This window comes from Peromyscus leucopus, chromosome 4 (assembly GCF_004664715.2).
Source record: "Peromyscus leucopus breed LL Stock chromosome 4, UCI_PerLeu_2.1, whole genome shotgun sequence".
NCBI lineage: Eukaryota > Metazoa > Chordata > Mammalia > Rodentia > Cricetidae > Peromyscus > Peromyscus leucopus.
In genome coordinates, this window is record NC_051066.1 from 151,393,517 (window position 1) to 151,678,820 (window position 285,304).

Consider the following 285,304-nt stretch of genomic DNA (forward strand, 5'->3'; position numbering starts at 1 on the left):
GGCCTGCAGGTCCTGGGAGTCCATTGGATGCCTGCTGCTCCCCAGGCTAAGCTCCCATGGCTGCAGTAATTGGTGCAGCCCAACTCTGCCCCAGCTGGAATGTGGCAAGAAGAATGGCCAAGGCCAGCGTTTAAAAGGACTCTGGAGTCTGGGAGGTGGACACTCAGGGACCTTGCTGGCATGGACAGTACCTAGCTCAACTCCCCAGTCACCAGCCTGATCTAAAATGAATAAAAGCCAGCAATCACCAGCGCTGGACCTCCCAGCGGTCCCCACACCAAAGTCCCGTAGCATAGGGAGCCTGGGCTGAGAGGCCGCCCTGCACTGTAGCCCTAGGGGCCAGAGTGTGCCCAGCATACCAGAGCCATGGTTAAAAATAAGCTTGGAAGGAGCCAGAGCTGACCCAGCTCCCACTGGGTGCCATGCGCTTCAGAGGCCTGAGCTCATGGGACTGTAATGGCTTTAGGGGGAGAGGAACTGTCCCAAATGGGGAAACTGAGGCTCAGGAGTGGTGTTGCCTCTGTTCCTGGCCTCCAGTGCTCACCTGTGCCTATGGGGACCTCAGCACCTGAGGCGATGCGTGAATGAGCAGGTGAACTAGATCCCTCCTGTTTCAGACGGCAATCCCTGCTGGGGGGGAGGTAATCCAAGGGAGGGCTGGGGTGACAGAGGCTCAGCTCTGAGCCAGGGTGAGGGGTGCAGGGCAGGAAGAGCTCACTGAGCAGCATTTGAGAGGTGGAGAGGGTGAGCCAGCAAGTACAACGGCCCTGGGCACGATCCTACGCGGAGTATGTGAAGAGGACAGGAGGGAGGTGGTGTGGCGGGGCCGTGTGCGCAGGAGGGAGGGAGGCAGGGGTGTGAGCCTCGTGGAGGATGGACGGTGGGGACCTGTCTCTGCCGTAGGTGGGAAATGTGGAGAGTTCTGAGCAGAGTGGGGTATGGCTTGACCTGGGCTCCAAAGGAAGCCCCCTGGGGCATGTGAAGAGGGCAAGGCTAGGGCTGGAATCAGGCACAGGGGGCACCTGTCACCTGCTGCTGGGCCCAAAGTGACAGAAACAAAGAAATCCAGGTGGCTCCACACTTCTCAGGAGTACTGGGGCAGTCTCCATCTTGAGAAGGCATTTAAGAGCACTTTATCATGAGCATGGGAAAGGGTGTGTGTGCGTGTGTCTGTGTTTGTGTGAGAGGGAGAGAATGTGTGTGTGCATGCATAATGTATGTGTGAAGGATGTATATGTGCAGATGTGTGTGTGTGCATGATGTGTGTGGATGATGCGTGTGCACATGCCTATGTGCATTTGATTGTGTGCATGACATGTGTGTGTACATGTTCCATGGCGCTCCTGTGGAGTCACAGGAAAACTCTGAGGAGTCGGTTCTCTCCTTCCACCGTGTGGACTCCTGGGACTGAAGTCTGTCAGGCTTATGTGGCAAGCCCCTTACCCCACTGAGCCATATCGCCAGCCGGGGAGCCTTCTTCTTGCCAAGCTGCCAGAGCAGAGGGGTTGCCCGGCAGTCCTTGCCCACCTCCCAGGACCTATACAGCCATGCTGACCCTGTGGGCCTCACTTCCTGACACTCCCTCCAGGTTACACACACACACACACACACACACACACACACACACACACACACACAACCTGTCCCTGGTCTCATAAATGCTCCTTGTAAATGTGTCCTTCTGCGACTGAGCCAGGATGTCTTCTTAGTTCCTGGATAGCAGCACACTTGTCCACAGGCCTCGCCACAGCACCTGGAGGGACTCGGGTCCTTAATACTCATGAGTTATGATCACACAGGCAAGTGGTGGTCAGGTCTGTACCCCATCGCGGAACAAAGGAACAATGGCATGATGACCTGTTAGGGCTGCCTAGTATGAAGGTGACACAGACTTGGCCTTCAGGCTCCTAGCCCCACCCTGGCTGGGCAGAGCCCCTATAGGCCTTGCAGAGCCTAGGTGGGCTTGGGGGTCTTGGATGGGAGGGGGCTTCCAAGGTCCTTTCTCCAAGCTAGCAGCTGCTCTGAACTCTGAGCACCGGCCCAGCCCTGGCTCTTGAGTTCTGTACACCACCAGGGGCAGGGGGGGGGGGGGCATTTTGATGATGGTACCCACTCTGCAGGTGGGAATCAAAACTCAGGGAGGGATCCTGCGTGCTTATTGTCACACAGCCAGAGCATTTGGGTTCAGGGACCTAGACCCTCCTACAGGTCCTCTCCATACTTCCTGAGTTGTCCATGGCCTACCCCTCCATGAATGAATGAATGAATGAATGAATAATGAATGAATGAATGATTAAAGAGATCCTCCACCATGCTGCAGGGGCTCAAGGCAAGAGCCATGTGGCCTTTTCTTCCAGTTGCCTGGCCAGAGGCAAGAGAAAGACCAGGGAGAGGCAGGGCCATGACCAAAAGTTTATAAAGGCCAGGGCTGCTGTTGGCTCTTCTGGAGTAGGTGGTGCTGGGAGATAAGATCAGTTCAAAGGCCCTCTTCTCTCCTGGGCCTCAGTTTCCCCTCCAAGAAAGCTGTGGAAGAATGAAGACTCAGTGTTTCTGCACAGCTCATTCCTAGGCCAGAGTCACTTCCAAGCATGGAAAAAGAGTGACATTCTGTGAGGTGACCAGTCCTAACCAAGGTCAGTCAGGAGGAATGGAGTGGTGGGTGGCCTCGAGCTCTCCCACATCCTGGGCTCTTTCATTTCTGCTGCTAGTGGCCCAGGCTTGTGTTTTATTGATCACTTCCGGTGTGCCGGAATGATTCGAGCTAACGCAAGGGTTAAACATCATTAATCAATCTTTAGCCAAGTGGGAGAGGTCCCTCTCTCTTTCTCAGGCGTAAAGAGGTAGAGATCCTGGACAAGGCCACGGAGCCAGTGGTCGGCAAAGCCGCCCCCACCTTGGGTAGACCGCTTGAATCTTTGGTTTTAAATCACAATACAGCTTGTCAGGCACTCAGTCAGCGCTGACTGGTTGGTGAGAGCGTGGAGAAACCTCTGGAGATAGGCAGGGTTTTCCTGTTCCGGCCACAACGTGTAGTCCTCAGGCTTCCATTCCTTCGCTCTGTCGCCCCCTCGCCTCTCCTGGGAAGAGTCTGACGGAGCAGAGGGCAGAGGGCCAGAGCAGTGGCGGGCAGAGCCACGCCAGGGTGTCAGGTTTCGTGGTCAGCCACCTTCGCCCCTGACCAGTCTTGTCTTTCCAAAACAGAACATTCAGTTACCGCCTGTCCCCGGGCTCTGCTGCCCTTGTTCCCTGACCTCGCTTCCTGCCTGCTGCCCTGGGTTTTCCCAGTACCTTGTCACTAGCTGGCATCTCACAGGCAGATGGGCAGACGCTGACAGAGAACAACAGAGGCCGGGAGACTGAATAAGAGGGACAGAGAATGACAGAGCCTCCCACCATACCCCCTGCACCCTCAAGCTTCCTCTTAGCCTTGTTTCCTTCAGCATCCCCTGCTTCCTCCAAGGCTTCAGCCTTTCCTCCCAATAACCCCCTGCCTGTGTCCTGATCTTCACCCAGGGCACTCACTTTACCAGCTCCTGACCATCCCTCCTCCTCCAGGAAGCCCTCCCTGCCTGCTAGGAGCCACACACACTCCCCTCTCAGAGCCACTAGCCATTGTGGCTCCATCTCCTCCCCTGGGCATCCATCTCTTAGGAGGAGACACCACACCGCCATGCTCACCCAGTACCTTCCCTGGCCCCCAGTAAATGCTAGAGCTCACAGCAGTCTGCGTTCCAAGATGGAGTGACTGTGTGAGTTGGGGTCTGTGTCCCCTCTGCTCCCAGGAAGGCACGATGAGTCTGTTGTGTCTGTCCCCTGCTCCCTCCGTGCCTGGCAGAGCAGGCGGGCACTGAGACATTGCCACCAGGCGGGAAGGGATGGACAAGTGAGTGGGAGAATCGATGGACAACAGCCGCCCCCGACCATCTGTGGGGCTGAATCATATTTTCACCCATCTACATGAGGGTCAAGCGCTCGCTGCTGTCCTTCAGGTCTGAGTTCAGGCCCCTGCCAGGGCCCCGCCGTGCCCGGGTGTCCTCAGCCAGGGTCATAAGTCATGTCACTGAGTTGTTTTCGTGGTTAGCAGCACTGTCAAGACAAACGGAACACAGTCACACAAACAACCTCAATGTCACCGGTGGACCTTGGTCACTGTGGGACAGTCTCCAAGGCTGGCGGGCAACTGCCCAGGCCTTGTCCTGGGTTCTGGTCCCACTGCCTCAGCCCCCTCCTCTCCAGGACTGGCAGGGCGGGGGAGCCCCCTGGACCAGTAGCCAACTGACCTGTCCTACAGAGAGGGACCTGGGGACCCTGGGGTGGGGGTGGGGTGTGGAACAGACCTAGCTCATCACTTAGTTCAAGCTGGGCCCTGCCTCTGGAAGCTTCCTTGAGCAATCTGCTGCTGTGCTCAGGGAGCCGGGACTGTCCCTCTCTGGGCTCAGTCAGTTAAGGAGCTCAAACAAAGCGACACCTAATGAGCGCCCCATACCCAGAGCCTGCTGAGCTCATGGCCATCCTCTGCAGTGAGAACCAACGCCACTACCCTTTCACAGAGCCCAGGGAGGTAAAGTCACTGAGTCTAGGTCACACAGCAGAGGAGGAGGAGGAGGAGGCAAGATTCCATCCAAGCTCAGTGTGAGTCCAGAATCTGGGGTTCAGGGAGTCTGGCCCCCTGGTGACTCTGACTGGGGAAGCAAGTGAGGTTGCTGGGAACCGGCTGATCAGGCTCCAGTTGGCCCTAAGCCTCTCTCTTCACCTCTGACCCAGAGACGGTAAAGTACTGTCACCAAGGGAGTGGACCCGTACAGGCACTCAGCGCAGTGCCCCATGTGGCCAGACCTCCCCCAGCTCCCTGGTGCAGACAGACACTGCCCCTGCCTTCTGACTCAGGGCCGCAGTGGAAAGGGGGCAAGGCCACAGACCAAGGTCTACGCCAGGTTGTAGGGGCGACGTGAGAGCAGCCGCGCTACCCTGAGGGAATGCCCACGTGCATTCTCGGACATGGATGCCCAGCACCACCTCGATGATGAGGGCGATGTGTCAGGATGGTCCGCCCATGTGTCTGAGCAGGGTTGCACCACACACTCTGACCTGCGGGGTCCTGATCCACGGGGTGTCCCTCCTGCCTCTCAGCAGCTTCCTGGTTCACCCAGTCTGGACCAGCTGGGTCTCCAGACATTGCTGAAGGTACCTGAGGAGGAAACAGCCGGGCTGGGCTCACTCTGTGCCAGGCATGGATGCTGCCCCTGGCATGGACCACCCTCACCAGCACCGCTCCCGGGAAGGTGGGCTTTTCCAGCCACTGCCTCAGACACCAGCCCACGGGACGGGCAAGGTTTGCAGAACGGTGGGACCTGCGATGAGTCCCAAGTGCCTTCTGCAGGCTTCTGCACACTCACAGTCCTGCCGTCTGAGACTGGAGAGCACTCCGCTTCTTCCTTTCCCACATCGTGTCTCAGCTCACTGCAGGACAGAGCTCTTGTATCATGAACTGGATCCACGTGGCCGTATCACTGCCCGCCATTTCTTCCTCTCCCCCTCCTCTCCTTCGCTCCCCCATCTCCTCCCTTCTTTTTTGAGACAAGGAGTTCTTTCCTTTGGGAAATTAAGTTTACCCACTTAGATTTTTAAAATCTGTAAAATTACCAAAGAATAAACTATAAGTCTTTAAAAGAAGGTTTGCAAAATAAAGAGCAGAAAGAAAAAAAAATTATTGTGCTGCCTCAAAGGCCAGTTTTACCTTTGGTCATTTCCTCCACTTTGAATTTTTAATAATTTAAAAGTTTCTCTGTGTGTTTGGGTGTCTTGCCTGCATGCATGTCTGCGGAGGCCAGAAGAGGGCGTCTGATCCCCTGGAACTGGAGTTACCAAAGGTTGGGAGCTGACATGCAGGTGCTGGGAACCGAACCTGGATCCTCTGGAAGAGCAGCCAGTGCTCTTACCGACGGAGCCATCATCTCTCCAGACCCCATTCTGAAATGTTATTAGAAAGTTACAACCATGTTTATATGACTCCCCCACACCCTTTTGTTCCCCAAACTATGTGGCAGTACCATGTGACTGGAGTCTTCGTAGATCGTTGTAATTGGTTCTGTCGATGCCCCTGTTGCCTGCTCCCTGCTGCGCTGGTCTCTACTTCTTCCTTCACAATAGGAATCCCAGAAAAAACTACACTTCCCAACGTCCCTTGCAGCTATGTGTGATCACATGACTACATCCTGGCCAATAGAATATGAGTAACTGCCAAGCCCTGTCCTTAGAAAGGAGGTGTGTCTTTTCTTTCCACCCTCCTAGCTGTCTGGAAGGCAGATGTGATGGCTGGAATCTGTGTGACTATCTTGGGCCAAGGAGAAGCAAACAGAGGAAAGGGCTGTCAGTCCCTAGTGAACTCAGGAAGCCGTTCTGCTAGACCCGGTACCACTTCTCCACTTTATGTGAGGGAGGAGCGGTGTTCGCAAACCTGACATTGGTTATTGGGGGTTTTCTGACGCTGAGTGGTAACCTGAATCCTAAGTGTTTGGCTGTGACGTTTGCGAAGACTCTTTAACATAACAGTCGCCTGTGTGGGGGTGTGCAGGTCGCTCTAATTAATTCCATGTGCGCTCATCATCGCTGTTAGCGATTACTTCCTCCGCCCAGGACCCCAGAAGGTAGCCACAGGACACAAACATCTCAAAGCTGTCCATGTCTGTCCCCCAACTGCACCCACAGCGGTTCACCTTGCACCCAAGCTCAGATGGACATAGGACCTAATTCTGGAAGCTGAGACAGGAATTCCCATTGTCAGAATAATTGCCTCCTGGGCCAGAGTAAGCTATCACAGCTGCCCACTTCTCAGTAGTTCTTGAATATAGGATCCTCCACGGGAAGTCACTGCCCACGATGGCCAGTGTCTGTCAGTGCCTCAGAGGCAATGGAATCCACCACCCTAACCTGAGGAGCCTCAGCTACCGGGCCAGGCCAAGGGAGGCCTCTTCGCAAACATCTCTGTTCCTGGGACACAGAGTCCTGCCTTCTGCTCTTGTAATTGTCCAATCAGGAGAGAATACGATCTAAGCAGGGATGCTGTGTCCTCCCCTCCGGAGGAAGAGGTCTCAGAGAATCTGTAACTTCTAGGAACCCCACACAGGGGAGAGGCCGGTCCTGGTGCCAGGGCTGGGGAGCTTGACTCTGAGAAAGTTCGCACAGTCCCAACAACTTGTCCGACCACTTGCTGGCAGAGGCTGGAGCCTGGCAGAGGCTGGAGCCCAACAGTGGCAGCCAGAGAGGGCGGAGCCCGGAGGTGGCTGAGCAGGGAGGCCCAGCCTACGGAAGGGTTCCGCATGGGTCATTCCAGCACTAAAGAGGAGGATCGGAAGTTCAAGGTTGTCCTCAACTGCAGACCGAGTGTGAGGCCAGCCTGAACTACAGGAGATCCTGTCTTAAAAAAAAAAAAAAAAGATGGGCATGGGCGGGACCAACATGTCTGGAACTTCTTAGCTATGCAGGCCTCTTTGCCTCTATTAAAACTAAACCTCAAGTTGGGACCCCAGAGAGGATTTGGGGGTCACTGGGCCTCTTTATTTGCTGCTCTTCCCTAGGTAGCCGTACTGAATGCTTTTGCTGCTTCTCACTGTGATTCTCTCTGTAATCGTCCTGTTAAGGCCGATAGCTGGGCCTGGCATGTCACAGCCTCCAGGTGTTGACCCCTCCACAGCCCCCTGGGCTGGCTGGCCTCCCCTAGACCTCTCTGCCAGCCTCCCCTAGCTGGGGTCTCTGGTGAGGACTGCCAGGCTGGCAGAGCCTTTCAGTACCTGTACCCAGGCCGCAAGGGAAGCTGGGAAAGTGAGTCTTCTGGCATCTCTCACGGTAGGGGAAACTCCCTCAGTGTGGGCCAGGTGCTGGAGGCCAGGAAGTGGGGCAAAGGTCAGCTCTCCAGGTAAAGGCCTGGCTGGGCCTGCAGAGGAATGTGAGAAGGTTCCAGCACCTTCCTGTGCCTGAGCCTCCACTGTAGTCAGAGGCAGCGCAGAGAGGGTGACGAGTCTGCGTCACCCTGGTCACCCTCACGGGTCACCCAGCTCCGCAAAGCTAAGAGAGAGCCACGGCCTGGACCAGTAGGCAGCCTTCAGTCACTGGGAGTCTTGGCCTGCGAGAGTGCTCAGGAGCTAGAGCGGGTGGATAGAGGCCATCTCCCTCCTGAAGGGCAGTTGTAGCTCCCGAAAGGCTCCAGGATCAGTTTTGTCTGCCGGGTCTTCCAGAAGAGAGAAAAGAGCAGGATAAAAAGGACGCTCCCAAATATTAACGTATAAAGCCTCCCATGCGCTAAGGGCATCCAGGAGAAACATCTACGAAGACACAGAAGCTGTGTAAATGTCAAGATGCCCGTTTGGAACAGTGCCTGGTAAATCCCCTCTGAGAAGGTGACATTTGGACAGAGACCCGGAGAATGTAAGGGTGCGAGGCCAGCAGATCTCCAGCGGAAGCAGGCTCCGGGCAGATGGGTCAGCCAGGGCACAGGCCCTAGGCTAGGAACAGGTGTGGCACACACCACGCCATCCTTGACGAGGCAGCCAGGGTTATACCCAGGTCCGGGACTCCAGTGAATGGGGATGGGGTGGGGTGGGGGTGGGGCTGTGGAGCAGGTCTTTACTCAGGCTTCTGCAGAAAAACATGATGTCAAGGCTAACAGTAAATCTTGACTTGTCCCAGGGAACAATGGGCGCTGGAGCAGGGCAAACTGTCAAGCTGGGAGTCAACTGGCCGGAGGGCTGGGGCACAGAGGATCATAAGGAATTTATTAACAATCTGCCTGCGTTTGAAAAAGTGCTCCCCAGTGTGGGGCCAAGAGGCTTCTGGCTGACTTCAAAGACATGTTTATTGTGGTGTCCCCAGCGTAGGCATCAGAACCGAGGCTAGAGGAGCTGGCTGGGCAGAGAGGCAGAAAGATGCACCCACACCAGGCCGTGGACAGAGTTGTGGGCTGGGGGTGTCTTTAGGAAACCTACCCATTCACCCATTCCTTTCTTCAGGAAATACTCATCGTGGACCTGCTCTGTGTCTGTGGAGAGTGCCGTCGCCGTCCATCCCCGCCTCCTGAGACTACAACAACCACACCAAACACCACAGGCTGGTGCTGGAACAGCATTTCCTCATCCAGTGAGGGGGGAAGGTGGGCCAGGATGCACTCCGGCATGTGGAAGGGGGTGAGATCACAGCTGAGCTGTGTCCTCCATGTTCCTCTTGTCGTTATATTGTCATATGGAGGGCAGGCCCTGGAGATCACGTGTCTGGTGATGGTGGAGAAGTGAGGAGGAACCTGGGAACTAACTGTTCACTGGCGAGAAGGAGAGACTTAGTTCTCACAGGACAGCCTTCAGACCCCTTAACAGGTTCCAATAATACCAGCAGGCAAAGGCATTCCAGGAAAAAACTATAGGCAGCCAGGCTTTGCTTTCATGAAAAATGCAAATGAAAGCCACAGGAAAAGCCATAGAAAATGTTAGCTGAGGGCTGAGTGCATGGCTCAGTGGGGAAAAACTTGCTGAGCAAGCGCGAGGACCTGAGTTCAAATCTCCAGAGCCCACATTAAACAAAAGGCATGGTCATGCACTTGCCTCTAATCCTGGCACTGTGGGACGTGGGGGACCAGAGGATCCTGGGATTCACTGGCCACCAACGTAACTCTAGGTCCAGTGAGAGACCCTGGTTCAAAGGGAAGAAAGTGGAACGTGAGGGAGCAGGATACCCAAGGTCCTTTTCTGGTCTCTGTGCAAATGTTCACATACAACACACACACATATACACACACACACACACACACACACACACACACACACACACAAACACCTGTCTATATATATATATATATATATATATATATACGTACATACACACATACACATATACCCACAATACACAAACACTCATACACACCTACATACATATACACACACACTCACATATACACACAAGACAGACAGACAGACACACACACACACACACACACACACACACACACACACACACACACAGGCACACGTTACTAAGCTATATTTCCTTGAAAACCATAGAGTATGTTTCTAAGTTGCCCAGTTTGTCCTGAGACTTGGTTGTTTCTCTCATGCTTCAAACAGGAATAAGAGAGAGGGGGGAGTCCGCAGCGTAGGGAATGCAACATGCCCGAGACCTGGCCCTTTGAAGAGCGCGGCTCCATCCGTCCGTCCGTCCTCCAACTGCATACTCCCTTATCACCTCACCGCATGCACACCTTGATGGATTCGGGAAACAAATCCACTGGCTGGGTTTGACCCAAGTCCGAGCCTGGTGCCTCCTTTACCACCGGGAAGCCCGGGGACCCTCAGTGGAACCACAGCTGCCTCGGGAACACATGGAGAGATGCGCGAGAAACACCCCATTTTAAAAGCGCTTGTTTAGGGACAGAGAGACGGCTCAACAGTTAGCAGGGCTTCCTGTTCCTCCAGGGGACCTGAGTCCAGTGCCCAGAACCCAGGTCAGGAGATCACAACTGTTTACACCTCCATTCCGGGGCCCAACACCCTCTTCTGGGTTGTTCAGGCCTCTGTGTTCACATATTCACCCCCACACACTCCCACACACCTCCACACACACGCACACAACTTAAAAACAAGGCTTTTATAAAAGCCCCACTTAGCCTATGGGGGACAGAGACCAGAGGCTGGACTTGGGAGGGCTCCCCACTCAGCAGGACCCTATTTGGAGTTTGAAAAGGGGCCCCTTCTGCCTGGGCCCCTTGAGGCGTGCACAAAGGGCAAATGGCCAGTGGCCAGCTGAGTCCCGCCACTGTGACTCCAGCCTGCCCTGGTTCTCCTGGAGGAACGAGGTTTAGACAGGGAGAGTTTTGGACCCCTGCTTGTCAGGGCTGCAGGACCGGCAGGACGCTTGGTGAACTATCTTGCCCTGCCAGCCTCATTTCACACAGAACTGAGGATCAGAGAGGCCGTGTGACTTGTCCAGTGCCGCACAGCCGAGACTAGATGCTGTGTCGTCTCCTCTGTGGGCTTGCCGGGCAGCAGCGGGTGCTGTTTGCCTGGCTGATGGTCCACGGGAGAGGAAGAAAAAGCCAGTAGCCGGCAGCCGGCAGCTCCACTTACAGGCAAGGCAGCCATCAAGCACCGGCCCCTCCGGGGCTGGCAGGGGCTGAGGCTGAGGCTCAGCAGGCGGCCACTGCTGGGGGACCGGGAAGCTGAGCTCCTCCGCCTGCCCGGCAGCGTCCTTCCGGTCCTTCCGTGGACGCCCGCCAGCCCCTGCCTGACGTCAGGCTCTGACCAGGGACATAATGTGCTGGCATGGGGACAAAGGCTGAGTGCAGAGGCGAGGTGGGGCCATCCAGGGAGCCAGCAAGGGGGCGGGGGCAGGGGGACAGGCTGAGAGGGACATGGAGGGGAGCAGAGAGGGTGTGGATGATGGGGGGGTCTGTGGGGGAGACAGCCAAAGAAGCAGACTGAGACCACAGCAATATGGCAGAGAAAGCGGGGGGGGGGACACAGAGGGAAGACGGGCCAAGTGAGGGACTCCAGTCCTCACACTCTAGCTGTGTCCCTGTGACCCGTGGCTCGCCTTGGGGAGCCTTGCCCAAGCCTGGGGATGACACTGTCAGAGCCTCTCGAATCTGGGCAGGGGACAGGGCCCCTGTCATGATGCAGTGGTGGGGGGAGGGGGGCACCATGGGAAAGGCTTTGTCAAGGCCTGCATACAGCAGGTGCTCAATAAAGTACAGGCTGTGGGGGCAAAGGCACATGACAGTGGCCCCTGGGGGAATGAGGTGCCCTCTACAGATCTGCTTCCCTGCAGTGGGGGGGCCTCTTCCGACCATGTGGCTTCAACATGGTGTAGACCTTGGCCTCTCTGACCTGTCTTGAGGGCATACAAATCCCTGCTTATGGACTCAAAAAGGTCACAGTCTCAGGGCCACCACGTCACCAAAGCCAGGCCAGGCCAGGCCTGGTCACTCTGACCTTCCAACCATGTCACCACAAAAATCAGCTTAATTATTAAATCCAGCAGGGCTGGGGGGCTGACCCGGCTCCGCCCGAGTGACTGAACATCCTCTGTGGGTGCGAGACCCCCAGGGCTCCCAGGGACACTTACAGAGGGCAGCTTGCAAAGATTACTCTCTGCTGCTTCCGCACTGCCCCAGAAGCCTTTGCCCTCCTCCTTCTCCTCAGAATGCCCGCTTATTGAGTACCTACTGTATGCAGAGTGAGCTGCTAGTATGAAGTTTATCAGATTGTGTTGCAGCCAGCTGCCCAGGGGGAAGCAGAGCTGGCGTCCCCTGAACGGGTGACAGTTCTGCTCCCCAAATAGCCTGAGTGCTGGCCATGCCCCACCATGTGCCATGATGATGTTACCACGTGGGCACAGTGTTGTTGGGGCTGATCTTGCACTTCAAGACCTTTGGCTGTCTCTGGGAACAGTTTGGATTGTCAGATTGTTCTGGCGACTCAAGAGCACAGACCAGGTCACGCACAATATCCTCCAGTGCACAGGATGCTCCACCACAGAGAGCCCTCCAGCCCCCAACATAGGAGTGAGTGCCCAAGTTGAGAACTCAGCTTGCAAGTGAATTCCACTCCAACGTCCTCTCCACAGCTGTGGAACCTGAGACACAGGAAGAGGCTGCCACTTGCCCAAGAGTCCCATTCTATGTCCAGCCCCCAGCTCTTCACCAGAAGGCCCCACTGCCTAGTCCACAGCAAAAGCACCTTGCATTCCCCAACCTGGAAGTCCTTGCCAAGAATATAGTGGGCCTTGTCATCTGTCACTCATGGGAACTGGGCTTCCATCACAGGCTAAGGACTGGGCACCAAGTGTGTAGGGACACCTCTCCATAAACCTCTACTTCACTGCCAAGGGTCAATGGGCATTCAGAACAGACCACTCATGGATTCCCAGATCAGGGGTTTCCTGAGAACCCACTATGAACAAGTGTTTTCTGAGCACCTACTATGTGCTCTGTCCTATGTCAGAGACCTAGCAGCAAGATGAACAGAGCCAGGCCACCAGAGTCTGGTGGGGAGAATGGGCCATACACAGGAGGACAAGGGCCATCAGGATTGCCCTGGACTGATCATGGCCGTGGGGAGGGCTTAGGCTCTGTGAGGGCGAGACCCCTGAGCAAGAGGATACTCCTGCACGTGTGTGCATGAACATGTGGAAGCCGGAGGCCAACCCTGGGTGTCCTTCCTAGGGCACCATCCACATTGTTTATTGAGATAGGGTCTCTCACATGTCTGGAATGTGCCAAGCAGACTAAGCAGCTGCCAGTGAGCGGGGCACCAGGATCCTCCCGTCTCCGCCTCTCTAGGGCTGTGCTCAGCTTTCTGCAAAGGCTCTTGGCAAGCACCTCACCCACTGACCCATCTCCTCAGCTGTCATCCGCTCTCAGGCATTTCTGGGTGCTGGAGATGTGGAGAAGGGCCTGAGCTGTTCCCAGGAGGGGAAGGACCTGCCCATTCAGTGAGTCTCCAGCATCTAGAAACTGTCTGATAGGAAACAGAGCCCAGTATACATGTTCATTATTTGATAAACTAATGAGAAAATAATCAGAAACGGCACTAAGGAAATGATCCGTCTGGGGCCACACAGTTGCCAACAGTAGATCAGGATTTGAACCAAGAACCAACTCTACAATTGGCACCTAACATAGGTGACACTGGCTACCTCTGGAGAGCCCCACCCCAAGGCAGCAGAACTCCATCATCCTCCATGAAGGGCCAGATGTCAACCCTCCTTATGGACCTGTAACCCCACTGACGTGTCTAGAACTCACTGAATGTCTGAGAGGTTGGGGATCTTCCTCAGGCTGCACAGCAGCCAGCCCGCAGAGCTGGGATTCGAACTTGCCAGGCACCGCAACTGGTCCTCTTTTGTTTTCAACATGTTCTTGGTCCTGAGGAGTCAGAAGGGCTGGAGGCACAGAGCTAGGCTGCTCAACACCCTGGCACTGCCTCCAGCAAGGAATTCTGGGAAATGAGCTGAGGTCAGGATCCGGGTACCTGGAGTTTGAAGCCAGCCCTGCCACTTCCCTGCTGTGCGGCCTCAGGTAAGTGGCCCCTGCTCTCTGGTTTCTGGTCATTCTAGCTGAGGTGCTGTAGAATTGAAAGGGCTACCTCCTTACCCCACACGGTGCATGTAACTGAATGTGGGTTGTGAAAAATTCAGCAATAGTGAAATGTTTCTGAACATGTAATGACCAAAACTTAATTCAAAGTCAAATGTGTCATAAACCCAAGTAGTTTTTGCTACGCTCTCCTCCACTCAATGCTCAACTTTGCCACAGCCTTGGTCCTGGACCAAAGATGCATTTGTACCCTGCATGCGGCCCGCCACTCAATACGACAAATGCCGCCTGAAACGCCACCAACAGGCAGAAGGAACAGGCGTGTTGCTCAGAGGCCTGAGCAGGCCTGTGGTGGCAAGAAACAAAGGAAGTGGGGGTCTAATGCTGGGGGAACCTGGAGCCACAGAGGTGTCGCCCCTGAGAACAGATTATCAGGTGGAGGTAGAGTGCCAGCAGGCCCCTCGGTGACGTGGATTAAGAGGACGCTGATTCCCAGGGTGCTTCTGTGGGCTCCATCTGCCCCTCGGTTCCCTTGTCTGTGATAAGCATGAACTGAGCCTGCTCTGTACTTGGCTGGGTGCAAGGTGCCCAGCTGGAGCAGCTGTGCCACCCCTCTGGTCTCATACAGGAAAGGGGAGCCACAGGGAGCGAACTGGAGGCAGGCACCGCTCACAGTTGGTCGGGGTGTTCCTAAAGGTTGGTAGAGGATGTCAGCTAGGGCCACAGAGCTTCCGGTTGGGGGTGATATTACCTCACACATGACGGACAGGGAAGCTGCTCCAGGGCCTCTGAGAAAAGGACATTGCAGGCGGAGGGACCGGTCCTTGCAGAGACCTTCAGGTGGCAGAGGTCAAGGTCAGGGACAGGAGTTCTGAGAGGAACAGCCCTGGCCAAGCTGAGGCTGAGGCTGGGTCCTGGGGTGGGAGATTTACTGAGAGTTTCGCCCCAGTCCCTGGTCAGGGCCTGCAGTGGATCCAGGACAAGCAGGAACCCTGGTGTCTGTCCTATTTACAGCTCAGAGGGGACATGCACCTTCCTGTAGATTGGAAATCTCTGGCACTGTATCCAGATCTCCAACCAAACTGCTGCTCTCTCAGATGGGAAACTGAGGCCCCAAAAGAGAAGACCTATCCCAAGGTCTCACCACTAAAGAGCAGTGGAAATTGAGCTGAGGTCTAAATCTTTGTACCATTTAACTGAAGACCAGAAACAAGGAGAGGAGGAGGAGGAGGAGAGAGGGGGGAGGGGAGAAGAAAAAAGAGGCAGAGGAGATGGGAGGGGAGGGGATGGAAAGAAATCCGCAGAGCCAAGCTGACAGGCGCTTCCTCTCACCCACAGGGCATCTCCATTCAATCTCACCCGATGTCACAGATTAAAGTATTTCCCACCGAAACTCCATTTCTACTTCCGTTTAAACACAGGGCCGAGTGCCAGGCCATTAAGGTTGGATCTGAAGTCCCCATGGGCTCATGTTTTAAATACTGATTTCCCAGCTGGTGGCACTGTGTTGAGCTGGCTTACCTGAGAAAATGCCTCCATAGGATTGGCCTGTGGGCAAATCTGCGGGGGTATTTTCCTAATTAGTGATTGATGTGGGAGGGTCCAGCCCACTGTGGGTGGTGCCACCCGGGCAGGTGGTCCTGTGTTCTATAAGAAAGCAAACTGAGCAAGCCATGAGCAAGCACTCCTCCATGGCCTCTGCACCAGTTCCTGCCTCCAGGTTCCTGCCTGCCTTCCTTCTCTCAGTGATGGACTGTGACCTGAGAGATGAAGCAAAGCCTTTCCCTCAAGTTGCTTTTGGTTATGGTGTTTATCAAAGCAGCAGAGACCTGACTAGGACACGGAAAAATCCCAGGAGCTCCCTGGCCGGCCAGCCCAGCCCCGTGGATTCAGTGAGAGTGGCTATCTCAAAAATTAAGGTGGAGAAAGATAGAGGAACACACCCAGTGTCGACCTCTGGCCTCCACATCTGCACATGCGCACACATTCACCTGCACAACACACAGGCATACTCGCCTCCCCACATGCTCGTACATGCACCTGCCCACACACATGCACACACACCTGTATACACGCATGAACACAGAGACACACACAAAACACAAAATAATCAATGAAAAACAAGACAATCCCTCTTCCTTCACAGACTAGAGAGCCTTTCCTTTCTGTCTGTTGCAGTGTGGTGGATCCAGTGCCACACAAAGGGTCCTGTGGAGCTGTCAACATCAGCTAATGACAATATAAGATGCTGGGCCAGCTACTTGGGAGGCTGAGACAAGAACAAGCAAGTTCAAGGCCAGCCTGGTCAACTAACAAGACCTGATCTCAAAATAAAAGGTGTGTGTGGGGGGGGGACAGAAAGGACATTCCTAGCCAGGCAGTGGTGGCGCACGTCTTTAATCCCAGCACTTGTGAGGCAGAGACAATTGGATCTCTGTGAGTTTGAGGCCAGCCTGGTCTATAGAGTGAGTTCCAGAATAGCCATGGCTACATAGAGAAACCCTGTCTTGGCGGCAGCTGGGGGGAGGACATTCATGTGGCAGAGAATGGCATGGGGGTGTCGGGCATAGAAGATCTGAGGGTACACCCTGGCCAGGCTGAAGCTGGGAGCCTACGTCCTGGGGTGGGAGATTTATGTGGTGGTAGAGAGCTTGTCTAACAGGTGTCAGGGCCTAGGAACAGCCACCAATAAAGGAAGAAAGAGAGAGAGAAGGGATTAGAAGGGACGGAAGGGGAGAGCCAAGCAGAGGAGGAGAAGGAGAGAGGATACAGCTGGATTTAAATTACAGATTAACAAGAAATGAGTTCCTTGTCTGCTCGCCCAAGCGTGCATGTGACTCTCTCATCCTATTTTCTCTGGGGGTCCGACCCTCCCCTGACAGGGACATACTCCCCTAGGGCCTGGCATTGGAATCCAGATCTCTCACACTGGCTGGGTGATCCAGTGATAAACGGATCATCAACCTTCTCTGGGCTTCAAACTGCCTGTTCTAGATGGTGACAACCAGAGCAGAGGGCTTGAGGGGGGACTTGGAGAGCTTGGGATAGGGCCTGATGTCAGCTGAGGGAGAGGAGAGTGCCAGTCATCTGATTTGATAACTGAACCCTGATTTGTGCTCAACAAACCAGCTCTCCCATCAGAGTCAGCCAGTGACCGATGCTACATTAGCCTGTGACCCACTCTAGACGGGAGACCACAGGAAGTCTACTGGGATTCATGATCTGGGGAGACCACGACCCTTAAGGACTGGGCGGTACCATCCCCTAAAGTGGCAACTAACGAGGCAGTTCCACGCAGTTTATCTGATAGTCAAAGAGGTTTATTTTGTGACTTACAGGTGGAGAAGGGATCAGTGGTTACAAGATCCGGGAGAGGTGAGGTGCAGTCCAGCATGGTTCTCTGGAGAACTCTGACTTGGTCTGCAATCCAGCATCCAGCATCCAGAATCACGAGGTGGCTAAGAAAGAGCGGGCACAAATGCATCTTGGGTTTTAAGAGGTCCCCATCTCGGCCATGCCCCAGGGGCAGGTCGTAGGCAGGTGTGGCAGTTACCGGCTGCCTCACTAGGGGTAGTGCTTCAAGGTCAAAGCTGGAACGGCCACCCACTACAGTCCCCTACCTTCATTTTCACCTAGGTCATTGTAAGAATGCAGTGCCAGAATCCAGTGTGAGAGTCCAGCTGCTGCTCAGGACACATGTGCAGTGGCCGCTCCCCTCTCGCAGACACCTTGCTGAGACACTAAGTCCCTAGCCCACAGACTTCCCAGGGCGTGACCTCTCACCTGGGAAGTGGGTTGACTGCACAGGGGTATTGGTGGCCACACACGCTGCTTACACCCCTCCCCTGCCTAGGAATCAGAGAGCGAGCTGCGGGCTTGTGCTGTACACACAAGTTTAACTCCATCTCCCAACAACCTCGGTAGGGAAGTCACATCCAGGTCCATGACCACGGCAAAAGAATACAGCAACTCCACCTTGGGCCCAAAGCCGTGGGCTAATCTGGGATGACACAGTATCCCTGGGGACACTTTGGAGTGATGGAGGTACTCCCAACTGTCCTGTTTAGGGAAGGACACCATGGGTGCTGGATGCCTCTTCTGTGCTCAGGACAGCAGAGAAAGATCTGGCCCTGCCTGCCAACAGGGCTGTGCCTGGCTGTGTCTGTGCCCCAGGGAGGCAGGGGGCTGCTGGGCTCTAGGGATAGTGTGGTTCCATTCTACTGACCTCTGTTCCCCTCGGTCACATTTTCACCAAGGGATCGTCCACCTTGCCCATCTCTGAAGCCAATCTCCACAGCCTCCCCCCTTGAGGTGGCACGGGACACACTCCCAGGGTACCGTATTCTGCCTGTCCCTGCAGCCAGGCCCATTTCCATGTGGTGGGCGCAGAGCAGAGTACCATCCACCCCCAGGCAGTTCCAGCTGGAAGCCTGACAGGCCTTTTGGTCCTGGAATGCAAGGCCCACGCCAGGCTGTGGAGAGGGCCAGGCCCTGATAAAGGACCGCTGACCACTGCAGAAGCTGCTTCCTAGAGAAACGCCTTCACCTCTCCTGCCCAAGTTCCCAGGATGTGGCAAGCCCCAGATTCCTGGGTCAGTAGGGCAAGTTTCCAGAACCTTCCATCCCTGCCACACACATCCCAAGAAAATACAGCAAAAGCTGCCTGGCTGGGGAATGCAGGAATTGATTTAAAAATGCAAGAGGGGGTGCTGACCACTCCAAAGTGCTGTTTCTCTCTGGACCCTCTTCTTGGGGGAAGGCCGCTTGTTTACCTAGGGATGGTCATGCCATGGCAGCTGTGTCTTCCCACCCATCAGCCCTGTTCCAGGGCCTAGTGGCCTCCAGTGACCAGCAGGTCTGTGTCTTTGCTGTGGGGTTGATGTAGCCACCGCGGCTCTCGGGGCCACACAGGACACACACGAAGTGACTGAGTGTCTGTGTCCTCAACAATCACCTCCCCCATGTTATCAAACAGGGCAGGGGACTTGCTGCATCTCCTTGTCCCTCTTCCCAACATGGCCACAACGAGTAAAAGCCCTTTCCTGCTTCTAGATTGGCTCAGTGAGAGCCACTGGCGGCTGGACCTGACTTGGGGGGAAAAGTTGGGACCCCCAAGTTCAATAATAACCAAGGATTTGATGGAGACTGGCTCTGTCCCATCCAGTCCCTGCTCTCTGGGGAGAATAACCTGGAGGCTGTTCCGTGTTCTGTACAGGGCCCAGGAGATCCCTGTGGGATTCAGTGGTCATGGGCAGTGGCCAGCTCATGAATGGCCCTGGGCAGACCACCTTCCCCCATCTGCCTCATGTCCCATTCTTTATTTTCTAACGACAACCTAAACCCCAGCCTGAGACCCAGATTTTTGCAGATAAGAATAGATGTGGCTGTCCCCAGCCCATCCCCAAACACCCAGGACTCGGAAGCCAGTCAACATCAGACTAGAGAGAGACACCAGACCCTGTGCTGAAGCCTCCCCTCTGTCCTCTGGGTCAGTACTCAAGGCTCTAGGACAGTGGTTCTCAACCTTCCTAATGCTGCGACCCCTTAAAACAGTTCCTCATGTTGTGGTGACCCCCAAGCATCAAATTATTTTCATTGCCACTTCATAACTGTAATTGTGCTACTGTTATGAATATCCGATATGCAGGATCTCTGATGTGTGACCCCTATGATTGGGTCATTCAATCCCAAGGGGTCGCAGTCCATAGCTCTACATGCTGTGTCCTGATCTCCCTCTCCAGACTCCACTCACAGCCACCCCAGGGCCTTTCCTCTCCCTGAATCTGCTGCCCAGACCTCTGTGTTCAGACACCACCTCCCTGGGTGCTGTCGCCCCAAGCCCGCCCCGCTGAGCGCGGCCTCCCTGTGCCTCCCTTGTGTATACTTGATAACACACACCAGCAGGAAGCCACCTGGTTTGTTCGCCTGCTGTCAAATGGACTGAGAGCTGGGTGTGGGGGGTGAGCTGTATCTTTCGAACCCTGAACAAAACCTAGAGCAGTGTCGGTTCCTATGGACACTTGTTAGAAAAGCCGTGGAATGTCTAAGCGACAGGAAGACATGACGGCGGACAGATGCTAGGTGCTTCCTGGAACCCAGCTGTGCCTGGACGCCCAAGGAGTGTTTCCCCAAGGAAGTGCTGCTGGAGCTGAGGTGTGAGAAGAGATGGGGAAAGATGGTGGCCTATGGGGGGAGATGGGAGAAGATGTGAGAAAAATGATAGGGGAGATGAGAGAACAGTGCATGCCAATACCTCAGGGATGCAGTAGGGGGCGCAGGGGAGCAAGCCAGTTCTGACTCTTTGGACCTACTGTGTGCTGGACTCACAGGCAGCTTGCTGCCCCCTGAAACCCCAGACAGAGGGGAGGACAGTTGGCAAGCAGAGAGGGCACAAATGTTTCTGCTCAGAGACTGACTCACACCAGCACAGCCTCTGCCAACCGGAATTGCAGACAGTTCGCTTCCCAGGAACCAAGGTAGATGCTGTGTGGAGATGCGTATTAAACACACCTGCTTGCATACATATGCACATGCATGCATGCATGCACACGCACGCATGCACACATATATACATGCACACACATGTGTGCATACATACAAGCGATGCACACAGAGAGCAAACGAGCAATTCCTTAATCACTCACCAAATCGGTATGAAGGCGCCAGGTGTGTCGCCAAAGCACTCTGGAGGATGAGGCAGGAGGACTGTGAGTTTAAGGCCTGCTTGGGCCTTAATCTACATAATCAAAAGTTTCTCTATCCCGTGATTCCATGGGTCACCCTCTACACTGGCAGAGTGGTAGCCTCCTGCGAGCAGGGAGCTGGGCTAGGCAGTGTCACTCACATGGACACTCCCCAACCCCCGTGTGACCTCTGCCCCCTTTGCCCAGAGGCAGGCACAAGGGTCTGACGGGCTCTGTGTGCAGGATCAGAAAGATCCCGTCTCACATCTCCCCATCGCAGCTCTTGGCAGTCAAAATAAGGCTCCAGTGGCCTCTGGGCCTCCTTCCCCCATTCGGCCGGCCTCTGCGGGTGTCTGGCCCTGTCCCATCCAAGTGTCAGCCTCAAGGACCTCTTCTTCCTGCCCCACTGGGTCTCCAGAAGCTCGAGTCAGGGGCAGCAAGGAGCCTGGAGTCCTCTTGGCCCCAGAGAGAGGCCCTTCACAACCGAGACTTTGTACCGCAGGAGTAGGGGGGCTGAGAGGGGTGGCAGCTGCGGCCAGGGTCGTGAGGGACAGAGGAGGAGACGGTGGCACCAAATCTGAGAAGTCAGCTGAGTGTGAGGGCTGAAGACAGGAGGGTCTGGGCTCAGCCCGGGGCTGAGCAGGGCCACACAGGAGCAGAGGGAACAGTGACCCCCTGACCCGGAATCGGGGAACGGAAGGGAACAGCTTCCACCACAGAGGCTCCTTCTGTGACCCTCCACGACACCCTGGGGTCGGAGCCATTGGTGGCTTTAGGAACTGGACAGGAAGTGTGGATGAGCGGAGGCCTGCCGGCAAGGGGGGCTCACAGGGTGGACAATGGGGAGGCGTGGAGCTGGCACACACCGGCTGCTGCCCAGGAGGACTGAGAGCCTGGGGTGCCCAACACCTTTCCAGGAGGACTGAGAGCCTGGGGTGTCCAACCCCTTTCCAGGAGGACTGAGAGCCTGGGGTGTCCAACTCCTTTCTGTTCTGGGCCCACAGCAGTTTGACTCAGGCCCCCCAGTTCCCAACAGGAGCAATCCACTCTGTGCCTGTGCTGTTTTTTAAAATTCGCTTTTATTATTTTAAATTTTCTCTGTGTGAGGGTGTGTACACGTGAGTGTGGGTGCTGGCAGAGGCCAGAGGTTTGCTTTCTGGGCGTGTGTTATTTTTTAAACGTGGTGAAAAACAGTCAACTCACACGTCGGAACAGGGAGGGCCAGTTTGCAACATTGACATCACAGAGCCTTGGGGTGATGCAGCCCAGCCACAGCCTTCTGATCCAGATTATGCCACCAACAAACAAATGTTTGTTGATTTACCCGACAACCAACAGTAGGCATGCTGAAAACATACCAAAGCCACTATCGATCCAATGCCTGGCTCTTAATTTGACTCTCTTTGACTCATCCTAATCACACAAGATTCCCTAGGCACTCAAGGTAACAGGTTATTAAACTCATCAAGCACCTACTATGTGCTGGCCTCTGGGAAACAGTTGTTACTGAAGGTGAACTAGCCCGGACACCGTCTCCTGTTGGAGTCTGAGGGACCATTCCCAGGAACTGCATGCAGATGCGGGGCCATGCCTGCTGTTCTCACTGTGTGCCATCCACACCTAAAACGGAGCCTGCACACAGTAGGTGCACAACAGGAGCTGAATGTAGTAGGTGTTACTTGAACAGGCCTTCTCAGAAGGGCCCGCCATCATGGACATGATGGCTTGTGCGTCCTGCTTGGTCCACAGGCGTGGCTGCCTGTGGCTTCAGTGTCTTCACAACACAGATGAGCTTCCACGCCTAAGGTTTATGTTGCAAATGAATCTGATCTTGGGGAAATTCTCAAGGCTAAGGGGTGGGAGAAGGCTGGGAAGCACCGTAGAAGGAAACGTGGGGCTGTGGGAACACCGGTGGGGCTCCCAGTGCACCCCGGAAGGAGAAGAAGGCATCTCAACTAAGGAAAGCCAGGTGATGGGGTGAGGACACTTCAGTACCAGGCAGGCTCTAACTGGTTTGGCTCCCCAGGTCTCCTGCAGCTATAAAGTTCTGCTGTGGAATACACAGCTCCTACACAAAATGGACATGACTGTGTCTCAATAAAATTTTATTTGCAAACCCAGATGAAGGGCCACAGCTGGCCCCCAAGCCATGGCTATGGTCTGTTGAGCCCTGAGCTAACTACAGAGTAAAGGAGCGAGCAGGGCAGACTGAGCTGCCCATGTCTGCACAGACGCCTCTCATACCAGCCCAGGAACCAAATTTGTTGGGTCCGTGAGGATTCCAAAGTACTTACTAGGTGCTTGGCATTGTCCATACCCTGAGTACCAAGAAGCAACCAAGATGAATGTCGTGGGGGAGACAGACTCTAACCACACAGCTGTGAACAAATAAGCAACCGTGGTCTTGAGGAAGCTGCTACCGTCTCTGGACTATCGGAGGCTAGGACCCGTCGAGTACAGCCTCCTGAGTGTAGTCACCAGTCGCTGTTATTCTAGGTCAGTGTCAAACAAACACAATCTTTAAAGCACACAAGTCAAATACCACACAGGGACAGAGCAGCAGCGTGCAGGGACGGCGCCTTGGACCCTAAGGAAATGGCAGCCAGGTCAAGGCAGCTTGGACCACATCCTGGGAGTGGGCAGCCTGGAATTAGCTGTGTCTGCAGCCTTCCTGGCCCTGCGGCTGGACGCACTTAATTAAGAGGATGCCTGCTTCACTGCAGCCTGAGGTGTCTTCTCTAATTAGCCTGAGTGTAGAGAACTTTGAAATCGAGGATGAAAGGGGAGCTGGGGTGAGTCTCTGGTCACAGGGCAATCAGTTGGGAAGTGGGCCGTGAACCCCAAGAACTTGACTCCTGCTCACTCTTGCAGGCTTGTGGGAATCGGCCTGGCCTGCTGTTGAGTGGAGTTTCGGGATGCCTGAGGTGGGGCCAGAGAGGGGTGTTGGAGCTGGGCTCCAATGTGGCTCCCTCCCTCCCTCCCTCCCTCCCTCCCTTCTTTCCCGTCTTTCACCCTCTTTCTTCCTTCCTATTTCATCTGTTCCCCCCCTCCCTCACGTTGCTAGGTAGCCCAGGCTGGCACAGAACCTCAGACCCTTCCACCTCAGCCTCTGCGAGTGCTGGGATCACAGACGCGCACCTCCATGACCTGCCAGGGTTTCACTTTCATTGTTGCTGGTGTGTTCCCAGCCATTGCTCGCTGGGTGAGCCCAGGCGAGTGACTAAAGACCCATTTCTCTTTTTTGAAGTGGGATGACGACTGTGCTAGATGCTGGTAAGCACATGACCCAGGGAAGAAATGATGGTCCCACTTTTCTTTGGGACACATCGCCATTACCTGGTCAGTCTTCCAGATAAGGACTCTGAGCCACCAGGGACAGCCAGGCACCCAAGAGGGCTCCAATCACACAGACTGTGGCTGAAAAGGCCAGCCCCGGAGCTACAGTATACAGAGGTTAAGTTACTCATCCAAGTCACAGGGCAGGATCAGGCAGCCTGGCTCCTGGGTCAGCTTCAGCCTCGTGTGGGCGGTTCTTACACTGGGGACTGAGGAGACAGAGAACTCGATTTCCCCTTTGTGCAGGGCAGACGCCCCAAGCCTCACTCTGCCCCTCTCTGTTCTACCAGACCGAGTGCCTCTGGGAACTTCACATTTTCGTTTTATGTGTACGGGTGTTCTGCCCGAATGTGTGTCTGTGTGCCATGTGCGTGCCAGGTGCCCACAGAGGCCAGAACCCGGAACTGGAGTTACAGCCAGCTGTAAGCTTCCATGTGGGTGTGGGGGAAACTGACTGGGGTCCTATTCCTGGCAGGCAGCTTAGGCGCCTCTAAAAATAAGCGTGGTGTGGCACCCGTGGTGGGCCAGAAATTTGTGCCGTTCTGGTGTGTACAAACCAGCAAGTACAGTGTATTTGGACTGGGGTAGAGGGAAGACGGCGGTCCGTGTCTCCTACCCTTGTTAGTTTTTCTCAATAGCTGGCAAGTTTCTACACTGAGACTATCTCCCCCGTTTGTGTATGGGAGGAGTGTTGCACTAGTCGTGTTTGTGTCGTGAGCTAGCTCACTGTTAGCGTGGTGCTCTCACCCGGGCACGTGCCCCTATTATCGAATAACACAGTAGTGAGCCACGCATGCGAGAAATCGTTGCTTTATTTCAAGAGAAGCGAGAGATAAGAAGTGTCTTAGTTTTGGAATGGTGAAAGCAGGTCTCCCTCACTATGCCGTACTCATATTCAACTTACGCTAAACGGTAGTTTTGTATGAAAGTGTCAATCTAGCTCAGTTTCAATTTTTTGTTATGAGCGGAATTAGTGTTCATTCAGAAGTGAGATCCTATGCCTTCATAGCTAGGCCTTGAACTGAGGTTTCGATGTGCTTATCTGTCTCTCACGTATATATAGTCACAGACTTTATGCCTGACGTCGGGTGCTCGTGCTGTTGAAGAATTCCCGACTCTCCAGGCAAAGAGTCAGCAACGTGTAGGATTTGATGTGGAAGTCAGAACCGTCGCCTGCCCTCACTGACCTCGCTTTCACCTTAGCTATGTCCCAACTCAGATATCTGAAAGGCTTGTGACATTCTAGTATAGGCGCTGCCGTGTTTTGCCTTGTTTAGAAGCACGCAGTTCTCTTGTTCTGAGCCTAGCCTTCTCACACCTGTATGGCAACAAGGGCCTATGTCATGGAATACCTCACGACGCAATAAGTAGGTGACTTCCTGAAGAATGCGTAGAGTTTCTTCATAGAGGAGGCAGGGATGTGTGCTATTGCGAAGATGTCAGGCACCTAAACTATGCGTGTGCTCACATACCCTTTGCGAAGCATTGGAGAACCTAAACGTAGAAGAAGAATTGGTTGTATCATGATTTCCTCAAGAATTTCCAGGTTCTGTAGTGCACCCTTAATGTCGATGTGCATACTGAGCCTTAGCGATAAACTGAAGAGCGGACTCGAGCGTATTGTGCGTAGTCTTAGGGTCCGAGTGGGTAAACAGGTGCAGCGAATAGCACTCGCGTCTGTTCCTAGCACAGTTTAACCGCTGGGTATTGGACTGAGACAGGACGCCATAGGCGATTCCATCCTGTTCTCTAGCCTTACCGTGTTTACTCTCAAAAATACTGAGATAATCGAAAACAATAGTCCTATGGCGCCACGTGTTGGGGTGTGAGTACCGGTTTAGACACAGGTGTATCTCTGGATGTGGTGCTGAGCTGAAGCCTGACGTCGTACCTCCCGTAACCTATCAATGGAAACACAGTTAATTGGCAGAAAGATTGCTCCGTTTTCCAAAAGCAGTAGTGTTTTCCTTGTAAGGCCAATGGCGGCCGTGCTCTTGAATTCAACTTCCTTGTGGACGCAGGAGGTTAGGATATCATATAGTGAAAAAACTAGCTTCAATGAGTTTCTCTACACTTTTGGTCTCATGTGACATTATATAAGTGTTTGTGACTTCTCAAGTGTGCAAAAAGGATATGAGAAACGCAAGCACCTATTTGTGCATATGTGCTGCTCACCTTATAGTATTATTCTCGACGGTGGCAGATAAATCCAGTCTAACTTATCCGCATCTTCTCTGAGGTTGGACCCCTCAGTCATAAGTACATCTTGTATTGGAACTGAAGGATTTAAGCAGCCTCACGGAGTGTCAGTGCCAGCTCCCTCTAACTCTAGTTTCAGCATGCAAGTGTCGGACTAGAACTCTCTGATGCCCCGCATTGTGGGAGTGAAGCTTCCAGAAGAGTGGAAAGCCCCAGGACCAGAGAGGACAGCCTGGGGCTCTGGCCCAGACGAGAAAGAAGGAGAGAGAGGCCCAAAAGGAAAGCCTGGCCTGGTTCTGAACCGGTAAGAAACTTTGAATCCGGATGGACGGACACCGCACAAGGTTCTTCTTGCTCTGCGTGCACGCTAGCTTCACTGTACTGGCTACCTATAGGAAAAACACTAGCTAGAGTGAAGAGGCCTTTATCTCACCCTGAGGAGGCTTGAAGGCCACTAGAATCATATTATATCCTTATCTTCACTAAAACGAGTGCAAGTTTTGTATCTATATTCAGTCTCCCAAGTCTCCATAACAGCAGTCTTAAAGTGTTGATTCGAGGCCCGCCTACAGAACGTACGACTAGCTCGGTGTGCTAAAATTTCTGGCCAAAGTAGGCACAAACAGTGTAAGCGAACTATCTAGCTTATCCCGTCGCCCGTGCAAGTGCGAATTCCCCTATGCATATATCTGCATGTACAGTCCTTGGTAGGACGTGGAATTATAGAGCGTCCCGATAGTCTCCATGTTAGCTTAGTGTCCCAGCCATTAAAGTGACTGCAGTGTTGAACTAGCTAGCTGATGCGCCCGCCTTGTTCTCTCTAGGCGCACATCACAGCTATCTTTGTGCGGTGAGGCGAATAAGGCTCACTATCGGTGTATCTGCCGGCGTAAAATAGTATTACGAGCGCACTTCTTGAAAGTAGTGTGTGAGTGCGAAATCGTCAATATGTCTTTAAGTTGTGCGTACGAGAGCCTACACTGGCGAGGAGTTTCTTTTTCTGCCTGGGTCCGATCTTATATGGTGGATACATCTAAGAAGTTCATTGTTCAAACTTTTCCTAAAACGTGTGATAGAATAAATGTGTGAGAGAAACCACACAATCAGTTTTCCGATAGTTTTAACATCGAGTCAATTTATAGGTATAGTTGCATGTGCTAGTGTATATGTCTGGTAATGAAGCCCAACTACGCGTAGTCTTATTATGTGCCCATGGGTATTTGGCCATAAACAGTGCAAATAGTCACCGTGCGCGGTGTCGTCTATTGTCCAATGTCGATGTAATGCATTAGTCTTATATCCTGAGCACGGATTGTAGGATGTACCATGAGAGTGAGGAAGTACACGCCGTGTGTATTTACTGCGTTAAGTTATCATTCGTTGAATATCGTTGAGTTATGGAGAGCTTACATATATGCTCGTATGCCCGCAGATTGTTGGGGTAAAGGTATAATTCTAACACTTGAGTTCTTTTTGTTGGCTGAAGTCGTTAGCTTCGACGTGCAATTATATGCATTGTGTACTGGCCTATGACCAGTAGAGTGCAAGAATGCTTTCTCAAGCAGAGTGTTATTGTCTGTAGAGCCAGCATTGTATCATGTGCATTATTAGTGGTGGGATCAAGGTTCGATTCTGCGGCATTTAATGAGCCGTCTATGAGATGGGTTATAGTGAATGAGCTGACTCAGTGCTATTCAGATCTCAATACTATCCACTATACAGATGCTTCCACCCTCTCCAAGTTTGATCAAGAACACCTCCCAGACCGAGCACCCAGTTGTTTGCTTGCAGTATCCTCGCTCAAGACTCTCAGACCATGCGAGTGCACAATATCGTCTATCATGAGCGTCTGCCTTCGTTCAGCATATGAGGAATGAAAGTGACAGCAGTGCCTATTGGAACTGAAGAGATGTGCGCCCTAGATTTTGTTACTTAGGTTAATCACTCTGGATTGAATCAGTGTGAGAACCCTGAACCAGTCCAAGCCTAGATAGTGTCACACCCCAACGTATTGTCTAGGACGCACACACAGCTTCTTGGTTGTGTCTCGTAGCTAGTGCTCTCCAACAAATGATACTCTGCAACTTTGAATAGGCTCTACACCATCCACAGTCCATGTGCCCAGTGAGTCGTGTGAAGTGCAAGAACTGCTTATTTCTCTAAGAACGCAGAGTTGAGTTGTCGGTGTAAGGCACACATAGTGCGGTGCAATTGTCAACTTCCTAAACGGAGAGTGTGCTTACTCTCTCCTCGAGCTTGCAAAAAAATTGTCTTACGCAAATAATAATGTTTCCTACACCATGGTCACATGCGGGGGTGCCCAGCCCCCACGAACACTTAGAGGCTGGGATAACAATGGAAAGGGTGCCCGCCCAGACAACTCACCAGGCTATGTCGATAAGTCTGTACATTCCCAAGGCAGCGCTACACCACTAGCTTGCAAAGTAGCCACTCGCTGTGTTCCTGATATTCGCGCATGCAAGGATCTGCTTTCACTATCTGTTTATTGGACTGCAAGTAGGTTATGAAACTCGTCCCCTGCTGTTTTACCCTTAAACAGTCTGTCGCTCAATCCCAATAGAGCGGCGTCTTATTACCTTATGTAACTTGCCCGAATGCTCTCGTAGAATTAGCGAAGCACCAGGTTTCTTTTTGTCCTGATGTGCCTGCATGCCTCTCACTGTACTGGCCCGGGTAACTAATTAAGTCTATGAACCAGCGACCAGCGACATCCAAGTGTCCTAGTCGGAACAGGGAAAAGAATGCCCTTATTTCTCAACATAGGCAAGTGTGAGTCGTGCCTATGGCTCGATGAAATCAACAGGTCCCTACGACGGTGAGGCTTGGCTTCAAATTTCAACTTCTCGTCAAAACGGCCTGCTAGTATGTCACATGACACTGGCGCATTTCACTCGACTCTATCATGTGTTATGATGTTCTTCACCTTACTCACGGACTCTGGTGAAGGTTCCAGCACCTTCACCTAAGCTTGTCCTGCTATCCATAACTCAGGCCTTTCTGCTGTCCACGAATACACACAGTGCCCCAAATAGCCCCTGAATCGCGTCTTTTCCCAGCACTATGTTACATTGCCCTCTTCCGTATTTGGTACCTCTCGACGAAGTGAAGCTACTCAGTCCCTTTACTTAGATTTCAAATTACTGAGTTGAACGTGGACTAAACTGCCGTCAACGTCTTGGTAGGGAGAGCACGAAGCCTCTCACGCTTACTTGAATGTTCTACCATGCCAATCCACTGCTTATGACTTCACGAAAGTGTGACTAGGCCCTGGAACATAGCCGAAATTGAGCACTTATATGCTTAGTAGCTCTCTCGAAGGAATGTGGGTCGTAATTATTACCCTCCAAAAGTCACGAACAAGTGGGTTTGGGGTCATTGTAATGGGCGACAACTAAGTCCTGGTTTAATTCAACTCTCCTACCACCCCTCCTTAATACGTTGGGTGGGCCAGACCTCGCTTCACTGCAACACTCAGTAAATGTCAGACCTCTCTCTAGCTGCATCTAAGTGTGGTCATTCTAGTGGCCGGCCTCGTTAAGAACCACCTACACTCCACCTTATTGTTTCTTATGTTCCTTGGCCAATAAAGCTAGTGTCGCGATGAGGAGCTATAGTGTCACATCAATCGGCGTCTGTTCCCAGTAAGTTACTAAAGCTTTAATTGTGCACTTGGGGAACCGTAGAAGCCCTGTTTTACTTACCCCGTTTCCCTGTTTCTACACTACCCTGAGCCCTGATTATACATGAGAATATTTAGTGTCCCAGAATCCCTAATGATGATAAGAGTACTGCGATCAGAAGCACTCAGTGTGCTTTGGGTAGTACTAAGGATCTCTAGTGGGAAGCCTCAGCTGATACTGCGCCCTATAGTGGATTAAACAACTAAATGTGAGAGGTGACTACATAGGAATGACCAAATTTTTATTTTTTCTCAAAAGCAGTGAGTGTCCTCCTTGGAGTTTGTAAGCTGTAGGCACCAACGACAAATCATTAAGAAGGTTCGAAGTCCAACTCCTACCAGGACCGTGAAGAGGGTTGTAAGTGGGACACCCTCCGTCAAGATTCCCTCTCCTATGGTCATCTGAGGATTTGTGGTCTCTCCAGAAGGCTCCGCGGGCCGTAACAGGACAAAGACAGACTAATGTGTCTGGCCAGAAGGATGCAGCACTCGCGGTTCCGCAAGTACAGTTAGGACTGAAGAGAAGCTCCTGTTTTACTTAGTTTCAATTACTGAGTGAACTAGATATGCCCCGTTTGTGTGGAAGCACACATTGGACTGCCATGTACTGGCCATAGAAAACACGGTAGCGTGTTGTCTGTTCGATCACAAGCACTTGAGAGGGTTGATAGAGTGAGGCAAGAAGAACTGTGAGCTCAGTATGTCTAGCACACCAAATACTCTTCAAGCAACTCGAGTTTGGACACAGGTTCCTGTTTTTGAGTTGTAAGGCACCACTGAGGACAGTTCTGGGCCCTGCACTTTAGCCCAAACCAAACCAAAAAAATCTTAAGATGGGCAAAAAGTAGAATAAGAACTCCCTACCTTTCAACTTTCAACTTCACCTATGAGGACCGAAGCCGAAGCCTCGGTTAGGTTGTGTGCAATGACTACGTGCCAGGTGTAATAACGTATGTTTCGTAGGCACCTGTGTAAGGTGTTTTACCTCTTCACCTCCTTGCCGTAAGAGACACGCAAACTACCGAACATATAAACGTCCTACTCTCTGAAGCCGCATAATATCGAGTAGCATTTAATAAGCCACTCGACGTGAATGCTCTTTAGCGCCAGCCGACTAGCTTCACATGTGTCTATTTTGGAGGCATTGAAGAGTAATGGCGTCCTTAACTGTTACTTAGTATCTCGAGTATTCTTGTGTAGATATAGAGCACCTAAGATTATTCGCGCCAGGTTCTCGTGTGGATGAGAGCACATCAGTTCTTGTGGTGTCTGGATGAAACTAGGAGTTGCGTCCACGCCTAGCTAAGCTGATCTTGTCCCTCGACATCGCGAAGGACACACCGACCTCAATGCTCAAATGTGCCCTCAACTGGTAATTGCCTCAGTTATCTACCAAAGGCTGCCCGAGCCAGACGTGTTGACTCATCACCCTCTTCACCCAACCGTGTCCAAAGCAGGAAGAGAGGAAAGGAGGCAGCCAGCCTCTCCTCATTTGCCTTTTTCTTATCTGAAAGGAAACACGTTCCCAGAAGTCCCCAGCAGAGTATGTCCCTGGCCAGAAATGGGTCACAGGATCACCCCCAGACCAATCCCAGGCCCAGGAAGATGGGCTTGCTGTAGTGGACTTAAATCAATCACACTCTCTTTCCTAGGACCGGGCCCATGGCCAGCTGGAGAAGTCAGCGTCAGTCAGCTGGCAGGAAGGGAGGGCAGCCGACAGGCCAGCCCCCCAAGCCAGGACTCCAGCACTTTCCAATACTTAGCAAAGGTACCTGGTGGTGGGCGGGGGGGGGGGGGGGTAGAATTGGAAGTGGGGTTGGGGGTGTGGGTGGGATTCCAGTAGGGGTGGGGGGCTGGAGGAGAGTTGGGGGGCAAGTGAAAGGGAGTGTTGGTGTGGGGCTGTGGGTGGGAATGTGGGGGTGGGTGGTGGGGCAGGGGGTATGGGGGAGTGGGGAGAATGCTGGTGTGGGGATGGGCAGAAGAGCTCAGCCCCTCCTGCTGTCTCCTCTGGCCTCTCCCTCCTTCTCATGAGGTGCCACCATCAGGCTGCCAGAGTCAGGATGCCCATCCTGTACACAGGCTACTGGAGATTTCATGTCCCTGTAGGAGTTTTCAAAGTTCCCAAAATATGAAAGCCTCTCTTTTTTTTTTTTTTAAACAAATATTATATATCTCATCATAAGAACTTCATTAGCTGGTCATGGTGGAACATGCCTGTAGTCCCAGCACTTGAGAAGCTGGAGCAGGAGGATTGCCACAAGTTCCAGGCCAGCCTGAGCTACACTGCAAGACCCTGTCTCAAAAAGAAAATTATAGCCTTGGATCCCAGTTCTTGGGAGCCAGAGGCAGATGAATCTCTGTGAGCTTGAGGCCAGCCTGGTCTACAGAGTGAGTTCGAGGCCAGCCAGAGCTACATAGTGAGACCCTGTCTCCAAACGGGGGCGGGGCTGGAGACATTCTCAGCAGTTAAGAGCAGGTGTTACTCTTCCAGAGGACCCAAGTGTGATTTCCAGCTCCCATGTCTGGCAGTTTATAGCTGCCTGGAACTTCATCTCCACCTCTGATTCTAACACGCACGCACGCACGCACGCACGCACGCACGCACGCACGCACGCAGGCGCGCATACATACACATGATTAAAAATAAAAATCTTTTTAAAAATTGTATAGAGCTGGGATGTACTTCAATTGGTAGAGGATTTGTCTGGCTTGTGCAAGGTTCTGGGTTCGATCCCCACTATCACCTAGGAAATTAAGAAAATGGCTGAACACTGAAGGGGGGGCGGCTCAGGGGCCGTGGGAGAAGAGCCTCACTATTTCTGTAATGCTGTCCCTTGACTCAGTCCCAGGAGAAGCAATGTCCAGTTGACTTCTGACCTCTGCTACAGAGCAGGGAATCGATCAGCCCCCTGGGGCAGCAGCTGTAAAGACCTTTGCAAACAGTGTGACCGAGTTCGAAGCCCGGTGTCCACTGGGGCAGTAGTGCAGACTGTAAATGTCAACCTTGACTTCAGAATCAGGGCGTTCCACACGGGGTGGGGCTCCATCTCCCCCGAAACTCTTAAAGCTTTTCCTCCCCAGCCCCTTTTTCCTAAGAAATTCTTACATGACCCCGAGAATATAAAATATCAGACAAGTCAAACGTTTACTGGTAATAAGCAGGGAAATTTACTTTAAAGCAAGTCTTTGGAAGACATACAATTTTAACATTTATTAGAGATGAAAGCTGGGGCCGGTGAGATGGCTCAGTAGGTAAAGGAGCTTGCCACCAAGCCCGACAACCTGAGTTCAATCCCCCACGTGATGAAGGGAGAGAACGATCCTCCCAAGATGTCCTCTGGTCTCTATGTGCACACCATGGCATACGCACACACCTGCTCACATACATTCGTGTTCACAAATACGCACACACCTGCCCACGTGCATGCATGTTCACAAAATAAAATGTGATTTTAAAAAAAGATGAAAGCAAATCATTGCACAAATGAGATGGTATTTATTTTTTTAATATTTATTCTCCCTCTCTCCCTCCCTTTCTCTCTGTGTATGTGTGTCTATGCATATATTCTCTCTCTCTCTCTGTATGTGTGTGTATGTATATATTCTCTCCTCTCCCCCCCCCCCGTGTGTCTGTGTGTCCATGCATATACACCATGCACATACAGATGTGTTTGGCTGCTGGGAACTGAACTCAGGTCCTCTGCAAGAGCAGTATATGCTCTTAGCTGCTGAGCCATCTCTCCAGCCTATTTAAATCTGTATTGGTCCTTCAGCATGATGATTTCAGTACATTTGTGATTTGTGTACATACACATATTTCATTATCATTCCTCACCTCCCACATGGCCCAATTATTTATTTATACACAATTATTTATTTTTGCACAAATAAGTGAATCTTGATACTACAGGGCAGAGAACATTTCCAGCATTTTCAGGGCTGACTAATATTTTGATTCTATGATCATCACAACCAAGCACATAGCTACTTTTCAAGGTCACAGTCTCTAAAAATCCAAATGAAAGTTCAGTCTCCTTAAAGTCTCAACATCAGACTGGAGAGATGGCTCAGCGGTTAAGAGCACTGGCTGCTCTTCCAGAAGACCTGAGTTCAATTCCCAGCACCCACATAGCAGCTCACAGCTATCTGTAACTCCAGTTCCAGGGAATCTGGCACCCTCACAGAGACATACATGGCAGGCAAAATACCAATGCACATAAAAACAAATCTTTAAAATGATAAAAATAAAATACATGCCTTCTTACTCTGAGAGGGGAGGACCAGGGAAGAGCCAGGGCACCGTTGCAGTCAGAGCAAAGCAAAACCAAAATTCAGTGGTGCAAAGAATTTGGTGCCTGGTGTCTGGGACCCTCTAATACCCTCTACTCCACCCCACCCCCACCCCCCGGCTCTGAAGACCCTGAAAGGTCACACTTCTCTGAAGACCCTGAAAGGTCACACTTCTCTGGCCCTGCCACCCAAAACACACAGCTTGTATGTACCCTAGGCTCAGGCTGGCTTCACTCCACAACTGCTGATGTCCTTAGTGTCATCCATGGTACTGACATCTCCGAAATGCTGGGGTCTTATGTTACAGTCACCTCCCAGATTAGAGACTTCCATCCTGCAGGGGAGCTCCCTAAGCAGGGAACAGAGAAAATGTAGCTTCAAAAACTACCTGAAACTTGGCCGGCTGTGGTGGCACACACCTTTAACCCCAGTACTCAGGAGGCAGAGATAGGTGGGATCTCTGTGAGTTCGAGGACAGCCTGGTCTACAGAGCTAGTTCCAGGACAGCCAGGACTGTTACACAGAGAAACCCTGTCTGGAAAAACCAAAGACCAACCAACCAAACAAACAAACAAAAAACCTCCCTGAAACTCACCAGATTCACTAGTTTCCTTCCCGCCAGGGTAGACAAGAAGAGGGTCAGACCAGCTGAGCTGCCTGGAAGAGCTTTAGACCAACTGAGGCACCTGGAGAGGACACTCTTCCACCTGGGAAGCCGCCTGCAGGCTGTGCAGTGTGCTCTGGGTTCCCAGCTTCGGGAGCTGTCACCCATACTGGGGTAGGATTTGGTGATACAGTCGTCTTTGAGGCATTTTTGCTCCTGTGGGTAACCCGTCATCCCATATTCCTGTTAGTGACCCCAATAAAACTCATCCATGGTTCACCAAGTTGACTTTGGTGGTATCCATACTTCGGCCTATCTTGGGTTCCCTCTGTGGGGTGAAAAGATGTGTGTGTTTCCTCTCCCCAGGAAAAGTTTGGTCACACAACAGGTCTCTAGTGCAATTGGGGTACACCTTCATCAACAGCCTATCCTGAGCTCTCCTCAGGGAGAGGAGCTCTGCCACATGGTGCCTGGCCTCAGCATCTTCCCATGATCCCTTCATAGGGATTCCACTTTCAGAATCTACCCCTTCACCAGTGGCCTCTCCGAGCCTCTCTTCAGGGACTCCAGCCCTGCCACACGGTGTCCAGCCTCAGCTGCTCTCCATGTGACTTTAAAACTAGTGCCACCGGAGAAATTCTTACACCTTACCAAGGGTCAGCATGAGGTACAATCTTCACCCTTCTGAAGTACAACTTTTGTGTGCTGACCCGGAGGAAGCCCTTGTGAAGGTTTTAAAGACGCCGGTCTCTCAAGTGTGGCTAATCTCTCAGCTCCAGCCTGCCAGCGTCATCTGTCCCAGCAAAGCAAAGCTTCCACTTCAGTGGACCTGGTCTCCTGTTCATCACAGCTGATTCTTCAGCCCCAGCTGATCAGAAACAGAGTCACAGTTCAAATATCCCATAAGTGGCCCTGACAGAGGCTTTGCTCCCCTCCGGAATTTCACAAGGGGCCAGGCCTCCTCCTCTGCATTTCTCTCAAGGCCCTTCTCCTCCAAGTCCCACAGAACAGCCCCCTGAGCTCTGAGCACTCACCAGCTTTTCCAGCCCAAAGTTCAGATCCCACCACAATCCTCCCCAGGATACACGGTCAGATCTGTCTTAGTAAAACCCTGCTCCGGTACAATTGTCTTAGTTAGGGTTTCTGTTGCTATGATGCAACATGGTAACCTGTTGAGGAATGTTAGCTGAAGATAGGTTGCATTTGTTTGTGTGTGGAACATTTGTTTAATGATGCAAAGATGTGTTGCATTCTTTTATGTTGCATTTGTTTAACTTTGTGAAGCTGTGTTACTGTGCCTGTCTAAAACACCTGATTGGTCTAATAAAGAGCTGAATGGCCAATAGCAAGGCAGGAGAGGGATAGGCAGGGCTACCAGGCAGAGAGAATAAGGAGGAGAAATCTAGGCTCAAGAGGAGAGGAGAGGAGTGAGGAGTAAGAAAAGGAGAAGGAGAGGAGGATGCCAGGGGCCAGCCACCCAGCCACCCACCCAACCAACCACGGAGTACAAAGGGAAGAGAGACATATAGAATTAAGAAAGGTAAAAATCCCAGAGGCAAAATGTAGAAGAAGAGAACCATGTTAATTCAAGTTAGCTAGCTAGAAATAAGCCAGGACTTAGCTTGTTACTCATAAGTAAGAAGAAGTCTCTGTGTATTTATTTGGGAGCTGAGTGGCAGCCCCCCAAAGAGTGGGGGAAAAAAACAAAAGCAAGAAACCACCAATAACCAAAAGCAAGTTGGGGAGGGAAGGGTTGATTTCCTCTTACAGTGTGTAGTCCCTCACTGAAGAAAGGCAGGCAGGAACCTGGAGGCAATAGCTGCTGCAGAGACCATGGGGGGTGCTGCTTTGGCTTGCCTTCATGCTTTGCTCAACCTGCTGTCCTGGAACTCACTCTTTAGACCAGGCTGGCCTCAAACTCACAGAGATCCACCTGCCTCTGCCTAGTGCTGGGACTAAAGGCGTGCGCCGCCGCCACCGCCACCGCCACCGCCACCGCCACCACCACCACCTGGCTTAGCACACTTCCTTATAGCACACAGGACCGCCTGCCTAGGGGTAGCACAGTCCGTAGTGAGCTGGGCCCTCCCATGCCAATCACTAATTAGGAAAATGCTCTACAGGCTTGCGTACAGGCTCATCCTATGGAAGCATTTTCTCAGTTGAGGTTCCCTGATCCCAGCTGATTCTGGCTTGTGTCAAGTTGACAGTACAACTGTCCAGCATACCACTTCCCACACACATGTGGTACAAATGGCAGAAATCCTTTTAGGACCATTTCAGAAATGATTGGAAATTCTGTCCTAACCTCAAACTAAAACTCATTAACAAGTTTTGTTTATCAAGACAGGATCTCACTCAGGAGCTCTGCTGGTCTGGAATTTGCTATGTAGACCAGGCTAGCTTCACACTGCTGGGTTTAAAGGATGCACCGCCATGCCTGGCTTTTCAAAGGACTTTTTTTTTTTTATAGATGAAAAACCAAGTCAGCAACCCAGACAGTAATTGTACAAATCAACCATTCTAACATGACCCAATCGGAGATACAATGGCTGACCCGTGCTGAGGCCTTCACGCTCTCTAATTAACTTGCTCTTTCTACAGGAGCAGGAAATTAGAGCGGAAAGGCATCTGTCTGCAACACTCCCGTCTCAGGTCTGCGCTGAGAGCTCTGGGCAGTGTTTGAGGACTGTGTGGCCTGATAGCAGGCCAAGCACAGCCAAAGTGCAGGACTGAGGCTGCAGGCAATTCACAAGGTGCTACAGCTCGTCCCACCAGAGACACTTGGCTCATTAAGTCGCCGATTTTTAACTAAGTTTTGGTCTTCATGTGCTCAGAAACCCCTTACAGTTCCTCAGTCTTGCAGCCCCCACATTATCCCATATATACACCTGTTTAAACAGAGGGTGGGGTGCCTAGACCAGCATGCATCTATTCCAGAGGGTGGGTCCCAATGACCTAATCACCTTCCCCTAGGCCCCACCTCTTAAAGGTCCCACAGCCTCCATCTGGTCAGCATGGGGAGCAGGCTCTTTGCTGTGTTTCCTGAAGCTCCTCCCTTCTGTCTGTGTGTCTGTCCCTTAACAGGGAGAATTGTGGGTGTCTGCCTTGATCACAGCTGCTCCCAGAGCCTGAAACTCAGTCTAGAGCAAAGACGGGCCTCAGAAAAGCTTTTTGGAAGAGGAGGGGGTCTCCCCCCCACAGTAAAGCAGCTGCTGTGTAGACCTGAGTTCAATCCCACCCCCCACCTCACCCCCACCCCCCCCCCACCCCCACCCCCACCCCCATGCTTGAAACACGTGTGTCATCCCAGTGCGGGGGGAGGGGTGGAGGAGGAGCCTGGGGCTTTCAGGCCAACCAGTCTGCCTAGTAGACAACCCCAGGTTCAGTGAGAGGCCCTATCTCAAAAAATAATGTTAAGGTCTGGGCATGGCCGCACATCCTTTAACCCCAGGAGGCAGAGGCAGACAGATCTCTGAGGCCAGCCTGGTCTACATAGCAAGTTCCAAGACAGCCACTGTGAGACCCTGTCTAAATCTATTTATTTTTTTGTTTGTTTGGTTTTTGTGTTTTTGAGACAAGGTTTCTCTGTGTAGTCCTGACTGTCCTGGAACTCGCTCTGTAGACCAGGCTGACCTCGAACTCTCAAAGATCCGCCCACTTCTGCCTCCTTCAGAAGACACCTGAAGTCAATCTACATCAACATGAACACACATATAGGCATGTACACATGCCCCCCCCAAAAAAAAATGCAGGAGGGGGCATTCTTAGCTCTCCCAAACACACCAGGCACATCTTGTCCATGTGGCTTGTGTCTAGCGTGTCCCCTCTGTAAACAGTTCTGACTCTGTCACCACCCAGAGTGGTCTCCCAGGTCCGGGCAGTCACAGCAAAGGGCCCTGGGCATTGGACTCAGCCTGCAGCAAATGCTAGGTGCTGCTGCTGTGGCCTAGGGGGGGAGAGGATAGAGAGGGAGGAAGGGCATGTTCCCCACAGACCCAAGGAGAAGTATCGCACACTCAGTGTCCAGGGGACAAGACAGGCATTGGGGGTCTCCCTGCCATGCAACCTGGGGGCCTCTTGGCTTGAACCTCTACCCTCTGGGATGCTGTGCCCTCCATCCAGGCTGTCTGTCCTCCCTTCCATCTGTCCCTCACCCTCCCCTGCCCCTTCCCCTGTGACCCCCACCCTTCCTCCCCACAGCTGTTAAGGGTTCTGCTGTTTTTGTCTTTACTGTTGTGAGAACCCAGCTTGCCTGAAAGGCACCAGGAAGCCAGGGAAAGCGCCAGAAATGATACCAGCAGCCCTCAGCACCTGCTGGGCCCCAGGCTCTGTTCCCAGTCCTTGTCACCACTGAGGAGGTGGCACTGTGACTCACCCCACTCTGCAGATAGTGATACTGAGACCCAGTGGATGATGCCTCAGACAGGGCTCAGCGCAGGAAGCTGCCCTCCATTTTCATGACACAGGTGGAAACTGGGACCTCATACTCAAGGCTGTGTTGGGCCCCAGCTTATCTTGTCATTTAAAATAGCATGGTGGCGCACGCCTTTAACCCCAGCACTTGGGAGGCAGAGGCAGATGAATCTCTGAGTTCAAGGTGAGCCTGGTCTACAGAGCAAGTTCCAGGACAGCCAGGGCTACACACAAACCCTGTCTTGAAAACAAATAAACAAACAAAAACCCTAAATAAATAAATATAAAATAAATAGCATTTCCTGAGTACTCCATGTGGTAGCCACATGCAGACTATTTGGTCTTAGGTTTTTGTTTCTGTTTGGGTTTAGGTTTGAAGTTTAGAGATGGTATTTCACTAGGGAGCCCAGGCTAGCCTCAAACTCAGGACCTTCCTGCCTCAGCTTCCAGAGTGCTGGCGTCTCAGGTGGACAACCACACTCCGCTCAGCTGGTGTTGCTGAAGCCACCTGCAATATCTCCCCATCATCGCCCTGGGGCCAGCAAGATGGCTTAGCAGGTAAAGACCCTTGTTCCCCAAGCCTGGTGGCCTGAGTTCAATCCCCAGAACCGACATAAAGGTGGAAGGAGAGAACTCACCCTCCCACACCCCCAATAATAATAAACAAAACATTAAAACACGATCGTGTTGTTGACAAAGACTCCACAGAACAAAATCTACTTTCTAAATTGTGTAAGCCAGTGCTTTCCGGCCCTCACAGAGCTGTGCAGGCCACAGTCACCACAGTGGAATGTTGCCCTCACCCCTGAAAGGAACCATGAGCTTCTTAGCAGGCTCCTCCCCCTCCCCTCCCCCATCTCCTGCTTCCTGTCTCTTCCTGGAAAGGGATCCCACCACACGGGGCCCTTGGGCATGCATCACCAAGGCGGTTCATGTTGTAACACACATCGGTGCTTCGTTCCTTTTTGTGGCTGTATAGCGATCCCTTGTAGGAACTGGCCACAGTTTGGGTTTCCCTTTTGTTGGTTGATGGACATTTGTCGCTGTGTTTACACAGATACAGTTTTCTTGAGTATGGATACTCAGGAATGCAGTCATGGAATTTCAAGTGTATTCGTCTGTGTGGAAGGGAGACTGGGGTCCTGTACATGCCAGGTGCTCTACCGCTGGACAACCCCCCCCCCCCACACCGCCCTCTTTCTCTTCTCTCAGAAAGGTTCCTGGACTGGCCCTGAACTCACTCTGAAACCGAGGCAGGCAGGCCTTGACCTTGTGATGATCCTGCCTCAGCCTCCCCAGCAGCCTGGGGACGTCAGGCCCACACCTCTAGAAGGTGCTCCACTTGGTCTTTGAGGAACTGTGAAGCCATTCATTCTCTCTCTCTCTTTTTTAATTCCCCCCACCCCCACCCCAGAGGGGCGCGTGAGGGACCCTGCTGCTGCCCCAGACACACTGCTGTGAGCGCCCTCACAGCCCCCCCCCCCAGCTGTCCTGCTCTGGCTGCTGCCCCGGACACTCTGCTGAGTCCCACTAAGAGTCCACCAGGGATGCAGTCGCTGTGGCTTCCATTTATGCCCAGTTCCAACCAACATAAGCCATCTTAGGGCTTGAGTTCAGAGTTCAGTGTCCTTAGTGGACTTTCTAGGGAGCAAGACAGGGGATTCTGGGATGTTCTGTGTTCATCTGGGGGTGGATTGCACAAGTGTGTCCCCTTGGCGAGGACCCATCCTATCCTGTATGCAGGATTATGTGTCTGAGGATATTTTCAGTGTATTCTTGGGGGATGGCTGTGCTGAACGGAGTGCATGGCTCACGTTTCTGCCTCGAAGGGCACATATGAGCATCTCAGGGTAGGAAACAGCACCAAGAACCCTGTTTCGGATCCTGGCTCAGTCACTGCTGAATGTGGGACCTTAGACCATGGTGTCCCTTCACCTCACGGACTTCAGTTTCCTGCTGTGTTTCTGTCTGGTTCCCAGCTTCAGAGTCCGCAGAAGGTTCAGGAAATGATACATCTGTAAGTGCACTTTCAGGGTCCGGAGGGACGATTCACTTCGTAAACTGCTTTGCTCTGAAAGCGTGAGTGCCTGGGTTCAATCCCCAGAACCCACATACAAGAAAAAGGCTAAGTGTGGTTGTACAAGTACGGAACTCCAGGGTTAGAGAAGCAGAGACGAGTGGATCCCTGGGGCTCACTGGACAGACACCCCAGCCTACTCCGTAGCTCCAGGCCAGAGAGAGAGAGCCTGTCACAAAAACAAACAAAAGCCAGGCAAGGATTGGAGAGGTGGCTCGGTGGTTAAGAGCACATACTGTTCTTGCAAAGTTCTCCGATCAGTTCCCAGCACCCACATGGCTCACAGCCACCTGTGACTCCAACTCCAGGAGATCCAAGGTCTTCTCCTTGCCTCTTTAAACACAGTACATGCACGGCATACACTCACATAATGAAAAGATAAGCTGGGGTGTTGGTGCACGCCTTTAATCCTAGAACTTGGGAGGCAGAAGCAGGTAGATCACTGTGAGTTCGAGGCCAGCCTGGTCTACAGAGTGAGTTCCAGGACAGCCAGGACTACAAAAAATCAATAAATAATCAATAAAAAAATCAATAAATCTAAAAGTAAATATTAACGTCTAAGGATTGACAGCTAATGCTGTCCTCTAGCCTACACCACACACACACACACACACACACACACACACACACACACACACACACACACACACACACACACACACACGGAAACACTTGCAGGGAGCTAACTTCCCTGAGAAGGAGCCTGATAGAATTCCCTTGAGACAGAGCTCCGGCACCACGTGCTCTGTACCTTTGCACCCAGAGCCCCGCCCACCTTCTACTCTATTGGTCAGTTACCTGGAGCAGAATCCTCCAGGTTCCCATTGGCTTCTCCCTACAAGAGCTTATTAGCATGTCTTAAGTTGCCCAAAAGACGGGAGGAGTCTGAGTCCCTCTGGCCCCGCCTCCCTGTGCGAGCTTTCACTCGGTGCTTCAGACGTCTCTCTGCAGGCTGGTGGGGTTGTGTCCCCTTCGTCCTGTTTACTAAAAGGTCTAGAGACATGCATGTTCCCCTGTCCACCTCAGTCTGTCTTGGAGACTTCCTATTACAGAGTATTTCCCGTCCTTTGCTTGGGCTGTGGGACCCTCTGTGTATCTGTCCCCTAGGATGGCTCAGAGCCACAGAGGTCAGCCGTGGGTTCAGAGTCCACCAGGGACCCCAGATAAGCTCACCCTTCCCCAGCCTCCTCCCCTCCCCCAGCCCCCCTCCCTGGTGGCTGTGTTTGGGCCTTTTACAGACTTTTTTTTTTTTTTTTCAAATTGACTTTGGCTTCTTGGCCTGAACTCTGAAGTACTTGAGCTGATAAGATATGAGCTTGGCTGAGGCTCAGGGCAGGGGAGTGGAGGCTGGGCGCACAGATGAGGAGGAGGGGCTGGGCACGGCCTCTCCTAGGAGGACATGGGGCTCCTGGTGACAGCGGACAGAAGACAGTGTCTCTGTGGTGGTGGATCACGGGCTGCTCTGAAGGAAAGCAGGATGGAGGCGGCCATACCCCGGCCCTCTTCCCGCAGCTCCTCATTACCTCCTAGGGCAGCGAGACCAGACGTGTGGCTATCTACACAGCCTCTCAAGCTGAACCAGACCCTCTGGGCAGATTACAGCAATGTCCCACAGGCCTGAAGGCAAAGCCCGGAGAGACCTTGCACCCTGCAGGCAAAGAACCTGTCTCCACGGGTACCCGCATGGTGTGGCGGGCCAAATGTCAGCCTCTCAACTGTGTCGACAGACCTCTGTAGCCATCTCTCCGAGGCGTTTGCTGGTGATCTGAGCCAGAGCAGGGGACAGAGCCATCCAGGAGGGCTGAGAGGCAGAGAGCAAGCAAAAAGCCCAGGACTGGGGTGGGGAGGGGGCTGAGCTTGCCTAGCTCGCTCCAATTGCAAGGCCCAGGACTCCAGCCCCAGCATGGTGTAGACTATGGTGCCGCCTGGACCCCCGCACTCTGGAAGCGGGAGCAGGAGAATTAAAACTTCAAAGTCTGTTCTCGCTGGCTTGGCCTTCATGGGACCCTGTCTCCAAAAAAAGTACTTGGGATCTGGGTAAACAGGGTGGGCAGGCAAGTACTGAGTCAGAGCCAGGACCCAGCATGGAACCCAGCAAGGCCTCCCCAGCCATGCCAGGTCCTGCTTGAATTCTCTGACTCCCCAGGAAATCTAGAACCCTCGAGGCCACCACCCAGTCCTGCCCCTCCCAGCCATAGTCCAGAACGCTGTTCCCTCTGCCTGTCACCCTCACCTCCTCCTCCCCGATGCTCCAAATGACCATCAGTCCCCATGCCCTCCCTGCCCCAGCTCCGGGCCCTTGTTTGCGGGTGACCAGCACGGCCAGAGCCTGAGCTCTGTGGCTAACCCCCTGGAATCCAATGCTGCCTCTTAGTCATGCGGCCATGACTCTGTTTCCCCACCTGGAAAGCAAGCAGCGATAGTGTGTATCGCGATAGTGTGTATATCGCAGCAGGTTGTGAGGAAGAAGAGGGCCAATATTAACACAAGTGCTTAGGGCCTCGCTGGGCATCCTTGGCTCCGTCAGTGATGTTATCATACCCAGCTCCCCACCCCCACCCCACCGCCCAGCCACAACAGCAGCTCACTTAACATCTGGTAGACAACCCAAAGCAGCCTTCAAATATGTTCATGAAGACGATGGGGGGGGGGCGGGCTGGGACAGAAGAGAGAAATTGTGAAAAACACCACAGGACTAACCCATGTCACACACACACACACACACACACACACACACACACACACACACCCCTCAGGAGCCTGGCTTGCGGGAAGAAAACAACAGGACTTGTTTTACTGTGGTCACCCTGGAAGGGATGGAACAAGACATTTTTCTTCTTTTGTGTTTGATGTGTTTCTCCTAATGTCCTCTAATAAGCACAGTTTCTATTGAAAATGGGAACCAAATCACAGCGGATCTAGTCAAGAGAGGCCACGGGCTTTTGATCCATGCTGTCCCCACAGGAGCCCATAGTGGTGGATCCCGAGAGAGAGAGAGAGAGAGAGAGAGAGAGAGAGAGAGAGAGAGAGAGAGAGAGAGAGGGGCCAGTGTTGGGGCTGAGCCTGGCCAGGGCTTGGTGCTGGTCAGTCACAGAGCGACCCCTCCCCTTACTCAGAGCTGAGATGTTCTGGATGCCACCCCACAAAAAGCCCGTTGAGATCCCTCGAGAACCAGTCCTCTGCTGTCCTGGTCTGGTCACCATCACCCATGACCTCCAGCTCCTCACAGGGGCCTGGATGTGCTGTGTCCCCAGGCCTCCTGTTGGTGGCCTATGCAGCCCTGTCAAAGGCAGCGGCCTGATGAAGTACCCGGCCAATAAGTTACCCTGAGGTGGAAGCAGGTCTCCAGGGAGTTGAGCAGAGTCTGCAGGAACCCCTGGGAATGGAGCAGGCAGGTGGGTGTCAGGTAGAGCTGGCCTCTGTCTCCACCACTGCGCTCCCCACTTGGGTCTTTGCCCTGTGACTTCTGCCATGTTTGGAAGCAGCCAGATATGACCTGAACTTTCCGCCCTGCAGAACTGTGGGCCAAGATAACCCACAGCTATTTAACAACTACCAGGTCTCAAGTATTTTGTAACAGCAATGTAAAGTGGAAAAGACAGTCCATTTCACAGAGGGAGAGCCGAGGCTCCGACGGAGTTTGCTCACGACAGCCGACAGGAAGGATCTGAACAGAACAGGATTTGGTTTTCTCGTTGTCCCTGGTCCATGTCTCACGCCCACTAGACTCAATGATTTCCTCGAGGACAGGAATTAGATGCCAGCCTCCACCATGACCCCAGGACTTGGCCCAGAGTGTGGTAGACCATAGAGAACCAATGATGGCTGGGCAGGAAATGAACTGACAGATGATGGGTGGGTGAGTGAAGGATGGATAGATGGATAGATAGGTAAATGGTGGATGGATGGGTGGGTGGGTGAATGGGTGGGTGGGTGGATGGTGTGGGGTGGATGGTGGGGGTGGATGGTGGAGGTGGATGGTGGGGGTGGATGGTGGGGGTGGATGGTGGAGGTGGATGGTGGATGGTGGGGGTGGATGGTGGGGGGTAGTTGGGTGGGGGTTGTGAGGACAGGTGTGTATATGGATTAATGAACAATAGAAGAGAGGATTAGTGTCACAAAAATGAAATTAACCAATGGTGAGAAGCCTGGAGACCTGTCTGTCCCCCACACTGACTGCCCCGGGGAAGTACTGCAGGCCGGCAACTCTCAGCAGCATCAGACTCCAGTTCTGCTCTGTCTTCCCGGGGTTTTAATGTTTTAAATGAATTCTCATTAAACATTAGGAAATTTCACATTTAAAATGTTTATAGATTTTTCTTGCAAAATTGATTCAGAAACAATGATTTTGGCCCCCAGGGATCCCCGCCCCTGCTTCCCAGACACCACTGTTTTTCTTATAGTAAAACCATAGAGGAAATGAAAAACTGCTCCTACTTGGCTCTTTCATCAAAAGTGGGGAAACTAAGTCAGGTGTGTGGCTCACGCCTGTAACCCCAGCATTCAGGAGCAGGAAGATTTTGAGTTTGACAACAGCCTGAGCTGCATAATGAGATCCTGCCTCAAAACACCAAAACAGCAACGTGAAGAAATAACAGGGCCGACAAGAGGGCTCAGTGGGTAAGGGGCTTGCTGCCAAGTCTGATTACCTGAGTTCGATCCCCAGAACCTGCGAGGAGAGGGAGAAAACCGATTCCACACAATTGTCCTCTGACCTCTATATATGCACAACGGTATGCTTGTGTGCTCACATACACACTAAATAAATGAATGTAAAACATAAAAGAAATCTAAGAACAGGGTGTATTTTGTGTGAGTGGAGGACACCTGGGGGACAGAGGCATGAATGATGGGTGTGTTTCTGCTGGACCGCAGGGCACAGAGGTTAGGGCGCAGACACTGGAGCTGGCCAGGTTCCACGCCTCTCAGCTTCCACTGCTCGTCTGCACAGAGTAACGGTGCCTGGCGTCCATCCTTGCCTCACAGGCCACTGATACGTCCCCGTGTGTGAAAAGCTCCGCCAGGCCTGGCTTCTGTCCCCTACATGACCTGCCCATAAGAAATTCTCAACCTTGGGGGCACGTGGTAACCCCCCACGGGGCATCCGGAAAAGTCTAGAGGCAGCTTGGGCTCTATTTCAGTGGGAAGGGGTACCCCTTCTGTTAAACTCCCTGCTGGGCACAGGAGACACACACACACACACACACACCACACGCACGCGCACACACACACACATGCACACACACACACATGCACACACACCACACACACACACACACACACACACCACACCACACACATACACACCACGCACGCACACACACACACACACACACACCACACACACACCACACACATACACACCACGCACCACACACACACACACACACCACACACCACACACATACACACCACGCACGCACACACACACACACACACACACACACACACCACACACATACACACACGCACGCACACACACACACACACACACACGCGCACACACACACACACACACACACGCATGTACACACACACACACACACCACACCACACCACACCACACACGCACGCATGCACACACGCACACACACAAACACACACACACTGTAAAGGATGATGGACTCAGGTCATCCTGCCAGCCCCCACACCCCCCAACTCTACCCCAGGCCTCAGGAAAGTACATCCCCAGCCTAGCTAGGTTGGAGTCACACAGCTCTGCACCCCTGAATGTGTGACAAGAGACATCCCTGTGCCCCTGAGCCACCCACCCCAGCCAGAAGGATCCTTAGGTCCGACCTCTGTCCCAGGATGCTGGGGAGACCTTACAGCCCTACACACCAGGCAAGGAACATGTCTCTAGCGCCTCCCAGTGGCCTGGACCCTGAACTACAGGCACTTCCAGCTGAAGTTGGAGTATGGGGTGACCCAGATCACCAAGGCGGAAGCCGGGCAGTGAGGAGTCCAAGGGTTACAGAAGGCAAAGACATAGGGATGTGGAGTTGAGTCCTCTGTCACTCAGCAGTCGGGATATCTTGGGCGAATCCTGACCCTTCTGAGCCTCAGCTTTCCCATCTCCGAAATGGGGATGGCTGGTTGTCAGTCTTGGTGGCAGGGTCTCCGTAAGATCACACCGTGGGTGGTGTGGATCAGGTGCCACAGCCGTCCAGGTTCCATCTTGATATGTTCTCAGGGATGACCTTGACCTCTGATCTTCCTGAGGCCGGCACTGAGATTAGAGGCCAGAGCCACCACAGCCAGTTTATGAGGTGCTGGGGATCAAACCCAAGGCTTCGGGAGTGCTAAGCAAGCTGTCTACCGATGGAGCCGCATCCGAGCTGCAGACTGAAAATCCTTAAACAGATGTCAACAAATACTTGCAGAGGCACACACATGCAGAAGAGAGGGTGAACCACGGCCCGTGGGGATCCCATCTTTCTTCGACACACCGTGTTTAAAACATGTACGTGGATGACAAATGTGACACCAAAGCCTGCCTTCGCCTTCGCCCAGCCTATAAAGAACCCGACACCTTGCCGGGCGGTGGTGGCGCACGCCTTTAATCCCAGCACTCGGGAGGCAGAGGCAGGTAGATCTCTGTGAGTTCGAGGCCAGCCTGGGCTACAGAGTGAGGTCCAGGAAAGGCGCAAAGCTACAGAGAGAAACCCTGTCTCAAAAAACCAAAAAGAAAAAAGAAAAAAAAAGAACCAGACACCTGTCATTCCAGCCTTGGGAGGCCGGGGCAGAAGAATTGAGAGTTCCGGGCCAGCTTGGGCTATGTAGCAAGTCCCATCTCAAAATAAAAATGTAAAGAACTAGTGTTGCCGCTCTGTAAGAATTATGACTGTTCACTGGAAATAGAGCAATGGAGGGGGGCCGCTTCTCTAACAGAAAAGCAAGGCAAATGGCCTGCACATGCACTTCTTAGAGCATATGTTTTCATATTTATTTGGCAGGGAAGAGGTATGTGCATGCCATTGGTGTGCGCGTGTGTATGTGTGTGCGTGTGTGTGTGTGTGTGTGTGTGTGACCACATGATGCTTGTGGGGATCTGTTCTCTCCTCCCACCACGCAGGTCCTGAGATTTGAACTCAAGTCATCAGGCTTAATGGCAACCTCCTTTACCCTCTGGGTCACCTCACTGGCCCTGGACACTCATTTTAAAACTCCATTGCTAACATACAATGAACGCGTGCTGTAGGCTAGCCCACGAGGACAGTTGTCCTCCACTGGCCAGGTGGAGATAGTGACAGTGGTGGGCTAGCCTCCAGGCAGGAGGAGCTAGGGCCTACCCGGGCTGCTGTACTGAGTGTCGCTGAGCAGCTTCAACCTTGGAGAGCATTTGGACATCACTGTGGACATTTCAAAGGCCTGTGCCCTGTAATGGGCAGTGGAGCCTAGGAAGGCTTCAGAGGAAACAGGCCAGTGGCCTGAGCACAGGGGTGTTGATTGTGTGCTGTTTGTTACTTACAAAGCCTGGAAACACCTCCAGCTATGGCCAGGGAACCAGCGAGGTTCGAGGTTACGTTCAGGCGTGGAATGTGTGAAGTGTGTTTTCCTGGTGTCGATCTGAAAGGGGTCACCAAGGTGCATTGTTACAGGGAAAAAGGAAAACAAATTTGCTCAGAACAGGGTGTGGAGCCCGCTGGAGGACAGGAATCTGCTCACGTGTCTAGCGTCTACCTCCTGGCTCGCTCAGCAACAGTTCCTGAAACATGGTGAGCAAGAGGTACTGGGGGAGGGGAGCGTGGGTCCTGTGGCCGGTAGGAGCTGGGAAGAGCCCACTAGCTCTTTTGGCATCAAAGGCCTAACCTTCTAGTTCAGTCTAGGGAAGAGTTGTGAGTTTACAAAGTCACCCATCCTCCACTCTCTGCCTCGGTTTCCCACATGATGATATTCCCCCACGTGCATGCATTTCTTAGCTGATTTTTTTAAAGATTAAAAAAGTACATTCCTTCACTTATTTGTGTGTATGTACATGCACACTCATGACACAGTGTGTCTGTGAAGGTCAGAGGAACGGCTTGCAGAAACACACTCTCTCCTTCCACCATGTGGATGCCTGGGATTGAGTTTGTACAGCTTGGCAGCAGGTCCCTTACCCACTGAGCCATCTTGCCAGCCCACGAAGAGTTCCGTGACGAAAGAAAATAAGAACATTGTCAGGAAGGGCCTGCCTCAAGGCTCGAGCAAAAGTGGGTTCTCCTTCTCCTCTGAGACTGGGGTCTCTTCCAGGCTGGTCTTTAACTCCGGATCCTCCTGCCTCAGCCTCCTGGAGAATTTCTAATTAAAATAATAATTTTCAAGGTGTAGTTAGATAACTTTTTTAAAAAAAAGTTTCCAAGTCTCCTATTTTCTCGCTTAGTGTCTGTCAGAGGCCCTGTACCTATTAAAAACAGAATAGACACTACGGCCTCCTTCCGGGCATCTGACTAGGTCTGGGGTGGAACTCTGTCTCCCCACTCACTAGCTGGGACTCCTGAGGCTCCCCAACTTTCTCAGCCTCAGTTTCCCATCTATATAACCTGAGGCGTGCGTGTAGAAATGCTGGTCCGTTCGTGGGCAGCAATGCCTTGGGAGCAACTTGCCTGGCGTCCGTCTGGATAAACTTGGTTCAAACAGGGCGCGGGCGGGAATCTGCGGGATGCTGGCGCCGCGCGCGGGGAGCATCGCCTTCCAACCGCTGGGAGAGGGCGACACCTTGTGGGCGTGCCTGGAACTGCTCCCACTCCTCAGCAGCGCTCCGCAAACGCGCACCTGATGTTCATACCGGAGCTAGGGCGCAGAGGGACTTAGGGCCGGTCGTTCCTCTCATCTGGGCAGGGTCCCCATGTAACCATAGCACACCCGGACACCGCTGCAACTTGTCCATCCCTCTTTGGAACAAAAGAGAGCTGGTCTCAGCCCTGCCTCCAGAAGTCGGGATGGAGAGCGGTAGCCTCTCGGTTCAGTATTTCAGTTTCACAGCCATTGTTAGGAGAATTCGTTCCCCGGCGAAAAGTAAACATCTATCCGCTCCTCCTAAGATCCCACGAACAAACCTAAATACGATTCCGCCAGAGTTCACTCTAGGGGAACAGTTTATTAGCGTTACTTACAGAGCATGGGGAGGTCTGCGCCCAGCAGAGATGGTGGCTTCTCTCTGGCAGTGTCGATGGAGCTTCTCTCAGTTAACCTCCCCCTCACCACCCCCCCCGGCACCCCCCACCACACCACACTCCAAATTGGGCAGAATTGTATTCAAATGACTGGGAGAAGGGGCTGAGACACTCGGGGGAGGGGCTGGTGCCTCCATCACCCACCCACTTCTATTAGTGAATGTCGGAGGTCCACAGTCCTGATAAGGACCAACCCGTGCAAGGGGACAAGATGGACAAGGTAGATCCGATGGAGACAGCACACTTCAGCAACAGGGTGGAATGACCTCCTTACTGGCATCAGGCTTGGTTCTGTGCCTGGCTTCCCCAGATAGAATGTGAGCTGAACATCAGGGCAGCGTCTTCGAGAGCCATCCTTGGGTCTGACGTGTGCTGTTTTCTCTCTGCGGGCAATGGCCTGCATCTGAGCAGAGGTAGGTGACATGTGGGCAGGAGATGTGGCCAACCCAGGACCAGCTAGTCACATCAGTCGGTGTGGGAGCTCTTCAGAGGCAGGAAGGAGTTCAAGGGCAGCCTGGGCTACATGAAACCCTGGAGGGAGTGGGGTCAGTCAACAAGCTGCTGAGATTCTGGGGTCTCTGTCACTGCAGCCAAGCCTCGCCTGAGATGATGCGCACAGTGAGGGAATACAGCTTTCTCTCAAAGCTAAGTTCTCAGGCTGGAGAGAGAGCTCAGCAACCAACACCACGTCTGTTCTTCCAAAGGACCCAAGTTCAGTTCCCAGGACCCACTTGGCAGCTCACAACCGTCCTCTATAACTCCAGCTCCAGGACATCTGATTTTCTTCTTTGTTCTCCAAGGGCATATCTCACACACACACACACACACACACACACACACACACACACACACACACACTAAATCTAGAAACTAAATTTAGTTGGGACTATGGAAGTAACTCGGTTGCTAGAGTGCTTGCCTAGTCTAGCATGTACAAAGTCCCGATTTTAATCCCCAGCACCTGCAAGCCCAGGACTAGATATAGAGATGGGAGATTGGGAGTTCAACATCATACTAGGCTTTCTAGAGTGTTCAGTGACAGTCTGAGAGCCTGTCTCAAAAATAAATATTCACTTAAGTAAAAGAAATGTGCTTTTTAAAGAAAAATGTAACCTAGACAGAGTTGAGGGGCATGAGAGGCAGCAAAGACCATGATGGGTGAGATCTGGGGAAACAGGAATAGAGTTGTTTGTTTGTTTGTTTTTTGAGACAAGGTTTCTCTGTGTAGCCCTGGCTGTCCTGGAACTCACTCTGTAGACCAGGCTGGCCAAAAACTCAGGGATCTGCCTGTCTCTGTCTCCAAGTGCTGGGATTAAAGGCATGTGCCACCACCACCCAGCTGGACTCCAGCTTTAAGTGTGACAATTGTTACTTCAGGTTGGCGATGGCTCATTTTGGAGTCTCCCAAACATTGTCCAAATCACACCACACACTCTGGCTGCCACCCTATAGCCAGGGTTTGCTATTAAATACTCCCTCTCCTGCTCTAACCTCTGACATGGCTCCCTTGTGCCCTCAGGGTCAAGTCCATCCTCATCTTGGCTCACTAACTCTCCCCTCATCTGGTACAAGGGCTGCCGAGAGAGAACCAGAGTCTAAAGCCAAAAGCAATCTAGGTCCCCACATGCGTCTTCTTACATAATCAGCAAAGTATTAATTAATGCCTACCCTGACCCTGATGACAATACCCCAGAGAAGAAATTTTAAAATAAGTGTTGTTGGCTCTAATCTATCACTGTTGATTAGTGCAAAGGCCCACATGTGTTTATTGTGTTATCCAGCCATACGGCGTAGCCCCAGCCGGAGATCAGCCAAGTGGGGCCTCCTGAAGTTGGCAGTCATGGTTAGATGCGATTTTGAAACCATATGGCACAGGGCTCCTCCAGGGGGTGAGGAATGTGTTGTGTCCCGGAGTCCAAACTCTGGGTTCTTCTGTAATGCCTGGGGCAGGAGCAGAGGCGAGGGCTCAGACTGTCAAGTGTCTGCCATGCAAGCCTGAGGGCCCGAGTTAAACCTCTAGCGCCCCCTAAAGGCCGGGCGAGGTGGTGTGCTCGTGTAGTCCCAGGGCAGGCCAGGTGGAGATGATTGGATCCCTAGGACTCCATGGCTGGCCAGCCTAGCAGAAGTGGTGATCCTCGGGTTAGCCAGAGACCCTGGCTCCAAGAATATGGGGAGGGCTGGCAAGATGGCCCGGTGGACCAAGGCACTTAGCAGGCAAGCCTGGCTACCTAAGCGAGGTGCCCCAGAACCCACATAAATGTGGAAGGAAAGAATTAGCTGCACAGTTGTCCTCTGGCCTACACACACACACAGTGTGGCACACACGGAGACACCCCCACCCCCGGAATCCTTAGGGAAGCCCAATGCTGGCTGACTCTTCCCAGCAGCTCTTGCAGCAAGAATGTACCCCATGACTAAGATATGGCTAATGGGCTGTGTGCAGAACATGGGACCCCCAAACACGACTGTCAGCCTCTGACACCTTTGAGGTGCAGAACCTACCCCCTACCCCTACCCTCCAGGCATGCATGTGAACAGCGTCTCTCACAGCTCAGTGCTGTGCTCTGGGTTCTAATCTACACATGAAACGCTGTTCTAATAACACAGCTCTGAGAACACTGGCGTGGCTTGGAAAATTCCACAGCATGCCTCCAAGATCTCTCTCTCCTTCTCTAAACAGGAAGCGGTAGGTGGGTTTGCTTGCCTCTGTCAGTTTTGCTCTGTGCAGAAAATTCTTAACGGCTATTGAGGAAGCCACCAGCCAGGTCCCCGGGCTTCTCGGAACCACCGTCTGGTATTGTGAGTCCCCAGGCTCTGATGCCCAGGCTGGCTGAACAGCAGCGGCCACATATGGGGGCCTTTTGAAAACAGCTCCTGGGAGTTTGGCCAGTTTTGCAGAACCAGATGGATCCTAGTGAACTGTCATTTTCAAAGCCTTCCCACCAGGCCAGCTGTGCGGCTTTGAGTAGGTTACTTAACTACTCGGTGCTCGGGAAAATGAGGACAGCCGTGGCACCTAGGTCTGCCGGGAGGCTGATTTATTTCCCATGTGCCCAGGACAGAGCAGATGTGCGCATCTGGGTGACCGCGCCAAGAAGTTGACAAAGACAACCTGGGGGAGAGGACCCTGGACTCCGCGTGCCACGTGAGCCAGGCAGCGCCAGGACAGGATGTGTAGTGGGGGACTGCCCTGCTTCCTCGAACGTGCACACGCATGCACACAGCACATCATCGGCACGGCACAGTCATCATCACCTCAGCAGCAAGGCCCAGGGACAGTGATGGAACGCGGCTTGGGTCTGTTGGGCCTGGTAGGAGGTTGTGCCCAGTGTGTGTCTTTCCTAAGTCCATTTCTGTTCCTGAGATAAAGCACCCTGACGAAAGCAATCTACAACTCCGAGTTACAACGCGATGTTAGGTAGTCACAGCGGCAGGACCTTGAAGCGGCTTGTCACATCCACAGTCAAGAGCAGAGAGGACGAAGGTGTGCGTGCTTGCTCACTCGCTCGCTCGTGCCAACAGCAGGCTGGGTCTGCCCACATCAGTTAACGTCATTAACACAGTTAAGACAGTCCTCCACCGACGTGCCCACAGGCCAGCCCAGTATAGACAATCCATCCTTCACTGTGATTCTCTTCACTGGTGACTTTCGGTTGTGGCAAACTGACCCAGCCAACCATCACTCTCCACTTCTCCATGTGGGGACTGTGCCCTCTGGAGTGCCCAAGAGTGGTCTGAATACGGACAAGCAAAGAAAACCCATCAGGGGGTGGGTTGCAGTCATGTAGATGTTTGGGGTTCATCCCCATTCTTGTAAGAACCCCTCACCCATGTTCTGTAAGTGGATCACCCACATTCCTGTAAGAGCCTGTGGTAGTTTGAATGAAAAGGGAGCCCCATAACCTCATAGGGACTGGCACATTATGAGGTATGTTCTAGTTGGAGTATGTGTGGCCTTGTTGGAGGAAGTGTGTCACTCGGGGCGGGCTTTGAGGTTTCAGAAGCTCAAGCCAGGCCGACTGGCTCACTGTCTCTTCCTGCTGCCTGTGGATCCAGACGTACAACTCTCAGCTACCTCTCCAGCACCATGTCTGCCTGTGTGCCGCCATGCTTCCCACCATGATGATAATGGACTAGACCTCTGGACTGTAAGCCACCCCAATTAAATGCTTTCCTTTGTAAGAGTTGCCGTGGTCATGGTGTCTCTTCACAGCAATAGAACCCTGACTAGCTTCTATTGCTTGCCTGTGCTCTGTAAGCAAGCCCGACACACACATCAGTTCACCAAGGCAGATTAGAGTGGTTGGCTCTTTGGTCTATTGCTCACACCCTGTCAGGGTGGCAAATGATTGCCCTCCCGCCAGCAAGAGTTCTGCATCAAGGCCCGATCTGAAAACAAAACAATCAAAAAATTTTTTAACTTAAAAACAGTCCTCAAATGAGAAACACTTCACAAATAATAAAAGAAAGAAAATGTCACATCCCCAGTGTGCATTCTGATATACAAAATCCCACGAGGCGACCCTACACCAGTCAGGGGTGTGGTGCAGTGAGCAAGCTCAGGCCTCCGTGATGAAGTTCTCAGGCTTGCTGGAAACTTCTGTACCCACGGAGCCATCTCACTGGCCCTCAAGGAGTTTTTCACAGCAAGGCCATAGATCAGATGCCCATGAATGGAGCACTGACCAACCACATCATAACGGCACCTCCATGAAGTAGACTAGTGTAAGAGGAGAATGCTGTGTGAGCTGGTCAGCAGACCTGGGCCAGGGCTCCGGAAGCAGCAGGGGGCAGGTACGGAGCTCCACTGAACACCGACTCATCCACAGGCTCCAAGTGATGGGAAGTCAAGGTGTGTGTGCAGAAAGTGTCCCTGACAGCAGAAGACACCAGGCAGGGCCAGTGGGAGCAGATCACACAAAGGCCCCAAGGGAACTGAAGGGTGCTGTATTTCAGGACCCCAGAGGCTGCCTGGGAGCGATGACAGGCACCAGGTGGCTGCCAGATGCAACAGAGCTCTGTGGACCACCATTGAGGAACCGGGTGTCCAGGCCAAGCGTGGGAAAGCATTTAAAAGAACATGCCTGGTTCTCATCCCAAGAGCATCTTGCCACCATGTGGAGAAATTCATGGAGGAGGCAGGAGGAGGCTGTGAGGACTGCAGGGGACCCGGAGGAGGGGTGGCCCATGAAATCAGGCCAGCAGTGGGTGGGACAAGTGAGACAAGGCTCTGGAGGGGGTGTGACAGCCACAGAGCCACCAGCCCTGGTATGGCGTGGCGGGGGACACACTCACCCAGCTGTGACCTCAAACGATCTGAGAAAGAAACCCAGGTTTAACCTATGCCCAGGGCACCGACCCAAGGATTGATGTCTGTAAGCACACATGAGGGTAGCCAGGCCCGAGAGCAGGCAGGGGAACTGATAGGGACAGATTCCATGGCAGGAACAAGACAGACGGTGGGGGATCCCAGCTACAGCCCCTGCCTGTCCCTAAAAGGCAGCTCTATGAAAGCCAAGGATCAGACATGAACGCTCCCAGCAACATCGGAAGTAACCCAAGTCTACATGTCCCTGTGAGCCTTCCGATAGCAGAGCCTATGAGTTTATCTCAGCGTACACATTCCTTACACACACACACACACACACACACACACACACACACACACACACACACCTTAATTAGTAAAACATCTTGGGTGTCACGGATCGCTCAGCACCCATTACTTTGGAGTGTGTGTATGTATGCACACAAATTAAGACAGTGGTAGCATGCTGCCAATACCTCCCACCCAACACATCTCTCAAGCCTCCATAGAGCACACTCTGTGCTATTCCAGTTCCACGAGATTCCGGGAAAAGCAAAAACTTCACTTTGGGTGGTAGACAGCAGTCTGGGAGGCACCTCTAGGTAGGGAATGGAGGAAAGGAGAATTTTGTCAGGGTCAGTAATGTTCTGTCTGCAGACTTGGGTGGTCCCCCAGGTGTAAATGAATGGAAAGCACTTTAAAAGATCGGGTTTTTTTATTTATATAATATATCATTTATTTTTAGTTTATGAACATGAATGTTTTGCCTGCATGTATGTCTGTGTGAGGGTGTTGGATCCCCTAGAACTGGAGTTACAGACAGGTGTGAGCTGCCATGTGGGTGCTGGGAATTGAACCCAGATACTCTGGAAGAGCAGCCAGTGCTCTTAACCACTGAGCCATCACACCAGCCCTCAGAAGATGTATTTTATTTTTTAAATGAGTGTGTGTGTGTGTGTGTGTGTGTGTGTGTGTGTGTGTGTGTGCCCTCAGAGGCCAGAGGCAGTAAGTTCCCTGATGTTGGAGTTACAGGTAGTTGTGAGTTGCCTGGCATGGGCGCTCGTGACTGAACTTGGATCCTTCTGGAAGAGAAATACATGCTCCTGGCTGCTGAACCGTTCCTCCAGCCTGGAAAGCACTTCATATTCTTTACCGTGTGGTACTTCAAAATAAGACCTAGGACAAAGAATGCTTTTGGTGGGAGAGCAGCTACCTAGACTGCATGAGGCTCTGAGTTCAGTCTCCAGCAATGCATGTACACACACACACACACACACACACACACACACACACCCTAAATAATAACTCTGAGCCAGATGTGGTAGCCCACACCTTAATCCCAGCACTCAGGAGGCAAAGGCAGGCAGATCTCTGTGAATTCATGGCCAGCTCCAGGACAGCCAGGATTATATAGAGACATCTTGTCTGAAAAAAAAAGGAAAATAAATAAAATATAATATAATAATAAAAATAACTTCACCATTGTCCCCATTTCAGAAAGGAGAAAGTGCAGCTGGGAGAAACTGGGTAACTTTCTCTAAATGCTGTCTTGAATCTGAGAGAGGGCTCAGAATGTAAAGAACTTGCTCCTCTTGTAGATGTCCCAGGTTCGATTCTCGGGACCCACAAAGCGGTTCACGGCCATCTGTAACTCCAGTTCCAGGGGATCCAACGCCCTCTTTGGCTCTTGTAGGCACTGCACACATGTGGTAAACAGACATACATGCAGGCAAAACACCCACACACACACACACAATAATAATAATTAACTGCTATTTTAGCAAACTGAGTCTGACATGGACTCTGGTCTTGAGATCACAGAGTCAAATTATTTCAGAGTGTGGCAGGCCTAGCGTGGTGCTTGGAATACCTGCCATGCCAGTACCTGGGAGGTGGAGACAGGAATATCATAAGTTCAAAGTTATCCTCAACTACAAAGGAAGCTCAAGGCTAGCCTGGGCTACAAGAGATCTGTCTCAAAACAACAAGTGTGGCCAGACTAACAAGATGCACTCTATGACCTGAGGCCTGGTGTTAGGGTGTAGAGTCAAGGCGGGCTTCCTGGAAGAGGCAGCACCTTTCTGTAGTATTCGTTTGGCCCATGACCTTGGACAATATGGTCTGAAGTTGGCGGTGCTTCCTGCCATTGCACGTGACCTCTTAAAAGGTCTTCAGGATAAAAAGAAAAAGGAGAGAGGTGGCTCAGTGGTTAAGAGCACTGACTGATGTTCCAGAGGACCCAGGTTCAATTCCCAGGCCGTCTGTTGTCTGATCACACCAGGATTTAGATAGATGGGTGGGTGGGTGGATGGATGGATGGATAATTAATTAATTAATTAATTAATTAATAAGTAAGTAAATAAATGGACCTCGTGACCCCTTCAGGCTGTATAGCCCAAGGTCATGGGCGGAGCAAATACCACTACACCTTTTCCTCAAAAGTAATACCTGACCCCAACTACAGTTGCCTCATGGAGCCAAATGTGCAGAACAGGACCCAGACCTGCCTCCATGGGGACCAACACCAGTGTGACCACAATGGTTTCCATCTCTGTGACTGTTTCATGTTACCATGCTCTGCTGGGTCTGGTTTCCCTGAAGAAAGGCAAGTGACCTCCCCTTGGCCTTTAGAATCCTTTGCAAATGCGGTTATCTTCCGGGCTGCGGGCCATCAATCTTCATTTAGAAACAACCGGAAACAGAGACTTCCTCTTCCCCAGCTCCGGGAAGAAGGATGAGGGAGTGATGGATTCAGGCCTCTCAGGAAGAGCCAGAGCGGGTGGGTGTGTCCTCATTCCGGCCAGCCCGTGCCCTAGAGGCCAGAGGTGTTAGGTCCCCTGGAGCTGGAGTTGTTGGTAGTTGTGAGCTGTTGACATGGGTCCTGGGAACCAAACTCAGGTCCTCTGTGGAAACAGTACTGTTCCTAACTTCTCTGCTTCCTCTCCAGTCTCTCACTGAACCTGGAGCTCACCGACTGAGCCAGCCCGCCCCAGGGATCCTCCTGTCTCTGCCTCCCCAGCCATGGGCCCACAGACCCACACCACACCCAACATTTCCCACAGGTACCAGAGATCCAAACTGTGATTGTGTGGCAAGTACTGTAAGAACGCAGCCGTTTCTCTAGGCCCGGATTTCTGTGTTGTGCTGGTGGTAGACATGCTGGAGACAGACCCCAAACACTGGCAGGTGCTCTCCTGCTGAGCCACATGCCCAGCCCCACACTGGGGGATTCCAGGCCCTGTTCTACTGCCCAGACACACTGCCACCAAGCACTCCCCATCTGAACCTTTTCTTTCTTTTTGTTTTTTTGTTTTTTTGTTTTTTTCTTTTTGTTTTTTTGTTTTTTTGTTTTTGGTTTTTCGTTTGTTTCGAGACAGGGTTTCTCTGTATAGCTTTGGTGCCTTTCCTGGAACTCGCTCTGTATACCAGGCTGGCCTGGAACTCACAGAGATCCGCCTGCCTCTGCCTCCGGGTGCTGGGATTAAAGGCGTGCGCCACCACCGCCCAGCCCATGTTAACCTTTTCATTTCAGCCTCCAGTGGCCATCCCTGCCTGCTGAATAATAGAAAAGAGATAGCAAAGGATTTTAAAAACTCACCTGAAAGTCAGATGTTGGGCACATTCCTGTTTCCTTAGTTTCTTGGGAGAAACTAGGCTTCCTGAAGTTCAAATGGTGGGCGAGATCTCTCCAGAAGCCAGCTAGGAGAAACCACAGAGAGGCCTTGACAATGAACCTCAGAAACAACACTGTGCCCTGGGAGTTTGGGGAGGGGCCTGGGAGGGGCCTGCAGGACACGGACCTGTTTGGGCATCTCACTGAGGATGCATCTAACCTTGGCGACCTTGACCCTGAGCCCCACCCACCCAGCTTGGACACTGCCAGCCGTACATGGTCCGGAGATAAAGAAACCTTTTAGATTACAGACATCACCTTCTAACTTAAGACCCAAGCCATGGAAGTCTCTCCCTTGACTTTGGACTTGGTGACTTGGAGTGTGTGTGTGTATGTATACATCTGTGTGTGTGTGTGTGTGTGTGTGTGTGTGTGTGTGTGTGTTATATGCATGTTCATGTAGGGGTATATACATTTATGTGTGTAAGGTGTATATGTGCATTGGGTACATGTGTGTATAGGGGCATTTTAAAGGCTTTGTTGTTGTTGAAATACCAGGAGTGGAATCCTGGGCCTTGGGCATGTTAGGCCAAGAGTGAGCAGGTGCAGATCCGCTGTACCCTGCCTTCTGGAAACATAAGGAGTGTGTCTGTCTGTCTCTCTGAGTCTCTCTGAGTTCACATGGTTGCCTGTGTGCTTCTGTATCTGTCTGTCCATCTGTGCCCCACACCTCCTGTATAGAATCGGGCACAGAAACGGGACAGGGAGGGTGATCAGGAGACAAGGAGGGAATCCAGTTACCAGAGCTCGGGGCAGCCGAGTGGGAGAGGGGACCCCTTGTGGGGAGACACCTTGGAAATCACTAGCTCCACACTAAGTCTCCTCGGTCATTTTGGCGGTGTGCCCCCTCAGGTGAAAAAGAGAAAAGGCAATTATCAAATGCCTATAGGTGAAAGGTCAAGAGATGAGGGTGCAGGGGGATGGGGGGGACACGAGGGGTGTGGGGGGGGGACGACGATGACGACACCAAACAGGGCCTCACACCTGCTGAGCGAGACCAGCTGCTGCAAAGTCTCAGTCCTGCTTTCTCTGTTTTGTTTATTTATTTTTTTAAGATTTATTTTTAATTATGTATTGTGGGCCTGTGTGTAGGCTTGCACACATGTGTGCAATGCCTATAGAGGCCAGAAGAGGGCGCTAGATCCCCTGGAGCTGGTGGCCATGAGCCTGATGTGTGGGCTGGCCGCCTCGGGTCTTCTGGAAAAACAGAAAGTGCGCTTCATTCCTGAGCCATCTCTCTAGTTTATTCTTTGTTTTGTTGTTGTTGTTGAGACCAAGCCTCAACTCAGGCTGACCTCAACTTCAATATGTAGCCCAGGCTGTCCCTGAGCTCACAACAATCCTCCTGCCTCGGTTGTTCAAGTGCTGGATGGATTCCAGTGTGTGAAACCATCCACCACCCCATTCATGGCTTTCCTTGGGCGCTAAGGGCTTCAGCTGACAGTCCCTGACATGGCCCCACCCCTTGACCAAAAAGGTGAGGAAACCAAGACTCTCAGCCTGTGAGTGACACCCTGGAGCTGAGCCCCGCCCAGTGTCATTTCAGCCCCCATTACCAAGATGCCAGAGGCCCTGTGCCGCTCCGGAGCACAGCTTCTCCTGGAGACCTTCGCTCCGGACTCTGGCTGGCTCACGGTAAGAGAGGGCCTGAAGTTGTATGAAAAAAAAAAGTTTAGGAAACAGTTGTGATAAAAATAAAATAAAAATAACAATTCATGGACTCTCCCGCCTCTGGCTTATAAACAAGGCAGGGCAGGGTGCACACGGTGCCTGTGTGGAGGTCAGAGGACAGGCTTGGGGGTCGGTTCTCCACTTCCACCTTGTTCAGAGTCTCCTGGTGTGTGTGCCAGCAGACCTGGGTCAGGAGCGTCCCCTCTCCCCACAGCAGAACAGACATGCTCAGGACAGTCTTTCCACTCGTTCTGGAGACTCGAACTCAAGGCCTCACACTTGTGAGTCAAGCGCTTTATTTCCTAAGCCTCTCCCCAGCCCCCAGGCTGAGGTTTTATTTTATTTTTTGGTTTTTCGAGGCAGGGTTTCCTCTGTGTAGCCCTGGCTGTCCTGGAACTCACTCTGTAGACCAGGCTGGCCTCAAACTCAGGGATCTGCTGCCAGGCTGAGATTTTTAAACAAGCAAAAGGGACTGTAAAGGTAAACTTTGCTCAAAGCAAGGAGTATTTCGTGAAAAATAAACACACACACACATCCTTTGAAACAGACTCTCACAAACCTAGCTCATCTGCCAGCAGGAGACAACCTGCCATCCTGGTGGCCGGCCAACCCTGAGGTGAGCTCTGATGGGACCAGTGAGTACCACAAGGCCACCCCAAGCCAATTACTGTAGCGAGTGTGCTGGTGCTAAGTCCCCTCTGATTGGCTGGCGCTAAGTCCCCTCTGATTGGCTGGTGCTAAGTGCCCTCTGATTGGCTGGTGCTAAGTCACACACTCCTTGTTGGAGCGGAGGCTTATGGAAAATTGAGAGAAGAAAACGGCTGGGATGCAGGGTCCTGAATCAGCAGACACTCTGAACTTTCACATTAGAAAGTGGAGAGAATTACAGGAGAAGAAAACTTCAGTCTTCTTACAAGTTTTACGTTAGATTCGTTTATTTAATTTTGTGTGTGCAGGTGTTTTGCCTGCATGTATGTCTGTCGCCGCAAGAGTGCAGTACTCACAGAGGCCAGAAGAGGGCGTCGGACCCCTGGAACTGAGTGAGTTACAGGTGGTTGGGAGCTGTCCTGTGGGTGCTGGGAACTGAAGCCAGGGCCTCTACAAGAGCAGCCAGTGCTCTTGACCGCTGAGCCATCTCTCCGGCCCCAATTTTGGGTCTTTGTGTACATTTGTGTGTGTGTGTAAATTCACGTTCCTGTGTGTGAGTCTGAGCACGTCTCCACAGTGCACACATGTCGTGGCCAAAGACAACCTCTGCAGTCTGTCTTCACCTTCCGCCTTGCCTGAGACTCTTTGCACCAGTACAAACTGTAGCTGGAGGGCTTCTCTCCAGGTTCCCCAAGCCCCGCAGCCCCACAATCCACTTATAAAATAATCACTCAGACGCTTATATCACTTATAAACTGTATGGCCATGGCAGGCTTCTCGCTAACTGTTCTTTTATCTTAAATTAACCCATTTTTATAAATCTATAGCTTGCCACGTGGCTGGTGGCTTACCGGCGTCTCTACATGCTCTTCTCCTCGCGGTGGCTGCAGTCTCTCTCCCCCAGCCTTCCGCTTCCCAGAATTCTCCTCTCTCCTTGTCCCACCTACCTCCTGCCTGGTCATTGGCCATCAGTGTTTTATTTACATAGAGTGATATCCACAGCACTTCCCCTTTCTTCTTTTTTTAAAAAGGAAGGTTTTAACTTTAACATGGTAAAATTACATATAACAAAACAATTACCGAGCAAGAATTATAGTTACAATATTAAAGAAGATGTCCTATCTATCTTATATTTGTGAGTTTAAGGTTTTATAGCTAACTTATCTTTTATCATAACTGAGGAAATTACGACTATCTAGCCTTTAACCACATCAAAGACCTGAGAAGGAACATAATGGTACCTGAGAAATGGTAGACGGATGCAAGCAACTTCGGGAATCTTGCAAGAGTAGACCAAGACAGCTGGCAGCCTGGACAGTCACCTGATGTTTCTCAGCATTGTTGGTGCATTCAAATTGGCTACAGGCCTAGAGTATCTGACAGACCATTTTCAGAAGCAGGAATTCTGAGAGACCATCTTACCCTGTCTTGGCAGAGTACAGTGGTCGCTTTCCTTGTGTCCCGCTTGTCCAGAAAGGACAGCATTGCATTTGTACTGTCAGCCGTCAAGGCAAGGGCAGTTCTTTGCCCAGTAGGCCATTTTGTGCCAAAAAGACAAACTTCCAAATGGAAATGTCTTAGAAGCCCAACATTCTCTCGGGATCAATTGGTGCAGCCAGGAGCAATTGTGTCTCACGTCAACAGAATTCTAAGTTATTTAAATGCCATATTTAAATGCAAACTGTTGTCCACCACTTGTACACCAGACGAGCTGCTGCAGACCCTCCTGTCTCTGCTCGCATCTCTGTGTGGGAGCGCTGAGGTTACAGACCTGTAGTCTCAGGCTTTGTGTGGGTTCTGGGGCCCCCAACTCAGGCCCTCTTGCTAATCATCTTCCCTAGAACATCTTCTAACAAAGGCAAGAGTAGAACCAAGCTGATTGCTTCCTGTCAACTTTTAACTCAACTGACTTTTCCCAGAAGCCTCTCAACTGGAGGGAGAGACGCCTCAGGCTAGAGACTCAGAGGACAATAGCCTGGACTCTGTTCCAGTGAGAGTCACTTTCTAAGAATCACAACCAAGGAGCCCCTGCGCCCTGCCCTAAGGCTGTGACTGATGCCACCAGGGGTGGGCGAAGCCCAATGGAGGAAGTGGGAACGCAGCTCGAGCCCCAAATGGGAAGCAGGAGAGTGTTAGTGAGAAAACAGCCTGGCATAGACTGGTGTGTGTGTGTGTGTGTGTGTGTGTGTGTGTGTGTGTGTGTGTGTAAGCACACGTGTTTTTGTGCATGTGGAGGCCAGAGATCAATGTGGGTGTCTTCCTTAATTGCTTTCAACATTTTTTGTTTGGTTAGTTGGTTTTGTTTTGTTTTTTGAGACAGGTTTGAGACAGAGTCCTGGAACTCACTCTGTAGACCAGGCTGGCCTCCAACTCCCAGAGATCCTCCTGCCTCTGCCTCCTGAGTGCTGGGATTAAAGGTGTGAGCCACCACTGCCCTGCCTCAACATTATTTTTTGAGGCAGGATCTCTCCCTAACCCCGAAGCTGACCGATTAGACTAGGATGGATGCCCCCCAGAACTCTCCTGTCCCTGTGTCCCAGCACCTGGCTTTCTTGTGTGGGCACTGGCGATCCCAGCTCAGGTCCTCATACTGTGGAACAAGCACTCTGCCCACTGAGTGACCTCCCAGTCTCATGCTGTTCTTATGGACAGAACTACAGCTGGGTGAGGGACCACACATAATCCCAAGCACTGGGATGGCTGAAGCAGAAGGATTGAGAGATCAAAGCCAGTCCGGCTGCCAGGAGACCCTGCCTCAGACACCCACAAAGCCTCTTTGCAGAGCCATTGAGCTGACATCTGGCTTGGTTTAGACCCCCTTCTGACAGCACATCATGAACCTCGGAGGGGCTGCCTGTGCCCGCAGTTCATTCGAGGGGCATGAAGAAAACACTTACGGAGAGGAGGGCAAGCCACAGAAGGCAGGTGCCTGGCTGTTGGGCAAGTTATGGACTTAATACTACCGTAGCGGTAGCCAGTCCTCAGTCTCCTGCCTTGGGGTTAGGGCTGGGGGAATTTCCACATCGTGTAGACAACCACCTCACCAGCTGGAGGAGGCTGAGCGGCTGGAGGGAGAAGTCTTTTTCTTCTGTGTTCCAGACCGTTGCACTCCAACAGCCCCAAAGAAAGAGCAAAACAACATCTAAATACCATGGAGGAGGGCGAGGAGGGGAAGAAGAGGAGGAAAGAAGGGGACAATGACGTGCAAAATGGGACATGGGTGTCACCTGTTGGAAGTTGTCAGGAGCCGGGCCTTGTGGCGCTCACCTATGGTCCCAGCCCTTGGGAGGTGGACACACTCAGATCTCCGTGAGGCTGGGGCCAGCCTGGTCCACAGAGAGGAGGAGAGAAGAGACAGAGGGCTAAGAGGCCACCGTTTGCAGAGCCCAGGGTGCCTGGCATTGCGGGCACAGTGGATTCCGTTGTATAATTCCCATTTTGCAGATGAGAACGCTGGGGCTTGTAAAGGGGAGAGTGAAGAGGCAGTCGGGAACTCCACCCAGCTTCCTCCTCCTCCTCCTCATTCTCTCACTTCCTCCTCCCTTTTCTCCCTCCCTCTCCCCCTCTGGCCTCCTCTCCTCCCTCCCTTCTCCAGTCTTTATTCGTCCCCCACCCCTCACCCCCACATCTCTCTTCAAACACATCTTTTCCCAAATGATATTTGAAAAGTCATGAAGATGGGAACGGAAAGGACCTCTTGTGTCCTGGGTTAATGACCTTCCTAAAGCCAGGCAAGATGGTGACACCTTTAATCCCAGGCAGAGTCAGGCAGATCTCTGGGAGTTTGAGGTCAGCCTGGTCTACAGAGAAAGTTCCAGGACAGCCAGGGCTACACAGAGAAACCCTGTCTCAAAACCCCCCTCTAAAAAAAATCATTTCTAAAGGGTCATTTCAGCACATTTATTAAGCACCAATGATAGCCACAGTCAGAGAACTGTTCAGACACACTCTGGCCATCAGGCATCATGCCAAGCACGGAGCGCCACTAGACAACTAGATACATAGTGGAAGAGTTGGTGGCCAGCAGGAGGGAGGGGCCGCAGGCAGGACCCCATCACAGATTCCTGTGGGTTTCTCAGCTCAGTTCTGCTGACCTCGTGACCTGCCTGGATATTATTTCCTTGTGGTAGAAACTGACCTGCATGTGACAGGGAGGTCAGCAGTGTCTGATGCCTTTACTCACTGGATGCCAGTATCAACTGTCCCCCCCACACACAACCACGATAAACAAAACGTCGTTTAGACATTGCCAAACGTCTTCTGCGAGAACCAGATCCCCATTTCAGAACAACTGTGTGAGAGCCAAATACAGAAGGCAGGGGGGAGCATGAAAACAGGTCACGGGGGCTCAGACCCTAGCCAGATCCCCTTGGGACTGTCTTTATGATGACACCCATGTGACATCAGCACACAGAAGGCAAGAAGAAACACTTGAACGTAGACAGCACGTGCAAAGGCCCTGTGGCAAGATCCAGTGGCCAGAGTGTGGGCTCAGTCACACAGGGCATGGAGTCTGGGTTATGGATTTTAGATTTATGTGTGGTCACTTTTACTTTTCAATGAAGTTAAAATGTACAAACCATATGCTCCCCAACACATTTACAAATGCATTTTTTTAAAGTGGCCAGGCATGATGGTTTGTGCCTTTAATTCTAGCACTCAGGAGGCAGAAGCAGGCACACAGGCAGAACTCTGTGAGTTGAGGCCAGCCTGGTCTACACAGTGAGTACCATGCCAACCAGAGACAGTGAATCCCTGTCTCAAAAAAAAAAAAAAAAAAAGTGTCTTACATTGACTTAGACACAGAGAAAGGAAAGAAATGATTTCAGAGTGAGAGAGTCTGCAGTATGCAAGCTTGGTAGTACATGCACAAAATGCCAGCACTTGGGAGGCTGAGGCAGGAAGATCAAGGCCAGCCTTGGCTACATAGGGAGACCCTATCTCAAAAATAATAAATAAAGCACTCTATGGGGCTTCATCAGGTGCATCCTGGAGGTTGGTAAGTTGGGGAAGAGCTGTGGAGCAAATGTCAAGGTGAGCGCTCAGGGAGCTGGGTGGCAGGGTGCAAACAGAGCCTGGGGGCCACACCCATGGGGAGCTTCAAGTTCAAGATGTATAGGTTTTGTCAAACAGGTCAAGGCCAATAGCCTATGGGGAAATGCTGGGCCTCAAAGACCTTTCTGAGCTCAGCTGATGGACAGCCTACCCAAGGGGAAGGATCCTGCCTTCTCCAGCTCTTGATCCCTCTCAAGTGGCCATATTTAATCCTGACACTGTCTCCAAACCTTCAGAGAGTTTCTGAAGCAGAAGTCCGCCTTACAATTGAAATCCAAGCCGATCTTCCAAAGGCCCTGTGGTCCCTGTAGTCCCTGAAGGAAGCTGGATGATGTATCTGTACAGGGAAATCTTTAGTAGCACTAACGGCAGAGAGTGTCCGAGGAGCCAATGACCTCTGTGATTTCAACACTTGGTTTTCGTTTTACTACCATGGGGACTTCCAGAGAAGTTCCAGTGTTATTACCAAGAAACAGCATGAAAGAAAACGAGTGAAGAAAACAGGCAGAAACCAGTGTCTGCTGGTTTCCAGGAGTCCCTGTGGTGTTTCTCAGTAAAGCCGTGGATGGCCTCAGCCCTTAGCCGCTGTGTGTCCCAAGAAGGCCCCCTTGCCCATCTGAGCACCAGCTTGTTGGTTCCTATACCACACCCATGGAAGTGACTCCCTGTCTGGTAGAGGGCAACAGACAGACAGAATGCTCTGCCCTTTGCTGCTCAAACAGATGGTCTCAGACACAATAGCTTAGAGCCACATCACATGACCTTACACTCGGGGAGAGGAGCTTGCAAATATCAAAGTGGGCATGACCATCCTCATCCTCAAAGCCAAGTAAGTCTGGCATCCTCCAGTCTCTAAGCCTGCTTCCTTCCTCAGAACACCCTCTCTGACCTTGACCTCCATGCCCGATGTTTAAAAGGACCCTCATGATGCACGGGGCCTGTCTGGAGAGGCTGGGCTGCTTTCCCCACTGAAACTCCTTAGCAGAGTCCCTTCAATCAGGCATCCAAGTCACAGCCTGGGTAACTCAGAGACAGACAGGCAGGCAGGGAGATATACAGACAGACAGAGATGCATATGAACATGGGAAAAATCAGTGAATGACTACCTGACTCAATGCTAATGATGATAATGGCTAAAACCCTGTCCCTGGAGAGGTAATGGCTTCTTGTCCCTTTTTTCTTTTCATAATGTTTTTACCGCTTTTATTAAAAAAGGTATTTTAAATTAAAATAAAAGTCACTAGGCGTGGTGGCACACCCCTTTAATCCCAGCACTTAGAAGCAGAGGTAGGCACATCTCCGTGAGTTTGAGGCCACTCTGGTCTACACAGCCAGTTCCAGGACAGGGCTACATAGCAAGACCCTGTCTCGATAAATAAAAATAGAGACACAGAAGTCAATAGAGACAGAGATCCAGGGAGGGCAGGCAGTTCAGTGGGTAAAGTGATGTGGTGGCTTGAAAGAAAATGGCCCCCAAAGGGAGTGGCACTATTGGGACGTGTGACCTTGTTGGAGGAAGTGTGTCACTGTGGGGACAAGCCTTTGAGGTCTCTTTTCTCGAGCTTCCCACAGTGTAACAGTCAGTTGACTTCCTGTTGCCTGCAAGATATAGGACTCTCAACTATTTCTCCAGCGCCACGTCTGCCTGCATGCTGCCAGGCTCCCCTTCATGATCATAATGGCCTGAACCTCTGAAACGGTGAGGGAACCACCCTGAACTGAATGTTTTCCTTTTAAGAATTGCAGTGGTCACGGTGTCTCTTCACGGCAATAGAAACTCAAACTAAGACAAGTGCTTACCCTGCAAGCAGAAGGACCCGAGTTCAGATCCTCAGAACTGTGTAAAAACAGCCTTCATAGTGCACGCCTGCAGTCCAGCTCCTACGGTGAGATGGAGGGCAGAGGCAGGAGATTGCTCAGACGCTCTTGGGTGAGCTAGCCTACGGTACACAGGAGTAATGAGACCCTGTCTCAAAACAGGTGGAAGGCAAGGATCGACATCCAAGGGTATCCTATGAACCTCTCCCTTCACACTCTGGTGTGCACATACCTGTAATCACACACATGCTCACACACATGCTCGCACACACACAGGCACGAAAGATAAAAAAGATAGCAAAGTTCTACGAGAGTGGAAATGTTTTAATCTTGTATGAATATCAATGTGGTGTTCTGGCTGGATTGCTGCATGGCAAACAGAATCTAAACTTAGGGGCTGCCCTGGTTAGTTTGAAAACTAACAAATTAAAATTACAAAAAAAAGTCAATTCGACATAACCAGGAGTCACCTGGGAAGAGGGAACCTCAAATTGAAGAATTGCCTCCATCACATTGGTCTCTGGCCATGTCTGTGAGAGACGGTCATGACTGATGATTGATGTGAGAAGGCCCGGCCCACTGTGGGCAGCACAGGTAGGTCTGGGCTGTGTAACAAGCGTAGCTGAGCGGCTAGAGAGAGGGCTCAGCTGTTAGGAGAACTTGCTGCTCTCGCAGAGGAAATGGGTTTGGCTCACAGCTCACACATTCCTCTATGGTTTGTGCTCCAGGTTCTGCTTGAGCTTCTGCCCTGACTTCCTCAGTGATGGTCCGTGGCCTGTAAGTGTAAGATGAAATAAACCCTGTCATCCCCCAGTTGCTTTTGGTCAAGGTGTTTATCACAGCAATAGAAAGCTAACTAATAGCTGGGCGGTATGGCGCATGCCTTCAATCCCAGCACTCGGGAGGCAGAGGCGGGTAGATCTCTGTGAGTTCGAGGCCAGCCTGGTCTACAGAGCGAGATCCAGGAAAGGTGCCAAAACTACACAGAGAAACCCTGTCTTGAAAAACCAAAAAAAAAAAAAGAAAAGAAAGAAAGAAAGAAAGAAAGAAAGAAAGAAAGAAAGAAAGAAAGAAAGAAAGAAAAGAAAAGAAAGCTAACTAATATGGAGACTTAAAAACCACAGCTGTCTACAATCCCAGCACTCAGAAGGCTGAGACAGGAGGGTCCAGTCAGTTCAAGAGTTCTAGACCAGCTGGTCTATTGGGGTTGACATCACCATGACCTGGCTTGGAAGTCCATGGTGGGCTGATGGAGAGCCCTCCCATGGAAGCTCAGGGTTTGAGGGGACTGGATTTCAGAACTGACCCAACATCACCACCTCTATGATGTGTTTATCAGAATAAAGTCAAGGTCAAGGCTAGCTCAGACTGAAGTTGGTGAAACCAGCTTTGTATATGCAGGGGCATGGGGCCCACACAGGGAGAGAAGGAAGTCCTGGCCACCTCCGAGTTAGACTGGCCTGTACTTTCAGCTGGTCCCATCCCGGTGCCTCTTTCTTCCTTGAGGGGCCTGTCTCTGAGGACATTCAACCCTGAGTTGACGGTTGTCTCCTATACCATCAAAGAAGTTCAGCTTCTTGAGAAGTTGGGGTAGACAATGTTCTCCCTGTTAAAACCCCTCCCACGTCCTGTGCTGGCAGCCTGAGCCCTTGTGTGGACACTACAGGTCTGCCACCCGGCCTTAGCCTGAGAGTGCATGTGACCTCAGCCACATCTAGGCCAAGCCAAGCAAACTCACTCTGAAATTTAAATCTCAGGGTGGCAAACAAAGTTCTGAAAAAGAAGTTTGCACTGAACACAGTAGGTGACTCTTCCCAGCTGCTGTGCCTAGACACAGCAATGTGCCTGACCCCTGTGAGTGAGGCTGGGCTAAATGCCCTCAGTACTATCCACGTTAGGGGCTGGTGAGGGGTGGGCAAGGCTTCCTGTGCGTCACAAGGTGTGTAGCTGCATCTTTGACTGCCCGCCACCCCTCCCCCAGATTCTGCTATCACTCACAGTCTTCATGACCAGGGAAGCGACTTAGCAGCTAGAGGGTCTCCTGCCTAGCATGCTCAAAGCTGAGTTCCAGTCCCAGCACCACACACTCTTGGGTGTAGTGGCACATGCCTGTAATCCCACCATTAGGAAGATAGAAAAAGGAGGGTCAAGAGTTCAAGAACAGCCGGGCGGTGGTGGCGCACGCCTTTAATCCCAGCACTCGGGAGGCAGAGCCAGGCGGATCTCTGTGAGTTCGAGGCCAGCCTGGGCTACCAAGTGAGTTCCAGGAGAGGCACAAAGCTACACAGAGAAACCCTGTCTCGAAAAACCAAAAAAAAAAAAAAAAGAGTTCAAGAACAGCCTCAGCTAAGTTGGGAATTTGTGGCCAGCCTAGAGTACACAAAGCCATGTTGTTGTGTTTTTAAAGGCTGGAGAGATGGCTCAGTGGTTACGACTGTATACTGTTCTTACAGAGGACCTGGGTTCAATTCCCAGCACCCACATCAAACAACTTACAACTGCCTATAACTGGAGCTCGAAGGGATCTGGTACTTTTCTGGCTTATATGGGTATGTACACATAACTACTAATTTTAAAATATATGTTTTTTTTTTTTTAGAGATTCATTTATTTATTATGTATACAGTGTTCTGCCTGCATGTATCCCTTTAGGCCAGAAGAGGGAGCCAGATCTCATTACAGATGGTTGTGAGCCACCATGTGGTTACTGGGAATTGAACTCAGGACCTCTGAAAGAACAGGCAGTGCTCTTAATCTCTGAGCCATCTCTCCGGCCCCAAAATATATGTATATTTTAAAACTTTGGCTGGAGAGATGTCTCAATGCTCAATGCTCTTACAGAGGACATGGATTTGTTTTCCAAAATCCACACCAGGCAGCCAGCAATTGCTGATAACTCCAGTTCAAGGGGATCTGGTGCCCTCTTCTGGCCTCCACCTGCTCCTGCATACATATGGTGCACATATACACACTCAGGCACACACATATACAAAGCAAATAATTCTTTTTTAAAAGTCTTCATATATTAATAGTGAACTATCTGAAATCAAAAATCAAGAAAGCAATCCCACTTGCAATTACTATAAAACACAACAGCCACACCAAAATAATAAGAGATAAGTTTGTGTGTGTTTTTGTTTGCTTTCTGTTAGTGTGATACAACACTGACCTGAAGCACCAGATGAAGCAATTACTTACATTGTTCTATTACTAAATAAAACTCAGGAGTCAGATATTGGGGTAAAAACCTGATGATCCAAAGAGGGACAGAGGAACGATCAGCTGACCCTGCCTCTTCACACTTCCAAATTGAAAGGCCTAAGCATCTTTCTAAGGCCCTCCCTATTCTTTCCTGTGTCTCTCTATCCTAATCTGGGCCCACCCAAAACTCTGTGGTTAATTCTGGCCAGCTGAATGTTGACTCCACCCTCTGATTCAAGGTTTAACTTTATTGTCAGTCTCAGAAGTATCAGTGTGGTCAAAATATCCCACAACATTTCTCCCTTTTTGTCTAAATAAAAAGGGAAGATTTTAACTCTAACACAGTAAGACTATGTACAATAAGCACAATTATCAGATATTGTCTAAATAAAAGGAAAGGTTTTAACTTTAACAAAGTAAAAATATATACAATAAGTATAATTATTAGGTAAGAATTACATGCGCAATGTCCGGTCCATTTGTATTTAGCAAATTTGGAGAAACTACTCGATTATTTATCCTATCTTGATGAGTGCAAAGTTTCATACCTAAACCACTTTCTATCATATTTTGTATTACCATCCTAAAAATATCTTTCTAGATCTTAAAAAATTTTTCTTAGATAAACAAGTTAAACTTTTATATGTCTTTCAATCTTATACATTTTACACCTCTTTTGTGAGTTTCTTTTTTCTTTTTTTGAATTTGATAACAAGAAAAACTGTAAAACTATAACTATCTGTTCTTCAACCACATCAGAGACCCGAGAAAGATATAATATTACCTGAATAAATAGGAAGTGAAGAGCAAACAACTTCCCAAACTAAGAAATGATGGAGACAGCTGGCTGCCTGGACAGTCACCCAAGTTTCCCCTGTAACATTGGAACATCCATCTTTGGCCTCCAGGCCTAGAATATCTGACAGATTTTTTTCTGTGAAGCAGAGTTTTGAAGGACTGTCCTACCTTATCTTGGCAAAGTTCAGCAGTCACCTTCTTTTCTGTCCTGCTTGTCCAATTTGGACAGCACACTGTCAGCAGTTGAGGCAAGGGCAGGTTCTTGTCCAGTGGCTGACTTTGCCACAATAAAAGCAAACTCCATATGGAGGTTCTTTGATACCCATCATCCTTTTTTTGAAGTAAATTGGTGCTGCCAGGAACAGATGTGTCTATCATTAAAGGCCTTAGGCTATTAAAAAACCTTAAAGGCCATATTCTGTAGGTCTCTGAAGTGTTTGAAGACCATCTGCCTATCGAAACTGTTTCTGACTGACCTTGAAAACATACCTAAAATGACTATAAGTTTGATTGTTATACTTGACTAACTACTAACCTGTATTTCTTTAATATCCAAAATAGTTTTCAAGGACTAGAACTTTACATTTTTAAATAAGCTGCATAAGTACAATACCTTAAATAAGAATAGAAACATATATACAGTATGTTCTAACAAAAATAACCTTAAATTTGTATCAACATATAAAAATACCTTAAACAAGAGTAGAAAAATATATACAGTATGTTGTAGAATATTAGTTGAAGGTGTGTTACATTTGTTTATGCTGTAGAACATTTGTTTAATGATACAAAGATGTGTTGCATTCTTTTATGTTGCCTTTGTTTAACTCTGTGAAGCTGTGTTACTTTGTCTGTCTAAAAACACCTAAGTGGTCTAATAAAGAGCTGAATATCCAATAGCAAGGTAGGAGAAAGGATAGGTGGGGCTGTCAGACAGAGAGAATAAATAGAAGGAGAACTCTTGGAGGAGGATCAGGGAGCAAGAAAAGGAGGAGAGGAGGACATCAAGGGCCAGCCACTCAGCTACACAGTCAGCAATGGAGTAAGAAAGAAAAAAAAGATATACAGAAATAGAAAAAGGTAAAATCCCAGAGGTAAAAGATAGATGGGTTAAGTTAAGAAAAACTGGCTAGAAATAAGCCAAGCTAAGGCCAGGCATTCGTAAGTAAGAACAAAACTCTGTGTGTGATTTATTTGGGAGCTGGGTGGTGGGCCCCCCAAATGAGTAAAGAACAAAGAGTAAAAGAGTAAAGAGTGAAAACAACCACCACCAACAATACGTTCCAACAAAAATAACCTTAAATTTGTATCAATATACAAAAATACCTTAAACAAGAGTAGAAACATACATACAGTACGTTCTAACAAAAGTAACCTTATATTTATATCAATATACAAAAATCCATACCAATGTAAAATATTTAAGACTAGTAGTTGCTTTTTAGTTTAAAAGTAGATTCAATAATCTAGACTTTCATCCTATCATTCTGATATCCCCCTTTTTTCTTTTCAGAAAGAGATTCCTGAATCTTACCTCCTTTGCTTAGTTTTTTTCCCTGACCATGACCAGTAACAACTTGCAACCACCTTCCCCTAAACAATGACAAACATCCATTGAATGACCAGAAACCACCCACCCCACTGTAGGTAGACTTTTCTGTCCTGCCAGCCAGTTACCAAATAATCACACAGAGACTTATTATTAATGATAAATGCTTGGTTGATAGCTTTGACTTGTTGTCTAGTCTTGGTGTGATGGGAAAGTGCAAGGCTTATCAGAAGTCCTGACTGGAGTAGTCTGTGAGGCTGGACCATCTTAGCTAACTGCCTTGAAATTGTCCTGAGCAGTTTGCAATCCAAAGCTGATCTTCAGATGGCATTACCACACTCCAGATAGAATTGTCATTATGAGGCCTCATCATCCTTTTGAAGACTTTAAATGTAGCTGTTAGAAATGTCATTGTTTACTGCAGAAAACTTAAACATTTTAAATGTCATATGTATGTAGCAGATCTTGAGAAGTTAAAGGACCACAATCTATTAAATACATCCGGGTTACACAAGCTTAACTCCTAGTTACCTGCTTCAGACTCAAGCCTGAAATCACATACAGGGAGCTGGATGAAGCCCATTTCTAGAATTAGTTAGTACTCTATATGACCCTTAATATCATGACAGAAAGTTTACTTGTATATAATAATCATATACATTTTGAGATAATATTTATACCTTAAAAAAGTTTTAAAGAGTCAAAATAAAACCAAAGGATTATGAGATTAGTGACAATAGAATAGTCCCTTAATTTTGGTTTTCTTCTGTCCCATACCAGGTGCCTCTTCTGACATGAGACAGAAATTTTGAATTTTCCTTTAACAAGCATGCTTGGGTTTAGAGAAGGAAAGAGCCATGCTCCAATTCCAAAATGAGCTTTAATTTTTAATTGAATTGGGACTAAAAAAAAACCCATTTGCCTTATATGTTTGTAGAGAACAGCAGAAACAAACATTTGGGAAGATTTACAAAATTTTATCCTTTTGGAAATGTGCTATACCATGAGGTCAATTTACATTTTTTTCTTGTGATATTTTCTTTGGATGATTTGTCCTTTTTCTTCAGATGTCTCATTTGTCCAGTGGTCAGATTCTTTACTTGGATGCTTTTATTCTCCTGGAAAGACAAAAACAAAACCCTGCCCCAACCTTAACTTTGGGGAGTTTTCCCTTTTGGCAGGTTATATTCAATCAAATGAAAGGCATTTGTTAGTTTTATAAGTTAGTTTAGATGGAATGGCCACACTGTTTGATGAACTATTGCCTCTCCTTATCAAGAGGTCTCTCTTGTTCAAAACTAATCTTTATCAATCTTGATACTATCCACAGCTTCTTTTCTGTGGAAATAAAAACAAAACCTCTTCCCTAACATAATATATATACTGGTTCTATTCTAAGGTCAACACATCTCTAAAATATACAGAGGAATTTAATTCAGTAGTTTTTTCTACTATACAATATCTCTCAACAACCATCATTCCTTTCTCATTAGCATTTAAAAAATTCAAAATTAATAAAGCATTGTGCAATCTATCTCTGGGGGGTCTTTATTACTCCTTTCTGTTTATTAAGCATACCTTTTTAAAAAAGATTTATTTATTTATTATCCATACAGTATTCTGCCAGCATATCTTTTAAAGTGAGATTAGATATTTTAAAAACTGCTTGTCCTGTATGATTGTGTGGTATAACTGTAATATGCTTTATGTTGTAATATGCAAAAATCTATTCATTTTACTAGAGACATGTGTTGGAGCATAGTCTTAATTTGTACAGGTATTCCCATGATGGAGATTAACTTTTAATAAATTCATAGTTACAACTTTTTCAGAACTCAAAGTAGTTGCCCATTGAAATCCTGAATATGTATCTATGGTATGTTGCACGTACTTTCATTTTCCAAATTCTGTAAAATGAAACACATTTATTTGTTGAATTTCATTTCTTCAAGTACTCTATGGGTTACTTCCTGCAGGTAGTAGAGTTGGATTATACAAAGTACAAGTAGGACGTTTCCTTATAATTTCCTTGGCTTGTTGCCAAGTAATGGAAAAAATCTTTCTTCAAACCTTTGCTAGTAACATGGTATTTCTTACAAAATTCTGAGGCTTCTAGCACATTTCCTACCATTGGTTGATCAATTTCATCATCACCTTGTGCTAGAGGGCCTGGTAGACTCATATGGGATCTGATATGTGTTATATACAAGGGATAATTTCTGATTATTTCTTTTTTTTAAACATTATTTATTTTTACTTTATATGCATCAGTGTCTTTGCCTTCATATATGTCCTGTGAGGGTGTCAGATCCCTTGGAACTGGAGTCACAGACAGTTGTGAGCTGCCATGTGGGTGCTGGGAATCAAACCCAGGTCCTCTGGAAAAGCAGTCAGTGTTCTTAACCGCTGAGCCATCTCTCCAGCCCCCTGATTATTTCTTGTAAATGAATAAATAGCAATTAGTTATGAATCATCTCAAATAAGCCCAGTGGTTTCAATATGTAAAACAACCCTTTCTGTATATTGAGAGTCAGTAACTATATTAAGAGGTTCTGGAAAATCTAATAATACCATGAGAAGTTTTTAATATACTACTCTGTTTACCCATTCTTAGATATTATCTTGTCTCTGCATAAGAATTACAGTGGGAGATTGTATAGAAGGTAGTGTGACTAGGATACAATCAAGCCCTGGATCCAAGCAATCCATATGTGCATCCTGTAATTTCTCTTCTACCAAAGTCAATTCTCTCTCAGCCTCAGCTGATAATTTTCATGGACTATTTCAAATCCTTATCACCTTGTAAAGTTTGAAATAAATTACTTAGTTCTTGAGTAGTTAATCTAATTGTGGGCTATAGCTAGTAATACCTCCCAGTAATTTTTGAAAATCATTAAGAGTTTGTAATTGATCTCTCCTGATTTGTACTTTCTGTGGTTGAATTTTTTGTAAACATATCCAGTATCCTAAACGATTAATAGAATCTCCTCTTTGCAGTTTTTTTCAGGAGCAATTTATAAACCCCAACAAGGCAAAATTCTCTTTACTTCATCAAACATTTTTTCTAAGCTCTTTGTATCTGAATTGGCTAGTAAGATATCATCTATATAATGGTAAATCATAGATTGAGGAAACTGTTTATGAATTTTTTAAAAGATTTATTTATTTATTATGTATACAGTGTTCTGCTTGCATGTGTCCCTACAGGCCAGAAGATGGCAACAGATCTCATTATAGGTGGTTGTGAGCCACCATGTGGTTGCTAGGAATTGAACTCAGAACCTCTGGAAGAGTAGTAGTCAGTGTGCTCTTAACCTCTGAGCCATCTCTCCAGCCCCATGAATTATTTTAATGGCTGTTTTACAAAATATTGACACAACGTAAGGCTGTTTAACATCCCTTGTGGGAGAAACTTCCACTGATACTTTTTAACAGGCTGAGAATTATTAGTAGTGGGCACTCTGAAGGCAAATTTTTCTCTATCCTGTTCTTGTAAAGGTGTAGTAAAAAAGCAGTCTTTTAAATCAATCACTGTAATAGATCATCCTTTAGGTAATGAAGAAAGCAGGGGAATTCCAATGCTATAAAGAGCCCATTGACTGGATTATCTTATTAATAGCTCTCAAATTGGTTACCATTCTCCATTTTCCAGATTTCTTTTTAATGGCAAATATAGGAGAATTCCAAGGACTGATCAATTTTTCAATATGTTGAGCATTTAGTTGCTCCTGTGCCAGCTCTTCTAATGCCTGTTATTTTCGGATGTCAAAGACCATTGTTCCACTCAGACAGGTTTATCAGTTAACCATGTTTGAAAGATCAACAGCTGCTGTGCCCTACTTATATACAATGTGTGTAGATGTAACCAACCGTCTTATTAAATAAGAAACACAGAACCAATGTATAGAAGAAAGCCAAGAGGTCAGAGCTCAGAGCTAAAACCTTACCCTTCCTCCTGCAGTAGTCCTACCTCTCCGAAAGAGAGCTACTTCCTGTGTGTTTGTCTTTAAAATAGTCTTTCTGTTCTGCCTTCTCATTGGTTGTAAACCCAAACACATGACTGCCTCGTCACTACCTGTAAGTACAGCCCTCCAGGTCTTAAAGGCATATGTCTCCAATGCTGGCTATATCCCTGAACACACAGAGATCTACCTAGCTCTGTCTACCAAGCGCTGGGATTAAAGGTGTGCGCCACCACCGCCACGTTCTTGCTATGGCTCTAATAGCTCTGACCCCCGGGCAACTTTATTTATTAATATACAATTAAAAGCACATTTCAGTACAAATAAAATACCACCATATTTCCCCTTTTCTATTTTAATAAAAAGAAAAAAAGCAAAAGGTTATAACTAACAAAAGAAAAACTATATACAAAAGTACAATAACTATATACAATAGATACAAGTAATAAATACCTAAACAATGTCTAGTCCATTTATATTTGACAAATCAGAGAAAATAATTCCATTATCTATCCTATTTTGGTAAGTCCAAAATGTATCTAATTCACTTTCTATCCTAATTAATCTTCAACTATAACTAACTAACCTTCAACTATAACTAACTAATCTTCAACTCCCTCAGAGACCCAAGAAGGAAATAATATTAGCTAACAAAAATAAAAACAGGAAGTGCATGCAAGCAACTTCCAAAAAATTTGTGAGTTAACAAAAACAGCCAGCTGCCTGGACAGTCACCTGAGGTTTCTCCGAAGTGTTGGGGCATCATCTTCAGCCTATAGGCTTAGCATATCTGACAGACTCATTTGTGAAGTAGGATGTACACAAGGTCAACAGTTCAACCTCACATTGGGTGAGAGCAGTCCATGTACCAGAAACACCTGAATTCCACTAGTGTCATGTCATGATTCAGGATTTTAAATTCTGGAAATTGTTGACGGTTTTTTAATTCAGCAGTCCATTCTTCTTGGCTGTGTATATATGGCTTCATCTCAGCATCCCCTTCTTCTCCACATCCCTCTATTAAATGCCAGTCTACTATTGAGAGGCGTGAGCTTAGTTACTCTTCAAGAATAACTGTTTCAGCTGCTGTTCCATTGCATATCAGAAGCCATCAGCCCACTGCCTGTTCAGGTGCCTTCAAAGAAAAGGGCACTGTACCTTTTCCAGAATGCGAAGGCCACTTCAGGGATGGTGCCATATTGTCCTGGCCTCAGAAGATGCCTTTTGATAAAGCCATAACCACACTTGTTTTGGCAAGAATTAGTAGTCCTTTGTTTCGTGTCCTGTCTGTCCTGTTTGTCAGCAGTTGATTCGAGGATACTTTGTTGTCCTGTGGCTAACTTTTGCCACAATGAAAGTTAACTCCAAATGCAGTTTCTTCAATGCCCATATTTTCTCTGAAGTAGATTGGTACTGTCAGGAGCCAACATGTCTCAAAAAAGAAAATTTTTCTAAGTTATTAAAACATTTTAAATGCCATATTCTGTAGATCTCTGAAGGGTTTGAAGATGACCTGTCTAAAATATATCTGCTCAATTTTTAAAACATATCTAATATGACTACAAGTTCTATTGTAATGTCTAACTACTAACTTTCATTTCTTTATATCCTAATAGTTGGTAATAATAACATTCAAGGATCAGAAAATTGCATTACATTGTTAAATGAATGGTATAAATACAATTAGAAATATACATATAGCATTTTCTAACAATATCAATTTCAAATTTGTATACAATATAAAACAATCCAATCCAATGTAAAGTATTTAAAACTAGTAATTGTCTTTTCTTCTCTTTTCTTTCTTTTGTTTTTGTTTTTGTTTTTGTTTTTGTTTTTTGAGACAGGGTTTCTCTGTATAGCGTTGCTTCTTTTCTTTCTTTCTTTCTTTTTTTTAAACAAGAACCTTAAATCTAATCTCCTTTGCTTAGCCTTTTTCCTAACCCTTGACAACAACTTGTAACCAACCCCCCTAAACAATGAAAATTATCCCAGACCCAAAACCCATTAAAAAGACCAAAAAACCACCCACCCCACACCACCTTTGGGAATGTGGGCATCGTATTCTTAAAACTGCTTCCTGCTGGGTATGGGTGAAGTTATCTTTATCCTGAAAGAAAAATTTTAGGTTAATTGTCAAATTCTAGGAAAGGTAACTATATCCTTCATTATTATCCAGTCTGTGTATAATGCCAAAGTTCAGGGTTTATCTCAAGTCCTTATTCAAGTAGTCTTTGAGACTGGATCATCTCAGCTAGTCAGCTCAAAATTGCTCTGAGCACCTTGTAGTTCAAAGCTGATCTGTAGATGATGTTTGTCAGCTTAGTGATATTATTATTGTCCATGTGGAATTGTTGTTGTGGGGCCCCATCTTCTTCCTGGAGACTTCAGTTGATGTTAGGCCTGGCCGTGATTTCCTTCAGAAAACTGATAAGAGACTGGAACACAAAGACATATATGCAGCTAATTGAAGCTTTTTTTCTAGAATTAGTTAGTACTCTATATGACCATTCATATCTTAACAAAGTTTAAAATGTATAATATATATATATATATATATATATATATATATCTTGTAAATTTTGATATAAAATTCATACTTTAAGAAAAGTTTAAAGAATCAAAATAGAATTGAAGAATTGAGATTAGTAATAGAATAGTCCCTTAATTAGTTTGGCTTTTGTCCTGTCCCATAGCAGAAGATGGCTCTTTTATTCTGGCATGATAGAGGGAGTTTGCATTTTCCTTTTAACAACATGCTTAAGTTTAAAGAAGGAGAGAGCCATTCTCCAACTCCAAAGTCAGCTTTAAATTTTAATTGAACTGGGACTATTAGAAGACCAATAGTGTTAAATCTTTAGAGAAAAGCAGAAACAAGCATTTAGGAAGACATAAAATTTTTTTAGATAATATATACCCATGTGCCATTTCACTCTGTTTCCTGGGATAGATGATTTGTCCCTTTTCTTCAGTTGTCTCATTTGTCTTGTGTTCTTCAGATTCCTTAACCTTTATTCTCCTAAAAGACAAAAACAAAAGCCTTTCCCCAAGACTAATTTTGGGGATGTTCCTTTTTGGCAAGTTATTATCTGATTAAATGAAAAGGCATGTGTTACTGGTACAAGTTAGTTTAAATTAGATGTTCATGCTGGTTGATGAACTATCACCTCCTCTAATTAAGAGGTTTCTCTTGTTCAAATCAAACCTTTATCAATTTTGATGGTACCCACAGCTTATCTTCTCCTGTAGAAACAAAAGCAAAACCTCGTCCCCAATGTAATACATATCCTGGTTTCCATTCTGAGGTCAGAACATCCTTAAAGTATATAGGCTGATTTAATTCTGTAGTTTTTTCTATTATCCAATGTCTCTCTGGAGCTGTTGTTCCTTTCTCAATGGCATTGAGAAAATTCAAAGTTAATAGAGCATTATGCAGTCTATTTCTGGGGATTTTTGTTACCCCTTTCTGTTTATTTAGCATATCCTTTAGAGTTCTGTTTGATCTTTCTATAACTGCTTGACCTGTAGGATTATGTGGTATACCTGTAATATGCTTTATATTATAATAAGCAAAAAACTGTTTCATTTTAACAGAGACATATGATGGAGCATTGTCAGTTTTGATTTGTGCAGGTATACCCATGATGGCCATAATTTCTAGCAAATGAGTGATTACAGAATCAGCTTTTTCAGAACTCAAAGCAGTTGCCCATTGAAATTCTGAATAAGTATCGATGGTATGGTGTACATATTTCAATTTTCCAAATTCTGCAAAGTGAAACACGTCCATCTGCTAGATTTCATTCCTCTGAGTACCCTTTGGGTTACATCCTGCTGGTAATGGTGTTTGATTGTAGAAGGAACAATTAGGACATTTCTTTACTATTTCTTTGGTTTGTTGCCAGGTTATGGAAAAATCCTTTTTTAAACCTTTACTATTGACATGATGTTTTTTATGAAATTCTGAGGCCTCCAGCACATTTCCTATCAATAATTTATCAGTCTCATCATTGCCTTGTGCTAGAGGGCCTGGCAGACCAGTATGGGATCGAATGTGAGTTATATATAAAGGATGACTCCTTTTCCTGATTGTATATTGTAATTGAATAAATAGTGAAGTTAATTCTGAAGCATCAGGGATAAATTCTGCAGTCTCAATATGTAACACCACTCTTTCAACATACTGAGAGTCAGTTACTATGTTGAGAGGTTCTGAAAAATCCATTAATACCAACAGAATAGCATACAATTCTGATTTTTGAACTGAATTATAAGGACTTTGAACCACTTTACTTAATTTTTCTGATTTGTAACCTGCCTTTCCTTGTTTGTTGGCATCTGTATAAAATGTACGAACTCCAGATATGGGTTTTTCCCGTACAATTCGAGGCAAGATCCAATCAGTTCTCTTTATAAGATCAATTCTATCGCTTTTGGGATATTTGCTGTTAATTTCTCTCAAAAAATTACTGTAAGCTCTTTGCCAAGGTTCACTTTCTGTTCATAATTTTTCAATGTCCTCCTTAGTTAAATGTACGACAATCTCTGCTGGGTCTATTCCTGCTAATTGACAAAGTCTCAATTTTCCTTTCCAAATCAAGTCAGAGATTTTTTCCACATAAGTTTTTAATTTTTTATTTGGTTTATTTGGTAAAAATATCCATTCCAATATAATATCTTTCCTCTGCATTAATATTCCTGTAGGAGAATTCCTAGAAGGTAAAATAACCAAAATGCAATCCAGCTTTGGATCAATATGATCCACGTGACCTTCATATACTTTCTTTTCTATCAAGGCCAATTCTTTCTCAGCTTCAGGTGATAATTCTCTTGGAGTATTTAAGTCCTTGTCACCTTCTAAGGTTTTGAACAAATTATTCAGTTCATCATTTTTTACCTTGTAGTTGTTGACTGTTCTTGATAATACCTTTTAATATTTCTCTCAGAAGCATTCTTTATTTTATGGTTTGTTTCTGAGATTGGAGGAATGTTAATATTTGATTTTCATTGCTGTAAAAAACATGACCCCATAAATTCTTTTTTATATTAGCCACACATGGCGTTCTTCTCCCTACCGGTCCCTCTGACTCTATATATTCTATCCACCATGTACTTCATTTTACCTGAGATAAAGTCCCAATCTCCAGCAATTGAATATTTACTTCCTGAAAAGGCCAATCTGGATGCCAAGGTTTTGGTGCCATTATTATTACATCCGTGTCTGTGTCTAGTAAACCTACAATTACAATGCCATTTATTCATATTTTTAGCTTTGGTATTTGATCACTTGTAGAAGTTTGCCAAAAATAGTTGTTGTATGGTCTTTCTTTAAATTTTGTTTTATCTACTGAAGGTGTTCTATCATCCAGAGCAGTATGTTTTTTAACAACAGGTATTAAGTCTTTTAATTGCTCTGTTGAGGAGTTTCCCCAATGCCGACAGGGAAGATTGAACCAATTATAACATTGGGGCCTGTGAGAGGCCTCCTAAGGCATTTTGTGATGGCAAAGGGTTACCTTGCCTGTCCCTTGTTGATCTGCATTCATTTAGTCCAATGTCAGCCTTTGCCACACCTTCTGCATATTTGAGAAGGCTGAGGCCTTCTGTTTGGATTATCTCTAGAAAAACATTGTTTCTAGAAACACCTTGCCTACAATTCCTTTTCAGATGACCTTGTTTGCCACAATTAAAACATCTAACCTTTTGATTTTTCTTAAAATTTTTAGAAATCACTTCTATCCAAGTATCATTATAAATGTGAAATCCAATATCAGCTGTATTTGGAATCCATTTATCTATGAATGATGATCTTCCCTTTAAAAGCCTAATCACCCTTTTGCTTCTGAATTAGCATTTTCAAAAGCCAAAGATTCAATTAATATTTGTCTAACTTCCAGATCTTCTGATAGCATACTATTTATAGCTGAAGTCAATCTTTGTAAAAAAAAAAAAAAGTGAAGGATTCTTTTGGGCCTTGTATAATTTTAGTAAATGACTCAGCCCTCTTTCCTGATTCTTTTTTTTTTTTAAAGATTTATTTATTTATTATGTATACAGTGTTCTGCCTGCATGTATGGCTGCAGGCCAGAAGAGGGAACCAAATCTCATTGTAGAAGGTTGTGAGCTGCCATGTGGTTGCTGGGAATTGAACTCAGGACCTCTAGAAGAACAGCCAGTGCTCTTAACCTCTGAGCCATCTCTCCAGCCCCTCTTTCCTGATTCTTGAACCCTGCTATATAACATAGTGCCAAGGTGTGATCATCAAATCTAAACTGTCTTTGCAAATCAGCATACTGGCCTTCGCTGAGAAGCTGGTCTTGGGAAATATTCATACCTCTAGCCCTACTTTGTTGTTCTATGACCCTTGCTTCCTCTCTTCACCATGTTCTCCATTGTAACTGAGGACCAGCTTCCAATATTGTTGTAGCTAAATCTCTCCAGACTTGTGAAATAATTCTGTTCCAAGTTGCCCATGAATTTAACATCTCTTTCACAAAAGGTAAATGAATGCATAGGAAATGACTACTTCCTTAAATCTCTTCAAATCTAACATTTCTACACAATTCCAGTTAACTTCTGCATAGCCTTGGGGGTGCCTATCATCTGGTGGTCATTCTTGTATGGTAACTGGATAAATTAAAGTTGGTTTTCTAATAACTTTAGCCTTCTCCTCTTCAGTTTCACAATACAATGGTGTGGTAGGTTCTGCTCTAAACTGCTCTGAGCGTGAATATTTTTTAGTTTCATTAAGTCTTTCTAAGGATTGTATCTTATCAGTCAACTTTTCATATTTGGCACCAATATCAAACCACTTCTTTAAGGATAAATCATGAATTTTATATTTCATTATATATAATTATAATCAACATTATGTCAATCCCAGCTAAGTTGATTACCCCTTCATTTAACTTTTCCATTTTCAAGCCATGTATTGTGGAATCATACAGAGTCCTAACTCCCTACATCTTAATATTGTTCCCCATTCTTAACATGGGAAAGACCTTTTTTTAAAAAAAAAATAAAACCTAATTCCCCCCTCAAGAATTCCCAGGTGTCATTTTCCTTTTTGTCCATGTACAGTGGATGAAGTAGACATACAGAGACCTTTGTAAAAGTACATCTGCATTCCTCACATAGTTACTTGTAGTGATAAAATCCAGTTCTTCAGAGTGCCTTCCACATTGTCTGAGCCTCATCTCTTCCTGTAAGTCAATAAACTAGAATACTGGAAAGAATTCCCAGGTGTCTCACCAGATCTGAGCCACCTGAAAAGTGATTGTAGGAAGAAAGGTAGGAGAAGCCTGAGTGACTAGGATGCGGTGTGGGAGGACACCAGCCACCTGAATGACAGAGCTAGTGGTCGCTGCTGGCTTCAGTGGCTGCAGAGCCAGTGCATGGCTGCAAATGCAGCATTTTAGGCCAGGGTTTGTAGCCTAGGGTGTGGCTCTTGCAGGAAAGCCACAATGGAAAAGCCCCTGGTAGGAGAAGCCAGTGTTCCACAGCGGTGCAGAGAAGTGGTGACTTTAGAAGCCACCGCCTGATTTCACCACATGTTGGACAACAGATGAAGCAGTTACTTATATTGTTCTATTAATAAAATATTATTATTTTATTATAATAATATAATATTGTATTATAGTAAAATGAATAAGAAAATATTATTATTATTTGTTTTTTTCAAGACAGGGTTTCTCTATGTAGTTTTGGTGCCTGTCCTGGATCTCACTCTATAGATGAGGCTGGCCTTGAACTCAGAGATCTGCCTGGCTCTGACTTCTGAGTGCTAGGATTAAAGGTATGTGTTACCACTGCCTGGAATATTGTTCTATTATTAAGTAAAACTCAGGAGTCAAATATTGGGGTTAAAACCTGATGATCCAAAGAGGGATGGAGGGATGATCAGCTGACCCAGCCTCTCCACACTTCCAGATCAAAAAGGCCCATGAATTTTTCTAAGCTCCTCCCTATTCCTTCCTGTTTCTCTCTGTTCTAATCTGGGTATGCCAAAAAATCCATGGTTAATTCTGGACAGCTGAATGTTGACTCTGCCCTCTGATTCAAGGTTTAACTTTATTGTCAGTCTCAGGATTGTCAGAGTGCCATCAAAATATCCCACTACACTGACCAAAAGCAACTCATGAGAGGAAAGGGGCTGTTTAGAGAACAGTCCATTATCAAAGGAAGCCGCAGCAGGAACCTGGAGACAGGAAGTAAAGCACAGCAGGAACCTGGAGACAGGAAGTGAAGCACAGCAGGAACCTGGAGACAGGAAGTGAAGCACAGCAGGAACCTGGAGACAGACAGGAACTGAAGCACAGCAGGAACCTGGAGGCAGGAAGTGAAGCACAGCAGGAACCTGGAGACAGGAACTGAAGCACAGCAGGAACCTGGAGGCAGGAACTGAAGCACAGCAGGAACCTGGAGACAGGAAGTTGTAACCTGAATCTTAAAAGGTCTTATCAATAAAAACAAACTCAGAGCCAGGTATTGGGGTGAATGCTGAAAGATCAGAGATACAGAACAGGTCACAGCTAACCTCACCTCACCAATTCCTCAACTGATCTTGTTTCCTCAGGCTGGAAGCTTCTGTGTCCTCATCTGAATGGATCTCAGCTGACCTGCTGCTAAAAGCCTAAAAACTTAACAAGGCTCTAGTTCCCGGTCCTCACACCTTATATAACTTTATGCTTTCTGCCATCACTTCCTGGGATTAAAGGTGTGTGTTACCACACCTGGCTGTCTCCAGTGTGGCTTTGAACTCACAGAGATCTGGATGGATCTCTGCCTCCCAAGTGATAGGATTAAAGGCGTGTGCTACTACTGCCTAATTCTATGTTTAATATAGTAGCTGTTCTGTTCTCTGACCCCCAGATAAGTTTATTGGGGTGCACAATATATCAACCACAGGAAGTGGAGCACAGCAGAAACCTGGAGACAGGAAGTGAAGCACAGCAGGAACCTGAAGACAGGAAGTGAAGCACAGCAGGAACCTGGAGACAGGAAGTGGAGCACAGCAGGAACCTGGAGACAGGAAGCGAAGCACAGACCATGGAGGAACCTGGAGACAGGAAGTGAAGCACAGCAGGAATCTGGAGACAGGAACTGAAGCACAGCAGGAATCTGGAGACAGGAAGTGAAGCATAGCAGGAACCTGGAGACAGGAAGTGGAGCACAGCAGGAACCTGGAGACAGACAGGAAGTGAAGCACAGCAGGAACCTGGAGACAGGAAGTGGAGCACAGACCATGGAGGAATGCTGTTTACTGGCTGGCTCTCACATCTCAGCTTTCTCAGGCCCACTTTCTAGAAATGGTGCCACCCACAGTGGACTGGACCCTCCCACATCAGTCAGTCAAGATAATTCCTCACAGACATGAACACAGTCCAACCTGATGGAGGCGTTCTTGAATTCAGGCTCCCTCTTCCAGGGGACTCTCGGTTGTATCAAATTGACAACAAAAACTAAGCAAGACTCAGAGGAAGCAAAAGATCTTTGTAATGGCACATTGATGACAGGAATCTGGGAGGACATTTACACACACACATATGTAGCAGTAACACCCACGCTACCACCACCCAGTCACCATGTCAGAGCGAGGGGCTGAGGATCAAAAACAGACAAGAACAGCGGGTCACTCACCTCAGCAGAATGCCGAATACCGTTTATTGAAAGAGGGAAGAAACCTTAAATACAGGCTTACAGCACAATGGGAGAACCCCCAGGGGCAGAAGTTCGCTACCCATGTTTGACATTCTTGCATCCTAGCTGTTTACACCAAATGCAGGATACACAAACAAGAACCTCCCGTGAGCATTCAGGAAGAAGGAAACCAGCAGGGAATTAGCATATGGAGGGCATCTGGTCAAAGTCAGCAATCGGGGCAACAGCTACCCAAAAACGGGGGACCAGGGCCCAACACATACACACACCCCACATACATATACCACACACACCACACTGTACACACATACATACACACACACAACAGATACATACACACACACACACACAATATACCAAATACACATGCATATGTACCACACATACACACATATACACACTACATACACATACCATACACCATGCTGCATGTATGTATATATACACACACACCACATATACACATACTACTCACACACATACCACACACCACATACACATACATATATAGCACACAAGCACACCACATACACACACACACATACACTACATACACATACCACATACACACCACATATACACCACACACATACCACATACATATACCACATTCACATTGTACACATATACATACACACGCATAACCACACACTCACATACATATAGACACCACACACATACATATCACACAAACACATGCCACATACACATACCACACACACCACACTGTATGCACATACCACACATACACACACACACATATGCATAGAATGCACACACAGAAGAAATAAATGAGAATAAAGAGGTGTTGTCTAAGGAGACTGGTGGATTCAAGTAGATTTAAAATCACACAATGTAGACATGTATGGAAACATCACACAGCTCAACCAATACTTACAACTTTAATACTGTCACGTATGAATCTAAAATAGGTTTTAATTAAGAAATGTCTTCCTATGTTTGTCACGCACCTTGGTGTCTTTTGGATAAGGGTTTGGGGTGCACTAGCTTAGGGCAGTTTGGGGCCAGTGAGACCTGCAGCAGGGTGGCCTCGCATTCTCCACTGGACATTTTAACAATGACAATATGATAAATTTAAATTTCACAACCACAGCATCAGGAGCCACAGGAAGTGGCTTCTGGGTAAAGCCACGGTGGATGGTAGAGTGGGGATGGAGAGAGACCTTGGCTTCCCAACTGCTTTTTCAAACTTCTGGACCCACCAGCCTTGGTCCTGACCTTCCAGTTAACTCTGCAGCCAAAACCAGCCTGGGCTGTTTCCCGTGCACACTCTGGTATATCCCAGGCAACCAACCTGAGAGAACTCTACTTGAGGGATAGAATCAAGATTCCCCCAGGTCACTGGATGGTGGTGGCGCACGCCTTTAATCCCAGCACTCAGGAGGCAGAGGCAGGTGGATCTCTATGAGTTCAAGGTCAGTGTGGTCCTCAGAGCAAGATCCAGGACAGCCAAGCTACATGCAGAGAAACCTTGTTTCAAAAAACGACAGAGAGAAAGGGAGGGAAGGAGGGAGATTGATTCCCTGGGTTTCTCATCACAGGGATCTTTCTAGTTCTTTGCCAGCTTGGTTCTAGAACATTCTCCATGTGCACAAAGTTCATTCTGAAAGCAATCTTATTCTAAAAAGTCCCTTTTCAGTTCTTGTTATCCACCCACAGAAAAGTACTAAAGCACCAGAGAATTCTGGTCCCCATGGCTGCTCCAGCAGCGGACGCCAGCCATCCGAGCTGTGTCTCCGCCACAACTGCAGTGTCACATGTTTGCTGTGCCCGGCTGTGACGGCTGTGACGGCTGTGACGGCTGTGACGGCTGTGACCGCTGTGTTGGCCAGGACTTACCTGGTGCTGCCACCAAGGCCCACGGGAAAGACCAATGGGAACAGGCCGGGGAGCAGATCAACTCAGCACATATTCTAAGATTGTGTGTGTGTGTGTGTGTGTGTGTGTGTGTGTGTGTGTGTGTGTGTGTTTGTGTGTGTGCGTGTGCGTGTGAGACACCGGGTCTCTTTTATCTCAGGCTGGCTCTGAGCTCACTATGTAGCAAGGATGACTAGGAACTTCTGATCCTCCTGCCTCCACATCCCTGGTGCTGGGATTATGGATGTGCACCGCCACTTCGGCTTTATGCAGAGTTGGAGATCGAACCGTGGCCTTCACTCGTGCTTGGCAAGCACTCTACCGACTGCACCCCAACCCTGGCCGCAGATTCTTCTAAGTTCCTAAGCAGCACCCCACAAAGGGATTGTGCTTTAGGCAGCTACATGGCACCGCCCATATCACCCGCAGAAACACAAGACCCAATGGGAGATGAGAATTAGCTAATGGGCAAAACAGCCTCGTGCTGTCGGGGTCACTGGATTCCTGGCTGCCGCCATCCCCTGTAGCCCCTGGGAAGCCACATCTCCCTCTGAGCCTCAGCCACCTTATCTTTCAAAGGAGGATCACATCAGCTTCTCAGGGAGGACATGAACTTGAGCAGTGATGACACATTCGGACCAGTAATGTGTTTCAACTTGTTGAGGTGGACCCATGAGATAATTTTATTTTTATAGTAATTGGCACCCAATATTCTCTGTTGAAACCTCTGCTTTCCCTCTGGGCAGAAGTAAAAATAGTAGGAGTTGAGGTGGCAGACGCAGGCATGGAGGGGACAGCCAGCTTCTCACAGCCCTTCTGTACTCACAGGGTCCTCCATGATCTCAGGAGGAAAGATTCAATACCTGTCTGGAGTTTGTGAACGTGCCCCAAGACAGACTGCGCCCCAAGACAGACTGTGCCCCAAGACAGACTGTGCCCCAAGACAGACTGTGCCCCAAGACACTGTGCCCCAAGACAGACTGTGTCCCAAGACAAGCTGGAACCCAAGACACTGTACCCCAAGACAGACTGTGCCCCAAGACAGACTGTGCCCCAAGACACTGTGCCCCAAGACACTGTGCCCCAAGACAGACTGTGCCCCAAGACAGACTGTGCCCCAAGACACTGTGCCCCAAGACACTGTGCCCCAAGACAGACTGTGCCCCAAGACACTGTGCCCAAGACACTGTGCCCCAAGACAACTGTGCCCCAAGACACTGTGCCCAAGACACTGTGCCCCAAGACACTGTGCCCCAAGACACTGTGCCCAAGACACTGTGCCCCAAGACACTGTGCCCCAAGACACTGTGCCCCAAGACACTGTGCCCCAAGACACTGTGCCCCAAGACACTGTGCCCCAAGACAGACTGTGCCCCAAGACACTGTGCCCCAAGACACTGTGCCCCAAGACAGACTGTGCCCCAAGACACTGTGCCCCAAGACACTGTGCCCCAAGACACTGTGCCCCAAGACACTGTGCCCCAAGACAGACTGTGCCCCAAGACAGACTGTGCCCCAAGACACTGTACCCAAGACAGACTGCGCCCCAAGACAAGCTGGAACCCAAGACACTGTACCCCAAGACAGACTGTGCCCCAAGACACTGTGCCCCAAGGCAAGCAACCTTGAAGGAATGAGCTTCTGTCCACCTCCCTCAGATTCCACAACCTGCCAGGTTCTCCAAACTCAAATGTCAAGTTTTAAAACTTTGGAAGGGGGGCTGGAGCGATGGCTCAGTCAGCGCTCACTCCAGCAGCACGTATACTAAAATCGGAACAATACAGAGATTAGCACGGCCCCTGGGCAAAGATGATACGCAAATTTGTGAAGCGTTCTGTATTTAAAAGAGGGAGAGAGAGAGAGAGAGAGAGAGAGAGAGAGAGAGAGAGAGAGAGAGAGAGAGAGAGAGCACGCTATGGCTCAGTGGTTTAGAGTGATGTGTTCTAGAGGACCTGACTTCTGTTCCCAGCACCCACATTGGCCAACTCCCAACCACCTGTAACTTCAGCTCCAGGGCATCTGATGCCCTCTTCTGGCTTCTGCACACACACACACACACACACACACACACACACACACACACACACACCATTCAGACCACACATATTGTTTACATTAGCATGTTCAATTTGTAGAAACTCTCCAAATTGTATATTTATTAATATGTGTGTGATGTTTTTCTATCATTGTGTGTGTATAGACACTTTTCTGTGTATGTTCTTTAATTCAAGAAAGAATTTCCAGGACTGGGGATATTGCTTAGTATCTGCCTCTCACATAAAAGCATGCACCTAAAATCCCCGTCTTCCTATAAGAAAGAGGGAGGCAGAAACAGGACAATCTCCTGGAGCTTGTGAGCCAGCTAGCCCAGCTGATGCAAAAGCACAGAGACTCTGTGTCAAAGAAGGTGACAGGCAAGGACTGGCACTTGAAGGTGGTCCTCTGATCATCCCCATTCATACATACATACATGCATACATACATACATACATACATACATACATACATACTCACTCATCACACATACATACATACACTCACACATCACACACCTACACAGGCAGGAGGATTTCAAGTTTGAAGCCATCTTGGGCTGCCTTGGACGTCCCGGCCTGCCTCAGCTATAGGACCAGACCCTGTGTCAAGAGAGAAAATAAAATCATTTGCACCTGATCATCATATTTCACTTTTTTTTTTTTTTTTTTTAATTGAGAAGAACTCGAGTCTCAGATCTGGTTCCGAGTCTGTCTGCATGATGTCCAGGTCCCTCTTCTCCAGTGCAGCTGGACTTCGGGGAGTGGAGGGCAGCATACACTCTCTCCTCACTTATTTGGAGCCACAGGAGAGGGAGGAGGCTGACATTCTGCTTAATGACTTCTCCATGGGGCCTGCAGGGAGGTGGCTGGCCCTGGTGACCTTTGAGCTTAGCCTGGGTAACTCCAGGGACCCTGAACTTCATCGTACTGCTTTGTAAAGGACCTAGCCCAAAGCAGGTATCATGGAACCCAGGGTAGGAATCTCAAACTTTGTTTAGGTCCAGGACTCGCTATTTCAGAGGTGCCAAGAGTGTTCGGGTTCTGAGTTCAAAAGAAGACACTTTCATTGGATGACTGAGTTGTGAAAAGTGAAGCTGTAGCCTCTGTCTTCTGAGGTCTCTGGAGCTGCATCCTCTGAAACAGGATTGGATGGAAGCGCCCTGCCAGAGGCCCCGGTGGTGGTGGGAGATACTGAGGCAAGAGGGGATCATCCTAAGTAGCCTCTCATTGGTCAAATGAGTCGGTGCCTCTAGGAGACCGCCCCCCCCTCCCGGGTCATCTGTCTGCCTTTGAAGCACGTTAATGAGCTGGTGACATACCCTCCCATGTCATGCTATCCATGGGGTGCTCCTGAAGGCCGAGCCCTGCTCTCCTGACGGGGCCCTGGGGGAAGGAACGGAGTCCACTCAGGGACCTGAGCAAGTGCCCAGACACAGAGCTCCGGGGAGATTAGGGGGTCGGGGAAGGTTGCTGCAGGGTCGGCGGCCCTCGGGCCTGCACAGCTCATTCTGCAGGGAAGCTAAGCCCCAAGTTGTGGGAACTGCTGCCGACCCACCATAGCCAAAAGTCTCTGTCATTATTTTCTAAAGACCAGGTCTCACATAGTCCAGGCTGGCCTCCAGCTCAATATGTAGCCAAGGATGACCCTGAGTTTCTGATCTTGAGCCTACCTCCTGTGGGCTTGGATTACAGGCATGCCCCACCAGGCCTGACTCACATGGTGCTGGGGGCTGGGCTCAGTGCTTTCCCACATGCTGGAGAGACCTCTGCCAACCACGCCACATCCTCAGGCCCCAAAGCATTCCTGAGAAGGGCAGAGGGAAGCTGCGAGTGAATCAGCCTCAGCTCAGAGCAAGAACAGACAAGTGACGAGCCGAGCTCAGGGACAACACATCCAGACTTCTCAGAAATGCCTGTGGGGAGAGGACTTGTTTTTCAGTCCTGTCCAAAGATGGGGACTGGACCACACAGCGTGGCTGGTGAGGAGAGAGGGGACCAGTCTCTGATGTCTGACAGAGACAGAGAGAGAGCTGGAGAACGGTAGATGATCCCACAAAGGGAATAATCACAGGGTTGGAGAGGCAGTCAGGACAGATGAGGAAACGGGGGACCCGGAAAACGGTGGACAAGGTGATGGGGGGCAAATGCCTGTCATCTCAGCACTTGGGAATCTGAGGCAGGAGGATTGCCTCAAGTTCAAGGCTACGCTGGGTTTCATGGGAGACCCTGTGTCAGTATATGCTCACCAAGCTAGCAGCATGGAGCGTCAGCAGTGGAGACTACACCAGGTGCTTTAAACTGATGCCATGAGAGAGACAGGTATCACACAGCAATCGGAAAGAAATTAAGAAAATGTAAAAAGCCCGGCCTCAAAGGCTGGACGCTCATCCATGGTTCTCGAGCCTCCTTTCAACTTGCTTGCTTCCTTTTCCCAAGATGTCCTGGGTCAGAGAGGGATCTGGGCTGAGGAGGGCAGGGGAAGGGGGATTCCAAAATGATTGGAAACTGGGAATGGAGTTGACCTCATTTCCCCGGGCAGGAACTATCTTGTCCTGGATGACACAGGAGGGTGGTGGGGGAGGAGACCCGCTGTGTTCAGGGATTCATTCAACTGGATTTAGATGATTCATTTCTTATATTCATTCAACAAGCACTCGGCAGACGCCTCCTCTCACCCAGATCCTACCTGAGGCCTTGAGAACTGTGCCCACAGGGTCAGTGCCTTCCAACAAGGCTGAGTCTCACTTCCAAGAGAAGGGCCAAGGGAACAACCGAGGTTCCCATGAAGGCTGGAGTTCTGTTTTTAGGCCTCTGCACCCAGATCTCCTGAAATGAAGAAGTCAGAAGTGACGAGGGAGATTCTGACTTAGAAGTGTGTGGGGACAGGGTGACTTGGGTTCTTTCCAAATGAGTGTTCTTAACTTCCAGAGCGAGGGGTTCTGGGGTAAGATGGAAGGCCTGGAGGGGGGCAGAAACCAAAGACAAACATCACAAACAACTGGCGTGGGGCCTCAGTTGATCGAGTGCTTGATCACCACATACACTGTGGTGGTACCCATCTGCAATCCCCAGGACTCAGGCAGTGGAGGCAGGACACTCAGAAGTTCAAGGCCATCCTCGGCTACCTGGGACCCTTCCTCAAAAAAAAAAAAAGAAAGAAAGAAAAAGTCACAGGTCACTATCATGTTGCCAGTCACAAGTAACCAAAGAGCCAGCCCCACGCTGCAGACGGTGGGAAGGGGTTGTGGTCTCTGCCAACAGGTCTTGTCAAGCCTACAGGTGCTCCCTCTCCCTTTCACGGCAGCCGGTGACACCCCCGTTCCTCCTGTATGTCTCTTTTAGAAGAGGGGCGGCGTTCCCAAGAAAGCCCTCAGCAGACTGTGCCTCCCACGCCACACCAGCATTGCCCAACATGTCCAGGCCCTGAAGCCAAGAAGCCCTGGAAGGAGTCCACCTCCCTTCTTCAACAAGCTGGGCGCGAAGGGGGGGGAGGGAGCGGTGAGGATGGAGGAGCCCATGGCGGGAGGCAGGGGGAGCCTTCTCCAAGCCCAGCTGCCCCCTGAATTCCAGCTTTCCCCTTTAGTCTCTAATTGCAGGGCTGCAGGGCTTTAAGACCCAGCTGCAGTGAGGGTCTTGCAAAGCTGCTCAGAATCTCGGGGGAGGGTAGATGTTTTTATTGGTTGTTTGACAAGCACACCCTTGTTCCTAAGTCCCCTCTGCCCTTGTCTCCCACAGCGTTGTGACCTTCCCAGGGTGCTGCTCCCATCCCCAGTACCACATGGAGCAAGCCACCTGGCTCTGGAAGTGGGACCTAGCCCTTTCCATCCAACGTGACTGGAGTGAGAGAATCGCGTGGGTTTCGTTACCGACTAGGGTCCCGACTGACAGAGCCTGAGCAAAGTTCATTGTCTGTTTCTTCTGTTCATGAGTGTTTTGTTGACACGTATGTCTGTGCACGATGTGTGTCTGGTGCCCATGGAGGCCAGAAGAGGGCATCAGATCCCCTGGAACTGGAGTTACAGACTGCTGTGAACCACCACGGGGGTGTGTGGAATGGAACCCAGGTTCTTGGCAAGAGCAGCCAGTGTTCCTGACCACTGAGCCAGCCCTCTGGCTGCAGCAGAACTCACGGTAATGATGAGGATGTGCCCGGAAGCCATGGGGTGAGAGGAACTGGGCACAGTGGCTGCATAGGGGTCCTTTGGTCGTCTCTCTTACATAACCAGCTGTGTGTGGTCCGTATGAGACCAAGGCAGGTCCTTCTATCTCGTTCTCTTCCATATTCCACTTAGCTCTTGTCTGCACAGTTCAAACTCATGCCCAGGCTATTACATTTCAAGCAGTAAAGTGGAGAGAAGGTAAAGAAAAGATCCCGGAGCCCAGCGGTGGTGGTGCACACTTTTAATGCCAGCACTCGGGAGGCAGAGGCAGGCAGATCTCTGTGAGTTCAAGGCCAGCCTGGTCTACTTAGTTCCAGGACAGCCAGGGCTACACAAAGAAACTCTGTATCAAAAACAAACAAACAAAAGATCAAGTGTCCCCCACACATGCCCACTCACCTTTAAGGTGAGGATTAAAAGCAGGTCACATGAAGTCCACTCATAGCTTTTGTACTGAAGTAGCATATTTAATTTCAAAGGGTGCTAGGAATGTAGTCCTTAACTGGATGGGCTAGCGCCTAGCTTCAAACCCATTTGTACGAAAAAAGAGAATTGATATTGGATCCAATTAGGATCTGACCCAACAGCTCAGAGGAAACCACGGCTACAAACACAACTGTTGGCAGCTGTCAGGGTAACAGATGGGACACTCGAGGTAGAAAGGGGCCACACAGTAAAACTGTCCACAGTTTCATCCACAAGGCCACAAGCCACTTGAAGTGCCGTGGTAAGTGTTTCCTGCACACCCTCCTGCTGGCCTCACGTTCTGATGGTAAGCTGCTTCTCCGAGGCAGCAGGCCTGTGTCCCCGAATGGAGGCTGCTCTAAGCCCCCCTCTCCCTCTCTGCCAGCCCTCACCCTGATTACACAAAAGGTCCTACCCCACTCACTAAGAGCTCACTAAGGCTCAGGGGTTAAGGGCACTGACTGTTCTTCCAGAGGAAGAACAAATCCCAGCACCCATATGGCAGCTAACAACTGTCTGTAACTCCAGTTCCAAGGGATCTGACTCCCTCACACAGACATACATGTGGGCAAAACATAAAATACAAATAGCTTCCTGGCCCACCCCAGGCCAGGGCAGCAGGGACAGACAAAGCCCTTGGCACAAAGCTTTCCCGAAGTCTGGGTGAGGCAATCTGATAGCTGAAGTCTGGGTCCCTCTACCTTTACCTATCCCAAATGGGAGTCCTCTCTGTGGCCTCTTCCCATTGCAAAGGAACCCAAGTTCTAGTTGGTGGGAATCTCAGAGGCCATTTCCCTCTCCAATTGTAGAACGTGAATCTGAGCATGGTGACACCCACCTGTGATCCAGCACCAAAGAGGCTGAAGGAGGAAGGATCAATAGCAGTTCGAGGTTAGCCTGAGTTCCAGGGGAGACACTGTCTCTCTGAGCAAATGACTCAGCATGAGACTTGAGTTTGATCCCAGGGACTCGAGGTGAGGGAGGGATCCAGGCTGAGTGGCATGCACCTGTAATTCCAATGCTGGGGATACCGAGTCAGGCAATCCCTGGGCCTTGCTCACCAGCCAGCCCTGACACCTTGGTGAGTTCCAGATCAGTGAGAAGCCCTGACTCTAAAACAAGGTCAACAACATCTGAGGAATGACACCCAACACGTGCACACACCTGCACATGCACACACACACAAGAACAAGGGCCCGGCCAGGCTATCCCCTCACTAATGTGCAAACGAAGACAAGTCACAAGACCACCCCTGGCCTCAGTTTCCTCCCCCCAGGTCCCTGCAGAGATCCGGATAGATGCTCACTTAGCACCGAAGCTGGCTGGAGGTTTATACCCAGTGTGTGTATTAGTTCCATTAACAGTCCCTATTACTGGGCCGACAAGATGGCTCAGTGGGTAAAGGCACTTGCTGCCAAGCTTGATGACCCAAGTTCAATTCCCAGGACCCACATGGCAGGAGAGAACTGACTCCTGCAAGTTGCCCTGTTTTAGGACAGGCCGTCGTTGGTCTCTCCCAGAATGATAGGGCAAGACTATATATTATCTTCAAAGAAACTGCTCTAACAATAATAAAACACACACACACACACACACACCGCCCCGAGCCTTGTGTGTGGGGATACTTGGTTCCCAGCTGGTGGCATTATTTGGGTGTTGTGGGACCTTTGGGAGGTATGGTCTGGCTGGTGAACATCAGATCTCTTGGAATGAGCACTGTGGGTTATAGCCTGACCCTGTTTCGGGTCCTGTCTCTGCTTCCTGACCTGCCAGGATGTGAGAAGCTGCATCCCCAAGCACCCACTGGCCAGGGGACGCTGCCTCTCCCACTATGATGGACTGTATTGTTTTCTTCCCTGAAATTGCGTGCTGAAAAAAAAACAAAAACAAAAAACAAGTAAACAAACAACAACAACATTCCTCTTGTCCCTTCAATTGCTTCTGCCAGGTCTTTGGTCAGAGACAAAAGAAGAGTCACTAAGATCACACCTTTCAAGAACATGACTATTTAGATCACCCCTAGAAGACCAGCTATTTTAAGAGGGCTGGGGATATAGCTCACTGGGTTCAATTCCCCAACACTGAAAAGAAAAAACAAGAAGTAGAAAATGATTTATAATTTCAAGATAATGAAAGTACAACCCACCAAGGCTGGGGGGGGCGGGGGGAGGGGCTGTGCCATGGTCCCAGCTATGCCTACACTCACCAAGCCAGCCCCACTTGCTCTCAGCAGCAGGATGAAGCTCCAGAGATGTAAGTGACAGCACACATTAGGAAGTTTCTAGAGCTAGCTGGTAACCTGCACTTTTGATATTATAAGAACCGAATTTACGAAGACCTTGCTGCTAACCTGAGTCGAGCTTAAAGAATGCCTCCTTGCCTTACGTAAGAGAAAATTGAGGGTCGGAGAGATGAGGAACTGGCTTGCCCAAGAGCATGCTTGCCCAAGGCCTCCCTCCAGGTTCCATGATCCAAACCCAGAACCACCGTCTGCAACAACAGTGCCCTGACCCTGTCAGGGAGGGTGGAGAAGTGCCCTGGCCTTTAGCAACCCTCCCAGACTCCACCTTTGCTGAAAGCGGGAGGCCAAACCTCATTTCCATCTCTGGGTTCCACTTCCCTCCTCGAGCCACGCCCCCATGCCGCTCTGCAGCCTTCTCAGCATACACGTGACTCCCCCAGTTCCCCTAAATGCCTCCTCCTCCCGTCTCTTCTTACGAGACAGCCTGCTTGGGATTATATTTGTGTTTATTTATAATGGCTTGGAATCAAGTCTGAAATGTTTTCCGGGGGCAGAGAGGTGGGAGAGTCTCTTTAAGGCTTTGAAGAGCCCAGTGAGGATGTGAGTAGGGCGGAGCTTCGGGCGGGGCCGCCTCCCTTCCTGAAATGGTGCAGAACTCAAATGAACAGAACTTCAGAACCAGAAGTTCAAGTCCTGTGCAACTGTGGGCTAGTTGCCCAACTCCTCTGGGCTGCACTTCAGATGGGATTCCTAATAGTATCGACATTCATAGTGCTAAGTTTTAAGTTTTTTTTTGTTTTTTTTGAGACAGGGTCTCATATAGCTCAGACTGGACTTGAACCCTCTATATGGCCAAGGATGACATTGATCCTTTGGACCTTCTGCCTCCACCCCTAGTGCTAGGATTACAGGCGTATGCCACCACGCCTGCTCTTTAAAGTAGTAGATGTCACTCTGACTGGCATTCTCAGGGCCACTTGTGCTATTTTCAGAGCTCATGGGAATTCCTGGGGAGATTGTACAACATCCTGGAGGAGGGCATGGACTCTGAGGTTAGAGGTCCACACTCAAAGCCTGCTTTAGCCTTGATGACTGCACGGCCTCAGTTAAGTCATGGGCCCCTGTGAGCCTGGGTTCTTTCATCTGCCAAGTTCTCCTCTGGACAGATTGGCTTAGAGATGACACACGTCCCTCCCTCCATGGGATTTAGGAGACTATAGACTAGGATATGTGCTGGGAGAGAGGGTTGCTGGGCCATCCCAGGCCAACTGACCCAGGACCAAAGCCAGCACAGGGCAAGCAGAGACAGGAGCTGAGGATACAGAGTCAGAATGACGTTATCTGAGGCCCCAGATCACACTGTGCCTAAAGCAGCTTTTAGACTTCCCATTTTCATGAACCAAAAACTTCCCATTTTGCAAAAGTCACTTTCGGTTGGGTTTTCTCATAGGAAATTATCTAGGCCAACACCAAAAGGTTAAGAAACTTGGTCCAGGCCGGGCGGCGGTGGCGCACGCCTTTAACTCCAGCACTCGGGAGGCAGAGACAGGCGGATCTCTGTGAGTTCGAGACCAGCCTGAGCTACAGAGTGAGTTCCAGGACAGGCACCAAAACTACACAGAGAAACCTTGTCTCTAAAAACCAAACAAACAAAAAAAGGAACTTGGTCTGGGCACACAGGCTGTGAGAGGTAGACGCCGGGCCTGGAAACTCTGATGTGACAGCCACACACTCTCTGATCCAGGCCAGCTGTTGGCACTGGGGGGTGCATTGGTCACTCCTTTTACTCTTTCTGAGCAGCACCTGTCTGCGCCCGAGGAAGTCAAACAGTTCCAAGGACTTCAAGGGACTTTGGAGTTTTACTGATGCCCGGGCAGCTTCAGGCTGGAGCCTGTGCCTTCCATTGCCAGCACTCTGACGTCCCCCACTGGTAACTCCATCTCAGGGACCAGCCTGCCAAGCAATCCAGGTGCTGGAGTCTGCTAGGGAATCCAGTCCTGAGGTTCAGAGAGGCAGGGCCACACCCTTCCTGCCTGTGGGGTCCCAGCACTGGGTAGTTGTGCTGGACCTTCCAAGGGACTCAGTCTATGAGAGGCAAAGAAGCCCTTATCATTCTGATTTCTAGAGCCTTCCAAGGACTGGTGGGGGATTGGGGAGAATGACTTGCAGACATCCAGCTCAAGGAAGATGGTGTTGGGCAACACGACTCAGCTCCACTTATTCACAAAGTTTACAGTTAGTGGCCAAGGGATGATGACAGACAGGTCAAGTCATGGCAGGCAGTGAAGGGGTGGGGGTGGGGGGGAGCTGTGGCGAGAGGAGTAGGGCCCCCCCAGATAAGGTGGCATTAGAGCTCGAGCGTTATTTCAGATCCCGAGCTCTGAACTGCGTTACCGGTAGGCCGATGCCACCTGCTGTCCAGGCCACTTGCTGACCACCTTAATCAGTCCCGGGATGGTTAAAAAGTTGACTGGTCACTGACTTGTGGTGCTGATGTCTCTCCTTAGTGGGATCTGCGAAGAGAAAGCCAAGACCCTGAGTGAGAACATTGGAGCACTTCACAGACTTGCCTGACCAGAAAGGGCATTAGCCATGGTGACACAGGCCACCTTGTTTGCTTTCTAATCAGCCACCATCATCATTAGGTTGGCAGGGCAGGCTTTGTCCACAGGGCTTCGGGGAAAGCTGACATTTAGGGTCATTGAAGTCTCTCTTTCCAGCAAATGTCGGGTGCCTGGGATGTGGGAAGGGAGAGGTTCTGCCCTGATGGAACAGGACTGCCAGGAGACAAGCCAGCAAATAGGTACAGCAGAGGAGGACAGGGGCCTGTGGCTGCAGTCAGGAGACCTGACTGGGGAGGTGACACTCAGCTTGAGACCTGAAGGGAGATAAGATACACAGAAGGGCCTGCTCAGGACTGGATGGCACAAAGGTCCTGTGGTGGAAACCAGCCAGGTGGACTAGGAAGGGACCCAGAACGGATGGAAGCAGGCAATGGAGAGAGAGGGTAGGGAGGCAGATAGGACAGGTCACCACGGTCACCTGGGCAGAGAGCCAGAGCTAGGGAGATGGATCATTGTTCTTTTTTCATTTTCATTTATATTTGGTTTTCCAAGGCAGGATTTCTCTGTGTAACAGCCCTGGCTGTCCTGGATCTTGCTTTGAAGACCAGGCTGGCCTTGAACTCACAGAGATCCGCCTGCCTCTGCCTCCCAAGTGCTGGGATTAAAGGCATGCACCATCACTGCCCAGCTATTCTTTTTTTATATACACACATTTGTTTAAGCGTGCCTGAAGAGCCATTGGATCCTCCAGAACTGGAATTACAGGCAGTTGTGAGCCACTGTGTGGTGTCTGGGAACTGAATGGGGTTCTTCTGTTAGAGCAATAAGTGCTCCTAACCACAAAACCATCTCTCCAGCTCTGGACCAGGCCTTTTTTCTAAGCAGAACGAGAAAGCCTCTCAGTGTTTTAATCAGGAAGGCATGGCCATCTCTGGTGCTGCTGTGTGGAGTGTGGATGTGAGAGATGCTGGGACACAGCCTTTTCTCCAGGGTTAGAATTTCTCAGAGGGGTTCATCTTCTGCCACTTCAGTGGGTTAAGTGGGGCCCCTAGGAAGTCACGCCACCAGTGTGACCTTATTTGGGAAAAGAGTTTTGCGTGTCATTGACTTTGGAGCCTCAGGAGGAGATCTGGATCACTGGACCCAGCACATCAGCCTGGAACACAATGACAAGTGTTCTTACAGAAGCAAGCAGGGAGGCTTGTCAGCCGGGAGGGGCCAGAGAGACCATGTGGAAATGAGGCAAGGGTGAGGGTGTACTGGAGGAAAGACAGTCTGCTGGAGATAGAAGCGGAGAAGGGGCCTCAGGCATCAGAAGGAGGTCCACCATGCCAGCCGACTCTGGGGCCTTGCGAACAGTCAAGACTGGGCCTGGTGCCACAGGCCTCTTGTCCCAGCCACTCAGGAGGCTGAGGCAGGAGGATCAAAAGTTCAAGCTCTTCTGAGACACTTTAGTGAAACTGTGTCAAATAGAAAGTATGAAGAGGGGCAGGGTATGGAGCTCAGGGTTAGAGCGACTTCCTAGGATGTGGGGGTCCTGGGCTCCATCCTGAGCACCTCAAAAAAGAAACAGACGGGGGTGGGGTGGGGGGGGGAGTGAGGATCCGCTCATCAACTTAGCTCTGTATACAGGGGTGAAGAGTCACCTTTACTCCATGGAGCTACTCCTCAAATGTGTACCTTAAGGGCAGGAGGAGCCCACCTACTCCGAGTCATTTAAATGGGCGACGACTTCAGTTAGGCAGCCTCCAAGGGCGGAGTCCCAAATTTTTCACCAGAATAATCAACTTTTTCTCTTGAGGGAGCACTCTGTTTCTAAGAATATTGTTTATCAGGTGAGCTGTCTTTATCCAGAAAGAATTAATGGGTTGGCTAGATGGCTCCCTGGGCTGGCTAGATGGCTCCCTGGGCTGGCTAGATGGCTCCCTGGGTTGGCTAGATGGCTCCCTGGGTTGGCTAGATGGCTCCCTGGGCTGGTTAGATGGCTCCCTGGGTATAGCTGCTTGCCGCCAAGTCTGACAGCTTACGTTTGATCCCCGGGTCTCACACAATGGAAGGAGACTATTGACTCTGGCAAGTTGTCCTTGGACCTCAAATTGCATGTGTGCCATGAAAAAAAATTCGTCTACCTACCCATTTGCTACTATTTGAAATAAGCCCATTAGATAAACTTGTCCACCTTTTATGAGGTAGGCACTCTTTTTATTTTTAGGGTTTCTTTGTGTAACAGCCCTAGCTGTCCTGGAACGTGCTCTGTAGATCAGGCTGGCCTCGAACTCACAGAGACCTACCTGCCTTTGTTTCCCAAGTGTTGGGATTAAATGCATGCACCACCCCATCACCCACCCATCCTGAAGTAGGCACATCTTATGATCCCCCTTTTACAGTGGAGAAAATCAAGATGCTGAGCTTACCAGGAATCCACCCCAGGCTACATCATAGGACCTTAGAACCCGAGTCATCGTGTGTGTTCATCTGTGTTGTGCTGCCCCGCCCCACCCCACCCCCCACCCCACCCCCTGCAGCCTGGCTCTTAAGCAAGAGATTCTCTGAAGGTCAATCCAGCCTCCCTTCCCATTTGCAAGACTGCTTTGTTTATGGCTTTTTGAGATAGGGTTTTCACTGTTCCTGGAACTCACTATGTAGACCAGGCTGGCCTAGAATTTTGGGTGATCCTCCTGCCTCAGCTTCTCAAGTGTTAGGATTACAGCCAAGTTCAGCTGCTAGCCCAGCTTGGCAATGTTTCCTTGGCAAAGAGACTTGTCTCTGCGAGTTGTTTTGTCAGCCCTAAGATGGGAATCCAGATGCCTCAACCAGAGGGTAGTTATGGAGAAAAAATGAAAACGGGGCTTTGCATGCCCGGCACAGTGCCTCCCGCAGCATCCCGGAGCAAGCGGATTCACCAGGAGCTAGTGGTGGGCACAGGGCGCTGATGCAATGCAGTTTTCTTTTCTTTCATGTGTTGAGCCCATAGTGCGTGGTAACAACTCCAAGCTCCAGTCAAGCTTCCCAGAGGAAGGCGACCTCACCATTCTCTTCTACTTCCAGGAGCCCAGGTATCAGAACCAACATTCAGTATTCACCCTGGGCAGTCTGAACACACCAGAGAACTTGCACCTGGATGACTTCTTATGGGAGAGCTTTCTTTCTTTCTTTCTCTCTCTCTCTCTCTCTCTCTTTCTCTTTCTTTCTTTCTTTCTTTCTTTCTTTCTTTCTTTCTTTCTAATGTTTTTAGATTTACTTTATTAGTATGAATTTTTTGTTTGCATGTATGTATAGTATCACATGTGCCCGGTGCCCCTGTAGGTCAAAAGAGGGCCTGACATCGGAGTTATAGATAGCGGTGAGCCACCAGAAACTGGACTTACAGGTGGTTGTGAGCCACCATCACCCCCAAGGAAGGTTTTCCTTTTTTGTTGTTTTTTGTTTGTTTTGCAACAGGGTCTCACTGTGTAACTCTGGCTGTCCTGGAACTCATGTAGACAAGGCTGGCCTTGAACTTAGAGACCCCTTGCCTCTACCTCAGAAGTGCTGGGTTTAAAGTCAGGTACCACCACGTCTGACCAGGATTTTTTTGATCCTGTGGAAGGAGAGAAAACTAGCACAGATCCCATCCATTCATTCTGCCTGGGTAGAAATCTCATAAACTCTCGTTTCAGGAGAGTAACGTGGACAGTTGGGTGTTGGCACATGCAGGGGACTTGGGAGACTAAGGCCGGTGGATTGTGAGCTGGAGGCCAGCCTAGGCTACATAGTGAATTCCAGGCCAGCTGGGGCTACAGAGTGACTCAGTCTCAAACAAACAAGAAGCTGGGATGTGGCTCAGCGAGCAGAGTGCGTCCTAGCATGCACGGAGCTTTGGTTCCATCCCCTGACAATACATGCCTGTGATTCCAGGACCTGGGAGGTGGAGGCTGGAGGATCCATCCTTGACCTGGAAGCAAGTTAGAAGGCCAACCTGGGATAGTGCAACCCTGAGTTAAAAATAAAGAAGGGAGCCTGGAGTTGTGGCACAGACCTTTAATCCCAGCACTTGCGAGGCAGAGGCAGGTGGATCTCAGTGAGTTCGAGGCTAGCCTAATCTACAGAGTGAGTTTCAAGACAGCCCGGGCTACGCAGAGACACCCTGGGGAAAAAAAAAAACAGAAAGAAGAAAGAACGGGACAGGAAATGCCGCTCCCCACGCCCCAACCGCCACGCCTTCGCCACGCCTTCGCCGCGTGACTCAACCCGCAGGCTTGAGCCTCGAACTCGCGGTCCCGCCAACTCTGCCTCGGTCCACGCGCCTTGGGCGCGCCGCCGGAGGTCGCCTGGGCAACGAGCGCGCGCCCACCCTAGCGCGGAACCCGGGAAACGACGAGCCGCTCGCGCAGCAGGTCAGCTCTCCTGGCCCAGGCCTTTTCCCCTAAGCTCCGCCCCGGCCCCGCCCCCACGGAAGTGCCGGCAAGCCTCCTCGCTATCTGATTGGCCCTTACGTACAGAGGGCGGAGCTCGCGGCGAGGCGGGGTGCGTACTTCCGGCTGCCGGCTTGACATGCAGAAGCCGCGGCGGCTCGAGAAGCTGGGGCTGCGGTGGCGGCGGGCGGCGGGCCTCGGGACGCAGAGCGACACGGCCTAGCGCGGCAGAGGGCTGAGGGGACGCGGGCAGCCGGCCCGTCCCGCCATGGAGATGGAGAAGGAGTTCGAACAGATCGACAAGGCCGGGAGCTGGGCGGCCATTTACCAGGTGCGGAGCTGGGGCCCCTAGGCCGCGCAGCCTCCCCGGCCCTCGGGGCTCGAGAGACCCCCTGTCTCGCGGCCCCGCCGTCTAGACCCCGCTCGGGGCTCGCACTCGCCCCCACACACAGCAGCATGCATCTTTCCGCGGTCTGTGTCCTCTCCCGAGCCCCCACCCCCACCGCGACCCTAACCTTGGCCCAGCCACCCTTTGTCCCCACTGGTCCACACCCCCGCTGCTTCCTTGTCTGGACCGGACCACCTCAGGCCCTCTTCCTTTGTCTCCCGGGGAGGGAGGTGAGCTCGCCGACACCCTCAACCCCCCGCACATTTCCTTTGCTCTGGCCTCGGTGGGCGGTCGTGGAGGCCCCAGGATGACAGCCCCCTTACCCCTTCCTGTCCATTCATTTGTTGGACGTGAGCTGGAGAGTCCGTTCGGCGCTAGGCACTGTAGATGGTGTGCGTTGAACGGTACAGTAGACCTACCCTGCCCCAGAGAGGCTTGGAGTAACACAGACACTCAAAGCTGGTGACAAGTGTTGGGAAGAGAAAGACGTGTTAAGGTGGGGGTGACTGTACCCAAAGGGCCCGCTGCCTTGGAGAGGGGGTTCCGGCAAGGCTGTTAGAGAAGGAGGCTTGCTCTTTGAACAGAAGAAGGAGCGGCAAGCCATGAGGTTAGGCGACTAACCGTGGGGGACACAGAACCCATTCCTCCGGCTGCCAAACCCTTTCCTTCCAGGCAGGGAAATGAGATAGTTTTAACCCTCTGTAAATGGTCTCTTTCCTTGATGAGTGTCTTTTATCCTTTGATCGTGGGCTGAGATGGTCCTGTTTTCTGGGATCCGGTCCACTGGAGTGTCTGGTGGTAAACAAATAAAATATTGTGAAAGTAGGGTTTTTTCCCCATCTATGAAACAGCGAATTGAAAACACAAAGATGTCTTTACAAGCAACTAAGTCCTCTAAAGAAAATAAGTCTTCCGATTAAATGTCAGTGCGGGGGTTGTGAGGATTAACCAAAACCACACTCGCCCGGCATCTTAAATAAGCATGTGCAAAATAGACCCTGTGCCTTGTGTAAAGGGAGCAGGCAGTGTATTCTGCTTTCAGCTTATAGGTTCAAAAGGCAGCGGGTGAGACCCATCAGCTGGAGAATTGAAATCTATTTTGAGCTTCACTTGGAAAAGGAAAAAGCCTCAGGCTGCCCTTTGGTGTGCTGGACTGACAGAAGGCTTTTTTTGGGTGGCCTTGATTTCCAGATTCCTTGACAGGGTTCTTTTTACCTGGGCTGTGATGTGTGTCAGCTTCTCTTGGACTGATATTTATAGCTAGTGTAATCTGTGGAAGTAGAGCGATCAATATCAACGTTTGTGTTTCAGGTCTAGCCTCTGAATTAGTTGGAAGGATTCCACTAAGGAGTCAGATATGTGGGCAGATTTTCTATATCAGATTGAATGCAAGGGGAGTCCAGGGTAACATCACATGGACATTGTCATGTCAGTCACTCTGAAGTGTGGAAGTTGTTGGCTAAACAGACTGTCCCAAGTGGAGACAGTTGCATCTTTAATACTGAAATAGACTGATCTGGTAACCCATTTAGGTATCATAAATAAATTTCGGTAGAATGTGGCTTTTACACTTTTAGGTCAGAGTGGCCTGCCCGGGTCTCTCAGCCTTGTTAAACTGCGTTAAGAATGCTCCTGGCTCGGAGTAGACTGCCTTTGAAATCATTTCCCTCGTTGCTCTCCAGTTTCTCTACCACACTTAAGCCCCCAACAAGTTAGTAAGAGGTCAGGGTCTCCACAGCTTGTTGAAGTGCCCCCCCCCACCCACACACACCATGGGCTTTCCTGGTGTGAATATTTGTATTTTTTAAAATGGGTATGGAGGTGTGTCCCTGTTTTATATTTTAAAAGTAGCTCTTTATCTTACAATTGTACCTTTTTTATTTGTTTGTTTGGTTTTTTCAAGACAGGGTTCTCTGTGTAACAGTTCTGGTTGTCCTAGAACTCACAGAGATTTGCCTGCCAGCCTCTGCCTCCTGAGTGCTGGGATTAAAAGATGTGTGTCACCACACCCTGCTTCAACTGTGCCTTTTTTTTTAAAAAAACCAAAATTTGAATCACCCAAAGGCCAACTTATCCAAACCATTACTTTTTGAGTTTAAAGAAATATGTTGAAATAATAGTGAAGAAATTGGTAGAAAATGGAAGGATTTTTGTTTATTTTGTTTTGTTTTAATGAATGTTTGCTAGTGTGTCAAGATGAAGGCAGCACTATCCGAGGTCCTATTTGAGTTTGTCATAATTAGGAAGGAGCATGCAGCCTTGCTTACAGCTGTATAGGCAAGGCAGCAGAATCATTTCTCCTTATTCTAACTGCTTTTCTACCTAGACCGAAAAGATCTACAAACTGAAACAGACGGGCAGGGAACAAAAGGTGAAGTGGACTTTTGAGTGCTGGGAAGGTGGCAGCTAGGAAAAAATACCTTCAGGCACCCAGCCTTCTTGGAGGGAGCCTGGGTGCCTCTCATCTTTACTGCTAACAAGTGATTGGCGATATGGATGGCCACTTAGGCCTGTAGAGTCAGGGTTGTTTGCATATGGAAATAGCCTGAAGAATCCCTTTCTACCATTCAGAATTTGCAAGTGTTCTCTTAAGAGATCTTGGCTTGACTGTGGAAAGAGTAACTAGGGACAGTACCCTCCTTCGGCGGCTGGAAGAGGATGCTGGTCAGGTCTTTAATTCTGCCACTTTCAGTGAATGATTTGTTCCAGATAAAGAGCATCTCCCAACCCAGTAGCTCCTTACTTGAAGGCAAGACAGCTCATTTACAAGCAGGCTTTATATGGTGGGGCACTCTTCCGCCTGATATTTGTTATAACTGCCTTCATACTAAAAGACAACCCATTGAGTGACTGGGTTAAAGTCCTGTTATATCGGTAATGCCCTAAAATTCCTTACAGGTTTAGACAGCTGACACTGTCATGCTCCAAGAGGTGCACTTCCAATAATGCTTATTTAGACACCATGGGCTTCAAAAGTGGGGGACGACTGTAGTTTGTGTAGAAAAGAAAGACCTATACACCGCAATTCATTTTGATGTGGGGGGAGGGGGTATGTGATATGGAGATTGGGAAGTTCTCATCATTTTGAGTGACCCATGAGATCTAAATGTTCTTGCTTGGCCTGGTTTGCATGAACTAAATTTAGGTTTCTGATGGACACTTTGAGGAGGTGTGAGACCTTTGAAATTGTCTGGCCTGGTGGGAAATTAACAGGGTGTTCCAGCAGAGCCGGGAGGGACTCACCCCTTGTTTGCCATCCCAGCATATTTACAGTAGCTGGGCTCTGGAGTGTAAGCAGAACCCATTCATTGTCTGATCCAGCTGCTGGGGGTCGTAGGAAAACAGGGAAAGCCAATGGTTTTCAGCTACCAGATCCCTCCGCTGGGCTCCTGGCCTGCCTGCTACCTTTGCATTTTATTAGGATCCACAGGACCTGGTATTTATTGAGTAATGGAATTAAATGCTGGTATACTGAGCTTTCAGACTGAAGTGAACGAGAAGTTCCCTGTGGAGGCTTTTTGGATAATAATCTATTGAGATAATTGCCTTTTCTCTTTGTTTTCTCTTTTGATGGTGCTCAAACAACACTTTAGGCAAGCAATATACCCTTGGGCCACCTCTCTGACCCTTGGGGGTTTTGTTTGTTTGTTTGTTTGTTTGTTTGATGTTTTATGAGATGCATCTTGCTGTGTGGCCCAGCCTGGCTCTGTTCTCCTGCTGTGCCTCTCTTATAGACCTGAGCCACCACACTTAACCCCCCACCACAAACACCATTGTCTCTTTTCCAGTCTCTTCTAGCATCCTTCCTCGTGTGTGTCTTTTGCATGCCTTCCCTTCTTTCCTGCAGTGTTAATGCTCATTTCCAGCAGCAGCTAATATTGGCAGGAAGGCTGGGCATGTTCTAGAAACCTGGAATCCTATCTGAGTCATTGCTTCTGGGATGATGTATGCACCTGCAGCGCCCCGAGTGGGTTTTGAGTAGACTGGAGTGCTTGACTTGAGTAGCTCTGAGAGTCCCTCCCCTACCTTGCATTGCTTGGTCACCCTGTCACCCACCTTGGTAGTCTAAAGTGCCCATAAACTGGCACTTATGTGTCCTTCGTACTGCAGAGATGATAAGCTGGTTGCCTTTATTTTCTTGTGTGTACAGTCTGTGTGTGTGCATGTGCACCTGTGTGTGTGTGTGTGTGTGCACGCGCGCGCGCGCACTATAGTGTACACGTAGAGGTCAGAGGACAAGCGTGGGTGCTGGTTTTTGCCCTTCCAGCTTGTTTATAATAAGGTGTCTGTTTCATTGCTGTGTATGCCAGGATGTCTAGCTTATGAGCGTCCAAGGATTCGCCATCTCCCATCCCGAAGTGGCACTGGGGTTATAGGCAGGCCTCTGTCCATCTGTACATGGGTTCTGGAGGTCCTAACTCAGGTTCTCACACTTGCACAACAAGCTCTTTACCCACAGAGTCGTCTTCTTAGCCCATGGTTAAACTGGCCTATCAGGTTCTTCACCTCATAGATCTGCAGTTTATTGCTAATGTACCCGCGCCCCCAAACAGGGTCTCTCTGTGTAGCCCTGGCTGTCCACTCATTCTGTAGACCAGGCTGTCCTTGAACTCACAGAGATCCTCTTGCCTCTGCCTCCCAAATGCTGGGATTAAAGGCGTGTGCCACCACCTTCTGGCTGACTTTACTTGTTTTAACAATAGCTCCGAAACTGGGTCTGGTGGTGCATGCCGTTAGCCTTTAATCCAGGAGGCAGAGGCAGGTGGATCTCTGTGAGTTTGACACCAGCCTGGTCTACATACTGTGAGTTCTAGGACAGTCAGAGCTACATAGCGAGACCCTGTTCCAAAAAACAGCAGAAACAATAGCTCTGAGCCTGTCACTTCTGTGTGACCTTTTCGATGCTCTCTTAACACTCGTTAAGACCCACACTCTGCTGGCATCCAATTGCCCTTGCTCTCCTGGGGCTTCCATCTTAGCGCCCAGGAGGTCTTCTGCCTGCACTATTGCTCACATTTGTCTAGCATGCCCGTCCAGCTTGCATCTTCCAGCTCACATGTGTGCCCTTCACAGGGAACTCTGCTCTGGGTCCTGTGCACTACCTGATGTTACTTTTTTGCTTCTTAGATCTGCCTCTTTATATTTTGGTCTGGTGCTGGAGCCCACGTGTCCCGAGGTCACTGACTATGGCACCCTACCCCCTAAATCTGGCACAAAGTAAATATTCCCACAAGTGTCAGATGGACAGGGCTGCCTAAAGATGTAGTGGCTGTGGTTCCTGTGGCTCCTTGTTCCAGGCTAATGATGGGGTCAGGAAGATCGCCCACACTCGGCCCAGTAGTAGGAGTCCCTCTGGTGGAAACCACTGTATTTTGAGCCCTTACCCAAGGCGATGATTCATGTTGCCTACATGTGACTTCACAGAGAAGCTGATTGTGCTCTATGACTTGCCATTCTATCTGCCTCGCAGAAGAAGCTCGAGGTGTGACAAGTCCTTGGTGTTCCCTCTGTGTGACAGGCTCAGTAGGCAGCTACAGCTTTCTATAATCCTGTTGAGCTCTTCTGTTCCGGGCACTCTTGACCTGTGGTAGAGAGGTTTTGTGTGTAGATGATTCATAAATAATTTTCAGTTTTGGGAAATAAGATATGGTTCTCTGTCAGTCAGCAGCCTTACAAAGTCTTGTTTTCCACACTCCAGTTAGTAAAGGCAAGCGTTGTTCAGCTTTTAACTAGACCATCTTAGTGTCAAGAGAAAAGTGTAACTTTGTCCTCATCTGATATTCTCGGGGTCTGGAAGTATGTTACAGTCTTAGCTAGAGCCAGTGGTCTCCTATCTTTCGGCCTCGTCTCACTCCCCTTCTCTCTCCCTCCCTTTTGTAAAATAATCCTGAACTAACTGACCATTAAGTTCACCTCAAGTAATAAAAGTTCTTATTGTTCTTGAAATAACCCTTGTAAAACTGCAGACGTCTGCACAGGTCATACGGTTAGTCTCAAAAATTTATAGGTCTGCTAGTGTGACTAGCAGATATATATGTATCCCCAAGGGACACTCAAGGTTCTCCCTGAGAGGGCTCCCTGGAGTGAGTGACGTGGGAAAGGGAGTAGCCGGCCACAGTCGGGCGCCCCTCCTCGAGACAGTGCTTGGGTGGTTTTCCTGTAAAAGACAGAGGAACTGACTCTTGAGTTCACGAAAGCGGGGTGCATGAGGGGCAGCTGCCCTTATGTTGTAATTTTAGAAAGAACCCACATCTGCTGTCAGCTTCATTTGACTAAGAGATGAGCGCTCACACATCTGCCTGCCTCCCGGAGAAAGTACCTAAGTCTCCACCACTGGACAGCACCATCCACTCTGTGGACACTTGCCACTTCACAGACACCTCGGCAGCAGCTTTTCTTCTCCTTCTTTAGAGACAGGGTCATAGGCACCCTAGGTTAGCGAAATTTCAAAGCCGACCTTGACCTTCATCCACCCTTGACCTTCATCCACCCTCTTCCACAGCGTGTGCCGCTGTGCTGGGTTGATGCAGTGTATGTGTGGTTGAGTGTGAATCGCTGGGCCTCTAGGCAAGCACTCTGCCAACTGAGCTGCCCCCCCCCCCAGTCCCCTTTGTTTTTGACACGGGTTTTTACTATGTAGTTCACATTGCCCTGAAACCCACAATTCTCCTGCCTCAGTCACTGAATTCCTGGGACTATAGACATGTACCATCATTTCTGATGTATCCCAAGCCTTTGCTGACAGTCTGTAGATTTTTGAATGTTTGAAAACTGGCAACAGGGACTATAGCTCACAGGATGCTTCTCCCCCGATAGCCAGAGTCTAATGCTCCTGTGGCTTTTTAGCACAGGTCACACTGTAGACAGAACCATACTCTCGTGAGGGAGTAGTGTCAGCCTTGTGTGTGGTGGTTCAATTCCAAATGCTCAGGATGCCATCCAGTCTGTTTCTTAGATGCCAGCACTCACTAGGTAGGGAGTGCTGTAGACCTCAACCCTTCAGTGTGCTCAGAGTCAGCGTCAGCCTGTCGGCTAAGTGGTGGGGTGGGTCTCGATTTTCTCTGGGAAGTACATGTGTTCATGTTCTTTACTTTCATCCAGGCCCATGACAGGAAACTCCTACTGAACCACCTGGTGAGGGGCTTGGGGGCCAAATGGTTTCATGTCTCCAATTCCTTCTCTCTCAGACAGACCTGCGTCTTTGGTTTGTTTTTTGTTGCTCTTTTGGAGGTTTTTTTGTTTGTTTGTTTGGTTGGTTGGTTGGTTGGTTGGTTTTTATAGGGAGAAGCCTGGGCTATATCTGTGGCTTTTGTGGCTGAGTGGTGGTGCTTACAGAGAGGCTGAGCACAGGAAAACTGGGTTCCCAGAGTCAAATTCTAAAGATGCATTGGTTGATCAGAGAGAGGGCCTCCTTGCCATATCTCTGTCTGGAAGTAGTTTCCTGTGCCTTCTTTCTTTTTCAGTGATTCTTCCAAAGAGTGTTACATTTATTTACTTGTTGTGTGTTTACCCATGTGTCAAGTCAGAGGACAGTCTGAGGAAGTTGGTTCTCCCTTTCCACTTTGTGGGTCCTGGGGATGGAACCTGGGTCATCACCAGCTTTGGCCATCTCACTGCCCCGCACATCTCTTCCCAAGGAGGAAGCTTACTAAAAATGACTGAATTCCAGCCACCAGCTTGCTGCTGTCCACTCTGAGTAGACTGGCCACTCAGAAGCTCGTGTGCTGCTGCAGAATTGCCTGTGGTACTGCCTGTCAGTGACCGTCAGTCTCACATGGAGTCACTTCTGAGCACAGTTGAGTAAATGAAGAAAGCGCCCTGAGTGCGTGCCAGTCAGTCACACACGCCAGCTGAGCATTCGCTGTGTTGGGGTTTTGCTCCTTGTAGCTTGTGGGTAGCTATCCCAGTAGGGTCTTTCACTTCTTCTAGAAGGATAAAAGCAAAGCAGACCCTCTCTGAGACAAGTGTGACTTAGAAAGGAGAGCCTGTGAATGAACAGCCAGTGGTGGCTGCTGCTGCTTTTTGTCAAGGTGTGTGTTTGCGTGTGTCTTGTCTTCTGTCTGGATGTCTGGGTGCAGGCGTGCGTCTGTATGTGTAGGTTCCCACATAGGCCAGAAGAGGGCGGAGGATCCCCTGCAGCTGGAGTTATAGATATGAGCTGCCCTTGGTGCTGGGCACTGTACTGCAGTCTTCTGGGGGAGCAGCCTGTCTCCAGCTCCTGATGGTTTTGTGAGGAGGGCGTTTCTTATGTAGTTTTTTCTTTGGCTGTTACCACTGATCTGTGCCGCCGCAGCAGCTTGAGTGAGAGCCCTGCTGTGATTGCTCTCCTGTGCCTGACAGCCTCCTGCCACCTTGCAGGTGGGTGGAGCCATGTGGCACTGAGGAGGAAACTGTCAGTCACTTGAGGCCACATCCCTGGGGTAGCCCTAGTTACAGCAGGTGGTTTAGCCTAACCAGCAGGTCCACAATTCTCTTGAACTTGAGAACCCACTGTCTCTTGAAGCTGGGTTTCAGAGGTTCTGTGTCCTAACCATGTGCCATGTCTAGGCCTTTCTAGATTGTCATTGTTACCAGGCTGTCCCCAGACAAGACATCAATGTCCAAGTTGGTAAAGGGCACGGAGATGAACCACTCCAGAGATGGTTTCAGGGAACAGTATCTGCTTTATTGTGGGTGAGCAACAACTTACACAGTGGAAGCCTATCAACTGTGAGTTTATTTTAGCACATTACCTTGGCTTGGATAGTGAACACTCATACCACCAGGGTCTCTATGCCAAAGAAGCACATTAAAGGAGACGTGTTGAGTGCAGGCTGGCCCATGGCTAGCTCCTGCTATTTCAGAATTCAGTGTTCTGACTTCAGGAACATGGTGTGCCATGCTTCTTATTTAGAAGTGCAGTGTGTCGGATAGGCTGGCTGCCAAGTTATGGCTACACTAACTAGATACTGTGTCTTCCTGTGTTTCTTGTGGGTCAGTCCTAGAGGTGTCAGTAACCTGGGCAGTATGGTATTAAGTCTGCTCAAGTGCAGTGGACTGCCCATGTTTGCTCTTCTCCCTGCTGGTGAGAATGCTTTGCCAGTTTGAGTGACAGCATTGAAGCTGGCCAGGAGCAGACAGCAGGTTGTTTTCTTGCTTTAATCTTTGTGAGCTTGAACCATCTCTCCTCACCCCCAAATAAACCTATCACAGAATTGATCAAAGCAGTTATAATATGGAGGGAATCACTGTTAGAAGCCAGAAGTTGACAGGCAAGTACCTTTTCACGAAGGGCTGCTCTTCAGCCAGGCCTCCTTTGCAGCTTGCCCCACCCTTTGGTGGCAGCCACCATGGTTTTCTTGGTGAAGCTATTGGAGATGTTGCTTTTGCAAGGTAGGAGTGCCGGGCTTTAGTAGACAGGCCTAGGGAGGTAAAGGGACATGGCATTTCCCAGCTGCTGTTACCATGCAATTGGAGATGGGTGTGGGCCATCTTCCACAACTTCCTGTCTTCAGTGTGAGGGGGTGGCGGCTCTCTAACCGCTGAAGAACTGTGTGGAACATGCTGTTTACTTACCGGGCAAACCAGGCTCTAATGGCTGCCCTTGGCTCGCCTTCACGTCAGCCAATTGCCATCCTTCGGCAGTGTCCATTCAGTGGCCAGGGGCCAGGGCCCTTCTGGGCAGAGGAAGGGGCAGAGCCAGGCTTGCCTTCACCTTACTTTTGCAAGTGCCTTTAATGCCTTTAAAGGAAGTGATGAGTGTGTTCGTGGTCTGTGCTGATTTTAGTCTCCTGTTCACGGCTCATTTTCTGTCCTTCGCCATTAAGGCTCACTTTCTAGAAAGACACACTTTGAATGTAGGGCACTGCCTGTGTTCTGCCCTTGGCTCCATTTCAGAAACTGCCTTCTCAGTGCTCTGAGGTAGCTGCCAGTGGGAGCCTGGGGAGATTGTTTCCACATCAACTCCTTTGCTCAGTGACACCCTCCTGTCCCAGTAAGTAGCTGTGCTCTTTGTCTGAAGTGTGTAGCTCTCGCCAAGGGTATCAAAGGCCAGGGTGCAGTGTGCCACTCAGAGGCTCTGCTGGCTGATTGAGAGGCCTGTCTTGCCCCACCCCCACCCCCACCCCCTCCCCCGCATTATAGGCATTGTTCACCTTTGGTTCTGGTCGCTCTTAGCAGGACTCTGCATGTCAAAGCTGCCAGACTCTCTATCCTTCACCATCTACCCTGAACAGGCAGGCACTCCCCAAAGCTGAGGGACACTGAGATCAGGATCCATACCTGGCTGCTGTGGGTCTTTGAGGAGTTGCCTGGGGTCCAGCCCATGCAGGGTGAGAACAACCAGCTTGACAGCATAGCCTACATCTGGTACCCCTAATCTAGGCATTTGAAGAACTAGAAGGGGTCTGGCATTTCTAGAAGAATGGAGGCTTTGTGTCCTTACGCTGGGTTTGGCATTACTGTGGCTGCTTCATGATCCTCCTCATCTCCATGAGGGACATAAAGTTTAAAATTTCACAATACTCCAGTTAGAACCTTAAGAACCTTCCATTCATCCTTAGACATAAGAAAATGTCCTCTGAGGTTGTAAATCAGTATATTTTATAGGTTACTAAATGTTGCATGGTGAATGAAGTTGCTTTTGACATTCTTATGTCTGAAGTTGCAGTTGTTGGGTTTTGTCATCAGGCCCCAGGCTCATTCTGCTGTATTCAGCACAGTACCCAGCATCTTGAGTTCTGTTTGAACCCAGGTCCTATGCGATGCCTTCACACAGGGTGCTGTTGGTGTGCCCAGCAGCAGGTCTGTAATGAGGAGTGTTTGTGGAAGCCGTTGGGTCGTAGAGCCTTGGTGTTCTTTATGAGCTCCCCAGTGACTCCAGTCCATCTTCCCAGTTACTGCTGGTGTGGCTGCTGCCTGAGCTTCCACGTGCACAGCCTTCCTGGGTCATCAGGAGGATTGGATTGTAGAGCTGACCTTTGCCTGGCTTTGCAACCTCCTACCTAAGTGTCACTAATTGAGCAACTAATTGAGCACCTACAGAATCATTTGCTTGGTACACTGTTTTTAAAAAGAGGAGCCTGTTAGAGGTTATGTTTTGATGTGGCTATGGATAAATATGGAGGAAGCATGATATGCCTTAGAACCAGGGTGCTGCTGTGTGAACTGCCTTGTTCCTGGTCCTGGAGCCAAGGATCAGTGCTTCTTTGGATGGATGTGTCTGCAGTCTGCAGTTTCTTTGCCTCAGTCTCATGGGATTATGCTGTCCTGGGTGCTGTGTGTTGCTGGTCTTTGGGGCCTTGAATCATGACCGGTTGGGTTTCTTCAAGAGCATTGTTAGTGCTGGGACCGACACGGTGTTGGTGGAACATGGTTGATGTGCTGTCACTAACAAAAATCAGAGCACGGGGTGAAGGTGTGGCCTAAGGGAGATCCCCTGACTGCAAACTGACTGCAAACCACCCTCTGCAGTGGCTGCTTTCCTGCCTGCCTCCCTCCATCCTTAGGCCCCTGCTGCTTTAAAGGAAGTTGGAAGCCGTCATCACCATTTTTCCACCGCAGGCAACTGAGTGTGATTGTATTTTTGTCCTATGTTCAGCTATTTCCAAGAACTTTTTCTGTGTACATGTTGTGTTTCATAGTCTCCTGTGTAACCCAGAATGGCCTCCCATCTCCTTATGCCTCGGTCTCCCCAGTGCTGGGATTACAGTCCTGTGCTACATGCTTGACTTCCAAGAATCACATTTGATGACCAAGCTGGCAGTTAAATTCAGTGGGCCCTGTGGGAACTGATGAAAAAGTAATCTGCTCAAGTTTGCTTGTACTGAGAAATGCTAGAAGCTGTTTTAATGCCTCGCTCTGTGACTTAGTTAGACAGGGTGGCATGTCAAATGTTTGAGCTTGTGCTTAATGGTTTCTCCAGTCTGTCCTCTCTGTCAAGGGATGAAGTCAGAGAGCCTTGGAAGACTTGCAAGGAGAATGAATATTAAAAGCAACAACAGTCCCCTCGAGCAAATTATGGGATGAGCTTTCTCTGGACACCTGTAACTCATAGAGATGTGTGTGTGTGTGTGTGTGTGTGTGAGAGAGAGAGAGAGAGAGAGAGAGAGAGAGAGAGAGAGAGAGAGAGAGAGAGAGAGAGAGAGAAGAAAAAAAACGAACCATAGTTACTGGCAGGTCTTCACACTCTGAAACAGTTGGGCTCTTTGTTCTGAGCTTCCCTCACAAAGCTGAGTCCCGAAGGACAAAAGCAGTTCCGAACTGGAGCACTCCCCAGCGCTGGGCCAGTGGCACAGCCTGAGCTCCGGGCCAGCTTCAGGGCTCCTGGCCTTCTCACCGGTGCTCTGCCGGACCCGCAGCCCTTGCTGGCCAGCTCAGCTCGTTTGTCAGTGCACAGTGGCCACTGGGCCCCGGGCTCTGTGATAGGCAGTGGGGATCAGGTGACAGAGGATCCCCGGGCGCAGTGATAGATAGGCGCTCTCCTCCCATGGGAGCTAGGAACCCAGGTGGAGAATAACGCCTGTCTCTCCTCATATGTGTTCACACACATTTCCTTTGTCTTCTTTTTATCTGTTCCCTCTGTCAGGGTGACATAATGGAGGTACCAGCGTTTAAAGACAGTGGACAGTGGATCTGTCACATGTTGGTGTACATTACTAGACAGGAGCACCAGTGTCCATTGTGATAAAGTAGCCTGTCCTGTACAGAGAATAAAGACTCCCAGGAAGAATCAGGGCCTGAGAATGAGCTGGCCTAGCGTGCACAAAGCCCTGGGTTTGATCCCCATCACCACATAAACCAAGTGTGGTGGCACATGCCTAGGATTCCAGTGCTGAGGAGGTAGAGGCAGGAGGAGCTTTGGTTACACGGTGAGTTTGAGCCCAATCTGGGATGTGTAAGTTCCTATTGCTAAAGAAGTAAACAGACTCCAGATACTAGCTGTCTTCCTAAGAATACACTGAAGGCGCATGGCCAGCCCTGATCGGCAGCAGGCACTGAGAATAAAGGTATCGTTTATTTGTGGATTTTAAGGGATAGTTTTAATGATGTTGGCTAGCTTCTCCCATCATATGGTCTGTTTATTAGTAGTTTTTGTCATTCACATGGTTTTCTTTGAGTGACTTTCAAGTATAGTACCTTGTAAGAGGATTTAAGATCAGTGAAAATTGTAGGGTGTTCATGGTATATGCCTTTAATCCCAGGGCAGGCAGATCTTTGAGTTTGAGGTCAGTCTGGTCAATAGAGCATGTTCTAGGACAGCCAGGGCTACACAGAGAAACCCTGTCTCAAAACAAAACAAAATCAGTGATACTCATCTACTGTTTTATTATTATTATTATTATTATTATTATTATTATTATTACAGTATTCTAGATTGGCCCTCAAGCTTCACACATGCTAGGCAAGTACTCTACCCCGAGCTATATCCTTAGGCCTCTTTCTACTTTTGTATTTGGGTATGTGTGTCTCTGTATCTGTATGTGTCTGTGTGTCTGTCTCTCTGTGTGTGAGGGTCAGAGGACAGCCTTCAGGAGTTAGTTCTCTCTTTGTACATGTGGAGCCTGAGAATCAAATTCAGAGTGTCAGGTGTGGTGGCAAAGTGCCCTTCTGTACTGGGCATTCTCACCAATCCCTACTTTTGTGTTTTAGATAGAGTCTCATTATGTTGTTCTAAGTGGACAACTCACGGTCTTCCACTTCAGCCTCTAAGTGCCAGGATCCAGGCACAGGCACCCCCAGACCTGCCTGTTTTCTCACTTGAAATGGCTGAGTCACAATTCATTTTTAGGCACTTAGCCCTTCACATAGGATCACAGCTTGTGAGACTTTTGTGGTTAAGTAAATTTAAAAACAAAAATTATCTCAAGTAGCTGTGGATAGCTTACTTCTTATTGCCACTTTTCTATTTACAGTCATCAAACTCCTGACCACATAGAAACAGTCAAAACGAATTATCTGCAGACACCATCCTTGTAAAAATATCGACTGTTACTTTGGGGGTGTTGGTGGTGCTAGGATTTGAACCCATGGCCTCACATGTGAGGCTGGTGCTCTCCTGCTGAGTTGTGTTCCCAGCCCTTCTTTCCTTATTTTAATTCTGGGTATGAAGCTTATGTGTAGGAGATGCTCCAGAGCACAATTGCACTGTGCGTGTGTGTGTGTGTGTGTGTGTGTGTGTGTGTGTGTGTGTGTGTGTGTGTGTACACAAGCATGCAGTACTAAGAACGAATTCCAGACCTGCTTCTACATGCCAGGCCAAGGTTCTACCACTGAGCTGTATCCTCAGCCCAGTACAAGTAGTTTTTAAAAAACAATTCTTGCGCCGGGAATGAGAACACCCAGCTTTAGTCCCAGCACTTGGGAGGCTGAGACAGGAGGATTGTGAGTTTAAGGCCAGTCTGGGTTACAACCAAGATGCATTCTCAGAACAGAAGCAAATGGCTGATGACTAATGCCTTGAAGACCTCAGAGAGGGTTTCCCTACTAGTGGATAAGGACACAAGCAGTGCCCGCTTGGTCTTCATGGTAGAGTGCCTTGTAGTGGCTGTCCCCGTCGGGTTTGACTGCGCCATCACGTCTGTGTCCGAGTAGTCACCGTAGAGGCCGTGGTGGAGCAACAGTGGCGGGGCAGAGAAGCATTTGTAGTCCCAGCCTGTGGACCTGGTTGCTGAAGCACAGCTGTCCATGGCCACACCCTGGCACTAGACAAGTGCCTTTAGGAGAGCAGTGGGGAAGGCGTTTGCAGGCACGAGCTCTGCCTCACAGCTCAGTTCCTTGATTACACTCTGACAGGAGAGGGAAACCCCGTGGGGTTGGAGAGGTGTTGGGGGCGTGCGCTTGCCCACGTACGTGGTTTGGAGCTCTTTTGAGTTGCCGTGCCGGGCAGGGGGTTTAGCCTGGCCTTGCTTGTGCTACTTGGCTTTTAAGCATGTCCTTCCCATCATTCTGTTTCTTCACTTTACCTGGCTCAGGGTCTGTCTTGTCTCCCTCCCAAGACTGCTGCACCACGCCTGGCCATGTCAGTGTCCTGGCCTTGTCCCCTGGTAACTCTATGTCCAACATTTCCTGCCACACCTGCGCCAGCCTTTGACATTCTTCAAGTCCAGACCTTGTAGTTCCCTTTTCGACGGTCCTTCACTTACCCACTTCCCTTCTGGCTTTCTCCTGCATCCAGATTTCCAGCTGTTCTCTATTCCCTGAGACCACGGTCAGCCACTATTTAATGTTTCTTGAAACAGGGTTTTTCTATGTACATAGCACAGACTGTCTTCAGTCTGACTTTGTAGCCCAGGTTGGCCTTAAACACAGGCTTCCCTGCCTCAGCTTCCTGAGTCCTGTAGCTGCAGGTAGATTTTGCAGTGAATTAGCACTGTGCCCGTTGTTCACCTTCCAGTTCATCTTGGCACAGGGAAGCTGGGCTTCGTGTCCCCAAGCCACTGACATCATGTCTGACACCGACTCCTCTTAGCTGGCCGCCTTCCGCTTTACTGAGCCCGTGACACTTCACATCCTGATTTGAGCACCGTTAGTGTGGTTGACCTCTGTCTGCTTTCTTTCTCTCTTTCTCCCTCTCTCCTTCCTTCCTTTCCTTTCCTCCCCTTCCCTTTCCTTCCTTTCTTTCTTGTTTTTTGTTTTGAAACAAAGTCTATGTAACTGACTGTCCTGGAACTAGCTCTGTAGACTAGGCTGGCCTCAAACTCACAGAGATCCCCCTGCCTGGATTAAAGGAGTGCGCCATTCTGCCTGCTCTGTTTCCCTCTTGACACGGGCACTGTGGGGCTGGGGAGGGCACTCCTCATGTACCTGGGCAGCACGGAGAAAGCACTCTAGCACGTATTAAATGTTGTCTTCGGTTTCCCTGGCCTTCTCTCTCTCCCTCTCTTTTTTTTTTTTTTTTTTTTTCCAAGACAGGGTTTCTCTGTGTAGCTTTGCGCCTTTCCTGGGACTCACTTGGTAGACCAGGCTGGCCTCGAACTCACAGAGATCCTCCTGCCTCTGCCTCCCGAGTGCTGGGATTAAAGGCGTGCGCCACCACTGCCCAGCTCTCCCTCTCTTCTTAATCTCCACCTCTCTGGGCCTGGATCCTGAGTGCGTCCCTGTTTGTTCTTTAACTCCCAGATGTTGCCTGAGCCACTGCTCATCTCTGTCTCATATATTTACCCTTAAATACTGGAGGCCTTGAATTTAGAGCTCTGGATACAACACATTCTGCCCTCCCCGCATTGGGTGTGGGTTTGGAGGTTCTTTCCTGTTCTGAGATTCTGTCACTGGGAAACCTTGCATGTGCTCTCTCTCTCTCTTCTGGAAGCGTGTGCCTTCCCTGGAGAGAATTCTCATTCTTCCTCACAGGTGCTCCTGAGGCATCTCTCCTGGTACCCACTGACTGCCCTTTCCCAGATCCAAGTTGGGTGCCGTGGCTCCTCCCACAGCATCAGTGTGATTGGGTGCAGCCATGCCAGTGCTGTGATTGACGGTTGGTCACTTACTGTCAAGTCTGTGTCTGTGGTTTGTGTCTCTTAGTCCCCATCATAGGGCAAGCACATAGAAAGCTCCTATGTGCTGGGCCAACAGGGAGGCCTAGGACTACTATGTTCTGTGTGGTTTTTTTTCTCATGTGCATGCGTATTAGTTTAGCCCCTACCAAATCTAGAAACCCTTTCTGAGGGAAAGCTATCTACACTTGCTGGTGACTCTCACAGAGCTTTGCATGTTCCTGCACTCCACCGCAGAGGGCCCGTCCAGGCCATGTGGACGCTTGATGGGACAGAGTTCCTCCTGTGCACGTCCCTGGCATGCACAGGCCCCTCCACTCTAGCTTTGGGCTCTAGGGTGCTGGCCCAGGGAGACATGGCCGTGGTGGGAGCGGGGCTGAGCTGAGAGGAAGTGGAGGGGCTGACTCAGGCTGTCAGCCTGCAGGAAGCAGCTCCCTTAGCATATGATTTTTGTGGCTGGGGTGCTTCTAAACATGAAGAGCTAGTGAGAAGGGAGGCATGTGTTCTCAGCAGTTAGGTCATTTTGTCTGTGTTATCTCTGCATTTTCATTTGTTTGGTATTTCCTGAGATTTTGATCTTGCCAGAAAGTGCCCAGCAAAAGGTCTGGGCAGGTGAGGCATTTATCAGTGTTTTAAATCTTTTCTTGAAGTATAATCCTTGTCCAGTCCTGAAGACCAGTCAGTGATTGTCCGTTCTGGACTCCCCCCCCCCCCCGGGGCTGTGAGTGGTGTGATTTAAATGGAGGAGAGAGAAGGCCTAAAACAAACTGGACAGCCTTACTCTGCCGCCAGGGGGTTGGCTGTCTAGCCTGGAGCTGCCAGCCTGCCGCTCCAGTGCCGGGTGTTGGGGTGCATATGACACAAGGGGATTCCTGTGGGAAGGTGATTGAGTTTAAAACAAAGGCACTTGTGATCTTCTGCCCTTGGGATGAGCAGAACTCCTCCTGTGAAGGACCTGACAGGAAAGAAAGCCTCTTGGTCGGAGGGCACAGAGCAAGCCTGTGGCCAGGAGCAGGCGCTCTCCCCTGCCCACAGCCTCTTCTGTGCCGCTCTGCAGCCTCCGGTCTCCCTTCTTTAGAGTAGCTGAGTGTGAAGGAAGCAGACACTGTCCCGGCTGCTGAGGGGCCCAGCCAGCAGGGCCAAGCCTCTGAATCCTCAGTGCTGTTTAGAGACAGAGCTTTGAAGCCCGGAAACTAAAATTCCTTAGGATTCAGGCTGAAAGGCAGAGGTGGAAGAGGTGAGAACAGAGCTGAAGCTTTGGAGACAGGGCTGTCACAGGACCGACACAGAAGCCTGTGGGGTCTCCAGTTTTCGGGGCTGTGCTGTACCTGAGCTCCTGGTACCCCACCTGCGTCCTGATTCCCGGAGCCACTGCTGTGACCACATGTTACAGACATGGAGGATCTTAGGGCTGCTTCTCTAAGAATGTGACGTTAGCCATGGACCTGGTAACCCAGCTCTGTGGATTCTCCCGGAGTGTACCTCGTAATTAATGTCTCACAGGCTGCAGGCTAGCCATATTTGCATTCTGGTCTGCCATGGCTTCTGTCTGCCTCTGTGTTTAGGGGTGCTTTGTACCCTGACCGTGCCCATTGAAGAGGATGGCAGAAGCAAGCATGAGCTTGTAGCCACAGAGGCGAGTAAACACCAAAACATGGATAATAGCAACCTTTAGAAACACGCTTTTCAATGTCCTTGTGCCAAGAGAGGCTTTGGTAAAAGCTGTGCTGGGTCTAAGTGGCACGGGATACCTAGCTTGTGAGGCTCCATGTTTATTACTGTCTGCACAACACCTTCAGTCTTTCTTGGATCAGTTCACAAAGCACTGTTCAGATGGGCTTTTTTAGCTGGCACAGGGTCAGAATGGTAACCATGCATGCAAGTACAGACAGTTCTCCTCCACAGATGTGTCACGCCTCAGGAGCTCAGGGATTGGTTGGCATTCTGGCTGTGTTTTCCTGTAGAAACAGTGTGGGGAGTAGAGGTTACAGTACACACCCTGCTGCATGCAGCTGTAACCTCTGCAGGGTACCCAAGGGGTTCTCGTACAATCACGTGATTCCACTTGGCAATGGTTTTTATGAATGAGCCTCACTGGAGGTCTGCCTGGAGGGTTGTGTCTGCAGAAGCCACTGAAGGCCTTTTTTTCTTCTTTTTCTTTTTTCTTAAAATCAGTTTGATGTGAAGGAATCTGAGAGTACAGGCTGCATTTGGGGTGCAGGAAGTAGGTTGGAGCCCCAAAGACTACCATCAGGCTAGAGTCTCTAGGGCTGGAGAACAGTGACAGGCTGCTCCTACAGAGTCTGTGTGACCTTCACACTTTTTGGATTCCCAGGTGTGGGCCTCTTGGGTTGCCTCCGTCTACAGAGTCACCTATTTCTGAAACACAAGGTCTTTTGTCGTAGCCTAGTGCAGTTTTAAGTGCTGTGCTGGCTTCTCACGAGTAATGCTGCCGTGAGGGCTGGAGCACAGGTAACTCCTCACAGACATGCATGACCTCGGGGTCCTCCTCCTCCCTGGGGATCATTGCACAAGATACAGCTTTGAAAGGCAGCATCGCCGCCCTCCACGCTGTTTAAGTTCACTTCTCAGACAAGGCCCATCACGAGAGGCCATGATACCACACGGGCACTTGCTACCCACCAGTGCTCGAGAGAGAGCAGCCTGTACCAAACAAAGTGCAGCCAAGGCTGTGACTGGAGAAGCCTCTGGGAAGCAGTGCTCCTGTTCCCGATGGCTCCACTGAGCTTTACTGGGTGCAGGAAGTTGCGGCTTTGGGACAAGGACTGGCAGGCGGCCTGTGACAATCTGGTTTGTCACTTCAGTGTTTCATTGCCCCCTTCCGGCACCCACAAATGGCCTGTACCCCAACTTGTCCTCTACCAGACACTGCCTGGGTATGAGCTTCTGCTGGTAACCCCAACTAGCCAAGGTGTCTCTGGGGGAGCTCCTCTACACCAGCTGGTGAAATGTTAGTTCACACACCATTTGGTCTTCGGCTTGACATGGGCCACTTCACCTGTCCAAGGAAGGGGAGTTTGATGGACTGCTTCTGAAGAGGCTTGCCTGCAAGAAGAGTGCTGCACTGAGGAGGAGCCTTTGAGGCCGGAGGGGAACTAGTCTGGAGGAGACTAGTTCCCCGGGAACACACATTGCTCTAAGGATGTCTGGCACAGGGTGCTGAAGAGGCTGGGACTTTTCCCTCACTTAATAGTTGTGATCTCAGAGGGTCAGCTTTAGCTGTGGACGCTGGAAACAGCACACTCTGCTGCTGGCTGATGTCTCCCCGGAGCCTGGGTCTTCTCCAGGTCCTGGCAAGTTTCTCTGAAAAAAGTCTTTCAGTCCTAGAGATCACTTATGTATCCAGCCTTTAACCTGTGCAAACAGCACATTTCATAAAATAGATCAGAAGTCACATGTCCATAAGATCCAATACATTTTCTAGTGCATTCTTTCTTTTTTAGTTTTTTGTTTTGGTTTTTCAAGACAGGGTTTCTCTGTGTAGCTCTGGCTGTCCTGGAACTCAATTTGTAGATCTTGCTGGTTTTGAACTCAGAGTTCTGGCCTCCTGAGTGCTGGGATTAAAGGCATGTACCACCACCGCCTGGACCTAGTGCATTCTTTTTTAAGTATGGCTTTGAACCTTTTATTTGGAGGATGTTTTGTAACAGGGATGGCTCCTTTCTTGTCTAGTCCCCTTGATCCTTATTCGTCCTGCTTTGGGGAGGCCGGAAGAGTTTGAAGTTCAGTGGAAACCTGTGGTGTTTCTGTCCAGCCTTGGCCGTATTAACTTGAAGCCTAAAGTTATCTCCTCTTTCATGTATTCTCACTTCCAGTCAGTACCTCTCTTCCAGATTTCTTGAAACTGATGTCCCAGAACTGGGCTGCTGGCTCATACCTGTATTCTTGCATTGAGGAGGCTGAGGCAGGAGAGTTGTCACAAGTTTGAATGAGGCCAACTCAGGGTACAGAGTAAGACCCTGTTTCCACATCCACACCAAAAGAGAATGGATCCCCGACCTCTGCCTTCACTCCTGACTGGTGCCCTTCCCATCTCTGGCCTGTAGTCTGTCACAGCTGTGTGAATCGCTGTCCAAACATTTCAGGTGTGTGCAACCCCCTTCCCATCAGAGTCCTTACCTGGCCTAACACAGTTAGATGCTTGAAGCCTCCTGAGTAGAGGTCTCAGTTTCTGGGGCAGCACCATATACTTGCCTTTATGGCGGTCCCCTCCCTCACCGGCACTGAGCGGTATTTCCCCCTAGAGTGGCAGTTTAACTTTGCACATGAAGTTTTAATTCCAGAAAGAGCCCCTCTGCTCTGATGGGGGGTGGGGGTGGGAAGGGGGTTCTTGCTTTCTGCTGCCCCTGCTGAGCGCTCCAGAACATCCTACACTCTTCAGTGTTTGATTTCTTCTTCTCCCTAGCTGTCATCAAGCTCTACTGGAATTTGGGGTTGTCTTGCTTAGGCTTTATGTCCTGTGCACCTGGTGCCCCCCCCCCCTGCTGCCTGGCCTGGAGTCCCCGTGGACTTGTCACTACAGGTAGCTTTCAGGTGTTAATTGCACACTATCCCTTTCCCTTTCAAAAGAAACAAATTCCTTTAATTACCTAATTGCCGATGCCACAGACTGGAACACGTCCCCCAGGGAAAGGAGGCTTCGGTGGGGCAGTTTTTCTGATAGGCTAAGGGGTTTGAGGCCTCAGGCTTGTAGCCAGTTTAAGGAGGGTCCTCTGGATTAACTGCATACAGTTTCCACCTTGCGGCTCCCTGCAGCTGTGGCGCATATGAGTTGGGATACCTGTTTCTAGAGTCAGAGTATCAGGGTCCTAAGGACCCTTCTGACAGTTACTCTGTGCCAGAGTCGGCCTTTCCCCTCTCCGCACTCTGAGCATCACCTGCAAGTTCAAGTGCATCAGGTGGGCCTGAGTCACCCCCACTGCTCCTGACTGCAGTGGCTGGGCGGTGTGCTAACCAGGATCCTGTGTCTGAGGTCGCAGGAGAGCCTGGAGGAGCTGCAGAGCTGATGCTGGGAGGAAAAGTAGGAGCTGTGGCGAGCAGCTGGGGTCCGGGGCTGCTCTGAGGGGCCTCCAAGTACTTCAGTAGGGCCTGTGCCTTTTCTTTAGAAATGGCTTCAAGTAGAGTCCAGGGAGGAAGGGCAGGTATGTGACCTGACATGGATCTCTGAGCGCTTTGCCTCTGGACAAACCACTCTGGGAAAGTGAAGTTGCTCCTTTCTATCCAGACTTTTTTTTTTTTTTTTTTGGTTTTTCGAGACAGGGTTTCTCTGTGTAGCTTTGCGCCTTTCCTGGAGCTCACTTGGTAGCCCAGGCTGGCCTCGAACTCACAGAGATCCGCCTGGCTCTGCCTCCTGAGTGCTGGGATTAAAGGCGTGCGCCACCAACGCCCGGCTCTATCCAGACTTTTTAAGTGTTAAGAATTTTTCTTCGCCTAGTCTTGGGTACAGTGCTTATACACCCCAAGTCCTGCTGCAACCTTTTACCCTTGTTCCTACCAGGTGGTGATGCATATCTTTAATCTCTCACTCAGGAGGCAAAGACAGGTAGATCTCTGGATTCTAGGCCAGCCAGGGCTACTCAGAAAAACTTTGTCTCGGGGATGGATATCTATATCTATATCTGTGTCTATGTTTATGTCTATGTCTATGTCTATGTCTATGTCTATATCTATACATATAATACACACACACACACACACACACTCTTACATTATACTTCGTCTTTCCTGTGGAAAGGTGATGAGGACCTCTCGGCTCCCATCACTGCAGCTCCTCACTAGAGGTGTTTCAGTCTGGATTCTGCCACTGGATTTTTTTCTTGAAATTTCAGTGAGGTCATTGCAGATTCCTGTAGAACTGTGAAATAATGCAGGCTCTTACCACCCTTCCTTCTCACCCCTGCATGTTTGTGAAGCTGCAGCATGGTTTTGTAGGTAGAGCATGGCCCAAGGTGTGTGTGCTTCTATATGTGTATTTAATGATTAGTAATGCATTTGTATATGTAATGCATTTGAAATGATCTTACCATGTAGCCCAGGCTGTCCTCGAACTCTAACTCTTCCTCAGCTTCCCAGATTCTGGATTATAGGCTAAAATTTCTGTCCTCAAAAAGTGCCCTCCCCGCCATCACCGTGAGCACCCTGTAATCCCAGTGTTCAGGACGGGGTAGCAGTTACTGCGTTAGCTGCTCCCTCCCCTAGTTGTGCGGTGAACCCTAACATCCTAGCCAGCACCTCTTCAAGAACCAAGGGGTGTTGGGTCAGCTCCTCTGTGTTGTTATTCTGGATGTGGTCGTCTACTTTCCAGAATGTTGAGTCAGCTCCTGTATACTGTCATGGAACATTGCTGCCATATGCTGGGAAGACAGGACGAAACTGAGGAGTAGAAGGGTGTGGACTCCAGGCTGGAGCTGTTCATCTGCACAACTAGACAGACAAAGAGCCTGCAGTCCAGTTATCACTTCATAGAAGGGTCTAAAGCACAGGTATAAAACCATCCAGAACCAGTCTCCTGTTCTCATCCTCGTAGAAACCAGGATGCATACCTCTCAGAGTGACTGGGGGTGGTCTCCAAGGAGAGGCTCAAAGTCAACCCTGAGACACAGAGCCCACCAGCACCGATTGGACCAGGAGTGTCAAGTGGACCAAGAGCGGCCCCCTCAGACACAGACGCCACTTGCACCGAGTGGAGGAAGAGATGGGTAGACGCCAGTGCAAAAATACAGTCCGCAACAAAGCGGGTCACGACCACCTCCACCTTGGATTTTGGAAGGATGGTGCATTCAGTGTGGGCTGGGGACCTCCTGTCAGCTCAGCAGGTAGTGACTCAGTGCCACCAGTGCTGTGTGCCCTGCTGGTCTCTTAATCAGCATGCCTCAGGGCTCCCTGGGGAAATCCTGATGTCCCACTGTAGACCCACTTATTTTCTGTTGGGCAGGAAACTGTAGGGAGCCTAGAATCTGGTTGTGTGGAATGTGGTCTTCAGGAATGTGCCTGTCCTGTCAGAGGTGGCGGTTCTGCAGCAGAAGCACTGGGCAGAGGCCTGGTCTGAGGAACTTCTGTCACTCCCCAGATGACAGACTTGAAGTTGCTCATGGCTGCCCTAACACCTGAGCCTTCTGTGGCAGTTGGGGAATGGTGGTGTAGGGTTGGTTTGGTCAGTGGTGTTCTCTCTTCTCTGCTTGTCATACTGTGCGTCCCAATCCACAGCCCTCTCCTTGGCTCTGACCTCGTTAGTCCCCACATAACTGAGCTGTGCCCATGGATACTAGCTCCCCTGGGTATGTCCCCTGTCTAGAAAGCAGAGGCAAAGAGCCTAGCAGTATGTGTGCTGTTCCAGACTGGACCAAAGCTCACTGTCGTGTGGCAAGGACCCGAGTGATGCTGTGCAGTCCCTGCTCCCACAGTGAGCTTGTGGCCACAGATGGTCTACCCCTCACTGAGAACATGGACCTTGGCAGAACTACCTGTCCCTTCAACACTTGACCCAAGCTGAAGGCAGGGACAGAAATTGGTGGCAAGTTCATGACCCTCATACATGTCTGCTCCAGTAAGCACAGGTTGCTGCAATTCACTGCTTTCTCAGAAGAACCTGTAGCTCAGTGGGAGGTCATGGCCCTTGTATGGCTGTATGCATGGCATGAGTGTTCCTGAATTCTTTCCTACCTTGGGTTTTAGGAGTCCTTGACTCTTGCTAACCTGTCTCACTGTCGTCTCAGGCTTTGGAGGAAGAGTGGCATGCACATTTTCAGAGGATGTTTGTACCACAGGAGCTGAGGGGGCTGGGAGTGACTGGCTGGGGTCCAGCAGTGTGTGTGTGGGTGTTGGTTCCTCTGGAGTTTGGGTTGTGGCATTGAGATGTAGAGCAGCCCCTTAAGGAATCTGGCATCCTCCAGCTCTCAGAACCTTCTGCAGGTGACCACACGTCATTAGTGAAGGCTTGCTGCCTGTCCCCATATATATAGTGTACTATATAAATATATATATATTATTATTATTATGTATACATTTGGTGTGTGGTGGGTGTATGTTTCCAACACAGGGTCTCTCCGTGTAGCTCTGACTGTCCTGGAACTCGCTCTGTAGACCAGGCTGGAGGAATATATTTGATGAATTCAGCTCTAAGAAGGCCTAGAGCGTGTACTCTATAGAAGGGCCAGACAGACAGACCTTTGAAGTCGTTCATTTTACTTCACAGTTGACAGTGTGGTAAGGTGCACAGATGTGAGGCTTTGCTGCTCTGTGCTGGGATTGTTTGCAATCGTGCTCTGGATAGAGCTGTTCTCGTTACTTGTTTTGTTTGTTTGAGGCAGGGCCTTACTGTGCAGCCCAGGCTGAACGTGGTGCTGGGTTGTGAATGTAGCTGTCTTATTTTTTGTAGTATGTGTGTCTGTGTCTGAGTGAGTATATATGTGTGGGTACGTGCGTGAATGTGGAGGTCAGAAGACAACCTGTGGGAATCTGTTCTTGCCTTCCACCATCTGGGTACTGAGAGTCCAACTCAAGTCATCAGTGCCTTTGCTGGCTAAGCCATCTCCAACCTCCTGAGTGTAGCTTTTTTTAAAAAAAAGGTTTTATTTTTTTTTATTATGTTACAGCATATATGACAACAGGCCAGAAGAGGGCGCCAGATCTCATTACAGATGGTTGTGAGCCACCATGTGGTTGCTGGGAATTGAACTCAGGACCTTTGGAAGAGCAGTCAGTGCAGTCAGTGCTCTTAATCTCTGAGCCATCTCTCTAGCCTGAGTGTAGCTTTTTAATTAAAGGTACTTAATAAAATTTGCTTCACTTGAGGTTAGTGGTGACTGTCATGGAAAAATGTGGAGTGGGGGAGGAGTGCGTGTACTGTTAGTGCCCCTATGTGTACTTACAGGGAGACAGTTTGATGATGGGTGATCTGATCAACACCCACCTTCTGTTAGGCGGGGTCTGTCACTGACCTGGAGCTAGGCTGGTGGTCAGCAAGCCCCAGGGTCTTCCTGTCTTTTCCCAGATAGAGTGCTAAAATAGCACATGGCCACACCCAACTTTTTGTATGGGTGCCGGGATCCCAGCTCAGATTCTTACACTTGTGTAACAGGTGCTCTAATTCAGCCTTACCACACCCCACCCCACCCCCACCCCCGATTTGCTTATTGAACTTGAACTGGAACAATTTAATGTTTGACTTTTTTGTGTATGTGCTTGTTTGTTTTTTAGACAAGGTCTCACTGTATATACCTGGCTGGACTGGAACTCATAGAAATCTGTCTGTGCTATGATTAAAAGGGAGTGCCACCACAGCTAGGCAATTTAACATATTTAATATCTTTGAGGGGGGCTTTATTTGTTTGTTTGTTTAGGGTTTCTCTGTGTAGCCCTCATTAGCCTTGAACTCACGGAGATCCACTTGTGTCGGCCTCCTAAGGAATACAATTGAGATAAATATGGGGCAGGATGTGAACCAGAACCACTCTGCCCATTCTTCCTTCAAGGTTTAGGGTAGAATAACTTCAAGGACAACCGTGCTACTGTAGGTCTTGAAATCCTCTCTCCTTATTGGAACATGAACCTTTACTCCTACAGCACTCAAGAGGCAGAGGCAGTGGCAGCCGATGTTCTTGGCCAGCCTGGTCTACACAGTGAGTTTCAGGCCAGTCAAGGCTGCACAGTAAGACCCTGTCTCGAGACACTCCCGATTTTTTTTTTCCATTAAAATTTTTTTATGCACATGGTTGTTTTTCCTATCTGTATGCCTATGTGCCACTTGTGTGCATAGTGCCCTCTGTAGCCAGAAGAGGGAGTCGGACACCCTGCAACTGGAGTTACAGACACTTGTGAGCCACCATGTAGGTGCTGGGAACCAAACTGGTTCCTCTGCAAGAACAACCAGTGCTTTTAACCACTAAGCCATCACCCCAGCCCCAGGTCTTTACATTTTCTTGCTCCCCACCGTCACTCCACCCTGGAGGACAGGGTCTCATTATGTAGTTCTGGCTGTCATGGAACTCACTATGTAGACCAGGCTGGCCTTAAGCTCACAGAAATCCACCAGCCTTTGCCTCTTGAGTGCTGGGATTAAAGGCTATACCCAGCTCAAATTTCCTTATATTTTATATCCCTGTTCTTCTTTATCTTTGGTTTGTTAAAATGTTGAAAATAATGAATTTAACATACTTCATGGTTTGATTTGGTTTTAAGACTGTCCTCCTGTGTAGCTTCTCAGCTTGGCCTCCTTCAGTCTTCTTCTGATGTTGGGATGGATTACAGGCATGCACACCATGCCTGGACCACCAGTCCTATTTTCTACCTGGGAGTGAGAGATCACCTCCACCTCTCTGCAGGGCTGAGCAGCTGAAGTCTGAAGAGGCTGCTCCAGTCTGGGCACAGTGTCCAGATGAGCTGAAGGAATGTCTGTGTAAGCCTCACCCTTGCCTCCTTGGGAAGTCACACAGCCTCTCTGCCTGAGCTTCTGAGTAGTTTTGTGGCTTCACAGATGCATCCCTTCCAGTGCTGTGACTGCTGCCATGTTCCCTCTCTGTTCCTCCTTCATCCTCGGCCCCTCTCATGGCAGGCAGAAAAGTGTGTGGCATCTGGAAGATACTCCGCAGATCATTTGGCCAGTGATTATGGTGGAAGTGCCTTTCTCTTGGTTCTGGTTAGCACGCCCGCGCCCCCCCCCCCCAGCTTTCCAAGTACTGGAGAAAATCTTAACCAAAACAATTTCATTTTAATGAGCTGTTTTCTGCTCATTCACGCTCCTAAGTGTGCGGGAAGCATCCTTCAGTTGTGTAAGGAGAGCAGTATCATTTCAAAGCAGAGTTTCACTGGTGTCCTATGTTGCCTCTCCCCTGGGACCTTGAAAGGAGGAAACATGGTGGGCAGCCTGGTTCCTGCCAGGAAAGTTGTGGACCTTGCTCTTGCAGATGCCTGCCAAGTCCTTGTTAGTCAACTGTCCCACTGTCCCCCGGCAAGCAGCCAGGAGCCGGGGTGAAGTTCTTACTGGCCTGATGGAAAGCAGAAGGTAAACAAAACAGAAGTGAAAGTCGATTTTTTTAGCTCGTTCTCTTACGGGAACAGTTTTGTGGTTCTCAGCACTTCAGTAGATACTGGTTCCAATATGTTTGATTGACATCAATTACTGTAAGTCTGATTCATTTTCTCCCTATTGATTTCTGCCCAAGGTGAAATTCATGACATTTAACAGAAAACATAAGTGATTTTAAAAAGATGTTTGTATCAACGGCTGTAAAAATTAGGAGTCAAAGTCAGGGATACTTGCGAGTCTAAGGCAGGCATATCATCCTAATTATTCGTGTAATTCATGTAAGATAAATGGCAGCTCCAGTCCCTGCGGCCCGCTGCATTGAACTCAGAATGCTGTTTCTAATTGCAGGGTACGGCCAAATTCATTTACCTGCATTAAGTCATTCATTCATAGCCACCCATTACAGGGCCGTGAACCAGGCTTCTCAAGGCCGTCATTCTCAGTGCTGAAACTACAGCCCTTAGGGACTAAGCAATCATTGTTAATGAGATTATGTACAGTGGCCTGTTCTTGTAAAGGCTTAGGTCGGCAGCAGTGACACAGAGAGGTCTCTGCTGGTATTTTAAGAGTTTGGAGTTTTGAACAGCTGTCCCAGCACCACATTAAAGCTCTGAAGACCTTCCAGGAGCGCGTGTGCACGCACACGTGTACACACACACACACACACACACACACACACACACACACACACACACACCCCTCCCTCTCTGCTGCTCCTCTGCTACTCTGTGTGGTTGCAGTTGCAGCCTGGGTAGCTGCCCCTGTAGTCACTTTCAGCCTCCTAAGCCTCGACTGACTGGAGACTCTCCACTTCTGCCATCTTTGTCCACGGCTCCTTAGTTCTGGTCATAAGGCCCACCGTGGACTGTGTGGAATAGATTGTACTCTAGCTGAAGCATCGGTTATCTGCTAGAGCCGGTCCTTTTCTAGGACTTTAGCAGTCCAGTTCAGTGGGGAGCCTGGGATTTCATTTTTCATCTGTGTCTCAGCCTAGACTATCTGTGGTTTTTCTAAATATAATTGACTGGCTGGCGGCGCTTCATGCTCAGAGCAGAGGGTGCTGGAAGAGTGAAATTGCCCACTCTCCCCAGCAGAGGTTCCCTTCCAGATGAGCTGACTACCTCCTGCTGCCTGCCCTTGTTCCTATTTGGAGAGCTCTACAGCACGACTTGGCCTGCCTTCCATGTCATTTCCACAACCTTTTGTTCTAACCCTGGCCCAGGGCTTGCTGGAGCCTGTGGCTCCCTGCCTGGCATGTCTGGCCTTCATCATTGCTCTGGGAGTCTTGGGAGCATAGGTTTTCTTTATAACATCTATTTTTATTCAGTATGGTCATTTAAAATCAAGGGGCTAGAGGGATGGCTCAGTGGTAAAGAGTGAATACTGCAATACTTTCAGAGGACCACTGTATCACCCCAGAGGTGACTACAATCACCTGTTAGTCCAGCTCCAAGGGATCTGACATCCTCTTCTGAGCTCTGTGGACATCTGGATTCACAGAGACGCACAATTAGAATAAATCTTTAAATTTTTTTAAAAATCAAAACTGGCTTGGTGTTGATTAGCTAATTTGGACTCTTCTTTATTGTTTAAGCCCTGTTGTTTATATTAAAATATGGTTATATCAAGCACATTACCTCCTGCATATTTATTATATGAACGTGTAAATAAGGTAGAAATATATTAAAGAGGTGTGTGTGTGTGTGTGTGTGTGTGTGTGTGTGTGTGTGTGTTTACTGGGAATCAAACCCAAGGGCTCATGCCCACCAAGCAGGTGACCATTACTCTACACCACTTCTTAAGTCTTTGAAGTAAGTTATATTGTTAACCTCTGTGTGTGGAGAGGGAAGCGGGCTAGGACTGTTTGGGTGAAGTGTGCTTGCTGGGCCTCATCCCCATCACCCAGTAAACCAGCTGTGCTGGCGCATACTCCAGGACTGGGGAGACTGGGAAGATTAGTTCAAGGCCATCCTCAGCTTTAAAGGGAATTTGAGGCTAGCCTGGGCTATATAAAAAAATTGTTTTCCATTCAGAAGACAGCCTCTGGTGATCTGTGGGTTTGGATTGTATGTTGTTCCATGTAAATGTCCTGTTTCATTTATAAAGAGACTTAGTTAATAAAATCCGCTCTGCACTCATGACTTGGAGGTACTTACATCCATCATAGGTGTGCTGGTCCGACACAAGTGCCATCTCTCTGTGTGCTCCTCAGCCATGGCTGCTCCCGGGTTCCAGGAAGTACCTTGCCTGTCAGTCACCACTGTCTGGTATTTGTGCCCTTTGTTCAGTCTCTCAGCTGACTATTTCTGAGAATCAATAGCTTCCCCCAGCACCTCAGATCAGACAGTCATTCAGAGAAAGGCCTAGATTGAGCAGTGACAGGGACCTCACTGTCCCTGGAGTTCTGACACATGGCACCTGTTAGGACACTTCATAATCAACCTTCCTGCTCAGATGTGGGGGGTTTGTGGTGTTTGTTTTTAATTTCTTGACACACTCTTCACCCTCAGTGCTGCCTTCAGGTCCCTCTCCGCCTCCTACTGACCTGCCTTCCCAACGAGACCCCACCTACTTTCGGATTTGGGGGGGGTGTTGTTTTGTTTCTCTCTGTGTGTGTGTGTGTGTGTGTGTGTGTGTGCGTGCGCGTGCGTGCGTGCGTGCGTGTGTGTGTGTGTGTGTGTGTGTGTGTGTGTTTCCCTGGGTTTAATTAGTGTTGCTTGCATGAACCTGGGTAGGGGTTACTTACTGGAATGTGCATCTTGCCAGCGGCTACACCACTGAAAAAATTACTCTCCTCCCCATTTCCTTTTTTTTTTTTTTTTTGAGACAGCACAAGCTGTCTTTGAACTCTCCATCCTCCTGCCTCAGCCTTCCAAGTGCTGGGATTACAGGTGTGTACCAGCACACCCATCTTCTCTGCTTTAGTACTGTGTTTGGTACTCTTTGTCAGGAGGCTGTGCGACAGTTGGAGAAACCCATCCCCAGGAGCGTACTTTCTGTAGCAGTTCAGATGGGCCTGATGGGTGTTCTCGGATGCATGCTCCCTCTGGGCATTTCCACCCTGTGCCGGGAAGCGTGCTGGTATGGAATCAAAAGCCGTACACTTACGGGATTAGCACCATCCTTTCGGTCAGTCAGCAAGTTATGTTGAGGGCCTGCCCTGGGCGGGGTCTGGGATTAGAGGTGAGGGCTTTACTCTCACAGACTCCTGACTGCTTTCAGGAATTCTTCCCTGCTCTTCCCCGTGGCAGATGGGTTTAGGTGAGTAATACATTCTGCCATGGAGCCAGAAGCACCCGGTCACTGTGTGGGGCCAGAGTGAACGGACTAAAGCAGCGCTGCTGCTGCTGCTGCACTTAGCAAAGTGTTGTGTGCACCATGGAAGAAGTATCTGTGTGGTCGACTGGCTTTTATGCCTGTTTACTTCCATCGCAAACTAGGGCGTGTCAACTGTTCATCCAAGCTGGGATCTCTGACTAACTGGATCTAAGAGATACTTGAATAGTGGTGGAAATGAGCTTCTCCAATACAGAACTGTGGTTCTGCTTATTTTTGGTTGTTTGTTTTGAAACAAGGTGTCATTATGTAGACCAGGCTGGCCTCAAATTCATAGTAATTCACCACCTGCCTCTGCCCCCAGAGCGCTGAGATTAAAGGTGTGCACACTTGGGGTCTATCAGGTTCTTTGAGACAGGATCTCACTGTAGCTCAGGCTGATCTCTACTCAACAACAATCTTGCCTCAGCCTCTGAGTACTGGGATCACAGGTGTGCACGGCCACCATGCCTGGCAACTAACTGGGCCCGGTCACCGTGGTCTTCATACTAGCTTTGTGACAGGTCAGACTCCCAGTTCCAGACTCTCAGGAGCCTCTGTCCTGCAGGTGTGTCTGTTGGCCTGCCTGCCTGCCTGCCGTGCATGGTTGCCACTCAGATGCTAAAGACCTTTGCCTGTGTCTCAGTTGCAATCCCGTTGGCTGCATTCAGGCCTCCTTCCTCGGGTAGACTGACGTGTCACAGTGAGTGTGCTGGAGAAGGCAAGCTGTTGACACTCTTGTCTTGGTCATATTGGCAAGAGTCTGTCAGCCTTCAGTTTCCATGGAAGTTTCCTTTGCTATCATTTTCCATTTTGTTTCTTCCCCCTCTTTTCTTGGTTTATTCTTATTCTCAGTGGGGTGAAAAACCTGTTGGGAAAGGGAGTGTGGCTGCTATCTTTGGCTTTTCCTTTGGAGTGGCTGTAGGGGGATGGGAGGAATTCTTTATCTTTTCAACTGAGCTTGTCGTTTTTGCTACTTTGTTTTACATGACAAAAGACATTTTTGTTTAGTGTGTCACAGCATCCTGTTCTTAATTGCTGGATATGAGATCTTATTGTTGTCAGTGTGTCAGTAGTGTTTATTCTCAGTCTTTCTGTACTCCACAGTTTGTGTCTCTGAAGGGCTCTTTCCCTGGCCCTTGTTTTCCTGTTAGATCTGCCATTGGTGGCATTTGTGTGAGAGAGAGTAGAGGCCCACACGCAAATAGATAGAGCAAACAGGCACACCCGGATGCTGGCATCCTTCAGTGCTTCCTGCCGTCTGGTCAGATCATCTGAAGGCCTCCCATCTGGAAAGGAAGTGGAGCTGCAGCCCCATGTGAGCATATAAAAGAAGGCAGGACCTGAGCTTGGGCGTTTATGTGCCTTGGATGGGTCATTCACTTTGCACTGTGCTACATTAGCTAGTCTGGAGACCTGATTGACTCTTCTAGAAATTCATCCTTTGATTTCTGCAGAAGTAAGAGCTGGCACAGCAGCTCGGAGTAGGGTAGGGTGGCATCTAGCCCCTCTCAGAGGGAGCCTCACCTACCCAGCACTGGGAGTCCCACCCTTCCTTCCAAGGTGACAGCTGTCCACACCCTGCACATTGTCTCTGGGGGAGTATAGGGCTGCCCTACTGCTGAACTGTCTGATTTCCAGCTTGTAGACTGCTGTCACCATGGCCTCTTCTCCTGTCCCCTTTTCATGGTAAAGTCTACCAACCCTAAAGTCAAGAGTTTAAATTTAAACCATTTATAGACACACAGTTTTGTGGTGGTAGGTAGCACATTCACAGCACACATGCACTTGTCATTGCTAATGAAAGAGCAGATTGCCCCCAGGCTGCTTTCTGAGACTGGTGGCATCCCAGCAAGAGCAGGCTGGGCCTGCGCAATCCAAGGAGCAGGAGGAAGCTGCTTCTGTTCATGCAGGGGCGTGTTTGCCTCCAAAGACAGCAGTTGGATGGTGGAGTGTTTATTGATGCATTCCTTTCCAGAAGGTTCCAGTTGGAACTCCAGGCCTGACATTCCAGCACTTCAAGATCTAGCTTGCCCACCACATCCTCCAGCCATCTGCCCTTCTTCCCTGCTGCCCACTCACTGTTCTGACATAAGCCCCTGGCCTCTGCTAGCAGGCCTTCCTAAGTAGTACACTTCTTCCTCCTTTGCATCCTAGCCAGGCCTGGGCCTGCTCGGCATGCTCTGCTCCTGTAGCCTTGTATGTACCTGTGCATTATCAGCTTGTCCTGCCCACACTGCCCAGGCTCTTTGATGTCTGCTCTGTCCTCAGTGCCTAGCTCATGCTCCATTAACTGGATAAATTTCTGGTGCAGATTCCAAAAGAGAACTCTTTATCCTTTTTTGTAGGATATTCGACATGAAGCCAGTGACTTCCCATGCAGAGTGGCGAAACTTCCCAAGAACAAAAACCGGAACAGGTACCGGGATGTCAGCCCCTGTAAGTACCCACTCTTCCCAATGCCTCACTCACACTTCCCAGTTACAGGCTGCCATTGTCCAGGGTGGGGTAGAGGTTGTGACCTCATTGTCTCTTTTTATAAGCACAGGAGACACAGTGTCATAGCTCGCTTTCACTGTTGCAGACACTGGGGCTCCAGTTTCTGGAAATTTTGGTGGTTCAGAGCCCTTCTTTTTAGCTCTGTTGTGGTGAGTCATTTTCCTCCCCTGAAGTGGAGTGGCTTGGGCTTAGTGTACAGACTCTTTGGGGTGACTCAGCAGCTGTGCCATTGGCTGTCAGCCTGGTTAGAGCCACAGTGATGCTCACAGGTTCTCCACTCCACCAGATGGGTAGATCCAGCGGGCCCTTGACTTTGATTACTTAAGACTGGCAGTGCCCGCTGGCCTGAGCCTGCACCTTCTGCCTGGCTCCTAGTCTGGAAATGCCTTCAGAGGAAATAACCGACCGAGTGTGTAAAATGGGTGGAAAGCAAGAAAAGCCAGAACTGGACGCAGGACCGGACTCTCCCATTAGCACCCAGGTTTATTGACACCTCTTGATGTCTGTACTCATTATTCCTCAACAAGGATTGTGGCTACTCAAATCTACATGGCCATTGATCAAGTTCCCAGGGAGACATAAAGGATCTAGGGTTAGAACACAAACAGTACCCCTTGGCCGGCCACGCTGATGGCCGGAGTCAACACTCACCTTGCAGGAGTGTGTGGAGGTGAAGCAGCAGTGTAAACCACTGAGCCTCGTGCCCTCTCAGAGGCCATTTGAAGTGCATGTGCGGTCCTTAGGTGGAGGGTGACTGACCCACCCCAGCACCTGCTGTTTAGACTTAGCTTGCCTTGCCTGAGGGACACCAGATGTGTTTATGGAAACACAGTGACAATGAAAACCCTTGCTGATTCGGTCTGGAGTCCTGGCTAGAACTTGAGGACAGCGATGTGACCGTATGAGACTGCCCTTTCCCCATGGCCAGGAGGCCCCAGAATCTTCACCGGCTGTCCTAGATGGGGGCCAGCAGCTGCAGTGCCCCTTAGGCACATGGGATCGCCCTCAGCATTGCACCCCAGTCCTGCTCCTGTCTCCCTTTTCCTCCACACGCTCGAGTAGGAGAAGGAGTTTTGTTCAGGTTATAGGTGCAGGTAGGGTGGTTCCGGGTGAGAAGAGACCTTCCCAGTTTAGAGTGCTGCCGGTGCCGTGGCTGTGGAGCAGACTGGAGCCCCCTCACACCCCTCTTTTAACTTACGCTCAACAAGGATGTAAATAAGACGAAGAGCTTGCCCAAGGCCAGCTGGTGCTGTTGGAGCCCTGGAGGTCACCAGTGCCACTCACACAGGGTTTTGTTGTTTGTGTTTTGAGAAGTAGGCTCATGCAGCCCAGGCCGGACTCAAACTTACTGTGCCACTAAAAGCCAGCCTTGAACTCATGATCCTCCTCCTGTCTTCCTCCCAAGAAGGATTATAAGTGAGTGTTTCCAGGCCTGGTGGGCTCAGTCAGTCAGTGTATCTATCTGTCCACCTACCTGCCTACTTTATCTTTTTGGTCTACTTAAAAGTGACCCAGGCCTTTCCTAACCCCCACAGTGGGAAATGGCAGGTCCAGCTGGAGAGTCTTCAGAACAGAACCCGAAGGCTAGCTACTGACTGGGCTCAGTGCTGTTCCCTTTCCCTCTGGGCTCAGGTGAAAGATGGGATTCATCCTGACCAGTCTCCCTTGTGCTGTAGCAGAAAGAACAGGTGTTCACTTGGGACAGAGCAGGGAAAGAATGGCAGCCCGCGGGAGCCACTGCTCTTGGGACAAAGTAGTGAGGGAAACAGAAACAGAAGCACAGTGCTTTGTTTGTCAGGAGCCTGTGCAGAGCTTCCCTGGTGAGTCTGTTCCTAGAATCACATCCATCTGTGTACTTGCACCGTGGGAGAGGGCCTCTTACTTCATTGACTTTGTCCCCTCTCCCTTGAGACAGGGTCTCACTATGCAACTCTGACTGTCCTGGAACTCATTATGTAGACCAGGCTGGTCTTGAACTCCTGGGTGCTGGGATTAAAGGTGTGCACCACCATGCCCAGTTTAAATCCCCTTCTCAGCGTCTCTGATCATAATGTCTGAATCGCTTCATTGCATATGGCTCACTGCTGCTCCTTAGAGTGGATACTGTCTGCCCTGCAGTGCTTGAGACTTAGACCAAGTCATCAGTCAGCCCTACCTGAGACCTCTCCATATGTCACGGGATGCTGGGACAGTTCTTGGTGAATTGCTTCCTTTTACAGCCTTGACTTTACCCTGGGAACCTGTGTTAGGCACCAGGAAGTGGGTCCTTTGATGTTCTCCTGTGATCTGTGGACTGGGGAGGGTAACGCTTGTCACTTGAAAGGACCTAGGACCTGCCTTCCCAAGGAGAGCATGGTGTAGAGTTGATGGCTGTCGCAATGGACTGTGACATTATTGTACGCAGAGCTGTCCGGAGAACACCAGTCACCCAACATGTGACGAGTTTCACTTGACTAGTGAGGCCCCTGCCAATGTGCATGTCTTCAGGCTGTGGGTCCCTCTCAGCCTTCCTTTAGAACCCAGGCACTGGGACCCCAGGGTTACCCAGCTCCGCTTTTGTCTTTCAGTTGACCACAGTCGGATTAAATTGCACCAGGAAGATAATGACTACATCAATGCCAGTTTGATAAAAATGGAGGAAGCCCAGAGGAGCTATATTCTCACCCAGGTAACAGGCGGTCTAGACTGTTTTTTCATGTCACCTGAAGAGTTTAAGAGTGCTGTTGTGTTCACATCAGATAAGATCATCATGTCCTTGAGAAGTTCAGGCTTCTCATCAACCAAAAAGCAGCAAGAAAGGAAGCATGCTCCCTCAGACTCAGTGTGGGCACAGCGTCTTCCCTGGGCACTGTGAGGTGACACACTGAAGTGCCAGTGGTCTCCTGATGGGCAGGTGAAGACCTTAGACCATGAGACCACCGGTGTGGACCTCAGCAGTGAGTGCTTCGGCAGCAGCTAAGAGGCTAGCGGTCGGCCAGCACCCCTGTCCCAAGTACCATTCAGTGTTCCTCTGGGCCTCAGTAGATGATATGACATCTTGAAAGTCCCACAGCTCCAGGCTTCCTTGCGAGAAAGCTTGGTGGGCATCTGTAACACACTTCATGGTGTGTGACCAGAAGACGGAATATCTGGAAAGAGATTAAAGCTTATTCTCAATAATTTTCTCCAGTCTTAGTCTGTTAGCAGCAGGCCGGTGTAAACGGCCATGTGTTATTTCTCCTAGTCTCCTTTATCATTCCATATCACATGGCCTGGGCTGTAGGGCTCTGTCTGCCGTGTGGAAATCAAATCCTAGTGAAGCCAGAAGCTCCGAGCCAGCACTCACCCATCACAGCCCTTCCCCTCCCTGTCCCCACCCCCATCCCGGCCAGTCCCATGTGGAGCACCAGTGGACTGTCTTCAGCCCTGTGGATAAAAGGCCAGCCTTCCCAGGCCTCAGCCAGGGAGGGTCCTCCCAGCACCTCTGTGTTTGAGTGGGCAGCTGCTCGAGATCCCTGAAGAAGGTGGAGCCTGCTGCTGAGAGGTTGAGGCACCACTAACTTCCTGAGAATCTGTAGAGAAGTCAGCATTCTTGGCTTCAGCCATTCATCTGCAGTTGAGGTCAGAAAGACTTGGTATAGGTGTTGACCCATTATAAGGTGTGTGATGCCCGAGTCAAATGATCACTTAGCATTTTTTCTCTGCGGGGCTGAGGTTGGTTAGGGCTTGGTGGTAGAGCACTTGTCTGACATGTAAGGCCCATGAAATACCCCAGTATTTCAAAAAAACCTCACTGCTAATGACAAAAAGCATTCATTAGACCTGGGTGTTGTGGTTCATACCTGTGATCCCAGCACTTGAAAGGCTGAGGCAGGAGACTTGCCACATGTTTGAGGCCAGTTGAAGATACATAGGGAGTTCCAAAGGCCAGCCTGGGCTAGACTTTCTAGAAAGAGAAACTCGAGAGTTACTTTTACCCCTATCCCACCCGGGCCCTGGCAACTCTGTGAGATCTGTGACATTCTGCTGGCCAATGTGGCACCAGTGCATTCATGGATGGCTTCTGCAGCCCTAGGGGTTTCATACAGACTCAAAACAGTCTGACCCCAAAGGAGTGTGTCTTCTGGGGAGACCCAAATGTTTTCCAAGCCACAAACCAAGAACCCTTCCCATTACATTCAGTGTTGTTCCTTCTGGAAACCACATAGTCTGTACCTCCTGTTGTAAAAGGTAGAGGCTGGAAAGAGCAGGAGACGTAGGGCTGTCCTCCACCTCCATCACAGAGGGACAGCCAAGTCTGGGCTGTGCCCTTTTAGGTCTTGACAGCTGCAGAGCTGGGTGGTGCTTGAAGATGGGAATTGTACCCGGTGAGTTGCAGAACACAGAGTTGTTTGTACCCATGGTGGGGCTGAGGGTTTGGATCCTTGGGCAGTTTAGAGGATGAAGGACCTAGGTGGCCGTCAGGTACCCTGGACATCCACCTGCCCACCCTGGCTCTGTTACCTGAGGGGAAGTCTCCTGTGTGATGCTGTTGTCAGAGCCCTTGCCTCACACTTCAGACAGAAGCACCGGGGAAAGAATGAGAAGATGCCAGGTGCTGGCACAGGGAAGAAAAGTATGATTGGGTCAAAACGGGTGAGAAGGGAGACTGTTCTAGAAGAGGTTCTGGCCCAAAGATGTGACCATCCCTGGTGTGGGTGCTTTCCTGTAGTGTCCCACGGGGCTAAAGCGAACTCCCAGCACTTACCAGTCATCTATCACCACCCACCATCACTAGGTGGGATAGCTGCTCAGTGGGGACCGCCATGCACAGGTCTTCCGAGCCCTCGGGCCACCTCTGAGACCGTTTGTGGGCCACATCCGTCCCATTCCTTGGTTCAGCTCTCAAAGCTGTCCATGCTTAGACTCCCCAGTCCTAGTTATAAGAAAAAAGGCCCACTCTGTGCTGGGTACTTGCTCTGTTCTAGGTGCTGTGCTGAGTCCTTCACCTACAGCACTACTGTTACTTATACACCCTGGGAACAGGCGTTGCTTTTAAACCAGTGGGCCATGTGGGGAAGCAGAGTGACCCGCTTGAAGTTAGAAGGTGACAAGTTTTGAAAGCAGGCTCTGGGACTGCCAGAGCACAGTGGGCCCCTGCTCCATGCTGCCTCTCCCGCCAGGAGCGTTGTCCTGTACCCATCTGCTCTTAGGCAAGGAACCCCGTACAGCCTCAGCCACCAGCCCAGACCAAGAAACGGTCTGCACTGAGATGCAGAGGTGACCTTTCACCACCCGATGGGATGCAGGACTGGGTGACTCACTGCAGGGCAGGCAGCCTCGGCAGCCATTCTGACCCTGCAGACACTCACTGGCTGACTGCGTGTTGTGTTTGTGTCCAGTGTTGCACAGTGTGTATCTCATGTGTTTGCAGGGCCCTTTGCCAAACACATGTGGGCACTTCTGGGAGATGGTGTGGGAGCAGAAGAGCAGGGGCGTGGTGATGCTCAACCGTATCATGGAAAAAGGCTCGGTAAGTTCCTGCCATAACCCCTTGCTGCTGCTGCTGTCCACATACACACAGCCCCTAAAGCTCCCGGTCCCCTGCGTTTCTGTTTTCCAGCTCCTTTACATGACACCTTTTTTATTTTAAAAGGGTAAACATTACGTAAACAAACATTCGTTAGAAACAAGTCAGGTCTGACTCCGGGGAGCAGCAGTGCCGCTGAGCCCGATGCAGGCCTTGTGCCTTCCAGGCTCTGCTCCCTTGGAGTGCCAGTGGAGGTCTCCTCACCCACCGAGCCCAGACTGTGCCTCTTGAGGGCAGAGGTGGCTCTGCAGAACTGGGGGACCCCAGCTCCAGATTTGATGTGCCACCATGACCTCTGCTGGTGAGTTGGCTTCAGGACACGTGGCACTCCTGAAATAGCTCCCCTGAGGCTCTGTCCCTTTAGCAGCCCCTCCCCCTCAGCCTGCTGCTTCCAGTCCCTTCTGTCTCACACTTGCAGGGTGGTCTCTGTCACTTGGGTGGGTGACACTCTCACCTCTAAGGGTAGTCACCAATGATGCGGCTTGCAGACCCTGAGAGGCTGGACCTGTTACCTAGACCCGACTCTCTCACCCCTCAAACCGTAGCCCAGACAGGTCTCCAGTTTGTTTCTTACCCTGTCCTTTGGGCCAAGGGTCTGGGTCATAGTGACACTGTGTCTCAGATCTGTCATCAAACAACCAGCCCTTCTGTCCCTTTCCTCTTCCCATTCCTGTGATGAGCACTGAAGACTGGCTTGGAGTGCTGCCCAAGGCCAGCATGGGGCAGAGCCAGCAGCCTCTTTCTTCCCTCCCTGGACTTGGTTGGCACTTACAAACTCTGCAGCTCCAGAGGTTGAGGTCCCTGGAAAAGATGAGCTGAGAATTGTGGGACCAACTGCAGCAGTAGCCAGGAGCAGAGAAGGCGATGTCCCAAGGCCTGGCCAGGCACAGGCACTGTCTGTCTGTTGCTCTAGCTTCCTCAAACGCTCAAGACTGTGAGGTTGCCGAAGACTCCTTCCATTCCCTCCAAAGACAGTGGTCACACTGAGGGTGGACCAGGTGCACGGAGTGAGGACTGGGCATCACAAGCAGGTGTCCCCACACAGAGCACAAGGGTCCCAGCCACTCACAGTGGCTTCCCTGAGGCTGCTTGCCGCCATGTTGTTGTCCGGTGCCCACCTCCTGTCTTTTGTGGAGCACAGTAATAACAGATGCCGCGCCTGCGCTGTGGCCCGTTGACAACACCAGGGGTGGAGTTTGAAATCAACCCGTTACCACAGAGTCATCAGATGTGGGGCTGAGAGAGAGCGGAGACTGCTGATTGCTCTTGTTCCCAGCACCACCTAGCAGCCCACAGCTGCCTGCGACTCAAGTTCCAAGGGATCCAACAACCTCTTTTTGTTTTTTTATTTTATTTATATTTTATGCATGAGGGCTCTGCATGTCTACCTGCAGGCCAGAGGAGGGCATCAGATCCTATTATAGGTGGTTGTGAACCACCATGCGGTTGCTGGGAATAGAACTCAGGACCCCTGGAAGAGCAGCCAGGGGTCATCTCTCCAGCCCCCAACAACCTCCTCTGACCCCAGTGGGCACCAGGCAAGCACATGGTATACAGGCAAAACACACATACACATAAAGAGTAAATAAAATATTACATCTTTTTTTTTTAAGTTCCCAGATATGGCAGGATTTACTGTGCATGTGTGTAAGGGTACACATGCTTGTGTATATACCTACACATGTAAATATGTTGCTATTGACCTGATGACCCTTTATAGTTAGCTCTTTGCATTAGCAACTGTCAATCACATTATAAGGAATGGTGTCTGCTTTGTAGTTGAATAACTGCCACCAGGTCTGGCTTTCAGCACCCTGGGCTTACCATAAGTAGATCACCATGACTGCCTTCCTCAAGGTTCCTGTTTGCCGTTGGGAGCCCGGCTGTTCAGCTGGTGGCTGTTTCCCATGGCAGCGTGGCAGTGGTCCTTTAGAACTAATCTGCTCCACTTAGGGCCATTGGAACAGTGTGCTTTGTGTGAGGTGTACACCAGCAACACCAGCAACTCCAGGGGGGGCTAGAGTACAAGGAGGGTACCTGTTGCTGCTCCACTCACCTAGTTCCAACCATCCCCAGCCCAGTAAAGCTGGGTTATAGAGGCCCCGGACTGCATGTGCACTCTGGGCCCTGTTTCCTCTCAGACACGTGGGTGCTGGCCTTCTACCTTTGGGACATGGACCTGGTGCCTATGAATCCAACCACACTGTAGGCTGTGTGCATTAGACTGGGGTGCCCAGGGGCCAGAGTTCTTATTAGTTCAATTTGAAATTTAACTTAGACATGGCAACATGATATGTGCTGTGTGTAAGCATGGGACTGTTGTTTATACAGTGGGAGGCCTTTTTCTCTTGTAAAACCCTGTGAGAGCCAGAGTTGGGGTTCAGGTACTTGGTAGCCCAGGATCCTTAGCTCTGGGACCTGCTTACTTGTCAGTATTAACATCCTTTGGGGATGAAACAAGCCACCCTGTCAGAGAGACGGCACTGACCATCACAGCTTCTTCCTCAGACTGCCTGGCTCTTTGTTTTGTAAGGACTTGGATGAGCTTCAGGCCTCGTGGTGGAGATGATATTAGACTTGGGGTACCAGCACACTGGTATTGCCACCTTCCTGTGTGGGCCTGGCCAAAGGGTTTTATGTCAGTTCCAGCGATGGCCCGCTCGTATTCCAGTAAAAGCCAGGCTTCCGCTCAAGGCTGACTGGAAGTAGGGAGTGTGTGCTGTTTGGTTTTGTGTTTAAAGCAGAAATGTTTACGGGAAATGACAGAGCAGAGCATGGTCCTATAGACACCTAATTAAATGTTGGTGGATGGACGTTTGGCTGTGTGCCAGAATGCCTCTGAAATCATAGATTTTGCTTAAGTAGAGATCTGTCAGGCTTATTCTGGGATTCTGTTATGGAAGTGAAGGGTAGAGTCTGCCTGCCTTGTCTCTGAGGTGAGGACACCCACTCCCTCTTCTGTACTGACAGAATCTTGGCATTCTCCCTACTCATGGTGAGGGCCCACCCTAGCATGGTGGCCTGGGGTCTGACTGGGAGTAATGGGCTCGGGTCTCTCGGTTCACTGGCACCTGGCCTCTGCCTTAGGATGTTAAGATCTGCTCCCATGCTGACAGCTTGGCCCTAGTTGAGAGGCCCATCTCTCCAGCTGGTCTTCGAGATGGGATGGGTCGTGGGTTGAGTAGGCCAGACCTTGAAACCAAGCTCTTGAGAAAGCCCTCTCGGCTTCTATCCTGGGATTGGAAAGCTCCTTCCCTGTTGGCATTGTAGGCCCTTGCGTCCTGTGCTGTTTTCTCTACCTTTTGCATTGGTTTGGAAGGAGGGGGCCAACACTGAGCCACAGAAGAGCAGGACCAACAGGCCTCTGCAGTTCTGTTCAGCCTTGGCTGCCTCAGCCCCAAGTGATGTCTCAGGCCCCTGAGCTACCCCAGCCCTGCTGTGCTCTGGTCTTCCTTGTCTTGTCCCCTGCTTTCCCCTGAGACGTTCTCCTGCCACCCGTCAGAACCTTCTCTCCAAAGAGCCTCTTTGACCTCTGTCTTTGCTTGGCTGACCCGAGCACCCCTTCCTCTGACTCCTGAGGTCGTGTGTATTCACAGTGTCTCCCTCCTTGCTCTCCCCATCCACGCACCCACCCCGAGAGAGGGAGCATCTCTCCCAGCAGACTGGACCAGCCTGGAACAGTTTAGATGTGGGAGTTCTGTGTGTTCTGTACCAATGAGCAGCGTACTGCATTCCTTGAGGAGGGTCAAGTTCTCTGGGGTCTCCTCTGCCTGGGTACCCTGTCAGCCCTGCCTTGGAGACCTGGAACAGCTGCCTGCCGCAGGGCCATCTGAACATCTGAACTTACTGTACCGGGTCTGTGAGATGGAGTTCCAGCCCCGTCTTCTTTCCTAAACCTCAGACCGAATCTTTGAGTTCATCAGAAGCTGCTCAAGATCAAGTGGTGTCTGAAGTGAGCAGAGTAGAGGGTCAGGAGGACTTCCGACTGAACCAAATCGAACGAACCAGTGCTGCACCTCGCGGCTGTCTTCCCACCTCTAGCCGGCTGGCTGACTGCTGCTGCCTCTCAGCCTGACAAGGCTCCAACCCTCCATCCTGTTGCCGTGGGTGTCCTCAGGGGGCTCTGGTCACACTGAGATGCTACAGAAGGTGTCTGTGAGGGGCATGGCTTCTGTGTGGTGCATGTGGTTTCACCTCACAGCAAGGACTAGAGCCCTCTGTGCCGTGCTGCTGTTGCTGGGTGGGAGGTGTGAGCTCTGCCACAAAGCTATGGGGTCAGGGTAGGAGCTGTACTGATTGGGAGACCCCAGACTCCGAGTTACCGTAAAGTTAGCAGACCACCCTCCAAGCCTCCTGCCTCATGTAGCAGCCACTCAGAATAATCTAGTGTGTTGTTCTTCCCCCAGTTAAAATGTGCCCAGTATTGGCCACAGAAAGAAGAAAAAGAGATGGTCTTTGATGATACAAATTTGAAATTGACACTGATCTCGGAAGATGTCAAGTCATATTACACAGTGCGACAGTTGGAGTTGGAAAACCTGGCCGTAAGTATGGCATGTGCCAACTCTTCCAGAAAGTGTTGCCTTGCTTTTGTCCGTAGTCCTCGGGTACGAGTTCCAGCGGTGGCGTCCCCAGGAATTGTGAGCTCTGTGCACAGTGTGGCCCCACACCGTGGGAGGCAGGCAGGGCTGACTGCTGTAGGAGCCAGTGCCCAGGTGCCAGTGGAGAACAGGACACGAGTGCCTCCACAGCGCTTCCTCACCGTGACACCAGTCCACACAATTCCAAGGGAAGCTGCTTCCTGAGAGTGGTCTGCTCGCTCTGCCTGTGGGACTGGAGGGCTGAGGGGTGTCTGCAGGAGAGATGACAGCAAGCTTGCCCCTCCTCATTGGCTGGTCAGGGGAACGGGGAGGGCCCATCCCACTGCCCAGGTCTCCTGCAGCTGAGACTTCGAACCAAGTCCACTAAGAGGAGGTCCCGGCCGGGGTGGCAAGACCCTGTAGTTGGGAGCAGTAGAAGCTCTGCTCGTGGTACAGAGCTGTGACTGAGGAGGCCATGGAGTCCCAGGCAGGGTGGAGCCACTGTTGGCCCACTTTGCCTGACCGCTAGACTAGAGCCAAGGAACATCTCCCTGTGTCTTGGCTTTTTCTAGTTTCAGACTAGGTTCTAGGAGTCATGGGCAAGAGGTCAGTAGGTACAGGGGATCCGAAGAGCAGAGGGTACTGGGGTAACGGCTAGACTGCTGGAGTGAAGCTTGTTGGGCCGTAGGGAGAGGTCGGGGTCTGCTGCAGTGACAGAGCATATCCTTAGACTTCTCAGAGCTCCTGCTTGTGGTAAGACCAATTCCAGAACCTCGCTCAGGTTGCTGGAGTAGAGAGAGGAATGAGGCCCTGTCATGGCCTAGCAGAGGAGCCTGGAGCATGGGATGAGGTCACTGACGCTCTGGAATGTCACTGGCAGGTAGGAGTATGGTAGACCCTGTCTAATGCTTTCCAGTATTAGTATTTCCAATAAAGCCTGGCTTTAAAAGTGACCCCTGGTAATCTCTGGGAAACATCTGCTTGTTGAAGGAGACAGAATTCAGAGTGAGCTCCAGAAGTTTGTCTGTTCATGGCAGAGCGAGGAGGACAGGAGTGCCTAGACTTTGTTTCGGGTTGCTGCTGTGGGGGTGGTTTGCTTGTGTTGAGACAAGGGCTCACTAGTAGCCCATTCTGGCTTCACGTTTACAGTCCACCAGCCTCTGCCTCCTGAGTGCTGGGATTACAGAATAGGCCAGCTCAAGGTTTCAACATTAGGACTTCCCTGGGGCCTAGCACAGAGTCCTTTTGAAGAGATAGCCAGGCAGGAGGAAGGTGGAGGAAGAGGAGCCCCATGTTCTTTTTAGGGATAAAAAGAAGGCTCTTTTTGCATATTTCTTCTAAACCAGTTTTTAAATCTATTTGAAGCTCCTCCCTCCCTCTCTGTAGTTCTGGGGCCCTGCCCTCTGGGGTCTTGCCTTCAGTGGCCTCCTTTAAGAATACTGGACTGTAGCTGGGTGGTGATGGTACACACCTTTAATCCCAGCATTTGGAAGACTGAAGCAGGTACATCTCTGAATTCAAAGCCAGCCTGACCTACCAAGTGAGTTCTGGGACAGCCAGGGCTACATAGAGAAACCCTGGCTCGATTGAAAAAAGGAAAAACTCTGGTCAGTGGCACAGGTGAGATAGCTCAGTGTAGCACTATAAGTTGTCTTCTGACCTCCAGACGTCCACACGATGTGTGGCACCCCTCACCCCCAAATATATATTTGTAAAAATCCCGGATGGTCTAGGAAAGAGCAGAGTGAAAGCAGGTGTTGGAGGCCATTTTTTTTTTTTGCCCAACTGCAGGGCACTTTGAGACAGTTGTGCAGATGAGTGTGGTCCTTAAGGTGAGGAGGGTGTGGTAAATGCACAGGCAGTTGCCACTGGAGTCAGAGCTGATGCTACAACTATATGGCAGCTGCCTTGGCGATCCATCTTTGGAGACTTGAATTAATCAATTTTTTTCCTTAAGTAACAATTGCCTGAACCATCCCAGTGGTCTCCCTGAGCCACCCAGACCTGTAGCATGAATTCTAATTGGTCTTAATAATAAAAACCCAGAGTCAGCTATGGGGTAAATGCTGAAAGATCAGTAAAGGAGACAACAACTAGAGAGACTTCTTACCTCTACTGAATCCTCAGCCTGAAAAGGAGCTTGAGCTCCTGTCTCCTCCCGCCTTATATTCCTCTCTCCACCCAGCCATATCTCTTTCTGTCTCCACCTCCCTAGTGCTGGGATTAAAGGTGTGAGATCCCAAGGGCTGGGATTAAAGGCGTGTGCCACCACTGCCTGGCTGTTTCTCTTTTAGACTAGATGAATCTTGTGTAGCCCAGGGTGGCCTTGAACTCACAGAGATCCGTCTACCTCTACCTCCCGAGTGCTGGGATTAAAGGTGTGTGCCACCACTGCCTGGCCTCTATGACTAACTAGTGGCTTAGCGCCTCATGCTGATCTTCAGGCAAGCTTTATTCGTTAGATCACAAACAAAATGTCACCACACATTCCTGGTGCCAGCCCCCTCCACATGCTCACAGGAACCCTTTCTGAGATTTAGGGTCCTAGTGGCATGGTGACTTCTAGGCTAACATGATTGTGGCCACATGTGCATGGTGTAGAAGGGACAGGAAGATAAGAGGATTGTCCACTGCCTAAGGCTGGGGCCAAATCAAGCCAGTACACACTGAGGAAGGCTGGGCAGGAAGTCACTTGATGCTCAGGTGGGGTCTGCAAATGATGCGCCCAGCCTAACTGCAAGGCTTTCTCTTTCAGACCCAGGAGGCTCGGGAGATCCTGCATTTCCACTATACCACGTGGCCAGACTTTGGAGTCCCCGAGTCGCCTGCCTCCTTCCTCAATTTCCTTTTCAAAGTCCGAGAGTCGGGCTCCCTCAGCCCGGAGCACGGCCCCATCGTGGTGCACTGCAGCGCTGGCATCGGCAGGTCGGGGACCTTCTGTCTGGCTGACACGTGCCTCTTGCTGGTGAGGAGGCTTTGCAAGCCCAGGGAGAAAGGAAGCATGCTTCAGCCAGCCTGCTGGCTGTACTTCCGTGACGCTGTTCATAGCACCCTTCCTTGGGGGATGCTCTGTGTGGCCCTTGAAGCCCTTAACAGTTCCCATGACAATGGTTCCGTCCCTTCTAGCTTTGTTCACAGGCTGCTCCCAGTTGTCACAGGAGCCAGCCTCCCTATAATCCCCCTGCAACCCCAGAGCTCTTTTCTAAGCTCTTTCAGCTCAGTCCAAAGTTTGGTCCTGGGTTTGCTTCATTTTTCTCACATTTCCTTGAGGCCCTCCACCACCCCTCTGTGGCTTTCCTCTGGCTGACCCAGTTTCCTTGGCTTGCAGATGGACAAGAGGAAAGACCCCTCTTCTGTAGATATCAAAAAAGTGCTTCTGGAGATGCGCAGGTTCCGCATGGGGCTCATCCAGACAGCCGACCAGCTGCGCTTCTCCTACCTGGCTGTGATCGAAGGTGCAAAGTTCATCATGGGCGACTCCTCAGTGCAGGTCAGTGCCGTTCTGCTTAGCACATGCATGTTGGTGTTTGGGCTCGGTTCCTAGCTGAGGATAGACCGTAGGGCCTGTGCACGCTCATCAAGGCTCTGATCTTAAAAAGGTCCAGCTCTGTTGAGGTCAAAGGAAGTAGCCCTCTTTTGTGTACACCATCACTAGAGTCGCTAAGGGACTGCTCCCTCTGCCTGCCAAGGATCCCAGAGCTGCGGCTCAGCTGTGGACTGCTCACCTGGGGAGACCCCGAGCAAGTACTGATGGACTTCTGTTGCTGTTCTTCCCAGGATCAGTGGAAGGAGCTCTCCCATGAGGACCTGGAACCCCCACCCGAGCACGTCCCCCCACCTCCCCGACCACCCAAACGTGTCCTGGAGCCTCACAACGGGAAGTGCAAGGAACTCTTCTCCAACCACCAGTGGGTGAGCGAGGAGACCTGTGAGAATGAAGACAGCCTGGCCGGAGAGGAAGGCAGAGACCCCTTAAGTGCCATGCATAGCAAGAGCAGGTGATGGAGGGGCCTGACTTGGTGGGGGGGGGGTGTAAAAGGAAATGGCTTGCTGTCCAGAAACATTGGGTACTGAAAACCTTGAGGCTACACGAGGTGTTTACGCATGCATGAGAAACGCTTCTGCCTCTGCCGAGTGCCGGCTGCCCCTGGCTCTGCCTGTGCGGTGAGTGACAGGTTATATGTAGTGAGGTTCCAGTGCCACCTTGTGGTGCTTGTCTGATCTGCTCCGTGCTGAAACTGGGCAGGTGGAGCAACTTGCTTGCTCACCCTGGTATAAGCATTGTTGAGCACCCACTGATAACTGTGGAGTCCTGAGATAATAGTAGAGTGTGCGTATCTGTGCTGCGGACCCTCCATTTGGAGAAAGGAACATGCTCCCAGCATTGTGCAGTAGAGCAGGGGTGATAAAGAGAGTGTGTACCTGCAGGAACTGGCACTGTGGTGACCCCAGGAGGAGTGAGGTAGCTTCTGGGGCAGCTGTCTCCTTCCTAGAGGGCAGTTTTGAGGTGTGGGCACACACAGTCTGACTCTCAGTAGGACCCACTCAGAGTCTGAACACGGTGTGTAGAGGCATGGCAGGCTGCCCTCATTCTGGCAGCCTGGGTCCTAGAGGGTACAGAGCTGCCAGTGTACCGGACTAAGGAAGCCATGTTTCCCTGCAACTGGGATGTGGAGCTGAGCGCATCTCTGATGAGAACTAGGAGTTTCCATTCTGATAGAGCACACACACTGGTGGGCTGCGGGCTGACTTGATCTTTGAATGAAACCAAGGTCCCCGGGGACTAGAAGACAAGTAGGCTGGCTGTTCTGGCCTTCTTCCCACCCAACGCGGTGTGGAGGGCCTGCTTCTCCAGAATTCCTCCCTCCATCTTCTCAAGGTGGAGTGACCTGTCTCTTCCCCTCCCCGCAGCACGAGTCAAGACACTGAAGTTAGAAAACGGAAGGTGGGTGGAGGTCTTCAAGGTGCCCAGGCATCTGTTCCCACCAAGGAAGAGCTGTCCCCCACGAAGGAGGAACAGAAGGCGCACTGTCCGACTCACTGGAAGCCCCTCCTGGTCAACGTGTGCATGGCCACGGTCCTGGCGACTGGCGCATACCTCTGCTACCGGGTGTGTTTTCACTGACGGACTGCTGTGAGGCGTGAGTGCGGTGGGCACTGCCGCTGCCCAGCTTCGTTCGGGGTCGTCCGCGGCGTCGGTTGGACCCGCTTTAGGGAGCAGCTCCAAGCCTGCGGTGGAACTGGAAGGGCCAGCCCCAGGAGGGGTCGGTGCCCTGGGCTTCGAAGGAGCCCCACGGTCCCAAGAACAGCCTAATCTCAGGGCCTTAAGCTGTTGAGGAGAAGTAGAGGAGATGCCCAATACTCTCACTCACTCGCTCTCACCTCATTCCTCCCCTTTCTTTCTCTGTTCGTCTTTTTTTTTGGAAAAAAAAGAATTACAACACATTGTTGTTTTTAACATTTATAAAGCAGGTTTTTGTTATTTCTGGAAGAAAAAAGGAAAGACGCTAGGCACTCATGAGATTCTCTTGTGCCCTTTGGCGTATGATCAGATTCCTGATTGATATGATTGCCCAGGGGAAGGATCCCAAACGGTCAGGAATGTAGCGCTCCTGCTGGCTTGGGCGGCCCCCACTGTTACCCTGAGCTGGCAGGTGCCCTGGAGCTGCCCCGCTGTGAGGGGAGCAGCAGCACCGGCTGGTTCTGAAGAGCAAGCCCAGCTCTGCTTCGCTCAGGTGTCCCTGCTGCACTTCCAGACTCAGCTGCGCCCTCCTCCTCCTCGTTTCCCAGCCCTCACCATCCCGTCCCTGTAAAGGGGTCCCCTGGGAGCCCTGCCTCAGGGTCAGTTCACCTAAGGTGGCTGCAGGCGCTCACCCTGCAGTTTCCATTTCATTTGGAAGGTAAGCCCCACCGTGGTAGAACCACACTGCTGAGGTACAAGCGTGACTGATGGAAGGAAGGAAGGAGCCTTGGTGTCATGGAAGCCACTTCGCAGGACTGTTTCCGACCTCTGACACATTCAGTCCCCTCCTGGAAGGCATCAGATGATTTTTGCAAACTGCAAAGACTTTTTCCTGAGTGGTGATTTTCAGTCAGGACTCCTAAAACACCACTGAGCGCTTGCCGTGGCTGAGGCTGTGGCTGAGGCTGTGGGGGGGCACACGCTTTCCTAAGGCTGCTGCTCTCCAGCAGCCCAGCCTGCTTTCCAGCCTCTCACTGCAGGCCACAGTGGCCGTGGTGGGAAGCACTGGCCAGCAGAGCAAGCTGCAAAGGATGCTGTTCCCACAGCCACCATCTCCTTCAGTTGGGCATCTCCCTTTCTCTGCATCCTTCCACTTCCTTCCCTGGAGTACCGAGCCCACGACCATGGTGAGGAGTGCAAGGGGGTGGCAGAGGCAGCGCCCTGGCTCATGGCAGCACAAGGCCCTACCCCCTCCCTAGAAAGTGCTCCACTCTATTTATTCACCTTTCCCAAAGGCGTCCGTCCCCACTGCATGAGCACGTCCTAACCTGGTCATGTAAGGTGTCAGCCTGGCACCCAGGGCTCTGTCGACAGTATCATATCAGTCCTGCACTAGAGCCAGGATTACGAGGCTGACAGGAGCCACGTGCAGCCAGGACTGGGGCCAGGAACAGGCGCTGGAGGGTGGTGGGAGTAGTCTTCAGGAACATGGGACAGTGCTCGTGTGTAAAGGCCCTGTGGCTACTGACGTGATGCTCGAGAATGAGGGCTGGGCTTTCTCCCCATGGCCTTGTCCATCCCGTTCCCAGCCTCCGCTTTCCCTGTTAGGTAGAAAACACGAAGTCTCCTGCCCTGGTGGTGCCATGCGTTTGACATGGGGACCTTAGATGCCCACTCACTGACAGCCCATGTCCAGCCACCTCTGCATACTCCGACCAGATGTGGCTGTTGCTGAGCAGCCGCCACTCTGTGTGGAGCAGTGCTGTCCAGTGCAGAAACTGCCTCCCTCCTGGCAGGACTCGCTAGGCTCTCTGGCCTGCCCCACCAAGCCCCACCACACCTCAGACATTCCACGGTCACATCTCATTCCCCGGACACTTAGGCAAGCAGGGCCCTTCCACCTCTGGAATCTGCCCCTCCATTCCAAGTTCACGCTCCTCTGGAGCAGGCCAGGATTGGAAGCAAGGCAGCTTGTGGGAAGCACCCTCCTGAGCAACCCTGGGTGACAGTCCTTAGAATCAGCCCGCTGTCATCGCTGGCCTGTCACCTTGCCCAGAGGTGTGCCCCTCTTGAGCCTGGTAGACACTGATGATGGTGCTCATGACTCTTCCTGTGAGAGGAACTTAAGACCTCCACATTGGGTGGCTTTTTAAAACAAGAAGCGAAGGCAGCTGGAGCTCCAAACTGCCTCTTGCCAGCATTTCACATTTTGCCTTTCACCCAGAGAAGCCAGCACAGAGCCACTGGTGGGAATGGTGGTGGCCTTGCCCGCAGAGCCTGGAGAGGTGGCGCAGCCGGTCCAGGCTGGGAGCCGTCAGCAGTGGGCTGTGTCTGTAGTGGGGTGTGTACAGTAGCCTTCTGGTGGATGTCCTGGAGAACAGGCGCTCTCCGCCCCGTTGCCTGTGTTGGAGGAAGCAGGCTGCTGTAGCCTTAAGCCAATATTTACTCAGCAGGTCGTTCTTTTTTTTGTTTTGTTTTGTTTTTTTTTTAAATGGCCATGGAATAAAGCATTTTTACAAAAATAAAAACCAACAACAAAAAAATGTGTTCCGGTATAATACCTTTGCAGGTGGGTGGGGGTGGTGCATGCCCCGGTGGGGGTGTCTCAGGGTCTTCTGTGACCTCACAGAACTGTCGGACTGCACCGTTTCCAACTTGCCATATCACTAATGGGTCTGCATTTTAGTTGCAACAATAAATGTTTTTAAAGAACATAGATGTGAGATGCTTCTATTTCTTTACCTGATGGACCTGAGCCAGGATGGGCAGCCATCTGTCCGTCCCTGCAGCATGAGGTAGATGTCTGCCCTGCAGGGTTAGCGCGCTCTGGGTTGTGTGTGCCAGTGCCTGGCCAACCTGCCTTAGCTGCAGAGCTTGTTGGGTACTCTGGGCCTCCACACTGTTCTTTCAGGAACCCACCCTCTGGTGCCTTGGAGCACTTTACCAAGACTCCCGGTTGTCACTGGAATCCCTGTTTCGGGCTCCAAACCACACCTTAGCCAGCTGCCTGTCACACACCATGGTCATCCCATCTCAGGACATCTGAAAAGCCACATTTGACGTGTACTTGACAAACAAATGAGACCCAAAAAGTTGTGTGACCTCCCATTTGTGTCCAAGACTCAGCATGTAGGGCCTCCAAGGGACTGTTTCAAAGTCACCTCGGGCTTTGCGATGGCAGATGTAGTAGAAAGCACAGTCCTATTCGGTGACACACACCTTTACTCCCAGCACTCAGGCAGAGGCAGGTGGATCTCTGAGTTCAAGGTCAGCCTGGTCTACAGAGCGAGATCCAGGACAGCCAGGGCCACACAGAGAAACCCTGTCTTAATGCCACCACCACCATCACCCCCTGCAAAAAAGAAAGAAAACAGTCCTGTGCCTCCCAAGGCTTCACCATGGTTTGTGTGGTTGGTGGTCCCTGCTGTGGTCCTGGAGCCACAGAACAGTGGAAGTGTGGTGCCCACTGTCACAACTGAAAGGACCTTCACAGAGAACAGCAGCAGCATGTGTAACTGGGACAAGGGCAGTGGGGCAAAGGCCTGGGGTGTCCTCAGTGTCCCCAGAGCAGGGCAGCCTGCCATGAGCCTTAGGAATCAAGAGTGTAGGGAGGATCCTCAGTGGGTCCTGCAGAGCCCTGTGGCCCTGGCTATATAGACACAACCTTATCTACTTGGTAACCATACACTACAGAGTTTTTAATTGAGATTTCAGAAAATGGACATGAATGAGGGCATGAAATAAATACCAAGATAAGTCAGCACACGTGGTCCATGCAACTCTTAAATGGGGGAGTCTCAGTCAACCCCAAGAGCCACTCGGCCCCTCATGAGCATCTCAGATGCCCTGTTTTGGGTGTTTTATTTGCTGAAGTAGGAAACCCACAGCCTCAATGAAAACCACCTCGGTTCTGGCTTCTGAAGCAGTTCATCTAATGGGCCTCAGGTTGGCATGTGCTGGAAGTGGGCCTGTCCACCAGCCAGCTCTCTGAGCCTATGTTTATCAGACCGGTTCTGTCCCGTTCAGCGTGTGCAGGGAGCTCACAATCCATGCATGTCTGTCTTGGAGCCTCATCTTGTCTTGGACCCTTGATCCTCAGCCAGCACCAGCTGCTCCTGGCACTGCACCCCAGGAAGGCAAGGGGTGAAAACAGCATTTGGGAGGCCACAGCCTTAGAGGCCCACATACCACTTCCTCCTGCTCTGTGAATACACCACTGTGCCCCTGGGCTAGGTACTGACCCAAACCTCAGGTCGCCATCCTGACCAGCCCACCCTTGGGAGGGAGTGCCTGGGGTGCTCAGCCCAAAGCTTGGGCACTTGGGAAGCTGGACAGCATCAAGGAAGGACGGTACTGGGTTGGAGCTCATTGATCACAGCGTCTTAGAAAATTGTGATTTCAACATCTGCTTCCTGGTAGCTTGCTTGTTCTGAGTGGAGTTTGTCCATCTTCTCAAAAGCTAGGCGGCCTTTCTCACCTGGAACACAAAGGTGTCCATCACCAGCTTGTCACCACCTTGGTGTTCTGCTTTGCCAGGTCTTGGTATCTTTAGAGGGGGCAGGACAGTAGTGGTTGGGGGTCCCCTGCCCCCACTGTTGTCTGAACCATCCACAACAGAAACAGCCTTCCGTGTCGGAGGTCTCCGGGACACTAGCTTGGCCTTGTCCCTGCTCTCCATTTGCCAAGGGCCATAGACTAAATGGGGGAAAATTACCCCCTGGCCGTCAGCCTGCTGGGATGGGAGCTGCACCGAGCAGGCGCCGCGGAGCACAGGTGGCCTGCAGCAGGGTCCCTAGCAGCCCGGCACTGACCGCTGAGGTGGTCTCTTCTCCCCCATCTCCACTAGAACTCGGGGACCCCACTGTGCAGCACGGGCCTTGGCTGCATTTTTACCAAATGACAGTGTCGCTTCCCGAGCGGCCACTCGCACGGCCTCCAGGTCAGACCGACACAGGCTGGCGATCTGGTCAATGCTTTCGATGCCCTGGGAGGTCAGAGGAAGAGGGCTCGTTAAGCAGCAGGTAGACCGCATCGGGTCACCCCTGCAGTGCCAGCCCTGGCGTGGTTCCTGGGGCCTTGTCTGTCCTTCTCTAGAGGCCTCCGGGCTTCTTACTTTGCCTCCGGCCCTTCAGCGACACCTTTGGAAGTCTATTGACTCCATCTAACAAACCCTGCTGCCTCCTGGGACTTGCTAAACCCTGACGTCCTCTTCCCTGATGGCCATACATCCACAGCCAGCGCTCCCACGGGACCTCTGACCCCTTCGCCCAGCACCTGAGCCTTAGCAGGTGACCTCTGGGGGCAGCCCTGAGCCAGTGGAGGCAGTGGGTGCCTCTGCATTGAGCCAACGCCCATGTGCAAGTGAGAAGCAAGGTTACGGGCAGACTCCCAGCATGGGTGTAAACGAACAAGGTCCCCTCACCGCCACTGTGGGAGTGCAGGGGGAGCGGGAAAGGCGTGGCTCACAGGCCTGAAGCCACCCTGTGTCATCCAGCCCAGCAAAATGAGCTGGAACCCAGTGTGGCTCCTTATAAAACCTTATTGACAGAAATGCTCATAGTGGCCTTTATGAGACAGGATCTCACTATGAAGCCCAGGCTGGCCCTGGATCATGGGTATCCAGCCCTCACACCTGCCTCCCCCCACCCCATGCATGAAAAGTACATTTTTCTGTGACTGTGTGAAGAGTGCCCACGTGTGCCCCCCTCCACACACAATGCAAACAAAATGAGAGCGTACAGGTGCTATCCACGCCATGTTTTGAGACTCGGTCTCTCCTAGCCTGGAGCTCACTGATAAGCTAAGCTGGCCGGCCAGCCCTGGAATCCCCCGCTTCTACCCCCACCCCCCCTGCACTGGATGACAAGTGCGTTCCGCCACTCGGGGCTTTTTTAGGGAGTTCTGGGAATTCCACTCAGTTCCTCGTGCTTGTGGGCATGCAGCCCTTTGCTCACTGGAAAGTCGTGTTTAAAATGTTCAGGGTGCTCATGTCCCTGCAAACACGCCAGAGGTGGCCAGTCACTTCTACTGAGGGCTAGGGTGACAAGGCAGTTTTCACATGTCCGTGCTTTGTCTTTTTTTCATTTACAAGAATTTATGCCGGGTGGTGGCTGCGGCAGCTCCTTTAATCCCAGCACTCGGGAGGCAGAGGCAGGCGGATCTCTGTGAGTTCGAGGCCAGCCTGGTCTACAGAGTGAGTTCCAGGACAAGCACCAAAACTACACAGAGAAACCCTGTTTTGAAAAACAAACAAACAAACAAAAAAGAATTTATCATGTTAACACATGTCGAGCTGGGCAGGGAGTCCCTTGGAGTGGGGTCTCTGTGTTGGAGTCTGGGAGGCTGGCTGTCTAGGGTCCTCTTGCTGCTGCTCTGCCACTCCCGCCCCGTTCCAGTGAAAGCATTTTGAAGGTGCGGCTGCTGCTGCTGCCTCAGCCCTCGCCTCTGGTGGCCTCCTGTCAGTAGGGAAGACCCAAGCTCACCCCAAGCTGCTGCAGCGCCATGCATGCTGCCCGCTGGAGCTTGGCGTCACCGTCATTCAGGGCGTTGGTGTAGTACAACAGAGCCTGGGGAAGAAGAGACCAGGATTGGACAGAGGGGCCAGGGCGGGCAGGTCCCCAGCAGGGCTGAACACACTGCAGACGCTCCAGTCACCCAAACTCAGCCCTTCTCTAAACAAAACTTGGAGTGAGACCTGTCAATTTGGGGACAGGTGTTTTGTCAGGAGCTGGGCTAACCCCAGATTGATCACTACCTGGCTTAGTTAGTGAACTCCACAAAGCTTTTTTGGTTTTGTTTTTCGAGGCAGGGTTTCTCTGTGTAGCCCTGGCTGTCCTGGAACTCACTCTGTAGACCAGGCTGGCCTCGAACTCACAGAGATCCGCCTGCCTCTGCCTCCCGAGTGCTGGGATTAAAGGCGTGTGTCATAATGCCCAGCTTCACTTGAATTTGAACCCTGGAACCCACGTTGTAGAGGGAGAAAACTGACTTCCCTCAGGTTGTCCTCTGACCTCCAGATTCAAGATGTGGCGCGCGCGCGCGTGCGCACACACACACACACACACACACACACACACACACACACACACTCACTTACAACAAATAAATAAATGTTAAAAATTTAAAAGCACCCCTTAGAAAGATGCTGCCCAGGTCTGGGAGACCAAGCCCAGCTGGTTGTGAGCTGGTTGGTACTGGCTGTACCCCTCAACCTGTGGGTCTCAACCTCTTTGGGGGTCACATACTAGATATTTACAACTCACAACAGTAGCAAAATCACAGTTATGAAGTAGCAACGAAATAACGGTTGGGGTCAGCACCACGTGAGGAACCATATTAAATGGTCCCAGCGTTAGGAAGGTTGAGAACCCCTGCCCTAGCGACTCCAGCCCCTCGCTCAACTCTCTTAAAGCACTCTTAATCTCAAATCTGGTGAGTGCAGCCCCATCACCCACTTTGTGCTCCTGCACACCCAGCCAGAGTGCCCGTGCGTGCGCGCGCGTGTCCGTGCGTACACCACACCTTTTCCCGGAAGCTTCTATTCCTGGCCGCGCTGGCCAGACGTGCTCTGGCAGCCCTGCAGAGCCTTGGGGGTCCATCCAGCTGCAGCAGTGCCCAAGCCTGAAGTGTCTGGGGCAGGGGCTGCAGCTGGCCCAGACGTTTCCCGTGCAGCTTCCTCAAGGCCTTGGCTGGGCCCGCACACTGTAGCTCCTCAGTGAGAGTAACTGGAAAAGAGGGGAGCAGGAACCATCGGTGCGGGCTCAGCGGCCGCGCCACAGGGGCAGCTCCGAGGCAGAGAGGCAACACCGCATCCCGGCCGACACTTCCTACAAATGCATCGGACGCACCCTGAAAACGAACAGAACCACTGGCCGACCTGCGCGCGGTGGTGCACACCTGTGATCCTAGCACTTGGGAGACTGAGGCAGGAGAATGGTGAGTTTGAAGTCAGTCTAAGCTACATAGTGAGACCCTGACTCAAAAAGAAACCGGAAGTGCAGACTTTGAGGCTCCCGCCTCCTTTCCCCGGAGCTGCTCTGGGCTGTTCACCTCCTCTCAGCTCTGACAGCTGGAGGAGGAATTGCATGCCATCTGCATTGTGGCCCAAGCCAGAAGGGGCAGAGCCCCCAGGGTGAGCTGTGACCTGCTGCCAGGCCGTGGCCGTGGCCAGGCCCTACCTTCCTTGGTGAGCTGGGTGAGGTGTTTCTCCAGGTCAGAGACGTCCTGCCGCTGCAGGTAGCTGTGGAACTGGAACCAGGTGACCATCTGCTCTTCCTGGAGCCCCGCTGTGGCCAACAGCCCACCGCAGCCGACCACCTGACCCAGGAGCCTGCGACACACTGGCAGAGGGAAGGGCCATGAGAGGAGCTGAGGCCTCAGCGGGACTCTCAGTCAACAGGTCTGTGTCCGCTGAAAGGGACTCTGGGAAAGCGGATCCCAGGGAGGCCTCCTTAGAGTCAACAGACTCGGGCTTCTTGAGCCTTCTCTACCCCAGAAGTTGGTAGCACTTGCCAATAAAGTGCACCTTCACTCAGCTCTGGGCTGTTTTCCTGACGTTTAATTCTTTAATTGACAGAGAAGAGGGGCGTACCAGCTAGCCAATAACCACGGCCGTGAACCCTGAATCCCGGAGCCAGAGCCTTGGAAACACAAGCAATCCAGAGGGTGGGAGGAACGTCCAGACTTCAAATGCCACCGTCAGGAGCACCACCCTCGGGAGCATCACCCTTCACGTGCTCCACAAGAAAATGCTACAGCTGCCCTCAGGAAGGGTCCAGCCTGATCTCAGGACCCCGGGATGGCACTTTGCCCGCACATCCTCCTCTAACAACCCTTCAAGGCTTGGTGGGAGGCACGGGTTCACAGCCTGCTTTCCCAGGGGCCAGGGCAGTGAAGACATGCACGGAGACACAGAGGGCCCGAAGCATGAAGACCTCAGTTGTAGCACCCCGATTCCTGTGGAAGAGGACAAGCAAGGAGGACGCTACCTATTTCCAGCTGGCCTGGGTACTTCCCTCGGACTCGATGTAGGAACGTCTTCTTGAGCTGGCTGAGGAGTGTGGAGGAAGGGCAAGCCAGGACTCGGCCAGGCTGTGTGCACCCCTGCCACAGTGCCAAGCCACCCTTCCTGTGAGGGACCTGTGGGATGACTGAGAGCGAGCAGCTGCTGAGCAGCCTGGGCAGGAGCGGCCACAGGCACCAGAACCCCCTGCACCAGGACCCGAGGTTCGAAGGGAGGGCGGGAGACCCAGTCCAGGGACCCCCTCTCAGGCCCGTGTCCCTCCAAAGGAGCAGTGTGGGTTCCAAGCACCTTCCTTGTGCCCGCTCATAAGGCCAGCCACTCCCACAGCCACCCGGATGGACTAGCTGGACTCTCCAGAGAGGTCCGCAGGGGCAGACGAAGAACTGGGGTGACAGCCATTGCTCCTTGGAGGAGCCACCAGGACGTGGTGGGAATGGCTTCGCTGAACCCAGCAGTGGCCTCCCCGGTGTACCGAGATGCACAGGTGTGCAAGCCCGTGTAATCCACCCATCAGTGGAGGGGGGGGAGAGGCGAGGCCTTGGGTGTGGGGCTGGTTGTTACTTACTCTCTTCAACCGACCTGGCCTTGCTGACCTGCTCAAAGTCAAGGTCTGAAAGCACTTCCAGAACCTGCCTTTGCTGCCCTGCTTCCTCCAGCAGGCAGTCCTGGACCATTGTCGATAAGTTAGGGGAGGCCAGTTTCTAGAATCAGCCGAGATGCTCAGGTTAGCCTGGCATGTACATCTCTGCTCCCAGCTGCCCACATCTGCCCTACCCTAAAGGTGGCTTCTAGACCTTGACCTAAGCCCCCAGCCTCCAGGGTCAGCCCACCCAAGTTCAGCCAAACGTCATAAAGCAGTAGCAGAGGGCCAGGGCCATTTCACAGCCTTTGGACCCTGGGAGTATCACAGCGGAAGCCCGCCTTGGATACTTCCTATGGGTGAGCCAGTTTGGACTGGTGTGGTACCTACACCTGCACATCACAACCACCCACTTGGTTCTGGGCTCGGCTCCCTGAGACCCACATGGTTCCTCACCTCCTGCCACAGAACCTCCGTGGCACGGGCTCTCAGGGTGGCTTCCTTTTACCTGGCCCCAGGCCTTTTGCCACCTTGAGCCCCGACCCCACCCTGGCCAAGCCCTACCCAGACACCTGAAGCAAGGCTTTGCAGACTTGAAGGTGGACGGTGAGCAGTGTGTCCAGCTCAGGGGCACCAGCTGTGAGCTCACTGGATGACACCTTCAATGATGGCCGAGGGGGTGGGGGGCTGTCCCTCCTGAGGAGACAAAAGAACTGAGTGACCATGGGCTTGGCGAAGGGACCCTTCCCTGGCCCCACCCCACCCCCCAGAGCTCCAGATCAGAGAGTCGGGCCCCAGGTCCAGGGGTTCAGTGAGGGAAGGGGGAGAGTTGGCTGGAAATCAAACAGGTGTGGGAGCAGGGCTGCCCAGGGGGCCTGAGGCTGCGCTTCTGGGTGATCGTCAGAGCCTCGTTTTGCTCTTCTGTGAAGGGAGCAGGAAGCCTAGACTCAGGGTGGGGATATAATGGCTCACAGGGCAGAGCTGAACCCCACCGAGGCCCAACTGGTTCATCACACTCGGGAAGGTAGCAGACTTGGAATCTCCCTGTGGGACCACTGGATGGGAGGAAGAAATGGGGACAGTTCTCTTCTGTGATGCTGAGGTCTGGGGATAGAAGTGGCCCTGGGCCATCAGGGTAGGTGGTAAGGCAGATGGGTGGTGGTCCAGAGAGAGTGATGGGCAAGGCAGTTCCTAGGGAGGCTGGTCATCATGCAGGCACTGAGGTCAAGGTCAGGGTTCTGCTGTGTGCTGCTGTTATTGCCTGAGATCTCCTCAGTGACCATGAAGGCTTACTGTGTGGGGACAGTGATGTGGAGAGGAGGCACAGAAAAACGACCCATGATGGGGCCAAGGACTCGAGAGACGAGCATGGAGCTACAGCAGCCCAGAGGTGTCTCCCCTTGGTGTTCACTCACTCAGGAGCCTGGGAGCCCCCAAACAGGGACAGCTCGTCACTGGCAAGGTCGGCATTCAGAAAGGCAAAGCTCTCGAGGATACAGTCCATCAGGCTCTGTACTGACACAGCTTCCGGCTGCACCCCGCGGGGCTGTGGACAAGCACCAGGATGATGGCCTTGCCCTCCCACAGCCATCCATCCAGGATGGGACAGCCCCAGCCCCACACACTGACCCCAGCACAGGCCAGCTCAGCAGAATGGGCCTGGCATGTGGCGCTTCCGGTGTCCCGCCGGCATGACCTGAGCAAGGGAAGGTCACCAGAGAGACTGATCTGAAAGTCCTCACCTGTTTTTCCCCAGCACCCCTGGGACACAGCACAGGGAGAGGGGCCCAGGTGTGGAACACCAGGGCAGGGCTTCCCCCACAAGGGGGCGCCGCTCCGTCCCAGCTGCCCCTGCCCGGCTGCCCAACGGCGCCATGGCTCATTTCTCGGCAACCCTAGAAACCTGCTCTACACTCATGCTGACAGTCGCCTGAGGAGATTCAGAAGCTGTGGGTGAGCTGTGAATGGGGAGGCATGTGGGAACCACCACCCACCACTGGTCAAGTCGTCCAGAGACCTCTGTCTCCAATCCAGGGCTGCCTACAGGCCTGGGTCCCTCCAGCACCCAGTACATCAGGCCTCAGTCCACACCAGCCACACCCCAGGCGCAGCCCAACAAGGCTGCAAACCTGAAATGGGTGCAAACCTCTACAAACATGTGTGTGCATGTATGTACACTGACACGGATGGACACGGTGGGCTCTTGTGAGTTGAGGTAGTTATGATGTCAGCAAACCAGCAAACGTGGAGCCGTGGCCCCCGGGCCACACTACAAACCCCCAGCCAGGAAGTACAAGGCCCACGGGTGCACTTTTGCTTAAAAACTGTTTTACTTTCCGTGTGTGTGTGTGTGTGTGTGTGTGTGTGTGTGTGTGTTGTGCATGTTGTACATGTGTGCTTGTGTATGCAGAGGGGCCATGCAAGGACAGCCTTGGGTATCATGCCTCAGGAGCTGTCCACATTGTTTTATTGGTTGTTGTTTGGTTTTTCTGGTTTGTTTGTTTTTAAGGTCCCTCCTACTGGCATCTGGCATTTGCCAGTTAAGCTAGACTGGCTGGCCGTCGAGTCCCAGGGAGCCCCCGCCTCCACGTCCCCAGTGCCAAAGTGCTTGCCACAAGGCTGCCTTATCTTTTCTTCTTCTTTCTTTTTTTTTTTCTTTTTTCTTTCTTTTTTTTTTTTCTTTCTTTTCTTTCTCCTTCCCTCCTTTTTCTTTTTTCTTCTTTCTTCTTTCTTTCTTTCTTCTTTCTTCTTTCTGTCTTTCTTTCTGTTTTTTGTTTTTCAAGACAGGGTTTCTCTGTGTAGTTTTGGTGGCTGTCCTGGACCTCACTCTGTAGCCCAGGCTGGCTTCGAACTCACAGAGATCCGCCTGGCTCTGCCTCTCAAGTGCTGGGATTAAAGGTCTGTGCCACCACCGCCCAGCAGGGTCATGGGGGTGAACTCAGGTCCCCATGTTTACACAGCAGGTACTCAGGTCCCCAGCCCTGAGGACAGTTTAACAGTGCCGTGGCCTCACCCCTGCCCTCCCGTCAGCTCTCTGCACCTCCCGCCTGAAGGAAACTCCTCTAACTCTGACTGTTACCACCAGACACGCTGGGGCTTGGGCTTCGGAGCACGAACCTACAAACAGCCCTACACACGGGGCCCTCTACCCAGCAAAACTCCTGACAAAGGGCACACGGGGGGGGGGGGGGGGGGGGGGGAGACACGTGACCGTGGCAGGGAAAGGGAGGCAGCTGCAGGGAGCCGGAGCAGCCAGCCCTTCAGTTAGCCTCAGCCCAAAGGGCGCACACTCAACAACTGGGAATTTCCCCCCCTGGAAAAATGGCAGCAGCATATGGGGCTGGAGAGATGGTTCCGTGGTTAAAACACTGGCTGTTCACGCAGAGCACCCCATGGGTTACCGTCTGTAACCCCAGCTCCAGGGGATCCGATGCCCTCCCCTGGCCAAAGAGCACCTGACACATGCATGTATGCACAGGCAAATATATACATATATACAATAGTAATAAATGTGTAAGTTAGCCAGGGATGGTGGCATGCACCTGTCATCCCAGCCTCTGGAGGCTGAAGCAGGGGGATCTGGAGTTCAAGGCCAGCCTGGGCTTCTTAGCAAGACTGAGATCATTTCTCAAGAAGAGAAGTCTAAGTGTGCTCTGTGGGTGACTCCCCTTTAGAATCCAAGCTGAAAGTGGGGCCTGTCATTGTTTTTATTGTCCTCAGCTGTCCTTTACTTCCAGAAAGGAGAAGTGTCTCGTTGGTGTTTTGAATGACTGCGCTATTTCAGGGTCCTACAACGTGCATGTGATTTTTCACAATACAGGAGTGTGACAGAAGCTGTGTGCCTCCAACTCAAACAGTTCCATCATACACACTGGGAAAGTAAAAGCAAGGGTGGTATTCTTTCTCAGATTCTTGTTCCTGGAACTTTAGAGCAGGGCCTTTGTGAGGTGGTAGACGGGCAGGGCCTTTGTGAGGTGGTAGGCGGGCAGGGTGGATGAGAAGTGGAACTTTCCCTCAGTTGTGCTGATATGAGGTCCAGGTTGAGAATGAATAAAACAAAACAAAACAATAAAAGAGAATTTTTGAAGAGAAGCCTGTGTTGCATAGTTCTGAGCAAAAAATGTGTCATACCCAAGAGTGGGCTGGAGAAGCTGGCGTGTGTGGTCCACATTTTATTTTATGTATTTAAAAATGTAAACAAAGCCATCTGTCTAGGCCAGCAGTTCTGAGAGCCACTGCTGTGGCCAGAGGACATCCTCTGGCTGAGTGACTGCTGAGGGGAAGGTTCTGGGCGGCCATGCAGACGAGGATGGCAGGTAGCTGCAGGGCCTTTCATGACTTCAGCTCTGTCTGCCCAAAGTTCTTAATCCTAAATTACAGCCCCAAGCACCCACTCACATCAGAAGATTCTCAATGGACACAGAGCAAATGACTTACTGTGCGCTCCGGCCTCCCCTTGGTATTCTCCTCCTGGGCCTTGAAAAGTGGGGAAACTGAGGACGGGAGAGGCTCGGCCCACCCAGGTCACGTAGGGGTGAGGCTGGGATGCTCACATGGGCTGCTGGCTGGCCCCTGCGCCTGCTCCCGGGCCTCAGGCCAGCAGCAGAGTGGTGCTGCTGTCCAGTGCAGAGTGGGCATACCTTCAATCGGTCCCTGAAGCCGAGGACTTGGTATTCCAGCTCCCGGAGCTGGGGCTGTGAAGGATCTGCAGAGCGCAGCAGGTCCAGGACCTCCTGCACAGGCCTCTCTACTCCGGCCCCATCTCCTTCCTCCTGGCCCTTCCGGCTCCGGCTCCGCGGCTCCACGCGGCTGTGGACTGGGGCATCTTGCCGCAGGGCCAGCCTCTCTCCTCCCAAGTCCCTCCAGCCAGGCTGTTCCACAAGCACACCCCCGACTGGATGGGCCAGGCCTGGCAACAGGCCCAAGGGTGGGGGGTCCTCCCTGGTCCCCTCTTCTATGCACGCTGTGGGTACCGCAGGCATGGACAGGAACCCCACATCTGAGGTGGATGCGGAAGTGCTGGTCTCGGTGTCTCTGGGGTCCTCAGAGCTGAAGGAGTCCATCTCGAGTAGCTCCTGGCTCTGGCTCCGCAGGCGGGGGCCCTGGAGCTCACTGTCAGACAGGTAGCCGAGGATGGAGGTGGCCCTGGGCCCACCTAGCAGCAAGGCCTGCTGCATTGGCTGCCGGAGGACAGACTGGGAGGGGATGCAGGAGCAACCTCAGCAGCCACCCCAGGGACTGGGCTGAGCCCGCTGCGTGCCCAGGTGCTCAGGGTGATGGTGATCTGCATCCAGAGCTGCTGATGCAGCTAACTGCATCCTCTAATTCTCCCCCTAAACTTCAACTTCACTGCTTCATGTTTGCCATGCTCCTGCCTCAGGACCTTTGTGCTGACTGTGCTCTCTGCCTCCAACCACCCTGTACACGCACTGTCAATATCGAGGGTCCCAGTTCAGACGCCACTGCTCTGGGAGCCCATCCCTGCACACCCCAAGTGCTCCAGTGATCCCCTTCCCAACTGCTTTGGTCTCTAGGCCCAGACTCCATATTAGAGAGACGCCACGTGTCTCCCCACCTGTGTGCTGATGGCCACACATAAAGGGGGACAAGCCCTGGGTCTGGGACCCTGGAAGGGTGCAAGCTTGGGAGAGATGTTCTCACTGAAGATCGCTCGTGTGCCTGTGGATAGGCACAGCACAACATTGAAATGACCTCCGTGTCTGTTGAGTAAACACAGTCTAGTGTGGGCAGTGTGGGCCGGGGTTGTTAAGGAAGATCCTTGGAAGTGAGGGACCATCCAAGGACACTACCAAGCAAAACGCTGACGGTGCCTGTGTACACAGCTCTCAGTGCCTACACAACCACCACCCCCAGGAAAGGAGAGGACGGTGGCCCTGCCTCCGAGGGGACCTTGGCCCTGGAGGTCATGGGGAGAAGGTTGCTTTCTTGTACATGGCTCCAGATCACACTCCTGGAAGCCCTACGTCTCCCCAGCAAGGTGAGGCCAAGGCCATGGCTGGGCAGAGGACACCCCTCCACAAACACACACAGACAGCAGGTCCCAGCCCCGGCCCCATTTCCATGGCCGCAAGCAGCAGAAGATTGAGCCACACAGCCCTGCACCCCCTAAAGCTGAACCCCAAGCAGGCCACGCCCCTCACTGCCCAGTCCAGAGCAACTCACGCTACTGGGAAGAGGCTCACTTACCAGGTAGTATTTGTCTCGGAAACTGGGGGTGCTGGGTGGTGTCCAGGTGTACAGGGAGCCCTTCCTGCTGCCCATGGAGAACCTGCCAGTGGGGCTGGGTGACACCAGGCGGCACTCAGAGTCCAAGGGGCTACAGAGGAGAGCAGAGACCATCAGGGACGCAGGTGGAGACCCCGCGCTCTGCAGTCATGGGCAGCGGCCTTGTCTTGCAAAGTCACCCTTGTAGGTAAGAGCTCTGTGGGTCTTCCCACAGCCCCCACAGGCTGGTGAGTGGCTGGGTTATCTACATGGGACGAAATGATGGCTCTGAGACAAGGGATTTGCTTGGACCAATGTCCCCTCCAAGAATCAGGGCCAGAACTGAATTCACCCCACTTTTCTCCCATCCCAAAGCTGCAGGTCAGCTAGGAGTGATGTTCATGCTAGTGGGCGAGGTTTGGGGTAGAGGCCAGGAGGCAGCATGGCCCTCAGCTGAGGAGTACCCCAAGGTACTCAGCTGAGAGTACCCCCAGGAAGGCCTGGAGCCCAGAGGCCTGCTGTATCTCCCCCTCAGGGCACCTGTGGCCAGCAGGTCAGGGACTTAAAGAGTGACTGGCCTGGGTTGTGGCAGGCGTTTGAGGGCATCCTAGGTGCCTGAGGTGGACTATGTTCTCAGCTCTTTCCTACCCTGCCACACCCGCTCTGAAGACAGAGAAGGGGCGCCCCAGGAATGCAAGGTGCTGCCAACAAAATCTCTGGAGACCACGGGTTCCTGAAGGTGCAGGAGGGAGCCCCAAACCCTGTGGCCTAGAGGAGGGCCTCAGGGTGGCAGTTCAGCCCTGGACTGGAAGGGACTGGGGACAGCCAACGACAGGAGGCAGTGAAGAGGAGGTCTGCAGAAGAGAGTTCCTCTGAGGAGCTAAGGAAAAGAAATGTCTAGAAAGGGTCCTGGTTCAGCTGGCGCTGACATGTGTCCAGATGTGAGAGTGGAATTCAAGGTCACAGGAGACATGAGGGAGGAGGGGACAGACCTCCGTAAGGGCCAGGCAGGCCTGGCTGTGGGGTAGGATGGGTGAGGACAGGGATGGCTATGCAGGAGCAGGTCTGGAGTGCATCAGGCCCCTGGGGAGCAGGCGGGGCCACTGGGCTCCCCTGCACCAGGAGCTGGGTGGCCTTGGTGAGGGCAGGGATGGCATAGGAATCACTCACTTCCACAGCAGTTCCAGCTGCAGCTTGATGGTGCCCAACTCAGTGATGTCCACCACCACAAGCTGTGGTCGGGCTGTGAAGAAGTCGGCGATGTCGCATGTCACAGCACCCACCACCATTGAGCTCAGGCCTCGGAGCTCGGTTACCTGGGCATGAGGGACAGGACGGTGGTGTCTGAGCTCAGCACGTAGGCACCAGGGCCCAGCCCGAGCCCTGTCCTACCTTGATCTCAAGGTTCTCGTGCACGGTGGGCACAAAGGCCTTCTCCTCCTCATCCCAGGTCTGGCTGTCATCCGGCTCGATCCGGCCCTTTAGCCGCCACCGCTGACGGCCCAGGCGCATGAGCACCTGCAAGTGAGGTACAGGAAGGGTGCAGAGGCAGACCCAGGGGAGTCCCCTCACTGCCTACCCGGGGACCTCCCTCCCAGGACCTTCCTGGCTGTACCTCATACTGGTCTCCGGGACAGAGGCGCGCATAGCCCACCAAGCCTGGAACACAGAAATAGGCTAGTCTCCTCTCCACCCCTGCCCAGGGACCACGGGGACCCAGGGGTACAGGGGTGTGCCTGACAACGTGGGACTGATAGAGGTTTTGATGGTCAAGAGGGTGGAGGGCATCATAGCATACCTCAGAGAGCAATGAGCCCTCTATCACAAGGTCAACAGTCAGGGCTGGGCCTCTCGACCCTGGGCCTCTGGCCCACACCGCCCACCCTTAGCAGGTTCTCCCGGCAGCTGGGAAGAGCTGACACTAAGCCCAAGCCGGCCTGGTGCTCGCTCACCTTTCATCCTGACGTGGAACTCGCCCAGGTGAACTTCCAAGGCCCCCTCTATGAGACACATGTCCTGCAAGGTCCACAAGTGGGTCAGTCACTTGCCAGCCCCAGCCACTGCCCGGGACCCCAGAGCTGGGGCGGAGGGAGCTGGGGCGGAGAGGCCTCACGGCTGGCCCACCTCCATGCACTCCTGGAGGCTGCGGCCCAGCTCCTGCAGGCTCTCACGGGAGGCGCGGCTCTGGGTGCTGTTGTTGAAGGCACGCTGCATGTTGGAGGCGCCATCTCGCAGACGCCACTGGATACAATAGCCTTCATAGAGCTCATCCACCTGCCGCAGACATTCAGGCTGTGGGCCACACCGAGGGACAGTCCCTTCCCAACATCTGTTCCTTCAAGAACCGTCTCCTAGCCCGGCCTTGCCCTGTGGTGCTCACGGCTCTTAGCCACCACCTAGCACCCCAGCACCTAGGGTCACTCACACACACTCAGAGCACAGTAGACACTAGTGACCATGTCACGCACCAGCATGAGTCCCAACTGTGCAGTGGAAAGTGAGCTACGACAGCTGCCCACCCTGCAGGTCTGGGGAGGAAGGTGAGCTCATGAATGTGTTTGCAAACTGACTATAAGAAAGCCTAAAGAAGCTGAGCGGTGGTGGCACACACCTTTAATCCCAGCACTCAAAGAGGCAGAGGCAGGCGGATCTCTGTGAGTTCGAGGCCAGCCTGGGCTACAGAGTGAGTTCCAGGACAGCCAGGGCTACACAGTAAGACCCTCTCTCCAGAAGAAGAAGGAGGGTGAGGAAGGAGGAGAAGCCAAGCCTAAGGGACTTGCTAGGGGACTGTGGGCACATCCCTGTAGGTTGAGCCTCCTCCTGCCTGCCTACACAGGGACAGTTAGAGCCTTCTAAGACCAAGCAGCAAAGCAAAGTACAGGCCAGTGACGGAGCCCCACCCCAGGGCTGAGACCTTGCTGTCACTCACTGCAGCTCAGCAAACTATCAGCTCTACCTCTGCAGCTACCCATGACCACCCAGCCTGACACCTGCTACATTCTCATGACACCCCCACGGTGCCTGTGACATCCACATGATGTCCAGGGACACCACATGGCTCCCCTTGACTCACAAGAGATACCCACATGACTCCCTGTGGCCCCTCCCATGATGCCCCGTGATTCCCAAGACACCCACCTTACTGATGTGGAACTCCACCTTCCGGATGTGTCTCTCCACCAAGCGCATTTGCTTCTCCCAGAAACAGAAAAGCTGCTTTAGAGGGGGCTCATGCTGGGCTCTCAGTTTCCCCCGATTGTAACATGAGAGGACGCCCAAGTGTTCTGCCCAAGGGCAGCTGGGATGGAAGGCCACCTCAGACAGTCTTACCCACCCTGGGGAGCACACAGGGACATGGGCTCACCTTGTCCAGGTCATAGTAGAAAGCCTGCAGAGAGAGGGAGAGTGTCAGAGCCCCAGAGACCCCTTGTCACTGGACACCTGGGCCTCATTGACAAAAGCCAACGCCCACAGCCTGCCCTGCTCATGGCCATGGGTGCCCAGGGGAAAAACGAATTCAATGCATGCACTGTGGGCAAGCCAGTTCCAGGTCTGGCACTATCTCCCTGTGGGCGCCAGGCAAGTTACTCAACCTCTCTGAGTCTCCCTTTCTTCCTATGTGAAATGGGCATCGGTCACTGCAGTGGTCAATACCGCCCGTCAGCTTGACAGCCTCTGTCTAGAATCACCTTGAAGATGAACCTCTGGACGGGAGGGAGTTTCTAGATTGGCTTAACTGAGGTGGGGAGACCCACCCTAGATGAAAGTGATAGCACCCCAGAGGCTGGGGTCCTGGGCTACATGGAAGGAAAGGGCCGGCTAAGTAGCACCCTCCACCTCTCTCTGCTTCCTAGATGCGATCTGCTGCCTGGCCCTCTTGATGCCGTGCCTTGAGCCAAAACTAACCCTCCTCTGACGTCGTTTTGCCGGGCATTTTGTCTCGACAAGGAGAGAGGTAGTACCCACGTGAGTGAGTGCTAGATCCTAAAAGTCAGACGTCAGCTAAGGAAGAAGCACTGTGCCAGCCCGATGGCTCACGGGCGAGGGTGCTTGCCGCCAAGCTGATGACCTGAGTTCCATGTCTGGGCCCCAGGTGGTGCCAAGAGAGAACCGATTCCCACAGCTGTCCTCCGACTCCACACGGGCACTGGGGTGGTGCATACCTGCTTTGCTCCCCCCCATACACACGCCAATAAATAAATAAATCTAACACATTAAAACGGTCTTCTTGGAAACCTATGGAACTCTCCCTGTGGGGCCCAGGTACCCTGTCCTCACTGTGGGGTCCTGACCCTTCCCCGACACCAGTGTGACTTAGCATCAGGCATTGTGACTGCTGAGCAGGCCTCTTTATTACATTGTCTGCCCAAGCAAGGGAGACTTCGAGACCCCAGAGAGCGGACACGGTGTGGGAACGGTGTGGGGATGGCAGCACTTCCTGGGGGAGGTGGGCCAGGAATGGGTGAGGTCTTAGAAGTGCCTCTCCCCTCCCTCTGTTCTGGCCATCACCCAGTCGCCTACAGAGGGAAGCTCCAAGCTTGCCAGGCCCTGCCTTCCTATGTGGCTGACACCCACGTGAGGCTGGGGCCTTCCACTCTGCTGACACCCAAGTCTTCTGAGTCGTGGGAGCTGGGACCTGAGGGACCACCAGAGGGGTCTGGGTGATACTTTATAGCAGACAACCCACTGTTTCCTCCCATTCTCCCAGTGCCATACTGAAGGCCTTACATAAGACTGAATTTGGAAGAACAGACACAGTTTGTGAGGAAAATCCCGGGATGTGTGACAAGACATGCCAGCTTTGCTCCTGGTGTGTGACCAAGGCAGGCTGGGTGACACTTCCCCCAGGCAGCAGCTGGTGACATACATAATCTGCTTTGTAGAAATGAAGACAGTCTGAGGGGTGTCTCTCAATATGTCTATCCAACTATTGAAACAACAAATACCAGAGAAATGGGTCTTTCTCAGGAAGTTCATGCTGGAGAAGGAAAAGGTCTCCGGCCTAATGTGGGGGACATGTCTCTCAAGAGATTCCACACGGTTCTACAGGATGAGGCTGATGTCCATCTACGGAGGTGGGTGGGACCACACCTTGACGGGATGTACATGTGCACATCCCTTTCCCTGTTTAAACTTTAAAAGACCAGTAAACTTTTGGGGTGTCTAGTGGATCTTCCTCTTCTTTTTTTATAATTTATTTAGCTTTATTTTTTGTGCATTGGTGTGAGAGTATCAGATTCCCTAGAACTGGAATTACAGACAGTTGTGAGCTGCCATGTGGGTGCTTGGAATTGAACCCGGGTCCTCTGGAAGAGCAGCCGGTGCTCTTAACCTTTGAGCCACTTCTCCAGCCCCAGATCCTCCTCTTCTTAACACAGTGAATAAATCTCTTTTTTCTGCTTTCCACTTTTTTTTTTTCCCTTTCCGAGACAGGGTTTCTCTGTGTAGCTTTGCACCTTTCCTGGAACTCACTCTGTAGACCAGGCTGGCCTTGAACTCACAGAGATCCGCCTGGCTCTGCCTCCCGAGTGCTGGGATTAAAGGCGTGTGCCACCACCACCCAGCCTGCTTTCCACTTTTAATTTGGCTCTTTTAATTGTCTTAGTAAGGGCAGGTGGCCGGACCTGACTTGGGAACAGGTTCTGACCCCTAAGTTAAAGAAGAATGAGAAGGAGCCAGAGGGGCCACAGAGACAGGGAAAAGGGGTCCCTTGCTGGAGGTAAAGTGCAGGGCGCCTGCTGGGGACTTAAGCTTCTGGTACACATAGTTCACAGGGTCATAGACTTAGAGCAAAAACTTTTTGCTTGTCTGAAATCTGCTGTTTGGGTTTGGGTTTTCGATACACTGAGCAAGTGTATCAAACTCAGAGCCTGTGAACCCCACACTGTGAGCCCCACATCTTGATATCCGTAGAAAACTATCACCCTGGACACTAGGACATGCAGGCTCATTTGGGGCAGGGGCAGGGCCCGTGACACTCAGAAATGGCCACTTGCCCTGACTCACATGAACTGGCTCTGGTGTGTCAGATTGCCAAGGCCTGAGGGATGGATGGGGTCATCGGGCACACGTGCACCTTGGTGGCCGTCTGTCTGTTCTCCTCCCAGAACCCGGAGAGGAAGGTTCGCCACAAATACCACAGGCCCAGGGTGGAGACCACCTACTGTCTTCACCCCGGACACTCACCAGCCGGGAGCTCCTCTGGGTGTCCGTGTGTCGTCCGCACAGGTAATCCAGCTCGGCCTGCTGCTCACACAGGTGTTCCCTAAGGTAGACAGCGGGTGGGGGGTTAGGGGGTGGGATCTGAGCTGAAAGGAGCAAGACAGCTGTCCAGGTACCCTCCCAGAATAAGGGTTGGCCAGCTCACTGTCTGGGGGTCCCTCTGTTACCCCAAGAACTCCACACATCAGTCCAAGCATTACTAGGCATGTTGTGTAGATGGCCACATACGGATCCTTGTGGGCAGCAAGGAACTGGCCAGGACAGGCCTGAGCTGAGGAGGGCATGGTGCATGGAGGGGTGTGGGGGCAGAGGCTGTGAGAACAGGAGAACAGGGAGAAGGCTGACAGGGGAGAGGAGGAGACCATGAACCCAGGAAGGAGGGGGGACCCGAGAAATGTTGAGCAACAGGTGAGCCTGCAGCAAGTGAGCCTGCAGCTGAGGGGATGAGCCTGCAGCTGAGGGGGTGAGCAGCATCAGGGAAGGGAAAGTCCCTTCAAGTGACAACCCGGGGCTGGACTCGCTCTTACAGTGGTCTCAGTCAGGCTGCTGGCTGCCTAACCATACTGATGGGACTCTGCCCCTCCTCCCTGCTCCAGATAGGACAGGACTCTCCACCCCAAACCTAGGGGGTGCAATGTCCCAGTTGAGTAATAGGGAAGCAGGGAGTCAGGTCTGCTGGGCCAGGCCAGCCCTGCCCCAAGGTTCCTTCCAGCCTCAAGGCCAAGGGTCTGCCACACATCAGGGTCTGCCGCCCAAGCAGAGCCTTCCAGCACCTTCTCTGAGCCTTATCCTCTCCTGCTCTGAGGACATTATCTAAGTCAGAGCCAGAGCTCCAGGGGCTTCTATCCTCCATCTTCTTGGGTCAGAGCAGTCTCGAGAGAGGGCGGAGAAGGGGCGTGCCTCTCTGCTCTGACATTTGGGGACTTAGGTGCCACTGTATGTGGAAAATGTCTCCAGAGGTCATTCTCTTGTGGGGCCAAGGTGTGTCCCCGCCAGCTGTGACCGTTCCTGCCCCATCCATGGTGTGGAAACCTCTCTCTCTTTCTCCCCGCCCCCGCCCCAGGTTTATCCTATCCAGGGCAGTTTACTAAGTGACATCCCCACCAGAGGAGGGACCCAGATGGGCTTATTCATATTTCCCTTCCAACTTGGCCTGCCGGGTCTCCTAACTGGGACACCAGTGCCCTCTTCAAGCTACACTCGGCACTCACAGGGCTGGAGCCCAGCGATATCTACCCCTGCTCAGAACAGAGACAAATCTGTCTCCTTCCCACGCCTGCACCCCCACATCCTCCCCAGTGTGACTCCAAACCGGTCCTGACCCCCCTCCCCAGTCCCCACCACATGCCAGGAGTCCACCACCAGCCCATTACTGACTGAAACTGAAGCCCAGGCCTGAAAGCTTGATCACCTCCCCCCTCACCACAGAAGCATGGCTCCCAGCTCTCCCGAGATGAATAGTGAAGGCCCCCACAGCTCGCATGGCCCTGGAGCATTGTGCCGTTGTCCATCGGATGTCGCCCTGTGTCCCTGCATCTCTTGCTCTAGGGCCCCCGAGGTTGGAGACCTCTGGCCTTGCCATTATCCCCAAGGGATGTCCTTCCTCCCCTGTGGCCGTGCTGCGGTGAGGCTGCCTGGAGCGGTCCCTTTGAAACCATGCCTGACCCCCTGCCTACCTCACCAGTGTCCCTCCACAGCACCTACACCACCTGACGCACTCCTCAGTACTGCCGTCTGTCTGTCCGCTTGTCTCTCCCCTCTCACCTGAGGCCTCTCTTCAGAGCATCAAAGATCTTCTTCACCTGCTGCGGCCGGGGGTCCAGGCAGAGCGAGCCCTTGCGCAGTGTTCCATAAGCCTTGGAGGATCTGGCCGGCAGCCGTGACCTCACCGAGTTCCTGTTGATGGACTTTCTGTGGGAGGGGACAGAGAGTCAGGACAGCTGGCTGGGTTCCACTTCCATCACCTCCAAGCTGTGTGCTCTTCAGAAAACTGGGGTTCCTGGAGCCTCAGTCTCCTCATCTGGAAAATGGGGGGCCTGGGTTTGAGGATGAAGAGAGCAGTTACAAACTCAGTAACAGAAATAAGCTTCTGCCGGGCGGTGGTGGCGCACGCCTTTAATCCCAGCGCTCGGGAGGCAGAGCCGGGCAGATCTCTGTGAGTTCGAGGCCAGCCTGGGCTACAGAGTGAGTTCCAGGACAGCCAGGACAGCCAGGGCTACACAGAGAAACCCTGTCTCAAAAAAGAAAAGAAAGGAGCTCGCGGGGAGGATGCAGTGGAGCAGCCGGACTCCGTGAGTGACCGCTCCACACACACAAGCGGTAGTGGGGGGGGGTGGTCCTAGTCCCAGGGTTCCTGCGGGGTGCAGGCACCTGTTCATCCGCAACCTCTCCTGTGCCCACCCCCCACGGAGAGCCCCCAGAACTGCTCCTCCACTTGTGGACTTCAGAGAAAGGGGTGGTGATGGTTAGTGGTAACCGTCAAACTGCTCTCATGGGAACCGGGTCCCAGGGAGGGCCGGTCCAAATCAGGGCGGTCAGTGGGCACATTGTCTTGATGGCCTCCGTTGATGTGGGGAGAGCCAGCCTGAAAGCGGGCGGCACCGTTCCCTGGGTTGGGGCCCCGGGCTGCGTGAGAGCAGAGAAAGCTTAGCGGTTAACTTGCACACATGCATTTCTCTCTGCTCTTAGCTATGGAAGAGAGGTGACAAGCTGCCGCGGGTTCCTGCCTTGACTTCCCTCTGGTGATGGGCTGTGACCTGGGACTGTGAGCCGAATAAGCCGTTTCTGCCCTGCGTGGCTTTTTATCAGGATTTGTTATCACAGCGACAAAAACACAGCCAAGAGAAGAGGTCTCGTGTGTCTGTGTGCACTGGCCCTCAGAGGCCGGAGGACTGGGCGTGCACTGGCCCTCAGAGGCTGGAGGACTGGCGTGCACTGGCCCTCAGAGGCTGGAGGACTGGCGTGCACTGGCCCTCAGAGGCCGGAGGACTGGGCGTGCACTGGCCCTCAGAGGCCGGAGGACTGGGCGTACAGCCTTCAGCTTCTCTTTCAGCCCTCCTCAGACTTTTCCTGGTGGTCTTCACTGTTCCAGCTTTGGGGCTTTAATCTCAGAAGAAACCTGGTGCAGCTGTGTCTGGAACCAACACAAAGCTGGTTCTCAAAGGGATGCCAAGGAGGCCATTTCACCAGCTCCATCCACTCCAGGAAGCTGGAGCCTTCAGACCAGGGGCAGGGAGCAGCCAATGGCTGAGGTCAGGGGAGCATGGTCCTGGGCAGCCTGGAGCGGAAGACCCGCCCCCATCCAGACCCATCACTCGTGGCCTTGGGCATCTGAGCAGAAGGGTAACAGTTTATTTAAGCTTCTGCCTTCTTTAATTAAAGCAGTCGTGCGTGCTGTGTGTGTGTGTGTGTGTGTGTGTGTGTGTGTGTGTGTGTGTGTGTGTCGTGCTAGCACGCGTCCAAGCCTCTATTTTGTCTTTTGTAAAACAGGGAAGCTGAGACCCAGCTCTGTGACTGGCGCATGAAGGCCAATCATTAGTCGGTGCGCTGTACATCTGAGCCGGTGGGAACAACCCCATCCCAGCCACAGCTCTCCTGCACTGGCAGCCTGGATAATCGATGCTCAGCTCACGGTGCCACGCTGACGCGGCGAAGGCTGTGGCCCTGGGGCTGGAGAACAGAGACCCGTGGGTAGAAGGGCCAAGTCCCAAACCCTGCTCCAGGAACAGGAGGACCCAGCAGGGTATGGGGCACAGGACAAGGCATGGCATACAGGATGGTCACTCACTACAGACTGGTCAGCTCAAGACTGCAAACCCTCCTCAACACAGGGCATTTAGGGGGCCTGAGACTCTGCATTTCTGCCCCGTTCCCAAGCCCGTCTATGCTGCTGGTCCCCAGGCCACACTGAGGATGTGAGTACACACCTGTGGCCCTAACGACTAGGAGCTCAGGAGTTCAAAGCCAACAGGAGCAGTGTAGTGAGGCCCTGCTTTAACAAAGGCACAGCCAGGCCTGGGGTCCAGGCCTCTAATCCCAGTGTGGGGAGGTAGAGGCAGGAGCCTAGGGAATCCAAGGGAGTTATTAGCAGCACAGAGTTCAAGGCCAGCCCCAGCCGCATGAGAGGCCATCTGCACAATTGTAAGATATAGATGGGTTCATCTATTGGAAGGGCATGATATGGCCCTCTGCCTCTGGGGCTCACTAGCTCTGGGCTTTCGGGGGTCACCCACACACTGAAGACATGGCCTTTTTGGGGTCCTTCTAATGTCCCTGGGCCTTTTTTCATTGTCCTTTCTTGTTTAGATGTGAACTCACTCTGTCACCCTGGCCAGCCTCAAACTCACAGTGGTCCTCCTGCCTCAGCATCTCAAGTGCACTTTTAAAAACCAGGAGCTCAGGGCTTGTCCGTCCAGATAGGAGCTCACCGAGCAGCCCCTGGGGGTCTGGGTCCCCCGAGGGTCACAATCTATAGCGGGGAGGCAGAGGATTGTGGGCTAGCAAGCCAGGCAGGGGGCGGGGCCCAGGGACATGTCTGTGCTCCTTCCTCAGCCCTGAGAAAAGTCACCAGGCTAGTTCTGGCCGGGTGAGATGCTGAGCATTCCACATGTGGGAGACACAACACAAGCACGCAGTTTACTCAGGCCAGGTCTGCTTGTCACCCTGCTTTGGGACCAACCCACGCCCGGAGTCCCTGAGGCTGACAACCCAGCACATACCAAGCCACCGAGACCTTGTCCTGTACTCAGCCCCTGTATTCAAACCCCAGCCCCACAGCTCTGGGCACTGAACCCCCTCAGCCTCAGTTTCCTCTCTGTAGAGGGGAGGTAATAAGGCCTTGACTTGTCATGACAGTCACTCGGCAGACGTTTGCTTAGTGAGTCCCTGCTGCAGTGACCACTGTCCCAGGGGTTAGGACAGGACAGGGCAGTAACAAAGATAAACAAAAGCACACACACACGCCCTGAGAGATATAGGCCAGCTGGTGCAGTCCCTGTCTGGCTCTCCCACGGCCAAGCTGTGTGGCCCTGGGAGGTGACAGAGACTCTCTGGGTTTCAGCTGTCTCTCTGTGAAATGGGGTCCAGAGCTGGGATTGGCGGCAGGGCTCCACAGGCTGATAAACACAAAGAACTCCAAACAGTGCTTGGTAAACAGCAGGCACCACATGTGTGCCAAAGCTGAAGAGAGAAGTTTGGAACAAGCCTGTCCGATAGGACCTGATGCTAAGAAGGAAAAAAGAAAGCGAGGTGGGCAGCGGGGGCGGGGGGTGGGGGTGGGGGGGAGACATGACTCCCCAGCAGTGACTGGAGGGGTAGGCCACCAGGGCTTCGTCTCTGGTGCTGATATTCACAGACTATAGCAGAATGACTTTCCAAAGCCTCTCCCCGCCTCCCTCGCCCTCCCCTTCCCCCAAGGCCGCATCACCCACCTCTTGGACCGGGCCCTCCACAGAGTTGCCATCTCGGGCACGAACGGGCCACACTGTAGACAAGGGTACGAGCAGGTTTCTGACAGGTGAGAGTCCAGGCAGCCAGAGGGCAGTGAGACAGGTGGTGGCTCTGGGTGGACCTGCAGCTCACTTCAGGGGTCCACAGTCCCGGGCGGTGTGCCCCTCGGCCCGCCCCTTCCCTCTCCCTCGGGCTCCGGAGGCTCCCAGCCCGGCGCTGCCTCTGAGCCTCTGAGCCTCTGAGTGGCTCTGAGGGCTGGCACTGCGCAGCCTGGATGGTGAAATGAGGCTGCACACGCTGCATGGCTGGCTGGGATGTCACCCGGCTGGGAGCAGCCTCCGAGGGAGGATGTGTCACCAGCTCCAGGAGGACTCCGTAAATATTAAACAGCCCCAGGCCTGCCAGACAGGCCTCCAGGCACGTGCAGCCTGGCGCCCAGTGCTCACAAGCAATCCAGCAGCCTCTGCCTGTCATGACTGTCCCCAGCCTTGTGCTGGTCATGCCTGGGCAGGGTCTGGAGCAGACAGGGCTCTGCTCACGTGCTGAACCTGCCCCAGCCTCCAGGCAGGGCAGTCCCTGGACTGACCACTTAGACTCCTGACTGCATGCCCATGAACCAGGCTGGCCATGTCCTGTGCCTGGTGACCCATGGCAGAGGACAGTGACAGCCTTACCATGCCGAGTTCAACTTTGCATGCCTCAAACACACTATTCCACCTTCGCTCCACGGGTCTTCGAGCCTGTCACCAGGAGCAACTTAAAGCCAAGTTTGATGACCCACCCCAACTCTTGGCTTCAGAGGCACCTGCCCGACAGTCCTGGGGGAGACAGCCCTGGATGCCAAGCTACTGCTGTGCCTGTTGGTGAGAACTGCCGGGTCACTGTTGGCACCTGACTCAGCTCTCTCACCTACAGAGCCTGGAAAAGGGAAATGGCTTTATTATAGCAATCATTCACACCTTAGTACTAAATTCTATCAGATAACTTCCCCAAATGAATTCTCTGTCTGTGAGGGAGAAAGCCCTGGCTAGTCACAGAGTTGTGGTGGGCAGGGTGGGATGCAGGAGGTGTGCCCAGCCCTGAGTGGGGTCCTGCTGGGCTGCCCAGGGTCATTTTGCCTTACCCACTGCTGGGGGATGTCTTTCTGTACACTGTGAGTCTATGTTGTTCCCACTGGTTAATAAATAAGCTGCTTAGGCCTATGGCAAGGTAGCTTAGAGGCAGGCAGGAAATCCAAGGGGAGAGAGAGGAAAGAGAAAGGCGGAGTCTGGAGAGATGCCTCGCTGCCGCCCAAGGAGAAGCAAGATGCCAGCAGATCAGTAATGCCTCGGCCACATGGCAAAACGCAGATGAATTGAAATGGGTTAATTTAAGATGAAAGCGCTAGCTAGAAAGAAGCCTGAGCCATAGACCACACAGTTTGTAAATAATATTAAGTCCCTGAATGATCATTTTATAAGCAGCTATGGGACCGAGGGGCCCGGCAGGACTGGAGAAGCTTCCCAGCTACAGCCCACCCTGGTGTGGTCCCTCACCGCTGCACCTGTGTCTCTGCCTGTTGAGAAATCCGGGAATCAGAGGCAGAGGTGAGGCCTGCAGTCCAATCCAGGTCAAACCGGTGTCAGACACCGGGAGATGGACAGAGTAAGGAAGTTAAAAACAACCACACAGGGGCTGGAGAGACCAGTCAGCAGTTAAGAGCACTGGCTGCTCTTACAAAGGACCTGAGTTGGATTCCAGCACCCACATGGTGGCTCTTCAGTGTCTGTAACTCTAGTTCCAGGGTTACAACGCCCTCTTCTGGCCTCCATGGGAACTGCATACATGTAGTACACATACACACATGCAGAAAAACAGCGGTACACATAAAATAATAATAAAATTTAAAACAAACAAAAAACCCAGTTATGCCTCTTCACAGGCAACCTTTCCCATCTTAGACAGGGGACTGCCCAGGCTGAGACTGGACGGGGGCCACTCAGGATCTCAAGTGTAGCTAATCCAAGCAGCCCTGGGAACCCAGGCCCTCACAGCATCAGGGCTCACTTCTCCAGGCCGCACATGGACATGGCTGTGAGCCCAGGTATCATAACAGGACCAAGTCACCTCTGTCTTCCAGGAATCCAGGAGCAGCAGAGTTGGGGATCCCTTGGGACTTTTTGGACAGTTCTAATGGGGCTTAAGGGGACGCTTCCCATGGGTACGTGGTGTTCTGAGGCCTGAAAGCCAGCAGCAGAGTGGGAATACGGCATGTGATTGTCACCAGGTGGCTGTGAAGAGCACTTTGTCTATGCCTCACGGTGGGCAGCAGCCCCTCTCCTCCTGAACCACACAGGGCCCTCCCTGCCTCAGACATCTTAGATGGTCCCGGGCTATGTGTTCTTAGGCCAGCTCTACACACAGACCTCAGGGTCAGGTCCCAGGAGGCCCAGACAGAGGCAGCATGGAGATGGACAAGCTGAGAGACAGCCCGGGTTCCCTCTGGTTTACATGCACCCTCCCAGCGGCACTTATGAAGCGCCTACTGTGTCTCCGTGGTACCCACTCTCCTCGCCAAGGCCCCAGTCAGTGACTAGGACCAATCACCATGGGTCTCTGCCAAACTCTCTCCCATCCAGAACTTCTGCTCAAGCCTTCACTGGTCCCTGACACTGAGGATGTGTCCCCGGTGCTCCCTCCCTCTCTGACCACAGCCCACGTGCCTCACAGCCTGCTGGCTGCTCCTCACCACCTCAGGACCTTTGCACTTGCTGTCTTCGCCACCCCCACTTCCCATCACCCCCATCAGCTTCTGCTGAATGAAGGCCCTGCCCCTCAGGCCCTCAGGACACCCCACCCCCTGCACCCTGTCTAGGTCCAACATAGCACCCGCCATGGCTGAGCTGATTCGCTTTGGATCCCCTGATGGAAGATCAAGCAGGGCAGGGCCTGGGGCTCTCCCCACTCACGTCTGCGGAGGAAGGAGGGCCTCTAGGTGCCCCGCTGAGACAAGCAAGCATCATAACCCTGGCGGTGCATTCCTCTAGGTAGAGTTCAGATGGAGCAGGCCAGGGGCAGAGGGTAACCTGCAGGCGGCCTCACAGGGCGGCTGTTGGGTGGATGTGAGGCACCTGACTGGGCTGGGCCTGGAGTCCTCCCTAGACATGCCGTGGCAGCAGGAACTGGCCAGGGAGGAATATTCGGCTAGGACACGCAGCATGTGCTAGGGTCTGGGGGAGCGGCCAGAGTGGCTGGCGCACTGGCTGAGCTGACCCGGAGTCTCTTGGTCATGAGGCCACTGAATGGCCTGGAGGTCTGAGGGGACTGCTGAGGTCCTTAAGCACAAGCGTGGGTGTGTGGCATTGTGGAAATTGGTTGTTGATCAGCTGACCGACCAGCCAGGCTCTGCACCCACGCTGGTGGGGACCTGCTCACCCGTCTGCTCAGGTGCTGTTTGGGGCTTTGGCTGTGGCACTTGCAGGCGACCAGACGTGGTTTCCTGGGGGCCTGTTCAGTGTCCAGCTAAGACCATGGGACCTCGGCTGGTGGGCCTGAGCTCGTCGGGCTCTGGCCCCACAGGGACTCATCAGGACAGGAGGGAGCACTGGATGGAGGGGCAGGCTTGGCCTAGTCTTCGGGGCCCAGCCCACACAGTCCAGCCAGCGGCTGTCATCAGAAAGCCACACCCCCAGCCCCTCTGCAGCAGCTGGAGCCAGCGGCCTGCCCAGTGTCAGCTCCCCTTCACAACAACCGTACAGGAAGCCACACCCCTCCCACGTTCAAAAGGGAGGAAACCTGGGCTCAGAGAGGTGAAGTCGCAGAGCCAGGACAGGTGGCCCCACCGTCCAGGCCACTAAACAGGAAGAGCATCCCTTCATACCCCACCCTAGGAGGCTAAGGCCAACTGGGAAGACATTCTGCTCTGCGACCCTGGCGTAGTGGCGCTACCTCTCTGGGCCCTGTTTTCTCATCTGCCAAGCGGTGATAAGTTCAGCAGGTTGATTACGGAAGAGAGAAGATGTGGATGAGGCCGGTGGGAGATGACAAGTTCCTCCAGGAACAGGCGCACCCCACATAGTTTGACGTCCCAGGCCACGGGCTGAGCTGTGTGCACCCCTCCACCCCACCCCCATGGCACTTACGAGACCCTCCGGCTTTGTGAGCTGAAGCCAGCGAAGGAGGCGCTGCGGCCCACGGTCCCCACAGCCCCGGCGGCATCCCCAGGAGACAGGAAGCGCAACCTCACAGACATGGCTGTCACCTGAGAGGAGAGGACAGGAGGGTCAGCATGACAGGACAGTCTTCAACAGCACCTGGCTCACACGGGTCCTGCCGCCACTCACAAAGGAGTCGGGCGAAGCTGCATGAGGAGGGGGAATGTGGGAGCAGCCTGGGGCAAGTGGCAGTTATGGGGTTCATAGCCAGGGCTCTGTCCGTCCTGAGCCCAGCACCGCTAGCCATCTGCTCTCCCCTCCCCTGCAGAGACAGCACTAAGCGCCTGCTGTATACAAGCTCTGTACTGGACACACTGAGTGCACCACACAAGAGAGTAGCAGCATCGGCAAAGGCCCTGGGGCACCCCAGCTGTGACCCAGAAATAGAGCAGGGCTGCCGCCCCTGGTAGAACAGGAGGGGCCACAGAACACAGGTCCCCAGGAGTCAGGTCCCCCCAGGGAGGATCTGGGCCTTCCAGCTGGGCAGAGGTAGCTGGGAGCCCTGAGTGGATTTGAAGCAAGTGACAGACATCAAGGGCTGTTTCGAACTCGGGCCCACTGCCTGTCTCGAATCCAGGCTGTAATGAGGCCAGCCCACAGAGCCCTGGCTGGCTTCTCTTTTTTCCAAGCCATCTCCAGGGTGGAAAAATGCCCCCACATCCCCGGGGAGCACAGCACGTCAGGCTGGCATCTTCTAGCACAGACAGTCGGAAACTTCTTCATATCTAACCTAAATCTCGGCTGCTGCGGTTTCATACTTTGCTCCTCAGCCAGGGTGGTGCCAGCCGAAGGATTCCAGGGACTTGATTGCCCACACACAACCTACGGACATCTCCACCCACCGAGGCTCCTTCTCCTGTACTGGAGCCCTGTTCCTGGCATCTCTACCCTTCCACACCCTGGATCACACTGCAGCCTCTTTCCACAGCTCCCACAGCTGCCCAGTGCTGCTCTTGCATATTCTGCTTAGAGCCTGTCCCTCCCAGGGCTCAGAGGCCCGTGCTGCCCCTCTGCACGCCTGTGAAGTCCTGCAAACCTCCCCTGTCTCCTCCTACCCCACGGCACTGTATACAGGAAGGCATCTGAAGCACAAAGCTTCAAAGGTTCTCAGAGGAACCAAGAACAAGATGCACTGGGAGTTCCCTGTGTACAAGGGTGTGTGTGTGTGTGCACGCGCGTGTGTGTGTGTGTGTGTGTGTGCGTGTGTGTGTGTGTGTGTGATGACTCACTGTGCAACTGACTGAGGGGACCAGAGTCCTGAAAGGATCTGGTGAAGGGGGCATGCAGTCAGTGTCTGCTCAGTCCCTGCTGGCTGCCCAGAGGCCACTGTGCTTCCGGCACACAGATGGGGAAGTTGAGGCAATGTGAGGTATGAAGCCCTGGGATAAATCCCCTAATTCAGTCCACACTGCCTTCTAAGGAGCAGAAGCAAATGATGGCTCAGTTCCACAGATAAGGGGAAACTGAGGTCGGAGAGGCAGCCAAGGCCTTCATGGACCCCAGTGGGGAGCTACAAAGCCAGCTTGGAGCCCAGAAGTGCATGTGTCTCACCTGGCATCCAGGTGTGACCGTCACTGGGGACACAGCCCCCCCGCAGGAGAATCGCCCTGCCCCTTGCCATTGGCCTGTACCACTTCCGGGAGGCATTTGAGCCACTGACATCCCCTTCCTGGCTTCAGTCAGCCACAGTGGGAATTATGAATACTCCAGCTTAGGCTGTCCCTCCTTCACTGGGTGTCACCAACCTACCAAGGCTTGGCCATCAGTCCGGTCCAGGGTGGCTGCCTCCTTCTCCCACTGCTGGGCCAGGGAAAGAGGAAGTCAGGAGGGAGTCACCAAAGCCTTCCCTCAGGTTCTGTCCAGATGCTGAACAGTCCTAATCTCTGACAGTGACGGACACCGTCCCGTGAGGGCCATGGAGGCTGGGGCGTCCCACAGGCCAGGGATAGCCCCTGTCCCCCTGAGGGGGCTCCTCACAGGCCAGCACTCTGAGTCCTATGACCCCACTCATCTCACTGTGAGGGGCCAGCAGCTCAGAGACCTGCATCTAACTCTGCAGTTGGTCCCATGGCTTCCTGGCCAGTTCCACCCCTCTGGCCCTGGCCACCTCTTCTCTGGGGCAGCTTTCTTGGGTGCCTCCTGTTTGGGGTCTCCAGGTCTGGGCTGGGGTCAGAACCCTTTGTCCTCAGAATCCTTGGATCCTGCAATCACCAAAATGGACTGTGGGACTTGCCCTCCTCCTAGACGAGGTCCCTCAAGTGGCTCTGTGGACTCGGGGTGTCCAGAAGACCCCAGTTCACCGTCAGACAACAGACCTACAAGAAAGAGGGGCTCAGCCTACTCCGTTACCCCAACAGCCCCTAGAACAGTGACCAACAGACAAGGTGAGCAAAGAGCAGTCGGAGGCTAGATGGGACATCGGTCTTTTCAGGCCACTTACATCTGTCACCTTTGCTCAGCCACTTTAGAACCTAAAGGAACTCGAGCAATATGGAAATGAAAGGGTATTGCTGTGCCCAGCACCTTTCCTTTTTTTTTGGACTGGGTTTCATGTAGCCCAGGCTGGCCTCAGACCTGCTATGTAGTTAAGACCGATCCACTTGCTGCAGCCTCCTGAGATTACAGGTGTCACACACACATCCATGTGGTGGCAGAGCCCCAGGCCTGAGACGCTGGGCAAGCACTACTCTACCCACTGAACCACATCCCCGGTCACTGAACGACCTGTGTCACAGAACCAGTGCCGTCTGGACCATCCCAGGCCCTGCTGCAGACGTGCCCCTGGACTCCCACAGCCCACTCCCTGCCTGAGACTGGACCACCTCGGTCCATTATCCCAAGACAAATGCTCTTATTATCCCTCTTAAAGAAACCGAGGCTAGCCAGGCAGTGGTGGCGCACGCCTTTAATCCCTGCACTCAGGAGGCAGAGCCAGGTGGATCTCTGTGAGTTCAAGGCCAGCCTCGTCTACAGAGACAGGACAGGCACCAAAACTACAGAGAAAACCTTTCTTGAAAAACAAACAACAAAAACAAAACCGAGGCCGGGGCCGGAGAGACGGCTCAACAGTTAGGAGCACTGGCTGCTCTTGCAGAGGACCTGGGTTCAGTTCCCAGCTCCCACATGACAGCACCTAATCACGTGTGGCCCCAGTTTCAGGGCATCTGACACCCTCTTCTCACTGACCTCTGAGAGCTCCTGCATGCACATGTGTGTATACATGCACTCAGGCACACACACATACACAGAAAATAATTAAGTCTTTAAAAAGAAAAGAAAACGAAGCTGTCGTTCTAGCACCCGGGACGCTGAGGCAGAAGGATTGCTATGACTTCCAGGCAAGCCAAAGCTACAGACTGAGACCCTGTCTCAAACCAACAGTAGAAAACAAGAAACATTCCGTGGGAGAGGATCGCTCCTCCAAGGTTGTTGACAGGAAAACCCAGAGCTGAGACTTGAGCCGGCACACTGACCCTTACACTGGAGCCCAGCTGTGCTCACCCCCCAGGTGCGCTGAAGAGCCATGAATTAGCAGCCCAGGGAAGGAAGAGCCCAGACTGAGGCAGAGCTGGGAAGGACCCGGGCCACATAGCAACTGTGCTGTGCATCCAGCAGCGCCCCCTCCTGGCCAGCCAGGTAAAGCCATTCCCCAACCCCCCAAGTCGGAGAGAGAAGGAGGATGCGGTTTGGGCTCCCTCCCCTGGACTAAGACAGGCCAGCTCGGGATTTCATGAGCAGAAGCTGACAAGCCCCAGGGAACGTTCTAGCATTCCTGATGTTTGCATCGGTCACCGCACACAATGGCACTCAAAACGAAAAGCAACGTGGGCGACTGGAGCCCTGGAGACCCCTTGGCCCATGGAACGACCTCTGCTGTGGCTGGCATTAACCCCAAAGCTGCTGGTTGGGAACAGAGGAGGCCCTGGTTATGCAGAGGGACCCTTGGGTGGTTCTGAGTCACCCTAGGGAGCCAGCTGTCTTCAGGAGGCAAGGTGAGCAGTCAGGGCCCACTGGACCCCGGGCAGGGGAGCAGGCACGGCAGCCATAGTGTTCCCAAACCTTTGGTGGCAGACAAGGCAGCCTCTTCTCTGTCCTGCCCCTTGCTGCCTGGCTCTGGTTGGCACCCGGTACCGCTGGGACCCTGCAGACCAGTTGAAGGCAGCTTCACATGGACCTGCTTCCCCGACTCCGTGGGACCCTGGGGACAGTCCTGGGCCTCTGCCTTCAGGTGCAGCCAGAGGAAGCAAAGCTTCATCTGTCCACAACCACCCTCGTCACCACCCACCAGAAACCTGCAATTTCACCTCATTTCGAGGTAAAGCGGCTAAATTTAGCACGGCCGGCTTGTGGGGCTGGGCGGCTCTCAGGCCTGAGTCCCTCACTTAGGACTTTTTTTTCTCCCCTAAATGATGGCCAGGGCTTGAGTTGCCTTTGGAAGTTTCTGAAATAGCTCCCTTGGTATAGCCTGAGAGGAACCGGTAAATCAGACCCGGATGGGAATGAGCCTAAACAAGAGGAGTGGATGACCCAGCAGGACGTCCTGGAACCAGACTGTCTCACCCAGAGGGGGCCTGAGGGAGCCAACCTCTCATTTTACTGCATGCTCACGTGACTTGCCTGGAACTGCAAAAAGACCTGACCTCCTCCTCAGCTGAGCGGCTCCGCTGCTCCATTGAGACCCTCCACTGGGGCTGCCTAGGGCTTTTGGGCTGACTGCGGTTCTGCCACCTCCCTTGTTCCCAGGGTCTTCCCTTGAAGCCTCCTCTAAGCCTTCAGGTCTCATGGCTGAGAACACTTCTTTCCAGAGACATCCCCGAGCAAGCCCTGACTGAAGAAGCCCATCCCTCATTCCACCTGAACCCTGTTGAGGACTCTTGCTATCTTGCGTATCTGTAGGTCAGGGCTCATTACATCCTTCACAAGAATTTCTGCTCCAGACTGGACCATTTCTGTTCCATGCACACCTCTGGGCATGGCCTAGTAGTGACTTAATGAATGATGGGAAGATATTTCTGAGCTCTCTCCTTCCATCTACTTGCTCAGTGAGTGTCTTAGTCAGGGTTTCTATTGCTGTGAAGAGACACCATGACCACAGCAACTCTTATAAAGGAAAACATTGAATTGGGGCTGGCTTACAGTTTCAGAAGTTTAGTCAATTATCATCATGGTGGGACATGGCGGCATGCAGGCAGACATGGTGCTGGAGAAGGAGCTGTGAGTTCTACATCTTGATCCGCAGGCAGCAAGAAGTGTCACACTGGCAGACCTGAGCTTATAAGACCTCAAAGTCCACCCCCACAGTGACACACTTCCTCCAACAAGACCATCCCTCCTAATAGTGCCACTCACTATGGGGCACACATTCAAATGCATGAGTCTATGGAGACCCTAGCTATTCAAACTTCCATAGTCAGCATGTAATGAGTACCTACTGTATGCAGGCCCTGGGCATACAGTTGTCACTAGGCCACTAGGCTTGCCAGTTCTACTAACTAACTGGCCAGTGAACCCCAGAACCCTCCTGTCTCTGCCTTGCCAGAACTGGGGTTACGCTGCCTGCTGCTGAGCCTGGCTTCTGGGGAGCAGGCTCCCAGAGAGAAAGCCTGGCCTCATTGGTGGGCTTGCTGCATTTTGGGGTGGCAGTGGTTTGATTTGTGGGGTTATTTCTTTGACTCGAGGTTTTACTATGCAGCCCCTACTGGCCTCTAACTTGCTGCTGGCTCCGGAATGCTGAGGTGGCAAGCGTGTGCCACCTCACCCGGCTGCTGAATTATTTTAAGGAAACCTCTGTTTAGAGCAGTCTGCCTGTGTGTCTGTGCCTAACAGGTGTTAAACGCAGGCCTCCGCTAGAGCAGAGCACAGGTCCTGTCCCAGCCTGGTCCCTGTCTCTGTTGCCCTCCATGGTAGCCATGGGAGGACCAGGGATCGATCCCTCTGCCCAGCACAGTCCCCCAGCCCTGACACCTTCCTGCCCTGCTCAGCCTGTGCCCAACCCTTGACTCTCAAAACTCACAGACCCACTAAGGGCCCATACTGTGGGTGGACAGGTGGGGTCCCCAATGGCTACCACAGCACCTTGTCCACTTTACAGAGTATGAGCACAGCCATTCACAGCCAAATATGGGAAAGAGGAAAGGCCAGCCCATACTTGGCCCTGAAGAGGAAAAGCATGTGATCCTTGGATATGATGTAGACGATGGCTGACCCTGAAGGAAGTGTTCGGATTGAAGATACTGAGTGGAGTGAGGTGGTAGCTCTGTGGTAGACTGCTTGTCGTGCATACATGAAGATTTAGTCCTCACTGCCATAGTGAAGAGACATTGAGGAGGACTTCTTTTTTTAAGGGGAAGGGGGCTGAGACAGGGTTTCTCTGTGTAGCCTTGACTGTCCTGGAATTCACTTTGTAGACCAGGCTGGCCTTGAACTCACAGAAATCCACATGCCTCCCAAGTGCTGGAATTAAAGGTGTGTGCCACCACCACCCAGCTTGAGGAAGACTTCTAAAGTCAACCTCTGGCCTCCCATGTGTGCTCGTGAACACACATAAACACAAACACACACACACACACACACACACACACACACACACACGAGCATAGGTGCAAACATAGCCATGTGAACATGAACATGCCTGAAAAAGACACATAAGACCAAGCTCCCCCTTGGTCCCTCCGTGCTTTAGAGGGGACAAGCTTCTCCCCAGCAGACCTCAGACGCAGAGTGACCCGGCAAAACCTACATCTCCCTGCAACTTTCCAGCCAGCAGTGTCCTACCTCCTGTCCCCTGCGAGAGATCAGGTCCAGAAAGTCCCCTCTTCTCAGACACACCAGCGTCCACCTCTTCCAGCCCACTCTACCCAATCTGTCACCTCCTCATCTCGGGCCACCCAATGGCCAATGTGACTTTGGACACTGCTACAGCGAGAATGTAGCTCAGAGGCAGAGTGCTCGAGAAGCATCCGAAAGGCCCTGGATTCCAGGCCCAGTACCGCAAAAACAAACAAGAAAAAGTATCATAAAATAGAAAGCAAAGGGGACTGAAGTGATGGCTCAGTGGTTAAGGCACTGGCTGCTCTTCCAGAGGCCCAGGATTTGACTCCCAGCACCCACATGGTGACTCACAACCATGTAACACCACTTCCAGGGGATCTGATGCCTTCTTCTGCGGACCCTGCATCCACATGGTAGACAAACATACAAGCAAAACATCCATGCACATAAAGTAAAATAAAATAATTTTAAAAAAAAATAGAAAGCAAATAACAGAAAATATAACTAAAACTATCCACCCAATCTGGGCAAGAGGCTTCCAGGCAGTCTGACCAGGAAGTCATAGTAGCTCCCAAGTGATGGTCCTCAGCCTGTGATGCACACCGCTGTCACACCCTCCTCGGTGACCATGATAAGGTGGTGGTGTTTGTAAATTCTGTTGCTTGGAAAGCAGTTTCCACAGGGCATTATCGCCCCAGATGGAAATCCCAGGAGACGCCTCTAGGGTGCGCACTGGAGCAGCAGAGAGAGACCTGCTTTCATCCCCAGCCCCTAAAACTTATTTTTATTTTACATGTATGAGTGTTTTACATATTTTTTTATTTGTGTGTGTGTACTGTTCATACTTGGTGTCCACAGAGGTCAGAAGAAGACATCAGATCCCTGGGAACTGAAGTTGCTGAGCCACCATGTGGCTGCAGGAAATGGAACCCGGATCCTCTAATACAGCTCTTCACGGCTGGGCCAGCTCCCCAGGCCCATCCCCCACCCATGATATGTTATTTGTTTTGTTTTGTTGGTTTTTCCAGACAGCCCTGGCTGTCCTGGAATGAACTCCCTTTGTAGACCAGGCTAGGCTCAAACTCACAGAGATCCGCCTGCCTCTGCCTCCCGAGTGCTGGGATTAAAGGCGTGCGCCACCACCGCCCGGCGCAGGTGGATCTTTGTTAGTTTGAGGCCAACCTGGTCTACAAAGCCCATTTCAGGACAGCCAGGGCTGTTACACAGAGAAACTCTGTTTCAAAAAATCAACAACCAACAAACACCTCCCCCAAAAGAAGGCGGGGGGGGGGGGAATACTTAGTCAACATGCTTTATATATTAATATATTAAACCAATTAATACCCCTGCCAGGAACACTTTCTGCATAAACCCATTTTAGAAAAAACAGATGTAAAATATCACATTCTTAGTGTCAAAAATGTTCCTTGGGAATTTTTGAAAAAGCAGTGTCTTATTTTGCATGCAGCTACATGTCACTGTACTGAGATAACCCAAGTCCAGGGATTAATTTTTTCCATTATTATTACTGCAGGATGGCACACGTGCATGTGTGTGTGAGGTCAGAGGACAGCTTCGTGAGTCAGTTCTCCCTTCTTTACGTGAGTTCCGGGTGAAATTCAGGTCTTCCGGCTTGGGTAGAAAACCCCCCCCCAAGCCATCTTGCCTGGCCACCTTCAAGGCTTTCCTTTGGTTTTTGTGTTTTTGATACTGGGGATGGAAGCCAGGAGCTGGCAGATTTCAGTTTGGTTAATTTTTAATCACTCTTCTGCTCCTGTTTGTGGCCCAACACTTAAAGCATAAGGGAGCCCGCCCAGTGTGGTGGCGCACGCCTTTAATCCCAGCACTCGGAGCAGAGCAGGAGGATCTCTGTGAGTTCGAGCCAGCCTGGCTACAAGTGAGTCCCAGAAAGGCGCAAGCTACACAGAGAAACCCTGTCTCGAAAAATCCAAAAAAAAAAAAAAAAAAAAGATCCACCTGCGTCTACCACCTGAGTGCTGGGATTAAAGGCATGTGCCACCACCACCTGGCCCCTTTTTCCTTTTTGAAACAGGGTCTTTCTGCATAGCCCTACTTATCCTGGAACTCACTTTGTAGACCCCACCTGAAATCCAACTCACAGGGATCCAACTGCCCCTGCCTTCCAAGTGCTGGGATCAAAGGCCTGCAACATCACACCTAGACTTTGATTAGGTTTTTTTGTTTTTTGTTGTTTGTTTTTCGAGACAATGTTTCTTTATGTAACCCTGGCTGTCCTGGAACTAGCTCTATATACAAGGCTGGCCTTGAACTCACAGAGATCCACCTGCCTCTGCCTCCTGAGTGCTGGTATCAAAGACATGCACCACTGCTGCCCAACTGATTAGGTATTTCTTATTATAAGAATTTTGCAAGCTAGATGTGGTGATGCACACCTGCCTATGATCCTTGCACTTGTGAGGCAGACAGGTGGGAACTTGCAGACCATCCTCAGATACACAGCAAATCTGAGATCAGCCTGGGTTACTTGTAACCTCATTTCAAAGAACCAAAGAAGGAAGAAGAAGAGGAAGAGGAGGAAGAGGAAGAGAGAAGGAAGGGGGAGGAGGAGGGATAAGGAGGAGAAGAAGAGGAAGAGGAAGAAGAGGAAGAAGAACGCTTTTGAAATCAGGGCTGGCCACTGTCCCCGAAAGACCAGGTTCTACAGTGACTCACGGAGGAACTGGACAGAGTCAAGAGCTTAGTGCCTACCATCCTGTGTCTCTTTCTGCTTTTCAAATCAAGTCACTCAGCCTGGGGAGATGGCTCAGTGCATATGGTGTGCTCTGTGCGAGTGTGGGGATCTGAGCCCGGATCCCCAGAACCCACATAAATCTGGCTAGAGCAGCATCCGCTCTCCCAGTGCTTCTAGTGAGGTGGACTGCAGAGACAGGTGAATCCCTGGGAGTTCAGAAGCCAAGGCCGCACACAGCAAGGAAGAACAAAGAAAGCCTGTCTCAAACAAGGTGGAAGGTGAGGAACAACACGTTTGAAGGTGTCTTCTGACCTCTACACACGGGCTGTGGTGTATGCATGCCTGAACTCATATATGCACAGGCATGTGCACGCACATCTGCACACATGAAGTTACCTCTGAGTCCTGTCACAGTAAGGCGAAGATTGACATAAGACGACCATTTCTGCAGACACAGGCCACTGTGAGGCCAGCAGGACTGAAGAGGTGCCATCTGAGTGGGTTTATGCTGGGGCTCAGGTTAGACAATGACCTCAACATGGAGGCGCGGGGCCTGGCAGTTCCTCCGTCCTCACTCCCCTGCCCCAGCCATCCTGCTTGTTTGCTGGCCAAGACTGTTCACAGCCCGGGAAGGGTCAAGGGTTCAACCAGAGACGAGCCATCTGGTCGCTCCACAATAAACATGTCACGAGAGAGCTGCAGATAGCATGCTCTGGTTTTCAAGTCCAGTGAGACGTTTCTCTCTCGTCTTGGCTCCTGGGGGGACAGAGGCTGGTCCAGGATCTGGATCCTAGCCCAAGAGCCGCCCTGGCCTGCAGCACATGGGTGCTGGGAAGCAGGGACGGAGATGTCTCCCATTTCTCTTCTCAGAGATTATGCCAGATGGTCAACTCACCTCCTCAACAGGGTGATTTCCTCCCAAAGGGACAGAATATTTTCTAGAACCCAGCGTTCTCTCACAGTGTAGGAGTGGGTGTTGTTTTTGGAGTGCAGGTGATGGAACCTAGAACCTTACATCTGCTGGGCAAGCACTCTATCTCTCCAGCCCTGCGAGCACAAACCTCTTTTCCATCAAGGGAGACCCCTACTGGTCACCTTTAGTATTGCATCCTTGCTTCACCAGCAGGGATGAATGCTCACCCAAAGGAGGGTAAGGCTGTTCCCACGCTCAGAGTGAGGTCGGTAGGTCCCAAGCACGGGACAGATGTGTGTGGCTCAGCAGCTTGGACTGAAATCATAATTGTGGAATTTCCAAAGTATTGCAGAACATTCTAGGCTGACGCTAGAGTGTGGACCATGAGCTGTTTATCAATTAGTTCCCTGTTTGCCAAACATTCTTGCCTGGATCTCCGGGGAGATGGTTTGGTTGGGAATGCATGGCAGCTGAATGGAATCAGCAGAGGATGAAGATTTTCTCGCAGAGAAGCAGCCAGCGACTGGAAGAGGTAGATGCCATCAGGAGAGAGAGAGAGAGAACTCTGTGTGTGTGTGTGTGTGTGCGCGTGTGTGCGTGCGTGCGTGCGTGCGTGTGTGTGTGTGTGTGTGTGTGTGTGTGTGTGTGTGTACACAAGAGTGTGGAGGTCAAAGGGTGACTCAGGTCCCAGCCTCCCACTCTGTTTGAGACAGGGTCTCAACACCGCTGTGTATGAGGTGACGGAGCACACTGCCGTATCTGCCTTCGCTTGGATTCCGAGGCTCCAGCCAGGCCCGCACACTTGCATGCGCTAACCTACCATGCCGGCTCCTCAGCCCTTTACTGAATTTTGAGTTTCTGTGAAAAAGAAAAATGACATCTGGGAACAAGCTAGATTTGGGGCTCTTTGAAGACAGCTAATGACTCCCTCACCCACCGTGGGCTGCCAGGAGACTCCTGGGTCACAGCAAAATCTTTCACAATGACTCCCAGCCAGAGCCTGCAGCAGCAAAGTTCAGGAAAAACGAAGAACAGCATCTGAGTCGGGAGGAGGGGAAAGGAAGGTTTGGGGAGAGTTCGGGGGTTTTTGCTTTGCTTTGGTTTGGGTGTTTAGATAAGATCTTACTATAAAGTCACAGCTGGCCTGGAACTCACTAAGTAAACCACGCTGTGTGTGCATATACACTCGTCTACACTCATAATAATAAAACGATAATAAATGAAGTCCTGGGTATACACACACACTTCTGTGATCCCATTGCTTCGGAGGCTGAGGCAGAAGGATTTTCATGAGTTTGGGGCCAGGCTGAGCTATAGAGTGAGCCGTCGCAAACAACAAATTAATAAGTCAAACTGAGTCTGGTAGCTCAGGCTATATAATCCAAGCTACTCCAGAGGCTGAGGCAGGAGGATCCCAAGTTCAACAGTGTGGGAAATGTAGGAAGACCCTGTCCCAGAATAAAAATTAAAAAATGAGTGGTGGTACTCCTCTCTCTCTCTCTCTCTCTCTCTCTCTCTCTCTCTCTCTCTCTCTCTCTTATTTTTTTTAAATTTTTTTTAAAAATTTTTTAATTTTTTTTTTTTTTTTGATTTTTCAAGACAGGATTTCTCTGTGTAGCCCTAGCTGTCCTGGAAATCACTCTGTAGACCAGGCTGGCCTCGAACTCACAGAGATTCTCCTGCCTCTGCCTCCCAAGTGCTGGGGTTAAAAGTGCCACCACCGTAGTGGCAGAATGCCTAGCATGCATGAGACCCTAGACTCAATACCTGGCAGTGGCCAGGCCTGTGGCACACACTTGTAGAGTGGGGTCAGGAATTCACGGCCAGCCTGAGCTACATAGTGAGTTCTAGGCCAGCCTGAGCTACATGAGACCTGTCTCAAAACAAACAACAACAAAAAGTCCCAATTAAAAGAAAAGGAAGGCCGGCAGTGGTGGCACACGCCTTTAATCCCAGCACTTGGGAGGCAGAGCCAGGCGGGTCTCTGTGAGTTCAAGGCCAGCCTGGGCTACAGAGCGAGTTCCAGGACAGGCTGCAAAGCTACACAGAGAAACCCTGTCTCCAAAAAAACCAAAAAAGAAAGAAAAAAAGAAAAGAAAAGGAAGAAGGATAAAGAAACAAATAAAGGGATTAGAAGGGAGCATGTTTCAATTCACGGAATATGAAAACACAGGATGGGAGAGTCTGGAGCTAGACAGTTACATGCCAGCTCTGGCATGTGCTGCACACAGATGTGTGATCACTGAGCTGTTCTATGGTCCCCTCTGGCAAGTACGGACCCTTGCTCAGGCCAGCACCCACCCCACCCCACCCCACACACACCCCAGTCCTTCCCACCACATGCTGTTCCGATCCCACAGCCTGGACTCCGTTGCTCTTCCTGTCTAAGGAGTTGGATCCACGGGGCCTCCCTAGCGGCAGTTCCTGCAAATGCTGAGCAGAGCTGGAGTCTGGCCACCAGTGGGTGAGTTTCCAGGGATGAGCGCCCTCAAGGCCCCCCGCTGGCAGGAGGTGGATCCTTCCAGAGAGAGCACTGAGGGCCTGGCCTCTAATGGGAGGCGGGGCTGCTGTGGGTGCCAGGAGCGCTGGCCAGGAGCCTGCCGATCTGGGCCCCAGTGGCTCGCTCCAGCTGCCTGTCAGAGCCATGCTCCTAGAAGGTGAACTGGGGACAGAGGCTTAGCCGCGCCGCTCCTCACCACGAGCCAGGGCTCGGTTGCAGCCTCTCAAGGCTGGAGCATCCCAGGCTGGATACATCCTGAACCAATGAGGCTTCTGTTTTACAGTCATGAGGAAACCCATGGACCAGACCCCAACACGGTGGGTTCTGTGAGGGAAAGAGCGGCATTTGGGCTCACGTGCTTGTCCAGCGGTAGAAAGACAATGGAAGAATTCCCCGGAGGAACCAGTGTGGTGGTGCATGCACGGAATCCCAGCACTTACGAGGCTGAAGCAGGAGGATAGAAGCCAGCCTGGAGGAGATACATGTTAGGGGATAGGGGCAGGGTTTGGAGAGACGGTTCAGTGGGTTAAGTACTCCTGGAGATCTGAATTTGCTTCCTAGACTCCATGTTTAAACAAACAAACAAAGCCAGGCAGGCATGGTGGCAGTGTGCTTATAATCCGGATGCTAAGTAAATGGAGATGAGCTCACTGGGTCTTTGTGACCCCCCAGCCTAGTCCAACCAGTGAGTTCCAGGCCAAAAAGACACACTGTCTCATAAATCAAGGGGACAGCTGAGGCAAGACCAATGGCCTCCACGTGAATGTGCACACACATGTATACACACACCAAACCCAGACTCGTGCCTGGAACTCCAGTACAATGGAAGTGGAGGCCGGGGGATTAGAATTTCAAAGTCATCTTCAGCCATATAATGAGTTCTAGACTAGCCTGAGCACATACATACATGCAGCCAAAATACTCAAGACATTGAAAATAAAAGTAAACAAAATATTTAAGGAAAGATTAAATCCAAGGAAAAAGCATTTGCAACATATGGGAAAGAAAGGAAAGTAATTTTCAATGTGTCACCTTACTTTGTGCATCTCATCGCTGGCCATGTGATAGGCTAGGAAACTGCACCAATCCATGCAGTCCTTCTGATCAATCGATCAATCAATCAGCAAGGTTAGGGGCATCTCTCTGGGACCTCTTTTTTCATGGCACTGGTTCCATTCAGGGAGACTCCACCCTCCAGCCCTAATCACCTCCGAAGAGCCCCTGTCCTAGCCCTGTGACCATCCTAGAGGGTGAGGACGTCAGTTCATGAACCGGAACCTCAGGGTGACACAGACACTCAAGTGGTCCCGGGTCCCCAGTGTAGCAGGTGTGGAGCTTCTCTGAGTCTGCAGAGTTCTCAGCAAGTAAAAGAAGTTCCTGGTGTAGCAGGAATCTTAAAGGGTCTATTAATAAAATCAAACCTGAGCCAGGTATCGGGGTGAATGCTGGAAGATCAGAGAAGCAAAACAAGCCACAGCCACCTCACCTTGCCAATTCCTCAGCTGGTCCTGTTTCCTCAGACTGGAAGCTTCTGAGTCCTCATCCAGAATGAATCTCAGCTGAACTGCTGCTAAAAGCCTAAAAGCTTAACCAGCCTCTAGTTCCTCGTCCTCACGCCTTTAATACCTTTCTGCTTTCTGCCATCACTCCCTGGGATTAAAGGCGTGTGTCACCATGCCTGTCTGTTTCCAATGTGGCCTTGAACTCACGGAGATCCAGATGGATTTTTGCCTCTGGAATGCTAGGATTAAAGGCGTATGTGCCACCATTTTCTAGCTTTTGTATCTAGTGGCTGTTCTGTTCTCTGACCCCAGATAAGTTTATTAGGGTGCACAATATTTTGGGGAACACAATATTACCACACCCTGGTCCCCACTGCTGTGCTCAGTTCTGTGCCTGAAACCCTCCCTTCCAGACACAACACCGAAATCACCCGTGACCTGGCTCTCTATACCTCTCCCTGGTGGCTCTGAGGTTGGGACTCTTGAACCTCACTACAGGGACTTCGGGAGGCAGCCTCCCCATCAGTGACCTTGGAGCCCCAGGGGCACCTGTCAAGGATATGGGAACCTCCAGAAGCTGAAGAGGGCCATGGAGATGGAGACTACTACAGAGATGGACCACTACAGAGATGGAGACGACAGAGATGGACCACTACAGAGATGGACCACTACAGAGATAGAGATTACAGAGATGGAGACTACAGAAATGGAGACTACAGAGATGGAGACTACAGAGATGGACCACTACAGAGATGGAGACTACAGAGATGGAGACTACAGAGATGGACCACTACAGAGATGGAGACTACAGAGATGGAGACTACAGAGATGGAGACTACAGAGATGGAGACTACAGAGATGGAGACTACAGAGATGGACCACTACAGAGATGGAGACTACAGAGATGGAGACTACAGAGATGGAGACTACAGAGATGGAACCAATAACTACAGAGATGGAGACTACAGAGATGGAGACTACAGAGATGGAGACTACAGAGATGGAGACTACAGAGATGGACCACTACAGAGATGGAGACTACAGAGATGGAGACTACAGAGATAGAGACTACAGAGATGGACACAAGAGACTACAGAGATGGAGACTACAGAGATGGAGACCACTACAGAGATGGAGACTACAGAGATGGAGACTACAGAGATGGAGACTACAGAGATGGAGACTACAGAGATGGACCACTACAGAGATGGAGACTACAGAGATGGAGACTACAGAGATGGAGACTACAGAGATGGAGACTACAGAGATGGAGACTACAGAGATGGAGACTACAGAGATGGACCACTACAGAGATGGAGACTACAGAGATGGAGACTACAGAGATGGAGACTACAGAGATGGAGACTACAGAGATGGAGACTACAGAGATGGACCACTACAGAGATGGAGACTACAGAGATGGAGACTACAGAGATGGAGACTACAGAGATGGACCACTACAGAGATGGAGACTACAGAGATGGAGACTACAGAGATGGAGACTAGAGATGGAGACTACAGAGATGGACCACTACAGAGATGGAACTACAGAGATGGAGACTACAGAGATGGAACTACAGAGATGGAGACTACAGAGATGAAAAAAAGAAGAATACAGAGATGAACTACAGAGATGGAGACTACAGAGATGGACCACTACAGAGATGGAGACTACAGAGATGGAGACTACAGAGATGGAGACTACAGAGATGGAGACTACAGAGATGGAGACTACAGAGATGGACCACTACAGAGATGGAGACTACAGAGATGGAGACTACAGAGATGGAGACTACAGAGATGGACCACTACAGAGATGGAGACTACAGAGATGGAGACTACAGAGATGGAGACTACAGAGATGGAGACTACAGAGATGGAGACTACAGAGATGGAGACTACAGAGATGGACCACTACAGAGATGGAGACTACAGAGATGGACCACTACAGAGATGGAGACTACAGAGATGGACCACTACAGAGATGGAGACTACAGAGATGGAGACTACAGAGATGGACCACTACAGAGATGGAGACTACAGAGATGGAGACTACAGAGATGGACCACTACAGAGATGGAGACTACAGAGATGGAGACTAAGAATAAACAGAGATGAGACTACAGAGATGGAGACTACAGAGATGGACCACTACAGAGATGGAGACTACAGAGATGAACTACAGAGATGGAGACTACAGAGATGGACACAAATACATACAGAGATGGAGACTACAGAGATGGAGACTACAGAGATGGAGACTACAGAGATGGACCACTACAGAGATGGAGACTACAGAGATGGAGACTACAGAGATGGACCACTACAGAGATGGACCACTACAGAGATGGAGACTACAGAGATGGAGACTACAGAGATGGACCACTACAGAGATGGAGACTACAGAGATGGAGACTACAGAGATGGAGACTACAGAGATGGAGACTACAGAGATGGACAATTACAGAGATGGAGACTACAGAGATGGAGACTACAGAGATGGAGACTACAGAGATGGAGACTACAGAGATGGAGACTACAGAGATGGAGACTACAGAGATGGACCACTACAGAGATGGACCACTATGGAGATGGGGCTATGCCAGTTTCATTTCTGTTCCTGTGACAAGCAGGACGCCTTGACAAAAAGCAACTTAGGGAGAAAGGGTTTGCTTGACTTACAATTCCAGATTACAGCCCATCAGTGTGGGGACATCAAACAGGAACTTGGAACAGCTAGTCCCAGGCCATCCTGACAGGAGCACAGAGGATACATGGGATACATGCATGCTTGTGCTCAGCTCAATTTCCCCACTCCGACACTTCAGGACCCCCTACCTTGGGCGTGGTGAACCCCATAGTAGGCCAGCCTACAAGCCAACAAGTATAGACAATTCCTCAGTTAAGAGCTCTGCTCGGGGGCTGGCTAGATGGTTTCTCAGCTAAGAGCGCTCACTGTTGTTTCAGAGGATCTGGGTTTGGTTCCCAGCACCTGCACAGTGACTCACAACCACCTGTAACTCCAGTTTCAAAGGATCTGATCCCCTCTTCTCGCCTCCAGGGGCAACAGGCATGTATTTGGTACACATGCAGGCAAAAAACAAAACAAAACACCCATGCACATAAAATAATTTTTTTTTTTTTTTTTTTTTGGTTTTTCGAGACAGGGTTTCTCTGTGTAGCTTTGTGCTTTTCCTGGAACTCATTTGGTAGCCCAGGCTGGCCTTGAACTTACAGAAATCCGCCTGCCTCTGCCTCCCAAGTGCTGAGATTAAAGGCGTGCGCCACCACCGCCCGGCAAAAAAATAAATTTTTAAAAAATTAAAAAACCTGGGCAGTGGTGGCACACGCCTTTAATCCCAGCACTGAGAGGCAGAGCCAGGCGGATCTCTGTCAGCTCGAGGCCAGCCTGGACTACCAAGTGAGTTCCAAGAAAAGGCGCAAAGCTACACAGAGAAACCCTGTCTCGAAAACAAAAAAAAAAAAAAAAAAAAAAAAAAATTAAAAACCATCTGGGAAGGTCATGTGGTAGCAGAGCCAGGCATGGCTGCCCACACAGGGAGCCACAGTCTAACAGGGAGGCAGGATGCACCCCTACTGTGGAAAACAGACAGCGTTGTCATGGTGTTCTGAGTGAGCTCACAAGATCAGCACCACTCCGAGTCCATCCGATGTGGCCCAAGCCCAGTGTCCATCTCTGGCCCCTTTGCACCGGCTCTCCTTGGAACAATGGCATTTAATGCATTCCGCAGCCAAACCTCCTTGACTGCTGTGGCCTATCTGAGGCCCCTGGAGGGAGAAGCTGACCCTGGGACATGTGGGGCGGTCCAGTCTCCCAGCTCTTCCCTGCATGCAGCCTCCTCAGGCCCTTCACACTCCAAGGTTTTCTGACTCCTCTTTCTCCCAGCAATCACCAGGCCCATCCATGTTTAAGGTGTAGCCAGTGCTATGTGGATGGAGAGCCACAAGAATCTCAAGACACCTCTGGAGAGACAAAAGCCGGGCCAGTGCTGGAGCCCAGGCACCTCAGAGCAACAGTGTGACCCATCAATCCCAGTAGGGATACGCCAAAGAGAAACAAATGTCCATAGCATCCAAGAAGAACAGAACACAAATAGTCTCCAGCTGTAGTGGGAGAAGCCAGTGTAGACTGTCTACACTCCAGGCCAAGGTTCAGTCATGTAGAGGAATAAACAGCAAGAGGTGCTGCAGCAGGACTAACCGGGGGACATGGCTGTCAGTGGAGTTCCTGTAGCCTAGCTTGGATCCCCAGCACCCACACAAAAAGCTGAGTCCAACAAGGCACTCTGGGATCCCAGCACCGGAGAGGAAGAGACAGGTGGGTCCCGAGAGCTCCCTGGCCGGTCATTCTCGTTGAATCAGTACACCAGGATCAGTGGGAGACCGATCATGGTTTGTGGTTACAGTCCATCCTGGTGACTGACGTGTCAGGTCTATGGTGGCAGGAGTTTGCGGTGTACCGTGTTCACATCTTGGTGGGTCCCGCAAGGGCAGGCTGTAACCCTCAAGCCTCGCCCTGAGGGAGCCAGTTCTGCTGGCCCAGTCCGACACCCCCAAAGGTTCTGTACCCACTGGGGCAGCAAGTATTTAAACCCGTGACCCAATGGTGGGGGAACCCTGAGCATTGGAAGCAGACACAAAAGGCAGCTGGTCACATGTTTACGTGACACGCTCCAAAGGTGAGTGACGTCTGGGAACAAGGAGGAAGAAACAAGACAGAGACTGTCAGAGGTTGTGGAGGTGAGAGTGTCACTGGGTGATGAAGACATTCTGGAACCAGATGATGACAGTGGTCCAGCTCTATGAGAGTACTAACCAATCAGGTGTGTGCTATAGAAGGGCAAAGGTCATATGAATTACATTTCTTTTTTTTTTTTTTTTTTTTTTTTAAATTTTTCGAGACAAGGTTTCTCTGTGTAGCTTTGCTCCTCTCCTGGAACTCACTTGGTAGCCCAGGCTGGTCTGGAACTCACAGAAATCCGCCTGGCTCTGCCTCCCGAGTGCTGGGATTAAAGGCGTGTGCCACCACCGCCTGGCCGCATTTCCATTTTTTAACAAAGGTTTTTTTTTTTTTTTTTTTTTTTTGGAGCTGAGGGTCGAACCCAGGGCCTTGCACTTGCTAGGCAAGTGCTCTACCACTGAGCTAAATCCCCAACCCAACAAAGGTGTTTTTTTCTGGTGGGGGGTTCTTTTTAAAATGTTTAATGTAAGCCAGGTGGTGCATGCCTTTAATCCGAACACTTGCGAGGCAGAGGCAGGAGGATCTCTGTGAGTTCGAGGCCAGCCTGGTCTACAGAGCTAGTTCCAGTACAACTGGAACTACACAAAGAAATCCTGTCTCGAACGAAACGTTTAACTCTTATTTTATACCCTCTGACCTTGACTCCTTACCTTTCACCCTTGATCTTGAGCCCCCTGACCTTTTAACCCTGTCTCAGCAAATGGTGCTTTTCCATCTGTAATGAGCTGCATGATTCTCTTCCCACTCCCCTTTGTCTTTTGAGATGGGGTCTCACTCTGTAGACCTAGCCTAGCCTCATACCCCCAGTAATCCTCCTGCCTCAGCATCCTGATTACCAAGATTCCTATTGGGGGCCACGAGCTTCTGCCTGTGGCATACAAACTCAGCAGAAATGAGCCCCAGAGGCAGCCCTCCTTGTCCTGTCCGGGCAGGGGCACACTACCCATCCAGCCACCCTGACAGGGGGTACTGGCCACGCCCTCCCTTTCGCCCCTGAGCCAGGCTGAGCAACCAGTAGATTTGTGGCTACCTGAGGAAGCCCCAGCTGTCACTCACAGCGGTGCCTGCGCAATGTCCGGGGTCTAGCACTACCTGTGTCAAAGGTCAACATGGCCCTGTATGTCAACTCACTTTTCCCAGGCTAATTGTATCCTAGGAGACTACATGTCACTGCTGAGTCAGCAGCTCAGGACACACAGCCCGGCACACACCACAGCCCCGCACACACCACAGCCCGGCTCACACCACAGCCCGGCACACACAGCCCGGCTCACACCACAGCCCGGCACACACCAGCCCCGCACACACAGCCCGGCACACACAGCCACCGCAGTCAACACACAGCCCGCGCACACCACACAGCCCCACCCCGGCACACACAGCCCCGCACACACAGCCCCGCACACACAGCCCGGCACACACACACACACAGCCCGGCACACCACAGCCCACCACAGCCCGGCTCACACCACAGCCCCACCACAGCCCGGCTCACACCACAGACACACAGCCCGGCACACAGGCACCACACAGCCCGGCACACACAGCCCCGCACACACACAGCCCGGCGCACACACAGCCCGCCGCGCACACACAGCCCGGCTCACACACAGCCCGGCTCACACCACAGCCCGGCTCACACCACAGCCCGGCTCACACACCACAGCCCGGCACACACCCAACCAACAGAGCCTCTGTGGTGTCAAAGGGGAGATGGGTATGCTGATGTCACAGTAACCACAAAGGGACTTTCGAACCGGCACAATCAGGCCTGAAAGATCCTTGGGAAATAAGGGAATGGTGAACCACTGATAATTAATACCTTCCCATCTCTCTCGAAGGCTGTGACCTAACTGCCACTTTCTCATGACGCCTTCCCTGTCCCTTATCTAAAAATGTCACCACCCTGTCCCAGCTGTCTGTTCCTAATTTTTTTGGTGTGTTTGTTTTGTTTTATATGGCAGAACCTCACTATGTGGCCCTGGCTGGCCTTGAACTCCGGTAGTGTGGGGACAACAGGTGTGCATCATGCCTGGCTCTGTGTCCCTAACTGAACTTCCCTTTACTATTGGATTCCATCAGACGTGGGTCATCAGGGGTGACAGCCTTACCCACCGAGTCTCCTCCCCTGGCCAAGCCTGTTTTAAATAGTAAGCAGAGGTAGGTTGGAGCTGGGCTCAGCTGGTAGAATATGCTTGTCCAGCATTCACAGCCCTGGATTCCCTCTCCAGCCCTGCGTACTCAGTGTGGTGGCACACACCTGTGATCCTAGCATCCAGGAAGTGGAGACAGGAGGATTAGGCGTTCAGCATATCCTGGGCAACACAGCAAGGTGGAGGTCAGCCTGGACCACATGAGACCCGATCTATCATGAAAAGACAAATATTAGTGCAGACTTACCAGGACAAGACAATCGGGGCCCCAAGAAATGGAGAGGAACAGAAAGGGCTTAGAAATCATTCCCCAGGGGCAACTCTCGTCCCACCCAGTGCCCCTGAAACATGGCAGAGAGAGAAAGCAAGGAAACAAGAGGCCGTGGTCGCCCAGACACTTTAAGTACATCAAGATGGGCACCCTGACGCCAGCCGCTGAGAGCCAGTCTGGAACGAGTTGGGTTGTTCAACTCCCAGAATTCAGCCTCTTCTCACAGGGAAAATATTTATTTCACTGAGCTCTGCTTTTTGGAAAGCTGCGGCTGTAACAGCACACATCGATTTAACAGAGTTTTGGCTATGGTTGGCTTTTGTCTGCCCCCGGTCTTTGTCTGCGTGGGCTGTGTGTGTGTGTGTGTGTGTGTGTGTGTGGTGTGTGTGTGTGTTCATCCACAGCACACACTCCCACTAGTAAGCAATCAGCTAAAGGGCAGCCAGAGCGTGCAGTCAGGAAACCAGAGCTGCAAAGCGAACCGAGTGGCTTAGCCTCGAGCGGCCCTGCAGAGCTGGCCTCAGATGCCTGTGGGGAAGCAGTTACTGTTACTCCTGCATCTATTTTCACCTACTACACCGCTTTCTGGCCTTTCCTCCTACCCCCAAGTTTGAGGGGGGGGGAAGTACAGCTGGGCTTGGCCACACATGCCTTTAATCCCAGCCCTCCTAAGGCAGAGTTCGGTCAGCCTGTGAATTTGAGGCCAGCCTGGTCTAGAGGCCACTCCGGGTTACATAATAAGACCCTATCTCAAAAACAATGACAAGAAAAACAAAACAGAAAAACAGACAAGCACAGGGAAGTAAGTAAAAACCAGGGCCGATTCACACATCTATTATCCAGCACACTGGGTGTGGTGGCGCACGCCTTTAGTCCCAGCACTTAGGAGGCAGAGGCAGGCGGATCTCTGTGAGTTCGAGGCTAGCCTGGACTACAAAGTGAGTTCCAGGACAGCCAGGGCTACACAGAGAAACTCTGTCTTGAAAACCTAAAATAAATAAATAAATAAAATAAAATAAAATAAATAAACAAACAAACAAACAAACAAGTGAAATTCAGCACTCAGGAGCTGGAGCAAGGGGATGGGGGGAAGTCATGGCCACCACATTGTTATCAAAAGCCTGTCTCAAAAGGAAAGGTCTGTGGAACTGGAAAGATGGCTCAGCGGTTAAGAGCACTTGTTCTTGCAGGGGACCTGGGTTCGATTCTCAGCACCCAGGTGGGGGTTCACAACCATCCATAACTCCAGTTCTAGAGAATCTGACGCCCTCTTCTGGCCTCTGAAGGCACTGCACACACATGGTACACAGACCTACATGCAGACAAAACACCCAGACACATAAAATAAAATAAATTAATCTAAAAAAAGAAAGGAAAAAAAGTCTGAGGCTGGCAAGATTCAGTGGGCAAAGGCGCTTGCCACCAAGCCTGATGACCTGGTAGGAGGAGAGAACTGATTTCTGAAGTTGTCCTCTGGTTTCCACAAGAGCCATAGCAGATGCAGATGCACACACACACACACACACACACACACACACACACACACACACACACAGTAAATGTCTGGCCGATCTGGTAGCGTCCTGTAAGTAGATGTTATTGTCCTCTCCTTTCTTTGAAGCGTAGCCGAGCTAGGGTTGGAGCCAAACTCCCCAGCCGAGTCCCCACAGCAGTCAGGTAGAGGAGGCAAGGTCCTATTCTACCTGGCACTCAAGGACTCTGGGGCCCTGATAGCCAAGTTCACCAGGAAGAGTCTCCGAGACTCAGAGTTCGGCTCTTAATGTATCCACTCTGACCTTGCAGGTTCTAAATTTAGCCAAACAAGTTCTTCCAGCCCAATTGATGACGCGGGTGCACTATTACAGGATCAAACCTTTTTCCTGGTGTGGAAGTAATAAAAGAATGCGGCTGTTTGCAGAAGCTGGCCTGCTGACCGCCATCTGACATGGACCCTAGGCCCCTCCTGGTGATGACGGGCATGTGGTTATTGACTGCCTTTTCGGGGACAATGATTAAAACATTTCCTGAACCAGAGTCTAAATGGCACTTGTGAGTGAGCCAGAAACAAACCTCTGAGAGCTGGGCATGGTAGCTCATGCCTGTAATCCCAACACTGAGGCAGGAGGATTGCCACAAGTTCCAGGCCAATGAAGCTACATTGTGAGCTTGAGGCCAATCTCAACTAAAGAATAAAATGATGTCTCAAAACAGTGAAAAGAAAAGAAAAGAAACCTTAGGACTATCAGTGTTCTTTCTGTGTGTTTGTTTTGTTTTGAAACAGAGTTTCTCTGTGTACCCCTGGCTGTCCTGGAACTTGCTCTGTAGACCAGGCTGGCCTTGAACTCAGAGATCCACCAGTTTCTGCCTCCTGAGTGCTGGGATTACAGGTGTGCACAGCCACTGCCCCTAAATCAACATTCTAACCAAAACCAAGCTTAAACTTTTCCTACAAACGAGGAAGAAGATGATCCTGTTCTGGTGGACCGCAAGGCAGGTGGCATCTCAGGGTCCTTGAGGACGCGTTGGCTGAGTCCTGGGGGACTGACCTGCCCATACCCCTGCTCAAAGCCTCCACTATGAAGCAGCACATGCCCACCCAGTCTGGCCACCAGCAACTGAACACCCTCAGTCACTGGACCCAGTAGAGACAACACACTCACTGGTCACAAACATCTTCCTAAAGGAAGAGCCCAGATGGACACCAACCTCCTTCCTCAGAAATGTGAATCTGGAGTCAGGAAAGTGCTGTGGGATATTTGTACACCATGTGAAGATGCATTGCTATGATTGGTATAATAAAAAGCTGAATGGCCAATAGCTAGACAGGTGGTATAGACGGGACTTCTGGGGAGAGAGAGGACTCTGGGAAGAGAATGATGGAGACACAGGAGACACAAAGCAAGCAGGATGTGCAGGAGGAGGTGACAGCCACGAGCCACGTGGCAGTGTGTAGATTAATATAAATGGGTTCATTTAAGTTATAAGAACTAGTTGGGAACAAGCCTAAGCTGTAGGCTGAGCCTTCAAAATTAGTAAAAAATCTCTGTGTCGTTATTTTGGAGCTGGCAGGACAGAGAAGACTAGTTACAGGGAAGGGCATTCCAGCTGAGTCCATTCTTGAGACGAAGGCCCGGGGTCTGGGGACACACAGCGGGATATATGTAGAAAAGGAGAGAGTGCTGTGGGACTCTGGGTTTCAGGGAGCTACAAGTGACTTGATTGAGCACCGCCCCCAAAACCCCTGTTTGTTTCTGTTGCTGTGACAAAGACCCTGGCACAGGAGGAAAGGGTTGGGTTGGTTTAGACTCCAGGCTTTGCAGGAACTCAGGGCATCACAGCCACGGCGGAGAGCAGGGGGAGACCAGCCACAGAGACCTACTTCGTTTGCACTCAGGCAGCTTTCTCCACTTTCACAACGCTTAGGACCCTCTCTGCTAGGGCATGGTGCTGCCCAGAGTGGGCTGGATCCTCCCATATCAGTTAACAATCAATACACTCCCCACATACATGCCCCAGGCCAACTGACCTGGATAAGTCACCTTGACTCTCTTCCCAGATGACTCTAGATCGTGTCAAGGTGACAGTTAAACTAGCCAGCACACCCTCCCTAGAACCAACTAGTTCTTCTGATGAACTTTGCTGAGGTTTTGGGCTCTCAATGTTTTCTCAATCCCAAAGAAATATCCGTAGCTCCTTGGAATGAACGTAGCCCTTTTTAGTCTGAATTTTAGTTTAGGTTTTTGATTTTTTTTTTTTTAAGTTTTATTTTTATTTGTGTGTGTGTGTGTGTGTGTGTGTGTGTGTGTGTGTGTGTGTGTGTGCTTGCTTGTGTATGTACACCATGTGCGTGCAGGTGCCCACAGAGGCCAGAAAAGGGCATCAAATTGCCTTTAAACTGAAGTTACAGATGTTTGTAAGCTGCCAAGTGGGTGCTGACAACCAAACCCGGGTCCTCTGCAAGAGCAGCCAGTGCTCTTAACTGCTGAGCCGTCTCTCCAGACCCTGTGTTTTGTTTGTTTGGTTTTTCTATTTGGAGAAAAGGTCTCACATAACCCAGGCCAGCCTTGAGCTCCTAATCAACCCGCCTGTGCTTCCCAGGGGCTGGGATGGACAGGTGTGTCCCAGTGTGGCCGATATGGATGCAAATTTTGTTTGAGTGAATTTCTGACTCATGGGATACAAACAAACCTCACTGAAGCCAGAAGATGTTCTTGTGTGACCCAAGTGACCTGGCTCTGCCCCCTGCTGACGGCACTTGAAGGAGACACAGAGGTTTAGGAACACACTGTCCTCTGTCAAACCTCCCCAGCCTCAGAACTGTTATCATTGTCTCTGAAAATCCGGGACAGAGGGTGAAGTTGGGTGCTCCTGAGATCAGAGGACAATTGGGGGAGGGGGAGGGAGGCAGTGTCCAGGCAGAAGTGTGTCTACTCTTCCCAGGGGCTCACGCCGCACAGCCGTGGTCCATGGCAAGGCGGGTGTGGTGATGACAGGGAGGGAATGCAGTGAGCTTGCACCAAGTTTCACTAGAGTGAGGCTCAGTGGTAGACACTGGTGCTGGACCCCCCCCCCCCCATGGCCCCTTTCCCTGCACACGACCCTGGTCTCCTGCCTGTCAGGAGCCACATCTGTCCGTGCCTTACTCTCCCACCTGCTTCTCCCATCAGCAGCCCCGGCAGACGTGACGGCTCCAGAAGCTGACTGTGGAGACAGACGGAAAAGGACCAGCCACAAACTTGACCTTTCTCCTGTCTCCTCTAGACCCCAGGGAAGCGTGGGTGGGTCCCAGACAACCCAGGAGCAGCTGTTTTAGTCATCAGATGCCCCAAAGACAGAACTCTCAGGAAAGAAAGAGAAACCAAATAGATAGCAAGTAAACTTCCTGGACCTGGGGCCACGGCCCAGTGCCGAAAACACACAGCACAGTAGGACCTCAGCTTCCTTCTCCGGCCGCACAAAAAGAAGAAAACTTCCACGTGCAATCAATAACAATCACCACTGGCCACACTAGTAAAATCAGAGTGTGAGTGCCAGGTGCCAGGCTGTGCTAGAATTCCATGTGGCTCGCAGCATGGCTCAGAGGAGTGTACCAAGTCTCTGGGAGGTGCTAGGTCTCAGGCGGGTCACCCCGGGCTTCACAGGTAGGGCTATCATCCCATCCTTGGGGTATGCTGCCCCCAGCAATGAGACCCCTCACCTTACGTTTCTCCAGCTTCTGTTGGGGGATCTCTGCTCACCGGGGCTCTTCTCTAGATGTACCCCTGCTCACAGTATCCCTCGTGGGCTCCCAGGGGGTCAGCAGCACCAGCTCCCAGGTGGAGTTTTCACCCTGCCCCCACAGCTCCCTGGCTATGTGATTTGGGTCTAGTTAATCCCCCTCTCTGAGCCTCAAGGTTGTCACCCATGTCATGAAGAGACTTTCAGCTTCAGTGAGATGTGAGGGCGACAGATGCAGGCCAGGTGTTTCTGTGTGGTTAGGTCTCTGCACTCCTGACTCCCCCAGTGCACCCCATCTTTCCTGGGGATGCCCCATCTGCCGGTGTACCCCATCTTTCCTGGGGATGCCCCATCTGCCGGTGTACCCCATCTTTCCTGGGGATGCCCCATCTTTCCTGGGGATGCCCCATCTGCCCGTGTACTCCATCTTTCCAGGGGATGCCCCATCTGCCCGTATACCCCATCTTTCCTGCGGACGCCCCATCTGCCCGTGTACCCCATCTTTCCAGGGGATGCCCCATCTGCCCTTATACCCCATCTTTCCTGGGGATGCCTCATCTGCCCGTATACCCCATCTTTCCAGGGGACGTCCCATCTGCCCGTGTACCCCATCTTTCCAGGGGATGCCCCATCTGCCCTTACACCCCATCTTTGGGGATGCCCCATCTGCCTGTGCACCCCATCTTTCCTGGGGATGCCCCATCTGCCCTTACACCCCATCTTTCCTGGGGATGCCCCATCTGCCTGTGCACCCCATCTTTCGTGGGGATGCCCCATCTGCCCTTGGACCTCACCCTCCGCACCTCATACAGGGCTGCTGTCAGCCTGGCTGTCACTGATTCTCTGTGGCTGTCCTCTTCCTCTCCCAAGGCGATGCCCACTCAGTACACACAGTGGCCAAGGGGTAGGGGCAGGCACCAAGACTTCCCCCAGGCCTGTGGGTCAGCAGCTGTCCACAGGGCTCCCCTTCCCTCTTTGCAGGGTCCTGGTGAGAACACTGGCTAGGTCAACACTCTAGGCTTGTGAGAGAGAGCTAGCTCAGCAGCGGCAGCCCACTGTGACCGCCTTCACTTCAGCGCACGTCACACAGGGCTGCCGAGTGGACGCCCCTTCTGGACTGTCCTCCAGGCTCCTGCCTTCCCCCTTTGGTGGAGGGATACTTGAGCATGAGAATAGGGGTCCCAGGGGCACCAGCAATTTGCTTTCCCTTCAACAAAATTGACTTCTCTTCGATGGAACAGCTGCAGTATTGCCCTGCTTGAGAGTGGGGGTCTCCCAGGGCTGACTGCCAGTGTTCCTGATCTCACAGTGGAAGACGACATCAGTGTGCCCGAGTTCTCCATGGACAGCAGGAGTTGAACGCTTGTTCTGAGGTGCATTGGCCTATTCTAAAGCACCAGCAGCTGTGGAGCCCTGACTTCCCATTACCTCAACTCTCAAAACAGGGACAGGCCGAGGGTTGGGATTGTGCAAGTCCCTGAACTCTCATCTGCAGTCTCCTACCGTCACAGGCTCACAGAATCAGAGAGATTCTGGATCAAGTTGCTGTACCAGCAGGGGAGACTGTCACTTTGGATCTGTGGTGCTGAGGTGGCTTCTGAGTCTGGGTTTGTATGGGGTTCTGTATTCCATTTGTAATGCCTGCCATAAATTAAAGGGGCAGTTGTTTTTTTTTTTGTTTGTTTGTTTTTTTGTTTTGTTTTTGTTTTTGAGAGAGTCTTGCTCTATAACTCAGACTGGCCCAGAGCTCACTGTGTAGGTCAGTCTGGTCTCCAGGGCAATCTTCCTGCCTCAGAGTGAGCTAATATGCCTAGCTTAAACTTTCTTCTAATAGGTAGGTAAGAATTCTTAGGGTAAAAGACCTCACTTTGTTCTCTCTCTCTCTCTCTCTCTCTCTCTCTCTCTCTCTCTCTCTCTCTCTCTCTCTCTCGCCAGTATGATTCAGGGTTTCATAACTCATAATAGCAATTCAGGTTCCAGGACCATGACCGAGGGAGGGTCTGGCTAATGGACGTGACATCACAGCTTTGTGGATTTCCCCTTTAATCCAACAAGCCCAGAGGCCTAGGATACAGATTTACAAAGGACATTGGTTTCTTGGAATGCAGGAGAGAACATTCTGGATGTTTGCTGTTGATTATTCTTCATTTTATTTTATTTTTTTTTAAGATTTATTTATTTATTATGTATATAGAAGAGGGCACCAGATCTCATTACAGATGGTTGTGAGCCACCATGTGGGTGCTGGGAATTGAACTCAGGGCCTCTGGAAGAGCAGTCGGTGCTCTTAACCTCTGAGCCACCTCTCCAGCCCTTTTCTTCATTTTACTAGCTCATCATGTAGCCCAGATCCTCCTGCCTCTGCTTCCCTGTCTAACTCTGGGGTCATGGGCCTGTGACGTCACACCTGAAACACAGTCTGAGTGGTCAAAGCCCCCTGTTCTGGTGACGAGTTTAACAAGGTACCCTGACTCTTCTGCGTCCATCCTACCTTCCCCCAATACAAACGTTTACCAGTGGTTTTTTCCCTTGGCTTCTGGGCTCTAGAATCCCCGTGGGACGGACCTCCAAATGTCAGCTGACAGTCTCCTCCCACTCATCTGTCCCTCGAGGGAGCGCTGGGACCTCCACCCCCACCCAGAGGTACGCCTCAGCTTTCTACACTAGTTCCTGACATCCTTCTCAATGTGAGGGGCAGGCTCTGATCTGAGGTCCAGCTACGGCATGCCTGATGTCTGGCTCTAAGAGATGCCCTCTCCAGGGGAGCCAGGACAGCAGAGGTTCCTGAGGCAGACAGACCTGGAGACAAGCCCAGCCTGCCACTCTCTTGCTTTGTGACCATGGACAAGTCACTTGACCTCTCTGAGCTTCTTTTGCTCTTCTGTGACGTGGGGATGCTGACATTGCCCACCGTGGGGACTGTCTGAGACTGCCAGGGCCAACGCCAGCCACAGCAGATGGCGGGCACGCACGAGTGCTCTGGCTTCTCCCTGAGGTGAGCTTACACTGCGCTGACCCGGAGAGGAAGGGTTTGGGGCCTTTGCTTCCTCGGCCATGAGGTCCTCACCACTCCACAGCCACCTCAGTTTGGGGCTCACCCTTCCAGCCCCTGGAGAAGCCACAGGTGGCATAGCTCGCTCTCCCCAGTGCACAGGTGGGGAAACTGAGGCTGGGCCTTTGCCCAGTTCCTATAGTCAGCTGACAGAGGTTTCTGGCCACATCATCTTGGACCTCAGCAATGAGGCTACCAGGACAGAGGGAAAGGCATTCTAAGCAGTGGGTGTAAGGACTCTCTCACCTTTACCTCGGGCCTCCGTTTTTCCCCCCTGCCAGCCTCCCCCCCCCATCAGCTTCCCCAGGCAGCCTCCCCTCCCCATCAGCCTCCCCTGTCAGCCTCCCCCCCACCAGCCTCCCCCATCAACCTCTCCCCTGTCAGCCTCCCCCTGCCAGCCGCCCCTCTCCCCGCATCAGCCTCCCCCTCCCTGTCAGCCCCCCTGCCAGCTGCCCCCCCCTCAGGCCACCCCCATGCTGCCCGTCTCCAGGCCCATGGCGGCCAGGCCCTCCCTCAAAGGGTTCCCTGTTGCCACTTTGTCCTTTGATCTGATTCCTCCTGCTCTTCCTGGAGGCTCTCCAGTTCACTGCCTTGAACCTGGGAGCCGACAAGGCTTTACACACTCACAGGAGTACAAACACACACTTGTTCACACATGTACACAGGAACACGTGCAGATAGGTGAATGCTCACCAGAGTGTAAATGTACACGCTTGCACCTATGTGCACCCAGGAGCACAAGTGCACGTGTGAACACGCACATGTGTTCACACGTATACATGCACCCATAGGCACGTAAGCACACACTCGTCTGTCAGCCATTCACTGCTCATTTGGCCTCCTGAGGGCCCCTGGCTCAGGTTCACCTCTCAAGACCCCTGGAAGATGGCGGATGGCCACCTTCCCACATAAGTAACAGGGTTGTGGCAGACTACGCACAGGACAGCTTCTATGACAGGAGGAGTTTGGACACAACTGTCCTCCCTCTGGCTTTTCTGGGGACCCAAGCACTGTCCCCAAAGTGAGGGCGGTTTGCAGACAGGCAAACCTCAGCCACTCCAGTGCTGCATTTGCTACCAGACAGTGAACTGAGCTGTTACCGGCCGGCGAGACCCCCGACCCTCCCCAGCAGCCAGGGGTGGGACCTGGAAGCCCTGTGGATTGAAAGGAAGCCTGGGTTCCACTTTCTCTGGCTACACTGGTCCCTCATGGTCAGTGTGGGGAGCAATATGCTCCTACTTAGGTGGGGGACGCCTCGCTAGGACAGGAAGTAGCGTTCTGCGAAGTGCTGTGTGCAGCTTGTCAGTGTGTCTGTCCACAGACAGAGGAACAGCCAGTCTCAGCCTCCACAGAGAACAGGCACTGAAGTCAAACCACACTGCCAGGCCTGGGCTCTGGCCGGCCGTGGGCGGCTTCTGCACAGCCGCCCGACAGCCTCCATCCTGGTGTGCATGGGGGCACACCTAACGGCAAAGGGGGGTCCGAAGAGGCGGCGACGTTCAAGCAGGCTGCAGTGGCACACACCTATAACCCGTTGACTTTGGAGGCTGAGGCAGGAGGGTTGCAAGTTAGAGAGCAGCGTGAGCTACAAAGCAAGGCCGCAGATGTGCTCAGAGATAGGGTGCGCGCCTAGGGCCAGGCCCCGAGTCTACTCAGCACTGAGAGAAAGAGAAAAACCGTGAGATGTTAATCTCCCTGCTGACCTACAGCTCAGCATACAGCAGGGGCATCATGTGTGCTCAGCATGCTCAAAGCCAGCCTGGGTTCCATCCCCAGACCCGCAAAACAAAAATTAAACCAGGCAGGCATAAGCACCTCCCCCTCCCGGTCCCCTCATCCTTCCCCTCCTTCTCCTAGGCTTGCTCAATAGAACAAAGCAAGCCGCCATGCTGAAGATACCCTGAAGGCCACACACTCAGAGCGCCTGCAGCCAGCAGCCTACAGAAAGCTGAATCCCACGTGACAGTTCACATGTCACCTGACTAGATCTAAAGCCACCCATGAGACAAGCCTCTGGCGTGCCTGTGAGTGGTCATCTTAATTAGGTTAGAAGGTGGGCAGATCCAGCCTAAAGGTGGGATGTCATTGCAGGGGCCAGGGCCCCAACTGAAAAGGGAGCCCAGGAGCTGAGACTGCATGCTTCCCCCTCTGCTTCCTGGTTGTGGGTGACACTGTGACCAGCTGCCTCACACGCCTGCCACCAGGACTTCCCCACCATGGTGGACTGTACCAGGAACTGTGAGCCAGAATGGACCCTGCCCTCCATCAGGTGACAGAAAAGGGAACCCCAATACTCCCTCAAGAGAGGTGGGGAGCAGCCTCTGCTGACCCCTGGATACAGTTCCATGACAGCCCCTGAAGTGGCACACCCAGGGCAGCCATGCTGGGTGCCCACCCCACAGAAAGCATGAGGTAATACATGTGTGTCCAAATCCACCAAGTTGTGGGGCCATCTGGTATTCTGCAGGAGACACTCGTACCCTTGTCAGCTCTTGACCCCTGGACCAGTTACCTACCTGATCTCTGACTGTGTCACCTCCTCTAAAGCTGGGCAGGGACTGTAGGTCAGTATGTGTGCTCAACATGCTCAAAGCCCGGGGTTCCATTCCCAGCCTCACAAAACAGAAGTTAAACCGGGCACAACAAAGGCGCCTTCCCACCTTATAGGCTCACTCCTAGGACCAAGCATTTTCTTGATCCCATGTCATCTTTATGAACATTAAATAGCACTTAATGGTATGGTGGCACACCATCACTCTGTCATCCCTGCACTCAAGAGACTGAGGCAGGAGGATTATGAGTTTGAGCCAGCCTAGGCTATATCCTGAGACCTTTTCTCAAAAGAAAAAAAAATCAGGGCTGGCTGAGGAGATGGCTCCATCTATAAAGAATTGGCATGAGTGGGTTTGATTCCTAGCACCCACGCGAAAGCGAGGTGTGACACACTTCTAATCAGAGGTAGAAAGATTCCTGGGGCCAGTGGCCAGCCTGCCTCGCCTATTCAGTGAGCTCCAGGCCCATGGGCGTCTCTTCCAGGAAGTCCTCCATCCTCACTCCACTGGGCAAGCTCTTAGGGCCTCAGAGAAGCAGTGCCTGGATCTGCCTGTGGTCAGGAGAAGCCTCAGAGGCCTGTAAATGGTCATGGCTTGGCCATGCCTTCCTGGGCTCTGCCTTCTCCCTGAATGACTGGCCTGGGGCCACTGTTTCTCACAAGCCTGTATTAGGCTTGGTGGAGCCAAACAAACAGCATTGTATAGTTAAAAGCTCACCCTCATGGGGGTATAGCCTCATTACTGTTCTATGGTTGTGAGGAGACACCATGACCAAGGTAACTTATAAAAGAAATCGTTTTTGTGGGGGCTTGCTTACAGTTTCAGAGGATGAGTCCATGACCATCATGACTGGGAGTTTGGTGGCAGGCAGGCAGGCATGGTGCTGGAGCAGGAGCTGAGAGCTCACATCTGACCCACAAGTTGCAGATAGAGAGAGAGACAGGGCCTGGTGTGGGCTTTTGAAGCCTCCACCCGAGTGACACACCTCCTCCAGCAAGGCCACACCTCCTAATACCTCCTCAACAGTCCACCAGCTGGGAACCAAAGATTTAAATACATGAGCCTTTGGGGGCCACTCTCGTTCAAAACACCTCAGGTGTCAGCACTAACTGGTCTGGGTTCCATGGTGAAGCCGAGGCTGCTGCTGCTTCTTTTTTTTTTTTTTTTTTTTTTTTTTTTTTTTTTTTTTTTTTTTTTTTTTAAGATTTATTTATTTATTATGTACACAGAAGAGGGCGCCAGATCTCATTACAGATGGTTGTGAGCCACCATGTGGGTGCTGGGAATTGAACTCAGGACCTCTGGAAGAGCAGTCAGTGCTCTTAACCTCTGAGCCATCTCTCCAGTCCCAGCCAAGGCTTCTTAAGTGTGCAGGGGTTCTAGGAACAAAGTCTCTAGGACCCCCAAATCTGGGCTGAAACCACCAAGCTCTCTCCCTGTGCATCAGAGGCCTCAGCTTCACCCCTCTTCTGACCATGATCTACGGGACAGACCTCAGCAGTGCACATCTGTCTCCCCACCTTCCTGTGGGCAGAAGGGTCCAAATGTCTGGTGGCATGCCTCTTCTAGACAGAGGTGGACACAGGCCTGAGTTCCAGGTGTGGGGTTGGCTGGCACCCCTCAGGCAGCTTGCCTGCAGCAGACTTGGAGGGCACTGGGGGCTTCCTCACAGGTCCACTGCCCTCAGCTGGTCTCCCGTGAGGCCTGTGGGCTGCTGGGCTGAGTACTGAGGGGCTCCCAGATGCCCTCTGAGGCTTCTCACGGGCACTTCCTCAGACTGTCACCCCAGCCTTTGCCACCGAGATAACAGCTTTGAACCTTTAATGAGATGTCACTGGGGGCCCTCAGCTCGTGGAATCCCGTTAGCCCATACTTCCCAAAGGCCCAATTGGCTGGATTCCTACCCAGGCATGTGGCTGGCTCCTGACCCACCCTCATCTCCTTAGGGGCCTCCAGTCTGCCCACTGCTCTCCCTGCTGACACAGCAGCTATTTCCTAGCCCCAGAGCCCCAAAATTAGAACCCTGCCCACCTCCACCCTCACCCTAGATCCAACATCTCAGAACAGCAGACCTCAGCCCAAGCAGCTACATCCAAGACAAGGATCCCCCATGCATGCGGGAATGTAAATTCCTACCTCATCTGGTGGCTCAATCCTTTGTCTCTGTCAGGCCCTGTCTGGCCTCAGCGCTCTCCTCCACATCAAAGCAATGGCCACATCCTTTCAGTGCCTTCTCCAGGCCTGGCCCAGGAGGTTCCTCCTGGTGACCCGGCAGCTTTTGGAAACTGTTTCAGAGCATTTAAGATCCTTGTCACCAAAACAAACAAGTCACCATTCTCCCTTTTTGACAGGATCCTTCTATACAACCCTGGCTGTCCTTGAACAAACTCACTACATAGACCAGGCTGGCCTCAGACTCACAGAGATCCACTGCCTCTGCCTCCCAAGTGCTGGGATGAAAGGTGTGTGCCTGCCTGCCGCCGCCGCCGCCGCCGCCACTGCCACCCAGCCACAAGTCACAGTTTTAATGGTGACTTTGCAATGTGTAGCCTCAATACTGGGACTCCTCCAATGTTGCCAGATTCACGAGTGCTGTGCCTACTCCAACACATGGCTGGTGTCTTTCTTTCCTTTTTTTTTTTTTTTAAGGTTATTTTATCCTGCCAAGAGACAGTGAGTGTCTTCTAGGCAAGACAGACAGCTGTTACACTCATGAAATCTCACCAATGTGGTTGCCTGCACAATAACCACACAGTCACTATGCTGGTGTAAATGGGAGATATTTCTCGAGGCTTCATCCCTATATGAACTGATGGCTTCCAAGAGTCAGTTTTCTCTAAGGATGAGCACCCTGACAGGCAATCCAATCCCAAGAATCAGCCCTAAACACATGTACATACGGGCAACAGTAAATGGATGCAGTAGAGTGTGTGTGTAAAATGGTAATAATTATAGAAGAGGTTATGAATTCAAAAGGAGGTGGGAGGCTCACTGGAGGACTGGAGGGGGAGAGGAGGCAGTGAAATGATGTAAAATACAGTACGTGTGTGTGTGTGTGTGTGTGTGTGTGTGTGTGTGTGTGTGTGTGTGCAGTACACACATACTCCAGTGCCCTTGGAGAGGGCATCAGATTCCCTGGAGCTGGAGTTACAGGCAGTTAAGAGCTGCCCAATATGGATTCTGGGAATGTAATTCCGACCCTCTGCAGAATGTCGTAACCGCAGATAGGGAGAGTCTCCCTATTCCTGCACCCCACCCCCACCCCCACCCCCGACTTTACCAGCCTAGGGCAGGAAGAGGCAGTGGGAGGTATACCTGGAAGATGGTGAAGCCAGGAAAGAGTGTGTCTCATCTGTGGGAGTTCCGGCTCTTGGGGTGGGGTGGGAGGGTCTCAAAAGCCTGCCAGCTTCAGAGGCAGAAAGAAGTTTCCCAGAGTTGGCATTTGCTGGCCCTGTGACCTCAGGAAACTGAGTATACTTCTCTGTTCCTCAGAGACCATCACAGGCCAGTAAACAGCACAGGATGGTCGCTGGAACAGAAGTACCTGGATCACACTGGGCATGCAGTGTGGGTGAGGTCACAGTGGAAAGGGGACCCCACCAACAGTGGCGTCTGTCATGGGGTGGGAGGAGATGTAAAAAGCACTGTAGACCTGTGACCAGATTTGGAAATAGGTCTTTACAGGTACGCGGTGAAGGGGAGGTGGTCCTGCATGGGGGCCAGCCTGAATCCAGTGGCCGATGTCCTCACACAAGGGCAGGACACACAGAGGAAGGCCATGCAACTTCCAAGGGATGCGGTTCAGCAGCAGAATGTGCATCTACCTAGCATGTTCAAGGTTCTGAGTTCGGTCCCTAGCAGTGCCATAAACAAACAAACAGACAGACAGACAGACAGACAGTGGCTTTTAGCAATAGTGTGTGGGACCCTTTCAGCATCACCAACAAATAGACAGAGGAGGCTGCCAGGCCCAGGAGTCTTCTAAACGCTGCGCACCACTACACCAAGCAACAATGTAAGACAGCCACTGTAGTGCCTTTGATCCCAGCACTCTGGGGGCAGGAGGATCAGAAGTTCAAGGTCATCCTCAGCTACTCGGTGAGTTTGAAGCTAGCCTGGGCTACATGAGACTGGGTCTCAAAACTAGGGGAAGATTTACCAAACTTGGTGGCGCACGCCTTTGATCCCAGCGCTCTGGAAGCAGAGGCAAGCGGATCTCTGTGATTTTCAGAACAGCCTGTCTACATAACAAATCCGGGGTCCCAGGCCAGCCAGGACTGCACAAGGAGACCATGTCTCAAAAATAAAACAAACCCAGGGGAGTGAGTCACAAGGCCCCTCCCTGATGACTGGCAGTTCCCAGCTGCTGAGAACGGAGAAGACATTTTCTTCACTGGTGTAGCCACCGGTAAGGAGACCATGCTCACATAATGAGCACATCGGGCCAAAACAGAACAAAACAAAAAACAAAAAAATGAAAGTAGAAATGAGGAGCTAGTGAGGAAGGGGTCAGCAGGAGTAAGAGGGGACGGAGAGGCGTAAGGGATGACTATGACCAAAACACATTACATACAGTGAAAGTGAAAATGTCATAATAAAAGCCATTATTATTACGTGATTCATATGCTGATAGACATGTATACAAAGAGGAAGCCATGGCTACTACCCATGCCCAGTTTGCAGGGGGGGATGATGGGACTCAGAGCTGAAACAAAATTTCTATTCAGACTATCTAGTCTTCCAAGAGCCGGCTCTGTGCACCAAGCTAGGAGCCTCTTTCTCAAGCAGGCTTCATGGTGACAGGTTCTCTGTTGACATCCTGAGGATGAGGAAGCACAATAAGACTGTGACACAGCTCATCCTACACTACAGGTCTCGAGGCTGGGCAAAGCCGGGTCTGTCCGACTCCAAGGCCTCTGCCAGGTCCCTTTGGGCAGCCTTGGCGGTGGAGCTGGAAATGACCATGGGATCCGGGTAGGGAGAGTGGCAGAATGCACCCGTCTGCTCATTCACTCCAGGGCGTCTGATAGCAAAGGCAGGGCTAGCATGGATGGCCCAGCTCATACACTCAATCTTTTGAGTCCCTGAGCCCAAACATCTGGCTCCCCAAGCCCTGAGTTTTCTATCATCTTTCCAGCGAGCAGCAGCAAGAACAGAAGGAGACAGAGGTGAGACCAGCCTCGCTGCTAGAAGATCCCCACCAGGGTCCGGAGTGTTTTTCCACCAGGAAGCAACCCAGTTCATCTGAGTTTTTTCACCCTTTGTCCCAAGACACAAAAATGTCAGAAATGCACAAGGGCTCTGCCATGGAGGGACACGAGCTCACCCCATGTCCACTTCCTGCAAGGGGTGGAGGGTCAGGAGCTGCCTCTGGGGAGTGGGTCTGGCTTTGGCTTGGCTTCTTCCCCTGGGATGGAGGTGGGGTGAAGCCCAATCTTAGGCTTTGGCTCCCCCACCTTTGAAATGGAATGGCCATGCCCTGTCTGTCATCTCACAGGCCACACGTACGTCTCCCAGGCTTCCTCCTTTATTCTCTTAAGGCTCAACAACAAGCCAGGAGCAGTGGCGGGGCAGAGGGTGAGGCAGGAGGATTGCCAAGAGCTCCAGGCTAGCTGAGCTCTGCAGTGACCACGCCAGTGAGATGCCTGCTTGGTAGGACAACCCTGGGAACCTGAGTTTGACCTCCAGAGCCCACACAAGGGTCAAAGAGAATCAGCTCCAAAAAGTTGTCTCTCACCCCACATGTCCACTGTGGCACGAACACACATGTATATGCACATAAGAAGAATAAGTAATTAAGCTACAATAACAAGCCAGGCGGTGGTGGTGCACACCTTGAATCCCAGCACTCAGGAGGCAGAGGCAGGCGGATCTCTGGGTTCAGGGCCAGCCTGGTCTAAATGAGCTCCAAGATGGCCAGAGATACACAGAGAAATCCTGTCTCAAGCAAAACAAATAATAATAACAACAACAACAATTAACAATGAGGATGAACAACACAGAAAAGAATCTATCTAGCCCCAAGGTCCAGGCTTATATCAGGTGCGCTCAGCTCTGTCAGTCGGTCCCTTTGTATCCACTGGGTGCCAAATGCTTGCGTGCCTGGCGAGATATCAGCAGCTGTTAACACTCCTGACCGGCACACCAGCAAGCCGCCATGGCATCGGCCGGGACCCGAAGCCCTGTGCTTTCTGCCTCATTTAATCTCAGGCTCGCCCCGGAGCTCTGTGCTGTCAGCAGCCTGGTATCCAAGAGCGCTTAGCAGAGAGAATGGATCGGGCCAAGACCACAGAGCCACCCATCTCTTCCGCTCTGCTTCCTGCAGCCTGCAGGTCCCCGTGGCCCAGACGTCCCCAAAAGCAGGATATTTCCCCGCACTAGTTTGGATTTCTCGTGTTCCACATGTCTCATGTCTGTGAGGCTCCTAGACCTTCCTGTGAGCTGATCGACAGTTTCCAGGTTTTTGGATGAGGACATACAGGCTGGGGCTTTAGGGGTGTAGGCACCAGAATGTCGGAGCAGAAATCAGCAGCTTTGACCTCACATCTCAGGGTCCTACCCTCCAGATATGAGGGTCAAAGTCAGTGACAGGTAAGGCAGAGGACACCGGGCCGTGGGGGAGGAGGCCCTGGAAGGACCACTGGAGCCTCATGGCACTGTTTTTCTCTGTCCAGACACACCTACCAGGAAGCTGGGGGCTCAGTGGCCCTGCCTGCCTCACCCTTCTGAAACGCTCAATGGTACTTCACTCACCACGGGACTCGGGAGGAATCTTTCCTGCTGGTCTCCTGCCCCACCCCACAGGCCCGTCTGCATGCCAGGCAGGGCTGGCCTGTACTCCTGGCTCCTTGTCCTGCAGGTCCAGGGCGAAGGTTACTGCAAGATTCACACACCTGAGCAGGGCACACAAAGCCATGGGCATTCGACTCCGGCACTGTTTGCAACCAGGAAAGACCTGAGCCTGTGCCCCCCACCACCACACACACACCACCACCACAACCACACACACACCACCACTACCACAACCACACACACCAACATCACCACACACACCACCACCACACACACACCACCACACACACCACCACCACACACACCACCACAACCACACACACACCACCACTACCACAACCACACACACCACCACCACCATCACCACCACACACACCACCACTACCACACACACCACCACAACCACACACACCACCACCACAGACACCAACATCACCACAGACACACACCACACCACACACACACACCACACACACACCACACACACACCACTATCACCACACACACACACCACACACACCACCACCACACACACACACACACCACACACACACCACACACACACACCACACACACACACCACACACACACCACCACCACAGAGGACAGGGTTAAGCTGCAGAGCACAGCCAACTGTCACCCCCAAAGCTAGTGCTGATGTAGGATTCTGCCTCTGCCCCTTCCATGGGTACTCAGTTTCTTCCTCACCCTGAGGGACTCCAACCATCCCTTCAACATTCAGTGACTGAGGCACCCAGCGTCCAAGTCCCTCGTGCAAGGCTCCTGGCTAACAGCTTGGGTGCTACAGTCTGGTGCCCATTTGGAACCATCTCACAGCTGCTCTGTGTTGCCAAGTGTTCCCGTCCTCCGCCAAGAATGCTCTGGAACCTGAATAGAAATCCTCAACATCGTTGTTCTGTGTTCAGCCAGCCTAGGGAGCAGGTGAAGTCAGGACAGGCAGCCAGGGCCTCTGCCTAGGGTGACAGGGGTCACAGCACAGCGGGACCGTGGGTTTCTTCCTAGCTTCCAGAAAAACCAAACAATCTGGGGGACCCCTCATCACCAGTGGTCAGCTCTGTGGGACCCCTCATCACCAGTGGTCGGCTCTGGGGGACCCCTCATCACCAGTGGTCGGCTCTGGGGACCCCTCATCACCAGTGGTCGGCTCTGGGGGACCCCTCATCACCAGTGGTCGGCTCTGGGGGACCCCTCATCACCAGTGGTCGGCTCTGGGGGAGCCCCTCATCACCAGTGGTCGGCTCTGTGGGACCCCCTCATCACCAGTGGTCGGCTCTGGGGGACCCCTCATCACCAGTGGTCAGCTCTGGGGGACCCCTCATCACCAGTGGTCAGCTCTGGGGGACCCCCTCATCACCAGCAGTCTGCTTCATGGCTGGTCTGCAGGAGGAAAATACATTGTGTCTGTGTGTGTGTGTGTGTGTGTGTGTGTGTGTGTGTGTGTGTGTGTGTTGGGGGGGGCAGTACTGACAAAGTCTCTTAAAATCAAGGACCTTGACCTTCATTTGCTTCTTTGTTTTTTGAGACAGAGTTTCTCTGTGTAGCCCTGGCTGTCCTGGAACTCACTATATAAACCAGGCTGGCCTTGAACTCACAGAGATCCTCCTGCCTCTGCCTCCTGAGTGCAAGGATTAAAGGCGAGTGCCCCACCACCCAGTTAACAACAATAATTTTTAAAGAAAACAGAGATGGGAAGTAATCTGCTCAGAGACACACAGCACTTCAGGATTTGAGTCCCAGGTATATGACCGAGGACTTAACAATGTTAAGCTGTTGGGCACTATCGGGAACTCAGGGCGGGGAGAACCAGAGGAGCTGGACACACAGCCATTCTGTCACTTACAAGCCGTATGACTGTCCCTCCTGTGTCTCAGTCTCCATCTCTGCACAAACTCGTCAAGGCATCTCTGTTTTCAGGATCCAAGGGAGGGGTGATCCAGTGAGTGTGGGGCATGTGACCCAAGGGAGGGGTGATCCAGTGAGTGTGGGGCATGTGACCCAAGGGAGGGGTGATCCAGTGAGTGTGTGGCATGTGACCCAAGGGAGGGGTGATCCAGTGAGTGTGGGGCATGTGACCCACCCAAGGGAGGGGTGATCCAGTGAGTGTGGGGTATGTGACCCAAGGGAGGGGTGATCCAGTGAGTGTGGGGCATGTGACCCAAGGGAGGGGTGATCCAGTGAGTGTGGGGTATGTGACCCACCCAAGGGAGGGGTGATCCAGTGAGTGTGAGGTATTCGGCCCAGTGTCCGTCGCAGAGTAGAAACATGTCCTCTTCCCATGGTGTCCCTAGAGGCCGGTGCCATGGGGTCCTAAGTCTCCATCCTGACAGGTCCCCCTGCAGTCTAGCTGTCAGGCTCCCTCTGGGAGCAATCACAGCACCGAGACCCAGGACATGTGGTCAGCCACCGCAGGCGCCCCTCAGGGGACACCACACCGGCAGTCACAGCCACTATGGAATCAGAGCCCATACTCGCTTGCCTTGGCTTCATCTGGAATAAGGAGGCATTGTTAGGTGGTTTTACAGGGGATGGAACCCAAACCCTTCTGCATTCAAGGCAAGTACCTAAGACCAAGCCTAGTCTGAGAAGACAGCAACTGCCCAGGGCCTTGGAAGGTCCGAGAGAGGGAAAACAAGAGAGGAGAATCCACACAAAGGCCCTGAGAGACAATCCACACAATGGCCTGACTGAGAGAGGCAGGTGTGGAGAAGGTATGTTGACCTGGAGTTAGAAAGGTTTGGATCCTACAGGCCTTGTATTCTGAGTGATGGGGAGCCGGCCCAGGAAGAAGCAGGCGAGAACAAAGGATGTGGCTTTGCAGGGACAGTGGAGGTGACCAGAAGCCATGGATTTCTGGATCGTTGTTGGAGGGCAACGGCATCACAATTCCATTTTTTTTTTTTTTTTAACTGAAAAGTAGAAGCTGCTGGGCTCTGCACAAGTATGTAAAAAAAAGTATGGGACCCGGTTAGAAAGTGTTTGTCAAACTGACCCCTGTAAACCCAGCTTAGAAGGCAGACAGGTGGAGCTGTGTGTGTGTGTGTGTGTGTGTGTGTGTGTGTGTGTGTGTGTGTGTCACAGAGATCACAGGACAACTTGTGGGAGTCAGTTTTCTTCTACCACGTGAGGTTGGGTGGCAAGCGCCTTTACCCACTGAACCGTCTGACCAGGCTGGAATGTTCAGGCGAAAGGAAGACGTGGGGAATAACATGGGTGGACCGAGCTCAGGGTGCGCTCATGCGTGCAATCGAGCATGTGGTGCTGGGAATGGAATCCAGAGCCCACACAGGCTAGGCAAGAGCTCTGCCCCTGAGCTATATCCCGCCCAGCCTGCTGTCGCAAAGTGCCAAAAGGAAGGAGGGAGGGGGTGGGGGGTAGGAGGAAGGACTTGCAGGCAGAGATGGAGGTCTGGAACAGAGACACCTGACTTCAGGAGCGTTACCAGGCAGAGCACAGGAGTCCTGAGGATTTTGATGGGGAACCACATGGACATCTGGAATGTCCCCTTGCCCAGACAGTCACATACCCCCTCTGTACGCTTCCTGCCACACCAAATAATAAAACATGACACACTCTTAGCCCTTTTTAAATCACTGCGGGCCTGCCCCCAGCCCCCACCACAGCCACACAGCTTAGCTAACGCCCCCCCACCTGGGCCTCCTCCTTGGCCAGGCAGGAGGAGAGGCGGGACTTGGGCATGAGAAAGATTTTCCTTGCTCTGGCCGGCTCCAGGGCGGCTGGAAAGGGCCCACCTGGCTCCTAGGGTTTCTAAAAATAGAACGCTGTCTTAACTCATCTATAGGGCTGGCTTAGCTGTTCCTTTGAATTGTTCCAAGACGTTGTTTCTATTAGCACCGTCATTCTACGCACGGGAAAATAGAGGCTGGCAAGATCAAGACGTGAAATGGCATGCAATTAACCAGAAGCTGCCACTGACTCGACCTGAGACGGACAGACAGACGGACGGACGGACGGACGCTCCTCGGATACAGAGAGCAGGACCAAAGATGCAGGGGCCACAGGTGCAGAAGCCAAGGTGCAAAGACCCAAGTGCGGTGAACAAAGCGTGGGTCCCCACTCCGATGGCCTTGGAGGAGCCTGGATTTCTCTCCTGGAGACAGTCCCCGTTCTCACCCTGGGCTGGAGCCAGAGAGCGCAGGGTTGGATGTTTGTCCTTCAGTGAAAGAAAGAAGTGGAGGGCTTGGGTCTGACACTCCAGGACGGTGAGGGCCTGGCCATGACAAGATCTCCGAGCCCTGGGCAGTGCTATGGCCATCAGGGAACCAGTGGTGTGGTGCCTAAGGCTTATCAACCAGCTCCTGGGGCTCTGTGTTCACACAAACCCACACACACACACACACACACACACACACACACACACACACACACAGAGAGAGAGAGAGAGAGAGAGAGAGAGAGAGAGAGAGAGAGAGAGCAGTATATGGCAATCAAGAATGTATATCTTACACTTTACTAATAAAAATAAAATGTCCAGCTCTGGAGAGCTGGCTCAGAGGTTAAGAGCACTGGTGGCTCTTCCAGAGGTCCTGGGTTCAATTCCCAGAACCCACATGGTGGCCCACAACTGTCTGTAACTCCAGTTCCAAAGACTCAAGCCTCCCAGTGCCGTCTCCTGGCCTCCTTGAGCACTGCACACATGTGGCACACAGACATACACACAGACAAAGCATGCAGACACACAAAATAGAAATACTTATTTAATAGCCAGGCGTGGCAATGCATGACTTTAGTCTCAGCGAGTTCCAGGACAGCCAGGGCTACACAGAGAAACCCTGTCTCAAACAAAACCACTTATTTAAAAAATAAAATACTACTACTACTACTCCAAGATTTGCATAGCCAAGCATGGTGACATACGCTCCTGTCCTAGCCCTCAGGAGGCTGAAGCAGGGGCATCACACACTATCTTTCTGAAGATTTCAAACGATCAAGTCATTTGCATGGAACCTTTTTGGCAGTTTTTATCCCGACTCTTGCATGTGACAGGGGGTGAGGGAGTGTGGCTTTGTGGGAAGCCTGGTGCCGTCCCTTTACCTCAGTGAGTGAGCCAGCAGCAAAACACAGTGTGGGAATCCACTGGGTCACCAGATGCAGGCAGCAAGAAGGCAGAGGCAGGAAGTGATGTTTCGGTGAAACCCTTCACGCTGGCCACTTCTCAAACCCAACACTAGACAAAGCAGCAAAGCAAGCCCCAGGTTGGATCTTTGGGCAGTGTCCCACCAAAGCCAACTTCAAACTGCGGAGACAAAATCGCTGACTGTGGAATCAGGAAGAGCTGTGCCACCCTTCCATGTTCCTGCAGCTCAGAGGCGTGGAAATGACAGTGAGCTGTGTGGGGCCAGGACATGGCTTGGAGACAGACTACACTCTCAGCACAACTGAAGCCCTGGCTTTGTTCCCAGCACAAAGAAAATGGTTTCCAAAATGCCGGCTGCGGAGCCAGAGAGGTGACTCAATGGCTAAGAGCACCAGCTGCTCTTCCAGAGGACCAGGGTTCAAATCCCAGCACCCACATGGAGGCTCACAACTGTCTGTAACTCCAGTTCCAGGGGATCCAGTGTCCTTTTCTGGTCTCTGAGGACACCAGGCTACTTGGTAAGGCTATCTCAAAACAGCAAGAGCTGGCACACAGCCCAGAGGCAGAGCACTCGCTGGCCTGTGCACGGCCCAGAGTCAACCCCAGCACCACAAGTGAAAAGGAGAAGTGATGAGCTCTGTGTACTTGTTACCTGGTTTAACCAGAATATATGGTGAGTTAACATAATTCTGGCTTTAGCAACCAGTTCTCACCCAATTCCTAAGAATCTGACAGTAGACTTTCTCAGGAAGGCTCCCCAGCCCCTGTGCGGGAACCACACAGCAAAAAAGTTCCCTGTCAGGTGAGTTTAGACCACTCAGTGGGTCGAGGCGTTTGCCTTCACAAGCCTGGAGCCTTAGCTCTGTCTCTGGGACCCACAAATAGCAGAAGCTCTGAGACCTGTAGGTGACGAGGCAGGAGCCCAGCCAGCAAGGTCCACTGCATCAACCCCTGGGCTGTTCAGCCCTGAGGACTCCAAGCCTGCAGCTGACAGGCCGGCAGCCATGTCTCCAAGCCCACCAGCGTTCCTGGTACCCCACCCTCCCACTGCACTGGAGTTCTCCCAGATACCTGTGGAGCAGGATGATGGACTGGAGAACTCCCCAAGCCTCACCCCTACCTGCCATCCCCATGCTCACAGGTCTGGGAGGAGATCCAGCCTTGTGCATCCTAGACAAACACCTTGTCCTGACCTACAGTATCCCTGCCCTAGGAATGCTCCTGATTGGGAGTCCCAGAATCCAGACTACAGAAAGGAGAGATAGCATCAAACAAACCCATTGTCTTTCAGATGGGGAAACTGAGGCTAAGATAAGCAATTGGTTAAAGTCACAAAAACCAGGTTCCCTAGGACTGAGAGGGCTCTTGGGACCACAGCGCAAGCCTCCAATTACCCTCAATGCATGGGGTTCTGAGTCCACCCCAGAAAGGGAAGGAGGTCCACCCCAGGGCTGCTGCCCAGTGGAACATTCCAAAGGAAGACAGGCCACATCTGGGTGTTGAGACCTTCACCTCTGGCTGGGAGCCTGGCCCTGGGGGCTTCCCACCTGCTGCCATCCTGCTGAGGACTTCCTGGCTCTGGAATGTAACTGGACCTCCTTCCTAGGGCCCAAGCTAACTTTGTCTACAACCCACTCCCTGCCACTGCCAGCCGCAGCAGCAGAGACGGATATGCAAATAGCCTGCCATGGTATTAATCGAGATTCCCCCCAGGGGAGGCGTGTGGAAAGTGCTGGTGTGTTTCACAATTCTGTTTTGTCCAGAGGAGCCGCGCGGGGGCCCAGAATGATTTAAAACAGATTTTTGAAAAGGCAAAATAAAATTGGAACAAAACCTAGTCAAGGCATGAGCCACGCTCCCCGCCCCCAGCTCTCTCCCACCCCTGATCCTTTTTCTCTCAAGTCCCCGGGACCATCTAGGCAGCGAGGTGAGGCAGTGGCAATGGGCACTGTGGTCCCAGCAGAGAGCGCCGGCCCAGCGAGAGCAACCATCGCCTTCCTGACAGCTGAAGGGGGCTTGGAGAACCGAGGCTGCACGCGTCCTCCGCCCCTTCCTAAGGCAATAGACAGTCTAGTCCACTCCAACCATGCCTGGAATCAAGACGCCGCTCCATTGCTTGTCAGTGGCACTGATGGGTTGTGTGACCTAGACAAGCCGCTCCATCTCTCTGAGCCTTTGTATACAAGGAGTCGGGGGGGGGGGGATCGAACCCTCTACCAGGAAGGGGGAACCCCGGGGATTCCCTAAATATTCCCTGTACCAACCCGCTTCAAAAGTGCCCAGCACTACGCCTGAGACATAGTGTCATGCAAGAGCCCCTTACAGATTTTCCGGATAACCACTCTGTTTAAAGACGGACAGGGACACACGGAGGCCCAGAGAGGGAAAGGAATTTGCCCAAGGCTACACAGCACTGTTATCTCGGCTCTGATTCAGACTCCTTCTCCTGGTGCTCCAGGTGAGTGTGAGAAAGCGGCCCCTCCTCCCTCCACCTGCACGTGCCAGCCTCCTGGGGGCCGTACTGTCACTCACCGCGGAGCGGTCTGGTCCTCCCGGACCGAGCCCCACCGTCCTGCGCCGGCTGGCTGTCGCTGTCCGCGGGCAGGCGGAGCTCCTCGCAGCCCGCTGGCCACCGCGAGTGCTGGTTCTGGGAATGCACTCGGTGGCCCCTGTATCCGGCTGTCCCCAGCTCTGGCCGCTGCGATAGAGCTTATCTGGCGGGTGTCAGGGTGCAGCGGCCGAGGGACCGGGGTTCCCGGAAGCCTCCAGCCCCGGCCCTGCGCCCCCGGATGCCGCGCTGGCCCGTCGTGTCACCGCGCTGTGCGGACACTCCCCTGCCGTAGCTGCAGGAGGCCACCTCCTACTCCCATCTCGGCTGATTCCAAGTCCGTGCAAGGCTCGTGGCCCCGAAGACTCAAATTAACTACGTGGCGGGCGGGGTGGGGGGTCCGATGCCTGCCTGGCCTGGGAGGGAGCGGAGGGGACGCCTGGAAGTTTCTGTTTACTGCGCTGCGCGGGGCTGCAGCTAATCACTCACAGGCAGGGTCGGGCTCCCTCCCTCCAGCTTCGGCCTTTTTAGCTCTTTCTGGGGCCTAGCCCCTTTCCTCCTAGCTAAGGACCGATCTGAGCAGACCTGGGTTCCCAGCAGGGGTTCCCCCCTGCACCACCTCTCTGTTGGGTGGGGATCCAGAGGGAGGGTCCCAGCTTCCTCAGACACATTTGGTTTTTTGTCTTGTCTTTTACATTCACTCACTCACTCACTCACTCCTTCATTCATTTGTGAGGACAGAGCACACATCAGGACACACTTGAGGGAGATTGCCTTCTTCTTCTACCATGTGGGGTCCAGGATCCAAATCAAGTTGTCAGACTTGGCAGCAAGCAGTTCAGATTTCTGAATTTTTAATTTTTTAATTTTTTTTTTTTTGAGATGAGGTCTCTCAAGTAGCCCAGGCTGGCCTCAAATTCACTGTATAGCTGAGGATGACAGACTCAAGCCAACTATCATGCCCAGCTTGGCAGGAACTTTGAACAGCAAGAATGAACATTTCCAAACAGTAGAACGCACTCACATACATACATATACACATACACATAGACACATGTACACACACACACTGTAAACGGGTTGGTACAGGAAATGGAGAGTCACACTCACCTAGCCATTACATAATAGCCAGCTGAATAAAATGAAAGCCAGTTGGACTACAGGGCCTCAGGCAACCCTTAGCTGGATGCTGTGGCCTGTGCCTGTAATCCCTGCATTCAGGAGGCTGAAGCGAGGAGGTGGTAAGTAGGAGGCTAGCCTGGACTACATAGCAAGACCCTGTCTCAAACAATAACAGCAACATAAGAACAAAAACAAAACCAAAACCTGCAGCTTCATAACAATGACACCACAGGCCTCTAAGACACACCACTGGGTGTGAAGGCCCGGGGAGGAAGACAACGGTCCTGCCCGGGAGCCAGCCCGGCCTGCAGTTCCAGGCCAGTGAGAGACTTAATGGATGGTACCTGAGGAAGGACACTTGTCCTCTGGCTTCCACTCACACGTGCACACATGTAAACACCAGTGTGGACACACATACAACAGGAACAGAATGGCGGTTTTTAAGTTGCTTGATTTAATTGATTGAGTCAATTAGTTGATTTAGTCACTTTTGCAGTCTGGGGGCCTCCCACATGACAGGCAAGTACTGTCCCAGTGAGCCACACCCCCGTCTTCTTTGCACTTTGGGGACAGGACCTCTCCTGGCTGCTCAGATGAGCCTTAAACCTCAAGTTCACTCTGTAATTCAGGCAGGCCTTGAACATGTTCTTCGGCCTCAGGCTCCAGAGTAGCAAATGTCTGGAATTACGGGACTATAGTACCAAGCCCTGACTCTCATTTTATGTTTTGAACACAGGAGTCTCAAGCCAGGAGTGGCAACTCACACATCTAATCCCAGCACTCAAGAAACTAGGGCACAGCTGGGCAGTGGTGGCGCACGCCTGTAATCCCAGCACTCAAGAGGCAGAGACAGGCAGATCTCTGTGAGTTCGAGGCCAGCCTGGTATACAGAGCAAGTTCTAGGACAGGCTCCAAAGCTACAGAGAGAAACCCTGTCTTGAAAAACCAAAAGAAGAAGGAGGAGGAGGAGGAGGAGGAGGAGGAGGAGGAGGAGAAGAAGAAGAAGCCAGGGCAGGAAGACCAAGAATTCAAGGCCAGCCTGGGCTACATGAAACCCTGTCGCTAAAACAGAAAAGCCAGGTTTGGTGGTGGGCATCCCTAATTCTAGCACTTAGGGGTGGGGGCAGGGGGATCAGAAGTTCAAGGACATCTTTAGCTACATAGCAAGTTTGAGGCCAGCCTGGGCTACAAGAGACCTTATCTCAAAAAGGAAATAAAGAAAAGACCAAGGTCTGTAGATGTTGTCCAAGCTGGGTTTGAACTCCTGGACTCAAGTGAGCCTCCCAAGAAGCAGGACAACATTGTGTGGCCTGGTGCCCAGCCAATATAATCTTGACTGTGTAGTATGCCCCCTAACACACTAATGAAATGAAATGTGGTTAAAATAAATATATGGCCGGGGTGGTGGCTCACACCTTTAATCCCAGGACTTGGGAGGCACAGGCAGGTGGATCTCTGTGAGTTTGAGGCCAGCCTGGTCTCCAAAGCAAGTTCCAGGAAAGGCACAAAGCTACACAGAGAAACCCTGTCTTGAAAAACCAAAAAATGAATAAGTAAATAAAATAAAATAAATATAAGAAACCAGAATGAAGCCCTGAACGGCTGTAAACCAAGCTGAAGTGCTTCCTCTTGGTGAACAGACATACAGGCAGGCAAATAGCCATACACATAAAATAAAATTAATAAACCTTTACAAAGAAGTCAAGGCAAGCCTTGGGCTTGGACTTCACCTTGGAATTCTGTGAACTGAGAGGGTGTTCTGGAACCTGAGCAACAGTAAGCTACCACAGAGCAACAGTCCTCCAGGTTGGACAGCAGCCGGTCACCCCAAGTGGCTGAGTGTCCTTGGGTACCTCCCCAGTCACAGGGTTCTGTGCTCGTCCAAAGCTCACTTTCAGCCATGCCATCTTCTCAAGTAAACTATGGAGAGCACCTGAAGGAGCAACAGCAAGTTCCGAGGTCACAGGAAGTTCCTGGAGACAGTCAGTTTTGGTGTGGCATGCCTTCCCTGTCTCCTGTCTCCTTGCTGACCCGTGCTGAGCTTGTTCTGCGATACCACGGGGCTCCTCCAGGGGGTGCTGTCCCGTTCTGCACTCAGCAAATACCCGCCGATGGAGGAGCCCTTCAGGGCAGTCACTGTAGAACACAAACATGCTCCCAGCCCTGACTCTGTCCTCTGGTTCCCAGCATAACCAGGTGACGGGGTGTTTCCCGTGGGGGAGTCCCGCCTGGGTGGGACCCCTGCTGACACCGATATCATGTGACATGGTGTTCTCCTGTAGACTGAGCACTCAGCAGCCCTGGTCTCCTAGGCACTCTCTCCTCGGGCAAACCTCTTTCAGTCCCAGTGGGCCGGGGAGAGTCTTCCTTCAGAACAGGCCTGCCTTTCACACCTCTGGCTAATTTCTCTTCCTAACAAAGAGAGAGTTCATGCAGAAACAGCAGGCCCCAGGCACACGTCCCTGCACACACAGAATCTAGTAGAAATCAAGTGGGCCAGAGATTATATCTGCCACGGAGATGCCCCCTTTGTACACGTGTTTATTTACTGTATGGGAGTGAGTGTATGTGTGTGTGTGCACACGTGCTTGCGTGCGTGCGTGCGTGCGTGCGTGCGTGCGTGTGTGTGTGTGTGTGTGTGTGTGTGTGTGTGTCTGAGTGCCATAGTGTGCATTCAGAAGTCAGGGTCAGTTCTTGTGGGTCCCAGGAATTGAACTCAGGTGGTAGTGAGTACCTTTACCCACTGAGCCATCTTGCGGGCCCCCTATTTTTAATATTTTAAAGTTTAAAGATGAATCCACCCGATAAGGGAAAATGAACACAACCCTAAGGACAGTGGGGTTTAAGTAGTGACAATGTGATAGTGTTTGTCCCTTAGCTGTGATAAGCCTTGCACAGTGATGGAAGTGGACCATGAGGCAACCATAAGGAATCTATGCAGACCCCTCCACACACAACAGCATTCTTAGAAATGGAAACAAAAAGCTCATGGGACATTGTAGTCACTGTACCTGGAAGATAGAGACAGGAAGAGTTCAAGACCATCCTCTGGAACACAGTGAATTCAAGGCCAGCCTGGGCTACATAGTGATTTTAAGGCCAGCCTGGGCTAAACAAGGCCCAAACAAAACAAAATAAATGGTCATTTAAACTTTAGAACTTCCCCTACCCCCATTTTTTTTGTCTGAATATGTAACCCAGGTTGACCTTGAATTCACTATGTAGCCCAGGCTGGCCTCAAACTTAGGGAGATTCTCCTACCTTAGGTTTCAAGTGCTGGGATTTTGGACATACATTATCATGCCTGCCCTGGAATGTTTTAAATATTTCTTTACTTATTTTGTAGTGCTGGAGATAAACCTAGGATCTCGCATATGCTAGACAAAGGCTCTCATTAACCACACCCCCAGCATCACAAAATACCTTTAACGGGCTCACAGGAGAGAGAAACATACTTTGTTTGTTTGTTTGTTTCTGAGATAGGGTTGTAGGGAGAGTTTTTCGTCAGAACTGCTGGTTAGCTTTGTCCCATCAGCTGCTCCCAAATAACCACACAGAAACTTAATATTAATTATAAATGCTCAGCCAATAGCTTAGGCTTGTCTCCAGCCAGCTCTTACAGCTTTAACCCATTTCTATTAATCTGTGTGCTGCCCTGAGGCTCATCTACCTCATCTATGAACTTCCCATGTTGCTTCTTCCCTGTCTGGCTCAAGACTCCCCAGACTGTGCCCTTATTCATCCCAGCATTCTCTCTGCCCTGAAAATCCTGCCTAGCTATCAGCCAGTCAGCTTTTTAGTAACAATGAGAGCAACACATTTTCACAGTGTACAGAAGGATTGTTCCACAGCACAGCGTCTCTCTACATAGTCCTAGAACTCACTATGTAGCCCAGGCTGCCCTCGAACTCACAGAGATCCACCCACCTCTGCCTCAAGTGCCTCAAGTGCCCAGCTGAAACAGCCATTTATTTATATTTATTTATTTATTTATTGTACCAGGCCAACAACCAGCTCCCATATCATGAAACAAAGACTTATTATTAGTTTTGAATGTTCAGCCTACCTTAGGCTCATTATTTTTGCCTAGGTCTTTTAAGTTAAATGAACCTGTTTCTCTTCATCTACCTTTTGCCTTGGGGCTTTTTACTTTTCTTTCCTTCTATATATCTTACATTCACTGCTCTCCTGTCTGCGAGCTGGTGGCTCCCTCATTCTCTCCTCCTCCTCCTTCTTCTTCCTTTTTCTTGAGCCCAGATTTCTCCTCCTATTTAATCTCTCTGCCTGTCAGCCCCACCTGTCCCTCTCCTGCCTAGCTATTGGCCATTCAGCTTTTTATTAGACCAATCAGGTGCCTTAGGCAGGCAAGGTGAAACAGCAACACATCTTTACATAGTTAAACAAATGTAGTATAAACAAAGTAACACACCTTTACACAGTTAAAGTAATATTCCACAGCAAAAACAATTGTAACACTTTAATAGTTAAAATAATATTCTGTAACACTTTTTGTTTTTTGTTTATTTCACTTTTTAAAATTTTATTTATTCATCTATTCTATGTATATGGGTATTTTGTCTGCATGTACACCTGCACACCAGAAGAAGGCATCAGACAGCTGTGAGCTGCCATGTAGGTGCTAGGAATGAAACTCAGCACCTCTGGAAGAGCAGTGAGTGCTGCTAACCACTGAGCCATCTCTCCAGCCCAACAGCCATTTTTGATAGATTTATTTATGGGATAAAATAGAAAAAGAAAGCGAGCATGACAGAATGCTGACAGCTGGTGCACTGAGGGCCTGTGGGTATTTTAGGTACTATCCTTTCAATTTTCCTTCAGGTTTTTAATTTGTCGGAATAACACTTGAAGTGGGGCACAGCGGCACACGCCTGTAAGTGGGGCGATGGAGGTCGGCACAACGGCGGGGTGATCAGAAGCTTTAAGTCAGCTATGGTGGTTTGAAAGACAATGGTCCCCGAAGGGAGTGGCACTAATGGGAGGTGTGGCCTAGTTGGAGTGGGTGTGGTCTTCTGGGGGCTTTGAGGGCTCATATATGATCAAGCCACTCCCAGAGACAGACCGCTTCCTGTTGCCTGCATGAGTCAAGATAGAAGAACTCTCAGCCCCTTCTCCAGCTCCATGTCTGCCTGCATGCAGCCATGCTTCCCACCATGTCGATAATGGACTAAACCACTGAAGCTGTAAGCCAGCCCCAATTAAATGTTTCCTTTCTAAGAGTTGCTGTGCTCATGGTGTCTCTTCACAGCAACAGGAACCCTAATGAAGACACCAGCTTTGACTACATGAGATCCTGTTGGACTGGAGAGGTGACCAAGGGTTTAAGAGCACTTGCTCTTGTGAAGGACCCAGGTTTGGTTCTCAGCACTCACGTGACAGCTCACAACTGCCTGCAACTCCAGTTCTAGGGATCTGACTCCCTCTTCTGGCCTCTGAAGGCACCTGTATACACACATTGCACAGATATACAGTCAGGTCTACACACATATACACACACAAAAAATAAATAAACAAACAAACAAATAAAAATAAACAAATCTTTTTTAAAAACAAAAAATAACAAATTAACTAGGAAATGTAACTAATTAACAAATATACATCACCATTATCATCCCCTAATATTGTCTTTCTCTCATCTCTCCACAGCTGAGAGGAGAGAACTTAAATGTCAGAGCCCCATGGCACTGTGGGGTCCCATGTCTAATTCATGTGGGAGAGCTGGATAGAAGCCAGGTGACCAGGCTAGCTGAGCTGTCTGCAGTTTATCCCTTTCCTGAAAATGACAGAGACATCACAATGTGACAGGGACCCCCGTGGGGGAGGGGCTGGGAGCCAGTGACCAGGAGGAGGCCCTTATCAATAGCAGCCACTTTCAGCTCTGACCAGGTCAGATGATCTGGTCCTCCCTGGAGATAAATGTCCTAATGCATCAGCCCCTGTCATCTCTGTGTTCGCCTCTGACCCCTCTGGAGCCTCACTCCAGGCCCTTCTGACACACACCCCTCTCCCCCATGACAAACTGACTGTGATCCTGGAGCCCCTAGGCTCTGCTGAGTGGAGAAAGCCTTTGGATTGACAGGGTCCACCTCTGGTACGGACCAGAAACCTCAGTTTAGCAGAGGAATGGAGGAGCCCTGCAATCTAGAAACCTTATCAGTCAGGGAGTGATTAGCAGAGGTCGAGGCCTGACCCTAAAGAAAGCCAGAGAAGCCCCACAATACCCCACCCCAACACACACACAACAGCTCTTGCCAGGGTTAAATCTTTGCAGAAACCGAGTCCAGTTAAGTAAACTGTTTCCACACACAAACACCCATGGGGCTTCTCTGGAGGGCCTGTGCTTCTCCACGTGGGGACTGTCGTCTCCCTGACATTCCACAGAGAGTGAGCCTCGCATTCCAGAGATGACTCCACCAGCTGAGGAGTCCTGCCGGCCCCTGGTGTGCAGGTCTCCTGTGAGAGCTCTGAGTTTGTGAGGAGACCCTCAGTTGCATCCTTCACGGTTTGATGCGACACTTCTGTTGTGTCCCCCGCCACCACCGTGCATGCCTGTCTTTGCCACAGATTTCTAGTAAACCACTCAAATATGTGCGGCCTAAATTGAACCCTGATGGTGGGGCGCTTGTTCCCAGGCCCCTCTTCAAAGGTTTACGTGGTTCTGGAAACAGCGGGCCAGTGCACAGTTTATTTGGGTTGGCCGATTTCATCCTTCTCGGAATCTGCTCTGGGGGGCGGGGACGGGGGGGGTGGGACACAAACCCTGCCTGTGTTTAGATTTATAATTTATATCCCAAGCACAAATACCTCATAATGGGGCTAGAAATGAGAGCCAGCCGTGAGCAGGCCATTACAGGCCGGCATGGCTAGTGTGCGCTCACATTACGGGACCCCAGTGCTTTCTGTTAAGCCACGCTCTAACCCACACGTGCCCATGCAGTGGGCACACTGCCAGCTCGGCCTCTGGACCAGTGTCCTGAGCCAGCTTCTTCCCCAGTGGAGGTGCCTGCTCAGTGCTCAGTCCCCGCACATCCCCTGCCTCCCCAGCACCCTCCCAACCCCCACATGCATGGGTAGTCCCACCAAAACGAGGGGGAAACTGAGGCACTCCAGTTCTGACACCGAGGAACAGACAGACTCCAGGTGCTGTCTGTTTTGTGGTGCAGGGGACCGAACCCAGAGCTTTGCTGACGCTAGGCTAGAGTTCTTCCACTAAACTACACCCCCAGCCCTGGCTTGTCTCCTTGAGACGGGGTCTGACGATGGAGCCCTCTACCTCCTCATCCCCATTGCTACAAAATTTTAGGTATGAGCACCTGCGCTCACCCTCAGATAAGAGTTTTCCATCAAAACATGGCCAAGTGCGGCTGGGCGGCGGCGGCGGCGGCGGCGGCGGCGGCGGTGGTGGTGGTGGTGGTGGTGGTGGTGGTAGTGCACGCCTTTAATCCCAGCACTCGGGAGGCAGAGCCAGGCGGATCTCTGTCAGTTCAAAGCCAGCCTGGGCTACCAAATGAGTTCTAGGAAAGGCGCAATGCTACACAGAGAAACCCTGTCTCAAAAAAATCAAAAACAAAACAAAACAAAAAAACATGGCCAAGTGTGGTGCACATCAGTGATTCCAATACTTGGGAAGCAGAGACAGGAGGATCACTGAAAGTTTGAAGCCAGCCTGGTCTATGTAGTGAGTTCCAGGCTAGCCAGGGCTACATAGCAAAGCCCTGTTACAAAAACAACAACATTTTTTTTAAAAGGAAATTAATTAAGAAAAATAAACTAGGCACTGGGAGGCAGAGGCAGGAAGACTGCTGTCTGAGGTGTGAGGTTGGCTACATAGTGAGACCCAGCTTCAGAAAAAAAAAAAAGAGGAGGAAAAGAAAGGGAGGGAGGGAGAGAGGGTGAGAAGGGAGGGGACAGGAATCATGTCTAATGTGCCCTTAGCTCACTCACTAGGAGACTGAGTGTCCAGTGTGAGTTTGCCGCCATTCATTATTCAGTACTAACCACCATCCTTGGGATAGGCGCGAGCTGTCGGCTGGGGACTCAGGTGACACAGGACCTTTGCTAGCAGTTCCTGAAACACCAGTGGGAGGTTAAGGAGTCTTTTTTATGAGGTGGGGCAGAGCCTGGCAGTAGAGTGCATCCCTAGAGGGCACGAGGCTGGGTCCTATCCCCGGCACTTCAGTGACAATTAAAAAAAAACAAACAAAAAACAACCGATCTGATCATTCAAGAAATATCTGAGTCCCGGGCACTGTGTTAAGGGCTGGAAATAGAATGACAGGAATGTCACAAATCTAGACTGCCTAGGCTGTGCGAGGGGTCAAGGACTTTCAGAACGTCATGGGAAGAAAATGAGAAATTGCTAATAGGGCTAAAGGCGGAGGCCACCGCCCTGGTGCTGTGCAGAACGCAGCTGGCCTGGCCGGGGAGTCAGAAAGGCTCGCCCGGCCCCGATGCCCTTAAAGGGGCAGGTAAAGTGAACTGACTCAAAAATGAGGCAGGAAAGGGGCCTGCCTCACCCACCCACTCTGGGATCTCAGCAGGAAGGAACCAGGTTCATCTGGGGTGAGCTCCACCTAGAGAGAGGGGCCTTGGAGGCGGCTCAGTGGGCAAAATGCTAGCCATGCAATCAGAGAGAGCCCTGCAGGAAAGCCGGCACGGGGCTGGGGCCGTGTCCCGCAGTTATCCAGTTATCGCTGGCTGCTCTTGCAGGTCTGGGTTCAGCTCCCAGCACCCACGTGGAGGCTCACAACTGCCTGTAACTCCAATTCCAGGGCATTCAGTCCCTTCCTGGCCTCCAACGGCACCATTCACACACACGGTACACATATATACATGCAGGCAGGCAAACATACACCTAAAATTTAAAAAATTCAAATCTTTAAAAGAAAGAGAGGAAGATGGACGCTGCAGTGAGGCTCAGTGGTTAAGAGCCACAGCTGCTCTTCCAGAGGCCCCAAGTTCGATCTCAACACCCACACATGGCAGCATCCAAGTGTAACTCCAATCCCAGGTGATCCAACATCCCCTACTGGCCTCAGAGAACATCGGCATGCATGTGCTACACATACATACAGGCAAAACACCTACGAATTAAAAGAGAGAGCTGGGTGGTGGCGCACGCCTTTAATCCCAGCACTCGGAGGCAGAAGCACTCAGATCTCTGTAGACTGAGGCCAGCCTAGTCTAAAAACCAAGTACAAGGACAACCAGGTCTGTTACACAGAGAAACCCTGTCTCAAAAAACCTATAAAAATGAGAGAGAGAGAGAGAGAGAGAGAGAGAGAGAGAGAGAGAGAGAGAGAGAATACGCACTGGCCAGTTAGAGTCCTTTGTGTTCTTACAAAGACCCAAATTCAGTTCCTAGCACCATGTCAGGCATCTTACAATAACCTGTAACTTCAGCTCCAAGAGATCTGATGCCTCTCTCTTCTGGCCTCTGAGGGCACTGCACCCACATGGCATAAATTCACACAGACATGCACATAAACAAAAATAAAGAAAAGGGGCAGGAGCAAATGGCTCAGCGGTCTAAGAGCTCTTTTTGTTTTTGCAGAGGACCCAAGTTCAATCCCCAGCACCCAGATGGCAGGTTACAACCATCCATAACTCCAGTTCCAGGGGATCCAATGGCCTCTTCTTGCCTCTGAGGGCACCAGGCATGCACGTGGTATACAGACATACATGCAGAAGCAAAATGTCCACACACTTAAAACAAATAACCAGATGGCAGTGATGCACACCTTTAATCCCAGCACTCAGGAGGCAGAGCAGTCTCTGTGAGTTAGAGGCTAACTAGGTTTACAGAGAGAGTTCTAGGACAGCCAGGGCTATACAGTGCTGTGGGATGTCTTTCTGTATGCTGTGAATATGTGTTGCTTTGATAAATAAAGCTGTATTGGCCTATGGCAGGGCAGCATAGAGGCAGGTGGGAAATCCAAGCAGCTTTATGGAGAAAAAAGAAGGAGAGGAGAGGGAGATGCCAGCCGCTGCCCAAGGAGAAGCAAGATGCCAGCAGACTGGTAACACCACGGCCATGTGGCAATTTACAGATTAATTAAGTTGTAAGAGCTAGCTAGCAAGAAGTCTGCCATAGGCCATACAATTGGTAATTAATATTAAGCTTCTGAATGATTATTTTATAAGCGGCTGAGGGACCAGCAGACCAGGCAAGACTGGAGGAACACTGGACCTCAGGCTGGGCGGGACCAGAGAAAACTTAAGGCTACTATAGATAGTGAAAGCCTACCTCAAAAAACTGAAATAAATAAGTTGTTTTTAAAAATAAAAATAAATTTAGCCAGGTGTGATGGTGCATGCCTTTTACCCCAACACTCAGGAGGCAGAGACAGGTAGATTTTCTGCGAGTTCAAAGCCAGCCTGGTCTACATGGAGAGTTTCTGGCCAGCCAAGGCTACACAGGAGACTCTGCCTCACATAAAATAAAACACAACAATAAGGATGAGGGAGGTTAAGGAAGACACTGACATCAGCCTCTGCCCTCCATACACACCCATGCTTGCACTCCACCTGCACATCCACGTGGACAGGAACATGCCAAGCACATATAAAAGCACAGAAAGGCCTCTGAGTGATTTGCACTGACCCTGCATTTCCCAGGAATGCTTGGACCTAGAGTTTGCATTTCCTGGGACTTCGGGAAGTCAAGAGAAGACCGGTCCACACTTGCTTAGGAACCAGGAGCAGCCGCAAGTGCCTTAGTAAACCAGCCCCTCCCTGTGCCCCCCACAACACTTCACACACACACACACACACACACACACACACACACCACTTCACCTCCCTGCACCTGCACTGGGAGCCAGGCCTGCAGGCCTGGTATATAATAACAGGTCAGTCCCTCGGGCCACTTTGAGCAAAACAGTGGAGATTAAATCAAGGCCAAGGGAAATGACACAGGCAGGTGGATGAGCTGCCACCAGCCGGCTCCGTGACAGCCCACTTGATTTTATAAATAGGAGAAGACTCTAAGATAATGACAGGTACAGCGCAGAAGCCACCCAATGTCACCTCACGGGTCGCCACAGCCAAGTGTCGCAACTGTGTCTAATTAGACGTGCTGTGTGTTTACCCCACAGCGGCACGGGTGTGTACACCAACAGCAGCACAAACACGTGAGTGACTAACTCCCTGAGCTACCGTGTCACAGAGCACTCGTCCCTGGGAGGGAGGGGATGCTCAGCTCCATCGCTCAGCTGTGTGCCCGCTGATACTTCCTTATGCGGCACACAGGCTTTGACCGTGTGCCCCGGCCCCTCATCAGCAGGGACTGTGTGCCAGAATGGATCTGGATGCTGAAATAAAAGGCTTTTTTGTTTTCTTGGTGTTTTGAGACAGGGGCTCATGGAGCCCAGGCTGGCTTTGAATTCTAGCCTCCACCTCCCCTGTGTAGAAATGAAGTAGAAAATTCCTAAGTCCCTGCCTTCTGGGAGCTTAGGCTCCTGTAAGTGGGGGTGGGGGGGCAGGGAGGAACAATAAGCAGGTAGAGCTGGTAGTCTTGAGCCCAGGAATGGAGGGTGACGGTTCTGCACAGCAGCAGCAGCAGGCTGGGGCTGGTGGTGGGTGACAGAGGGGAGGGCAGGGGAGTTAAGGGGTGAGTGTAAGGGTTGTCTGTCAGGCTGTCCTAACGTTTACCACCGACTCAGACAGAAGCGGCTACGACCGAGGATGGGCATCATCTGACTGGATTCTACCAGAATGTTGGCTCCCCAGACTGGACCGCAGCAGGCCGAGTGTAGAAGGAGCCCTTGGTTTGGCCCAGGCAGGAGGTGATGGTGGCCGTGGAGGGTGGGAGAGGTGGTGAGAACCGGTCAGATCCTGAGCCACATCGGAGGCTGAGCTGTAGTGGGGAAGGTGGTGTCTGGGCACAGGCAGCCCCTGCAGGACCCGAGCGAGGGAGAGCTGACTGCTCAGATCTTTGAAAACCAGGGATGGCTGTTTGCTGCACTGCACCTGTAATGGCAGCATGCAGGAAGCTGAGACCGGATTGCATGAGTTCCATTTCATCCTGGGCTCTAGAGTATGGTCCTGTCTCAAGAGAGAAAAGAGCACGAAAAGGCTGAATCTTTGCACATCATGTCTTAAAACTTTGTGGATTGGTTTCTTTGGAATATTTTAAAGATTTAACTTTTTCTTTTCTTTTTTCTTTTTGTTTTGTTTTGTTTTTTCCAGACAGTGTTTCTCTGTGTAACAGCCTTAGCTGTCATGGAACTTGCTTTGTAGACCAGGTTGGTCTTAAACTCACAGAGATCCATCTGCCTCCAAGTGCTAGGATTAAAGGTGTGTGCACTATCATGCCTGGCAATCTGTCTTATTTTTAAGATTTATTTTTATCCATATGTTTGTTTTCTACTATGTTGTGTGGATACTCGAGGATGCCAGAAGACATCATTGGGTCCCCTGGAGCTACTAGTGATTGTTCCTAGCTGCGGGTGCTGGGAACTGAACTTGGGTCTTCTGCAAGAGGAGGAGTTACTCTCAACCAGAGTCAGCTTTCTAGCCCTTGCCTGTTTGTATGAGTCTCTCTGTGTGTGTGCCTGTGTGCTCATGCCTTTGTGTGTGTGTGTGTGTGTGTGTGTGTGTGTTGGTGTTTTCGCCTGAATGTTTGTCTATGTATCATGTGTGTGCCAGGCCAGAAGACTAGAAGAGGGCCTCAGATTCCATGGATCTGGAGTTTTAGACGGTTGTGAGCTGCCATGTGGGTGCTGGGGATTGAACCCAGGGCCTCTGAAAGAGCAGCCAGTGCTCTTCCCTGCTAAGTTGTCTCTCCCAACCCTGCTCCTGCCTTTTTAAATATTTGTTTTGTTTTGTTTGAGACAAAAAATAGCTGTGGTTGTCTTGGAACTCTCTATGTAGAGCATACTGGCCTCGAACTCACAGACAGATTACCTCTGTCTCTGAGTGCTGGAGATAAAGGCCTGTGACCACACCCTACTGCCATTTCCATTTTTGACATTTTACAGGACCTTCTTTAAGACAGGATCTCATGTAACCTAGGCTAGCTCAAATCTGCTATGTAGCCAAGGCTATTCTTGCATTCACCTCCTGAGTGTTGAGACTACAGGAGTGCACCACAGTACTCAGCTCACAGGGTGAATTTAGGGGACATGGGGACCAGTACTTGGGACACAGCTAAGACCCACAGGACTCCAGATCCCTGTATTGCCCATTCCTGGTCAAGTGGCCGTGAGTCACTCACTCTTGCGCCTCTGGGTTTCCTGGTCCTGAACTACAACATAACAATTGTTCCTGTCTCCCAAGGTGTGGGAGGGGGTGACATCATGCCTGTAAAGGTGTCCAACAGCCAGGATGACTGGGACAAGGCCTGGAGGCCACTGAGCAGCACTAAGAGGGGAGTGGTGTCACCATTGAGCACCGGGGGTAGGGACAGTCGGAGACAGACAGCACGAGTTCATCTGGCTGCAGACACAGCAGGGGAAGGTCTAGCCTGGGAACTGCTGCACACCAGGGAAGGACCTGCCGTCACTCATGGAGCTAAGTGACAGAAGGGGATGGATAAAAGAAAGTCACAGTCCTTGAGACCAGAGAAATCACTGTGTCCTTCACAGTGATGCACAGCGCGGGAGACCGGCAGTGGCGTTCCGAAGGGGTTCGGGTGTGGAGGTGGAGTCATCAGACTGGAAAGCGAGACTGTTTGCCAACTAAGCCATCTGGCAAGCCTGGTCACAGGACTTTGCCTTACGTAAGATTTATGCTTATGTCCAAGAAGTTCCTTGGAACTAGAGTCTCTGGATGTGGGTGCTGGGAACTGAACTCGGGTTCTCTAGAAGAGCAGCAAGTGGTCTTAACCACTGAGCCATCTCTCTACCAGCTACCACAGGACCTTTTAAGAGGAAGATAAAGCTGGCTTGGTGATACATGCCTGCAAACCCAGCATTCAGGAGGCTGGAGGATTTCCTCAAGTTCAAAGTCAGCCTGGGAGATAGAGCAATACTCTGTCTCAAACAAAGTTGGAGGAGGGAGGGAGGAGGGCAGGAAGTGGGAGACTATAGTAGTCCTGCATGCCTTTCATTACAACTTTAATCCCCCAACTCAGGAGGAAGGGGCAAGTGGATCTCTGTAGTTCAAGGTCAACTTGGGCTACATAGTGAGACTTTCTCTCAAAAAGCAAAACAAATGGAACAAAAGGAAGGAAGGCATGGGAGCTGGAGAGATGGCTCAGTGGTTAAGAGCACTGGCTGTTCTTTCGGAGGTCCTGAGTTCAATTCCCAGCACCCACATGACAGCTCAAAAACTGTCTGTAACTCTGGTTCCAGGGGATCTGACACTCTCACAGACATACATGCAGGCAAAATAACAATGTGCATTAAAGTAAAAATAAATATAAATTTAAAAAGAAAAGAAAAGAAACCGGGCTGGGTATGGCTCAACTGGTGGCGTGCCCCTCTGGCGCACAGGAGGCCCTGGGTTGAATATTTAGTGCAGAAAAACAAAACAGACGCTAACAGCAGGAAATCCCAGCCTCTCTGGGTTCAGGGAGCTGTCCAGGTGTTTGTTTGTTTGTCTGTTTATTTAGACAGGGTTGCAACATGGTACTCCAGGCCGGCCTCAAACTCTCAGCAATCCTCCTGCCTCAGCTGCTAAAAAGCTGAGCTTGTCCTTTTCACTGATATCTTGACAATTGCTTCTTCCTTTTGATCTGCAGATAGAGGAGCTCAACAGCAAACTGAGACCCCATGCTGTCTATCAGCAGGCCATCTTTCTCAGACACATCTATGTGCATTAGTGTTTTCCATGGGTTTCGGGTCCCCTGGGACTGGAGTTACAGATAGTTATGAGCTGCCATGTGGGTGCTGGGAATTGAACCTGGGTCCTCTGGAAGAGCAGTCAGTGCTCTTAACCACCGAACCATCTTTCCAGCCCACTCTCAGATACACCTAATATGTGCACACCCTCTGACCTCTTTGAGTCTATCCTAGAGATACATACAGAGTGCACAGGACAGCACCATGGGATGCTTACTGCAATACAGTGAGTCATAGTGACCTCGATGCCTAAGCAAATTATGATATGCCTGTGCCTTGGAAAGCTAGGCAGCCAGGAAAAAGGAATAGGAGGACACATGAAAGGAAGTATCATTATGACACATGGCAAAGAGTGTACCTAGCAAGATTATGTGTGGTATGTAGATAATGGAAGCCTTGGAAGGAAGGGGGAAGGGCGGTTTCCCCTACAGAAGATGCAGGTAAAGTATACTCATCTGTAGAAGAAACCCACAGGGAATGAAGAGGAGGATGTTGTTGGTTGGTTGGATTGAGACAAGATTCCATGCACCATGGGCTGGCTTCAAACCCAGTATGTAGATGATTCCAGGACAGCCAAGCCTACACAGAAAAACCCATCTGTGGTGGGGGGAGTGGTACACCACAACAAAAAGACAAACAAAAGAAAAGCCAGGCTGTGCTGGTGCACGCTTTTAATCCCAGTACTTGGGAGGCAGAGCCAGGTGGATCTCTGTGAGTTCGAGGTCAGCCTGATCTACAGAGCAAGTCCCAGAACAGCCAGGGCTACACAGAGAAACCCTGTCTTGAAAAACCAACAAAACAAAACAAACCTATGTATGTCACCACCCCAGCATACTCTTGACTTTGAAGGTGACACCAGGAAAGACTTTTCCTCCACATCGTGGAACTGATCAGCTGGAAGACAGGGTGGAAAAGGGCCAACCTCTAATAAAGCGAATCAGAGCTACTGAGAGTTGCAGAATCCCATGGGGTCCGTGGTGAGGGGCAAACTTTCCCCGCAGCCTCCTGAGGCCCTAGCAGGGAACCTGGGCTTTGCGCATGGTGTCCTGTGTTAAGCTCTGCTGTTGGCGGGTGCTCGTGAACACACGCATCAGATCTCTAGATGATGGCTCTGGGTGAAAGTCAGCTGGAGCAGAATTCAGCTTTAGGGCAGTTTTCAGTTCTGCCTAGAGGCCCTTGGGCTGGGCAGGACACACCTTCTACCTGAAGTGTTTGTCTGAAGTGGAGAGGAAAATGCCTCTGTCAAAAAGACTGCCAGGCATGCCTGTGGCGTTCTCCAGACACAAACATGTCTGGAATTAACAGGGGGCATCTGATCTAAAATCAAAGCAAAACAAAAGGCCAGTGGTGGTACATGCCTGCAATTCCAGCACTCAGGAGGCTGAGGCAGGAGGCCTGGAAGTCTGAGGCCAGCCTGGGCTAACAGTAAGTTCTGGGATAACTTGGTCTACAGTGTGAGACCCTATCTCAAACAAAACAAAAACAAACAAGCAAGCAAACAAACCAGCCCACAAGCCTGTCTCCCTGCCAGTTGCTCATAGAGGGTTGTCAGGGGAATCCAGGCCCCAAGGGCGGCACGGCCCCGCCCACTTGGGTGGACCTGTGTGCTCCTAGGCCTCCTCTGAGGTTCCCCTCCTGGGAACTGCTTCTGGCGGCCTTTGTTGTTGTCCCCAAGCCTCTGTCTCTGCTGGTTTAGTTTTACATAAGCTTGGCATTCCTTGAATTTTTTTCAAAAAAAAAAAAAAAATTGTTCACGTCTTAAATGTCTGAGGGAAAAAAGAGTTCTCTAAACTGTCCCGTCCCCTCCTTCCTGCCACAGGCTCTTCTCGTGGCTGACCCCTCTTTCCTGTTCACGAGTGGGCTGTGAAGCGGAGGCTTCTGGAAGGTTCTGGAAGGCAACGAACCTTGCAACCTGAGTCTCAGCTCACCTTATACCTGTGGGTTGCTTCAGAGCAGGGAAAAACACTCAGCTGTCCTTTCTACCCTTAAATGAACAATTCAGGCCAGGAGATAGTGGAGCACTCGGGACGCAGAATCCGGTGGGTCTCTGTGAGTTCCAGGCCAGCCAGAGTTACATGTTGAGACCCTTTCTAAAAGAAAAAAAAATTAAAATTAAAATAAACAAAAATATATCTGGAAGACTTGTCTGACTCGCTCTTAAAAAAATAAAAATAAACAAAAATATAAAAATACAATAAAATGGCCTTAAGCCAAGCACAGGCATACATCTATATGCCCCGTGACCTATAAAGAACAGTGGAGAACAATAGGGACTGTCCAACAGGGCAGGGCCAGGGACTTACCTCCTCTGTGATTGTGTTTGCAGATTTATAGGGCTCCCAGGGAAGCTGGACGTGTGAGGCACACTTGTGATCCAGCACTTGGGAGGTGAAGGCCCGGAGGATCTGAAATTCAAGGTCAGCCTTGGCTAAATAGCAAGTTTGAGGCTAGCCTGGGCTACAAACACAAACCTCCAAATATATAAGCTGAGGGTAAGAGTGCCGGTATATGACTTTTATGAAGATGGTGTGGGGTTTGCTGGGAAGTTAGAGTCTCAAGACAAAGTAAGGGAAACCCGTAAGCAGCCATGCCCTGAGGGGAGAAGCCAATAAGGATGCCCGCTCATCAGGTGAGTCCCGGCCTGAGGAAAACAGTTCTCTCCTTCCATCATTTAGGTCCCGGGATTAAACTCAGGTCAACAGGATTGGTGGCAAAAGCCACCAACCCATCTCGCGAGCACTCTCTGTCTATTAAGGGTTGAATAGTATGAAGTATAGTGACAATTTATTTTCCAGTGCTAGGGTCCAAAGGCAAGGTCTCACACCTGCTAGACAAGCAATCTACCACTGAGCCACACTCCCAGGTCCAGGGCAGGTTTTTTTTAGAACTTCCTGTCAAACGTGCTAGGAGCATTGCGTCAGGTCCACAGACAGGCCTGAGGAGCAAAGCAGGTGTATTATTAACCTCCATATCAACAAGGAAGCTGGGCCCCACAGCAGCTCAAATCTGTAATCCCAGAGCACAGCAGCTGAGGAAGGATCCCTGTGGGTCTGAGGCCAGCCTTGGCTACATAGTGAGACCCTGACTTCTACACCTCTTTGAGCCTTGCTGGCTCCTTCAAGGAACTCTCTTGAAGTCTCTTGTGTTAACACCAGCCGTTTGTTGGAATGCTTGGGAAACACTTCCCTCAGAGTCAACATCTGTCCTGATGATGTTATCACACCAAAACATCCCTGGTCTAGATTAGACTCTGCCCTCGCAAAGGATATGCTGAAGCCTTACTTAGGACAGAGGCAGGTGGCTCTGTGAGTTCAAGGCCAGCCTGGCCTACAGAGTAAGTTCCAGGACAGCCAGAGCAAGAGCCCAGTGAAAAACAAAACAAAGCAAACAACCAAAACAAACAAACAAACAAACAAAAAGTCCTATTATACCAGCTACAAGAGAGATGGAATCAGGGAGGTTCCAAGTTCAGAGCCTGTCTGGGGATCCTTGTTAGTTTCTCTTTCTTTCTTTCTTTCTTTCTCTCTCTCTCTCTCTCTCTCTTCTCTCTCTCTTCCTCTCTTCTTTCTTCCTTCCTTCCTTCCTTCCTTTCTTTCATTCTTTATTATTTTTTATGTGCGTTAGTGTGTTGCCTGCATGTATGTCTATGTGAAGGTGTCAGATCCCATGGAACTGGAGTTACAGACAGTTGTGAGCTGCCATGTGGGTGTTGGGATTTGAACCCAGGGTCCTCTGGAAGAGCAGCCAGTGTTCTTAACCACTGAGCCATCCTTCCAGCCCTCTTTTTATTTCTTTCAAGGTTTATTTATTTATTTTGAGACAGGGTCTCACTGTGTGGCCCTGGCTATCTTAGAACATACTATGTAGACCAGGATGGACTTGAACTCACAGAGATCCACCCGCCTCTATCTCCCTAATGCTGGAATTAGAGACCTGTACCACCATGCCTGGCTGGACCATGTGCATACTAGTGTCATGGGGCCTGAAGAGGATGCTGTTAGAACTAAAATTACAGACAATTGTGAGCTATGTGTGGGTCCTTTAGAAGAGCACACTCTCTGCCATCTCTCCAGCCCCTTAGTTAAGGTTTCTATTGTTGGGACAAAATACCACAACCAAGCGGAACGTGGTGGCACAGGCTCACACCTTTAGTCCCAGCACTCACTTGGAAGGAAGAGGCAAGAGGATCTGAGTTCAAGGTCAGGCTGGTCTGCATAGTGAGTTCCAAGTCAGCCAGAGCTACATAATGAGATCTTGTCTCAAAAACAACCCCAAAACGCCACCATGACCAAAAGGCCACTTGGGGAAGAAAGTGTTTATTTCTTTTTACAACTCTGGGGTCACACTCACTCCATCACTGAGAGAAGCTGTGAGGGAGCTCAAGCAGGAGTTAGAGGCAGGGACCGAAGCAGGAGCCGGAGAGGAACACAGCTCAGTCTTGCTCCTCACAGCTTGCTCAACCTGCCACCGCCTTTGCCTTCTCCTTCTCCTTCTTTTTGGTTTGGTTTTTCGAAACAGGGTTTCTCTGTGTACCCCTGGCTATCCTGGAACTCACTTTGTAGACCAGGCTGGCCTCGAACTCACAGAGACCCGCCTGCCTCTGCCTCCTGAGTGCTGGGATTAAAAGCGTGCGCCTCCGCCGCCGCCGCCGCCACCACCACCACCACCACCACCCAGCCATCAGCCTACTTTCTTCTAGCACCCAGGACGACCTGCTCAGGGGTGGCACTTCCCACAGTGGCCTGGGCTCTCCCACATAAACAAGAAAATGCCCAGCAGGCTTGCCGGCAGCCCAGTCTAAGGAGGCATCTTTTCCACGGTCTTCCCTCTTCCCAGGTCACTCTACTCGTGGCAGGTTGTGCCACAGGGGACCATCGAGTGTGCTCAAGGCAGGCTCAGGCCATGGAGTAGGCTCCTGTCTCAAAGTAAAGACTCCAAAAAGGCCTGGGAAGGGAGCTCAGCGGGAGGCAGCTGCTTGCCTGGTCCTGGGAAGAAGGGAGGGAGGGAAAAAGAGGTGCGGGAAGAAGGGAAGGGAAGAGGGGAGAGGGAAAGGGGGCCTTCAAAGGGGAACCAGGGTCTTTTAGACACTTATCACTTTCAGATAAGACTCTTGGGTTGGTCCTAAAGCCAATCCTTGGTTCCCTTATCAGCAGACTAGAGACTTACAAAACCTACAGGGAAAAGGCCAAGATCACAAGGTGGGAGACTACCGTGACTCAGCTGGGAGCCCCAGGAATCCCACGGTATCTGGCAGCTATGGGAGGCTGGAGATGGGCCTGGAACAGCCCGTCCCTGAGAGCCTCTAGAAGGGACCAACCCTGATTCCAGCTTGATCTCAGACATCTAGCTTCCAGCCTTTGAGAGAGTGAGAGGCTGATGTCACCTGGCTGGTGCAACACTTGGTCCCTAAGTGGGCTGGGAGGTGGAAAAGCTACATTTTTCTACACTCTGAAGTTTGAACTTCATTTCTTGCCAGGCTATCAACTGATAAGATATTCTGGGCTGGGGAGATAGTTCAGGGGGTTAAAAGCTCATGCTACCCTTCCAGAGGACCCCAGTTCAGATCCAAGGTTCGGCTCACAACCACCTGTAACTCCAGCTCCATTGAATTCAGTGCCCCTTCTGACCTCCTTGGGCGTTCAGGCATGCACACATGGACACATAATACAAACTGTGTTTTTATTGTTTTAAAGAGGGGCGGGCTGGGGAGATGGCTCAGTGGTTAAAGGCACTTGTTGCTCTTTCAGAGGATCTAGGATAGGTTTGCATCACCCCACGGTGGCTCGAGACTGACTGCCTGTAACTCCACTTCTAGGAGACCTGGACTCCAGACACGTGTGTGACCCTGGGCACACGCGTCGCACATGCAGGTGTAATGCTCATACACACATAGAAAATTAATCTTTTCTAAAAAGATTTTTCTTTTGTTTTGTATTTTTGAGGCAGATTTTCTCGGTGTAGCCCTGGGTGTCCTGGAACTTGCTCTGTAGATGGCCTGGCCTTGAACTCACAGAGATCCTCCCGTCTCTGCTACTCAAGTGCTAGGAGTGAACCACCATACCTGGCAATATATATATGTAGATAGATAGATACATAGATAGATAGGTAGGTAGATAGATAGGTAGATAGGTAGGTAGATAGATAGATAGATAGATAGATAGATAGATAGATAGATAGATAGATAGGTAGATAGGTAGATAGGTAGATAGGTAGATAGGTATAGATATAGACACACACATACATTCCGGTACTGACTTGTAACTGATGTTCACAAATCACCAGTTTCCCCAGAATGTGTCCAGCACAAAGGCTGCCCTCTGAAGTTGCCTGACCCTCAGCCTGAAGGACTGAAGGTGAGCCCCCCACCACAGCCAGAGCCTGGGTCTTCCGCAGTGCCCCACAGCACCTACACTATTTGTGGCCTGGACCACAAATCCTGGGAGTAGTGGCATTCTCCTATTGCCCACCAAGTTCAATTCACATGCCCGTCACCTGTCTCCTTTGCTCCCCTCCCCATGGACCTTTTTTGGAAGGTTGTGCTAGGGACTTATACAGGGTCTCAGACATGCTAAGGAAGCACCCTTCCACTGAGCCACATCCCCAGGCTTGCCTGTCTTCATTGTAGGGTTTTACTCCCCAAACTAGCCTAGCATTCGACCTGTGCCTGGTTCACGGTTAGATCTCAATAAGTACACACACACACACACACATACAACACTACACACACACACACACATAACACTACACACACACACATAACACTACACACACACACACACACACCACATACATATGCACTTACACACACACACCACATACACACATACATATGCACTTACACACACACACACACACACACACACACACCTCTCACACACAAGCTAATAGCTGAAGAAATGCCGTTCCTCCTCCCATGGCCACCCCACTCATCTGGCCACCTAATCACACTCAGCCTGCCAGACTCATTAACTCCCCACACCTCCACGCCTGCCTCCCCCAGTAGATCTTACCAAAAGGAAACACAAATCCGATTCTTCCAACCCCCGGGTTTAAGCATCTCGGGAGCCTCTGAGGCTTTCCCATCTGCTTCCCACCTACTTTCTACAGAGGTCTCCTCCGGCCCCTGCCCAGCCCCGGGCTGGCGGGCAGCCCACCCTGTCAGCTCCCGGCACCCCTCCCCAGTGCTCTGTCCCTGGAATGCCCCGGCAGCCTCCCACTCATTCCTGCGCGGGCCACTTCACCCGCCAGCTGACTTAGTCATTCTCTCTGTTCTACCTCTCCTCTCTCTGAGCTCTGAGTAATAGTTCAAAATAGCAGCCGGTGTCTTCCCTGCCAGCCTTCGAACGTGCCACGCACTGAGCAAGCACCCTTCAGCTATTTCAGTCGGCCTGGGGGAGCCACCCTCCCCCCCAGAGGCAGCCCTGCACACTATTAATTAATCCACAGGGTCTCCCTCTGTGGCCCCAACTCACGGGCTCAAGTGGTCCCCTGCCTCAGCCTCCCTAGCAGCTGGAACTGCAGGTGTGGCCCACAGTTCCTTGATGGAAGTTTCCTTTCTTCCTGCATACCTCCTCCAAGCCAGGCCTCCCTAACCCTCTCTGTGGCTCACCACATCAATTCACTTATTTTAAATATTGCATCTTATTGTTTATTCCTTTTCCCCTTGTGAACTGGGATTGAATCCAGAATCACACCCACGTGCGAGGCAAGTGATCCACTACTGAGCTACATCTCTAGGGATTCTCGTGTGTGTGTGTGTGTGTGTGTGTGTGTGTGTGTGTGTGTGTGTGTGTGTGTTGCTAGTGCTTGTGAGAACAACTTACAGAAATTGCTTCTTGCCGGGCAGTGGTGGCCTTTGCCTTTAATCCCAGGACTCGGGAGGCAGAGGCAGGTGGATTTCTATGAGTTAAAGGCCAGCCTGGTCTACACAGTGAGATCCAGGACAGTCATAGCTACACGGAGAAACTGTCTCAGAAAAACCAGAAGGAGGAGGAGGAGGAGTTGGTTCTCTTCATCACTCAGGGCTCAGGGCTAGAACTCAGGTCATGGGGCGTGGCTTCACGCACCTTTATCCACTGAGCCATCTTGAGCTCCTAAGTAGTTGATCCGGGTTTGGTCTCCCTACAATGTCAGCACCAGAAAAGCAGAGGGTTTTGTTTTTGTTTGGTTGGTTGATTTTAGTTTGGTTTTTTGAGACAGGGTTTCTCTGTGTAGCCTGGGCTATCCTGGAACTCCCTTTGCAGGAACCATGACGGACTGAGGGTGAGAGGTGACTCACCTGTGCTGTTGAATTTGGGTTTGGTTTTGAGACAAGGTCTCTATAACCCTGGCAGGCCCAGAGCTTTCTGCCATTCCCCACTTTTATCATCCCCCTTCCCGATGCCGGGGTCGAGAGGCTGTTGCTACCCTTTTCTCCGCCAGCATTCCGTGCACGGGTGGGGGGTGCTGACATCCACCACACTAATGAAGCCTATTAAGACGATGGACAATAAACATAATTAGACATCAGTAGGGAGAGCGAGGGGGCCCTGCACGGAGTCCTCGTTGTTCCCGTGAGCTAGTCTAAGTGTGCTGTGTGTGAATTAAGACCATCAGACAATTAGCTCTCATTATCTTCATTTTACAGCTGCGTCAATGGAGTCTCAGAGGACTTGACTAAGGTCCCACCCCATGTGCAGCAGACACGGGCCTTACCTGTAGCCTGAGGACTGTTCTTGTTTCTTTGTTTCGTTGACTGGTTGATTTTTAACAGTCTCATCCTGTGGCTTAGGACAAACTATGCAGTCCAAGCTAGCTTGACATGGAGTCATTTGAGAGCAGGGAACCTCCATTGAGAAAATGTCTCCAGAAGACTGGGCTGTAAGCAGGCAAGCCTATACGGTATTTTCTTAATTAGTGATTGCTGGAAGAATGTCCAGCCCATTGCGGGTGCTGTCACCCCTGAGCAGGTGGTCCTGGGTTCTATAAGAAAAGAGGCTGAGCAAGCCATGAGGAGTAAGCCAGTAAGCAGCATCCCTCGTGGCCTCTGCATCAGCTCCTGCCTCCAGGATCCTGCCCTCACTGCTTTCAATGATGAACTGTTACATATTGGTGTGAGTGAAATAAACCCTTTCCTCCCCAAATTGCTTTTGCTCATGGTCACATGGTCACACCGTCATGGCAATAGGACAGTAACTAAGACAGTTCCCTTAATCCTCCTGCCTCAGTTTCCCAAGGGTAGGCATGAGCCATGAATCCTGGTTGTTTGCTCCTCTATTCTAATTTTTTTTTTAAAAGCTGGTGCTTTTTGGCAGTACTGGCACTTTAAGCATAGACCATGTGCGTGCTGGCAAGTACTCTACAGGGAACTGCCCCTCCTGTCCCTAAGTCATGTTCTCAGACTCTCCAAGTCCTAGGGAGATGGCCAGTCATAGTGCTGGCTTTGAAAGCATGAGGGCCTGAGTTGAGATGCTGAACACTCTCATAAAAAGTAGTCTCATCTGAACAGGGATGGGGGAGGCAGAGACAGGCATATGCCTGAGTGGTCTGGCCCAGGCAAAGCAATGAGCTCCAGGTTCAGTGAGAAACTCTGTCTCAGAAAATAAGGTGGAGGGTGATAAAAGACACCAGGTGTCAACCTCTGGCCTTCATGTGCATGCACATATAACACACATACACAGGCACACATACACATATAACACATGCACTCATTTATGCACACACACGCAGGCACACACACACACACCATTCTAAGCTTGGCATAGCAGCCTACACCTGTAATCTCAGCATTTTGAAAGCCTGAGGATAACTGTAAGTTGGAGGCTAGCCTGGGCTACAGAGTCAGTTTCAGGGCAGCCTACACAACTGTGAGAGACTGTCTCAAAAACAAACAATCAAATAAACAAAAAACCCACCATTTGGGGCTGGAGGATAGCTCGTCAGTTAAGAACACTGGCTGCTCTTCCAGAGGACCTGGGTTTGATTCCCAGAACCCACACAGCAGCTCACAAAGCCTCTAAACTCCAGGCCCAGGGGATCTGACACCTTCTCGAGCCTCTGCAGGCAACAAGAGGGTGATTCGCACAGAAATATATGTAGGCTAGAACCCATATACATAAAAATTAATAAATGAGGGCCGGGGAGATGGCTCAGCGGTTAGGAGCGCTGACTGTTCTTCCAGAGGACCTGGGTTCAACTCCCAGCACCCACACGGCAGCTCACAACTGTCTGTAACTCCAGTTCCAGGGGATCTGACACCCATGGCAAAAACACTAATGCACATAAAATAAAATTTAAAAAATAAATAATAATAAATGAAAAAAAAATCACTCCAGGTTGACTGTTGGCCTATTAGAGAGATGCTCACTAAAAGATTTATCTGGGGACAGTGATGGAGGAAGACAGCTAAGCCCTGGTCTGGCCTCTACATCTGTGAGCACAGGTGCATGGACCTGTACGCTGATGTGACTATAACTCTCTCTCTCTCTCTCTCTCTCTCTCTCTCTCTCTCTCTCTCTCTCTCTCTCTCTCGTGCGCGCGCGCACGCGCGCGCGCACGTAAAGTAGCCCCCTTTGAAGACAGAAACCAAGAGTTTTGCCACATTTTCATTTTTTTTCTAGGCACTTTCCCAGACCTGTTGGCGGCACCGTGATTAGCCAGTAAGACTCATGCATGTCAGCCCCAAACTCGGTGGCTTGCAAAGCAGTCTTGTGTCATTCCTCATCTGCACAGTGTGACAAGTAGATAAGAGAACACTGCTGGGGGATATCTTTCTGTATGCCATGAATATGTGTGGCTCCCATTAATAAATAAAGCTGCATGAGCAGGGCAGGATAGAGCCAGGTGGGAAAATCCAAGACAGATAGAGAAGGAAGCTGGAGAGAGGCAGATGCTCCGAGCCATCACCAGAAGCAAGATGTGAGAGAACAGGTAATGCCAGGAAGCCATGTGGTGAAACGTGGATTAATAGGAAAGGGCTGAGTTAAGATGTGAGAGCCAGCTAGCAAGACGCCTGAGCCATAGACCAAACAGTTTGTAATTAATATAAGCCTCTGAATGATTGTTATAAAAGCAGCTGCCAGAGCACTCGTGGAAGAGATTGGTCTGGACTATGGGGCTAGGCGGGACAGAGAAACTTCTGTCTACAGTACACATTGCCAATACTATGGTCCCATTTCACAGAAGAGATGAGAGTGCTGAGCACTTGAGCACACAGGATCAGTGCTGCCACCCAGCCAGTGAGGAGGAGAGCAAGGACTTCAGTGAACTGTCAGCCTAGAAAACAAGCCAGATCTTCCAGGAACTGCCTCCAGACACTACACTCTTTCCTACAATTTAAGATTAAATTAGTTAACCCATGCAAACGCACTTCAGCCCGGTCTTGGCACCCGTTAGGTTTCACATAAATGCTAATACAATGATCATCTTCATCAGCTCCTCCTGGGAAAAGTGTCTGTGGACCATGGTGGGAATTAGTCTTTCCATCCCAGTCTACCCTGGTAATGCTGAAATACCGATCACTCTCTGAGAGCCCTAGGGAGTCATAGAGTGTTGAGTTGGGAGGGATAGCAAAAATGACCTCATCCTGGGCCCACGTTTACAGATGGAGAAACTGGGACCCTGAGAGGGTTAAAGCCAGAACGCAAACCCACAGCAGGACCAGAACAAGTGCAAGGCAGAGGCATGCCGCCCGGCCCAGATGCCTCCTGTAAAGATAGTTTTCTTAACTAAAGCGGCAGCTAACCTCTAAAAGGCTACAGGGAATAACGTATTCACTCCCTAGCCGTGGGCTCCTAGGCCCCCTCCAAACCCTTAAAGCATTATAAGCCACTAACCAGAAAAAAGAACATGTGACAGAATTCCACCTCAGCTAAAGGGCTTAAAATGCTTGGGTGAGTAGCCAGAGATTCATAAATACACACTTGAGCTGTTTCTCAAAAAATCATTAACCAGCTCCATCAAGACTGCAACTTGGGCAACCGACAAGAAAAAGCTGGTAGAGACATTCCTTGAAGGAATTTTACCCGCCCCGAGGGTGACTTGGTGCCACCTCTGGGTTTTCAAGTCCCCTCCCCCTTCTCTAAGAGTTGGAGGAAGAAGATCATTAGGCCCAATGTTAATTTAAAAAATAATTGTGGAAATTTACAAAGTGCTTCCGTTGCACAAGATAGATTTCTAAAGAATTAACCAGTGTTTGTAGTTTGGGTGTGTGCGGGTGCACACGTGTGTGAATAAGGGTACATGTGCCTGTGCAGGCCACGGACAGCTTCAAGAGTCATACCTCAAGGGCTGGCCACTTTTTTTTTTTTTTTTTTTTTTAAATCTGGAACTTGCCAAATAGGTTGGGCAGTGAGCAAGGTGCAAGGATCCTCCTGCCTCTGCCTCCCTAGTGCTGGGATTGCGAGCATGTACCACCATGACCTGATATATATATATATATATATATATACTTTTTTCCCACATGAGTTCTGGGTCTGGGGATGGAACACAGTTCCCTGTGCTTCCAAACAAGCCATGTCAGACTGTTTTTTGATTTTGTGTGTGTGTGTGTGTGTGTGTATTTACATTTATCTTGTGGGTGTGTAGTGTGGGGGTGTACACATGCCACAGCACATGTGTGGAGGTCAGAGGACAACTTGTGGGAGTTTGTTTCTGTGGGTTCTGGGGTGGAACTCAGGCTGTCTGTCAGACTTTGTGGTACCACATCAGCCATCTTGCTGGCTGGCTTGGAACTTGTTACGTTGACCATGCTGGCCTTGAACTCAAGACACTCACCTGCCTCGGCCTCCTAGATGCTGGGAGTAAAGGCTTGTACCACCTCACCAGGTCCAGCCCTTATTTTTAAAGACAGAGTCTTGATCTGTAGACCACATTGGCCTTGGATTTAGGCAATCCACCTGCCTGACCAACAAGCCAGGCTGTTTATAAGGTAAAAGAAGGACCATGTTGGGAGAGGATAAAGTGAAACTCTACCCCTCGCCTGAGCTGTCTCAGGGTTGGGATGGCCTGTGTGGGTGTGGAGCTCTGGTGACCCACTCCAGACTCATGATCTGAGGAGCCTGTAATTTATGGAGCTGGCTCCGTCACTTTACTTATCTCTCAACCCACTGAGTACTAATTCTCGCAGCTTCTCATGTCCCATGTCAGTCTGGATCAGCTCTGGCTTGGGGATTTGGGGGCAGGGAGAGAAGAGAAATGAGGTTAGGATCAGTCAGTAAACCGGGGAGGCAGGAGTTAAGACCTAATCCACACTGTTTCTCTGGTCTTCAGGCTTCTCAAGCAAAACTGACAAGGCTCCCCTCCCCCACAACACCTTTATCAAACCCAAACTATTTTCTACATTCCTTCCTTCCACAGCCCTGGCTCACAGCAGATCTGCCTGAGCGATCCAGGAAGCTCTGGCCTGGCCCTCCCTTCTAGAAAGGAAAGTCCAGGTAGAGAGGGATGCCACACCCGGGGGGATGGGAGGACGGATGTGACGGCAGCTCCAGGAATGCAGGGCCCACGCAGGTGCGTTGGCACCCGTGAGCTTCCTCCTCAGAGCCACTGATAAAGCAATCCCGATAACAGTAATAGCAGCCACCCCAGTCATCATTCACACGGAGCCGGGGCCACACGGTTCTCAAGGTGTGGCCCTGCTCAGGGCAGAGGCAGAAGAAAGCTGAGATTGGAGGTCCGCAAAGGTGGACATGGTTCCTAGCACACCCCACAGATCCACGGGCACCTGGAAACCTTGCTAGGGGAGGAAACCTTGCTAGGGGATTTCCCAAAGTCAGACAGTTCTCATGATTCTAAGGCGTCATTTCTCACCGTCCTCATCTCAGGAGCAAATGATGAAGTTTTCCAGAAGGGACATGACAAATTATGACATCATCTTTGACAGCTTGAACTGCATATTGTGTATTGTTTTAAACCAGTTTCGTTTTTAATTCCAATACAATAAATACGCATAGACATACACAGACTTTGAGGTTCCTCATCATGTTTAGTTAAAGGGGTCTTGGGACCCAAACAGCTCCAACTGCCGAGCTGATGCAATTAGCACGATTCCAGGCTTGTGGTTCCCCTCACAACCACGGTTTTTATTTCCACCAGGGCTCCAATCACACAGGGATTGGTGGGGATCGTAGCCTTGTGATTCAGCTTGGGATAGTCTCTCTCCATTCAGTGCTTCCACCCCCAAATGGCCAGGGAAACCTTAGAGTCATCTACCAACCTCTGGTGAGCTGATTTGTTCAAGGGAAAGAGGCTTCTCATCTTTGAAGGTATAGAGTGTAGCCTGGAGAAGCCACACACTTGGGCCTCTGTCTCCAAACACACTAGGAGACTGGCTCTGGGACTTCAATTTTGCAAAGCAAGGGTATCCTCGCCTTTGGAAAGCTTTTATTGTACATAGAGTTGCTTAAAACTCACTCACATGCACAAAGGAAAATAAGAAAACAGGGCCCATCACAGAGGAAAAGGGCAGACGCGGCTGTCAGCTCCGCGGTAAAAGGGAGGGATGGACAGAAGAAGGAGAAGGAAAGCCCTCTGATGAACTTGTCAACTTTCAGCCTGCCCTGGCTCCCAGGATGGAGCCCTCTCTGGGAGGTGGGTACAGAGGGTCTCTTGACCTTCACTTTGCTCCTAGCTTCAGCAGGGCCAACAGGTAAACAAAACAGGAAAGAGGCGGGAGCCCCAGTGTGGGGCGCTCAGAGAGTAGGATTTGGTGTTGTGTTACCCCGGGACACAGCTCGGTCACTGGGGGAACAGAACACAACCCAGAGGCTGGCGTTGGTACAAACAGTAAAGGGCCAAGAAATGGATCCATGGAGAGAAGACGTCAGTCCCGAGAGGGCGGATGGATGGTGAGGCCCGCAGGGAGCCTGGGCCTGTGGGGATCATCGCAGGCCTCAGCTCTCCCGGTGCTCAGGGCACCCTCGGTCCACGAAAGATCTAGATCAGTGGTTCTCAACCTTCCTGATGCTGCAACCCTCCTATACAGTTCCTCATGTTGCCGTGGCCCCCGACCATCAAATTATTCCGTTGCTACTTCATAACTGTGATTTTGCTACTGTTACAAATCGTAACTATCTCTGTTTTCCGATAATACCCCTGTGAAAGGGTCCTTCGACTCCCAAAGGGGTTGAGACCGGCTGATCCAGAAGAAGGTTAACGCCTCGTCCCAGGGAACCAGGCCGGGAGCCCCAAGCCTCTCCCCTAGTGACCGCCGCAGAGGCGGGAAAACTTGAATTTGCGACCAAGACTTGCATTGGGTGCCGAAACGCCGCAGCACGGCGGCTCAGGCCGAACAGGGACCCCGGAGCAGCCCTTCAGATCACCGCGGCAAGGGACGCTCCCGCACACCCCCTCCCAGGACTCCGCCGCGACTAGGGCGCCCCGGAGCTTCCAACCCCAAACAGCAGGCAGGAGCGCTCCCGCGCATGCGCAAGGAAAAAAAAAAAAAAACACCCCCTCCTGAGCCGCTGTCCAGGTGCGCTCGCGCTTCCGGCCTGCCTTCCCCGATCGCCTTCTCGGGGCGGAAACTCTACAGCCGGCGCATGCGTCCTCGTGCTCCCCTGCTCCATCCAGAGAGGGCCCCCCCAGTTTCAGGTGATCCCGCCCCTCCCTCGCAACGCAGGGCCAATCGCGAGAGTGTGGGCGGGGCTCTCGGGGCACGGGGCCCGCCCACGCGCCGCGCGAGCCGCGCAGGCCGCGCGCCGATTGGCTGGCGCCGCGGGCGCAGGTGCGCGCTTCCTATTGGGTGTGGGCGGAGCGCGAGCGGCCGAGGCTGCTCGGAGGCTGCAGGTGAGCGCGCGCACGTGCCGCGGCTGCAGCCGTGCCTGCGTGCACGAGCGCCGGGCCGCGCGCGTGCCCGCGGGGAGGCAGCCGAGAAGCCGGGCTGCGGCGGCTGTGAGGACTCAGTGCTCCGCCCTCTCCTCACCGCGGCCGCCGCCGCCCCCGAGCCTCCCTGGGAGGGACCCGTGTCCCCGCCTGCCGCACTGCCAGTCCGACCCTCGGGCCGCCGCGGAGCACCCGGCCCAGCGCAGCGCGGACCTCGGCAGGTGCGGTGACGAGGCGCCGTGCGGCGCTCCGAGTCCCGAGCCCGCGCGTCCGCGGCCCCGCTGCCCGCGCTCCCGAGGGCCGGCCCCCGACGAGGCGGCCGCCGGCCGGGTGCTCAGCATGAACCGCGGCCACCGGCACGGGCAGAGCAGCGGCTGCCTGGGCACCATGGAGGTGAAGAGCAAGGTGCGCGGCCGTGCGGGGCGGCGGGGACGCGGGGTGGCGGGATGGTGGCCCCGGGCTGCCCCGGTGGACGGACGCGGGCCGAGGGCGATCTGCTGGACGGAGCACGGAGGAGAGAAACTTGGTGGAGAGCGGCGGCGGGGAGCGCTGGCGTCTGTTCCGCATCACAGCCTCTGTTTTCCATCTTTCCTATTCCCGCCTTGCTTTAAGGGTGGGATGGGGACCGCTCGACTGCTAGGTGATGCGATAGCTTTGGGGAAGCCCTTCACCCGGGGCACGAGTCTTAAGGCTCTCGGAGCACCTTGTTGTCTCCTCATGTCACCTCTTCTTGGGGTTCAGGGGCAGGCACATCGAATGGAGGCGAGCCTCTTTTTCCAGCCCTAACTTTGGTATGCATTTCATCTATTTAAGTATCGCCTTTCTCTGGAGCAGCGCTTGACAGTTTGAGACGCTGCCGCTCTTTTCGTTCCGACCCTTCATGGCGAGTGCTTTCCCCCTTGGCGGGTCTGCCAGTCTGCTGATAGTGACTTCAGTGTCCGAGGAATTCCTCAGTCTCAAGGCCCGGTGAGCAGAGTAGCCTGTAGGGATTAGCTAGGGAATGCGTTCTTCCCAAGGGGGCTTTTTAGATGGAATTTGAAGGTGATCTGCCGCCACCGGAACATGTAGGCAAGCTTCTCCTGACTTTGAAAGGCCAGAAGGAGCTGGGATAATACAGCCCGATTCTTTGAGAATTCTAAGATGACAGGGTGACCAGCTTCTAAAGGGTGTGACTTCCCCCTAGCTCTGCTCTAGGACCAAGTCTTGCCGGATGGCTTTTTGCCGAACAACTTGTAGGACAGTGGTCAGAGGGTGCTGACCCTGAGAATTTAGGGTAGAATTGAGGTGAGACACAAGAGCGATGTAGTGCACACCCATGGGGTGGTGGTTAAGGGACCCCTGGGGGACTGTCGGTTCCAGGAGTGGTTTGAGTGAAGTAAGGAAGGCTGCCGCGAGCCTTTGGGTGAGGTGGGGTGGTGTCTGGGCTTGAGAGAGATGTTCTGTTAACTAATAAGCACAGATCTACATTTGCTTTTAATATCTCTCTCTCTCTCTCTCTCTCTCTCTCTCTCTCTCTCTCTCTCTCTCAAATCTCCTTTAATTTAGACTAATCTGGAACTCCCAATGTAGCCAGACTAGTGAAGTTGGAAGAGTTCCAGGCCAGCCTGGCCAGTACAGTGAGATCCAGTCTTAATAAAGGGGAGGGAGGGACTTATATACCAGAATAGGCACCAGATTCAAACACAGATCTGTTGAATAATAATAGGGCTGTTGGTGCTAGAAAGATAGCAGAGTATGCATTGCTCCTGCAGGAGGCCAGCCTCAGCTCTCGCCCTGTCAAGCAAAAAGCACCTGTAATTTTTTTGAAGTAATTATTTTATTTTTATGTGTGTTGGTACTTGGCTTGTGTGTATGTCTATGTGAGGCAGTCAGACCTACTGGAACTTGAGTTACAGACAGTTGTGAGCTGCCATGTGGGTGTTGGGACTCAAACCCAGGTCCTTTGGAAAAGCAGCTATCTCTCCAGCCCAGAACCTGTACATTTTAAATTTTTTTTCTACTTTATGTTTATAAGTGCCTGCATGTATGTCTGTACCACCTGCATGCCTGGTGCTCAAGGAAGCCAGGAGTCAGATCTCCTGGATCTGGAGTTTTAACTGTGAGCCACTTTTTGAGTGCTGAGAACCAAAGCCAGAGCCTCTGGAAGAGCAGCCCATGCTTTTAACCCCTAGGTCCAGGAGGTCTGAGAGTCTAGCACCCAGGGCACCTATGTATGGCATACATACACAGAGAACACAAGTGCACATATTTTTTTTAGAATTTTGTTTTTTAGAATAAAACTGAGCTGGACATGGTGGTGCATGCCTTTAGTCCCAGCACTTGGGAGGCAGAGGCAGGTGGATCTCTGAGTTGGAGACCAGCCTGGTCTGCAAAAAAAATAAAGCTGTATGGTAGTTTAAGGATCATACTCTTCCTGGGCTGGGCTCTCCATGGCATAATAGCAAACTGAGGTGACTTGTGTGAATGGAAGGGTGACAGTAACTCCAGAAATGTACATCTTCTCTCTAACCGTGTTGAGGCTGTCTGTGCAGGCCCAGCACATGAACTTTCTCCTGGCATTTTTTTTTTTTTTTTTTTTTTTTGTAGTTTGGCTTGTGGGACTTGAGGTCGGAAAAGAAAACCACTTGTGATGTTGCATAATGCTAACACTCAGTTTTATGGTCCCATCTTGGTAGTGAGTCTTGAATTTTTTATCATAGGAAAAAACGAGTAGAGATTCTAGGTGTGCCAATAAATCAGGTAGGAGTGGGTCTCTGGGGGTAGAAACTGAGTTCTTGGGGACTGGAATTTCAGGCTTTTTGTTTTTCTTTTCTGTCTACGGATTTTTTAATATTTTACATAGTTCTGTCCCAAGTATGTGGTGTGTATTTCAGCTGCCGTCCTGCACTTCTGGGGAGCGCCCTCTCCTAATGGGCAGCAGGGCAGTCAGAACAGATACTTGGTGAAATGCAGCCCCACTGTCCCACCTGTCAGTAGATGAAAGCAAAGGTCTGTGGACCTCATATTGTCGTTTCTTGGTTTTTAAAAACAGAGTTTCTCTGTGTAGCCCTCGCTGCCCTGGAACTCACTCTGCAGACCAGGCTGGTCTCAAACTCAAAGATCCAACTCTCTCTGCCTCATAAATTCTGGGATTTACTTCTGTATTTTTACCTTAAAAAAAGGGAAGAAAAAAAAGATATCTCTCTCTCTCTCTCCTCTCTCTCTCTCTCTCTCTCTCTCTCTCTCTCGTGTGCACGTGCAAGTGCAGGTGCCTGTGGAGTCCAGAAGAGGGCGTTGGTTCCCCTGGAGCTGAAGTGAGCTTGTGAGCCACCAGAAATACATGGGATCTAATCTGGGTCTTCTGCAGGAGCAGTTCATGCTCTTTTTTGTTGCTATTGTTGGGGTTTTTGAGACAGGGTCTCTCTACGTAGCTCTGGTTGTTCTGGAACTCATTATGTAGAGCAGACTGGCCTTGAACTCACAGAGGTCTGCCTGCCTCTGCTGGGTGTAAAGGCATGTGCCACTAGTTTTAGCATAGCTAAGGTTTGTAAAAATAATTACATTTTATGCTATGTGAATGGCAAGAATTCATTCAATTATTACATTTTGATCACTTACTTGGTGTGCATGAGTCAATGGGGATTCACCAGGACCACAGTATGAGTGTAGAGGTCAGAGGTCAACTTCGGGAGTGGTTCTCACCACCATGTGTGTCTTGGTGTCGAATTCAGGTTGTCAGACTTAGTGGCAAGCACCTTTCTCTGCTGAGCCATTCTGCTGGTCCAGTGTCAGTCTTACATCACAATTAAGAGATCGTAACCAAAACGGGACAGTATGCAGGTCATGACTAGAAGGCTTCTCCACAGAAACAAGTGTGAGCCTGGCAGTGGTGGCGCGTGCCTTTAATCCCAGACAGAGGCAGGTGGAACTCTGAGTTTGGGAGGAGCCTGGTCTACAGAGCTAGTTCCAGGGCAGCCAGGGCTACTCAGAGAAACCCTGTTTGTCTTGAAAAAAGAAAAGAAAAGAAAAAGAAACAGTAGTGTCAACTTTATCACCTTTACTCTGGAAAGGGAGACATGGTACAGATAATAAAAAATAATGGATAGTGTAAATATAGGTCTAGTTAGAAGTGTGATACCAGCAAGCAAGTGATTTCTTTGGTAACTGATTTATCTTCCTGATTGTTTCTCCAGAACTGGGAAAGTTCTCTGTAAACACAGTGATGTCCTTAGGTAACCTTGGTCCTGAGGGTGGGGGTTGTAGCAGTTGCCCTGGAGCTTGACTGGCATACTGGGGCCTGCTTGCATCTCCATCACAGCCGAGACACCTGCCCCAAACAGCCTTGGGACAGTCGTGAGACATACAACTTCCTAATTGCTATTCAGGGCAAATGGAATATTAACAGTACTTCTCAAAGTACTTCATCTCAGCTCTCACTGCAAGTTCAAGGCCAGCTAAAGCCTTGAACTTTATTCATTCCCCTTCCCTCCAAAGAACCAAGTTCTAGAATATGCCAACAGATGCTGAGAAACAAGTCCATGTACATCTGGATTCATGGCAAACTGGTCCAACCCCCTCCACCCCACCCCCAAACTGCATGGTGAATAATTGCTGGTTGGGTTAATTTGATCTCTAATTTTTCTTCATGTCCTAAAAAGTTTTTATAATCCTACTTTGCTGCAAGAGGTAACCCATGTCCACATCCCCCCACCCCACACCTCCTGCTTTGCCAACATTAGCTGGTGTGGGCACCTGCTGTTTTTAAATAAGTATTTAAGCCAGAGAAGAAGATGTTGAACAAAGAACTTCAAGCAGAAGCTTTGGGGGAACCTAAAGGGTTAAATCATTAGGTGTATTCCCATTCAGACTCCAGGGGAGGTGATAGCCTGGGGTGAGTCAGCCTGCCCTGTGGACTGAGGCTGTGCTGGGAGCCCAGCCTCCAGAATACTGAGGAGAAACTGCCTTTGATAACATCATAAGACTGACTGATAGGAAGGGTGTTCCTGGGTTTTATTTACTCTGAAATGTGTAGGTGTGACTAACTTTCTGAGAGCTTTAGATATGAGTCACCTGATTTTTCTTGACAAATGTTAGTGTTTCTATCTCAGGAATGTGTCTTGGAAAGTTTGAATTTGTTAGGAGTAAGAAGTGGCAGTGAATTTTGTTTTCATGTCAAACCACGGGTGGGTAGTGAATAATGTATGTAAGAGGAAGGTCAGCCATAAGTAGAGAAAAGACTGGATGGCTGGGTCAGTGTTGGTCATGGATGCCTGTTGGGATGCGGGCCTTTCTCTGCCTGGTACCTGCTATTCCTGTGGAACATTCATGCTTACTGATATCCTAGGAATTTAGACAGAAAACACATCTGCCAGTCAAACATGTTTGGTGAACGTTTACTTTACACATTTTTGTGTGTGTGTGTGTGGTTCTTGATGGAGAGCCTTGCACATGCTAAGTTCATACTTTTCCACTGAGCTATGCCTCCAGCCTCAAATTAAAAAAAAAAGCTACCAGTAGGATAACACTGTTAACACACGCACCAGGAGCCAAAGTTCCTCCCTCCTTTCCTGCCCCTGCCTATTTATTGTTTATAAGTGTTTTGCCTACATGTATATATATGCACCACGTGTGTGTCTGGTGCCCTTGGAGGTCAGAAGGCATCAGATCCCCTGGAACTGGAGTTAGAGGTGGTTGTGAGCCACTCTGAGGGTGCTAGGAACTGAACCCCAGTCCTCTGCAAGAGCAGCTAGTGCTCTCAACTGCTGAGCCATCTCTCCAGCCCCGCCCCTGGCATTTAACTAAGCATTTAATATGCTGTGTACCAAGTGACTCCTAAAGAGAGGCTTAAAATTATGTGACAGGCCTTTTTGAAGAAGGCTGAAGAACCTTTCTTAGGCTCCCCATTTGAGAGCACAGGGACTTAGGAGACACTTTAATGTGTGGCCTTAGGGGACCTGGAAAGTAAATGGGGGAATGACAGAGGGTGCTTCCTGCCGGTCCTGTAATCTCTAGCCTCCCTGAGGCGATCAGTCTCTCACCCACTAATTGCTGAGCTTTTGAAGCAGGCCAGCCTCCTGATCCCTGCAGCCCATCACTGAGCCCAGCACAGGGACAGACGCACAGACATGCTCCTTAGCCAGATGGAACAGGATTTAAAGGTGATGTGTTTGTTAATAAGCTTTTTTTTTTTTTACACTAACTTGGGGAAGATGCTTCTTTTCTGTCTTTAGACATATTTCTTACATGATGACATCATTTATTTCATGCCAAGAAGCTCAAAGTCCTTTTGCTACACTTAGATTTGGCTCTTACGGCCTGTGAAAAGATAATCCCTTTTATGAGGGGTGCTATGCAGTGGTGGGAAGTTAGGTCTGTGAATGTCTCTGGTGCCCTGGTCTGGGCTCCAGGCACAGTTGGAGCTGAATTGTCCCGGGAGGGCTGTCCTGGGAGACCTGGGAATCAGCAGCTGCTGGCAGGGGCACCTTGGGGGAACAGCAGCCACATTCCTGTGTCTTTCTGGCCTCTGCTCCTGGCAGTGAGGTTCAGAGCAGGGTTTTCTCTGTCCTCAAAATCACAGAGATCCTCCTGCCTCTGCCTCCCAGTGGGACTAAAGGAATGCATCATCATGCCCAGCTGACGTTCTATTTTCTAATATGTTTGTTATATTTGTAGTTTGGTGCTGAGTTTCGTCGGTTTTCACTGGAAAGATCCAAACCCGGAAAATTTGAGGAGTTTTATGGACTGCTGCAACATGTTCACAAGATCCCCAATGTTGACGTGCTGGTGGGCTACGCAGACATCCACGGGGATCTGCTGCCCATAAACAATGATGACAACTACCACAAGGCAGTTTCCACCGCCAACCCACTGCTTAGGATCTTTATACAGAAGAAGGGTGAGTGCCTTTGTATGGAATGCACACGTTCCCTCGGGTGAGCAGCTTTGCCTCTGACCTAGTGGATCTGCATCTTGCAAGGAGCTAAAGCATGGTGGTATCGCTGGCTTAATTAATGTCCAAGCCTTCTCTGAGTGTACAGAAGAAAATATGTGTTTTTAACCATTAACTCCAGAGAGAGAGAGAGAGAGAGACTCCTGTGGAGGTCAGAGGACAGCTTGCAGAAGTCACTTTTTCCACAGACTTGGCAGCAGGTAGTGTTTTGACCTGCTGGACTGTCTTGCCACTGCCCTTCCTCTTAGAGTTTTTAAAGTTATGTTTATTTTTATTTTTAAATTGTGTGCATATGTGTGCGTGCATGCACAGTTCTGCTCACATGTGTACAGGTGTTCTCAGAAGCCAGAGGTGTCAGATCCCTGGAACTGGAGTTATACAGGCAGATGTGAGCCACTGTGTGGGTGCTGGGAATTGAACTCATGACTTCTTAAAGAACAAGCCACTGCTCTTAACCACTGATCCCATCTCTCCAACACCCTCTTAGTGTAGCTAGAGTTTTCTTGCCCGGCCCACAGTCAGGACAAATCTCTCTCACCCGCCAGTCCCACAGCCGCTCAGACCCAACCAAGTAAACACAGAGACTTATATTACTTGCAAACTGTATGGCCGTGGCAGGCTTCTTGCTAACTGTTCTTATATCTTAAATTAACCCATTTCTATAAATCTATACCTTGCCACATGGCTCGTGGCTTACTGGCATCTTCACATGCGGCTTGTCATGGTGGCGGCTAGCAGTGTCTCTGAATCAGCCTTCCACTTCCCAGAATTCTTCTCCTCCTTGTCCTGCCTATACTTCCTCCTACCTGACTACTGGCCAATCAGTGTTTTATTTACTAACCAATCAGAGCAACACATTTGCCATAAAGAACATCCCACAGACTCTTAGTTTTGTTTTGTTTTGTTTTAAGTCAAATTAGGAGCCATTCGGTGGTGGTGGTGGTGGTGGTGGTAGTGGTGTGTGGTGGTGCACATCTTTGATCCCAGCACTTGGGAGACAGAGTCAGAAGTCTGGGTTCTTCTAGGACATCTAAGGCTACACAGAGAAACCCTGTCTCAGGGGAAACAATAACAGGTCAAATTAGGCATTTAGTAAGTCTTCATTCCATTGTTGGATTGATGGGGAGAGTGATTTGGTAGCAGAGGCTCACCCACCTTCAGGAGCTTCATTCATGGTCTCATAGACAACCAAAGCAGGTTACTCACTCTCTCTCTCTGCTCCTCGTTCTTTACAGTGTGACTCTACGGCCTGTAGCATCACTACACAGACAAATTGAGGGAAGGGCAGCACCCAGCAAAACCTTCCATTTTAGAATATTTTTGTATTCACAAAAATAGTGTAAATATAAAACTAGCTGGGAAATGAGAGGGGAAGTGGTGACTTTGGGGGCTGTAAATAGTGTCTCTCAGAAAATATCTTGAGCCTTAAAACTTTATTTATTTATTTATTTATTTATTTATTTATTTATTTATTTTGGTTTTTTCGAGACAGGGTTTCTCTGTGTAGTTTTGGTGCCTGTCCTGGATCTCACTCTGTAAGACAAGTTGGCCTTGAACTCACAGAGATCCTCCTGGCTCTGCCTCCCAAGTGCTGGGATTAAAGGCATGTGCCACCACCGACTGGCGTCTTAAAACTTTTTTAGACTAACCCTGCCCCGTGTGTGAGGCAGGGAGGCAGAGACACAGAGAGACTGCAGACTGGAAGGATGGACAGTCCTGTCCCATTGGCCACTAGCTCCTTTCTCTTTGGCAAGTGAAAGATTTGAAAAGCCCACTTATGAGCTTTGAGTGGTGTGGGATAAAGACCTTGCAGTTTCAGGCCAACTCAGAAAGGAGCTTGAAAGGGAGGTTGGTGAGCATTAGATCGCTCCCAGGGCTCTGACATGCCCACAGCCTGGCTACTTTGCTTCTCTGAGTTTGGAGAAGCTGAGGTCTGTCGGTCCCATCTGCTGAGGGGCTGCAGTCTGTCCTGAGAGAGTTGGTGTTAATGTTCCCAAGTGACCATAGGTAGATGGCAGGCTCGGCAGTGGCCTTGCTGTGGGCAGAGACTGACTGCAAGAGCCCCCGGTGTCTGCTTGCAAGAATCAGTGTAGAGAGCAGGAGCAGGTGGCAGAGGTGAGATGCGGAATGGTCGACAGTGAGGGGCACTGCAGAACACAGCTGTGGTGCTGAGCCCGACACCCAGGGCATTGTCAGAGTCCGGCAGACAGGTGGGGAAATAATGAGTTCAGTTCCTCTAGGCTTAACAAAGTATCTCAACAGGCTTCGGAATTGACCACACCATGCAGATTAGAAATGAGAGACCGCAACGGGGTGAGGGTGGGAATCTAGGGATCTGTATCCCAAAACCCTGACAGTTGTATTTGGTGGCTCATGCCTGTAATCTCAGCACAACAGCCCAAGGAAGGCAGAGTACTGTGAGTTTGAGGCTAGCCTGGGCTCCATAACAAGACCCTTATTCAAAAAGACAAAGCAACTAAAAGCTGTCAGGGCAGCAGGCCTGGAGAGCAGGGTGGACCTTGAAGCTAGACCTAGGAGACGGTGGCGTGTGGCATGTGGGCAGGCAGAGCAGGGTAGGGCGTTTGACGGGACTCATCATTTTAAGCGGATAATGACCTTTCTTATTAGCAGTTAGAGATGTGTAAGTGTGTACATGTTTTACATTCGTTTGTTTTGTGAGGGGAGAGGGACATGCGTGCCACAGCGTGCTTGGGAAGGTCAAAGTAACAAGGAAATTCCTCCCTTACACCATGTGGTTCTGCGATTTGACACAGAGACACAGAAAGAGACAGGCTTGGCAGCAAACGTCCTTACCAGTTGAATGTGTCCCCTACCTCCCCTTGTTCCCTGTCTTTGAGACAGGGTCTTACGCTGTAGCTCAGGCTGGCCTTAAGTTTACATCAGTTCTCCTGCCCCAGCTTCCCGAGGTCAGGGATTGCCTGTGACCCACAGTGTTGACTGACAAGCTGCATCCCCTACAGCATGTAGTCAGGGTCTCAGCCTGGCTTCCAGTGTGGTTACTGGAATTATTTCATTATTTTACATCTGTCCACTGGGTTTTGTCTTTGTTTTCATTTGCTTTTTGTTTTGAGACTCATTGTACATTCCACACTGTAGCCCAAGATGTCCTCAGTTGTGGCTTGGTCCCACCCCAGCCTTCAGAGTACTGAGTTACAGGTGTGTACCACCACAGCCAACTTTGTAGATGTCAAGGTTTGGAAGTTTGTTTATATGTAGATAAAAGTTTTCTGTGTGATAAAAGTAGAATGTCCAGTAAAATTAATAGCCTTTAGAATTAATGTAGGGGACCAGCAAGTTACCTCAGTAGGGAAAGGTGATTGCCACCAAGCGTGACAATCCCTAGGACCCACAGAGTAGAAAGAGAGAACAAAAGTCCTTTGACCTCCACTTCTGCACCATTATCCACCCCCCACCCACCCACACACACACAGAGGTACACACAAAACTAAATACAGAATTTTAAGTAATTATATTGTTTTGTTGTTGCTGTTTCATTTGGTTTTCTGAGACAGGGTTCTGTGTAGCCTTGGTATTGTCCTGGGCCTCACTATGTAGACCAGGCTGGCCTTGAACTCACAGAGATCCGCCTGCCTCTACCTCCCAGGTGCTGAGAATAAGGGCTTGCACCACCACTCCTGGCAGGTTGTTAGATTTTAAAGATAAGGCTTTGGGCCAGTAAGATGGCTCTGGATAATAAGGACTCTTGCCCCAAGCCCAACAGCCAGGTTTTTCTGTCCCCAGGATACACACGTTAGAAGGAGAGAACTCAGTTCTGAAGTTTGCTCTCTTACCTCCTCATGTGTGCTGTGGCATGTGTGCACACCCACAAAGCAAATAAATAAGTGTATTATAAATGTATGTACTATATATGTTTGTTTGATTTTGTGTATACTTGTGTAAATTTAAGTCACACCTGGTGGCTGACCTTTGTAACCACAACACTCAGGAGGTAGAGGCAGGAGGATTGAGAGTTAGTTGATGGGTACCCTGGGCTACATACTTCCGGGTCAGCCTCAAGTGCATAGTGAGAGCCAGTGAGATGGCTCAGTCAGGAGGGTGCTTACCACTAAGACCGATGACCTCAGTCCGATCCCCGGTGCCCAACATGTTGGAAGAAGGTGAGCAACTCCTGAGAGTTGTCATCTGGCCGCCTGCACATGAGCTCCGTGGCACATGCTCACACACACACATAATTCTTAAAGTGTGTGCAATTGTAGCATATGCATACATATCTTGAATACAATATGGCTTTAGTGAAAATTGGAAGGAGGTCTACTGCTTGAGACTTCCTGCGATGATGTCCATTGAAGCTAAGAGTCCTGGATGAGCACCCTACGAGTTCCCACCCAGCCTGCCTCAGTGCCTTGGTCTGTCCTGTGAATTGGGAGCTCCCTGCTTTCTTCTCTGGCTTTGCCAGAGGGTCTCTTGGGACCTCCCTGACCAGTTTGCCTTGCAGATCCAGGCATATCTTGCTTAGGCCTAGACTACCTGGTCTCATGTGCTGTTGACCACCAGGTCCCAGCATCCGAGGCAGAGACATGATTCTGGTTTGGATTGAAGGATTTTTAAACAAAACGGACAAGCCCAAGCAGGAAGTGGCCCTTGGCAGAGCCAGTGGAGCCTGGGTTAAGGCTGGTTGTGTCTCTCTGTAGAACCACTGCAGTCTGTTCTGCTTTGTTGTTTTGTTTTTCTTCCAAGGCTGGCTGGCCTGGAACTTGCTAACTTGCTACATAGACCAGGCTGATCTTGAACTCAGAGACATGTCTGCCTCTGCCTCCTGTGTGCTGGGGTTTAAGTGAGGCCTCAGTCTGTTTTCTCAGCTGTTGTTTCTCTCCTTCCTGTTTGGTGGTGGTCCTGGGTTTCAGACCTGAGGCCCCTTGTGTGCTGCTAGGCAAGCACCTACCTGAGCTGTGTCCTCGTCCCCTCAGTGATTTCAAGTTTAGAATCTGATAAGCTACTGAATAAAGTTTCTTTCAAGCATAAAGCTTGTGCTTGAGTGTGTATACTCACAGCTGGTGCCTAGACAGTCATGTCACACACTTTGGGAAGTTCTGTTTTGTGTTCATTTTCTGTTAGGAGAAAAATCCCACACTCTTGTTTCTTGGATCGTTTTCATGGAAGCCAAAACAAAACAAAAACCTGATATCTGACAAGTTATTTTCACAGAGAAGGCTCTCAGCCCCCTCCTGGGGGCCGGAGTTTCTCCTGCTGTGTCTGGGCGAGGGTGAGACAGCCCAGAGAGCCCTTTCCTTCGCTGGTTATCACATGACTGCACTAGACAGGTTAGAGATGCTGGGCTGCCTTTAAAAACTACCCAGGTCAGGGCCAGCGGCGTGGGAACTCTACCACCAACCACCACCAGTGTTTCCCTGCGGCCAGCAACGTGGCTCACTGGGTAAAGGTGCTGGCCACCAAGCCTGACAACCAGAGTGTGATTTCTGGAACCACATGGTGGAAGGAGAGAGCTGACTTCCACAAGCTGTCCTCTGACCTCCACATGGCATGCCCTGGCACACACGTGCACATGTACACAGTCACAATCAATGAATGTGTTAGTTATGGTGGCACACGCCTGTAATTCTAGCACCCAGGAGGTAGAGGCAGGCGGATCTCTGAGTTCCAGGACAGGCTGGTCTACAGGCTGAGTTTGAGGACATCCAGGGCTACATAGTGAGCCTCTGTCTCAACAACATAAACCCACCGGGTCATTCCTGTAGTGTTGGAACAGAGTCCAGGTGATGTGTTTCTAGAGCCTTCCAGACAGACCTGCTTAGTCTGGGATCCCAAGACATGTTAGATCACAGGCCCTCCCCCAGTCTAATCGTTTCCGTTCCCTGCCTTCTCGTGGGCTGGTGTTCTGTGTGCGAGGCGTGTGCTGACGTTCTGGGTTTGTGAGGGGTGCAGCTGAGCTCCTGCTCCGCTAGGTCTCCGTGAGGACCTGTGTCTCACACACCTGTAACTGGCAGAAAATCAACTCTTGGACCTTGACCTGGCACTGGACATGACTTTATAGCTGTGTTTTAAGGTTACATTTTAATGAACCAGGGTTTAATTTTAATACAGTCCGAGGGATACATAGTAGTTACTTTTCACAAGAGGCCAGGAGTAGTGGCACAGGCCTGTAATCCTGGTAGGAAGTCAGTTCAGGGCCAGCCCAGGCTCCATAGCACTAAGACCCTGTCTCAAAATAAAAACAAAAATAGATACTCCCACAAAAAGTTTTTACTACTGAAACTAGATCCGTGGTTCTCACGATGATCTCAGTTGCTCATGACAGAGGCCTGGGCACACCTGTTCTTGGTCACTAAGCCCATCGCGGGCTCTGATTATTTTCCACATGCTCTCCCATCCCTGCCGCAGGGAGCTTTGTGAAGAAAACAGAAGAGATTACCATCTCTGGGTTCTCAGCCCAAGGCTGAAGTCCTTAGACCACAGCCCTTCCCAGGAGCCCTGTCTGCACCTCCAGTCTGTCCCCGTTCCCTCCCGGTGTTTTAGATTTCTTCACCACCCCCTCTCTGCATCTAGAACCTCCTTCCCCCTCTTACCCAGTCACCTGCTACTGCTTTTTCCATCTCAAGAGACACCTCATTTCCACAAAGAAGTCCCTCCTCGACCTGCCAGCCCCACCGGGACCCCTTCACACTCCTGATGCCGACTGTTTAGCATTCTTTGTGCCATCTCTCTGTAGGATGGCAACGCTGTGAGAGCAGGTGCCAGTCTGCTTCTTCACTGGCTACCCTGCAGAGCACGGATCCATGCATGGTGTGTGAACCTGTGGCTGCACTGCAGGACACGGAGCCATGCATGGTGTGTGAACCTGTGGCTGCACTGCAGGACATGGAGCCATGCATAGTGTGTGAACCTGGGATTGTACTGCAGAGCACGGAGCCATGCATGGTGTGTGAACCTGGGATTGTACTGCAGGACATGGAGCCATGCATGGTGTGTGAACCTGGGATTGCACTGCAGAGCATGGAGCCATGCATAGTGTGTGAACCTGGGATTGTACTGCAGGACATGGAGCCATGCATGGTGTGTGAACCTGGGATTGTACTGCAGAGCATGGAGCCATGCATAGTGTGTGAACCTGGGATTGTACTGCAGAGCACGGAGCCATGCATGGTGTGTGAACCTGGGATTGCACTGCAGAGCACAGAGCCATGCATGGTGTGTGAACCTGTGGCTGCACTGCAGAGCACGGAGCCATGCATGGTGTGTGAACCTGTGGCTCACAAACCTGTTTTCTTGCAATACATCTGCTTACTCCTTTACATATGTGCCCTGCAAAACCAGACAAGGTCTTGCTGTGTAGCCCAGGCTGGTCTTGAACTCACAGCAGTGGTCCTCATGGCCGTCCTGTCCCCTGTCTCCGTGTGTCATCATCCCCCCCCCATTCTCTGTACCTCCACTCTGAGTGTTGAGTATCCCCACAACTGGCACTCTTTTCTTTTCTTGTCCTAGGGACTGAACCCAGGCCTCATGCCTGCTGGGTCAGTGTCCTGCCATTACAGTATGAGCTCTGTGCCAACCTCAACCTACCCTGATGTTTTGTTGTCCTTGAGACAGGGCTAGCCTTGACCTCACAGTGTAACAGGTTGGCCCGGGGCTCCTGAGCCTCTTGTCCCACTCCCCAGTCCAGCCGAGCCCTTTCTGTTTTGAGACAGGTCTCTCCATAGGGTCTCCAGCCTGGGGCCCATCCTCCTGTCTCAGCCTCCGAGGAGCTGGCATTGCAGGCCATGCCACCAGGCCCAGCTGCCCTGTCTTCCTCTGAACTTCCAGTGGGACGCGCTCTTGAGTCTCCTGAGGACTGCACCGTGTGTTTGCTGGGGTCTCCTCTCCAGGAATGCTTGGTGCCATGCTGAGGCTTTTGTTTGCCAAGCTTGCTTTTTGTCCACTGTGGACATTTCTTCTGATGCCGTCATCACAGTGGGCCCTGGCTCACCCTCCCTCTGAGTGCATGGGTCTGGCCCTCAGCGAGCTCAGATGAGGGAACCAGCTCCCAGAACTAATGTTTAAAGAGGTCTCAGCTCAGAGAGAGGCCCTGCAGGGCTCTATGTTAGTAAAGCTGGGAGCCCGTGTGTGAAGAAGATATCCCATTTGGCCGCCCAGAAGCTTCTGGGTGGGTCCTTGTCAAGGGCAGTTAGCAGAGATTGTTGGCTGAGGGACAGAGTTCTCCATGGGGTGTTCCTGTATGGCCCGGGCCAGGTCTGCTGCAGGTCTGTGGGACTCCCATGGCCTCTGGGAGTGACCTCGGCCTCCAGCTGGGCCCTCCTGGACGGTCACCTTTACACTTTACACTCACACCCTGCACCCTGGCCTGCTGCCAGCCTGTTTCTTTCCCAGTGGCTGGAAACTGATTAGCTGGGGGGGAGAACAGAGGTGCCTTTGTGTGGGCCTGGTGCTTCTGAGAATTTAGAGCGAGCATTCAGAGGGAGTCTTAGGCCGTGCCAAATTATGCAGATTTGGGTTTTCTCGGTAGGGTTTCCCATGAGCAGGCATGTAGGCAGCTTGGTGGCCTTCTCAGTTTTGTGGTCTGGAATTTCCCTGGACATGTTACGCAGGCTTCTGCTATTGGTTGTTGTTCTGAAATAAACAGTTCAGTGTAAGACTAATCCTGACGGCTTTTAGCGAGATTTTGCCAAAACCTCCTGCTTCAATGGATCTATTTCTCAAAGCAAACTGTAAAGCAAATTTCTTGCCTAAGGACACACAGCACAGACTCCTTGTGAGAGGGTATGAGTGGGGCTGCCAAGGCATGGGGTCCCTGGTCCTGTTCACACGGCCTGAGAAGAGGAGCCAGACACTCCCGCCCCCTGAGGCGTCCATACCTGACCCTCATGGTGGGAACCTGGACGTTACTGGTCCAGCAACAAAACCTGGGTTCGCCCTGTCCCAGATTATTTTGTACTCCTAATCCCCTGGACTGGGAACTGGAGGTAATGATGGGGTGTCCCTGGCTGAGGGGCAGGTCCTGTGAGGAGGCAGCTGGCTGGAGTTCTGCAGGGCCCAGGCTGTCTCTAGCCTCCAGGGAATGAGAATTCCCAACTAGTTATGTTTGGGAAATGAAGGAGCTCATGAGAGGTTTGGGTTTTCTGAGCAAGTGCAGTACAGCCCAGAGTGGTCTCACTGGGTAGCTGAGGACAGATGGCCTTGGCCTCCTGCGTCTGCCCGTGTCCCGAGCCCTGTACTCCTGAAGTATATTTTGTTGATTGACCGTGTTCCCAGTGAGTTTTGACTTTGGCTTTTGCTCGGTTGGCTGGTTTAGGTTTTTGCTTTGTTCTTTGAGATAAGGTCCCTGGTGCAGCCCAGCCGGGCTGGGCCTCTCAAGCCTTGGGAGTCCAGGCCTGCACAGCCAGCCCGGCCCTGACGTGGCGCCCTTCAGCTCTCCGGCTGCTGCCCACCTCCTTCTCCCCCTTCATCCTGATGTCTCCTCTGAGTTTTCCGCCTTCACCTGTGACAGCGGTGTCTGGGGCTCCGCGTCTCTAGCATGTGACAGACTGGCTGGCTTGAGGAATGAATTCGGCTGCAGGTGCACGAGTAAACATGTTTTTGTTGTTACTCAGCAGGCGTCAGCATTTCTTCTTCTTCTTTGTATTTAGTGTGTGTGCGCGCCACAGTGCACATGTGAGGTCAGAGGACAGCCTGCAGGGGTTGGCGCGCTCTCCTTCATGGGCGGTGGGGCTCACCCTCAGGTCATGGGACTCGTCAGCAAGCACCCTGCCACTGGGCCATTCACCAGCCAAAAACGAAGCTTTACCTAAAAGAGGTTTTCCACCGTGGGGGTAGGGGTGGGGGATGTCGGGGACGGAGACACCAGTGGGATTTAAATGAACAGGAGCTCCAAGTTTGCTGAGCCCTTACCACCCCCCACCCCAGCCTGTCACAGCACTGACGTCACTCTCTGCCGAGGAGGAAGTGAGAGATTCAGAGCCCATGGGCCAGAAGGGAGTTTTATTTGCTGAGAGGCGACCGGTCCAAGTATTTGCTACATTCTTGCTTCACTTAATTAAGCTTTTGGTGTTGATGTGTGCGTGGGTCAGGTCCTTCCCTCCCATCCTTCTGGCCTCCCGTGCTGAAATTGAACCCAGGGCCTCACCAGTTCAAGGCAGGTGCCCTTCTGCCTGTCACACCCTAGCCATCTCGCTCTCCTGATTTCCTTGGAATGAGTACCTTTCCCCTGTCCTTGTTTTGAATATAATAAATATGCAAAGTGGAGGTGTTTTAATTAAATGAAAGAAAAAAATAATTTAAAGGAGCTGTTTTAAGCGGACATGTTGGGACAACTCTATGATCCCAGCACAGCAAAAGCAGAGGCAGGAGGATTGCTCCAGTTTGTCGCACACAGTGAGGACCAAGCCAGTCTAGGCTACAGAGGGAAACCATATCTCAAGATTTTTGTTTTGTTTTGTTTTCAAGACAGGGTTTCTCTGTGTAGCCCTGGCTGTCCTGGAACTCAGTCTGTAGACCAGGCTGGCCTCGAACTCACAGAGATCCACCTGCCTTTCCCTCTCAAGTGCTGGGATTAAAAGCATACGACACCACCACCCTGCTAAGAAATATATTATTATTATTTTTTTAAAGATTTATTTATTTATTTATTATGTATACAATGTTCTGCCTGCATGTATGACTGCAGGCCAGAAGAGGGCAGTAGATCTCATTACAGATGGTTGTGAGCCACCATGTGGTTGCTGGGAATTGAACTCAGGACCTCTGGAAGAACAGTCAGTGCTCTTAACCTCTGAGCCATCTCTCCAGCCCCGAAATGTATTATTTTTAATAAGCTGGTGCAAAATTATTTTGGGGAGGCGGTTGAGACAGGGTTTCTCTGTGTAGCCTTGGCCATCTTTGATTTGTAGACCAGGCTAGCCTTGAACTCACAGAGATCCACCTGCCTCTGCCTCCGAGTGCTGGAATTAAAGGCATGCACCACCATGCCCGGCGCAAATGATTTTTATTTGTGCTGGAGAAATGGCTAAGCTGTTAAGAGCTCTTGCTGTTCTTCAGAGGACCCAGGTTCTATCCTGAGCACCCATGTAATGGCTTGCAACTGTCTGTAACTCCAGTTCCAGGGAATCCATTCCCTCTTCTGACCTCTGAGGGCACCAGGCACATATGTGCTGCATGGACATAGATGCAGGCAAGACTCGAATACATGTAAATATTTTTAAGTTAAAACATATTGTTGAGAAGGTTTTGTGTAGCCCAGGCTGGTGTTGAATTCTCTGTGTAGCCGAGGCTGCCCTTGCCCTTGATCTTCCCTCGTGTGCTGCGCAGGAGCTGGGACTGCAGGGGTGAACCTCTGGGCCCAGTGTACCTGTGTGCCGACGGTGGGCTTGGGGAGGGCAAGGACAGCTCGAGAGTTGATTCCTTTTTCTGCCCTGTGAGTGCTGGGGGCCAACTCAAGTCATCAGGCTTGGCAGCAGTTAGCTTACTGCTGAGCCATCCTTCGAGGCCAAGTCGATTTTTAAAAATGAGTTTGTAGGGGGTGGAGCGATGACTCAGAGGGTAAGAGCACTGGCCACTCTTCCAAAATTGACCTGGGTTCAATTCCCAGCAACCTCATGGCAGTGCACAACTGTCTGTAACTCCAGTTCCGGGGGTCTGGCATCTTCACACAGATAGACATGCGGGCCAAACCCCAATGTACATAGAAAATTAAAAAAAAAAAAAATGAAGCCAGACAGTGATGGCACACACCTTTAATCCCAGCACTCAGGAAGCAGAGGCAGGAGGATCTCTGTGAGTTTACAAAGTAAATTCCAGGACAGCCAGAGCTACACAGAAAGAAATCCTGTCTCAAAAACCAAAAATAAAAAAAAGCAAAGCTGAGCATTGTGGCACATCCTGTAATCCCAGCTTTTAGGAGGCTGAGGCAGGAGGATTGCCTTGAGTACAAGGCAGACCCCATGGGCAAGTTGTGGGGTGAGGTTATAACCAGGAGTGGTGACATACTACATCCGTCATTAAGTGTCTCCCCGGCCTGGGTGGCTGAGGCCAGCCTAGCAGTGAGACTCTCTCTCTGAGAAAAGGAAACAGGAGCCTGGAAGATCTACCACAGTTTATTTTGTTGTTGTTGTTGTTGTTTTGGTTTTTAGAGTTTGAGACAGGGTTTCATGCTGTAACCCAGGCTGGCCTCAAGCTTGTGATGTAGCTCAGGCTGGCCATGAACTTGAGAGCCTCTGTCTTCTGCCTTAGGCTCCTGAGCCCTGGGGTGACAGATGTGTAGGCCAGGCCTGGCTGTGTCAGAATTTCACTGGCCAGTTAATGTTCAGTAGGTAGTGACCTTGGAGATGTGTCTGAGAGGCCCCCTAGTGTTTTCTTTATGGCATGGCAGTCACCCTTGCAGTCCTTGTGGTCTGGCTAAGCTAACACTCGACCTGATCTCGATGTAGCATGTACGTTGCCTGGTGTCATCCTTTGCCAGGTCCGCTGTGGTCAGACGTGTTCCAGCGGTTCTGTAACTGTCTTGTGTTTGTTTTCTCCGAGCAGAAGAAGCTGACTACAGTGCCTTTGGTACAGACACCCTAATCAGGAAGAAGAACGTGCTGAGCAACGTGCTGCGTCCTGACAACCATAGGAAGAAGCCCCACATCGTCATCAGCATGCCCCAGGACTTCCGCCCGGTGTCATCCATCATAGATGTGGACATCCTCCCGGAGACCCACCGAAGGGTCCGTCTGTACAAGTATGGCACGGAGAAGCCCCTGGGCTTCTACATCCGCGACGGCTCCAGCGTCCGGGTGACACCACACGGCTTAGAGAAAGTCCCCGGGATCTTCATATCGAGGCTGGTTCCCGGGGGTCTGGCCCAGAGCACGGGATTGCTAGCTGTCAATGACGAAGTGTTAGAAGTCAATGGTATAGAGGTGTCGGGGAAGAGCCTGGACCAAGTGACTGACATGATGATAGCCAACAGCCGCAACCTCATCATCACTGTGCGGCCAGCTAACCAGAGGAACAACGTGGTGAGGAACAGTCGGACTTCCGGCAGCTCCGGCCAGTCCACCGACAACAGCCTCCTGGGCTACCCGCAGCAGGCGGAAGCCAGCTTTGAGCCAGAGGACCAGGACAGCGATGAGGACGACATCATCATTGAAGACAGTGGTGAGCCGCAGCAGATCCCGAAGGCTGCCCCCGATGCCCAGAGCCTGGAGTCCCTGACGCAGATAGAGCTCAGCTTTGAGTCGGGGCAGAATGGGTTCTCCCCTCCACAGGACCCGGTGCCTGTGCCCAGCAGCCTGGACACAGAGTTTGAACCCCGGGCTCCGGACCAGAGACTCTTAGAGGAAGACGGAACGATCATAACGTTGTGAACCGCCACGTGTGTTTGCCAAGTGCTATAAAAGTGGCACAAGATTGACACAGGGGACCTCCAGGCCTTGATGTCCCACGGGCAAGCCTAGAGTGTGGCTGGATGGGGTGA

General features: G+C 51.2%; 3 protein-coding genes, 1 long non-coding RNA gene and 1 other non-coding gene across 7 annotated transcripts in view; 4 read left to right on the forward strand and 1 right to left on the reverse strand.

The window, feature by feature from the left end:
• The first annotated feature begins 31,422 nt into the window (after nucleotides 1–31,422).
• LOC119087808 lies at nucleotides 31,423–35,170 on the forward strand. Its single transcript, XR_005091283.1, has 3 exons — nucleotides 31,423–31,538; nucleotides 31,648–31,763; nucleotides 34,908–35,170. It is a non-coding gene; the product is annotated as an uncharacterized LOC119087808 (long non-coding RNA).
• Nucleotides 35,171–91,501: 56,331 nt separating this feature from the next.
• Nucleotides 91,502–91,605, forward strand: LOC114692713. Its single transcript, XR_003734455.1, has one exon. It is a non-coding gene; the product is annotated as a U6 spliceosomal RNA (small nuclear RNA).
• A 14,135-nt stretch (nucleotides 91,606–105,740) lies between these two features.
• Nucleotides 105,741–154,929, forward strand: Ptpn1 (protein tyrosine phosphatase non-receptor type 1). The gene is made up of 9 exons (XM_028868580.2): nucleotides 105,741–105,953; nucleotides 139,193–139,283; nucleotides 141,911–142,011; nucleotides 144,736–144,834; nucleotides 149,298–149,435; nucleotides 152,227–152,436; nucleotides 152,800–152,961; nucleotides 153,249–153,469; nucleotides 154,383–154,929. The coding sequence occupies exons 1-9, from the start codon at nucleotides 105,891–105,893 to the stop codon at nucleotides 154,594–154,596; spliced, it is 1,299 nt and encodes a 432-aa protein (XP_028724413.1). The 5' UTR covers nucleotides 105,741–105,890; the 3' UTR covers nucleotides 154,597–154,929.
• Nucleotides 154,930–158,330: 3,401 nt separating this feature from the next.
• On the reverse strand, nucleotides 158,331–233,377 carry Ripor3 (RIPOR family member 3). Of its 3 annotated transcripts, XM_028868581.2 has the most exons (22): nucleotides 233,190–233,377; nucleotides 186,272–186,390; nucleotides 178,467–178,613; nucleotides 176,667–176,745; nucleotides 173,845–173,868; nucleotides 173,619–173,672; nucleotides 172,605–172,754; nucleotides 172,433–172,496; nucleotides 172,096–172,139; nucleotides 171,873–171,998; nucleotides 171,651–171,796; nucleotides 170,463–170,592; nucleotides 168,896–169,450; nucleotides 165,671–165,801; nucleotides 164,828–164,951; nucleotides 164,241–164,376; nucleotides 163,641–163,802; nucleotides 162,831–162,992; nucleotides 162,175–162,377; nucleotides 161,136–161,219; nucleotides 159,547–159,637; nucleotides 158,331–159,130 (listed from the first exon to the last, which is right to left on the reverse strand). In XM_028868581.2, the coding sequence occupies exons 2-22, from the start codon at nucleotides 186,379–186,381 to the stop codon at nucleotides 159,036–159,038; spliced, it is 2,817 nt and encodes a 938-aa protein (XP_028724414.1). In that variant the 5' UTR covers nucleotides 186,382–186,390; nucleotides 233,190–233,377; the 3' UTR covers nucleotides 158,331–159,035. The 3 variants fall into 3 exon arrangements, with proteins under 3 accessions (XP_028724414.1, XP_037061469.1, XP_037061470.1); XM_037205574.1 differs by lacking the exons at nucleotides 186,272–186,390; nucleotides 233,190–233,377 and adding an exon at nucleotides 182,132–183,310; XM_037205575.1 differs by lacking the exons at nucleotides 158,331–159,130; nucleotides 159,547–159,637; nucleotides 161,136–161,219 and having other exon boundaries at nucleotides 162,291–162,377; nucleotides 164,255–164,376; nucleotides 233,190–233,266.
• A 31,577-nt stretch (nucleotides 233,378–264,954) lies between these two features.
• Nucleotides 264,955–285,304, forward strand: part of Pard6b (par-6 family cell polarity regulator beta) — a 22,449-nt gene continuing 2,099 nt past the window's right edge. The window contains exons 1-3 of the mRNA XM_028868582.2: nucleotides 264,955–265,334; nucleotides 271,581–271,803; nucleotides 284,371–285,304. The exon at nucleotides 284,371–285,304 is cut by the window's right edge and continues 2,099 nt beyond it. Of these exons, the coding sequence (XP_028724415.1) occupies nucleotides 265,269–265,334; nucleotides 271,581–271,803; nucleotides 284,371–285,194 (1,113 nt within the window). The 5' untranslated portion in view covers nucleotides 264,955–265,268 and the 3' untranslated portion in view covers nucleotides 285,195–285,304. The remainder of the gene's footprint in view (nucleotides 265,335–271,580; nucleotides 271,804–284,370) is intronic.

What these genes read in the sequence shown, in the direction of transcription:
- Ptpn1 (XM_028868580.2), top strand. Translation starts at nt 105,891, where the DNA reads ATGGAGATGGAGAAGGAGTTCGAACAGATCGACAAGGCCGGGAGCTGG. An exon ending in GTACCGGGATGTCAGCCCCT is followed by an intron (nt 139,284 to 141,910) that starts GTAAGTACCCAC and finishes TTTGTCTTTCAG; the next exon opens with TTGACCACAGTCGGATTAAA. An exon ending in CTGACACGTGCCTCTTGCTG is followed by an intron (nt 152,437 to 152,799) that starts GTGAGGAGGCTT and finishes CTTGGCTTGCAG; the next exon opens with ATGGACAAGAGGAAAGACCC.
- Ripor3 (XM_028868581.2), bottom strand. Translation starts at nt 186,381, where the DNA reads ATGTCTGTGAGGTTGCGCTTCCTGTCTCCTGGGGATGCCGCCGGGGCT. An exon ending in ACGAGAACCTTGAGATCAAG is followed by an intron (nt 171,797 to 171,872) that starts GTAGGACAGGGC and finishes CCTCATGCCCAG; the next exon opens with GTAACCGAGCTCCGAGGCCT. An exon ending in CAGCTGGAACTGCTGTGGAA is followed by an intron (nt 170,593 to 171,650) that starts GTGAGTGATTCC and finishes TCTCCTCTGTAG; the next exon opens with CCCCTTGGACTCTGAGTGCC.